The sequence below is a fragment of the Anguilla rostrata genome, chromosome 5 (assembly GCF_018555375.3).
Source record: "Anguilla rostrata isolate EN2019 chromosome 5, ASM1855537v3, whole genome shotgun sequence".
Taxonomy (NCBI): Eukaryota; Metazoa; Chordata; class Actinopteri; order Anguilliformes; family Anguillidae; genus Anguilla; species Anguilla rostrata.
In genome coordinates, this window is record NC_057937.1 from 40,706,625 (window position 1) to 40,938,091 (window position 231,467).

A 231,467-nucleotide genomic window follows, 5' to 3' on the forward strand; every position below is an offset into this window, starting at 1 on the left:
CACTAAAAGACACTGGTTTTCAATACCCCTTCAGCCTTTGAAGTTGGCGTTATCTTTTGTGAAGCTCATAATTCAATTTGTTCTCTAGTCTTTCCGCAAGCCATACAGATGGGGCATTTATGGGCTGCATTAAACCTATCAGCCAATAAGTATGGAGTGTGCATTTTCTTGGCTGAGAGCCAACAGGGGTTTGCCTTTGTGAAGTTGTGAATCAGATCCAGCTCAGAGGGACAATAGCCTTTTTGTGTCGCCTTCATCCAGGAATTCATGATGAACAAGCTTTATCCAAATATTTCATTACACTTTCATTTTTATCATTTCCAATGATGCGTTTCTTTAATGTATCCACACACTCTCTCTCTCACACACACACACACACTCATGTATCAGTCCCCTATGGGCTGTAAATGACAATATGTGAGATTATATCGGCAATGTGTCTTCCCACAATGAGAACTTCAAAGAGTTGAGGCCTCCTTTATGTACCGCTATGCCGTGTGCTTTGCCATGAAGCTCGCCTTACACACCAAGATCCTCTTGTGTGAAAGTAGAAAGAGAATAAACGTGTGGACAGAAGGCTATTGGGAGAGCACATCTGTGTCATCTACATTTATGCCATACACATACAGTGACAACATAGCAAAAAACGTGCTTGCAGGAAAGGCAATCCACAAGAATGTGCTTTCAGATCATATTACAGTATTTTTCCTCTGACCTTGGGAACAGTGCATCATTAATCATCTGTGTTTTGATTTTTTTGAAATATCCACCAATCCTCATCCCTTACAGTGGTTAATCACTTCTTTATATTAATGAGTAGGTAGTAATTTAATGTCCAAATGGAAAACAGTGTTCTTAGTCTCATGGGACTTCAGCATGACTTTGATTACTAGACTGTGGACTGAGCATTCTTAGGCCTTACATGTTCCCAGCAGTCTCTCATTCACATTGGCCATCATGGATCACTTCAGCACATGTGCTGCACATCCTTCCATCACTCTTTCATGGTCCTGGCCAAGCATGAGAGCATCCCTCAGAACCTCTGAGTCACACTTCACAACTCACTCTTTCATGCATATCCCTATCCTGCAGCTGGCACACATGTTATTCTGCAATTGCAGCATTAGAGAGAAACACTTTTAAAGTAGTGCATCACACCGTTTTTTATATTAGAAAGTAACTAAATATTATGAACTTCTGCCTACAACGGCAAGCCATACAAGCAAATAATTAAAATATAGTGGGGTGACCTTAAGAGGCTGAATAAGATTATATAAATTCCATCTCCACCATAAAAGTGGCTCTGGAGCCCATTGATGCTCTAGTTCAGAGCAGGGTGAAGAAGGCCAGGGACATCATGCAGAATAGTCTGCACCCTCTCAGCCCTGTGCTGATGTGCCGCGTCTTATAGTGGTCGTTTCTAAGTGTTCCAACCTAACAGAGGCTATTTCGTACCTGTTGCAATTCACTTTTTGTAACACATAGGCAATGCCAACCAATTGATAGATTAATTTGTTAATGATGTGGTCATTAAAACATGCGCTGGTCTGGTATATTTATCATTTATTCTATTTAGTATTGTCTGTGATTTCTGTTGTTCTTGTGTTGCTGTAAGACAACCCAGTTTCCCCTTGAGGATCAATACAGTTCTTTCTTTCTCACTTTTTTTGTCTGTCTGTATGTCAATCAGGGCGGCACGGTGGTCAGTCAAATAGGCCTTTCTGTGTGGAGTTTGCATTTTCACCCCGTGTCTGTGTGGGTACTCCGGTTTCCTCCCACAGTCTAAAGACATGCAGGTAGGCTAATTAGAGACTCTAAATTGCCCACTGGTATGAGCGTATGAGTAAATGATGGGTGTGCCCTGTGATAGATTTGTGGCCTGTCCAGGGTGTATTGCTGCCTCTCACCTATTGCATGCTGGGATAGACTCCAGCACCCCCGCGACCTTGCCTAGGATAAGCGCGTATAGACAATAGACGGATTTATGTCAGTCATGGAGGAACAACTGGAGGACATTTTTAAACCTGATTAACCTGAACACATCCCCTCTATTAGCTTAGTTTCAAAGTTCACTTATAACATAATTGTTCAGTCAAATGTTGAAGGGTGATTCTTGGAAGAAAGAAAGAACACCGCAGTAAAGTCCCTCCAGGTTTTCAAATAAGGGCCAAATTTGTTAGCTGAGGTTGAAGTTTTGGGAGCTGCACCGTGAAACACACAGATCCTAATCGGATATAACATGATGTACCTCACTTTCACGTCCAAAAGCAACTTTCACACTGGATTGAAGATCTGGGATTGACTTCAGGTGGAAGGTCCAGATAAATAGAGACTCAATAGCTTGTGTATCACAGCAGGGCCTGTTGTTCCGTTAGATTCTGAAGCAACTCCTGCTGATAATAGCACATCTTGACAATTGCTGACCAAGGCCTGGCTCCATCTGCCAGCTTTGTGCCAACGAGCGGTGTGCTCCATTGACCACTACAGCCTCCTTGAGATGTTCTTATCCCAGTAGGTCTGTCATCAAAGCCAACTAGTCAGACGGACTGCCATTCTGCCATTCATCCAGTAACTCAAAAAACTTGAATGACTTTCAAGATCATTATGCTTTGCTCTGAGAGACAGTTTCAGCCAGCAACAGTTCGCAGCTAGCAACCACATCGAGACGGATATCATGACTCGTCACAGCTTCTTCTACCTTTAAATTCCAGTTGCCAAACTCTTGTTTTGCTTCATGGACAGATGATACCACAGTCTAATGCCCATCAAATGTTTTCCCCACTGCTTTTTCCCTCAGTCAGTAGCCTGCTGCCAGTTCAGTTTTCTGTACAAAAAGTGTGTTCAGATTTTGTGTCATCCTATTTATTATTCGCTTTAGGCATAGTTCATTTTTTGTCATATTGTACATTAAGAGATACTGCTGCTCAAACCTCCAACTAATATACATAGATTAAAAGTGCATGCATTTACTGTGTTTTACAAAATGGGGAGACTCTCAGAGAAACATATCTACTTCACTCGCTGTTCACTTAAAAAAGCAGCATGTTTTCCAAGCAGCGACAACTTGAATGTCCAGGTCAGTGTTTTCCAGGTCACTGACAACTTGAATGTCCATCTGATCAAAACAGTGTTTCAATTCAGTATCCAACATATCTAACACTTACATTTTCTGAAAACTCCCTCCGGGCTTAAAAAAAAAAGGTGGTGTCACTCATCTAGATGTCCAAGATGTCTTTTGTTTCTTGGCAGTAGGCCTACAGGGGATCTGTCAGTGTAGCGGCAGCCATGGGCACAGTGTTTTAGAACGTTTTTCAAGCCTACTCTATATGCTGACACTGCAGAAACCCTCTTGTCATTTTTGCTGCACTTGCTGCTCCTTCAAGCATTATATATAGCCTACCACTTGCAATGTTTTTGACAATTACCCAGTGGCAGAGAAAACAGCATAAGACAAACGCAAAGGCTATTATATGTACTGAATTTCTCCGTGAGTTGCAACCATGCCATCAGCTTGTCTGCTGTCACTAGCAGGCCCCTGCAACTTGTTCAGAATTCTGTTGCCTGTCTGGTCTCCAACCTGCCAAAATTCCTGTGCCAACCGCCACACCCTCACCACTTTAGAACACCATTTACTTCTGGTGGCTGCCTGCATTCAATTCAAATCTCCAAGCAGACTATCCATTAGACTATCCCATAATTCACATTCATTGTTTAATATATGGCTAAAAGGTCCCATATCTTAGAAATCTGAGTTTACCTAGTTTATTGTGCAGCATGCCATGATACTTACTGTAGGCTATGTGCTGGTAAAACATGTAGCATCTGTACTTCTGTTGGAAGTCAATTTCTGTGCGAGCCCAGTTGTTTAGCAATGTTTGGCTGTGTTGACTATGTGTGCTCCCATGGCCTCAATTGTGTGGTCTTCCAATTTTGTACTTCTTCATCTGTAAATTTATCTCCACACTTTCATTATGGGCTGAATTGTTTACTGTGGAAAACATACTGGCAATGTGTGCAATAGTCTCCCTTGAGCTTTACAGAATGTTAGAAATTTAATTTAAATTTCTCAACCAGCCTGCCAATACAGATTATGCTCACTGGGTCGGACCCTTACCTTGTTTTGGTCCAGTGGTTGATGCAACATAATGTTGTCACCCACTACAGCTGCTCAGAATATTATGATGATGTGGGGTAGTCCCTGAGATTTCTTCAAAACAGAAAGCGCATTCTCCTGAATTTTACTCTCAAATGATTTAGGACTATCACTGGCACTCAAAGTAAACTGCTTTGGTTTAAATAAAGGATAGATTTTGCAGCCGTTAAAAACTATGAAAAATGTATTTTTTGAAAATGGGAAGTCCATAGTATTATAAGCCGTCATAATATATGCGTCTTCATCTGAAGAAACGTGATAATTTAGCTGACAAACACAGCATTTTCATAGCATTTTTTATTAATAGGCTAAAACATCTGGCCTCTTTGTGTAGACTCATAGCTCGACATAGCTCAGGAGGTAAGACCGATTGTCTGGCAGTCGGAGGGTTGCCGGTTCAAACCCCGCCCTGGGCGTGTCAAAGTGTCCTTGAGCAAGACACCTAACCCCTAACTGCTCTGGCGAATGAGAGGCATCAATTGTAAAGCGCTTTGGATAAAAGCTATATAAATGCGTCCATTTACCATTTACTCAGATAACAGGTTATTGGCTGCTTTTTGACATTTGGTTTCATTAGCAAAGAATGTCATTTTGAACTTTTTCTTTTTGCATTAGCCCAGGGTGTAAAATTAACACCTGCCATTCGCCAAATGCGGGTGATTTTGCGGAGTGGCTGGTAAATTTGTGAGGCTCACACGCCACAGTGGCGGATGCTAAAACTTTGTCTGTACTGTGTTATCACATTATTTACATGGCAGTAACCTGGCAACCCATCTCTCGTCACGGCCACGAGACTCGACAAACTCTGCTCCTCATTGGCCAGTTCCGCCCGCCCTTTCGCCTGACCAGGAAGTAGCTAACCGCCATGAGCCTCCACCCCTCCTCTTTGGCATGTTTTCCGTGGGGATATCTAGACACCGACAGTGACTGTAAAGTGGAGGCATGTGGCTGTATATAGCAGGTGTGAAGAGGCCAGCAGACACTGATAATGAAAAAAGTACAGGTGGTGTGTCGCTGCCAGATAAGGAGATGACATCGGGTCCTAAAAAAAGACAATATTTCAATGAGAAGTGGCGACATGATGAGTGAGGCAGGTTGCGCGACTGGCTGGTGTTCGCGTCATCTAGCAAAACAATGTATTGCTCCCACTGTCGTATTTAACCTTTAATATTGTTTTTTTTTAAATGGTTGCCAAAAAAAGGAGAGTGCTGGTAGAAGTGGAGAATCTATCAGACACAGTGGCTAGTGCATAAAAAAGTTAATTTTACACCCTGATTAGCCCTTAAATCTCAGCCTATCATCTCTTTAGGTTCCATGATCTGTGAATTTAGGCTATGTAAAGCACACTGGGTTGCCTCTGTGTATGAAGTATGCTATAGAAATAAATATTGATTGATTGATTGATATATGTTAATATTCATCTCATTCTTTTTCTGTGTTTCATAGGTTTCAACCAGCCTTCACACAGTGAAATGTGCATCAAGGCCAAAAGATGTCTGATCCAGTAGTCAAGCCTATTTGCAGAAATTCCACAACACATATCCATTATGAACAGCTCTGTGGCATCATATTTTGGACCAAGATTAACTGAACATGGCTAGTGGAACCATTACACAATACCAGTGTTGAGAAGTTGGATGTATTTCTCAGTTGAAATGGTTGACATAACAGCTTTTTAGAGGTTTTTGGAATATGCCCAGTGACAATCACTGTGGTCTCTGACCGGTGGAACACTAAGGAACAATGTTTCAAAAATTCATTGAAAGCACAGCAAATTCATATTTTCGTGATTCAAGCATATTTTCAATATGCAATGGCCATAAACATAATTTATTTTAATATAAAGGTTATTATTTTTATTAATATGTACTATCACATTAATGAACAATCAAACTAGCCTAACTCTCAGATATTAGCTAATCCCTGTATCTGTGTGCCTCAACTATAATTAATACATTGGAGCAAAGTGTAACCTGTTCAATACTTACACTGCATCACAAGGGTTCACAATTTTCTTTTTTGAATGAGCACGTGGCATTTATTTCATTGAAAAAAGAAAACACTTTGTAATTCTATAGAGGGAATAGCATGCGCATGGTATTTTTTCAAAAAGTTGTTTAGAAAATACAAAATAACTAAATACAGAAGGTTAACCCTGAATATGTTCATATCTTTTTATATATTATCAAATTTTGTCAAACTGATTATTTAATGAATCAAGATTTACAACCCTGATTTAACAGTCAATCTCACGCTGGGATTTGAATCTGCAGCCCACTCGTCGCCGCACTAATTCTTTAAGATATACTGTACCATGGACGAGAATGGTTGCCAAGCCTCTCTTAATATTTATAATACATGTCTAAAAGAGGACTGCAGTATTTAACTTTTATGAAGGGGACATGAATCACCCACAGTAAAGTAATCTAGCAGGGTGCGTTCAAGCAGTTTCCTTTAACAGACAGTAAGAAAAATATGGTATTATTTCTTCACAAACATGCAGCCAGACCGGCTTGGGTGCATCAGACGTTTAAGTTTGTAAATATGGACATTTGCCACAAGAAATTTCAGCAGGGACAAACCTAGAAATTATTGTTAATGCTCTAACTGTGAAACATGGGTGATATACAGTATTTATTTAATAAATCACAGGAAGAGTAGCCTACAGGGTGGCAATGAAGTCAGAGAAAATGGGATGGAGTAGAAATTGAGCAAGATGGCAAATTCACAGGACCACCATTTTTGTCATATGCAACAGCTCTACTCATAAACTTGGAGTTGGACCATGACCTGGGATGTATTCATGAAACAGGATAAAGGGGTAGGCTAAGTGTATTTAGGCTATGTCCAGCTAACTTTCATGCCAAACTCTGAACATCTTCCCCTAAGTTCTACCACATGAGTTTCAGCCAGACAATTTAGTTTTGTAAGCAATTCTCAATTCCTCCGATCCATGACAGGCAACAGCATGTTAACAACCTAACTTAACTCAACTTGACTTTTGTATAAAACCCAGTTCTCCAACGAAGCCATATTACCTTTTCCACAATGGCTCCTTTCTTGAATGATCTTTCAGACGTGAGTACACAATTACCAGATGAGTTTTGAGAGCAAACAAATATAAATACTCAAAAACAAAACAAATATAAATATTCAAAGACCCAACTAATTTCCTTACCGTGACCTTTTAGGAAAGCATCCTCCGACAAGAAGTGACTTCATAATCGCCGCCATTATTTTCAATGGGGGCCGAGTCCTCGTGTCCACGAGGCATGCAAGGAAAGCTGGTGGAGCTACCAGAGGGACAGTGAACCTGGTGCAATAACCAATAAGATTAAAAATCCGACGTGTAAACTGTCTCCAGTTACAAAATGTATTTCCCCATTCCATGTAGATCTGTTAAGCAGGACTCGTTATTGCTGTGTGGGGATTTCCAAAATATACGATGGACATACATTTAACTAACACTATTTTAAAAGTAGAAAACACGCCAACAAGCGGCCGATTGTTCCCCACGCTCTGCTATATAGCCTAGCTGGGGGAAATGGACATTCACAAGGATCAGAACATGATCTTTCAGATGCAGTTAACCTCATGTTGCACTAGGGGGCTTTCTCGCCTAGGATAGACTGTATAAAGAGGTCAGAACACTAAAATAGTGTTCATCTTTTATGGATTGGTGACTTGTCAGGGTTTATCCCTGCCTTTCCCCCAGAAGTGAATCTGCTAGGTAGCCTATGGGGTATGCCGCCCCGCCAAAGTGTAACTTGGCGGGATGAACAGGCAAGACAGGCAAATACCATGGGGCCCGGGACATTGTGGAGTTTTAGGACTTTTGGGTAGGCTAATATGGTGACAGTAGAAATCTGTCTGAGGGCCTAAAATGCTAAATAAACTTGTTAATAGGCGCATGAATGAACATTACAAACGCACAGGAAAGAATAGCTATTTTCATCAGTCCTCAGGAAACAGTTTAGCGAGTTAGCAAATGGCCTCAAGTGCAAATGTTAAATAATAGGAAAAGACCAATTAAGGTAGGCCTACTGTTTCAGCAAATAAACACTGACTGCATTTCATAGCCCGTCACTGTGGATATGTATTCACAGATTTAAACCCAACAATGCGGTTATAATTTGTTGATATGTATTTTTAAATTGTTTGAAAATTAACGTTTTTGTGACATCATTAAGTGAAATGGAAGTCTTGAGAAAAACATCGCCTAATCTCGTTGAATGGCGAAATTAAGCATATAACGTTATGCTTTTCTTTACCATTTTAGAGTAAAAAGTCGTCCAAATGAGGGCGGAAATTATTTTTGTTTTGCTATTAATGTTTGCAGGAATAAGTCTCGCTGTCCCTCTGCCGAAAAGGTAGGCTGTCCTCAGATGACGTTATGAACACGCTGTTTGTAGCCTAACTTTAACGGCTTTATTAGACTTTGCCCGGTGGTGCTAGTAGGAGGGCATCATTTTAATTTACATGAATGTAGTCATTAATGACCTAATTTAAAGATAATAGTCATTTGGTATATTGACTCTTATTATATTAGAAGTGTGATTGCTATGGAGTTTTGATGGCTAATCTCCTATTTGAAATACGGGTCCTCTAACTTTTAAAGCCAAAAAGTGTTTGTCAAAAAGTAGATGATCTCAAATGGCCAATAATTAATATACAATCTCACGTAGGCTATACAACGTTTGCCTCGTTTACCAGAACCGATGTCATTTTACCAAGAGATAACGTGGAGTTGAGAATGGAGCCACTGTTTGACCCAGACTTTCATAAGGAACACATCACCCTGTTTGATGGTAAGATATTACCTGGTATTTTTCTTTTTTCACCACATCCAAATATTGTCATCATTGTTGGGCTGCTACTTGAAAAACAGAAATATATAGTCATCTGTTAAACATGACAGACATGTATTGTGTGGATATGCTCTCAAATGTCTTCAAACATTTTCTAGACTATGGCATAAAGCCCATCCCACCTCGATTTCCACCCTACCTCCTGCATGAACAGGGCACCTACGACCCAAACCTGGATGAGGAATACTACTAAGCATCTTCTTAAATGAAATAATAAATGTGAACTTGAATTCAAAATAAAGCAGAACTGTATACTACTGGAGGAAAAATGATGCATTAGTGTGTTCCCTTCTATGTGAAATTTAGGGTAATATCTATATTCACTCCTGCAATTACCCAGAAATAATTCCAGGACACACATATCCCTGCATTGAAATATTTTAAATAAGGAAAAATATATACTTTAAAAAAGAACACATACTATAGTATGAATTGTATTATAATGTACTGTAATGTTACACATTTTATGGTTTTATTCGTCACTAGTTCTTTGTGTGTTAATGTCAGGCTTTGGAGAATTAAACTAAATCGACACAAAGAAAACCTCTCCCATCTGTCACACTCAGTTGTGCTGGAAAGTGAATCAAGAAAATTGTCTTTCTTGAGACAGAAGGGCTGGCAATATTTTCTCATTTTTATTTCCACTTGAATAATGGCTATATTACAAAATGTGCAAAATATCCCGCTAAAAGTAATAAAATTAAAGGTTTGTGAGGTTAAAGTAATTTCTATTTTACATACAATAATATCTAAATTAATGTAACAAATTAAAGTCATTTTCTTGATAAACAGCATGCTGACATTCTTAAGACACCTCTTTGTACATCTGGGCTCTTGAATTCTAAATGGACCTTCTGTCACACAAAACTGTAAGCCAAGTCCATTACGATAGGCTAATACAGAGCCAGGAAGACAGTAGGCAATAGGTTTGTGATGTACTGATTTTGATATCGGGAGGTTACACTTAGTCACGAAACATCCCTTGCTGTGGTACTGGAACATTTGGCATAGCTTTGAGTAGACTTACTGTCAGCTGGAATAGCAGCCACTTCACTAGCAATACCAGGCCATACTTGCTACAGTTCGATTGAATAGAAGCCACCATGACCAGATACATTCTTGCGCATGTGTCAGATTTAGTCTACCTAAAGAACCATATATTGTATGCATTACAAAACAGTGGGTGCCAACTTTAAATAACATGCACAGTTGCACATCTTGTTTAAATGCTGTGGGCTTGCTTTTATGTTTCTCTTTTCCTTTTTACTTGGTAGATTCCCTGTTCTGTTGTGACAAACACATAAATTGTCTACCATCTAAAGGTGTCTACAGCAAAAAGTCAGAAACCGAAATACAGTAAAATATTTTTTCCAAACTAAGGAGAAGAATTGTCTGCTGACAACTGGAATTCATGGAAGTTCTTTTAAAAGATTTCACACATGTATGCTGTGTATCCCTTTCATATTTGAACATCACATTGGCATGATCCAGCAGCACTGCAGTGCATTTCCTGCTTTGTAATGAAGACATTTCTCTGTGCCATAAACTCTGTTTTACTTTCCGCACACTTTGAGATACTTCACTCACCAACAGCATTTCAACAGTTCCCACAGCCCCATGATAACTCTTAATAAACAAAATATATAAATATGTATATTCACACTAATCAGAATGATAATGATAAAAAATAGGCACTACTAGTGAAGATCTGAAAGTCTGATTCACTTTTTGCTTCCCAGACAAAGTCAGCATCTCTGCTATGGACAGAGGATTTCATTAGCTACATTTCATTCCAGTCATGGATTTCTGTGTTAGAAATGAGATCATTTGGGACTCCCCTAATGAAACAGAGAAACACCTAATGAGTCTTTGACCTCATAAACATCAACATCACAACAAAATTTACCTAAAGCCTCAAATGATAATCATTGGACTTTATTTAATGTGTGTTGAAATGTTGGGCTAAATGATAATATGTGTAGTATTGTATATCTGTCAGATAGTATTAGATTGTGACTGAATTTCCAGACAGGCTGGTTACTGGTTTGTTTCAATGGTGTAAAAGTCGCATTTTTTATACTGGGAGTAGCGAAGGGAAATGCTTTTGTTTGAAAGTCTCACCTGAATAAATCGAACTAAAATATGGTTGTCATTCAAGGGGAATGAAATGTGTTGTCCCATCTACCAACCGACTGGGGAAACAGGATATTGTAGTGTTGAAGAAGCTGTGGTTTGCCATTATAACTTCAAGTGGAACCAAGAAGTGAAGAACCATGATACTTTTCAAATACCTAAAAATCTGATCACAATAACTGATCATAACAGGATACAGTGAGTGACCTGTTATGATCATGGTTTAAGTTCATGTACAGTGCATCAAAAGAAATTGAAGTGTCCTGGAAAAGCTTGACAATCTGTATTTTCTACATTTAACTTTTTCTGCAAAAAAATTAAAATTTCCTTTGCTTCTTTGTGATTTTGAACATTTTGACATAAGGATGATCTGAACTTACAGGCAAACCAGTTGATCTTTCACTCTTCTTGCAGTTTTTAATTTCATAAGAAAATCCCCATCACCCAAATAAACTCCATCATCAAGTTTTTCAAGGATAGCTTTTAACAAATATGCATATGTATACCTCCAACTCAAGTGATGGGTTTCCAGTATGAAAAAAATGCATTTAGAACTGGAGTATATTTGGGCAAAAAATAAAAACTACAAAAACACAAAAGTATAATATCTGCCACATCTTTTGTGCCTGTACTAATACAGATGTCAAAGAAACCTCTGGTTCATCCTGATATATTCATGTTTATCAGTTCACCACAAAAGAGCTGATAAAAATGGACAGCTGCGGCATGATATCAAACATCTGTTTTGTGGCCTCAGAATTTCCTTGAAATTTGCAACACTTTGAACTTTAGTTTAATTGTTCCTACTGCTAGCTATCAGGAAAAATAAATATATGTATATATATATCTGTCATACGTCCACTCACAAGAGGGAGTTTTAACACTACAATGTTGCACTTTGAGTTTAGAATAAGATCGTTCACAGAACTCAAACATCTTTGCATATTTATATTTTTTTAAAAAGGAAATAACTTGGCCAGAAAGCAAATGTCTTAATTTTTTGTTTGTTGTAATGATTTTTACCTTATTTTTACCACCATGCAACATATTATGATATACATTAATGTACAGGGAAGGCAGGACAGGCTATTCAAGGTAGATGTCTTCTGTTGGGCATGTGTACTCAACACATTCCTTATAGAATAGCTGGAATGCTCTCCTGTTTACAGGGAAAAAATCAGATTAGACGTTAAGGTAAAATAAATTAAAAGTGTATTAGTTTATAGTAATATTTAAACATTCCATTATATTCACATAATTTAAAATGTATGTGTTAATCAATAGCAAAATAAGCATTTACTATGACAGCTGTTACATAATTTTCACAGAAATCTTTTTAAAACAGAATTTTAGCATGTAGAATGTGTGAGAGAGCATGTGTAGTTGGTGACCAGGTTGGTGCTACATACATTTTACACTTTGCAACCCAGTAAAATGTCCAGTGTTAATTCAATTCTAAATGAGTTTTGTAAACCCCCATAGCATAGCATTTACTATACAATGCTTTGAGATCTATGAAAGGTGTGACATACATTGCAATCTACAATTTGTACTTACCCTACAGATTCTGCTAGAGGCTTGGTCGAGTCTTCTGACACAAAGACATGACAAGCAAACCTTTGATCTGCTGGATGTTTTGTAATAAAACCGAAATACCTGAAATAAGATACATACTGGTATTACTGTGCTTGTAAGTAAGAACATCCTTGCCATCAAATTTATTGTCTATAGAATCCAGCAAAAAGCAGCAATAATACATATTAATGTAATAAATGAGTAAGTTGACAATTTTACATTTTCTTTATTGTTCTAAACTCAAGCTACTTTAAGTTGTGTTGCTATAAAAAAAAAATGAATAAATAAAAGTGGCCCAGAAAAATATTTTTGGTTGTCTGGTTTGACTCACTTATTGTTCTTTGGATGATAACCACAGAAGGAGATGTTCTTCAGCTGAAAGAAGTGACTGCATTTATTTCCCTGGAGAACACAGAAATATGAATGTGCTTATCACTCTGATGAAGAGTGTGCGAATACAGGTACCTTGTAAGTATACAAAAAATGGAAGCAGTCCATTTAACCATGTCTGCATCCATAAAATAATATTTATTTTAAAAAATACAGTTACCACTGGTAAGCCTAAGGTTTGGCCTATGTCTCTGACTGTTTTTTTCTTATTTCTTCATATGCCTCATATTGGCTTCCTTGACTTTCATTGGCACAACTCAATAACAGACTCTGAAGGCAATCAAAAGCCTACAATCAAGAGAGGCTACTGAAAGCTGTCTCATACCTGCACTAAGGAATTAACTGAAAACACCTGGCTAATGAGAAACACCTTTGAAGCCATTTCTCCCAAACATTATGGTGCTGTGAAATGGGGGAACTATGTATAAAAAGTACTGTATTTTCAGCATTGTGAATTCAAAATGTATACAAATACCCTTAATTAAAAGCTGAAAAGCTGCACTTTAACCACATGTGGATTGTCTGGTTGCAAAAAAAATTGTGGAGTCCCAAGCATTATGGAGCTCTCTATACATGTAACAATAAAACATTATTTTGTGTGAATGCTAAAGATGGATTTATAGTTCATTACAGTTACAGTTATTGTTCCCAGTGGAAACAGACCTTAACACTTAGAATATAGTCCTCAAGGGGGCGACAATCCCCTGCATCAGGAAGCCCTTTTTTGGCCTTTTTTGTAGAACTGGAATGTAATATTGGAACACAATTGTATTGTATTTATGAGTTGTATTCATATTTATGATATTTTTTGACTACTTTGATTGCGGGAGTTAGATATAAATGGCTAATATTTGGGATACTAGACAATATTAGTCAACTTACATTAGAGTGGAAGCTACATCGTGATCAAAATTTTATCAGTTGGCACTTACTCTGCTAAAACTGCTGTACTCATCTTGAACAACAAGTTTCACGCCTTTCATATTGATTTCTAGTATGCAGGAGGAGGGAGGGTTGAACTGTACTGTCATTCTTCTATTAGTTGCAATCTGGAAGGATAAAAAGCCTTTTTTAAAACACAAATAAATTCCATATATGTTTCGCAAATAGAGTTGATCTCCTTAAATTCAGAAACGTGATCAGCACACACACAGACAAACACACACACACACACACATACAGAGACATCATTATTATAATGATTATTAAACATGATTGGGGGCTGTACTCCATTAACAGCAAGTAATGATTTTACATAGTGCACGAAAAAAACCTCTGCTGCTCAGTATTCTGCTAGGTTGTTAAGAACAGTAAGCCCCAATCCCACCCCTCTCCCTCTTCTCTTTATTTCTCACTCTCATCTCACCGACCGTCTACACACCTTTCACTGTAATTCACCCTTTCTGTTCTTCCATGCTTTCTCCTTCCCTCTCCCATTTTTACCTGTTACTCCATCCTTTCCTCCTAGCCATTTGCTGATGCAGTGCAGACTGGGCATTGCACACACACTTTTATACCCACCTTTTGCATAGCTGCGCAGAGAACATCATTCCCTTTGTGATACGGCACTTGAACAGAGCCCAAATATTTCACCCGGAATGTGTCCTCCCAGTCAGAGCTTTTCACTGAGGGAGAAATGCAACACAGCACAGTTCAGCAGAGAATAGAGGAAACCTTGAACAAAGTAATTTCACAGCTGGTGTTAGAGCATGCAAATAAAATTTTTAAAGACACAATATGTTATGATGCACAGTATTTGCCTGTTATAACTATGAATACTCTTTGAAGTAACATAATCAAATAAAAACATTAAAACTAAGACAAAACTATTTTCTCTGGAAGCTGAGATGACAAGTGAGAACAAATCAAGACAGGGAGTGAAAAGAAAAAATGCAGATGCGCAGGACTGTACCTTTGTATTGATCGGGCTCCTTGGTGACCTCAATGGCATAGTAGGCAGGGAAAATTCCATGGGCACCGGTGCGCATGTTGTATCCCTCGTACCAGTAGTCCTCTGCCTGTACCTCTACCAGAAGTGGGTCATCCACGTCAAGCTCCAACTCATCATCATGACGAGGAACAAATCTGACACCAAAGGAACACACTGTAAGGAACGGTGACAGGTATCGTTGAAAAGAGCTCGCTAATCCATCTGAAATGGCAGCCATTGAACAATGTGGGCTTCTTTTGGCTTCTTTGTAGAGATATAAGCAATGGAAAATGGAATAAACTATAGTGCAATGTAATAAATGATGGAATAATTGACATATACATTGTCCTGGGAATTGGGAGGAGTAATACCCAAAGACAGACAAAAAAATAATACCAACTTCAAACATATAGGGCTCTGTATGTTAATACTGTCTTTGCAGTTGCACATATATCAAATTGTTTGCTATGGGCTGTCAGACACAGTGATTTAGCTAAAGCACTGGTAAATAATGTGCCCCAAGGGCTGCAGTCAAATTCTATCCATGAGCCGATGCATATTATAATTGGTTATGTCATGACCCTGGAGAAAGGGCTTTTATTGGCAGTGTATTCGTTGTCTCTGGTACCAGTACCAGTGGTCTGCTTGTGGAAGTTGCGTAGCTCCCTGGTTCAAAAGCTGTGTAGAGTGTATAGAAGCAACACATGTTCGTGCATGTTAGTGTTCAGATGTTTGAACTAAAAAAGGTGTTGGGATTGGATAGATTTACATTTGGGATTGAGTACTGCAAATGGAGAAGCAAAGAATAAAAGGGATAGGAGTTTCTCAATACATATTTTCTACATCTATGATACTAGTCTCAAGGTGTGGAACACAATTGAGTGTGACATCTACAGTACAGACCCTTCAGGGAATACAGCGTAGTACCTGTACACAGCTCGATGACTCTGATCTCGCTCCTCCCCATTGATTACACAGGAGAACAGACCAAAGGATTCTGCACCTGCAAGAGTGAAGGAGAGATGTACACTGCCCTTGTGTCACATGGCTCATTGCACTCACTAAGATACACACTGCGTGGGCCTAAAATGATAGCCTGACACTGACACACCTTCCCGAATAAATGCCATAGTGTCTTTTTATAAACCAGATTCATACTAACATACAGGGAAAAAAAACAATTACGTTTAAAAAAATCTGTAATGGTCACCAGCTAAACTGTGGGGTTCTTGCAGCCATGCATAGCTCTGGCTAACACTTACAATGCACATTTATTAATCTCAGAGTATTTATTCACTCACAGCAGTACCCATACAGATATAAGCTAAGCCTGAAACAGGTGCTGCTTTCATTTTCCAGAATATGTCTTCAAAACTAATATCCTTCTTATATATCATGCCTTTAAACAAACTGTAGCCATGTTGATGTCTACTGTGGCTTCAGCAAGGAGCTTTACTGCTGAATGTGTGCTCTTCAAATGGCTTTTACCACAACATAGGCATTGGCATTTTCCACATCACAGACACCCCACGTACTAGAGGAGAGCAAAAAATCTCTCTGATCTCTCATAAGAACTGGTAGGCACCTGGTGAGTAACTAAGAGGTTAGCAATAACCTGAGGAACCGTGCTGACTTAAACCCATTCTACCTTGGATGAAGCATTTAGTGCCCTGCAAACTCCTGTTCATGTGTAGTTAATGGCATAGCCCAGATTCAAACAAGTAATGTTTAGGTCTGTTTAGGCACACATTATCATACAAATTTATAACTGATGTTCAGGTCTGTTTAGGCATACATTATCATACAGATAGTATAACTGATTATATCTGATATTATTTTGATAAACAAACATCATAAGCAAAGACTCCTACCAGTAAAAATGATGCATAACTTCAATGGCATGTGAATGGTTCTAAAAGAAAAATATTCAGTAGAACCTCAATGCAAACTTCAACGTTATGGACTGACCAGGCAACCAAACAGGCCATGTACCTGGAAGTAGTAGAAGCCTTTTCAAGTGCTTCGTTATACAATAAATATTGTAATACAATACAATAAAATCTGTTCAATGCTAACATTAGTACAAGTTAGCATCAAACAGAAATAAGCATGCCGGGTCCATCAAAAGTCAGCTAGTTTGGGGCAACTTTCACAGCCAGTGGCACAACAAACCAAAAACAGCGATACCATTTTGGGTACAATAAAACAGACATTTCAATGTTGCTCTCAACATATTGATAAGAATGTATTAATAACCAGTTAGCTTGGTGGTAAGAAGCTGCCAGTATGTCAGTAGATCCCTGCTCCACTTTCACTGTTCCTGCACTGATGCAGTGTCTTTACTGAACTGGCAAGACCCATCCCTGGCTTTCTTTGAACTTGTAGTTCACCCTGTGTATGCATGCATGTAGTTTACCCTACATTCCCAAAAGGTTTATGTATAGCTCCGAGGTTCTACTGTAACTTGCAGGAGAGAGGGAAAAAAATGTTAATTTAAAACTCACGCAGACATGGAGCATCCATACATTTTAAAATTTACACATGCTAATTTTGACGTAAGCACACCTTGCTTAAGATAATAATTACGAAACAACACAGAATTTAAGAGTATGGAAACAGCTGAAATACAGTGACAGGAGAAGGCCTCATGCCAGGACAGCATCCACAAACACAATCTCAAAACAGTCAATCAGGATTTGGGCTCTTGTTAGTGACAGCCATTTCATGCCACTATCAGAATGTGTTCATGTGTAACACTGACAGTCATCAAAATATAAAAAAAGGAAAATCAGTTCCTCATAGCTGTCACCTTCATTCCTCACTGGGGTATGTTAATGATTGTTTCATACATGCATGAAATAATTTGACAGAATTCAGCACAGATATATTGGCCGTCCTGACATTCACTGGAAAGGTACGTAATTGGATGATGTGATGTACTGCTTTCTTGCTAGGATGTTATGTCCCTAAAAATAGAACATCACAGCCAGCTTCATTCAAATGCATTTACAGCACAGCCAAAGCAATGCAAATGAAAACAGACTTTTTTCAGCTATTCATACTAGCATAGAGGCACACTGGCCCCCATCAAAGTAAACCTTTCATTCAATGAGAGGTCCCTTAAAATAACATGCACAACTATTTTGAGTTTTGGCAATACATAACATGCAGCCTTCAAATTAATATGAAATCTGTGTCACCCAATAACAACAAATCATTAGGCAAGCCGTGAAATTTTTTAAGTGCAGTCATTTATCGTCTCACACTAATATCTACTTCCATTTCATTGCTAGCTTTAAATACGCTCCAGGGTCCTGTTTCACATACATTCCTTAAACAGTCCAGGATAATTATATGCGTATGTTATCAAATTATCTCGTTAATTAAATTCGGGCTTACTCCGTTTCACAAAGTATGAATTACAAATTTATGAGTTAATCTAGGATTGAATCTACTGTGTATTGTGTAATCTTGTATCATGTTCGTTAGTTTTATTTTGCTTTTATTCTTGTCCTCAAATGTGAAGCATCTTGCGTTGCATTTTATCTATGAAACAAATTTTTCAAAGTTTATTACATTTTCAGCATCACCAACAGCATATTAAAATGTGCAGGTCTGAGGAAGCGTGGCACAATACAGTAGTGCTACTGATTGGCCACATGTATTCACACCTGACTGACTCACAGGTAAATGGAGGGTGAAAAACCAGCAGTTCTTGGACCTAGAAGGCCATGATTTCAGTAACAGGACCTTAAAGATCTTGTCTGTCTCTAAAAAAAAAAAACATTCCTTTTGAAATGCTCTTCTAACAATGATGATTTATTGACAAGAACTTCTGACAAACGGTGCATTCATTTCTGCTGTTGTTGTGTGTGTGTGATTTCACAGTATGGCTTATAGGCTATGTCCATTGCTTAAACTTGAAATCCATGCAGGATGTAAGACTCTGCCCCAATAACAAGTCTGGCAAAATTGTTAACTTACTTCATGAAGCCAAAAATCCTGAGCTTATCCCAAAATGTTAACAAAATAAACAGCTTCAAAACTGTATACATATTGTTAGAATGATCTACAAACTTCATTACTTGAGCACTGGAGGAAGCGTTTTTCTCCCTATGTACCACTTCTATACTTGTCTGAATTGAAAGCTAATGTCTGAGATACTGCTATAAGGATGTATAACATACTAGGAACAATTAAGAAGAGTCTGGAGCTTGACTAAATTAGTTTCAAACAAAGCGAATCTGTCTTCATCTTTCTGTGGATCTGGTAAAATCAGGTTACTCAAATGTTAAAAGAGTTAAAATGTTAAAAGAGGCATTAGACTTACTTGAAGAGCGAGAGTGGCCGTTCATGAAGACATTGAGGAACTTGCGGGACATGGGAAGATCAGCCTCGGGGGTGGAGTCCTGTGACAGACAAGAGGCATCCCGTCTCAAGCCCCCACCCTCCTCCTCCTCTTCATACTCCTCACCAATGGCCGACTCGTAGGGGGAGGAGACACAGTTGTCATAGATGGTAGCCGAGTCGCTGTCGTCGCTGTAGCCCTGGTAGCACTGCCTCAGGCTGACTAGCTCCAGCTGGGCATGCTCGTCCACCACCAGGGTGTATTTGACTGAGTCATAGGAGAGCCCACTGGCCTCTGAGCTGATGGAAGTCCGTGGGACGCCCAGCTCGGAGGCAGCCGCCGCCGCCCCACCCCCAGCCATGCTCCCAGCCCCGCACCCCGCCCCTCTCGCACTTAGGTCCAGGGCGGCTGTGGAGGAGGACGAGGGAGGGTACACCTCATCCTCCTCGCTGATGGAAGGGTTTGTCCGGTCAGGGAGGGGCTGGTAGGGTGGGGGCCCCTCTGCGTCGGAGCTGATGGACATGCGGTTATTTTCCCCTGCCTGTGAGAGGAAAGGCCTGTCCTGCTCCAGCGGGTCCGAGTTCCTCTGCACGGGGGTCAGGTAGATCTCCTCGGTGGGCTCCAGGCGCACGTCCGTGTGGTAGCGGATTCGCTCGCGGTGCGCCGCCCCCGATGCCTGCGCGGGGGACTGAGAGCTGGCCGCAGCCGGGGGCTTGTCCTGCAGCTTGGAGCGCGTGCCCCCGCTGCTCTGTGTGGAGGTCCTTCGGCTGGGGGTGTCCGTTGAGGTGCCTTTGTCTTTGGTCTGCGTGCTGCCACCGTGCTGCGCCGAGTCCTCCTCACTCAGGCAGATGTGCTCATGTGTAGGTGTCAGTTCCGCTGTCGTATACACGCACACGCACACGCAATATACAGCGATATGTACGCACACACACACCCATGCGCATGCACACACACACGCACACACAACCACACACAGATTAAAAGTTAGGCAACAAGGAACAGGAAAGATTATGAATCATACTACTGTACAGGAGCTGTAAAAAGGAACAAGGAGAATTATTATTTTAGCTTTCAAGGTAGAAAGACCATTGATTATTTCTGAAAATCACTCTTCAATTTGGTTTCCAAAACCTTTCTGCACTTTGAATGTGAAAAGCAGTGGTAATGACAATTCACATGTATTCACTGCAGTATATTTGTTCACTGTGATAATGACACAAATGCATATGCTGATCAACTGTCATTATCACAGTTGTCATCAGAAAAAAAGTAATGCTTTATCTTGTATTATAAGGAGTGCTTTAGACTTTAACAAATAATACATTTCACCTTCAGTACATAACATATATGATAATAAAAACTCCAAATTTAAAATGCGAGGGGAATTTTCGTACGTATGTACTAAAATAAAACACTACTCATATTGTGTGTTTTGCTCATTCAGAAGTTTTGTGAACAGGGCAATGGACCTACGTGCTAACCCACTATGCCCCAAGCTCTACATTGTGAAATGATTTGGCAGACAGTTTCACAGTCATTTACACTACAGAGCTACAGAGCAGACGTGCACAACACTGACGCTTGTAATTTAATTTCCAGAGCCTTCCAAAGCCAGAGATATGTTTCCATGGCAACTCAGCCACAGAAGGAAAGTAGGAAGAGAGGCACTGGTGGGACGTACCACACAGTGAATGCAAAAATATTCCATTCTGTCAGCCGTGTGTGTGTGGGTGCGTGTGTGTGCATTCAACAAGAGGCTAAAGCATACAGTGTCTCTCTGGCGACCCTTTTAAACAAAGGATGTGCAGCCAACAGTGCAATGGTGGGAACTCGGAAATCATCCCACACTCACCTGTTTTCAGAGGGGAGGAAGAATGCCGGACCTTCTCCTGCCAGCTGTACTTCTTACCAAATGAGTTGTTGTTTAGTGTGTCCTATGATTCAATTAGAGAGCGCGAGAAAGAGAGACAGAAAAAGAGAGAGAGATCGAGAGAGAGAGAGAGACAGACAGAGAGAGAGAGAGAGAGAGAGAGAGAGAGAGAGAGAGAGAAAAGGGGGGAGGGGGGAACATACACAGCAAAGGGTTTATTCTGCTGAATGACCATGGCCTTTTGTATTGTCCGCTTTGTGCAGAACATTTAAAGGGAACATGAACATTTTTCCCTTCCCTTCTCTCTCTCTCTCGCTCTCTCTCTCTCTCACACACACACACACACACACACACACACACACAACACCCTGGGTATGTAAAAAGAGTGTTTACAAGTACAAGAGGCTGTTCAGCATGTGGGTCGAAAACTTCCCCATCCTAATATCAGGACCCCTCCCCCCTCCCTCTCAGGTTTGTGGCAAAGTACTGCCAATCTACTTCCTCTTGGCCTCAAAGAGACAAACATCCCTATATGGAGCTGAATGGCAAATGCCATGAAGGGTCCTAGGAAACAAAACAATCTACTTAGTTTTAATGATTGAAACAGAATAACAACAATTCCATTTTCCTTCATAAGCGTGAATGTTTTAAAAAAATATATCTGCCACTGAGTCATTAGGCTTTCATACAGACTACACTACAGCACTGTGACAAGCTACTTCCATCAGCACAGTGATCTGCTGGGCAGTCAGGAAGTGTTCACAGATCAATATGATGATATATGCTGCTTCCAAAAAAGGAATCTGGCTTCTTGACACAGACAGCAGGGATGCTGACATCTCAGTCTCTGCAACGTTATTGTTCTCTCCAAATATCACGCTCAACTCCAATCTAACTCTGACTCACTTCTGTGATGCATTTGGACCAGATAGTGGTCCATTGTCATGGTAACAGTAGCAATGCTGCTAAAGGAGAGATGTGGGGAGGTGCGCTCATAATAGAAACAAACAAATATAGACTTTTCGGGGCTAGTCATTTTTCTCATCTTTGAATGTGTGTACGTGTGAGTGTGTGTGTGTGTGTGTGAGAGAGAGAGTGGGAGAATGCAGTTTTTTGTTATCTTTTTTCTCTTTCCCTCCCAATTTGGAATTCTCAGTCATGTTTACCACCGTACTCACATCTATCCTTTCAATTTGGTGCAGGGTAGATGAATGCCACAATGTACACTGGCAGAATGAAGATTCCATACCACACCGATGGGCCCATCTATATTCTGGAACAGTGCCTCAACAAGATGAGCCACCCCAAGAAGACGCTAGACAATTTTAAAAAGGAGAATTGGCTGACAGACTTGTCAAGGACTGTGTCCTTGGTACAGAGCTTATCCAGGGCTAAAAAGTGCATGTACAGAATGACAGCGAAGTATCAGTTTTACTCAGGAAAGCACACTTTCCATATATAACCGGGTCAAGAATATTTCAGCTTTTATTTCATATTTCTCAGCTCTCTCTCGAGACAGTTTAAAAGACTCCTTATACAAACTTCATATCAAATGCATTCTGGAGGCCATTTTTAATATTACCAGCAACACTCTCCCAACAGTACGACTAATGCTCCAAGAAGACACACCTAAATTCTAGGACAAAGATATGTACTTTTCAACCCTGAGATTCTTTTAACATTTGAAATTAAAATTAATATATAATAGTACTCCTGCTGTAAAGTCAACTTTTCATGCAGTTTATACTGTAAGAGAATGCAACATTCTCTGAGAAACTTTTTTTATTTAAGTCAATTGAAAGCTTTCCATTCAGCCACTAAATACCACAGGATGGGCATCTTGCAATCCTTCGCACTGTCTGACAACATTCACGTGAGCACACACAGCAGAAGCTGAATTCATGGTGCCAGTATAGGACAATAGGCATCTGGGTGGCAACGGATGTTCCAGAAGAGCAGAGCACACACCTTTAAACCAGAGAGACCAGAAGTCATTTCTCATATTCTGAAATGTCCTCAAGGTGAATGGATACACATGCACACACATGTACAGTATCTGCTCCCATTGACATGACAATCAGTATGCTGAACAGGTAATATTAACAGCTTTGTACAACAGGATTCCAATTACAGTTATTCTCAAGAACTAACTTGCAGAAGGGGAAAACAGACCAGCAACAGTTTGACAGGGTACTCAGTCCTATAATCTTTGAACTATGTATGCACCTTTTCAGTGATGCATTTGTGTGTGGGATTGAATATTTAATTTCATTCACTTGTGAGGTGGTTGGGTCAGATCGGTTTTGCACTCAGTACTGCACTATTCCTGGTGCTTATAGACTTGCCATTGTTTACAATAATGGCTACGTAAGTCGCTTTACAGAAAAGTGTCTGCCAAATGAATAAATGTATGTAAATATATGTATTTCAGCATGAAACAATAGAGAGTGTTCATGGAAGTGAGACTTGAAGGCCGTGTAATCCAAGACGAGCTGGGAGCCCATAGACACAGCCTGAGCCCGGAGCAGTGTACAAGAGCAGAACCGACAGGAGCAGGATTAGGGATTAGATTGGAGATTCTACACAAAACCCACCATGTAGACTGTGTATCATTCCCCCTTCCGGCCCATCTAAAAGAATCATGTCAACCTGGATATCATTGTTTAACCCCCTCATGGTTTAATATACTAATACCTTGAGTGGCAGGGTATTAGTATTTAAACCAAGGTGTCTTATCAGGGAGAGTCTTCTATGAGTACTGGTACTGAGGTTGTGCTGGCCTGGAGGTCTGCCTACTGACCTGTTAGAGACTCCACTGTTCATTGCAAGGGTTGGAAATCATGAAATGATAATCAAATAAATAAAAAATCCACCAATACGCCAAAAGATGCAGATGTTCCACTCTAAAAGTCTATAGGAATCATGCATTTGTCATGCATTTGCATAATTTCTAATAATACCCTACATAACCCTTGTGTTTGGTTTGGGTCAAACTGACCCATTTAAAAATTTTAGTAAAAGAACAATTGTACCGTTGAGAGAAGTATTTCATAACCAGTAACTAAACTAGTGTAAATTTGGTTTTTGTTTTGTGTTGCCTTGTCTTCTTACTTATTTGGAATCTTTGAAAATATTACTTCACATTACATCACATACAGGCATTTAGCAGACGCTCTTAACCAGACACAAAATTTTTACACAGTATCCATTCATACAGCTGGATACATACTAAATCGATTTAGGTTAAGAACCTTGCTCAAAGGTACAATGGTATCCTACCCGGAAATTGAACCTGCAACCTTTGCGTTACAAGCCAAGTTTCCATTATACCACGCTGCCACCCCAATGAACCCAATGAATATAGCAAGATAAAGATGAGAAATAATTGAGAATGTCAGTTCAAAATACACAAATACATAGTAATCTACCATGAAAACCTTTTTTCATTGAAATTTTTCACACATAAACGTGATTTATGTCCCCCATGCTTTAATAATTGTGTAGTTTTTGTATAAATCACATCTTCATCAGAAATGAATGAAACGTTAAATGTGTTCTAGCAGAGGTAAATGACAACCAATAATCATATATATCATTTATATGCTTTTCAATTGAGGTAAAGATAATATATATTGAATATTTTAGCATACATTTTATTTCTGTATTGCTTTAAATTCCAGTAACGTCCCAGGCATATACTGTATGACCCAGGCTAACAGTTTCACTGGCGGTAAAAAGTAAATAGAGGGTTAAGGGCATGAAAAAAGATATTTGTTCATCGAAGTAGAAAAGAGTCCCCCCTCCCACCCCCTTCCTTCCAGAAGGGAATGCGTTTCCACTAATACTTCTCTTCATAGTATGCACATTGAGGGGATCTCACAGCAACCCACATTAGAGAATCTATATCTCAGCACCATATTCGTCCGAGAATCAATAAGCCTTCTTACACAGTCTGTGTAGCCCAACACAGCTGTTCTCACACTGTATGTGTGCAAGCACTGATGGACTCCAAACAGTATTGGAGGTATTGGCCATTGGACATCATAAGTAGGGAGATTTTCCATCTCACCCAGCCCTCCTTGCATAAGCATTATGTTCTGATGGCCATCCAGCATCATGTGCCCTGGCCAAATAACAGGTGTGCCCAGCCTACAGAGCTCATCTTGATCAGTCAAGAACAATCATATGCTAGGAGTAATCTTTGGCTGAATTAATTAGCTACACCGCCACTCTGATCTGCACTGTAGTGATGCTATTTTCAGATTGGCGAGATCACAGGAACAGTCGAGAGAACATATGGCACATGCTCACAGAAGGACAGATCAAGAGACAAACAACGACCACAAAAAAAGCGCAAACACAGTCAATCACACACCATCACACACACAAAACATGCCCTTACAAATCTTTCTTGTGGAACAAAACATTTAAAAATGTAAATTTATCGTTTTCAATGGATTTTCAATGGCCCTGAATAGAGAAGTTCAGTCATGTGTTTTAAACAATATCTGTACAGTTCACTAGTAGTCTGCTCGTGAGATAAGAGTCCCGCTGTTTTCCAGCATCACACATGAAACAGGAAAAGACACCAATAAGGGAAGGGTTAATTGGGCTCACCTGAGTCCGAGGCACCTGTGGGAAGAGGTTAAGTGTGGTGGGTCTCTTGGGCCGGTAGGTATCCATGGTTACAGGAGCAGGTTCCTTCACAGAGGGCACAATGGTAGGCAGCACAGCTTCCTCGTCCTGAATGTCATCCACAGCATCGATCAGGTCCAAATGGAGCATCTCCGCCTGCAGCTTGGAAGCCACACTCCCTTCTGCCTTCCCTGGCCCACTATTGGCTCCCCGTGTCACATGGCCCTGGAAAGACAGAGCGACAGTGTTTCAGTGAAGGCAGAGCTGGCTGTAGCCGTGGTGGGGGGATTGAGCCAGCCAATTACAGCCTGCCTTTACAGGAGCCTATAACCCTTTCATTGCTGGGTTGCTTTTGTTGTTTAAAACAGGAACAGCTATGAGAGAGAGAAGGTAGACATATTCACAGGATTTTGTATATTGAGCTATTGTATTTTTTCCAGAGATCATAAACAAAATTTATTTAAATGGCCAGCAAGGCAGACTAACATTCTGTTGCTCTGTATGTGTATGTATGAATGTCTTCAATTGACTAATGCCATGTGACCACATAATTTTAAAATAAACAGAAACTGGCATTTAGATTTATACTGATATACTACACACTAGTAATACCTTTCCTCCAAAATCCAAAAAACAAATATCTTCAGGGTCTGATGACAGTGATATAGTACACTCTTCCAATCACAGGTTTAAACCTCCCTCTGACTCATAGCATGCTCCAGTCACGACGCCTCTTTGGCAAATACTAGAAAGCAACCAGTGGACAGTAGGTTTCGGAATGTGCCTCTTAAACATCACCCGAGATTGGCTGCCCACCTGTCTGTAATTCTAGGTGACATGCTGCCCTGGCTTGGTCCCTGTTCTGTAGAGTACATGTAAGCAGCAGAGAGTAGGAGTTAAGCTGATAAGTGACTTTCCACTGTACTAGACGCACAGCCTCTGCTTCACCTCTTTAACGCTCCCAGATAAAAGCACAGCCTAGTAAGAGCCCTCAGGGACAGCACGCCACCCCGAAACCTCACTGTGACAACCAATTCATAGCAAAATTCTTGATAAACCATTGATCAGTTGTTAGGATATGTAAATCTATATTTTCCCAAGAGACATTTAGCCATCTCTAGAAAAAGAAACCATCTTCCAAAAATACCTTCACAGAAACTGCCTGTACACCAGCGCTAATCAACGTTTAAATGCCTGGACAAGAGTCATTTTTGCTTTTCCAAAGATGGCATAGAGAGTGGAAAAAAAATACAAGATAGCAAAAAGCTCAAATCAGCTGTCTCCATGACAACTTACAATAATTACAGTCATTAAGCCCCAGATGACTAGTTGAATGGGATGGAGAACGGGATGGTGATGTGTACAGTGAAGCAATGGCATACAGATCACAGCCAAGGGTAAATCAGCTCAGATTAAGTGAACTAATGCATGATGAGAGAATGTGATGAATACTAATCCTATTCTACGGTATCATGACACACAAAAGCTGAATTCTCATGTGTATTACCCACACGAACATGAATAATGGAATGCCGAAAATGCTTTCATTCCTTCAGGTGTACTGGAAATCACCACTTTGAGTAAATCACAAAACAAGTTTGGTTTGTGTAATCATCTTGAATTCAATGACGTGATGTATGGTTAATGAATTACTCCTCCTTTTGTCTGAATCCAGCCTCTGGTGATAAGCTTAATCCCCTTTAAAATAAAACTTACATCAAAGTCATAGTATGCCAGTGAATGCATAGTGTGCAACAAAAAAGGCTTTGGGGGGCAGAGATATCTCAGTCATAAGGCAATGTCACCCATAACTACCTGTGGTTTAATTAATAAAAATATAAAGAGAGGAAATCTCGTAAACATCACCCATGTTCCCCAAAGAAAACTACTAATATGCTCCCCCTCAGGGAGTAACCTATAACCCCAGCACTATTTTATGGTTCTTATTACGCGAGGTCCCTTTAAGAGCTCTTATACTGTCGCTAGGCAACCGGTTGGAGATGGGGTAGGGAGACACCACTGGAGGATTTCACTGCTTGCGCGGACTGTTTTTCAGCCTCTTAAATGCCCCTGGGGCGACATCCATCTGACAGGTTCCAGAGCCCTTCATCTGACATGACATGGCTTGGGCCTATGTAATTAGGAAGAGCAGACTGCATCATATCGATCCAAAATGCTATCATATAATAGGCCCTGTGCTCAGGCAGAATTAGCAACACTTATCATGATTACTAAGAGGCAAATCATCAAATTATTTTTGGTGATAAATGTAAAACTATCACACAACAGATTATTTAATGGCAATCACCATTTTTAAACAAGCTCAATCAAACAATAAACTGTTTGAATGAGCAGTGACACATTATTGTGTTCATTGGCACAAAAAAGGTTGGATCCGCTTCTGACAACTCACAAGCATAGAGTGATTAACTTCAGTGAAACAAGCTCCAACAAACAGGTTTTCAAAGAGAATACATTTAGTTTCTGACAAATAGCACTCTTATATATATATATATATATATTTGAATAATTTCTTGCAAACTGAATCAATATCACTTTATATCAGAGCTGCTACAATCATACAATGTCACATTTTATAAGACATTACATAAAAAAACTGTGTTAATGCATTTCCAGAAGTAAATTTACAGTCTAATTCAATGTGGTACCTTCATTGTCCATTGCAATAGCAATGGTTTTTTCTCCTGACACAAAACCATTAAAAGAATAGAGCCCACAGTGTACAGACAAGATCCCACCTTTTTGTCTAAAGGGAGTACATCCCATTAACCAATTATGTTCAGCAATGGCATTCTATGAAAGAGAGTTTCATCATAATGGGGGCATGGATCCTCTCTCAAGGCGGATGCCCCCATCCTTCACTCAGAATGACTGGAGGGGAGGACGATGTCTTCCCATATGCTCAGAAAGCTTCCTGGTTGGGAATTACCTCACCACTGATCTCAGCACCCCATGGGGGGTGAGAGAAACCTGACCTCATCATTTATTGACAAGTGCACAAGAGCATCCCAGGCTCCAGACTGGGAGTGATGTCTGCCCAGGGTAGGAGGGGATTAGAGGATGAAGCATGCCAACATCAGTGAGAACAGTGATTGAAAATGGTCCATTTTAAGTTCATTTAGCACAAATGTCAATTACAGAGGTTGGTATGAATAAGGTCATTGACAGTCTTTGGTAATTAACTCTATGGATTTCACAGGGTTGGATTAGCACTGGAAATGTATTACAAGAAAGAATTAGAGAGAAAGCAGGTTGAGAGTAAAATGGGTTGTTTGGTTAATTTGAGACTGGAAAGAAAATTGACTTTGTTTACATGTACACCTTGGAAGAACATTAGATAAGTGACCTTATATACTATATTAATATATGCAGTCAATAATATATTTACATGGGCCAGATACAATGCAGTCCATAACTACTTGGACAGTGACACTATTTTTGTTGTTTTGGCGGTCTACGCACATTGGATTTGAAATTAAACAATGAATATGGGGTTGAAGTACAGACTGTCTTCTTTAATTTGTGGGTATTTACATCCATATTGAGGGAATTGCAGTCCTTTTTATACATAGTCCCCCAATTTTGGGGCAAAAGTAACTGGACAATTGACTTGCCAGCGGTGTGTTGCTGTATCATTAGTTCATGGACAAGAAAGCTAAAAAAATGTTTTTGAGTTAATTCTAGGTGCAGAACCAGAACCCAACTGAATATGCATTTTACTTTCAGAAGACAATCCATTGAAACAAAAAGTAACTGAAGATAGCTGCAGTCCAGGCCTGGCAGAGCAGCAACAAGGAATATATCCAGCATCTATGGGTCGCAGACTTCAGGCAGTCATTATATGCAAAGGATTTGCAACAGAGCCAAAACTACAAAAATTGTGTCACTGTCCATACTGTATATTTAGATATATATTACATACATGGCCATGCAGCATGTTGCGTGGAAACAGCCCAAGCTTGTTACTTCCTGAAGATGCCCGCATCATTTGTAATGAGAACAGATACAAAATCAAAACATAGGCTTAGGAAGCCTATTTCCATGGCAACTGCATTCTGACTACAAAATCGTAAGTAAGGCTGCTTACATTCACTTCACTAGGCACCAGTATTCATTCAATGTTCCTCTTTGACAGTAAGAGAGCCCATAGGCTCAGTAAGCAGAATCTTGGCTCATCGCAGTCAGAAAATACAGCGAAACACTACCAGCTGTCAGAATGTAAAACAGTCATTTTGGTCGGAGAAAAGGCATGCAGACTAGCCTCTTATGTTAGAACAGAAGTTGATCCAGTAAAGTTAAAGGCCTACCATGAGTTGGACCCTGCCTCCCATGTATTTCATTATATGGTATCAGAAGTGGAATAATGTAGATAACTGTTCACAAAGTAAAACATAAAAATGAATAAATACTTATTTATTTTGATTTTGGTGATTTTGGCAACCACAAGCTCAATAAAAGCCAAAACAGCAAACTGCCATTTGAAAAGCAATTGGAAGTCATCAGATTCTCTCAGGGAAGATGTGGCAAAGGCAACAAGAGAGGTACAGATAAACAGAGAAAGTCACAAAGCAAATATGAGAAAGGTGACAGAAAAAAATGCATTAGGTGTAATAAACATCCTGAACAGTGAGGGCACTGCCCAGCCAAAAATGCTGAATATTGAAAAAAAAATCTGGATATTTCACAGTGGTTTTCCATACAAGAATGGTACAACACAAACCAACAATGGGTAAGAGACTACTATGGAGGGTGCACATATCAATGGAGTGCTCATTTTAAAAATCAACTCTGGAGTGGATACCACAGTAACATCAGAGGCAAGTCACAATAGCCTGAAAAATAAGCCACCACTTAACAAAATAAACATCATACTCAGCAGTCCAGGAGGCACTTTGAAGTGCTTAAGCCAACTGAAATAAAGGCCCGTGCAAAGAATAAGACATTCCAGATCGATGTGCATGTGCTAAAAGGGGCCATGGGAGGCAACCTTTTAGGATGCAATGCAGCTACTGAAATGGTACTGCTAAAGAGGATCCATGAAGTGAGGGAGACCACGTTTGGGTCTATGCCAGCTCAACAGACCAAGAGCTACTGATGACAACAGAATTTCCTTTACAACCTGTCCAGTACCTTGGAGCAGATCTTTGCATGGTCACCGGTCAGCAGTACCTTGTTATTGTAGATTACTATTTGAGATGTGCTGTGTTACCGTACGTGCGTAATACATTGAGCTAAAGAGTGAAGAGCAAGCTGCCTGATACAAGCAAACTGATGGAAGGCTTGTGCGTTTCCGCATTTTGGAACAGCTCTGCTCTGCATGAAAATTCACATCAACAGATTTCAAGACTGAGCAGTATGGTTTCAAGCACTTGAGGTCTACTTCACATAAGCAAATGGGATGCCAAGAGAGCTGTTCAGACAAAGAGAATCCTTAAACAAGATGATCCTTTCTTTGCTGTCCTCTCCTATCAAGCGATTCTGATTGCAGATACAGGCATAATCACATCACAGTTGCTCATGGGCTACCAGCTGCATAATATGCTCCCGACTCTCACCAAGAACATGTTCCCAAGATAGCCTGATCTGCAGAAAGTGGCCAAGCAGGACAGCAATAATAAAGAATTCTATAGCTTCTACTACAATAGACATCATGGTTTCAGAGTCTATACGTGTGACCATAGACACAGTCAAACATTGCCACAGCAATGGTGAAACGTTGAGCCAAACAGCCCAGATCAAACTATGTGAAAACAGAACAAGGACAGTTCAAATCGTAAAAGCCTCCAAGCTATTTCCCCGGATGGTCATGCTGCTAAGCCTACTCCGTGCCCCATTCTGGAGACTGAAGAGGAACCACTCCCAGCTGGTACAATTAAGCCTGTTTTGGACTCATGCTGTGATCATCAGTTGTCCGCTCCAGCAACCACAGTACCTGGTCCGGTGTGAATGTAAAGAATTTGTCATATACCAAACTGTTAAAAACACCATCTACACAGACCCAGGAATAGTGCTGGTGAAATTTGCAGGGCTGGTAGTTAGCCTGCACGTATATTTTCACATCATCAGGGTAGGAGTGTGAGGGAGGATATTCTAGCGGTGCAATATTCATGTTGAGCTATGCGAGCCATCAAGAGACTTGCCATATTCACCTCATGCCAGCTGATGCTTGGTCAGTAGAACAGATATTGTACATCTATAAAGGGATTATCTGAAGACAACTGGTCAGAGGACAATTCCACATACTATATTCCAATAAGCAGTAATATCTTTAATTACATTACCTTGCTTAAGCAGATCTTTTGTATAATTAGCTTCCAAGGTAAAAGAATGATCATGAGACCCCAGTATTGGAATTCCAATTAAATGAAGACACATAGCCTATGAGATTTGTCTTCTCAGTCTGAAAGCATGACATTTCAGTTATTAATGGCATCGCAATTGCAGTTACACTGATTATTTTCAAACATATGACTGAACTCCCTGAGAACAAAGCAACCCCAATGCTGAGAAAGTAAGCAATGTTCATGTGGGGCTGATTCTTCTCTTACAACTTCACTGTACTGACCAACAGGCTGTGACCACAAATGACAGATAGTTCAGAGAGATGTATTTCTCCAAAGTAGCTCCCTTCCAAAATCATATCCAAATTTCAGGACTTAATCTCTGTGAGCTATCCTGTCTGACAGGAAGCAGCACGTGAAGCTGGGGAAACACGTCTCCGACTCCCGGACCATCAGCACCGGCTCCCCTCAAGGCTGCGTCCTTTCTCCTCTACTCTTCTCCCTGTATACCAATAGTGACCTCAGTCATCAGTCAGTCAAGCTCTGAAGTTTGCAGACGACACCACTCTCATTGGATCATCTGTGGATGAGTCTGCCTACAGGAGAGAGATGAACATCTGTGTCCTGGTGCAGCCATAACAACCTGGAGCTCAAGCCTAGAGACGTAAGATGGTATGACTTCAGAGGACGCCACAACCACGCCCCATCCTGCATGACTCCCAGTCGACACTGTGGATCCTCTGCTTCTGGGCACCATCATCACCAGACCTCAATGGAGCTGAACATCACTCCCTCACAAGAGGCTCAGCAGAGGATGTACTTCTGCGGCAGCTGAAGAAGTTCACCTGCCAATGACAATGATGTGCACTTACACTGCCATCTGAGTCCATCTCACCTCCTCCATCACCATCTGGTACGCTGTGCCATGCAGGACAAGGCAACTGCAGGTATCATTTGCGTCTGAAGGGTGATGCTGCAATCTGCCATCCCTCAGGACCTGCACACCTCCAGGGCCCTGAGCGGTAGGAAAGATTGTGCCGACCCCCCACCCTGGACAAACTTTCAACATCCCTCCGCAGGAGCTGCGTCCATCAGGACCAACTCAGACACAGACAGTTTTCCGCTGCAGCTGCCTCTCACAGGCCGGGACCCACTGATACTTACTGTTATCTGACCCCAGACCAAACGACAGCACCTGTACTTAAAACTTATCCCCTTGCACTATGTTATGTTAGTTTACGTTGCACTATGTTTAGAGTTTTATGTCGTTATTTTTATTGCACTATGTTTTCATTATTATCTATTGATGTCCTTTTATGCACCACCTGACCAAAACAAATTCCTCGTATGTGTAAACCTACTTGGCAATAAAACCTGATTCTGATTCTGATTCTGATTCTGATCACCTCCCCCATGGCACAGCACTGTTTTTTCTAAACCTGATAAAATTATAAAGCTGAGCAGATCCAATCCTTTTCATTTACCTCATTTTACTGGGGTAGAGCTAGGTTTGCATGTTCTCTTGCTGGCTGAGACTGGTGTTAAATAGGTTTGACATGGTGATATTCATACATCTTTTATCCCTCTACATCATATTTAGTATGATGGATAGGCCACACAGTAATTAATCCCTCTGTGTATTCCTCTTTATTTTGTGAACAAAACTGGAATTTCAGCAATTTCATATCAGCCCTTGCTTAAATAAGAATTTCTTGCAAGGTACACTGACTTAAAAACGGGTGCTCTTCTTAAGATTGTATTGTGTTGGAAATAATACAATTAAATGCATAAAAGTCTTGCAATGTGATTTGGTAGATGAAAGAAAGTTTAGTGTATTAAAATAGGACTTACTTCCTAATAAATTATTTAAGGAGATACCCAAAATACTTTGGAAAAGATACATTTGATCATTACTGCAATCTCAAAGGGTAAATTTCTAAAAATGAGACTGCAGAAGAGAGAATGGAAGACAATATTTACAGAAGCTCCCTGGTAATACAACCTCATTTCAATCAAACAAAGATACAAATAAGTTGTTTTTATAAGAGGAAATAAATGTAGGTCTGAAGTGAATTATGTATGAACACTGAAGCAGCTTCAGAAATTGCTCATTAGTTTAAATGGAGTGCACTGAGTGCATTAGTAATTTCATTTGGGTAATGACATGCTGATGTCAAAAATGTTTTAAATCCAGTTATGAAGCAAAATAATAAACATCACAAAAAGAAGAAAGCATGCTTGTAACTGAAATCTTAACAAAAGCCTTAAATAGTGCCCTATATTTTTAAAAGGAAGGGGGAAAAGGGACAGTTTTCAAAAACCTATATGAAAACATACGGACAGTTACAGTTGGACAGTGAATTGTAAGCTCTTACAGGGATATGCAAGCTGTTTTTAGCATTTTGCAGTGGTATAAGAGAGACTTACTGCTTTTAAGGTCTGTATGTCATTTCTATATGCTGTACAGCATATCTATACACTGTGCTATATTACAGTGTTCAGAAAATTTAATGTACTGTATAAGCTTCCATTAATTTATACATCTGTAAAATTTATACTTATCAAGAAGCCTAGCTTACTTGATGTATACAGTTGTAGCCTGGTAAATCTCTTCAGGAGTAGGGTGCAATTAATGTGTTTTTGAGTTGACTCACCTTGATGTCAAGACCGTTGCTGTTGAGGCTCACCCCACACTCATCGGTGATCTCTGTGAGCTCCGAGAGGTCTTCGTCCTCAAACTCATCGAGGCTTATGTCGTGGGTCAGCCTACGGGGATCAGACACACAGTGTTAATGTTTCTGTGAAGCTAATCTCTCATTACATCAACAAAGATTCTAAGAGAGTGAGGGAGAGTTAGTACAGGAGTTACATCACTAGCTAGTTGTCTCTAATAGCCATGGTAGGTCACAGCCACCCAGGTTTGCCTGAATTAAAAGAGAAGGATCCTTTATTGTTCCTGAAGTTGTAAATACCATTATTTTGCTCATTCATTCTCAATGGAATGAATTTATATACAGTATCTTTTATTGGAATACCAACAAACCTAAACATACAATATAGCTCTGAAAGTAAAGCGTACGCACCAGGTATTGTTTTAAAAATTGAATGTATCTGTGCCTGAGAGTGAGATACTGTCAAATTAGCTATAGCTAGCCCTTTTTCCATTAAAGAATTAGACACTACACGTGTCTTTAGACACACACTACAACTTTATGCGCATAATAAAGTTACCCTAACTCTAATAACCCTAATGCAAAATGAGTTAAATCAGCATATGATGCTACACTAATTTGCTTACTAAAGGTGGATTAAAGTAGATTGTAAGGCAGGAGCTAATTAACTATTGCCGTCCATCTGCAGCCATTGATAGAGCTAACACTGGTAGCATACGACCCGTCCAATATTTTTGTACTGGGTACACAGGGATGTACACAATTGGTATCAGTCTTCTCATATGAATCTGGGCAAGATAGCTAAAAAGAGAATTTCTGATAAAGTGCTCTGGTTGTTGGCTTTGGGAAAAATCCTCCAACTCTGATTCAACTCTGGCTCAAACCTAAACAGTGTGTTGCAGTGATCTATCAGGATCAGCGATTATGTCTTCTACAGACTCATCAGAGTCAGTCACTAGGGTCACTGATATTGTCCTTCAATTCAGAATCAAATATTTCAATGCTGTCCATTTCTGACATCTTTTCAACAAAATGCTGTCCATTCTGTCACTTTTTCAACCTAAAGATATAATAGCAGAGCTGTTTGTCTTCCATCTATTGTGTCACACATCATAGAAGTAATTTTCCGGCATGACATGGGTGTTTCCATCAACAATTTCAACTTAATTTCATGAAAGCCTCTAGACTAAAACAATTTGGCCTAATATATTTGGGGGATGTCGTTATGCAGTGCGTACCCTTTAAATACTTTTAAAAAAAATAATAATTGTACGGATTTGTTGCATTTAGACTACACAAGTTTTTTGTTTGTTTCAAAACAACAACTTATTTTGACTGTCTTCAAACAACAGCCATAACAGTGATGTTTGCAATCAGCCATGCATGAAACTGAATGAATACAGGCCTAGATGTCACACACTGAAATTGAATTCCACATAACATTGTGTGTTAGAAACCAGCTTTCAACTGCAGTATTACTAAAACAAAGTCAAATACACAGCTGGCTACCTCGAGAGAATATTTAAAATTATGAATGGCACATTTAGATTTTTTTATGAAAGTGTCATTAAGAAAATACAAATGCGCAACATAAGCACACAAGGAAAACCACATGACAATTATTAACAAGGTCACCCCACTATGGTTGGCATTGCACAGTAATGTTCTGAAATAGCTGTAGGTGAAATAATTGGCAAATGCAACCGATTTAAATAACAGCACAATATGCTCCACCTGTGTTTCATTTGTCTCCAGAATTAGACATAGACGTACCTGACTTTGTATAACCATAATCAACAGCACATAACGACCAGAGAAAACAAAATGTGACTTTGTTAAATGACTACAACATTAGGCTTTCCCAGGATGTGGGTCACTTTGATTTGTAACTCAAATATAAGTCAGTATATTTATATATATATTCTATCACTGTTCAGTTGATTCTCTTTGAATAACTAATTCTGATTTCCTCTCATCATAAATGAAAATCTCTACCACATAAGGCATACGTCATGAGAAAAAAGTTCAGAAATGTGTTAAAACACATCATACGCAATGGCAAAGCTTTCATTGTATTGTGGCAGACGGCAGGGAGAGGTGAGGGGAGTAGTAATTGAGGGCAGATACGTTGCCGCCCGCTGGCTCCACCCCCGAGCCTTATATGGACTTCCTGCTCCAACGAGGCAAGCCTGGGCCTAATTAAGCCATTAAGGGCAGAGGGATAAAAGGGGAAGTGAAGTGAACAAACGGCGCAAAGTACCGTGAGGGAAACGCGTGTTGTGGAGAGTAAGAGAGAGCGAAAATTATCTGTGTGATTACCTGTTGTGACCCGGACTGTTTGACTAACCCCGCTGTGTACCGAACTGTTTTGGCTGAGGACCTGGTTTTTGGATATCCCTGGATTACGGAAAAGGACAACGAGAACGGATTGTGGACTTTGGATTGGTTGCTGAATTTCCCCTTCCCCTCCTTGTGTAAATTTTCCCTAAATAAATCCCCCTATTTCACTCCAGTCGTGTTTCGTGTGATTGTTTAGTTATTGAATTGGTGACGTGGAAACCCCACACCCGTGAGCCTGCCACATATGGTGGAGAATGCGGGCACTACCCAAGCTCAATAACTAAACAGACACGGAGCATAATGGAAGCCTTAGTGAAGCAACTAGTGGAGACCAACATAGCGCAGCAGGCTATGCATCGGGAGTTGCTGGAGGAACAGCGTCAGCAGACCGCTCTCCTGCGAGCTGAACTCAGCCAGCTAACAGCCGCCCATGCTGCCGTGGCTGCAGGCGCAGCAGTCTCCCATCCTAAACCCAGTATGTTTCTGCTGAAACTAACAGAAGCTGATGACATCGAGGCTTACCTCCAAGCCTTTGAGAGGACGGCGGCTAGGGAGAAATGGCCCCAGGCGCAATGGGCCAGCCTGCTAGCACCCTTCCTGTCAGGCGCGGCACAGAAGACCTATCAGGATCTGACGGCTGAACAGGCGACGCACTATGAGGGGCTGAAAAAGGAGATCCTGCGCCGGTATGGGTACACACTGATCGGCCGGGCGCAACGGTTCCATGATTGGACGTATGATGCCACAGCGTCCCCCCGATCACAAATGCATGATCTGATTAGGCTGACCAAGAGCTGGCTAACGGCGGAACCACTGACGACCACGCCCTCGAGAAAGTGGTCATAGATAAATTTCTACGCTCTCTCCCATTTGAAGCTAAGAAGTTGGCAAGCCAAGCTAACCCACAGAGCGCGGATCAGCTGGTGGAACTGGTGGAAGGTCAACAGGTGGCTTTGGAGGTCCTGCGCAGCGGACGACCACTGAAGGCGGAACCCTCCACTCGCCCGAAAGAGCGGAAAAGGACGGAGGACCAGGCCTGGACCACGACCAGGGATGGAGGGACCCGATGGTCAGCTCCCCGAGACGACGCCCCTTCCTGAACACAGACGGCAGGAAGTGCTACGAGTGTGGTGAGCCGGGACACATCGCCTGGAGCTGTCCAAACCGTGATGTCCAGATGCCTTCGGCCTCAGCCAGTGAGGTAGCCACCGGGCGTCCCTGCGGGTTGCTGATGACATGCTGGGCGGAGGAAAGTAGTCCTACCCCTGTTACCCCGGTAAGGGCCAATGGAAAGGACACCACAGCACTTTTGGACTCCGGGAGTATGGTGACCCTGATCCGCCCCGACTACGCCCAGTCCCCGAACCTGACTGACACCGTGGCCATCACATGTATACACGGTGAAACTAAGAACTACCCTACCACACTCCTCCACCTACAGACCACAAAGGGACAACACACGGGACCAGCGGGAGTCGTCCCAAACCTACCGGTGCCGGTCCTTATCGGGAGAGATTCCCCGATGTTCCGTCCACTGTGGGCCAGTATGTCCGGAGACGTGGGGAGACGAGGGAACCAAAAGGGAGGAGGAAGCCGGAGAGGCGGGAGGGACACCAGAAGGGGTGATAGCCAGATGTGTGGATTCCAGGAAGTGGACCCCCAGGCGTCAACAGAACCCCTCTCTGAGGACGACGCAGGTGATGCAAGACTGGAGGAAGGTGAGGAGAGTCTGGACAGCATATTCCCAATGGATCACGAGGTGGCGCCAGAGCCCGCCTCTCTAATGGGCCGGTTTGGGACGGCCCAGTTGGAGGATTCCAACCTGGCCAGCGCTCTCCAGCAGGTGACAGTGGTGGATGGAAAGCCTATCGAGGGGGTAAGTCAGATTACGTACCCTCATTTTTCGATAAAGAAGAAATTGTTGTATCAGGTGGTGAAGAAAAACGACGAATGTTTGGAATTGTTGTTGGTGCCCCGACCCTTCGTACAAACTGTCCTGCAGTTGGCGCACTCCCACCTTCTTGGGGCCCACCTAGGGGTGGAGAAGACCCTAGACCGGATTAAGGCACGATTTTACTGGCCTGGTGCGAAGAGGGCAGTGGAAGATTACTGCCGCAGTTGCCCGGAGTGCCAACAGGTGGCTCCAAAACCACACTTTCGTAGCCCCTTAATTCCCCTACCCATCCTTTCAGTCCCTTTCAGCAGGATCGCAATGGACCTGATCGGACCTCTACCCAAGAGCAGCCGAGGTCACCAATACATACTGGTGATTTTGGATTATGCCACCAGGTACCCAGAAGCCATCCCCCTGCGCACCATGGCTACCAAGGGAATCGCACGGGAGCTAGTCATGCTGTTCTCCCGAGTCGGCATCCCCGACGAGATATTAACCGACCAGGGAACCCCGTTCATGTCGCGAATCATGAAGGATCTCTGCAAGCTAATGAAAATAACCCAGTTGCGCACCTCAGTGTACCACCCGCAGACCGATGGATTGGTGGAAAGATTCAATCGAACCCTAAAACAGATGCTAAAGAAGGTGATGGAGGCGGACGGGAGGAATTGGGACCAGCTACTACCCTACCTGATGTTCTCGATCCGAGAAGTGCCCCAAGCTTCAACAGGTTTCTCTCCCTTTGAACTCCTGTACGGGAGACGACCCGAGGACTACTGGACGTGGCTAAAGAAGCCTGGGAACAGCAACCGTCGCCCATCGAACCATGGTGGAACACGTGGAAGACATGAGAGACCGGATGGCAACCCTGTGGCCCCTGGTACGAGAACACATGCAGGAGGCACAGGAGGCCCAAGCGCGGGTGTACAACAGAGGGGCGCAACGAAGAGACTTCCAGCCAGGCGACAAAGTGTTGGTGTTGGTCCCCACCACAGAATGTAAGTTTTTGGCCCGATGGAACGGGCCATATGAGATCCTTGAGAAGGTGGGTGAGGTTAATTATAGGGTCAGACAGCCGGGGCGTAGGCATCTGACCCAGATTTACCATGTGAATTTGTTGAAAAAATGGAATGCACGTGAGGTACTATACTCTATTCCCCGAAGAAAGCTACTACAGAGACCAAGCCTGTGGAGGTGCCACTGGGGGAGCAGCTGAGCCAAGCACAGAAGCAAGAGCTGAGGGAGTTGGTCGGCCAGAACCAGGATGTGTTCTCCAGTGAACCGGGACACACCGATCTGGTACAGCACCGCATCATCACTGAACCTGGGAAAAAGGTAAAATTGAGACCCTACCGCATACCAGAAGCGAGGAGAGACGCCATAAGGGACGAGGTAAAGATGATGTTGGAAGCAGGAATCATCGAAGAGTCAAATAGTGAGTGGTGCAGCCCCATAGTGTTGGTGCCGAAACCAGACGGCACCATTCGCTTCTGTAATGATTTTAGAAAATTGAATGAAATCTCGAAGTTCGATGCCTACCCGATGCCCCGAATTGATGAACTAATAGAACGGCTGGGGACCGCCCGGTTTATCAGCACACTTGACCTGACAAAGGGTTATTGGCAGGTGTCCTTAGCTCCCGAGGCACGGGAGAAAACTGCTTTTGCCACCCCTGATGGGCTGTTCCACTACAGAAAGCTACCCTTTGGATTGCACGGGGCCCCACCCACCTTCCAGAGGTTGATGGACCAGGTTCTCCGTCCCCATCGTGAGTATGCCGCAGCCTACCTTGACGATATTGTAATCCACGGGAACGAGTGGGAGATCCACCTAAACCAGGTGAATGCGGTTTTACAGGCCTTAAGGGGGCGGGGCTAACAGCTAACCCAAAAAAATGTCGACTCGGCCTACGGGAGGCTGAGTACCTGGGGTACACGATCGGGAGGGGATGTGTAAAACCCCAGGTGAAGAAAGTGGAGGCGATTCGGGACTGGCCACGCCCCCGCACCAAGAAGCAAGTACGCACGTTTGTGGGGTTGACGAGCTACTACCGGAGATTTGTTCCCAACTTTGCCTCCCGAGCCAGCCCCCTGACGGATCTGACCAGGAGCCGTCTGCCCGCCCAGGTGATATGGACCGAGGAGGCGGAGAAGGCCTTCCAGGACTTAAAGGGAGCACTGTGTTCTGGACCCGTGCTGGTGACTCCAAACTTCTCCAAACCACTGGTGGTGCAGACCGATGCGTCCGAAACAGGGTGGGGGCCGTCCTATCACAGCTCCAAGAAGGTGAGGAACACCCAGTCGTATACATTAGCCGGAAGCTGTTACCACGGGAGCAAAGATATTCCACTGTGGAGAAAGAATGTCTAGCGATCAAGTGGGCCCTGGAAACGCTGAAGTATTACCTATTGGGACGGCACTTCACCCTCGTAACGGACCATGCACCACTGGTTTGGATGTCACGTAATAAGGACAGTAACGCCCGGGTCACCCGCTGGTTCCTATCCTTACAACCCTTTGCATTCTCTGTCATCCACAGATCAGGTGCAGCACATGGAAATGCCGATGCCCTCTCCAGGAGGGATGCTCTAGGGAGCTGGACCGCCCCTCCCTCCCGGTCGGAGCTGAGGGGGGGGGTGTGTGGCAGACGGCAGGGAGAGGTGAGGGGAGTAGTAATTGAGGGCAGATACGTTGCCGCCCGCTGGCTCCACCCCCGAGCCTTATATGGACTTCCTGCTCCAACGAGGCAAGCCTGGGCCTAATTAAGCCATTAAGGGCAGAGGGATAAAAGGGGAAGTGAAGTGAACAAACGGCGCAAAGTACCGTGAGGGAAACGCGTGTTGTGGAGAGTAAGAGAGAGCGAAAATTATCTGTGTGATTACCTGTTGTGACCCGGACTGTTTGACTAACCCCGCTGTGTACCGAACTGTTTTGGCTGAGGACCTGGTTTTTGGATATCCCTGGATTACGGAAAAGGACAACGAGAACGGATTGTGGACTTTGGATTGGTTGCTGAATTTCCCCTTCCCCTCCTTGTGTAAATTTTCCCTAAATAAATCCCCCTATTTCACTCCAGTCGTGTTTCGTGTGATTGTTTAGTTATTGAATTGGTGACGTGGAAACCCCACACCCGTGAGCCTGCCACAGTATGTACACCGGGATTGTACCCATGCTGTGACCTCTTTATTCAGATATGCTTAAACAGAATGTAAATTTGCAACAGTACAATCTGAACTTTTAAACTGTACCCACCTCCATCAGGTGGAGTGTCTGCTGACCCCATGGATAACCCCAGGTAGCTCTCACACAAACCACCAGCAGCCAGCCAGACAAAACAATGTTACTTGAAATTGAAACGTTATTTAAAAAAAACACACCATTCTTCACTGGACTGAAAAACAAAACGTGCTGGTATATACATCCTGTATGCCTGCTTGGAAAGCCACTGCGACAGGCTGCCGGTGTAAGAGAGCTGGGGGAAGGGAGAACGAGAGGTGCTGCGTTGGCTCTGAGCCTGTGAGAGAGGAGATACTATAATCTCCAAGGCCAGGTAGGTCCAATCAGAATATGCAGAGCTTAACCTCCGCTGACAGGCTGTGAAGAGACTGAGAGACCTGGACTACCCTGTCAGAGTGACATTGCTTGGGCCAGCTGAACCCTGACCCCATTCATTCTGGAGTTTGCAGTCAAAGTCAATTGAACTTACAACTAGAGGGTCTGGGGTCAATCTCCAGGGCAGGACATGTTATTTTCCTCTGCTTAAAGGGTTACATCAGCTGTCATTGAAAAGACAAAACTAAATTATAGAATATCGAATAACCATGTTGGGCATTCAGCTACAGCATTAACCCTCAAGGTTGTGATGCAATTGACAGTCCACACTGAATTCTGACTGTGCCAGGGCTAACTGTGGCTGCAGTGTCATACAGCAAGACATAAATTGGCAATAGCATTAACCTGGGAACAACGAATTCAGTTGGCAGGGCATTCCTCTTTCATTGCACAATACTGACTCCTCTTGATTGGCATCTTATGCTTAATGATGTTAAGCCATGCACACTCATGCAATGACAGTGCAGCTCAGCTGGAGGACTGGAGAATGAAAGAACAGGCATAAATTACGGACTATAAAAGTATGCATTAAGGACTATGAGAGTTCTGTCAGTGTCTTCCTGAAATTATAGAGGCTGCTTTGCCCTGAAATTAAGGTTGACAATTCCAAATATGGGAATAAAATGTAAAATAAATACATGAATAAATAAAAAATATATACATTTTTTTTTTAAAGAAAAAAGAATAAGTGTTAGAAGTAATATTTAGGCCACTATTAGTGAATCCAGATAAAATAGGTAGATACATCCAGTGACAAACTAAAATTGACCTGAGTAAAAACTAGTTTATGGGTTTATATCTCTGACAGCACATTCCATACGTATCAGTGAAGAGAATTAATGCATATCACAGTGCCATGACTACATGAGTGGAAAGTATTTAACACTGCTGTAAATCTGAGACAAATATATACATTGAAATCAATGACACAATTAATTGTCGAGTCATGGAAAAATTAAAGTGACCCTTAAACTAAAACAAAATTCAATATTGCAGCTCTGTCAAGATAAAAGCTGCGCTTTCATAATAACAAGATTTTTTGTTTTAACATGCCTCAACTTGTTGTAGCTGTTCATTAAGCTCACCATGCCCAGATAAACAAATATTCAAATTGCAATGTTGCACTCAAAGCTGCATCCTGATTGATGTTAATTGGACCACTGATAACAGTTGCATCCTCTACATCCTGTAAGCAATGCAAATTGCCCCTGTAAGGTATTTTTAACCAATAGATTGGATTTTGAGGAACAATTAGGGATTTTGAGGATGATAAGGATGATAAGTCGCATGTGATTAAACACCACGACAATTAATTGAAGGTATACACAAGGTTGGAAATTAATTGTGCCAAACTGTCGTTTTAAAATTGTCTTGACATTATTGTACCACGGAAAAGCCAATACACACCACAACAGATCTGAAGCATTCACTGCAGAAGGCAGATTGCCACAGTCCCTCGTCTCACAGACAGAAATATAGAATCAAATATCTGCACTGTGACCTCGTAAACCTGCAGCGAATCAACAGCACAGTGCACTTTAGATGACCTCTGATGGGGCAGCAGCTTGGAAATAGAAGCACTGAAAGGCCATTCAGAGAAAAAGGTTTTGCAAATGTCCTGATCCAAATCTGGCCATTTTAACATGTTTTATTATTATTACAATTATTACTATGACTGTTATTATTATTATTATTACTATCATTATAATTATTATTCAAAGGAGATTAGAATTAGAATTAGATCACATTGCAGGCCACTCCCTTCATAAAAAAGCCAGTACACCAGTAATAAACCATAGTAAACAAAGAACTGATTGCTGCTCAGTTTTTGGATGCAATTCAGGGATAGTGTTACCCTAAGTGCATCATCAATCGATCACATTTTTAAGCTTTATTGTCTTGTGATTACATGTCATCATTTAAATATCAAGTGACAAACAAGGTCTGTGCTTTCAGCAAGTCATCCCCCATTGAGAGGATTCATGAACATCATCGTGATTTTTCTTTCTTTTTGTGCAGCTTATGTCCTCAGCAGTAGATGAAGCACATGACATCACACTATAGCATATTACACATTCAATAAAACATTTTGACTGGAGTTCCCCCTTTTAATGTACTTATGGTACATATGAGCTCCAAATCGTATATAAAATAATGCACAAGTCATTAAGTCATTCATTGTGCTATTCGTTTTGTTAATGCGCTCACTGACACAATAACCTCAGAAATGCACCGTGCATAAAAGCACGTAACCATTCAGATTCACTCATTCACGAAGCAGGCCTTTACTTATTGTGCATTTTCCACTGCATGCTGCATATTATGCATCACAGTAAGAGTACAACAAGACTGTTCAAATGACCTACCAGGCGCAGTACCCAGTGACAGAAAACTTTCAGAACAGCATCCCATTCTGCACGCATTTGGAGTTATTCTCCGGCCTCTCCCTTTTCCATTGTTATTTAAATCCTGAATTTGTCCCTGCTTTTACAAACCCAAGTCAGCCTCGGACTCTCAAGGACATCACTACCCGACACTGCCTGACAGAGAGAGCCAGAGAGCGCGAGAGAGCGAGAGAGCAAGAGAGAAAGAGAGACTGCAGGTCCGTAAATACACAAGGTCACGCTGTTCCACGGGAAACACTGCAACCTACAACCCCGGCTCCCTCGGCATCCACACACGTTCCTACCATTTCTCCCACTGGTCCTCCATCCAGCTCTCTCCTTCCTCGTTGGATCCCATAGCAGGACTGAGCAGCATCCGCCGGGACAAGCGCAGCAGGCGAGCAGGATCGATTTAAGAGGCAATTACAGCACTGCCCCTTATCTGGAGTGCCATTCGGTCTCCATGAGTCTCCAGATCCCGGAAGCAATGGCAGGCAGCGTGGGATGATGCTGGCTGTTATACAATGCTATGCATCTCCTCTCTCTGCGGCTGAGCATGCCTTTTTTTATTTACACCGTCCCAGGTTCATCCAGAGTACAGAGAGACCTACAAGGGCAAGAATGTTCTTCTGCACAGAAATAAGAAATCAGCGGATGCTCTCTGCGTGTGCCTTGGAAGAAGGTGCCCCTCCTGTAAAAAGCTCACCTCCTTTATTATTAATGGTCTGGCTTGATCCGGCTCAGGTTGCCCCCTCTGTCTGCGAGCTCTCCCCCCCGCAGTAGCGGCGGGCTGGGTGGCTGTGATCGTGGGACGGGAGGCGGCTGTAAAATCTCAGAGGGGACGCTTAGCGGGTCAGTTGTGCTGAAGAGCAGTGCGGCGCATTAACCCCATCACTGCTTTAGCGCAGTGCGTTCCTCTCACCTACACGTGTCCCGGGGCAGCAGCGCATGAAGGTGCACCCGGAAAGGAGCGGCAGCCAATTTGCACGTTGCCTAAACAGAAATCCGCATGTGGCTCGCAGCACACGCCACACTTGGCACGCCACTTGCTGATTGTGAATATATCAAACAACATGGGGCAGTGCAGATGAGCCTGTTTAAAGGGACCCAGGCGAGGCCAGCAAAGATACTTAAATGCCAAAAAGGGCAGCACAGCTCTGGCCAATGGCAAAATGAATTTGTGGAGCTGCAGCTAGAGACACAATAAATCATCAGCTTTGCAAAGCAATGAGCTTACATCAGCGAACTATAACATTGTAGTGGTGAAGGGGGTTGATTATGGCCCTGCTGGAACCTGCAGCGGTATTCAAATTAGGCTTAATGCACAATATAATATATAAATCAAAAAAAAGAGTTGTAATTGCTTTTCACTCACTTTTTGCACACTACAGCTAAAAATTTAATCCCATGTTTTCAACTGGTTTAAATGCAGTATAAGGAGCGCATAGTGATATAGGATATTGATCCCTACATCCATCTTCTCGTTGAAATCTATACCCATTTCATCATCATATCTATGGCTCCTAGACATTCCATTTTCCTTATAAACACATATTCTGTGAACTATTCAACATATTTTTAAATCTCTTTATAGGAACATGTCCATGAAAAGTGAAATTTTACTGTTCAATATGCATTCTTCCATTATTTGAGACCGTTTGTGTCTAAACGCTGTCAACATGGCCCTGCAGATACAATGCAGGAAACTGACATGTAGCCAAGAGGATTCCCTTGGCATCCGGCCAGATATACACTTTCACATAGGATCAACTATCAACAAACTGATGTGGGGATAAAAGCAAATATATAATTCATGACCATTGCAATACTGACAAAACTAACATTCAAATCAATAATTCTTCCTTACTACCAGTACTACTGATATCTGTGCTTCTTCATTTTCTACTACTACAACTGCCATACTACCAGGACTACTATTGCTACACAGTACTGTACATAAAAAAGGTTACCCTGATATTCTTTTAGGGTTTATGCTGCTGCCAGTATTTGCTTTTGAGGTTGGATGGGTTCATCACTTGCTCTACTTACAGACTGGAAGGGATCTTCAGCAATCTGAAGGCCAGTTGATCAAAAGATACATTCTATAACGTTATTTTGAATGTCCCTCACTCAGAATGATAAACAATTGTCTGGTTCTTTGACAAGGAGATCTGCAATTCAATAATATACCACTTTACAAACAGCTATTGCGAACTGGCCTAAGTCTGCATTCGTAATGGAATGATATACAGTATGGTACATGGTACCAATTGTTTTTTAAATTTATTTCTCAGCCTCATAATGACCTTCTTGCCTTTCATCTGCACAGCTCTGGTCCTCATGTTGAGAAACATCCATAGCAGTCTCAATCAAAAGTGTAGAGTCAGGAGTAGATACTGAAAGCTCTCTTACTGCACTAAGGAATAAAAATATATAAAAATGGCCTTTAATAAAAGCTGAGTGTGCACAAACAATATGTGCATTGTGTGATTACAAATCAAAAATTGTGGAGTACAAATCCAAATCAAGAAAAAATGTCATTGTCCCAAACAATATGGAGCTCACAAATACACACACACACAGTATGAGTGTATGAGTGCATCGTGTGTGTCCTGCGATAGATTGGTGGCCTGTCCAGGGTGTATTCCTGCCTCTCACCCAATGCATGCTGGGATAGGCTCCAGCATCTCTCGCGACCCTGCCCAGGATAAGCGGGTACAGATAATGGATAGATGGATATATGACCACTCCAAGAGTTGCCTGAGCTGCACTGAGACTGTTTGCTCAGACTCAGATGCAGGGTAAACAGGAAAACCTAATGTACTGCCAACCTTGATCAATGCGCAGGAGACAGAGGCTGAGAAAGTGCTTCACTCCTGTTTCTATTAAAACTCCACTTTCACACCGTGTGCTGCACAAGGGAGGCTGCTGAACGCTGATGGCCAAATCAATTTGCATAGGAAATGAGAATGGCTCGCCTGCTCAGCATTGCACATTCAGAGCTTATCCGTGCACACCGTTCCATCACAGTGCCTGTAAATATGTTCACTCTGAACCTCACTGCAATGCAAACCCATGTTCAGAATTTCAGCGAGAACAAGAAATCTAACTCAGAGTCTAAGCATTTAATGCTCTTCCTCTTGTCGTGTCATTCCTCAAAAAGCATAAGGTGTGTATAAACTACTATGTAAAGAAACATGGCTGACAGGGCTTAAAGTGGCAGTCGCTAACACAGTGTCACTGGAGCGGAGGTATTGGGAGCATAGTGGGCCTCCCTGCACCATGTTCCTTCTGGTGAAGATGATGTAAGGCCAGTCTCCCAAGTGACATCCATCAACCTGGCCGTGGGGATATTACAGTTCTCCATTCCATTAGCGGTAGGTTGCCAGCATTTGCACATCAAGACCAACATGCAATAATCAGTTGAAAATGCAATTGGGTTGAGGTTAATGTAATTATGTCTCTCTCCAAGGAGGGGGGGGGAGGGTAATGGGAGTTTTACGAAGAGGTGGTGGTGAGTAGGGGGGCTGGAAAGAGATTTAAAAAAGGAAATAATGATGCTCTGGGGCTGAAATTCAATTGCTGTCCAGGAAAATCACAGCAAATCAGAATCCTTGGAGACTTCCTTTAGAGGCGACAATTTAGCAGCACTTTCTGGATTCTACGTGGGCTCCTCGTTTCAAATCTGTCTTCACTCCTCATCCTGCAGTTGACCCGGGCTACGTCAATACATCTCTCAATGCGACTGCCTCCGTGTCTCTATGGAAACTGTGCCAACAGCACTCCAGAAATGAGATAGAGGGCTAATGTGGTTTGTCTTTTTTAAGGCTGACTAGGAGAAAACTATACAAAGACATACGGGAGTGAGAGAGGAGGTGGGAAAATTACTTTCGTTGCCTCAAAGTGTTTCACATTCTGGGTGGGACATCTTGTTGTACAGTTGAACAAATTAATTTACCGGAATAATATGTGTAAATATATATCTGCATAAATGGGCAAAATATAGTTTACTTCATTAACCTATTTCGTTTATTACATTAACTATATTGAGTTACTAAAGATAATAAATGATTTACTCAAAAAGTAACTAACACCTCACTCGCATCTTGTCTTCAGGTAGGGCTACTTCAATAAGCATGAAGCTAAGAAGGCTAGACAGTGTTATCCCGAGCTGCAGACCACACAAGTTAATACGTATGCTTTCATTTTGGTATTCCGTTAGTTTTAACTTGTACAAAATGCAACTTGAACTTAGTCAGTTAAAAAAATATTCTAATGCGATATCGGCTCCCTGTCACGCTGGAATGCCTTACACTAACCACAGTAATTCAAGCTGTCTGTGTGTTTCATCTTTACTGACTGTAGAAGCACTACATTTCCAGGAAAATACACAGGCCTGTAATTGCAATGTATGTCATTTGTTAGAATGTGTGGCTGTCTGTGACTAATTTTCTGATGCTGCCACTTTGGGCACAGGCTCTACTAATAGCAGGAACTCCAAGGAGTTCTACATCTGGGGAAATTACCATAGATATCAAAATCAAAGGAAAACAGATTTTGTTCAGGTTCTTTATATGCAGTATGGGCCTGGTCTGACTTAAAGCACAAGAATAAATGCGCCATTAGCATTTGAACTTGTCTAAGGGGCATCAGTTGAAGGCATAACAGGATATATGCATTTGATGTCCTACTCCATATTCCAGTATTAATCACATTCCAAGATAAAACACATTCATTTATTACCATGCTAGTGCCAAGCACTATCATCACAGGAGACTGCTGAGACAAGGAGAAATCTTTCCTGTCAATCTATTTTTTATCTATGGACAATCCACTGAACTAGGTTAGAAGACCAGAAAGCAATACTAGATTAAATGTCAACAGTGGCCTTGGAGTAAAACATCAGAGCCTTCCCATGATTCACTGCAGAGCAGCATGCCCTACAGCTCCCCTTCCTCGATTCCAGACAACCATGGCTAGGGCCCAGAAGGACAGGAGAAGGTTACACACCTAGAAGATATGCTTCTATCACAGTGACTATTGAATGACACAGACAGGGAAACAGAGATGCTCCGGGCCCCATTAACTGCCCCAGCAGAGACATTCATTGATGCTCACAGCTGTACAGGAGCCAAGGTGTCATTAGCTTCCATCAGTCAGAGAAACCTGACACATCACTACATAAAGTCTGAAACAACTTACAGGAAGAGGCATGAATAAGAATATTTACTCTTTCCCTATTTAAATTATGCACATTTGAATGCATTGGCCAATTACTAAGATCAATGTTGAGATTTTTCTCTCTAAAATAAGTATACGTGTAAGACAGTGTACAGGCTCTGCTTAAAATAATCATAATATCATTAATTAAATTGCATAATTTACCTTTCCATTGCAAAGTCACAAAAGAATACAGATCTCACAGCAGCCCCCCGTACATACACACCGAAACTGTGTGGAACTGAAATGTCACACAACACTTCACGAGAATTTGAGGAAATTAAGTCTGGGAATATCAATTCATTTTACTTCATACATATAAAAATTTACAGAGGGATCATTGGAAATGCACTTTTATGAAATTTCATTGACTCTCTGAAAAAGCTAAAGCATGTCTGACGATGGGAGTGGAGCGATACAGAGATCCAGAGATCCTCTCTGAGCCGGAGTAATCCAAGCCATGACCTCTGCCTAGTGGAGGTGTGGAGTTTAGCCTCATGCCTTTTGGTAAAGCACGGCCATGTGGCCTGCCTGTAAAGCATGCAAGTAACAGATTGCACTCTGGTTTACAACTGTTTTAAAAGCACAGCACAGCCATTCCACTGCTTTCTCATCTTTTTTTGATCTGCCAACGTAATGGCTGCAATTTCTTTCTCTCCCTCTCTGTCTATCTCTCGCACACACACACACACACACACACACACACAGAAGATGTTACCAAAACAAATTGGGTACTTTTTATGCATTCTGTCAAAGGGGTGCTCATTACATGTCACTTAGAGCCTGCAGACTCACAGCGAGGATGAAAAGGTGTGGGTGGGTACACTCACTCTACAGTCTCTACAGAGCACTGCCCTTTCCTGGAGACAATAAGTAATTGGTAAACACATTAATGGGGGATGTGATGTCACTCTACAAGGTTATTGCTTTGTTTCTAAACAGTGCCTCAGCCAAAATTGTCAAAGATTCATCAAGAGAGTAAAAGGCTTTTTTAAATTTAGACACAAACCTTTTGACAGATACCACAATCGCACCTTAATCACAGGGCGTTCTTGGTATGAAAGAAACACATCATATCAGTGGTGAAAAGTGATCTGACAGACCTTCAGAAGAAGGATACTGCCGTGAAACATATCAGCATTGCATTGCATGTTTTCACAAATAATGCAGTTCAGTAACGTTGTAATTACTGATGTAATTCCTTTTAAACCATCTAAATTAAACCCATTATGCTCAGCTAGCCATGGTACAAATCTGCCAGCTAGCATTTATATTTTGGTACTATAAACAGCCCATATTGCTGTGGTCATTTCCATTTCTACGGTTCCCAGTGTTGCTGCCCTGATCTACCTTTTGCACATTGGAGTGCGCAAAGCGGCACTAAAAATGTTGGGTGCCAGTCAACAAGCTATCGCCAGTTTAAGGTAAATTTACATTTAGGTAGGTAAGGTATTTGCTTTTGATTGGTCCAGACTTGAGACAGCCTTTGTGTGCAATGAAGGACAGTTTAAAACTGAAAGAAGTTTCTGACAACTACCATTTTTACAAGGGCTGCTATGTAGGCATAAATTCATAAAAGGTGGTATGAAGTCATACATTTGGGTTTAGAGTCTAAAGCCATAAAATACAATTCTGGTAACTCCAAAACAGCTTGTACCGTGATTTTCTGCCTCCAGAGGTTGTATGTGTGTATATTAGAGTATTTATGCGAGTACCAAAAATATCCTTCATTGCACATAAAAATGTCCAGGCCATTCAGAAACATACACATATACTTGGCAGGGTTACACAGGATCAACAAAGACAACATTGCAGGCAGCTTATTTTGTTTGCATTTGAAATGTATACAGCATATGACTAACCCTTGTAAGTTCCATGGGGAGAGTACAGTCAAAATTGTCTTCTTAAACCACATGTCCTTTATAATGGAAGGAGGCAAAGTCAGGCAAATGTGACAATGACCTTACAAAGAAAAGTCCAGTTGTTCCGTAGTTCCGAGGCAAACAAATAAATAGAAAAATGAAAAGAACACTGGGCAGAACATAGCCCAGTGTACAGAGAAAACAAAAAGTATAATATGTACACCACACATACATGCATGCATGCCACACAGTCCCATTAGTAGACAGAGGGCTAAGCTTTTACAGCTTCTAGCCTGGCTAACCAGTCTCTGTAATCTGTAAGTGTCCGGCCGCATATTACTGGTCTAGGAAATAATCTATTTGAACTCAAAATTCCACAGATAAAAGCATATAATTTGTGAAGCTTCTATATAGAAAAAACGAAATACAGGTCCATTTATTTGTTTGCAAGGAAGACAATCACAGTTTCTTTAGAAACTAATGGCCATCCGAAAACGTAATGTAGAAGGCAGAGGATAGAGAAGGTGATCTGCTATGCACTTTGTCACTGAGAGTCCATCTTGACAGGCTGGGGGTATAAATGAGTATTGGTGCCCAACATGGGGTTCAATAACAAAAGATAACAAAAGCAGTGGGCGGGGCTGTCTTTAATTCAGGATGCAAATATTCTCTTTCAAAGAAATTAGATTAATCAGGCTGGGGTTGAAGGGTGAAATGTAATACATTTAATCAAATTAAACCTATTTCACAGGGTTGCCATATGGGCTCTGTGTACTAAACAACTGTAGCAAATATCCCCATGAAGGAAAATAATAAAGGTGGGAAGTATCCATTTCTATTTATGAGGTACACTTTGTGGCATTGCACAAGTACAGTGACCCACATTTAGTGGTGAATAACATAGTTTGTAAAGCATCTAACAATAACAAATAACTGCAATCGCCATACAGTTAATCCACCGGGTTATCAAGATGCACAATGGTCCAAGTACCCCAAACGTCATCTGGTGGATTATGTCAAATTCTCAGCAGCAGTTGTCTAGAGCTCAAGTGAATGTGTGTATTTTCCATAATGAATTGTGGTGGATAATTTCACTTAAGGTACTATAAAATAGAGTAGAGAGAGAAATTAGCACCATCATTCATAAAACTATAACCATTTCGTCATACAGGAATGTGCAAACATAGAAAGTCATTTCTACTATGTCACAAAATTCCAAAATCCCAAATATAACTGCTTTGGAGTGAAGCCTGTTTTAAAAAGTAGGTATTAACTGTTCAAAGCTCTCCTTCAAAGTAAAGCCTGTCTTTCAGAGCCTACTCAGTGAGGGTTTATTGGAGAAAGCCTTCCATCCCCAATTCCTAAGAGGAAAGAAGAGGAGGGCTCTCTCTTCTATTCTGCGGGTACCTTTTAAGTTTATCCATTTACCCAGCAGTGCATAAGCTTCAATAAGATCCCACTGATTAAGAAATACAAAAATCCCCAGAGATTAATCTGTGCCCAGCATGCAACATCTGCAATAAAGGCAGATGATCTGCTTTGGAGGAGATACAGTAACCATTCTAACAAGGCATATAGCATTGTGCTCCTTTAATTTGGAGATTTTCCATTGGGCACCAGATGTGATCCTCATTTCTAAAGATGGACATTAAGGTTTACACATACTCCTAATTCCAATACAGACCCATTTATAAACACAGTCTGCTGCTTTTGACTCTTGTTAAGTTCTTGTTAACCTCCTTGTTTTTAATAAGAGAGACAGTATCATAATACACCCCACCCATAATACACACATGCATGCAAATAGTCAGGTTGCTGGTTGGAGCTCCACAGCAAAGCAGATTGAAGCAATCATCCCATTAGTAATTCCCACCTTTATTTATTTCCTTCAATGTTTCACTCATCAATGGAAGAACAAACTTTGATTCAGAAAACCCCAGCAGTTCAGGCTTCCAGCACCACTCCATTAAACCTTTAGATTATGTTTATACCAAAGAAAGGTCCACATTTTATCCTCCTGTGTGAAGGGTTGCAAGTAAATGACTCCACTTTTGTGTCACTGAGTTCCTTCCCTGCGCTCAAAGTGCCGGGGATTTATGCAGATTACTCCGGAAAGGGTTTAAGAGCAAAGGAAAAAGGAGAAAAAATGGCCCTGAGGGGATTTATATTTGGAGTCAACACACATGAAGTCATCGCATCCATCTGCCATGTACCAGGCTTTCACAAGGCCACATTAGGCCTCTATATAATGAGCTCAATGCAATTTTTTTTTAAATACAGAAAAAGTTAAACAGCCTTTTGTAAATTACTCAATGTGATCAATCCTGGTATTTTTTTTACATGTTTCTGCCTCAAGCACTGTATAGGCCTAGTTTAAGGCAGGATTTCATGCACTTGAATATAACAAGACATTATATTATTTGCAGCACCTAGGGAAAGTTATGTACAAAAAAACTGAAAACGTCTTCATCCTAGTTCATCATATTTAAACAATATAAATCTGATGAATTTAAACATGGTGATTTCCCACAGTCACATGGGATGCACAGTTAATGAACTATTCCCAGTGACACTTCAGTGCCATTAACTTGAAGGAGAAGCAGATCAAAGCAGTGCATCGACCGCAGCTCGCACTCACTTCGACCAATCAAAGAATCTGAGGGCCCTGGCAAGCTCTGCTCTGTGTAGCAGGACATTGTGTCAGAGGCAACGTTTCACAGTGCACTGCATTTCTGAATGCCCATGGGACACTGGCATAGCCAGAGATTACACACTTCACCTGGCTGCCCAACTGTAATTCACCAGTGCTCTTCATTCATTCCTCAACTTTCCTCTAAGCTTTTATGATCAGCAGTAAATATATAAAAAGTACCCATTGTGAATATTAGGCTATACATTACATGATCTGTGATACTTTTATGACCTGTGTTTAATAAATTGTGTAATAGTCACTTAAATTACTGTATCCTCCTAGTCAAAAAGGTCTCGTGTTGCACAGCTGGGATGAAAAAAAAATGTTATCATGCTATTTCAGGCGAAGTTAATAAATGATTATTGTAGGCAACTGAAATGCTTTTTCACTGAAAAATGTAGTATGGGGATAGATGTTTGTATTAGGCTTTCAAAGCTGCATTGAAGTTATGTGGAAATACAGTCGTATGGCAGATATTCTACCCTCTGAATTTAAAAATGTAGGCTATGCCTTCAAATGAGCACATTCAAGTAAACAAACACAAAAAGCAGAAAGCACTTCTTTCTTGACATTGTTCAAAAACGATTTAGGCTATATGACACAACACGTTTTCATTTTTAAATACAATGCCTCGTTATTTACTATGTATAAAACCCTGAAACTTCTTAACACAAACATCCATATTTATCGTTTCATCAAAAAATGAGCTAGTCTTCCATTCTTGGCTTTTTTACCCAAGGGAGCTACGCCCCGTCAATTCACATGTGGCAACAAAACAACACAACAATACGCATCAACTGTACTCCGTGCCACCGTCAATATTCTCTCTCCATCTAGTACTCACTACCTTCTTCAAACAGGGGGACAGCCTATCTTCAAGTCAGCAATATCAGCGAGTCTGATATCTCTATCTGCAGTACTAATCTGTCAGAGGCAGCCAGAATCCCTCCCTCGGCCGGGCGCATCCTCTCAACACGAATATTATCAGACATTTTGACAGTAGTTTTCTCCTTACCTGAAATTGGCAGGAGAGACAATCTGCAATCCCAGGAAAGGGGACCCGGGTGATGGGTGTTTTCTTTTTTCTCGGTCCGCCATTCTGTGCCTCTACTCCTCCATGCGTTACCTCCGAGAAAGTAATATTGGAACACTGATGCTGAGATAGGAAATCCGAACTAGGGGAGGGGGGAAGGAGATCGCTGGGTGAGAAGAATATTCCTCATTTCCATAGAACCGACTGTGTGAAGACATAAATCCACAGAGAAAACCAATTTGACTTAATTCGTAAATTCACGAGAACTACCCCTTTTCGACGTAATTCTCACAATGGGTTGCTGCAGGGTTGTTAACTAGTTCCTCATATAAATAACCGGAGCAAAGGTAAAGTAAAATATAGCATGATGGTATCTGTAGCTATTAACATGGTAGCCTATGCATGGAGTAGTAGTACCTTCAGTTTCCGAAAATTAATCGGCTACATTATAGCTACAAATGGATATTATATTAGTTTTTTCATCATTATAATGAATGGAAGGTAAGTATACACCTTTTTTCTTCCCTTTTTTAACCTGAAGGCGTATCTTCCGGTTGCCATTGTTGCCCTATTAATGGATTGTTTCCCTACTCTTCACATGCATTTACTGACCCATTTCTCGTTCCCCGCACTTGGTAACCATATAAACAGTTTATTCACATCTTTTTGGTACATTTGTCACCCGTGTCTCCATTGACCATGCAGCTGCGGGTAACTGGAGCTCCACGGGTGGTAAAACCAGTCCTTATTTTGGAGCTGACTTCGGCATCTGGAACAGGTGACCAATTCAGTCTCAAGTGAACCCACTTTTTTTTTTCTTCCTGTGGATCATGCTGTACAAATGGTACCCACTGGAATTAGAATATCCTGGGTATTTAGGAAGTGACAGCAGACTACGTCCTGATAGGAGCTTGGCTTCAAATAGATGTTATCCTTTATTATGATCCATCTGTGTTCATTTCTATAGCCAACCTTTCATTTAAATTATCTTACAGAATTGTAAACAGTGTATACAGTTGATTTTAATGAAATCAGATACTGAACAACAAAAACTATATGCAGAAAGAAAACAAGGACAATGAATAATTGATGTTTAGACTGGGGGCTTTAGGAGGAGGGACTTTTTGTGGACAAAGGATGAAACTGTAGCACTTGGCATTTGAAAAATCATACATTTCTGCAAATATGTTGAGAGCAAGTATTCTTTAAATTTGTGCTGATTATTTCCGAGAGAAGTTATTTTAATTCTTCGGAATGACTAGATATACAGTATGAATGCAGTAAGGGTAAGCCCAATTCTGTAGTCCCAGATAATGAACCTGAAAATATCTAATTATATAAAATTTGTGATCTTATTATTTTTGATACCTGGGGAAAAAAATTTGGTTCATAATCATTTGGTGATTAAAATACAATACACGCAATACACTGTTGCAATACCCAAATAGGAATATTAAACAGTTCAACTGCTTTGTATTGGTCATGCATATTCTCTTTACTCTAATGCCATGATCTTTGAGTTATCTTCACTGCTATACACCATAATAACAATTTCAATTTAAGGAATTCAGCAGACTTATCTTTTAATTCTTTTGACTATATGCACTGTCATTGAAATTGCCATGTGGTGATGCACAAAGGGTGCATTAGGAATCTATTACTTAGCTAAATTGTAATCCAGTTTCATGAAAGGTTGGCATCCCAATTTACCATTCCTTTCCAATCATTCTGCTCCCCGTGCTTGTCTTTCAATTGATGTTCAGCATATCTAAGAAGGAATTTACCCTCCCCCCCAGTGTCATTACTTTAAAAATGTCACCATTTGCATTGCTTTTTTGATAAGGACCTCCAGGACCAAAATATTATTTGTGCATATTCTAAACTGAAAGTATTTAATGAGCCAGAATGAAAATAAACAGGGTAAGCAACCTGACCTTTAAAGTACTAATGTTATATGAAATGGCTCACTGTGCACAGTTTAGAGCACTGATTTTATAACACAGGAGGGATTGCATTGTGATATGAGCATTTCAGGTGATTCAAAACTGCCCCGATTGTATTAAAGTGTATGCTGAGCTCTGAGCGAGACTGTTAAGTCAGCATTTCACTGGTCCTTGCTTTGATGGGTGCCACTATGGTTAATTAGGTAGTGGCAGCTGTCACTGTAAATCAACCAGTATGCAACTCTGCCTGTCATGTCCCCAAGCACAGTGACAGTGCTCCAAAGTCTGTGTGGCTTTTCCACACCAGTGGAGTTAGCAGTAGCTCAGATGGGAGTTTTAGCAGTTGTCCTTCTTTAAGCAGATGGCTTTGCTATGCCTGTCCTCTCATCTGTGAGGAGGGCAGTTTTGCTATGGAAAATCTTTCCTGACAATTCAACTCAGGATTCAAGATATGAATGGGTAGCAATGTTACAGGATGTTTGGGCCATGAATTCAGACATAAATATACAGTATATATCTCTCAAGCTCCATAAGGCTTAGGACAAAGAGATACTTTTCTTGATTTGGCTCTGTACTCCACAATTTAAGATTTGTAATTAAACACCTCATGTGGTTAAATTGCAGATTCTGGCTAAACTGGCAGATTGTGAGATCTGTTCTATTTTGGTCTATACAGAAATAGTAGCAGAGGGATGATAGCTCCCTGCTGGTTGAAACCAACACCACTTCTAGCAGGTTATCCCCAGAGGACACCCCTTTCAAAAAATGACTCGGCCCAGCCCCACTTTGCATTCACTGCTCAGCAGAAGCCTACTGGGTGGTAAGCCTGCTGGCTATGCTCAGACATGAAAACTTCTGGCAAGAACTCAATGATGTGAGCATGACTGTTCATCTTGCTGACCTCCTCCAAAATATGAGCAGTGACTATGAGCAGCAGTGTGGACTAATGCTCTGGCTACTTTGACTTTCAAATTGGGTGAAGGGTGTGTCATCAGAGAACCAATGCTAGAAAAGTAAAATTCCATCTTGGATTATGGTATGTACAAGTGTGTAGTAACTAATTAAGGTAAAGATGCATTTCAAGGCAATATGACTTCATGGCTATACGAGGGGATTTACACAAGCCCAGATTCAGCAACACTGCATTACAGCTGACACAGCATTGGCAGTGTAAATGGACTTCAATCACTGCAATGAATTCCTCTGCAGCTTGTACTGATGAGGTCACAAGTGCCAGTGATATCATCAAAAGGAACTGCATTACAGTAATGTTATAGGACATAAGTGCAGAGGTGGTTTGTAATATGTAAGCATTGCTTAGTTTAAAAAAAATTTATATAAAGTTTTGGCAACGCAAAGCATTTTAACTGCTCTGGAGTGCTCACAGACTAAATGCAAATTAAACAGTTCCAGATGATATGCAATGAGAATTCTAGTCTCGCACTATACCAATATTCACATTTTACGCCATTTCCGTTTAGAGCCTATGAACATCAAAGTATTTATGACATCCGAAGCATCCATAGCAAATCATAGCTTTACAAATACAGTTTTCCAGCAGCAACATTTGTTGTTCATTTGAGAAACTGCATTACTGTTGCCGCCCTCTACTGGCAAAGAGTAAATATTACAGATAATAAATACATGAACAGGTTGGTTTTAGCTGTGATTTTCTTCCATCATAACAATGTACACCAAAGGCAGACCTTTTAAATACACACATACGCATCACTTGATGGTTACTTACAGAAGCTGCTTTTAATTAGGGAAAAAGGTATTTACACTTTACAAATTATGTAAAAACAAGCACAACAAAATATGTATAATACATCCATTTCACAAAAGTTTATAAAATGAATTATATTAATAATAAAGAAGAAAACTAGCAAAAAGGCCATGTGTCAATATTTGACACAGCCACCTCAGGTATCTACCGGAAAAACATTTAAGGACTGGATACTTAAACATTTGAACAAATGGAACACATTCTTGTACAATTTGAAGAGGTATACAATTCGAAACAAACATTGCACTTCCAGGTACAAAATATTTCCATAAAATGTTACCACATGAAAACAATGTTAAGAAAACATTTTTAGAGTTGTGCAATACCCATTTCCCTGTGGTGAATGGAAGCCACTACGATGCCACATTTAAAAAAAAAAAATGTAGAACGTGTCTTCCAGAAGACAGATTTTCAGTGTAGAAACACACAATATGATTTTTTTACACCCACACAAAGATACTGCAGTGTTGGCCAGACTTACCCATAACCATATAATTACTCACAACGAGTTTCCATTCACATTACTCAATATCAGTATAGCAATTTCTTCTGTGAGATCATTTTTCCTTGTCATAAAATTGTGTAGCATTTTCTTACATATGCAGATCATCTATCATTGATGATAAATGTAGACAAGTCTTGTTGTCTCCAATAATTTCATCTCTTTATTGCCAATAAAAACGCTCAAAAATTTTAACCGGACTAAAATTGGTTGGCTAGGCTTTATTGTGTATTGTTTAAAAGTAGTGCTCCATAAAATTAATGGAGGAACTTCACATAAAAGTGTGGTCTGCTCTGTGAAATGATTCGGTTTATCGAATTTTGTTGGGCTTCTTTTTCACAATTTACGTGGCAAAGCTGCTCTCTAAAAATAAAGCCAAAGGCAAAAAGCAAACAAACAAAAGCAACCACTGAAATACTGTATTTAGTGATCTAGCTGGGTAAGTATTTGCACTTATATTGTTCTGCAAAAGGTCACACACATATCTACGCCAATACTGCTTCTATGCAGAAATGAAAATCTTTACTGTTTATTACTGCAAGATGGAACAACCCCTAATCTGCTCCAATCAGAAATCAAAGGCTAAAGGACATTTTACATTGAGTTTGTTCTAAGACTTCTGAGCCTGAAATATGAATGTGCCAATTTGCTCAATGTTCAAGTGTAAAAGCATTTAAACTCCCAAGAGCATTAAGAGTGATCTCTTCAGTTTGTTTCATGGAATTTGCTTCTGTGTTTTACACTCAACCTGGATTACTTATGCTAATAGTGTGAGCGCTAGACCACTAAGAGTGTCCCTAACACTGAATGTTAAACAAGTCTGTTCTTGCTTATTGGTACACCAATTCATTTCCAATTCAAGACCCCTGTGTTTGCACACACTGCGATTACCATGAAAGCCAAGGCAAAATGTCCGAAGTGTTTCTGGTTTGGTGGTATTACTCAACCACGGAAAACAGCTTATTCACTCCAAATGGAAAAAGACAGAAAAACCATGAAACCAGCCCAGGTTTCCCCTTCAGCCACCATAATGCCTCATTCAGTCCCCAGCTGACAATTTGACATTAATTGGTTCTTGGTTCTTTTCCATCTTGGGATCAGAGCCACAACATTACACCAGCAGAGCGTTTTACAATGTACCAACATCTTTTGGTCAAATTAATAGAGCCCAGCTATACGGTTTATATTTCTCTTTTCTTTAAATGATTTTCCTGAGCTTACATCCAACTCCACTCCACCGCCAAACCTTATTTGCTCTGTAACAATGCTGCAGTGTAGATATACCTACTCGCAACCTGCATCCAAGTACCTGTCATTCAACCCCTCTGACAACCAATTTTTGTAGATAATTACCTGAAGGTCATTCCAACAACTGTTAAATGGAAATGAAAACCATCCATTATGGGCCAAAATATTTCATAGGTTCTGCCTTCATACTCAGGCTTACGACGTTCAGATGAATTGCTCACAAATTCAAACTGACGGCCTTTTTTTGTATAACTAGGGTGGTGGCAATATTCTAATATACAGTGCATATATATAACAAATCAAAAAATTGCCCTAAAATCGTACAACCAAAGAACTGAGAAAATGAACGATCCTTAATCATAACATCCATCCAGAACATCCTTCATAATAAGCCCATTATCAATGCTTTACATTCAATATTTGCTTGTCTAAGACATTCATTTTGTTTCAGAAGGAGGACCTGATCTCTCAGCCTGCCGTTCTCATTTCCTCGTTTAACGGTGTGCACAGCTACCGATTAAAAACCTCATTCAATGATCCATTTTAAGCTTCAGCTCATCGGATCTTTCCCTCACAGGTCTCTTTACAAAAAGGAATCTGCACTATAAGCTCAAAGCTTCAAAAACGGCACACAAGTTGAAATCAAACGGACGGTTTGGCACACTGTTAATGAGCCCTGCACCCATCTCAAAACTTCCTTATCTGCTTTTGAATGAATGGCAACTTCAAACCAGTCATTTCCACATTTTCCCAGTTTAATTGTGGTGGTTGTGTAGGGCGGCAGTGTAGTGTAATGGGTAAGGAGTTGGTCTTGTGACCTAAAGCATTGCTGTTGTACCCTTGAGCAAGGTATTGCTTCAGTATATATCCAGCTGTATAAATGGATACTATGTAAATGCTGGATAAGAGCGTTTGCTAAATGCCTGTAATTGAATGTAATGGATGTAAACTGGATATTAAAGCACAGGGCTGCCAATGATTGTATTGCTGTGAAGTACCTAGGGTAATAGGTGTATAAAAAATTACCTACGCATGAATATCTGTGCTGACGGCACACCTCCCATGATGAGGATTACTTAGTTATGCAAGTCGTTGAGTAATGACACACATTCCAATATGTTACTGCACAATCTGCTCTTTCTCACTATAACGCTCGGCATATGATTGCGATCGCTCAGATAAATCAGGTTTTCTAACTTCATAAATGTACCCTTTGCTGAATGGTTAATGGAAATCTATTGTACCTGGAATCAAATCAACAAAACCAATCAGACCACACTCATAATTTGGCTGGGTATGCACACACTCTTCACAAATGCTTTGGAGAACCAAAATCCTCTAATTTGGAATCAAACTAAAGAATGAATCCTGGTTCAGAAAAGCTGATCTGGGACAGCGTTCTCGTTACTTTTCTTTGTTGCTGCTGGAGAATAATCGGCATAGCTTTGTTGTCGCTAATGGTTGTGCTTGTTTTTTTTAATGCTAGATATAATTTTGCTATTGTACTGTATGTGTTTCATATCCTGGTCATGCCCACAGAGGAAGGAAGCACAGGAAACAGCGGGCTCCTCAGCATTCAGACATGGCAATCGTCTGCAAGACAAAGACACCCACACAGACACACATAGAGATAAGGAGGGAGATGATCAGAGTTGTAAAAAAAGTGCTCAATGATCAGCATTCCTGGATAGGTTACAGATATACTGCACATATTACACAGAAACAGGGTAATGTTAGATGTTAACTTTTCAGAAAAACTCACAGCCCATAAAAAGAGTCAGAATAGATTACTTTTAAACTACTGTTACATAGCATTAATGTGTATGTTCTTGCACACACATTTTACCGTATAGTAATCCTTCTATGATGTGATTGACAATTACTCTATATGCACTTAAGGCATATTAAATTGTCTTACACTGACTGAATGAAAAACACATCTGAAAATACGCCTTGCAAAAGCCTGACTTAGTATGAGATTGGTTCATCCAAACTTAGCTGTGGTTAATTTCCAAATACATACTAGCATTTCCCAAAAACATAAAATATTTTAATTATGAAACCAAATTAATCTTAAAGCAAATGTAAAAATTTCCAGAGAATGAAAAAATAAATTATTTGACAAAAATTATAAAAACTGTGTATGAAACTGTGACTCATGAAAATGCAGCCAAAAAGCTATACTGAAGTTACCAGGCAGACATCAATTTTACATATCTTTTAACATGTCAGAATTAAAAATTTGATATGGATTAGGATATGGATAAGTACAGAAAACAGTCATTTCTTGCCTAAAAGAAAAACACATTGTATGCCACAGCTTGAGTACTGGCTAGCAGCCCAGACGATGATACTGGATCATTTGAGCTCTGCATTTTGCCAAAAATCAATAACTCTTTCTGACTGAAATCTGAACAATTTGTTATTCATCCAATAGCTTTAGTACACCAAGAATGCAATAATGTCATAGGCCAAGAGTGACATATGCCACACTTCCAACAGTCATGGAATGACTCCATATGTATGTTCAGCTTTATATCCTTGACTTTCTGTCCTTTGCATTTAGAACACTCATACGAATGAGATTAGCACATATAAGTGTAATTACTATAGATCACTGGCACACTGGCCAGTATAGATATTAACCGATATTGTGCAGTGCTATTCTGGGACTAAGTAAATAAAACAGGTTTTATTTAGCAAGTTTTGAACTGGGTTCCTCTGTACCTGACACTACTACTGGTCACCTGCCTTCTCTTCTGTGGTGCTGGTGCGCTGAACTTTGGGCTGGGGGACTTTCTCAGCTGTCTGCAGCTCTGATGGCCTGCCTCTCTTCCTTACAGGCAGCTGCCTGTGCTGATGCGTGGCAAACGAACCTGGAACCACAGAAGCCCCTTCAGAACCCTTACTCCTCCACATCCCATGAAGTCAATACGGGGCTTCAGCTAAAAGCATCATTGTTCATTATCCACAGCCGTTAATAGTAGAAAATGACTATAAGATAAAAGAAGGGCTAACCTCCCGGGGCTAACCAAGAACAGATTGCATTTAAAAAGGTTGTGCCCAGTACGTTATAACCCTGACAAAATACAGAACCTAGAGTTTCAAAACTTGGCTGCTAATTGACATTAAACCTCCAAGACTTCAGCTTGGACCCTACACTATATATGCAGTGAAAAGGCCACCATGTGCATACAATATATTAAACAGTAGGTTGTATATTTGTAATTGAAGGGTTTTATATGGAAACTTAAAACACACACACACACACACACAATTATAAATCATAAATAAATTAGATCTCTAAGAAGTACAACAGTAAACAATGTAGTTTTACTACTAATAGTGTATTAGTTTCTGTATTTGTTTCCATTCTGTAAATAGCAGCAATGAACTTAATTCACACTCTGATTGCATGTAGAGTCCGTGTAGCCTCTCCATGTCATAGGTTGAGGCGCTATTTTTGGACAAAATTGTTATCACCAAGTACAGCGTATGAAAGGCATTTCTTCTGAGATAGGACAATGATTAAATTAGGAACGTCATGGGAAGTTCATTGGTCCCCTGTGAGGGCTTGTACTGGCATCGGAAAGTATATTAATTCACTTTGGACTGCCCGTATGCCGGTGTGGATCTCGAGTCCGACAGCAATGCGCCCCTGACTGTGACTGTGGTCCTGTCTAAAACATCCAGCAGGGGGCACCAAACACCATTACAGTTTGCTATATTTCCAGCAAACTGTATTTGCTGTTTTTCATCCCAATCCAGAGCTGCAATTAATACTGTACATCATGAAGGCTGTCATACTTCCCCATCACATCCCAACCATTGCTTACACACTGCCTGAGAAGATTATAATATAATATAATATGGAGGGGATATTGTATATCTCAGCTTCCTGCATGGACATTGTCAGTTCATGAAACTGACTGCTGTTCTGCAAGTTAATTCATGTGAAGGCTACAGCTCAAGCAGTAGACTCCTCCCTCTATCCAATGCGCTTCGTCAAACATACAGCACAGGACAGAACAGAATGTGTCGGGTGAGTCTTACCACTGGTACTGCTGCTGTGGGCCTTTGAGTCGTCTGTCATTGGTGGCTCAGCCTCTTCCTGAATGCTGGGAACAGAGGCCAGCAAACCTGAAAAATCAGTAGCATCAGGCATGGATGTCGTAGTGGGCCTCATTATCACTGCAGAATGAAAAACGCACAGCAGCAGGATCTTTTATTGCTAGTTTATAAATCAATTTGACTTTAAAGAAAAGGTTCAGGATGTGGCGACATCAAGAGAAGTAACAGCATACAAGAACAGAGTTGGTCACTTTCACATTTCATAAGTCTCTGTGAATTTTAAGAGGCCCGTGTTGTGACTTCGCAACAAACACAAGACTGTCCACTATGTAACAGATCTGAAATTAGCTGTTTTTTGGTTTTATATTTTTTGTGGAAAATACCCAGATAAGAATACATGCAAAACAAAGACACCACTGTTGTAGTTCACCTCATATTTGATTAAAAATAAATAAAAAATCATATGAATGATATATGGTTTGAAAACTGCACCAGACTGATTTCAACATCAACTATATCACATTAATTATTGTAATGATAATGGGTTTGATAACAACTTGTGAATAGTGCCAAATGCTCATGTCAAATTGTCACTCAGGAGAGAATTACGAAACTAATGACGTTTAAAATACTCCACGTAGAAATGGGCCATAAAATTGACATTCAGCTCCTTGCCATTCATAAATGTCAAAACCTACAATTCATAACAGGGCTACCCCTGAGGAGGAAAATTATCCTTATTCAACAAAAAAAGAAATTGCTCCTGTCACTATTGGGCCTCTAGGGTGTGATTACTTAGTGGGATGAGTTTTTATTTGTGCCCACCCATGATCGTAACATTAAATGACAAACCAATCAAATATGATGCATCCGGCACAGATGGTGGCTTTGTGCATTCAACAAAGTGCTCCTGCTGATATAATGATGTCATTTGTGAGGTTTTGATTCAAAAATTCTGAAAACAGCTGTTTGGCAGTTTGACAGCAATGCAGGCTTGACATGAAATTATATTAGCGCAGTGCAGTTCAGATACATTAGACCTGAGAGGCTTTGCCATAGGGGACAGGTTAAAGGGACAGGATAGTGGCCTCATTAAGAACAGTAGACTGAAATTTGAGAGAAAAATAAATAAATAAGTGGGATCATAGTGAGTATTTTAAGAGAGAAACAGCTTGGTGGGAATATTAAGACTAATCCTGAAACTTTGACTGGCTTGTTATGAATTCACCATTGAAGATGACTAAACAGGAGGAACAGTGTAGAAACAGGGCACCATTTCCATTGCTATGGTAACTGCTACTTTTTACTTTCAGGGTGCTGTTACTTAGAAGCTAAGGTATAAATAAGCTGATCGGATGTTTGTTTTTACCAACAAAAACACACACGCACACAAAATATCATGCCTAGGTAGATATTTTCAGATAAATGACTAACCTTCTTTTGGTTGCAGAAAGTCATAGCGTGTAAGTCAGGTGGTTTTATATACTGTATGTGCATATTAAGGTAGTTGCTTATGCATTTTATGCAATGCAATTTTACCAATTGAGATGTTCCACTTTAGGTGCTAAATATGCTATTTGTATTTTAAGCTTGCATTAAAATTGAATTGTATTTAAATTAGCTTTATATGTGCCTAATGTGATATCAAAGTTGTGTATTACAGAGGAGCTGCGGGTCACTCACTGAGCCCTTTGTAGTGCGACAGCTGCTGGTAGATCTGCTTCATCCTCTCGATGTTGAGGCGGCTGCCCTCTGCGTGGTTGATCATGGGCTTGGGGTAGTCCTTGCCAACCACACAGTTTGCTGCCTTCTGCACTGTCTCTGGGGCTTTCCATGGCTCATAGATGTATCTGTTCGGATAGTCCTTGAGCTGTGGTATGTATCTTCTACATCCAAAGAACAATGCACCCAGTCAACTCAATGTGGGAACGGGTGACTATTCACTGCTAACATTTATTCTATACATTCTGAAATGCCCTTTTGCGGTCATGATGCCAGACCTTTCTTTAACTGAAAAACAAATGCTAAAGTATGTTGTCATCTGCACAAAAAATCACGGTCAATAGATCGTTTGACAAGCCTGTGACATCACACAGCTTTCCCTGCACTGACAATCCTAAGCACTTTCGGTGAAACAGGCACTGTTGATCGTAGAAGGTACAGTATCACAAACTATTACAAAATGGAATTCCGAACTCTCTCCTAGTACATTCTTTACGATCATCAGATGACACAGTTGGCCCAGTTAAAGAGGTGAGGTTCACTGCACGTTGTGACGCAGGGCTCTGTGTTACGGGGCGTGTGATTTCCCTCGCGCTGCGGTGTCGCGGCGCCCACCTGATGTAATCTCCGCTGGGGTCGGTGCGGCGGCCGAAGCCGACCGGGCAGTAGCAGTGGAAGAACTGCTGGAAGAACGCGCTGCAGGAGAGCCACATCCAGCTGCCCGCGTTCACGCTGTAGTCTGCATCCAGCAGCAGCTCATCAAACACCTGGGGGAGAGCAGGCACCTCAGTACACCTCGTACACACCAATCCCCTCCAAACCGGCTCATTACCGGAGATGAAATTCCTCCTCACTTTAAAATAATGCATACATTTATGGTGTTATTAAGTGTGAGTGGGCATACTATGGCAAAACTAGTTATTTTCATCAGAACGCAAGTGAATCGGTGTAAAACGCAGATTTTGAAATGTCCTGCGTTCCAAGGATGTAGCATTCCATGGGCTAGTGCGACCACTGGTACACACAATCTACATTCAATACTGGTGTTCTTATCCTCAAAGCACTTGTACTGTAGAAAGGGTACAATACATGGTGCCGGCATTGGGGGTGAATTCATTGCAATCCAATGCGCAGATAATACAAAATTACAGAAATTTTGGTACACCACTAAAATCTTTATACATTACAGATGAGAAGAAAGAAGGTGCCCCCAAGCAGTGAAAGGTGCCCCGCGTTGTGGCAGGAAGGGCCCGTACCCTCATGCCGCTCTCCCAGCTGAGCCACAGGTCCCCCCTGGTCAGGAAGCAGGCCACGGCATGCCGGGCCAGGTGGTGGATCCAGCCCTCCTGCCGCAGCTGGGTCATGATGGCGTCGATCCAGGGGTACCCCGTGCGACCCTCCGCCCACTTGGCCAGCGCCTCGGGGTTGTGGTCCCAGGGGATCTGCACGCAGATGGGGTTCCCCTCCATGCGGTCGAAGTTGGGGTTGTTGGTGGCGGCCGTGTAGAAGAACTCCCTCCACAGCAGCTGTCCGAAAAGCGAGAGGGGGGGGGTGGAGTGCTTCCGCACCTGGGCAGGGGTGAAAGTGGAGGATTAGACAGCACTTCATTTCCTGCACATCAAACTCTGTATCGATTCCTTTAAAATAACTGCAAGAAAGACTAACACATAGGCCAACTGTATTTTCCACAGCACTGAACATGATTAAAGGCATCCATCCATTCATTTTTACCCAGTGACAGTATTCAATTGTCTCATCAACTGAGCTATTATTGGAGCACTCCAGGGAAAGGACTTGAGGAAACACAAGCACAGCTTTCTTGTTTTTGACGTGCCCGCATCCAATCACACAGAAATTGGGGCAAATTCAGGGTGTCGGTCACCGCCATGATATCAAATGGACAGCCGATCTGAACACTGAGCACAGCTCTCTTGTTAGAAATTGGGTTAGAAATTCAGCAGCAATATTTTCTTCTCCACTGAGCCACAAGACAGCAGGGATTTTCACCTGAATGAAGGACACCACTAAGATCTGCCACAATTTCAATGACAAATGGGATTACATCAGCAACAATAATACAGCTTCGAATTGGATTGATTGTTTATTCATAAAATCTTGTTGTTGATTGCATCACCATCATCAAATTAACCTTTAAGCAATGGCAGAGTAAACAATGAAGAGTGCTAGATAAATAATAAACTATGGATTTAAAAAAAATTTTTTTTAACAAAGTCATATGTATATGTTTATGCTTTTTACAAAGTACACAATTGTTATCAGACACGAGCTGACTACGCAAGCAGTGAAAAACGTAAATGGAATAAACAGGCTCTATATAATGAAACATGAGCTCTCACCTTCATGTACAGCTCCCGTAGATCATAGTAAAACAGGCGACACGACAGACAGCCAAACCGCAAGTAGGGACTCAAGCCGGTGGGGCTGGCAATCAGTGAGCAGATGTTTATCCGGAGTCTTTCGAAATTCGCTACCCAAGCCTAAACAGTCATAAAGAATGAAGATTATATGCAAAGGGCAGAGAGCGGGAATCTCTTACTCACAGGTGACTTTTTCATTGCTGGTCCATTCGTTTTACACAGTAGCATGTGACTGACAATGTATTCCATAACAGATGAGCCCAATGGACAAGGGAGCCTTATTAGTAATTCCTAGTGACATCATCACACAAGTCTTAAACTTTTAAATAGTAGGTTTTTGGAATGTCTTTTTTTACCAGCAATTACCAGCGGTTATTGTTACATCAGCGCTAGAATGTTCGGTTAAGGACATTCAAATTGCATATTTCTGACACCTTAAAGGGTTAATTGATGGATGGCTGTGAAAAAAGAGCCAGAGGACCGTGTACCTTTCGGTCCAAGTGTTTGCTCAAACGTTCTAGGGCCTCCGTCTCGCCCCCTTTCCACACCGCCGGGCTCAGTCCATGCGTTTTAAAGCCTGCAAAACAGGAAGCGGTGAACTACGTCAAGGCCATGTTATCGTGCGTGCCCAAGATCCGTTGTGAGGTCAGACACCCGTGGGCTTAAAGGCGGGCACAGACAGCAGTGATGCAACTGACCTCTTAAGAGGAAATCGATCAAAACAATCGATTGAAAGCATTAGCCGCCGTATGAAAAAATAGCAACGGCACTTTTTTCCAAAGGTCTTCTAAACATCATAAAAACCAGTGCACAAACTGACAAGGAAAATACAGAAATACAAGTGTTCTGTCAATACATGCAACTGTGCAGCTAACTTTGGTACTGACACAAATTCAATATAACAACACATGCGCTAGGGACTAGTTCAATATATCATCAAAAAGTACCCAAAGCGGTCAATAAGTATATTGTGGCTTACAACAAAAGGGGGTTTTGGTTATGACCGTATGGCATGGTCTCTAAAGAGGGGAGGAGTCAGACAGACTGACAGACAGAGTGTTGCAGGTCCCTCACCCAGCTCCTCCAGGGAGGGTACACCGTAGCGCTCGTTGTGGTTGTCCGAGATGGAAGTCCGACAGCTGTCCAGCTGCTGCTTAGTAACCGTTGTCAGGGGCCTCTTGGGGAGTCCCAAGCGATTGACTATGGCCTGGAACCTCTTGAAGGTCAGTGGGGGGCTGTTGTTGTTCAGTTCAATTATTCTGTTCGGGAGGAGCCCAGAAAGCCTCAGTACCACACAGCTTTTCAATGGACAGTCAGAGAGAGGAAAACCATTCTAAAACCATTCAAACATTTATCATGTATCATCACCAGATAAAGGAATAAGGCAATTCATATTTCCAGATGACAAATGTATATCTTTACGAATGAGTCACTGGAAATTTTCCAGAGGGAATAAAAAAAGACACCAATTGATCTGTTCATTTGTTCTGCAGATGTTGTGCCCCAATAAATTAATGCTGAGTGTATTACTCATATTATTAAAGCTATAATTATGTCAGCAACCATCAATAAATAAATATATTTAAAAAATTTATAATAATGACTGACAGGAGAAATGACCAGAAATTACCATAATTCGTCAGGGAAAGGGGAATATTCTGGTCTTAAAGCACTTTAGTCAGGAACACAACACATCAAATACATTTTATGAAGGAATCATAAATCAAATGGGAAAACCCATTTTTTAAAAAGCCTTAAAAGCCGGTGACTGTCTTATTTACTCTAATCGCAAGACTATGACCTGCGCTCTAGCTTATACAACGGCATCTATATCGGTACACACAGTTATCCCCTCCCATTGGATCATTTCCTGCCAGACATCCCCTGTGTCAGGAGGCCTCCATGTGCGTGCTGCAGCACGGAAGAGCGCGTCTGTAAGCACATGTCTGCGAGGGTGACTGATTTGCGCTGCAATCTCGCCTCCCACCAGCAGCACATGTTGCGTAGTGTGACTGCCGGTCTCAGCCAGCCGCCACCAGGTGGCAGCACTTTCACGAAAACACTGCGGTTGCCGGGGAGTTAGGAAAGTCATGTGCAGCAGCACGCTTTAGAAGTCTGCATAACCAGCCCTCCTCTGAGCTCCATGCTGACAGTAGGCTATGCACGTCAACGGTTTGAAGCACGTTTACATAATTGTAACATTTAATTGCAAATTTTTTAACTCACTGTGGGAAATATGCATTACTTTACTCTAAAAATGTTTACCAAAATAATATTTCTTAATAGCTGGGGAAAAATACATCTCCTAAGAGAAATTCTCCTACCAAAACAAATTATACAACCATTGTATTAGCACAATATAAGCACGTGATTAACATACTAATATGATGACAACTGCAATTTAGCGGACTGCTTTAGCATCTTTCAGAATGTGCATAACCATTTTAGGGCAGACTTGCTCAGGAATATATTTCATTGAGTACTTTGGAATTTGACCTCATCCTTTTTTTATGGCAGAGAATGCATAAACTCGTCAGCAGGTTGAAAGGGGTGAGCCCAGACCTCACTGTGCTATTCCTCACAGAGACCTCCCAGAGTGACTATTAGCATCACCCGCTCCTAAATCTGGTGACACAGCCCTTTATCACACCGTGCTCCCTGTTGTTCCACAGTCGAGAGCACTTTCTACTGCTCTGTGGGTCATGCTGCGTCGCTGACGTCTGCTATACCGTCTTCCATTCCCATTCAGTCTGGACATCACAAGCATCAGTCCATGATGCCTTCCAAATTATTAACGAGTTAAGTTCTTTAGTTTCACATGGGGTGCAACTACAAAGTGAGAGGCCCAACAGACTGCATAAACATTCACTTTGTATGCAATTCTTATTATCAAATAAACTCTGTAGGCCTATTTAATCTTATATTATCTTACATTTAACCCATAATCCCTTTAAGAAGTCCTGTATCTAACTACAGACATTCATTATCATGAGTAAAAAAGCATGAAAGGAATACACGTAAGTTTTCTCTTTATTGTCATGACCCTTCTGTGCAAGTTTGTTTAAAACGGCACACTAAGCATTTCTGACCTGTCCAAGTTGTAGAGGGTGTGTGAATTCTGCACCCGTGTCTCCACTCCAAATTCCTGTGCCATCTTAATGATGGCGGCATCCCTCTCCTTTCCGTACGGCTCAGAGTCATACTCAAAGGTGAGGCGTGTGACATTCCACTCCTGGGAACAGACAATAGGGAGAGCGAAAGCAGAAGTGATGAATAAAATCACGTTAGAGGGGTCACTACACACCAGAAGGCACAGGGCAGGGTCAAACTGTGTCCAGGTGCCAGCCGTCAGAGCATGGATCAAGCCACCTTTCAGCAAAAAACCCAACGAACCAAAGACCACACAAGCATCATTAAAGGATGGTTTAGTTACTTCCTTTCTCTATCTTTCCTAAGAACACAAACTCTGATCATGAAAAATGGAAAACTAATTTCATCCACGCTTTTGGCACACTGACAAGACTGCACAACTCTCTTTCATTCAGCACACTTCACTTCGATTAGTGTTTTTTCACAATGCAGGAAAAACGTCCCCCATCATGACGCCTTTCAACAAGGTAATTAGAAGGCGTAATCTTTGCCACAGTATGATAAATGTTAATTACATGATCAAATCCACTTTGGTATGTCCAAAGAAGCCCTTTAATGATACGTTTGTAATGGCTGGCCTACATTGTGCCTGTGCTTCCTGTCTTTGCTATTAAAGAACCCAAATTCTACTCACCTGCACTGGTGATTGGTGATTATGAAAATCTGCCCTTTCTTTTTGCAATTAAAGCCAATCTGTGCCACCATACCCTTTCATAACGGTAACGCACCATGCAGACTCACCTTACATAAGTGCAAGTAAAAGCCGAATCTGCTTTACTTGGAACCCCTTGACACCGCTCTTGTACAAATTATTATTGAAAAATGGATGTTATAACCTGCAATGAGAGTGCATCCACATACAGAAAGATGTGCTCTCTCTCTCTGCCATACACGCACAGCAGGTGATAACTGATGTACGCACTCATGTTGACGTCAGTCTGCTACCAATATGGAAAAATACGGTAGAGTGGCTTTGAACCCTTTAAATAATTTTAAACATAATCAAAACATGCTGCCTTTAAATGAACAATGTCTGATATCTTTGGTGCAATTATGGTTATTTAATGTAACCTGCTCCATTTATTAAAATGGCTTAATGTGACATTCATAAGCAAAAATGAAGCAGCTACACTCAGCAGACACCTACTGAAATTAGCAGGCTATGATTACATGTTCTCCCCTTGTTGTACTTAAGACACGCTGATAAAACCATACTACAGGTATTTATTTATTTATTATTTATTATCCTTTATTTAACCAGGAAGGTCCCATTGAGATACAATATCTCTTCTGCCAGGGAGTCCTGGTCAAGATGGCAGCAGGAAAATAAAAGTTTCATATTAAAACATACCAAAGAAAATAAAAAAATAAAAAATATAATAATAAAAAAAAAACAGACATACAAGGATCAGGAGCTTGGGACCATGAGGAGAATTTTGGTCCCAAGTATTCGAACAGAACTGGGTAAATCAGCCTTTTCCTTTCATGCCCCGCATGTCTGGAATGAGTTACAAGGCATTCTTAATCTGAAATCCTTACCCTCTCTTGACATGTATAAAAATATGTTAAAATCTGTTTTTACTGAACAATGTTATTGCTTTTAGCAACAAGTGCCTTTTAGCTCCTGATCCTTGTATGTCTGTTTTTTTTTATTATTATATTTTTTATTTTTTTATTTTCTTTGGTATGTTTTAATATGAAACTTTTATTTTCCTGCTGCCATCTTGACCAGGACTCCCTGGCAGAAGAGATATTGTATCTCAATGGGACCTTCCTGGTTAAATAAAGGATAATAAATAATAAATAAATAAATACCTGTATAGGACAGGTCATGCCTACATTTTGTCTGTGTGTGTGTGTGAGTGTATTTGTGTTGTTTTGCTTTATGTACTGTATTTTCTGTATATTTGTGTTAAATACAACAAGAGAAAAAAACAAGATGGTTCATCTCAAGGGGTTTATCTTTCTAATAAAATAACTTTGGCACTCACGTACACTGAACATTATAAATTCAACTACAAGAAACAATACCTAACAAGTGTCAGGGAAGGCAGATGATTTTGCCACATAGTAAACCCACAGGCCACAGAATGCATGGCTGTCTGAGCTGTTCTAAAGTCACGGACAGCATGGCACTTAAGTCAGTGCCCACCCTTTGAGAGCTCATGGGTTTAATTCTCGTTTTGCTTCTTGCAACATACCAGTAAGGAATTCCAGAATGGGTGTCACTGTCATTCAGTAATGCAGCGCCTAAACAAAGGCAACTCAAGCCCTGATCAGAGACCCTGTTCAACGGAGAAGCCTATGCCTGCTTTCCTCTATATCCTGCTATGGCTTATACCCTGAACAGCAGTAATACATCTGTACATCCTCTGCAATTTTCTGATTTCTCAAAATAATTTGCTCAAGTCTATCTACAATCACTCTAAGCAATTTCATTTCCATTGACTGGTCTCATCCCTTTGCCATGGCACAGAATGCATTACCTCACCTAAGAGAGGGAATATGTGTTTTAAACATCATTAGACCAGGAATAATGACAAATAGGTTTAATAATCTGATGCTATTGGCAGATTTTTTTAGCGCTGAGGACAATGTTAAGATTTGATCTATTTCCTTGTTCTCATATTATGTTGCAGCTACCTGACACAGACAAAGCAAATCAAATTTTTCTCAATGGAATTCAAGCCAGTGAGGGACAAGGTCTTTTCATATTACTGTCCAATTTACCAATTCACAAGATGTGTAGGCTACAAGCCATTGCCTGTGCAGCTTTGTTAAGATGCCATTTCCAATGCAGTTACTCAGCAGTCCACAACACATTCACAGCTGTGCAGAATTTTTTTTTCATCAAGACTTAGTCAAATGTACATTCTCCAGCAATTGTTTCAGCTTTTACACCAGTGTTCAAGAGGGTCTTGCACATTTTAAATGAATTTTTTTCTGAAATTTTAACATTTTCGTTACCATGCTAGAATCTTTCAGACGGAACCCCTTCTGAAAAACACACTGAAACACAGGAGCAGTGTTCACAGCACATGCTACCATACTATATACACGTATAGTCCCATTAGGATGTACTGCCAGGCACACTAGTGAGTATTGCCACCAATTATGCAAGTGAGGAAAATTAGTTAGGCTATGGAAGGCACTTTCCATGTCCCAAGACCTTTGCCCTTGCATTGAGTACATTCATTGAGCCGCCTGATGTTTTTCAAGAGAGCCCATCAATGTTCATAGCAACGTTCATGGTATGCATGTATGGAAAACAAAATATGCTTTCATTAACACATACACTAATCTTTTGCTACTGCCCTCTCCTTTGTCTTAATTTAAATGAATAGATCAAAACAGCCAGAGTGTCTGAAAACAGCAAGTATGCATGTGGTTATGCAAGAATTACTATAAATTTCTACTTACTGCTTTCATATAGCTTTGTTCTGATACCGTACTTAATATGGAAGCCAAAGAAAACCTCAGTCTTAGTATGCAAGACAAGAATTAGTTTTGGATGAATGCTATGGTCTTTCTCCTTCATTGTTGTCAACTATTGGTGGATTTCTTTTTGGATGGCTCAGCCTACAGGATCTAAAATATTACAGAATGTTATGTCCTTCATTGTTGTCAACTATTGGTGGATATCTTTCTGGATGCCTCAGCCTACAGGATCTAAAATATTACAGAATGTTATATACATGTCAAGCTACTCAAAGTTTCAGGTCAATAAACTCAACTTCAAATATTCAATTTGTATACATCACAATAAATAAGTTATTTAAGCAAGACTAACATTTCATCATTTTATTTCATAAACAGTTCAATTGTCCTGCAATGCTTGAAACAATGCTCATGTTTAGAAAGCACAGATAAAAGAGAAAGAAATCACACTGTCATGCATGTTTCTAAGCATACACATCAGTCAGAGAAAACAGTATTTAGTCCATTACAACAGGAAAGTTTGGCTTTCACAATGAGACCAAGCATGACTGCTCCTCTAATATTTACCAAATATAAAAACTGACACTGACCTTGAAAAGTCGAGGAAATACCTCTGCAGGCTGACCCCGTACAACAAAAAGTCTCGAATCAAGTTTTCTGAGACTTGTGTCCAAGTCCTCCAGAGATTCAAGCAGGAATCTAGGATGTAAAAGATCACGTGTGAATTTTGGTAAGTAAATGATTAATCCAAAATGGAAATTATAATCTGATACTAATTTCATCATTTCTCCTTTCTACATTAATTCATAAATTCTAAAGTTAACAATACACGTTACAGTATAGTGATCTAGTGCGACTGGTCGCTATACATTACAAAGCGCAATAAAAAGGAGTCCATAGGAATGCAGTAAGGTCCAGACAAGGGACTGAAGCCTTACCCCACATGTTTTACTCGCGTAAACCACCATCTCTACCCTGTAATCGATACGGCTGTAACGTTATCATCTTTGGTATGTAAACGAATAGCCTACATGCTTGCAAACCTTGGCGTGTATGTTTTCCTATAACACCTTGGTATTTCCATTACATTTTTGCGTCAAACAAATGTACAAATAACCAATTCACCAAAGAGCCTGGCACATTACAATATTTTGTCATGTTTACTGTGTTCAAATCAGTTATATAAAGAAAAAAAAGTCACAAAAGGGGCGTGCGCATTTTTAATGACCCGAATAGCTAAAAAACAAACAAACACGTTGCTTTATAAAATACACATTCAGAAAACGTAGAAAAGTGGTTACATACTTGTGATTTATAAAAAATAGGTAATAGCTTACAGACGTTCAAATAATATCGGTTATCCAAAATGAGGGAAACGTGTTGCAGTTTCCATTGAGATCAAAATTATTTACAAATCTCTAAATATTTGAAAGAAATTTAGCTGCCTAATGTAAACAACGTTAGGTAAAGCCGGTCAGTCAGAACAGTCACGTTGATTGTAACGCGTAACTACTTAGTGCAGCAGTCAACTGTAGTTGGATATTTGCTGGCAGTAAGCAGTGTCTGATAGACAGCTAGTTAGTCTGGAACACGAGGAGTCCAGCACTTGAAAATACGTTAGCTATATGTAGCTAGGCCTACATCACCCACCTCCATTTGTTCACTCCAACATTAGCCGATCCTGCGAACCACGGGTCCAAAATATAGACACATCGCACCGTATCCGCACCATTCAGAGCTTCTTGTAAAGATGGATTATCGTGAAGCCTCAACCCCTTCCGAAACCAATGCACAGAATTCACTACCATGATTCCAATATATTCCTTCAGAAATCCAAATGGTTGCGGTAATTATTTAGCGTCGTGTCGAATGTTACTCATGTTTTGCATCAAAAATCTTAACATCCGGCGTACTCCTCGTCTTTAGAGTTTGGGGCACAGTCACAGAGCTGTGGGCAGAGTCCTTGGTTTAATCGTTTTCCACCTCTTCTGGATTGTATTGGCTAGGGTGTGACACGTGTAAAGAGTATTAAAATGAGCGACACGCCTAGCTGCTTTCCAATTGGCTGTTCAGCACGTGTAGGCCCGGCCCCTTCACGTTTCTGTGGAGAGTTGTTCGAATTTGCCAGGCAGGAATAGAGCATCGCCACCAAGGACATGGAATCATCGCAAATTGAGTTACGTTCAGCACCGTGCTTTATTAACGCGTCATTTTCTTATATAATGTCTCGTTTTATCCATACGACATATGGATTTCAGGACGGCTGATGCAGATACGATTTGTCAACAAGACATATTTTCAAGAATATCGTTGCCAGCAAGTTGTCACATTTATCTTTACCCTATCCAACTGAAAGACCTTGAAATAACATAAAAAATATGGGCTAAAGCTGTAATATGCGTCCTATTTATTTTGGATGAAGTTTTATCGGATAGAAATATACTTCAAATACAGTAAGAAAACGTGAGGCGTCTAGTTGCTATGGCAATGAGTCTCATTCTGCAGTACTTATTGTGTCCCGTTCTGCGCCACCATTGTTTTATATAAGCAAGCTCTCCGCATCATTGTTTTAGGCAAGCATATTTTACATTACGTCACACGCATTGTGATAAAAAAAACTCTTCGGTCTGGGTCTTTGCAAGTTATGGACATGAGCATAGAACGACAAAAATGCAATTACGTCTCGTTCACACTAGCAGGTTCGGTTTGGTTTTAGTTTCGGAAACGTTATATAAAGACGTTATATTTCGGAAACGCTTAGAGGTTTTCGCTCCCTTGACCTATTCGTACACATTGCTTGAATCAGTTTAATTCATTTCCACGCGGCGCGTTTCCTTGACAGCAGATATGAGCAAGATTTGCGTTCCTTGGTAACCATAGCGACGTTTACAGATGGACAAAAACATCCAAATGTCAAACACTATTTTGAAAGAATTAGGAAAACTCCTTTCGTTTCTCCCATAGGCAATTTATTTTTTGACCCGAAAGTCCCAAAAATGGTAACAACGTTGAAGGGAATGATGACACGACTTCTGAGGACCATTCGTAAATTCGTACATCTAGATGGTCTATGGTCGCTAACCGATCTGTACCTGTTGCTCGATTTGCACAGCGCATGCGCACGCAAGCATACGCTCCCTGATCCCTACCAAGTATATGTAAGTAAATGTTACATTTTATGACAAGATGTTATAGTAAGAGACATGGATCGCAAGCTAGCTACTGAGAAAGATAGAGATCGCAAGCTTGCTAGCTAGTGAGAGAGGTAGATTGCTAGCTGATATAGCCAGCTCCCTAGCGATGTATAAAATTCAACATGTTTTGGGGTCAATGTGACTGATTTCCGTATATCTAGCTAGTGAAAGAGATGGTTCAGTTAAAGCTACTTCAAATGCGAATACAGTAAGTCAACGTCAGTTAGATGTCACGTCTAGCTACTATGACGATAAGACACCAGTGAGTTGTATTAGCTATTCATTAAAACTTGCCAGAACTTTCTTTGTCGAGTATCAACAGAATGCACTTGGAATTCACTAGCTATAAGAAACACTAAATGTCAGTATTTAAACTCAAGTTTGTAGTACAGTTTAATTGTGGGCCAGTACTTCTTCTAGAAGACAATTAAAATTCAAACAATAAAATAAAAACAGCAACGCTAATTCAATCCTGATTATAAGACCGTATGGCTGCTGGAATTAATGGGTACCCCATCACCTTGTGCCTTTTTTGTGTTCTAAAAGCTTGCCACTCAACCCTTTTCTTCAGTTGCATCATTTTTATTCAGTTTGTGGTGTAGTGTTGCAAATATGACTCAGCATTCCTGCCCTTCTGATCTTTTTCCTGACAAAATTTTAAGCAGTAAGTGCATATCACTGGAGAGGTGGGACCTGCTTGAATTGAAATATATATATATCAATTGCAGTGTACTGGAAAAGTGGCTCAACAGTAACTTATTCCTTGATATAACCATGCAGCCATATTCCATTAGAACATGACTGGATGTTTATATCCTGTGCTTGTTTATCTGAAGATCTGCCTTGAAGGGGGGTCTCACATGAATTAATGTTAGGATTAATGAGTACATATAATTGAAGGGGTGGGGGAATGGGTACTGCTATATCCAAGCCCATGCTGCACACACACACACACACAGGTACAACCCATACATGAACTAGTAATTGAGCCCAAAGCATAATCAAAGTTGACAGGGAGCATTATGGACCCAATGTCTAAAAATGGCATGTGAACTATACAACAGTTAATCATGTACAATGATGTGGCATTCGGACTGGCGGTGAACCAGATTGATCTCTGCTGCGCCGGCTGGTGGAGAGCACACACATTAATCAGCCCAGGTGCTTAAAGGCATGTTGCTCTCCACAGCTCGGGGCCAAGACAAAGAGCACACACTGAGAGAGATAGTTTTTATTTTGTTTTGTTTGCATTATGCTCTTTATTTTAGTTTGTTGTTTTAATCTATTGTTTTTGCCTGGAACCCGTGAGGGGGAAGGGTGAATGTGTTTGATTTATTTAATTTTGTGTTGGTGTGGGTGCGTTCTCGCTCTCTCTCTCTCCATTCGGCAACCAACAGAGTTTCCTGGAACTGTTGCATCTCCCTCCCCGGGGTGTCAAACTGGCGTTACGTTTTGGTGCCAAAACCCAGGAAGACGCAGTCTCGGTGTAAGCCGAATTCTGGGGTTGGAGATGTCTGGCAATCAGTCCGCCGGATAAGTGGATTGGTCTCGGCTGTGCCAGCTGGTGGAGAGAGCACACGCACCTGGGTTGTGTTAACTAATCATCCCAGGTGTTTAAAGGTGTGTTCCTCTCCACAGTTCGGGTCCAAAACTGGGTGCACACATTGAGAGAGCATCTGCTTTGAGTTTTGTCTGTCCAAACATGCAAACAAAACAAAATAAAACAAAAACTTGCTCTCTCTGTGTACTCCTGGTCTCGACCCCAAACTGTGGAGAGAAACACACCATTAAGCACCTGGGATGATTAATTAACCCAACCCATGATCAATCCAGTTCACCACCGGACCGAATGCCACAAATGACTATCTTTTGTCATTATTACAGAATTTCTAAAATGATAATTAAAGCATCATAGACATATAGCTTAGGTTGAAGTGTTACCAGTTGCCACATAAATTAATCTGAGACCTTGGCTCATAGTGTTAAATTGGTTTTGATCACAACAAGCAGTCAAATTTCCACAAATTTAATATAAATCAATCCTTCAGTTGGCAAGTTGACCTTGATTACAAAAATTTCATCCAGAAAATAGATGTGCATGCTTATCATTCAAAAGATTAAAATAAAAACTATTTTGTAGATATAAAAAATGTGTACTTATTCAAACATAAAATCTACTTCCAAACATTACAACCCAATATAAATACAAAATTACTTTAGCCTATGTGACATCATGATTACATTTTGGCAGGAAAGACTTAAGTGCATCATATCAAAATGAACAGTTGAAAAAGGACCTACTATTCTATAAAATAGTATTATTAACACCTCTGTACTTATATCCCATTGAAAGTTGGAGGCCAGCTCTCTTAAATAGCCGAAGAGCAGTCTTTACATTCATTCATCTTATTGACACATCAGAGAGACTCCCTATACACCATCTCTACTCTTGATCTGCGGTTCCTCCTGAGTCTTCTTCATTTCAAGGCCTTTAACCCAGGTGTAGGCAGAGGAGCCCCCCAAAACCATTGCATTACTTGTCCACCACAAAAAGCTCTTAATGCTACCAGAATACACCACAGCCAGGACGGTCTGTGCACAGGCTTTGGCAGTACCAGACACATTGTGTGTCAGGGGGCTGGTGAACTGGATCTGAAGGCCAGTGACATAGCCAATGGCAAACCCGAAGATGCCACCGAGCATCATCATGCCCCAGTAATGCCAGTCATTCAGTCCATTAAAATGGTAGATTTTGTTCACCTCCCCAAAGACAACAATCAGTGGGATGAACAGGATGCAGGCATTGATGTTGTTGTAGTAAGAGAGCTTCCAGACGCTGTTGTCCACCACAGGCAAGACCTTTTTAGTATAGATGGCGTTGAGGGAAACACACATGCTGGCCAGCACCCCATAGGCAATTCCAAACCAGGAAAGAGAACCTTCCGCCCCCTCCTGGTCCACGCCAAGCCAGAAGCCACCTGCACCATATCAGAGATAGATACTGCACATTAGTCCCTTTTTAAAACAACTTTATTGTATCTTTTTTCATCCTTAGATTTGTAAAGCCTAACCATAATGGCAGGCATATTCCATTGTTACAACATCCACAATTCATTGTCAAACTGACAACTTGAATTGAACTGTGTGCGAAATTAAGATATCAGACATAAGAAATTAACATGAAGTTAGGTTGGTGGCCAAATACATTTTTTTTTTTTGCTTCAGAAAGGACAGTACTACTGCACCACATTACAGTACTACAGTGTAGTAAACTCACCTATAATGACTCCACAGCACAAGAGAGCATAAAAAGACGTGGTTTGCTTCAGAATCACATAGGACATGAGCACATTAAAGACCGTACTGAGCGATCTCCCAACTGTGTAGAATGCAACACCCAGGTTTCTGAGGCACAAGTTATTGAAGGTGATCATTCCGATGAACACGATCGACAAAGGCAAGACTTCTCTCGAGACCTTTGGGTCGAACTTGATTGAGGGGAAATCCACGGAACCCGGACAAAACCTTGACAGTAAGTTCATGCACCAGCAAAGCGCTACGGTAATAAGGCACTGGAAGAATGTCACAAATAAAGGGGCGTCCAGTTCATGGCTACCCAACAGAGCATTGTTCAGGAAAACCATGGTTATTGAAACGAACCAATAAAGGGCCACCACAAAAGCGATTTTGATGGCTCTCAGTAAAAAGGTATCCGTCTTGCCATCCACGGAATCCTCGCCGTCAAGAGCCATTCTGAGAATTTTCGAGCGTTTCAACTGTGTCCTGTTCATTTTGTATTCAGATGCAGAAAAATGGAAAAGCAGTTATTAATGTAATGTGATGGAACAGAATTTGTGCATTACCTCTGTGTAGCTAAATAGCTACAGTAAAACATTCAAAGAACACAGGCGCTCTTTTAACACGTCTACATCCTAGACCCGCCTTCTGAAAGCAAAGCCATCCTCTTAAAGGAACAACACTAAAATCAACAAGCAAAAACATTAAATAGGCTATCATACGTATCATATTTGAATAAATATGTTCTATAATATATAATTTTAATGTTTAATTACGGTTCACATTTACGTAAGTTCTTCATCATTAACATAATTCAATTGTATAGCTTCGAATTGCATTGTATTTTATATTACCATTCTCACGGCATGTAAGAGAGTACCCTACCTAACGAACTGTTAGTTGTTGGCTGTTCTAGCACAACAAAGTTTTAGTATTCTCTGACATCTTTCCTTAGCTTAATGCAGTCAATTCTTACCTGGCGGGCGTGTTAAGGCTATTTTTTGTTAGCCTTCTAGTTATTACTACTTCCGTCAGCGTCTGGGTTGCACGAGGAAGAAGGAAGTAATTAATAATTACGATCTGATCTCCTCCTTCAATAGTAGAACAACCTGCCAACCAGAAACGTCCTGTCTTTCCTGTATCGAGATGGAAACATATACCTCAACATTAACACCGCCCTCGCCTAAAGGCAAAGAGATTCGAATCTCTTTGCTAAAGGTGCAGCTATACTGACTCGTTTACTTTCTAGAACTTGTTCGTCATGATGTTAGCTAGTCATTTATCGGACATCAGTTAAACTCTGAAAATGCCTAGCAATTTATTGTGGTCCTAAAATATTCCCCATGCATGTATTTATTTATTTAATGTAAATTTCACCATACAGTAGTAGTTTCCAAATCCGCATCTCAATACCCAGATAGCAAACAATCATTGACATTATGTTAAATCAACATTCCGCTGTCAACGTTAATTGATGAATGCGTGTAACACGTCCTTGTTTAAGATCAGCTATTACGACTGAGTTGAAGAATAGCCAGTTGGAGTTTTCTGTGATTTGTGTCAGTGATTTGCACAGGGACTGAACGCCGGGAATAAAAAGAGCACCTACTCAGAGCTCGCCATCAGTTCTCCTTTCCCGTGCTTGTGTTGAAGCTGCATTTCTTGTGGGCATTAATAAATGAGTGCAAAGGTTCAGAGAAGTGATCAGCCTGGTCTGTCCTTCACAGAAATCACTACATTGCTGTCAGAAGTGGGTCTTCAAATTGAATAGGAACTTTCACGCCTTCATTAGAGACAGCCAGAAGGGATGCATGAGTGGAAGAAGATGGCAGCGCAGATAGCCACCCCGGCAAGAAAGGGTGGGAATGATGGGATTGTGGCTTGGCGAGCCCCATCAAAGATTCCATGAGCAAAGTTATATTTCTGCTGGCTGCAGCCCACTCCCTCACTGTAGATAGTAGGCTCGCTATCTCGTGTGGTGCTAACGGAGCCTGCAGTCTGCCCGCAGGGGCTTGTGGGAATTTTACGCAAAACTGTTCAGGTGTAGGGCAGTTCTCAGAAGTCTGCCTTTTATCAGACCCTCAAAGTAAAACAGACTACTGTACTGACAGCGAGTCTGCAATTGTGATGAAGAGACAGTGCTCACTTGCTAAACATCTGATTGGATCAGCATTATGGGCACTTCAGGTTCTCCATAATACAATGTAATAATTTTTGTATTGTTGGAAAACTGATGTCATGGGAAACAAGGTGGTGTCTTTGGTAGGGTGCTGAGTAAATTCAGCATCCAGTCAGATACAAAGACTAACCCAGTGTGATATGCTTACAGAGGTAGTGCAAGCTGGATCATTGATCTACACTGTTTAGCCATGACACGTGCAGTGGTTCGAGGGGAGACTTGTCACCACGGTCTCCTGCACATATAAGCCATTTACGCATACAGCCATTTCACCACTCTCATTTTGCACCATTGTATATTGCCATTATTACTAGACACACTGAACAATAAACTACATTCATTTTAACCTGGCATTCCTCTTCGAATCTTACCACTGCGCACCTAGCAGTTTTAAGGTCCTAGTATACACATAGAACTGAAATCACTACAGTACATAAGAAGGCCCCAGGACTGTGTTTGGGAACCACTGGCCTAGGGTGTTGGCTATTTCACAAATATGTTTTAACAAATTCTGTCTTTGGCTACTTCAAATTAACTGGCTTCAATTAACGCAATCGTCCAAGTAGGTCTTCCATTTAACTGAGCCTGTTTGGATGCTGCAGCGAATTGAGCTTGTTTAATCGCGTTAAATATCCGGTCGACATTTCAAACCCTAATGTCAAGGCAAGATGGAGCAGTGATGCTTATCAGTGTATAAGTTTGAATGTGGGATACAATATGGTTCCAAGGTTTAAGCATATGATTCTCTGATAAGGGAGTCGGGACTGTCATGAACGTGAAATGAGTGGCAATATTTTCAGTAGGTCCAGGAACAGAACAAGATTACAGTCTTTGTTTTCACCCAAAAAGTGTTGACAGTTCTACATGGATTTTTGTTTTATTATGTCTTTAAAATTATTTAAATAGGTTTGTATCCATGTTGTAGAGATCTGAGACTCCTAATGTGCTCTGACACTGATTGGGGCAGTTGCAGTGCTTGTTTTGTTAATTCCTGAACTTGTGCTTCTTTCGGATTTTCTCCACTAGGTGGCAACCTTGTTCAACTTAAAAAACAAAAACCGCAGAGGAATAAAAGGGGCCTAAATTATCCTTACGTCTTAATCCCCATATGTTTGCGGACTCAATGAGATGTATAGATGAAAAACACAATTTATGTTATCTGGTGTGTATATTAATGAAAACCTGGATGTTAATATGACTAGAAATAATACATTTGCCTTTCTGTTCAAGTAGGAAAAAAACAGCCATTAACTATTATGAAGATTTTAGCTAGACGATACAAGTTTGCCTCAAGTTTGATCCTGGAGCAGTTGAGCCCCATTATAAGTTCTTTCAGGTAGAGTTTGCAGTTCACACCCAGTTTAAATAGTTTTTCAGCTTACTTCAGCAGTGGTGTCACAATGACATAAACACGTTATGAGAATGCAGTGGTCTGTGGTCTCACAGGATGACAGCTTTAGGTACTGTCACATCTCAATCCAATTTTACACACAATACACCACTGCTAAGTGCATCTCAATGTGATGGCAACTGTAGCTGCTTTCTGGGTATCTGCTGAGGGCTCGGTATTGTGGCACAGCTTGTGTACAGTTGAAAATGTTTTAGTTCAGAAAGTTAAATACATTTTAGTTCATTTAGAAAATACGTGGAGCAGAGTACATATTTTGAAATCAGAACTGCAATTAAATTGCCTAGTGGGTCTCAATTTACATTACAAAGCCCTAATATCTGTTAAATTTCACTGCAACTACAAAGGTACAGTAAGAAAAACTATTTTGTATGTACTGTACTCATTATTACATAGAACTTGGTTGTAAAAACTACATTTCACATTATTACTGCTCATCTTTGAATGTTTAAATGTCTATTTTGCAACTGTGAGTGAAAAATGAATTATTATCAAGTATTTTCACTTACGACTTTGATTGCGGTGGATTAATGTTATGACCACAGTCAAACTATTGTGGAAAAAGGACACATAGACAGTAGTTACACTGTACTTAAATCTGTGCAATTGCGCAAATATTAGGGTCACTTGAATGTGAGGTTTGACTGCACCCTGTTTTTGCTTCAGGTTTTTCCATAATAAAACCGTAATAAAACACATTACACTGACTTCTACGCTTTTAGTTCAACCCACAGCCAGATGTAGGCTATAGAATGTAAAGAGCTTCATGTACCTGCAGTGTATCTTCTATTTTACATTCTGCTTCAAGTTTACACTAGGGGATAAAAAAAGTATTATTGTTTGCATGCAGTAACAGTTATGTTAATTTGGTAGCTTATGTTCTGAATGATTTGTATTTGCAAATAATGGGCACTTATGCAACACTGAGCATAGAGTCTTGACTTAAACCCCATGTGCTCTTCTAATGTCCCTTCTGACCCAAGTTTCAGAAGTTCAAATCAAACCTAACCTTTTAGAAAAGTAATGTTCTGCCTTATTAAAAATAAACAAAACTGATTTTTGAATTTGAAAGTTAGTACAAATGTGCAAAATAATAGTAAGAAGCACAGATTATTATAGCTTGGTTTACAATGGAGCCATTTTCTGAAAAAAATAAAATAAAATATAGTAGAAGAGCACACATGCATTTAACATGTTAAATGTGCCCTGCATTATAAACCTATTTAAAAATGTTAAAGGAACACCGGGTTAAAAAAGTGTTATTTATCTATAACCTAGAGTTCCAAACAGGTGAGAAGGCAATCAGCAAGGAAGGAGGAGAGATTCCATAGATATTACCTGACACTTAATGGCAGGAGAAAACACTACAGTAAGGCATTTTCTTGTCTGTAGTGATTGTGAATGTGCAAGAACCGGATTATCTTTGAGGAGACGAAGAAATCAACCCAACTCTTGTAGCTTTTCTGAACAGCAAGCTAGAAAAAGAGAGGATCCGTCTCATTAGAAGGGGTGTGCAGAGAAAGGTTACAGTACATTAGTCAACATGGTCCCAACAGGATCAAAGTGGCTGTTAGTGCTGACTGACAGACAATTAGGAACAAAAATTGCTAGTGACTCTGACACACTTTGCGAGCACGCAGAACTTTTTTGTGTGATGGGACATGATTTGTAACCTTTGTTACTGAGTGCCCTTCAGAATTTATCATGCACTGTTTGCCTCCCATGGGTAACAGGGGGGAGCCATTCACTCAGGCAGTCTTCCACTTACGTGAGCAGGACGCGGCGTCGACTGCAAAGTTTGGACAACTATTATATCTGCAGGGCCCACGGTTGCCTTTGGCGCCTGCATTAAAGTGAAGCAGTACCCAGCGGAAAACAGCCCGGGGTATGACTCATCTCTGCGAGCTGCAGCTGTTTGACTCTTTCTTTATTTAGTTTCTCCCTGCCCAGAGGATGTGATTATGTGCTCCTGGCACCGATGCACGCAAATAAGCCAACCCCTGTTTTGTGACTAATGAATTTCTTTTCCCATAATTATTTAATAAGGGAAGAAATGAGAAAAATATGCTGATTACCACTGTGCAAAGGAAAATGAAAAATGTTTCAGTTCGATATGCAATACAGGAGAGAATATGACTAAAGATATTGTTATCTCTAATCCTCCATGCCTAAATACCCTGATTTGCCTCATTGTCACTTGGATTTTCAACTGAAATGTGTTAAGTGCTGCCTGTATTGTATATGGGACAATGCAAGTTCCATAAGTAAAAATATGAGCTCTTAATTCTTGAAATGTCAGAAATAAATATTTTTGTGTTTTCAAGACATATTATAGGCATTCCATGGCCATTACTATCCAGTGCCACACAATTTAGAAACAGCAACATCTCTTAAAGCTTAAATGACATTTGGTGAATTTTAAAATTATTTATTATCCAGATGAATGGTCATCAAGAGGACAAACAAAAAACCTGTATATTTATATGCATAGTTTTTGTGTGGCAGTAGCACACTGGGCCACTGGGAGGCGATATAACTCTTGATTTCAGATGGCTGGTTTTAAAATATAACCACATATGAACACACAGAAAATAAACAAAAACAAAGAAATGTGAAAACGTTGATTTGAATAGCATGATAAAATGTTAACTGTAAATAGAGCCCTTCTTTCCTTGTAGCCAAGTTGGTTGATAATTTAATCTGAATTCTTCCATTTTTTACTATAAAGTTTACTCTGTTTTTAGTAAAGATGAATATAAAAGTGAAAGGAAAATATGTCTATATGTTACTGTAAATAACAACAGACTGTATTTTTAACTGAAAACCTTAAAGAATGCAAGTATGGATTTTAGGGTTTTTCACCAGAAATAATTATGCCCACTGCAGATCTTACTGATGAATGTATTCCACTGTTTGCAACAAGTAATGTTATTTAAATTGAAACCTACAAGTTTTTTTGGTCTGAAATATAAAAAATGAGGGAAAAAAAGTTTATTTTTGCTTTTTATTAACAGTTGATCAGAGAGGCCAGTTTGCTACCGGTATATGTAAAAAGCAACATAGCTAGAAATATTCTTACCCTTGGGTGTTTCAATCATTTTTGAAAAGATTAATATAAATCCAGTTACATCACTCATAGTTATGAAGAATCAATCTGCACCATTATGGAGGTAAACCAGTGCAGGAGTGTGGTAGACCATGTGCAATGACGGTGCAAGATGCACGCTCGTCTTGGATATTCTCATGAAATTTGAAGTGTCATCGGCTTTATATTCAATCATCGACAAGAGTGAAGAGAAGCTGACTTTCTGAAACCCAAGGATTAAGGGCGTATAAATATGGTGCCACTGATAGTTTCAAAAATCCGCTCTTTATTACTTCCAGACGTTTGACAAGAAACGGATTTGCACATTTGCTTGCAGCCTGAATTTCACGTTGGAAGATGCCACAAAAGAAGAGGAGCACAGATGCCTTTTGCTTCTGGACATATCAGTTTTAAAACCGTCATGCCAGCAAATACATCGTAGCAATCTGCTCAGAGAGTAACCATCAAAAGCAGATCATCGCGCTGTTTTTTTTTTTAAAGGCCCCACAGACACATCTAACACAAGGCAATTTGAGAGATATCGATCGCATCGATAATTCCTTTTGTTCCTGTTGCCGACCTCTCACCTCTGTTCATCAAAATCCAATTTCTGGCACGGAAGATAAATCACTTTGTGTTGAGTGACATATGGGGGGGAGGGGTATACTTCAATTCTGCGATATCAGCCACCCCTGGCTACCCCACACCTCCCTCCTTTACTCAAGGGTAGGCCAAAAGCCAAGCGAAACGGGCCAAGACAGCACATGGCTACTATAATTCTGCTACACTAAAATGCTACAGTCAGTACCTGAGGGTGTTCTGGAGATCTTGTCTTATTCAAATGGAAGCACACTGTTGCCTCTACCCACAACATTCATTTTAGGAATATTTTGAATGCACCCCAGAAAGATGCCTCATTGTAAGATTTTGCATTATGGTTCACCAAGTCATATACTGTAAAATAGATTGGGCATCACTATCATTAAAGACATGAATATATGCAATCTGTGTGGATGAGTGCTTTGCAGTAACAGAGTGCTGTTAAACCAAACCAACTGAGAAGTTTGCATTTATTACTACAAGTATAAATGCTGGGGCTTGAACAGGTATGACTATAAATCATAGTAGATACCTCAATTCTCAGCAACGTCACTTCAGGTTAACTCTGATTTTACTCTTTTATACCCACCAACCAAAACCAATAACATATCCCAGGAGAACAGCGCAGGTAAGAGAAATAATTCACTCGTCACCACAATTAGTGAAATGCAATTCTCAACACTTAACAAAGAAGAGAGAGAGAGAAAATACAAGCACCCTGCCAGAACGAATACTTTCAGGGGTACGGTATTTCCAATATTTCCTGTGCTCTGTTGTGTGTGCGCTAGTCTAGGGTTGAAACCACTGGTGAGCATAAATAACGTTAATTAACCCAAATACAAGACACTATAGCGAATAATTTCTATTCAAATTGAAAATAATAATATTTATACCTTCCTGCAAATATATTTAAATCACAGCATTGACATTTGTTCATGATTTGGTTCTTACAAGTGATTGATTTGATCTTTACTGTTCTTGGTTTGTCTCTCTGAGAATTTTATTAATTGTGCGGCCCTCATCAGCAGCCTAATTTGCTTGAGTGACCTTGAAGTGCTCTCTTCAAAGTTAAAGGTAGCCTCCAACTCCATCTTGAAGAGTACTTTATTTGTTGGAGAACAGGTGTTGGCATCCCACGCTACATTAGCTCTAATTCATTGCTTGCCGGGGTGGATTGTCATTGAAAGTTAACTCATGGGTGATTTATTGGTACAACTTTTCAGTTGTGGCTGTCCGCAGCACTTTACAAGAACCTTTACTTTTGACATAGCCAGTTTTTCTCCACTAACAGCCACCGACATGATTGCGTTAAAAAGAAGTGCATGTCATAAAATAAATTCACAGCAAGCATAACGGGAGCTTGAAAACACGATGCACTCATGGCATGTTGCACTTCACCTTTTGAGCCATTTGGTGTGCATTCATTTGACAAAAATCATGAAATCATCATTTGTACAGTGTCTGATGGGAGGTGGAGTCTGGAGCTTCAGAAAAGCTCTTGCCATTATGCTGGTGTGAGGCTCTTTAACGGGACCCAACTTTTCAGTCTGACATTGAAGAACTTAGAAGTCTTCTGCCCCTGGAGCATTTTCTCCCCACAGGAAGCCATTATAATTTATGGACTTGGTCATCTCAGGTCACATTTTGGACTTAATTTTGCTGAAGTATTGTAAACATTCTTGTGTGTGTGTTTTTATTTTTACTATTTTTAAAATCACTGAAATATATATTTGGCCTTTTTGTATTCACTATTTTGTATTTTGCAATCAGCTCTTTACACTGATATGAGGTTGAACTTGAACTGTAGCAATCATATAACCATGTAACACCTGTTTTGAAATTCAAAACATACTTTGCATGTTTGAAATTCAAATAAGTAACACCCTCAAGTAAAATAAACAATAAGTCTAGAGAAACAGCATACACATGCTGTATTGGACTGCAAATTGTCCACTTGGGGGATGTGTTGTGGCACTACAGATAACCTTACCACAAAATAATGGAACCCGCATAGCATTAGATCAGGGTTGTCAAACTGAATCCCAAGGTGGCTGCATTGTCTGTGAGTTTTTGTGGTTACTTATTAATCGGCTGCCAATTAAGGCCTTGAGAACAAGGTGCGTAGACTAGATGAAACACTTGTGCAGAGAACACCCCCGAAAACCAGTAGACACTGTGACCCTCCAGGGCTGTATTTTGACTCCAGTGTATTAGACCATTTCATAAACAGGTCAGAAAAATTATCCTCTCATTTTCACCTCAAGCACCATTCACCCATTTCCCTGATCCCACCTCATGTGCTTGCTAATTATAATTATGATTGCATCTGTGGGAAAGTCATTGCAATATGCTTGGATATAAGCATGCATTATGATATACTTTGGCATAACCTAGATAGCTTGCCCATTTTTATTTTATTTGTTTATTTTTTAAAGATGTTTCTCCAACACACACGTAGTAGCACGAACAGCATAGGAAAAATTCTTTATAAAAAAGGTTAATGATTGAAACAATCTATAATCTCACTGCTGAAAACAAGTATGATTCTGGTCTGTAATCTATAAGTCTGCTTAAAGGCACATGCATATTCCAATAACTCTCATGAAAAGTGGCCCAAAGAGCTCACCTCAGATTGGTTCAAAACTTGATTATACTGAGAAAAAATATTTCCAATGGGTTTAAAAATACAGACTTCACGGATTGCATTCATATATTCACATCAGCTGAATGCAGCTCTGGTGTTACCCAAATCTTTGTTCATTTTTTAGCAACGTGTTTCTATTTAGCGAAAATACCTACGAGTGCCATAACATTTGGAACAAAGACATTGTTTTCTCACTGTGCTCCACAATTTTAGATTCATAATAAAATAATTCCCATGTGGTTAAGATTCTCAGCTTCTATAAAAGAGTATTTTATTTATATTAGTTTAACCATGCAGAAATTATAGCACTTCTTAAACACTGTCTCCCCATTTCAGGCAAATGGCTTCACAGGTATGGTTGATTCGTCAGGTATGTTAAATTGTTCCCATAGTGCAGGTATAAGAGAGCTCTTAGTATCTATTCATGATTCTAGGCTTTTGATTGCCTTTGGAGTCTGTTATTTTCATGTTAACATGAGGACCTGAATTGTGCCAATGAAAGTCAGTGAAGCCATTATGGGTTGAGAAATAAGAAAGAAAAAAAAAACAGTCAGGCATAGGCCAACCTTTAGCTTACCAAAATCAGCTCTTTGGGAACTTCATTAAGAAGAAAGAGAGCACCGATGAGCTCAGTAATTGCAAATGGCCTGGTAGGCCCAGGAAGACCTCTACAGTTCATGACTGAAGATTACAAATCTAAAATTGTAGAGTACAGGGTTAAATCAAGAAAAAATGTATTTGTCCAAAACATTATGGAGCTTACTGCAATTTATTTATCGCTAATCAATGGAATGCATTATATAACACCTATGATTTGTACGCAGTTACAAAATCACATTTTGCTTTGCATATTAAGTCCTAAGAAATGTCAGAGGTGACATCTCCACGTTTTGCCATTAATGCACATTAGGTATGCTGATTCATCTAAAGAAGGTCAATCGCTGTTGATGTTGCCATTAGAGGTTTCCAGTGCCTGAAGACGGATATTTAGTCTTCCAGCACATGCTTTGCCCTGCAAGTATTTGAAATATAATTTTAAAACTCAACTTCAAAGTTAACAACTTCTTTTTTAATCAATTCCGATCAGAATTCCGGAATGTTTCCCTTAGCAAGTTCCCTTAAACAAGCTGACGGTTTCTGCAGAGAAGTTTATTTCATGTTAATTTGATGTAGACATCTAAGGGTTGGAGTAAATCACAGAGGAATTAGAAATTAATTTTACATTTCTTGCAAAAAGCTGATTAATACATCCTGAAATATGAACCCCCATGGAATGTGCTTGGTTGGAGCACCAAGCATATGCCAAGCCAACGGCACCTTACAAGGCCAATATATAAACGAGTTCCCATTCAAAATACAACCTGTTAATGCGCAAATTTCCACAGTCCGCTAAGTGCAGACCAAATCTCCTCAACCTTACTAATGGAAAAGCACCGTCTTAATTACTTCCCTGCTCTCTTAACACCAGTAAATATCTCAAAAACTGGGAGTTTCTGGTAATTGATAGTTCAAGGCAGTACATCATAATTAGTTTCAAATGATGATTAAAGCACTGAAGCAGAACTAAATACCTTGGGATAAGGTTCTGATGAATCTTAAGTGGGCAGTGGGCAACCATTCATAGACAGGAAAAACACCATGTCTTATCATTGCATCTATACTTCTTGCTCTCTGCATCGTGTTCTTTGCAACTGTAAGATGTAGGCTAAGTACTGGAAGATCCACGGGGCTGAGGCAAGAGACTGTAACTTATCTTTCAAAACTTCGGATTTTTTAATTATTTACTTTATATTACTTGCAGAAGGGAAGAACCTAACACCACATTACAAGGTCTTCCAACAACATAGGTTTCTTGGTATATTTGTTCAGGACTTAGTTAGACACAGTAGAGGTTATTAAATGCGCTGGAGGCATCAGTTGAAGAACAGCATATCTGTGCAATCACTATGAGTTTCCTAGTGTGATGCAGTGTTCATTATTCAGCTTTGGAGATTAATCACAAAATTTGAAGTGAAACCTTTTCTCTCACTCTTCTTCACTCCCATCAAAAACTGTTACTGCACATGTGTTTAGATTTGAAATTTAAGAGCATATTGTTCATGGCCTCAGAGACCCAGATTAAAAGGCTGTGGGGGGGGGGGGGGGAAATAAAAAAAAATATATAGTTATAATCAGCATGCACCATGTTTGGGGATGGATGGAATGTTACAGCAGGTATATTGGTCAATTTGTATTCCCCTAATTAACAAAGTCATTGAAAAGGTGTGCTGCTATATCTATAAAAAAGGATCTTATTTCTGAGCCTTAAGTGTTTGAAATTAATTTTAATATCCTGCACTGGTATTTTTAATTAAATTTAAAACAACAGAAGAGTGAAACTATGCCTTCATACATATCACAATGGGTTTAGACTGTGCGGGGTTATTTGCCGTGCTTGATGAGTGGTGGAGCTTGAGCTTGTGGGCATGAGTGGCCTGCTGAGTCATAAGTCTTCTCTAAAGAGGGCTGGGACTGGGCGGGAAGACAAGCTTTACAAATTGACAATGTGAAAATAGCAGTAGAACAGATGGCATGGAGGGCAGGTTCCTGAGTAAGGGTGCTCTGCTCATGTGTGTGTGCATGTGTGCGCGTGTGTCTGTTTTTGGGTTTGTGTATAATGTGGGAATAAATCTGCCGTTATTAGCAGAAGTCATATTTTTCAGCTTCCTGACAGAGTAGTGGTCAGAGAAGCAGATGAGAATTCTTTTATAGGGCAGCACTGGGAAGAAAGTCAATCAATCAATTAATGAATAAACTGCTCAAAATGCATTTTCTCAAGTTAATTTCCACAAAACATGATCAGAACAAAACAGTGCAAACAGAGAAAAAACTGGAACATTATCCTCTGACCCTAAGAGAAGGAGGTTCAAAAAAGTAAAGAAACACATACAAGTAATGTCAAAGAATGAAATGGGAAATACTTTCAAAAATAAATGGGTAAGGTTTTCAGCTCCAAGAGATCAGTCGGAAACACAACGTCCACTCTGTCTCTCTGGGAATTACACTTCATGGCTTGTCATGGTATTTCTATCTGTACTGGAGCTGGGGCGTGTCATATGTCATGAGTGTAAAGTGCCTCTGCCTGATGGTTGGGGTACAGGTTAAGGGAAGAAATGTCTTCAGCCCTGTATTGCAGACAGCCTCCGGTGCTATGCAGCTATCTTTCTAGTGTGTATTCCGTAGTTACATATTTATTTCATTTACTGCATAAGGGTAAAGCCACACGTCCTCCGACAAGAAGCGAGTTCTTAATCACCCCATTCATTTCAACGGGAGCCGAGTTTTCACATCCAGAAGAAGGCATGCTGGGATAGCTGGCGATGTAAGGCAAGTGGGCGAGACAACCGGAAAGACAGGGAACAAGTGCGATAACCAATCAGATTGAAGCTCTAACATGTAAACTGTCTCCGATTAAATTTTTCCCCCCATTATATATTCATATAAATTGCTGAGAGAATTTCCAAAATATATGCTTGATATACCTTTAAAGAACACTATTTTAAAAATGGAAAACAGGCCCACAAGCGGGCAATAGCGGGAGGTGAGAGCGATGCCAGGCGATCTCGTGGCTTTACCCTAAATATAAAAAACACCCACAAGTGACCAATCGTGGGAGGCGAGAACGATGCCAGGCGATCTTGTCATAGGATGTGTATTTATTTATTACTGCCTACTTTGGGTATGTCCTTTCTCTCTGCCCCTCCAAATGCTTCTAGTCTGCTCTCTGAGGGTGGGGGTAAAAGAAAACTAACCTGAGCTGTGTTTACTGTGCTGGAAAATAATACTGTGAGGAATTAAACTCATGACATATTTCAACTTCCACCTTTAATTGTGGAACAGATTACCCATCAGATGAACTCTTCTCCTATGGAAGTGTCCCGGTGAAACTTCAGACTTTTGAAGGCACATCATTGGTGCACTGAGCCGAGTGGCTGGAAGTCTGATGACTCTGGAAGAAGGCGTATGCTGAATTGTCCGCTCGGTGCGGGGGATGGAGTATGATGATCTCAAATGCAGGCCTCTCTGCTTAGAGATCCTAAAGCAGGCCGAATCTACCTAGATGATTCAAGGAAGATGGAACAGCGAGTAGGAGTTTGGCCTGTTCAGTGTACTGTATCTCTCCAGGTCTGTCTAATTATCCTGGCTGTGCGCCTGTAAAGAAAGTGTTGAGATATGGGCAGGAGATTAAGGAATCTGAGCAGAGCCTGAATGTCTGAAATGTGCAGTCTGTGGAATTAAGAGTTCCCGGTTTAGAGGTTTCAGCTGGATTAAGATGCAGAGTTCTGGAGATAGTAGAAATGTGGGAATGTCTCTCTCACCAAATCTCACTTTCAAAGGCCTGACAAAACAGGGGACAAGTACTTTTAAACTCCATTTGCTTTCCTAACTGGATTAAATATGCATGTCCGCATGCATTTTTTCATCACCGTTTCAGAGATTTCTGTATTGTTATTATCTTGTCACTGGAGATGCCGGATTGACTGTAAATGCATACGAGGTCTATCAAGCAGACGTGTTTGAATTAAATGAACATTTTGTTTGACAAAAAGCTTGGCAAGGCCAGTCATTAAAAAATGAATACTTTTAACTGTACTGATGCTGAAAATAGTATGATAAAGCTAAGGACAAATGCCGCCTGATTCCACGCCATTGTCGGTTCCGTAATTCCCTGTGTCTCACTCACTTAAAATCTGTCAATCTGTCAAAACTGTCAAGTTGATACAGCCTTGAGACAATTTAATTGCAGTACAATATTTACTTGCATAGTAGATTCCTTTATTTAGGGTCACATACAAGTAAAACAGACTAATCAGTCTGTAGTGCCAACATCCAAGTCAAAACTGTAGACTTCTGGTTAATCCAGTTCCATACATTCTCGAATTATGTTCTGGGAGAACAGTGATGAGGATGACCCACCCCAAAGAGGTTCATTGACAGTTTTAATTCCATGAAAATGACATATTGGCAATACTGTATGTAACAAAACCAGCGTTCTAGTTATAATCTGAGCTTTGTGGGGGTCTCTAAAATAACTACTGTTAGGTGTAATGAGGCGAAGATCCATGATCAAAGTTGACACGTAAAAGTAGTTCAAACCCAGTTAAGCTCTATTGAGAAACGTTCAATACAAGAATCAGACATTTGCTCAGTTCGATTCACAATGGCGAACAGGGGAGAAGCCCCTCAAACTCCTCCTTCATCTCGCCCATGGTGGCACACTACACGAACAACCAAAGACAACAAAACATAAATCATACAACACAGACACATTTGTACAAGACAATAATCATGCTATTTATAACATTTACAGGGCAACAGTCCTGCATGAACCTGATAAATTGTCCCGTGCACAGGGCATGCTGGGAGCTGCCGGCGGCATGGTAGCTAGTCTATAGTCTATACTACTTTCTATTCAATATATTATGATAATGTTGGCTGATACATGTAGTGGCTTCTTCTTCCAAGTTTGAACGTTTGTGGCTCGCACACTCTCAACAGGAACAGATATAATTTGCGCAATATTCTACTGCGCACCATGGTGGCTTGGTGGTGAAGTGCAGCCATACTGTCATTGACAAGAGAATATGGTGCGTTTAGTTCTTTTGGAAAACATTTTTCTTTTAGCCTATTTATCTCGTTAACGTAAATAATACTCATTACATTGAAAAATGCATTATTTGTGATTAAAATAATGGTTGTTGTTAATGTATTAGCGACCCCCACAGATGTATGATTTTACTGCTTTCATGGGAGCTCAGACCCCACCTTATGGGAGCTCAGCTCCCACTGGCTCCCACATAACTCAAACCCTGAACAAAACTGATAAGCTGTTCTGTTGGTACTGCAGGTACAGGCCTTCACAGATGCTTAAAAGTAGATTTGCACTTATTACACATTTCAAATCTAAATATTTTATTTTGATTAAAATTATATCTTCAGGTGCTTTTTCAACATCTTCATGATTGTGCCAGTGGTCTGTGAGAAGACCATTGCCTCAAACATCATAGCGATGCTGAGGGGTAACTCTATATAGAACAAAAAGGCACAGGCTATTGTCGAGATAAAGGTCTGCTTAACATTTATTCACAGTACGTTCATTCTCTCCATGGCTAAAATGATCTAAGGCAGTGAATATCATCTCTGTTCCATGCAATGCACTGTCGATTTCCCTCATTAAATAGCGTCTGGTTGGGAGGAAGATGATAGTCTCTCAGTCCCCAAGCCTGTCTCCATATCTAGTGTCTGTTTATGCTGGCTGAACCGTTGGGATATTTGTTTCTTGCTGCATACAGCCTGTTACTTACTTAACACTGGAACATATTGTCATGATCATTATATCAAATGACAGTAAAATATAATACAGTCAGTTTCAAAGGGTGTGGGGTTCCCTGTCAAAGTAGCGGTCTTGTTTGCAATCATCATAGCCCTCGGTCTAAGATTCATCACAGGTCTCTGCTGAATTCAGGCCTTGGCGGCTATTCATTTTTGTCTTTGATCAGTGTTTCTTCTCCAGCAGTAGGCTACTTCCTTCTTTTGCTAAAACAGGATTCAGATGGCTAGGCTACTAACAAAGGTGACAGCTAATCTGCTCTTTGGATGTGCAATGCTACTGAAATACATTTCAGGACCACTAGTTAATCATAGAGCCTGCAAGGGGCTTGAAAGAGGATAACTGATTAGTTACGTCCTGACATGCTGTGAGCTCCATAATGTTTGGGGCAAAGACATATTTTTCTTAATTTTTCTCTGCATTCCACAGTTTAATTGCAAATAATCCACATGTGGTTAAAGTGCAGATTCTTTTTATTACAGGGTATTTTTACACAGTCTGGTTTCGTCATGTTGAAATTACAGCAGTTTTTATATATATAGTCCCCCATTTCAGGGCACCATAATGTTTGGGAAAAATGGCTTCATGGGTGTTCCTGATTAGTCAGGTGTGTTCAATTGCCTCCTTAGTGCACTTACAAGAGAGCTTTTACCATCTAGTCTTGATTCCAGGCAATATGAGGACCACAGCTGTGCTACTGAAAGCCATTAAGAGGTTGAGAAATAAGAAGAAAAAAAAAGTTAGAGACATAGGCCAACCCTTAGGCTTACCAAAATAACCTGTTTAGAACATCATTAAGAAGAAAGAGAACACTGGTGAGCACAGTAATTGCAAAGGGCCTAGTAGGCTAAGAAAGACCTCTATAGTTGATGAACAAATAATTCTCACCCTAATGAAGAAAGAAACCCAAACCCCTGTACAACAGATTAGAAACACTCTTCAGGAGGCTGGTGTGGATGTGTCAGTAACTACTGTTTGAAGAAGACTTCACTACTAGATGCAAACCACTAGTTAGCCACAGAAACAGGATGGCCAGGTTACAGTCTGCTTAACAAGTATCTAGGAGAGTCTGTAGAGTTCTGACAGAAGAGACCAATATTGACTTGTATCAGAGTGATGGGCAAGAGCAAAGTGTGGAGATCCAAAGCACCCCCTCAGTGAAACATGGTAATGGGGGTGTTATGGTTTGGGCCTTGGCTGATAATCATTTCTCTGTCATGGCCAATAACCGATAATTACCGATGATTATAAGTCAATTAATTGTTAATACCATAATTCAGAGTATGACATGATGAGACATCAAAACATCATAAGGGAAAATAATCATTTTACAACACTTGCACCAGGCCAAAACATAAACCATACCTTTTTCATAAAGTTTCTTGCAATAAGTTGTACAGAGCCCATTAGTAGGCCAAACCAAACAAAATAAAAGAGTAGTTCTAGGCTACTACTTGCAACCAAACTGGACATATTATGTGTTACAGCAATTGTAAGATCTGCTAACTAATTTCTGGGTAACATGAGTCTAATAGATACCATGCAGCTGACAACTACATGTCCATTTTAGCAAAACATGCTTTCTAATCAATCTTCCAAACACCAAAGCCAATCCTAAAAAACAGACTATTGCAGAATTAAAAGTTAATCAAGGATAAAAATAACTTCTAAAAACAAGTTCCATATTGACATGTCGAATCTTACTGGCTGCATAAACAAGGAGCAAAACAACGATACTTTCTTTCACAATACCAACCAGTTTAAAAAGTCTTTCACTGTTTCTAAGTGTACTGTAACCAAAATGTGTCGGAACTCTGAATGTAGTGCTATTGGGATGGGTGAGCAGGGAAAGTCGTGCAGTTCTAAAATCAAAAGCTGTGCTATAACCATGTTTGTATTTCTAATGAGGAGACTTTAAAAAGAGTTTAAAAGAGTTTGCTGCTTGTTGAAATTAAAGAAGCCATTCAGTCATGAAGGATCTTTGCTCTTTGCTGCAGTAGAAGGAATGGGTAGTAGTAGCCTGTAAGTATGGTGTTTTGTTTACATGTCAATGTTTAATCACAATGGAAATTCCATAGAAAATTACAATAGAATGTAAATAGCTAGAATTTAACAGATATTTTTACCTGAATTTAAGCACTTCAGCACTGTCAGTGTTGGCCCTAGCAAAGTTATTGATATAATATTGCTTAAAATTAATTTAAAATAATTGCTTAAAACAGTTAATCATTTATATTGTGAAGGCCTAAAGGAAATCATCTACATGATTGCATAATTAAAATGGTCTAAAATAAATCTGCTATATAAATATATAATTCCATAAATTAGCCTCCTTAATTTGAAATTTTTTACACTGCATGGTTATGAGTGTTTACAGTTTAGAACTGCAATGCACTGCCCAGGATGTGAAGCTTCAACCCTGTCATTAAAATGTAACCACTGTTTCACACTGCTTAACAAACTTCCTCAGAAACCACAGACATGAGCATCCAGGAAGCCATCTTTCAGTTACCTGTGCAGTGGCTGAAGAGGCAGTGATTGCAGTGTGGTTGTAGATCCAACCACAGACTCCCAGCAGTTTTCTTTGCAGTTTTCCCTCTGCATTAGTTGTTGGACACACATGATTGGTCCCAACTGTTAAAGTACGTAACCTCCAAAATATTAAAGGCTTTTTAATTGAAGACTCATATAGTACTTATCTGCGGATGCTAGCAAAACTTGATTCTTCTACTCCTTTCAGCCATGCCTTTTCTCAACGAGTGCCCTCTTGTCACCCTTGTATCAGTTTGTAAGAGACTTCGTTCAGTTGTATATTTTCATTACTCAATATTAAATCTAATGCGCCGAGCATGAACTGTAATCTGTCTGATATCGTAAGTGATTGTTGAATGTAGTAAATCATGCAGCATCTGCTGTCCGGGCACTGAGGTGGAAGTTTTACGGCAGGAAAGAAATGTAAACCAGTGTTCTGTCCCGTAATTCAAACACAGCAGTCCTGTTTGTAAAATTTCTCTGGTTTACAGTCTATGCCATCCTCTGACCACTACAACAGTATGACAGGGATGTGAAGTGCTATACTCTACTTCCATAAACTGAGAATCAATTTACAGCCCTATATTTATGGTTAACTCTTCACTTCCTGTCTCCTCAAGAACACAGCCTTCATTGTGTCTGTGAGAGGAAATTCATGTTCACAATCCTTACAGTCCTGACACTTGACGCATGTTACTTTTGACAGTCTGAGAGATGCAGATAAATAAGGAGCAATAGCATCCTTTTTTTCATTTTTTAAAGGCTTTCATAATCCAATATTTATTTTGTTATTGACTCATCTGAGGAGATAAATCATGGCTCCTGGCCCTCTACCATTTCTAAAGCCACTATTCCTCACAGTGAAATATCATTTTCCATTACTGCTGTTTTTCAAGGCATTAAAAAAGTAATTTGCTTCCATTGGTCCCAGGTGTGATTGATCCTGGATGTTTGGCTCCAGGTCTGCCTAGATTTATTGCCTCTGGATAATTAAATTAGACTTATCTATAGATTCTAAATAAATGAATAAACCCAGCCACAGGAAGAAGGCCATTTTGCCAGATTATATTACCCAACTGGACACATGCTGAATGCACTATAGTGGTAAAAATCTGGAAGCTTGCAAAGCTACTCCCTGAGGTCTTGCCATTATGCTTTCTCCCCACCAGTCCAGGCATACACTCCATTATAAATGTTGATCAGATGAATGCCTATAAATGCAGCCCTTTTTTTTTTTTTTAGCTTGCTTAGCTGTGTGTACATTCCTGAAAAAAAAAAAAAAAAAAAAAACAATTTACATTCTGGGTATGTTTGGCATCCTGTGCCGTCGAATGAAAACCAGGCATTTTTACTCATCTGTGACTAACACACCAGAATTTTTGTTGACATGCAAAGCCCATCTGTTCAAAACATTCCCCAACAGCACCTCTTGTCGCTCCCTGGGGTAATGAAAAACCCTTGTGAGGGAGCCATGAAACATATAGCTGGAAAAGCAAAGCAGGCGCACAGCTTGCGAAGCCAAACAAACGGTTAATGCGTGTGTCTGCATTAATGAAGAACGGTGATTTCAGACCATTTTTGCTTGGTTTCCATTAAAACCGTTAAACTGCTGCTTTGAAAGTATCCCAGGACACCTTCTCATTCGTCATTTTCTTCTGAGCATTGACGTGTAACTGAGCCAACAGCCCAGCGCAGTCGGGAAAAAAACATGAAAAGTTTTAATAAATATCAGAGTCCTGAAATTGTGTTTCTGCAATATTAGCATCCTTCATCACAGTGGAAGTAGAAAAAAAAAATCAGCAGCTCGTTTGTTTAATTTTTTGACACATTTGGCAGTCAACAACATCTCCCAAGGTTTTTGAATAGCTGCCGATTCCACTGCTGGCAAATTTACTCATTTTTGTATTTCACGTACAAAGACGTGGTTATCCCCTGTGTAGCCCTTAGTAGTAGTATTTAGCAGCTGTCAGTGGTTGACAGAGTTGACGGTGTTTCTTATAGTGCTGCTTCTCATCTTCTGTTAAAGATTTCAGAGAACTGCTTCCAATTTGTCTCTTGGTCTATTAGCTCTCAATTTCAATTACCACACTCGTAATGAATGTTGGCATTGAATCTTCTTGCAATCTAAGTGCTCTGTTTTCTAGGATAACCGAAACTTGTGCAGGCTAGTGCAACATATCCTCTTTGAATTCTAAGCAGGACACATTCATCAATACCCAGTTATCTGACGAGTGGGCTTTTTTTTGGGAATCCTAGAGCTGATTACAGGTTCACATACCATGACGACAATTTAAAGAACAGTCTTTAAGAATATTGGTTATAATAAGAAAAATACAATACTTCTTCCCAGCATGAATTTGTCTCCTGTTGCCTCAGTGACGTGTTGCACTACTGCCCTGCTGTGCAGTTAAATGTGATTCTTTTGCAGCGGTGAGTTGCCTGTGAACTACCTCCAGGGGCATCATTGAGGCCTCTGAAAAAAAAATCACCTTTCAGTGTCATCTTAGGAATTGTGCCTCAGGAATTGAAGGTGAGGCAGTGTTTGAGAAAGGAGCTGGACGACAGGTGGTGTCAGTGATAGTCCAGTAGCTTTGTGCTTCCTCACCCTTCCAAATAATTTATCTTCCGCATGAAGCCGTTGTCTTGCCTACAAATTTATGACGATGCATTTGACAAACAATTGTACAATGTAAAATAAGAATTAAACAAATATGTCTGTGCGTGAGTGTGTGTTTATTAGATTTTTTAAACATATTTTGCAGATAGTGCCGGTCACTTCCTCCAGACCTGGACATCATGCGTACTGTCACTATCCGAAAAGTACATACAGACCTCACGTACGGAAGCTGCCAGCTGTACTGCCATATAACACATTTATTCTGACACTGTCTGAGAAAAGCACCAGTCCTTCTTAGGTTTTTTACCTCCCTGAGCATGTGTGTGCGTGCGTGGGTGTTGTGTGTGCCTATGCGTTTGAGCATTCCTGTGCTGTGGGGCAGAGTATTCAATTCAATTCATTTCAATTCAGAGACCTTTATTGGCATGAAAGTAATGAAACAATATTGCCAAAGCCATAGAGTTGCTATGCATGAATAAAATAAGATTTAACATTTGATTGGTTACAATAGTGAGAATGTAAGAATAGTTTATTTACTGTTACCCAGACTCCTTTTCTCTGTGACATGACAGGACACACTGTAGGTTGCCACGAAAGAGGCAGTTATATCCTCACCCATGACAATTCAGAATTTTTCTTCAGGGTTTAGGTGAGGAAATTCAGACATTATCTTTAGGAATCCATCTTGGAATGTTTCCCGCAGGGAGGAAAATTTCTTGCAAAGGAGGAGAAAGCACATTTCCATTTCTACCTCTCTGTACCACTGGCTGCTAATTTTAAATATAAATTCATTCCATTGTCACCTACCCCGATATACTGTAATTATAATTCTATGATGGTGAAAAATGGCAGCTTTGAGACGGTACCGAAATCTCTTGAAAATGAGAAAAAGGAAAAATACAAGCCATGCTCTTCGCCCACTATGCCAAGCTTTAAAAAATCAGAGAGAAAGAAAAAGGGTTGTAATAAGATGAAAAAACACTGTTAATTCACCACTTTGTGGTTTGACTCCTGGCATGTGTCTTGTTGTAGTCTGGCCCCTGCACAGAAAACTTTGGTCACAATTGCACGAGCAGTGTTCTCCCTCCCCCCTCACTTCCCTCTCGGTGAGCATATTATCCCTCACAGTAGCGATTGTGACAGGGCTAATTTTTAGCATGATCTCAGGCCCTTATTTACCTCCCCGTGGTATGCTGCCACTGAAAGGCAAGGGCCAGTATTTTCAATATGAATTAACCAGCCTGGAAGGCATTGAAAGGCAAGAATTAGAGCAACACTTTAACGCCTCTAAAAAAATGAGAAACCATAGCGTAACCAGACTGATTCATTTTCATGGTCTACTCTAAATGTTGATATTGTGTGTTTAAAACACACACACACACACACACACACGCATAATAATACTTCATTTCTTACTCTCAATTGTAATTTTTTCATATCACTAAGTAAATGCATACCTCTTATGCTAATAATGTGCAGGTTGAATGATACACATACTGTGTATGTGTGTGCAGGCGTGCATGTGTATATGTATGCTTGTATACAGTGTGACAGCAAGGACAGGAATACTTGTTTTGTACACAGTGTTTAGCTGCTGTTTCCTTGGTGTTAAAACCTAAATCACAGAAAGACAAGTGAACCTCTGTGCTGCAATGGGCGGCAGTAATATCCAAACTGTCCTTCCCTCGTTACCTTTTTTCTTTTAGCTTTTCATAAAATCTGGACACTAATTTTGGACAGTTTTCATTAAAATGTTGATGCGCCGGCTTTTTTATGGTCTTCATTGTTGTTGTTTTGTGTTACTTGTATCGCATCCATCAATAAAATGAATTTTTATGCACAAAAGAAGCCACAGAAAATAAGAGAGAGAGCAATGTGTTACCTGAAATCGAATATGGAAATTCACCGAGTCCACGGTCCGAGAGATGTGTCTCCAGCAGGGCCCAGTGCCTCACAACGTTCAAATTGTTCTGCGGTAACTGCTGTCTGGGGCAGTATCATTTCGCTTCTATAAAAGAAATGAGACAAGCCTCTCAAGCCAAATAGATGTGAAACACCGGCCTACTTCAACAATGCAGAGCTAATTTACAAGCCACTCTCACAGCGTGATGCACTCCTGTTTGCTTGCTTATTACTTAGTCATCCCTCTGGGAATTTGGGGACTGCAAATTTTCAAGGAAATGTAAGAAATAAATTGATGATGCATTTCACTCCTCTGTAAGCTACAGCTTTCTCTTGGCATACAGTAGTACAGACAACCCAAAGTGGGTGGAGCCATGACCAGCTGCTAATCTCTGACTTTGAGTCATATGTCATATGACATGTGACATATGTCGGCATATGTCAGCCCCGCCCCCCTTTGATTTCATGAAGCCTAATTCTCTCATCTCTATAGGCAGTGATTTATGCATTTAGTGCAGAGGATGTTTGGTGAATTTTGATCATTGCATGAGAAACAGCAATTTTCAAATAATTTTTGAGAATTCAGCCTGCTATTTAGAGTGGGTTTCAGCTCAATTTCTCAATTTCAGCTCAATTTCACATTTATACATATAATCACACAAATTCCCTTTAATTTAAAAATGCACATGTTTTTGGATGTCCTTTGTTGGATTCAGTTTACAAAACATTGCACAAAGTAGATCAATTGAACACAAATTCACAAATTCCACCTCTCTGTCAAATTCCACCTCTTTTTACTCATTGAACAGATTTTACAGAAATGCTAAAGTATAAAGAGAAGAACCACACTCCTACCTTCTCTGAAAGTTGGAAAAAGGTATATCTTAATAAGAGGGAAAAACCTATTATCATCCATTATCTGGCTCCACACACCTGCAGTAAGAAGTTTATAATACTTTTTGACTGAGCGCAGCACTTTTCATGTAATCTTGAAAAAGGAAAGTTTGAGCCTAAAGCTACAGAGTCCTGCCACGGTGTCAGCAGGCTTTCCTAGGGGAAAACACAGCGCCTGTTTTAGAAGATTCTGGCAGGGGGAATTCTGGCTGGAAAGAAGGTCTGGAGACAGCTCACTGACAGGTGAAGGTGAAAAGAAGCATTGTTTTCCTGCGGGATGAGTGGCTAGGCTCTCCTCTTCCAGGCGAATGGAAATGGATCTCCAGTGAGGACGCAAGGTGTGGCTTACAGCATTAATGGGGCCAATGTCGAGTTTGAGGGCTATGTTAAATGAACTGATCTCTCAATTATACTGACTGTTGGAGGTATATAACCAGCAGCAAAAGCCATAAATCAGCCTAAAAAATGAGGGATAGTCATGGGGGAAGGGGCGTCATGATGGAGGGGAGCTAAGTAACACCTAAGACAAGGTAGCATGCATTGAAAGCGTAAATATGCTACTTAAAGAAGCTCCCATTTAAGCCAAACAGTGCAGCAAGACATCTGCTGGTAGCTATCTCATGCTGCAAATAGATGGTACATGAGACTGTTTAATAATGTAGGTGACATTCAAATATGCTGTAAGTGAGGCATCCAAACTCTTGAATACCATCAAAGGTAGCTGGGAAGGGCAGCTAATGTGCCAAATTTGGCAGCTGCACAGGCTGTCATACAGGACTTAAAAAGAACACTGGAACACAGATGACTTGGTTATCAGGTTAGGGTGAAATCTATTTTCAATTCAACCAATTCAGAAAATGAATTAAAATTCAATTAATTAATTCAAAAAATACCCACAGAACATTATGGGCAGTGTTGAATCCATGAAGTGAATTTCAATTCATTTGAAGCAAAATGGAACTGACCCCAATACTGACAATACAACAAGGTTGATTAAGCTGCTGAGAGCCCCTACCCTGGAGCAGGAGCAGCAATCTTGGGACTCATTTCAAAATGAATTAATTTTTGTGCATGCTCTTCTTTTTAAATTTTAAATTACCATTCTTTGTTAGATCACATTTTTTTTGCTGGTCTTATATTAGACATTAGCTCTTGGTATAAATAGGTCAAATTGCCTTTTTGGATCCTAGAAACTGTGCTGCAGTAAATCCAGTGTCATTTCCAACATCAGGAAGTCAAGTCATGCTACTCAAGCATCGTCTTTGTTGATTCTGGGTGTATAGGGATATTGTTTCCAGAGTACCAACTAGACCAGGGGTCCACAAGCTCGGCTGGTTTTTGTATTCACTTTAAAATCAGCATCCAATTCAGAGCCAAGTAACTAGGTAAAGAGAGCTAACTATGTAATCAACTGCTCTAATTGATTAATACAGTGCACAGTGACAACAACAACCTGGGCTGCAGAGCTCAGATCAAGATGAACACCCATGTAAGTTTATGCTTAAAAACCTGCAGCGCTGTCCAAGCAGCTTCACGCTGTTCTGTAATGGCCTGTCTATCCTAGCATTGTGGATGTTTTATGCAAGGTATTATTCCCTTTCATTTCAGACATGACCTAAATGCTCTGTGGCACTGTAAATGAAAGAAGAATGCTTTCACTGCAAGGGTTTAGTGTTCTATAATTGTGGTGCGGGACTTTCACCATTGAAAGTACAGCAAAAGCTTCTACCCCCAGTCTTATCTCCATTTCCAGGTGTGTTGAAAGGGAAGCCTTTACAAAGCTTTTAAAAACACTGTTTTTGTTCTGTCATTTTTCCTGGTAGCTGTACAGGGTGGGAGCACTGCTGTAACAGCATTTCAAAGAAGATATAGCACAGCATGGGCATTTGCCTTTGGTTTATAGTTGAACAAATGTTACTTTCACAGCTTATAGTTGGATACAGACTAAAAAGGGGTTTGGAGATAAGAAATTTAAGCAAGATTCTGTACTGTTTATTTGTGCTTTTGTTTTTTGGTGCTCTGTCATGACCTGTCAAGGTAGGTCATTTCCCCCTCAGGTTTTCAAACCTGCACTATGCCCATGAGCATATGCCCATTTTGGTTTGTAAAAATAAAAAGTTTGAAAGTGAGGCTTGCACTCTAATGCAATATTCTATTGTATAAATGATCCCATATTTGACTGTGTGGTCCACATCGCTTAGTGAAGTCAATGTATTTAGCAAATACTGAATTTATTAAGTGGATGAAAGGTAGGCATAGTCATATTTACATACGTTTGTATTGGATTGACAAAGAATGCCCATCCAATAGCATTTAGACATTTTACAAACAATATTTTAAAAATCTGAATCTTTCATTGATTATGAAAAATTGATACAAGGTCGATCTTTATATATTTTATATTTATATGTTTATACTTTATTATCGCAGTACTAGTGGTTTCTTTATTCTATGTTCTGCTACAGTTGATGATGTATGTCCCTCTGAGCTGCTACAGTAGTGCTTACAGGTTGGCGCTTACAGGTTGGCTTACTTCTGTTTTTCAGTTATTCAAGAGAATAATGAAAAGTGGAACAAACTGGTGGCTGACATGCAATTCAAGTCTCTGTCATCGTTTGTTATTAATATTGGCACTCAGTGTAACCGAGTTCCCGGGGTTCGCCTAACAAAGTAACTTTTTGTGCTTTCTAAACTAGGGGTGGGATTTTTTTCAGTTTTCTCAAAACAATTACAAGCTGATTTGTCCTTTTGTGTACGAGTACTATTTTTTCTCTAAAGCCTGTTTAACAAGCAGGTTAAAGGCATCACAGGGGATTTTCTACAGCTTTACTGCACACAGAACACTGGCGACATATCAGGCTCTTCTTCTGGTTGGGAGGAGGGTCTGAGGAGCAGGTGGTTGTGCCAGAGTGCTTTGCTACTATGAACAGTGACAGCCCTGGAACAATAATTATTGGACAGATAAAGTTTAAAACCTATGCTATACATCACACGCTATTTTCAGTCTTTCTGGTGCCAGGTAGTCCAGGTGTCTAAACAATTAAGTAAATTCAAAGATTCTAAAAATATAAACTCATTTAGTCTGAATTCGATTTGATTTGGTATACCAGTTAAAGGTAAATAAGTACCGGAAAGTATCCATCTCCTTTCTTATAATTATCAGGCTTTAGCAGGCTAATAGGGTACATGAATTGTTTCATATGCATTTTATTTAGCTATTCTGGGAAATAAAGACATTAAAATAGACAAAGCTAGGCTATACATTATAAGATGGCAAAATATTTAGTTTTATTTTTCTTGTGTGCACTCAAGGGGATGCATGGCATCCTTGATAAAATATGAGGCATTGTGAAAAATAAATGTGCTAAATGAAGTTAACCATCTGCACTTGACAAATGCCATGACAATGTACAGGCCAACAGCACAATATGCATGCTATCACCCCTAGTGTAAACCCAAACATTTGGCAACAGAATCTTTTAATGAAATTTCATGATCAAGGTTCATCATGGCAGCTTTTGCCCAATTCTAATTATTGGAAACCTGAAAACTTTAAAAGTACTTTATCTACTCACTCATTTGAAGGCCATCCGAACAGCCATGCATTGTGCAAAATCTTCAGAAAGCTCTTTCAGGTTCAGCTCGCGAGCTCTGACACTTGTGAGTAACTTACAGCCAGTCCATTCAGTATCTCCTGCTCTATGCTGTTTCCCTGGTAGCCATTGATTAATTTTATATTAGAAAATGTGCTCCGTGCTGTTGCGAATATGACAGGCAATGTCACAAGCAGTGCAGTAGCCTACACACCTCATCTGATGTTGGTGGATAGTGTTCCACAATAAGAATTTTCGTGACTGGGGATACCACAGTGTGTGAACAACAGCAGTTCAATAACCGGGAAGGTTATTGGGATGGCAGGTATGCCACCCTGCCAAGTTACGGCTTGGTGGGGTGGCATGCCCCATACCTATACAGCACTGAGAATTTGGCACTTTTCAGGGGTTTTCCTACAGAAATAACTACAATGATCAGGGACTCTCAGCCCTTAAGACCATTATATATTCTCTTTAGTCAGTGTATTCTCTTCAAATGGTAAGACGAAAAAACACAGGGCCAAGTTAAATTAAATAATTTAGGAAACATTTGGTAGCATTGCTTTGTAACAGAGCTTATTTAATTTGTGAGCTTAGATAGCCAATATTGCTTGTAGTAACTTAGTCTCATTTTGATATCAATACTTTTAATGGCAGTACAGACAGTGTTTTGTATGTGTAAGTAACTTGGCATTTTAGTATGTTGAAAACATGTTTTTGTTAAGACTGATATATCCCTGATGTAGGCTAGTAATGGTCAGATATTTAGCCATGGTTGAGTTGGAAACCACTTTTTTTTAAGCCATCCATTCATCCATTTTCCCTTTTCTGAGATCCACTTTCGTGTTTATAAGCCATTTTGATTTGGTTTTGTAGCTGGGAGTCCTCTTTGCTCACATTCTCACTACCAAGTCGATACCTGACCTCAAAATTTCACTGCCCAAACTAGCTAACAGTTATGTCATTCTGTATCACCACATGATAGAGAATGGAGAACCAGTGCAAGACCATGATAATGTATTGCTAGTGCCCACTGTTCACGATGTTCATGCTCTGATTGATTGGGAGAAACAGAGGCTAGAATGGGCAATGCCCAACCCTACCATACCTAGTCTCCACCCCTGGTTTTAGAAGATAAGGCCCCCACAATTTTGTTGTTAATGTTACTTAGTCTCTCAGTTTTACACTGGTAATTAAATGTTATAGATAAACGGGCACGTCTCTGAATGAATTTTGATTGCAGTAGAAAACAATTAAATATGGCAACAAACAGGTCTTACAGGTGTAAGTATAATGTAAAAATGTGTTCCCTTTCTTTTGTTATGTATACACAAGCAGATGCTACTGCACATTTGCTGGACAACTTAATGAGGTAAAATAACATTCTCCATTTCAAAATCCATCTTTATCATTGCTTCATTGCTAGTAATTATCTTTTGAAGTTGTTGTGATATACTGTTGAAATTTAAGTGGTTTGCTTTCGAAGTAGCATTAGGCATCCACAGTCTAGATGGGCAGTATGGCTGTCTCTAATGTGATTATTATTGTTTGGTGAAGAAATCTGTGCAAAAACAAATTATGTGATGTGTAGCGGTTGTTGATAAGGCCTTGTGTATGAAAGCTAGGTTTGTGTTTCTAGAGAGAAAGAATAATTGCTTTGCCAACATCAGTGCAGCTAATTTGCAAGCTAATTTGTGCAGAGATAGAAGAATACAGAAGTAGTGTAAGATCATTAATTCTTCTCCTACAATGGGCTAATGACCATTACCTTGTGAAGATTTCAGTATCTGTTGCTTGTTGCATATCAATTGTGTCCATTTCTACATAGTGCCTTCAGGCACAACAGTCCTCGGTCCTTTTATGAAATTCAGCTGACATTTACAGATATATGTTATTGCTGAAACATTTTTGCTTGTTTTTTTATTCCCCAGTTTTTGTTGTCATTCACTAGATCAGAGGAACTTGACATCACATGACATTTCTTCACTTCACATCATCTAAAATATATATTTGCACTAACAATGTTCACATCTGCAGGCACCCCAACATACTTGTGCAAAAAAATAAAATAACAGCCTTGCTTTTATCTTGTACAGTGGACCATTGAATGAATAAATCCATTTTTAAAATGCTATGGGCTACATTACTGAATTCAAAGGGTTCTATTTTGAGGTTGCAAAGTTGGAAAACACTTAGGAAAATACTGGGGTAGATAAAAAGATGAGTGTCCAGTGTCGTTTTTGGTATTTAAAAATCACTAAAGCACATGCCATGGGGTACATGCAGGTGCTTCAAAGAGGCTTTTCCATTTTTAAAGAGATGAAGGTGTGGCAAAAGTGTATTGGCCAATCAGGAAGCTTTAATGCATAAAGGTTTTTATTTTGTTGTATTTATTAAATATATACTGAAATAATATAGATATGTTTGTGTTGATTTTGCAATGATTATTTAGTTAATAATTCTAGTTATTTTCACGCATGAAATTCTGCAGAAAGGTAAGTGCTGGTAAGAAACAGGATAGGAATCGGACATTTTACAAACATTTTTGTTAGTATGAATTGTGGTTACTTACCATACTTGATCATAGTTAACTTACTTGACCACAGGTTTTTAATCTGTCTCTCAGATGTCTGACATCAGACATTGACTGACGCTGTCTGACATCAGCACATATTTTGTAGGATAGTTAGAAGGGATTTTTAAAGATTTCAGGATTTCATTTGAACTGAGTATACCACACTGTGAGATGAGTTTCCCTGAATATATGCATTATACACCTTGTCTGTATGAGTGAGGGACGGAAATAACACTGCTTATGACATCACTTAGGCTTGATTCACTCTATGTTGTTCATGTGCTCAGTTTTCAGTGATATATTTACGTTTCGGCATGATATACATTTTTGTAGCAAATATAATATGAAAAGTTGATGAGTCATATCAGAAGTATTTTGCTACAGTGGACTTAAATAAATATATAATTATTTTGTGATATATGTGGATGCCTACACAGCATTCAAGACATTAATTTTTTTCCTCATGAAAAAATTTCTCCCTCTATTGATATGCATGGTTGACTGTGCTAAGACCCGGTTTCTGATAGCAGAAATTTCCGAACCTGTAAATCTATTAAAATATCACTGTATCATGCAATTGCATCAATCTACAACATGACAAGTCCAGTGCTAAAAGACAGAGATGAAAATACCAACCTGGGTGGAAACATTCTTGTGCTCTTACCTATATAATTTGAGACCAGTGCTCCTCACTGTGTCACTTCAAAGCATCAATCTGCCCGTGAGATAGCTGTGTTCGAGCACGCAAGGTGCCTTTTCCATCCTCTAAAGAGCTCAAAATGTCAGTATGGTACTTGTATATATTGATACTTAGAACTCATAAATAGGGCCATGTTTGCAATTTTATCCAATCCAGTAGACAAAACCAATTTCTGTTCATATGATGTATGTGGTTGTCAGTTCATGCACAATTTAGCCTATAATGTGCTGCATATTCAATTTTGTGCAGAGCTCATATTTCCTGTACATTTATACATGATTGATTTTACCCGCTATCCCCACTCATTTTCATATGTAACCATTTATGATTTGTGTGCTTAGACTGTGGAATATGCATGTGCAAACAAGCCAAGATCATACAGTATGCATTTGCACTTTATGAATAGGCAGCCATAGGCAAACAAACCATGAACATTTAAAGTTCACATTTTCATTTTCTCTGGCACTGAGGCCAAGACCTTTGGTACTCCTCTTTCATACTGATTTCAATATTTGAAGATTAATTGTAACTTCCTTACCATTGTGGCTACAGGATCATTGTTTTTCATTGATAACTGCTCACAAATAGCATAATCAAAAAAAAAAATACATTTTTAATATAGCAACTGCACACAAGTGATATATTTTTTTATGACCTATAAGTCAGCACAAAAGCTTAGTTTTGGGAGAGTTGAAAGAAAAGTATTTCTCCACTTTTTTATTTTGGCAGATAAACATTTTCACTTGGGCTTTGTTATAAGCGTGTGTTGCTTCAGGGATGATAAGCAAGTAGGCAGATATGATTAATTATTTCCCTGACAGCTACCTGTCTGGTGGTCTTATGCTTATCTTTGCGATAATGCTTCATGGTGCCATTTTCCCAGTATTTTTAAAATTGGTGACAGAGCACAATGCTGATCAGCTAACCTCCAAAGACTGACATCATCCATACTAAGATATGAATGTTCCCCACTATATTCTATAAAACCGGCTATCTATAAAGGGACTTTTTTATGAAGTCAATGATGTGGTGGGCCAATTGATTCACAGGGACTTATCTGCTATTAAAAGATACAGGAACATGGTAGCTTTCTTAAATCCCTGTGAAATGATTTTGAATAGGTTTATAAAAAGAAAGGAATGTGGCTGTACAGTATGTCACCTTTCATATAAAAAAGTACATTGAGGTGGGAAATCCATTTCTAACCTAATCATCTTAAGTAATACCCATTTTGTTGAAGTCCTGCAGTTTAATGCTCAAATATAACCTTGGAAACTTGCAAAGCATAAATACCTGCCATTAGATATTAAGTGTGGGGGGAGGGGGGCTTTTCAAAATATGGAGTGACTAATTTGAAACGTGGGATGGAAATTGGTTTATATTCAAATTAAAATATGCCAGTGCAGAGAGAGATTAGTCCACAATACACATTCAAATGCTAATGCGGAACATTTGTCTAAGGAGCACTGGCCCATATTATTTGACTTTGCGTGATTGTCCCAAGTGCTAAATCATGCAGGAGATTACTGAGAGCGTTGTTTGCGAGAGTCTGTGAGAGGAATGCATTTGGATCTGTTGCTTATGCCTGTACCAGGATCAAAGTCTCAGAAAACAATCATAGAACATTTACATTCATTTTTACTATCAATATCCACTGACTATGGAGACAATGCAAGGGTATATGACTACTTTAACTAATTACAGACTGGAACAGGTGGAAACTGCTAACGGTAATGGATTTGGAGGCTCACAGCATCTGTTCCATGTTCATGTAAGGGATTACTGTAAGTACATACGGTGATTATTCAAATACAAACATGCATTGATATAAAAAAATAATAATGAAAAAAATGTGCATTACAAGTGCACTGGGAATCACTTGAAAAATTTTAAATATATTTTTTTAAGGTAGCGAATATCAGATCATACGAGATAGAAAATTATACATGAAATGGTTTTGCTATACACCTCTTTTTATCTTCAACATCAAAGTGGCTGAGGGGCAATCTAAGGGGAAATCTAAACACTATTAATTTGGGGTGTAGGGCTTAAATAATTAATGCGATTTCTCGAGCTTCATTGGTTGTGAAGTTCAGGTAAATATCAACTGTTTTGTGTCTGATTCCCTCAGTTCTGACAGCATTGTTAGGGCTTTGCCAAAGAAACCCTAATGTGCTTCTATGAGATAAGCCAGCAAAGCATAGCAATTCTTTGCTAGTGTTGGGTGTTTACAAGGTAACAAGCATGTCCTTTCAGTAACATGAATAGGCTAAGATCTGAATGGTGAGTATGTTTGGTTGTCTTGTCATACCCTTCCCAGCTACCATAACCTTTTGTTATTCCTTCTTAACATAAGTTATCCCCGTATTTGATTCAGTTTACTCTCTTATTTGCACTGCAATTTGCTTCGTGAGTCAACACTGTGCTATCCACGCCCACACATGGAACACTGAAGCTGAAGCGTGTACATTCATCCACAAGCCAGAGACTGTTTATCACCAAACAGACCACATAACATAGTATAAATGTAGAGCCAGTGCTCATCAGAGGAAATATGCTTCTTTTACTTACGATACCTGGTAGGCTGTGGGCGCCTGATGTGCTGTCGAAAGGAGGTAATGTAGTTTTAATCCAAGGAACTCCGGCTGTCTAAATGCTGTGGACCTCAGTTCAGAGTTGGCTAGTGTCCCTGCCTGTATGGTGAGAACCTGCACAAATGGAAGTACACTTTAAAACATGATGCACCACATCTACTAAATAAAATTGTGGCAACAGATTACAAGTAATATTATTGATTAAATAACCATGTTTGGTAGTTGGAATTAGAGTTAATAATTAAATGAGACCCTTTAAAATTTTACACAAATATGAGTACATGCAAATAGAAAACACAAAATGATTAAACCAAACTAAAATACTGACATGAAAAAGAGAAACCACCAAGCTTATAAAATAGTACTAATTAAAACAGTGAAATCCTTGTCAATTGAAAATTGCTTATTTAAATTAGAATGAATTAATTCAATGCTGTCTGTTTGGAATTATTCAAATGGGATGCTTATGTACTTATAAACTTTTTAAAATGATACTAACACAGCCTAATTGCCACACAATCAAGGATTCCACAAAATTCAGTTATGTCCAATATATTTTACAAAATACATTTGAAATATCTACAGTATCTTTTTTTTTTTTTACAGTGTACTTGGGAGGCCTGCCATTGGTTCACAGGAAAAAACAGTCATTACTCAGTTTTGAACAGTTCCACATTAAGTGCTATTTCAATTTTTACATTGCTTTATGTGCAGGGAACTCAGTTTTTCCACAGGTTTTTGATAATATTCAGTGAGCACTTGGATGCATTCAGGGAAAAAAATCACACTCTTGGTGTATTAATTTGGTTTTGTAGAAATTAAGAAAGGTTCAACAGTTTGCTTATGAGTAGGAATAATTCTGTCCTTGTTTTTATATAGTTCAGAAATTTAATTTTGGTGACTGCTGAACTCAGCAAACTGTAGAAGAAAGTAACACTTGTGTTGATATGCTATTCAAAGTTAAGTACCAATATTGATTAAATCCAGGCCTCTGGCCTACTAATGTACTTACAGTTAAAAACTGCTTGGCTCTCTGTTCACCAGACCTTAAAAAATGTCCGCAGCTTAACTGAAAAATCAATTTGTCACAAAGAAACTTTGCTTTGCAGTTTTGGCGAGAACGCTAGAGTTTTTGGTGACCCAGTTATGAAGGTTCTTTTGGAACAATATGAAATTAGCCCCAACATTTTTCGCCACTTTCTCCTTGTAAAACCCCACTTTTCACTGCTGAAATTCCAGATGGCCTCCCTTGCCTGTGTCAGCAGATCAGTTTCAGCTGGTTTAGAATGCTGCAGCTGGACTGAACCCTCACCTCTTTTCGTCTCCCTTCACTGGTTTCTGTTCGTATGAAATTCAGAATCCTGGCTTTCAACAGTCAAGGGCACAGATCCTTCCTACCAGAAATCGCTCCAGAGACCTTACACCCTCTGCTTAGTACCCTTTGGACATCTGCCACCTACCCCCTCCCCACAATGGGCATCCCAAATATTTTTTCCTATCCTCACTGCCCCCTCAACAGTGGAATGAGCTACCTGTAAATGTCAGAGCTTCAGAATCACTCATCATCTCTGGACTTAAACCCCACCTGCTCGGAGTTCACTTGAGGTCCTCAGAACCTAGCTGTACCTAGCACATAAAATCTGATAACCAACCTCTACAGGAAATTTGAAATACTGTATGTACAAAGATTCTCAATGGCAAAACCATTCTAATAGAATGCACATAGTCCCTACTGGGCCAAGTTAAACTCTGTTAGAGTTAAAAGAACTCTTACAAATTTAATTTCACTGTGAACAATTCTCTGTGCAGTTCTTACAGACCTCTGTCCAGAATTGAGAGGATGGTATTATCTTAGATTACATTGGATCACTTTTCCACATCATGTGAGGACATAACTTATAGCAATGTTTCATTATTAGGTTCTGTGTGCATTGAAATTACCTTGATATAGCTATAAATGTAAAAAGGACTGTTTTTTCTATTTATTTTCTAGTAACTTTTCAACATGAAGCTTTTTTGCACTTTTCCAGCTGTGTATTGTGTCTGAGATACACAGTGCCCTCCATAATGATTGGGACAAAGACCATTTTTATACACTTTGATTTCACCATGTAGAAATCACAGCACTTTTTATACATAGTCTCTCCCCTCCCCCCCTCCCCCCCCCCCCTTCTGGTTAGGGACATATTACTGCTATGTTAATGAAAGTAGTCATGTTTAGCACTTTTCGCATATCCTTTGCATGCAGTGACTGCTCGAAGTCTGTGTCCCATAGACATCATCAGGTGCGGAGTATCCACTCTGATGATATTATGCCAGGGCTGCAGCCATCATCAGTACTTGCTTGTCTCGGTGGCTAGTTGCCTTAAGTTTTCTTTTCAACATATGAAATGCATGTTCAATATGGGGTAAGGTGCCACAAATGGCAGAATGCCTGGCAAAGGAGTGCCGACAGTGCCATAAAAAGGGCATTTCGCCGCAGCCTGCCACTCCACAGGGACTATCCACACAGCAGGTCCAACATGAGTCTGAGGAAGAGGATTTAGTCTTCCTTAGGGAGATAAGAATCCCCTCAGTGACAGAGTGGACAGACGCGGTGTCCATTGATGAAGAAGTGGTCGAATTTAAACTTGTCAGAGGAGCAGCAGTGATTTCCATTCTAAGAGAGATTCAAGCCTGAGTGAGAAGGAACAGTCATCAACCTACTAAAACCCTATATGGACCAGGTAACCACATCTTGGAGGTCCAGGGCAGCTTTAGCAGTACACTTTGAGCAAGAGTGCTACAAGAGGTGTACGTTGCAGCAGGTCCTTCAACACCCCTGCTAGGCTAACCTGCAATTGAGGCACTGGACCCGGTCCACAAGTGATAGAACTTTAGGAGGATTTCCTCGCTACGTATCCAAAAATGTTCAATGGATTGGGACAGCTCAAGGAGCACAATTGAACCGGAGGCGTATGCCAGTTCATATGCCCTGTCCACACCACTGCATGTGCCCATTCCTCTCAGAGGTAAAGGCCATGATGAGATAGACTGCACAGAGGACATGGGAGTCATCTCTAAAGTTGCGCAACCCACAGCATGGTTCGTAGGCATGGCCTTGGTCCCGAAGACAAACAGAAAGATCAGGGTCTGAGTTGACCTTACTCACTAGAACAAATTGGTAAAGTGGGAGCCACATATCCAGCCATTTGTGGACAATAAGCTAGTGTTACTTTCAGGGATAAAGGTTTTTTCTAAGCTTGATGCCTGTTCAGGAGGTGGATTCCTTCTGCCCATGAATTATCTCTGCTGACAACATTTATCACTCCCTTTGGCAGGTACTGCTTTAACAGGCTGCCTTTTGGGATTTCCTTGGCCAGCATTTCCCACACATAGGCTTTACTTGGGTGGGCTGCTGAAGTAAATTAACAACCACTGAAGTACAGTATATCTGGAGTTTAGACATCAGCGAATAATTAACATTTTGGTGTTTTTTCAGTGTTTAAATAATTAATCGATCAACATTGCTTCGATTATTTGAATAGTCTTAATTCTGTAGATAAACTTTATTTCTGTCCAATGTGTGTACTAGTTTCGTACAAGTGTACAAGCTGTAGTTTTTAAAAGGCAGCCACTCAACAAAGTTCATGCAGAAATAAGCATCAGAATAAGTACAATGGCCATAATTAATTGCGCCTAAAGACACAGGTAACACGACAGTTTGGAAACACGCAGAACCCAGTACTCACATGACACAAACGACACGACTGCATGAATGTACTCAACAACATATATATATAGCCGCTTTACTAGGTACACCGTGACACCCGGTGTGGTCTTCTGCTGCTGTAGCCCATCTGCTTCAAGGTTCGACGTGTTGTGCGTTCAGAGATGCTCTTCTACATATCTCGGTTGTAACGAGTAGTTATTTGAGTTACTGTTGCCTTTCTATCAGCTCAAACCAGTCTGGCCATTCTCCTCTGACCTCTGCCATCAACAAGGCATTTTCACCCAGAGAACTGCCGCTCACTGGATATTTTTTCTTTTTCGGACCATTCTCTGTAAACCCTAGAGATGGTTGTGCCTGAAAATCCCAGTAGATCAGCAGTTTCTGAAATACTCAAACCAGCTCGTCTGGCACCAACAACCATCCCACGTTCAAAGTCACTTAAATCACCTTTCTTCCCCATTCTGATGCTTGCTTTGAACTTCAGCAGATCGTCTTGACCATGTCTACACACCTAAATGCATTGAGTTGCTGCCACGCGATTGGCTGATTAGATATTTGTGTTAACGAGCAGTTGAACAGGTGCACCTAATAAAGTGGCCAGTGAATGTATATATTCCATAACAACACTTCTAACAAACTGGTAGTTTTTACTCTGCAGAATGTCATATCTGCCTCGAAATTGGTCAAATGATTTTGTCAATGTTATTAGTTGGTAACGTGGTAACTTGGTAACATGTCTCATGAGGAACACTGAAAACAGAAGGTTGGTCATGTTAATTGACAATGCCTGGCTGGCTGGCTGCCTGCCTGCCTGCCCGCCCATTGGAAAATCTCATTACTTCCACAGCCAATAGAGTATGATAAGGGAGATAAATTATAAAGTCAACAAATAAAAAATTAAATATACATACCTAAAATTTACCTATATATTTTTGAAGACCAAAGTGATAATAATTTATGTAAGTGATTTTTTGTAATATGCAATCAAAAAAATTGAAAATTGTAAAGCTTTTTTCTCTTCTTTTTTTTTTTAAAGGTGGCGTTTAACATTAAAACAAAAAACATTCAATAAGCATTTCAACTGTCATGATTTCAGGGTACATTCATAATTTTAAAAAACAAAACAATAAACCACAATCAAAAACCATGATTATTTTTCAAAACCGAATCTTAATTGAACTGAATTCAAAAAAGACTAATCGCTCAGCACTGTCAGAAACCCATTCTACAATTTACATTTTTTTATCCATCCCAGAAAATGACACTATCCTTGACTGATTAACCAGTGGACAATCTCCCCTCACTCCACCCCTCCCATCCTTGTTAATTCTGCTTGGACGGAGTGTGGCACAGTGTGTAAGGAACTGGGCTTGTAACCGAAAGGTCGCAGGTTCGATTCCCGGGTAAGGACACTGCCGTTGTACCCTTGAGCAAGGTACTTAACCTGCATTGCTTCAGTATATATCCAGCTGTATAAATGGATACAATGTAAAGTGCTATGTAAAAAAGTTGTGTAAGTCGCTCTGGATAAGAGCGTCTGCTAAATGCCTGTAATGTAATGTAATGTAATGCTTGCGCAAGGAGGTGATGCACAGAATTGTGCAAGCTCTGCAGAGTTGCCAAATCTGCTTATATTATGTGACTTTGGGCTTGTAATTTATCCAAAGTCACTTAAAAAAATTATTAATATGGTTCAAGGTTACCAGCTAGTTTTTTAATTTACTTTAGCTATTAATAAGTTAATTTAGCTATTAATTTAGCTCAGGGGTTGGAGGTGTTAAGTGTTACAAGGTGAAATTCTGAAAATATTGAAATATTGAAGTAAATAAGTGTTAAAGATGACACACAGACTACTTGCTTTTGCAATATCTGTTTAGTATGTGTCAAATATTGAATATATTTATTTTAATTAATTTATTGTACTATATGTAATGGAGCAATTTTGCGCTGATGGTTCACAGACCGCAACCACTCTAAAGCATAAAAGCAACAAAGAAGTTTTTCACCAAAAACTGGAAAATTCTTGACAGCCCAAATCATTCAACTGACCTGAATCCAATTGAACATGCGTTTCTTAAGCTGAAGAGAAAATTTAAGGCAACAAGCCCAAAACAAGCAGGAGCTGAAGATGGGTCCAGTACAAGCCTGGCAGAGCATCACCAGAGAAGATACTCAGCAACTTGTGATATCATTGCATGCAAAGGATATGCAACAAAATACTAAGGATGGCTACTTTGATTTAATTAACATTAATATGTCCGAAATAGTATGGTGCCCGGAAATGAAGGTCTGGGGGGGTGTTGTTTATAAAAAGTGCTGTAATTTACGCATGGTGAAACCAAAGTGTATATAAATACCCTTAAAAATAACCACATGTGAATTGATTACAAATCTAAAACTGTAGAGTACAGAGCCAAATCTAAAATTTTTTTGCCTTTGTCCCAAACATTATGGAGATCACTATATACATACAATAGGATGAAACTCCGCAGCAACAGTTTGTCTTGGAAGGGAATACTAGGGAATACAAGTGTGTTCTGTCTATGAATTCTGTTCCAGTGGCTGCCCTGTGCTGCTGTCCTTGGTGCTGAACATAAGCGTAGAAGGGGCTGGTCACGTTTAGCTGTAGTATGCATATTTGGTATTCTCCATTACCCACACTAAGAGATTACAGACCATGTAAAACACAAAGCAGGCTATTGCGGGAACATTTGATACCTGGTAGAAAACCCAAGTCAGTCAAGGAGCCTGCATCAAATGAAAATCAGTTCCACTTTGAGCAAAAACATAGAATTTCAATAAGCCTTTGCATTTGTAAATTGTCTCCGTAAAAAATCCATCTCCTTATCCTACAGTGCAGAAAGAGAAAAAATGGCTTAAGTCATTAAATTGAAATTTAAGTCAATATCAGCAATCCTGCAGATAACCAAGCTAATGAAGTTTGAGATAAGTAATTTCCAATTTGGCTACAGCCACTATCTGGTGAGATAAGTTGTTAATAGAAGCCTTCAGAAATATTTCTCCATCTTGTGTGTAATGTGTGGCCCTGTAGCCTCTATCAGGGATATAAGCATGTTTTAAACCATGTTTTTAAAACATATTTGCTGTTACTGTTGTTTTAGTCTGAAGGCCACCTACATTTTAAATCAGCTGCTTCTGTATATTTAGCAAAAATTTAAAAAATGAAGCCCAGTTTTATTCACACCAGAGAATCGTTTTTTGTTTACTGCACACTTGTGTATTCTTTCACAGTATAAAGTCAACTCTCATGACCAGTCAATTTCACATGCCTGTTTCTGTCTTCATGGAATTGTATGTCTTTGTGTCTGAGTTGGCAACTGTGTACGTTGGGCCAAGCTATGTGTGCAAGTAAGTGTATGTACATATGTGAGCCTATGGCAAGATTAAATATGAAGGAATCCTCATGTCTGGGCTTCTTTGTAAGATGAGGACAGCTTACAGGTGTGAATTAAGCTCTCCCACTGCCTGGGTCTCCTTCTCCTCCATCATGTCACCGCTGCCTCGACAGCCTCCATGACACCAGCCCGCCCACGTACATTCCCCCCGTCTGATGGATGTGCGGGAGGTCTGTGTGTAATTAGAATTAATGTTGAACGTGAAATAAGGAAATGAGGCATTATAGCTGGAATCAGCTATTCGTTTTAATTTTATGCATCAGTTGTCAAATTTCACGGGCCATAATAGATAGACCAGATTTCTGTTCACCGCTGCCTGTACTGACAAGACTGTTCCATTTCTGTGTGGTTCAGAATCGCTACCCAGAAAGTGCAGAATGTCAGTGTGGAAGAGAGGTGGATGATGAAGGTTTAACTGTTAATTTAGCAGCAAATCAGGGACTGTGACATTCACAAACCAAGGCAAGCCCATGTGAGGCTGCTTATAAAAGAGAATATTCTTTTGACTATTGGCCATGCATTTTAAGGAAAGGTGTGACTGATGCCCATTAGAATGAACTGGAGTTAAGGCTCGGGGCCACAAAAAGACAGCAAACATTAAAAACACATTCGCAGATTTTGTGATTCATGTCTTATTGCAGAATCCTCTATACACCACAAGTATTAACATAGAAAGTACAATTCCTAAGGTGCCATTCCATCAGTATCATGGCAGAATAATTGCATGCTCCTGTAATGCAAAACAACAGTATAATCCTATACAGGTACGTGGCAATGTACCTCACACATCTCAGAAGTCATGATGTCTTCATTAAAGTGCTATAGCATCTGAGGACAATTGTAATTTGTATGGAAATTACATTGTTTTTTTTGTTTTTTTTTAATGGCTAACTTCAAAGGGCTCATGAACTGCAAACATATTGCATGGTGTTAATAATTAAATTTACATTTAAGTCTCTGGAGTTCACACAGACTGCAGAATGGAATGCGTCTGCATTATTAAACCATTACTGAAACAGACTTTGATTCACTGTCATTGATATCATATTGCCTTTTTGATATCTACAAGGCACACAAGTATGCCAAGTCCCAGGGATATTTGCTTTGAAATTCCACTGCTGCCACCACATTATCTAATAGATGCACTTCACCAATTTACACAGTTTTGCTGGGAATCATAACAGTTGGGACTGGATGGCCCATTGCATGCTGTGCCATAAGGAATCCTTTTGTAACAGCACTAAGTCAATAGCCATAACTCTCAATTTAAGTTTCAATCTAGTGAAAATGTATTCCATGGTCAGTGATGTATTAGAATATTTTGAGGTTCAATTTAGAAAACAAAAAACAAATAATAGCATGTGAGATGTATAAATTCTTAATTTTTTTCTTTCTTTATCAATCTATTTTTCATGGCAAACTGATGGCATTTGAAACCATGAAGAATCTACAGTGTATCATGCATCAACATTTTCTCTCTCATCCTCCACGGGAATTTTCTGAGAGAGGGCTTATATATTTTCATGAACTATGAAAATTGAAATTCCATTATTCAGGGAGTGCCCCCCCTCAGAATAGTAATTATCTAAACTGGTTGTGTGCCAATTGAAGTGTCCCTTTGGTTTACTGCCATGTTAGCAAAGAGAGCCCTTATAAATTGCTATCAGCAGGCACTGGTAGCAAGAAATTTCAATGCCACAGGGCTTGAATTTCAATTTCTTGGATTCCTGAGGCCTCATTCATCAAGTGTTCATATGCACAAAATTGTATCACAGATATCTACTTAGGTTCAGTCTTACGTTGAAAATGGGATTTATTACAGATAAATAAATAAATAAATAACACACCAACTTTGCTTTTAGGCCGGTATATTTCAGGGCATGGTTGTAACTATGTGCACAATATGGTCGAGTGTTAGGGGAGGGGGAGAGGATATCTACTAGGTAATTAGATACTGAACAAATGCTCAACAAATAAAACTATAACATGGAAAATTATGCCAATTGCCATTTTGAGATGGTGTGGGTTTTGATCAATTAATTTGGATAACATTATTCATGAGCCACTTAATAGGAAGTGGACATTTTCCCCGGCAGGTGCAGTGAGTACCCATGGAGCACAGAGTCTAGACTGGCTTTCTGTACGTTCTGTGGAGGGCCCTACTGCTGTGGTGCTACTATGCAGCTCGACATCTGGAGCAGTTTGGGCAACCATGGAAGCTGACGCTGACGGCACTGTGAAGGATTGACTATACATGTCCATTACAATGATGCATTAATGTGTCCTGCATTTTTTAAGGCTGTTAAAACACTTTTGTTTAATGTTTGAAGATTAAGGCTAGTTTGACGTCCCAGCGGCGCTTCAACTTTCAACTTCAGACGAAAGTACGCCATCGGCCCCAAGGATGACACCCATTTTGAGAACAGGCAAATCAATGGGTCCATGGGAATCAAGTGAAGTGCACTCAGTCAGCTGACCATTGCAGTCAAAATACTTTTCAGTGTACTCCAATATAGTCCAACTTCATTTGTTAAATTCAATGCTAAAATACCACTCACAAGTTTGTCTGTAAATGTTCTTTTTATACCTTATATCCACCTGAACCACTACAAGGAAACAATACAACTTCAGCAGTTAGCTATGCATAAATATATCCTTAAAATTACCAGGTTTATACATAATGATAAATGAAGCTCCTTGGCTGGAAGTTCTGAAGGGAAGCAAAATGTATATATTAATTCATAACAGAACCTCTAAAGGGGTTCAAAGTACACATTTTGGTTTAGTTTGCATATTATCAATATCATCACATTTTGTTAAGTTTTAAATTGCTTCTCTTGATAAGTGTCATCATCCTCAATATGCTATCACAGGAGTTGTCGCATTTAGAGGTTTGTTTTTTTTCAGGAATGGAAGTTGTGCATACTGCATTTGTAAGCCAGGGATCTAGGCTGTGAGTTTCATATGTCTTTATGTACTCCAGGAAAGAATTCTGAATTATAGGCTGATTGTAATTGAATTGTATATGTTGTTAAATTCAGAGGTCTCCGTTTCACATGACAATGAATGGAACAATTATTGTAAATTAGGAACTACAAGCTGTAGTTAATTAATATTGAGAGTGTTAATAAGTGTGGTTCATTTTCATGGCATTATGAAACACTGTAATGAATTAGCCTAGGTGTTACATGCCATTTGTGCCTATGTGTAGTTAAGTTAATTGTACCAGTGATTATTTGGATAAAAAATGTGGAACGCATCATTTAATTGTAAATACATTAATATTAATAAAGGTATTGTGTTTCACACTAATTAATTATTAAACTAATGATGAATTAATTCAGATTTGATTCATCTAGATGTTTTGTGTATTTTTTTTTTTGTCAAAACTCTAATTTATGTGATTATTCCTGTAGAGAAATGTTGCATGAGATTGGAATCTTCATGCAAACTATCATTTTACATTTAAAGTCCTATGCTAACATTTTTATTGTAGATACTGAGAACCTCAGAATTCACATTACAGGGTAAAAACTGAAACTATTTATGACAGCAAAGATCAACTATATTGTTTGCTTTCCAAGAAACGTCTTTGATCCAAGCTGTATCACAGTATGTGAGCTAACTAATGCAATAAATCAATTACTCAAGCATGTAATTAAGTATTTCTATTAGAAATTTGCTTATTACTGTACTGCAGTCACAACTAGCTTTGCTTTCTGAAAATCATTCAAATCATCTTTATTGAGAGCAAAAAGGCCTTTCCTTGTCAGTGTAACAAGAGTGGTTACAACCAAAACTCACTACAAACACGAGTTGACAAGAGCAAAATGTGTTCCAAATTTACACAACGTTAACAAAATGCCTTTAAAAAAAGAAACATGTACAAATACAGTATGTATAAAAATTAAACAACTGCCAATGCAAAAGCATACCTTGGATCCATACAAAATATTTTAAGGGTAGTTTATAGAGATGTGATTTTCCTCAAAACAGCACTATTTGCTTTTCATTCACACAGGGCTATGTATGTAGGTGGGAGATATAAACGATGATCTCTGAGATTATCTACATTATTCAATTTGGAAACAGTGTGAAATAGTGGTCAGAACTCATAGTGAGTACAAAGTCTCTGTTAGGAAATGCTGATGCATAGCTTAGACCTAGGAAGTTACTTTGATTGGTGTGATATGTATTGTAACTGGTTCTATAAACAAGCTTAAGTACAGTACAAATGACTGGGCAAGTTTTCATGTGCCCCATACTCTTACCTTTAAGGTGTAATTTAATAAAATATAGTATGCATAAAGATTTCCCCATCAGAAAAATTTGTCTGGAAGATGTAAATTGCCTGTGGCATCTGGGGAATTAGAATCGACTGATTTACTCCAATCAACATTTGGAAATACATTCCCCTCAAGATAAATTAAAATAGCATCATTCCAATGCATAATACATATATGGTAGAAAACTGGACTGTCCCAGTGAATTGCGGACATGTCGAAAACCTAAGTGTATATTTCCACAGACATTTCCACAGCTAGACGTTTCCACAGGGCCACAAAACAGTGTTTTATTGTAATCCCAAAATCTGTGCTTTAAGCCTGATAGCTGTAGTATCCATCAGAGGACAAGCTGAAATCCATGATAAAGCACCTTGCACACTTCCCATCTACAAAGTGTAATGCACAGTCTTCAGGACTAATTTGCTGGGAAAATGGAAATTAATTTGAATTAGTCCAGGTGGGACTGAATCCTGGAGTCCTAGGAGAGGTAAGAGTAAAGCAAGAGAGAGGCCCATTAATTCTGCACATCCTGAATTTCCCTCAGATGGGGGAGACGACAAGATTCATGATGGTACTTAAATCTTCTCTCCGAAAAGTTAGCCTGGCAATATAGTCAGCTCTCAACTCAAATGTCCTGTTTTTTTTCTTATTTTTTCAAGAACAATTACTGTCTGAAAATAGAAGACCTACTTCCCCGTTCTGTCAAGGTCTTTTTCTCTCTCCACAAAAGAATGTTGCCTCCCTAAACATGATTAGATATGATATAAAAACACCTTCCATTTGGAAGAAAATTGACAGCCATTAATGCACCACCTAGTCAAGTCATTATGAAGTACTCAAAACAAAATCAATAGTCTTACTGTATGTCCCCAGAATGGTCTGAATACATTCCTGAATGGAATTTTATGTGTCTGCAATGGCATTTAATAATTGAAAATTGCAAACAGAGATGCGCTCATGGCCATGGTGGCATTTCAAAGTCAAATGCAAGAAATTTCTTAATTATTTTCTTCATAAAGAGAAGAAGTGGAGTTCCTATACAGGGTAAGACATGTGTTGAAATGAAAAACTGTTAGACAAAGGTTAAAATCGGTGGAAGTTAAACATCACAGAGGCTTTGCTTGCTGTGTTGGAGAAGTCAGTATGTTTGTTTAAACTGCACTTTATAATTAACAGCCAACACGTTTAGAGTGGGAATCACACTGCTCAGACTAAATATGCAGAGCTAATCAGATTGTGAAACCCCCAGGCTATTTGGTGTGTGTGTGTCAGCTATAAAAGAGGTCTGACAATCAGAACTTTGATATGCAAGATTCCAAAGCAACTAGAGGCAAAAGATAAAAATTCAGTGCCTGAATTGCAGGTGAATTAACCCTAATACACACTGCTAAATAAAACCAAGAATGATCGTGAGAATGAAGTTAAACACCTTCCATGACCTCCACAATCTATCAGATCTAAACATCATTAAGCCTTCATGGGGAGTCCTGGCATGCAGAGTATATAGTACATTTCCTCCTTCATCCCTCTGAGAAGAAAATTTCCTTCTTGAAGAATTGCCCTGTATCCAACTACACACAGTTCAGAACCTGTTATGACAGCATTCCAAGGATTTATGCTGTTCTGAAGGCAAAGGATGGCCCTACTACTTATCAGTTAATTGATATTCTTATATTGTTTGTTGCTTCCATTATTTTGTCCAACCCCTGTGTGTATGTGCAATACATTTCCAAAAGTATGTGGACACTCCATATTGCAATCTCCATTGACACATCGGTAATAGAATGGGTCGTACTGAAGATCTCAGTGACTTTCAACATGGCACTGTCATAGGATGCAAGTCAGTTAGCAAAATGTCTGCCCTGCTAAAGCTGCGCCAGTCAACTGTAAGTGCCATGATTGTCAAGTGAAAATGTCTAGGCGCAATAACAGCTCAGCCACAAAGCGGTAGGCCACAGAGGGATGGGACAGCGAAGTGCTGAAGCACGTAGCACGTAAAAATCATCTGTCCTCAGTTGCAACACTCACTACAGAGTTCCAAACTACCTTTGGAAACAATGTCAGCATAAGAACTGTTCGTCAAGAGCTTCATGAAATGGATTTCCATGGCCGAGCAGCCATGCACAAGCCTAAGATCACCATGTGCAATGCTAAGTATCGGTGAGAGTGTAGTAAAGCACACCGCCATTGGACTCTGGAGCAGTGGAAAAGCGTTCTCTGGAGTGATGAATCATGCTTAACTATCCGGCAGTTTGACAGACAAATCTGGATTTGGCGGAATGGATAGTACCAACTGGACTGGCTCGAATAGTGCAAACTGTAAAGTTTGGTTGAGGAGGAATAATGGTCTGGGGCTGTTTTTCATGGTTTGGGTTCAGCCCCTTGCTTCCAGTGAAGAGAAACCTTAATGCTACAGCATACATACATATTCTAGAGAACTATGTGCTTCTAACTTTGTGGCAACAGTTTAGGGAAGGCTCTTTCCTTTTGCAGCATGACAGTGCCCCCATGCACAAAGCAAGTTCCATAATAAAATGGTTTGCAGAGTTTGGTGGGGAAGAACTTGACTGGTCTGCACAGAGCCTAGACCTCTACCCCATCAAACACCTTTGGGAAGAATTGGAATACTGATTGGGAGCCAGGCCTTATGCCCAACATCAGTGCCCAACCTCACCAATGCTAATGCTCTTAAGGCTGAATTGAAGCGAATCCTCGCAGCCATGTTCCAACTCCTAGAAAGACTTTCCAGAAGAGTAGAGGCCATTACAGCATCAAAGGGGGGCCCAACTCCATATCTCATGGTTTTGGAATAAAAGGTTCAAGCAGTACATATGTGTGTGATGTTCAGGTGTCCACATATTTTTGGAAATGTAATGTATGTATGTATGTATGTACTATGCAACTGATGTTCTTATCATTAGAGTTCCTTACTGTACTGGGTATGGAGGACGAGATTTGAAATCTTCACACCTATGGCACAAACAGAAACTGCAGGAACAGTAGAAACAGTACAGTACAACTTGGAGTTACTGTATAAGTGTGAATGCACAATTAGCCTGTTGAGTATAAATTATCTAGAGTCTGCTAAAGGTGGTGCATAAACACAACCATCTTAAAACGAAGATACAAACTGCTAGCCATGACCCCTGCTCCTCTTACATGATCAGCCAAAATATTTACAGGAGCAGTAAATATTTAATAACAATAAAAGGCAAATGCTGTAGCACCAGAGTGGCTTGTGACAAAAATCAATTTCTGCCTCAGAATCAGTCAGGATTTTCACATCAAACTTGAGTAAAGACTGGATCGTTTTGTCTGACAAGACTTTGGAGTTTTGTTTTTGTTTTTTTCTAAAAAAAAAAAGAAAAGAAAAGAAAAAGAAAACCACACTCCAAGTTCTTGATCTTCTGAATCAAAGTGAGGCTCAAGTCTCTGGCCCTGACGAGAAACGGGGAATTTGTGCTTTCTTTGTGGAACCAGAGCCACTTGGTGCAGCCCACAGCTATAAAGCTTATGCCGGAGCAAAGCTGTGGTCCTGCAGGGGCGCTTCTGCCCAGGCTGTTACCCAGCCAGGGGGAACTCACACCACTGGCCATTAGCCCATGAAATAAGTTGTTTCATGCCGCTGTATTTGCAATGAAGTGCCATAATTTTTAATTTTGGGCTCCAGCGGCTTGAGCTTTGTTCTGCGAACTGCTCTCAAATCCTCCTCTGGTAGACTGAAGCTGCTTCATACGGTTTGCACCTGTGTAAAAAAAAAAAATCCCTCCCTGCCTCCTGTGTTTAAAATACATTAAATCTTATGAGCCCTTATTCATGCACTTAATCTTGTTTTGACTTTACATTTAAACAATGGTAATGAGCGTATTGTCAGTTTTATTCCTCTTAAATCCTTGTAATCTGGATAATTAGATACAGTATGTCTGTATTTATTTTGTCACACATTATTTAACATGCACATTACTTTTTTGCAAATAAGAACACTACACACGAACAGATACTCATCTTGTTCAATGCAAGGAGAAGGCTAACACTCGCACATAATGAAATGCTAATGGCCTGAGTTAAGAGACCAAGGTCAGGCACCTAAGTAAGTTTTTGTGCTGAAATTCTCATGATTCCTCAAAGACAACTGTCATTCATATTCTAAAATATTTTCTTTCGAAGGAACAAAAAGTTTTTCACTTTCCTGCCTAATTGAAAAAGCTAAGGAATTCAAAATATTGGAATAGTAGCAACTTAAGTCAAACATTGATGCGCCAGTCAGTCGCCTGTGCTCTCACAGTCCATACCTTTCAAAAATCCATTACAGGAAAATGGTACTACTCACTTGGGAAATATAAGTGGAGCCCACCAGTTAGACAGCTTAAGGAGAAAAAAAGAAATCCTTCACGAAAGAGTACAGAAAGCATGTTAGGCATGTTCATCTGATCAGAACTCCTAAGAGTATATAAATACAAGACATATCTCAGTTTGTGAAAGGCCTGCAAAGCTATGCTCTTACTTTCATCAAAACCATTAATGTGAAAGTGTCACTTTTTGAAAAAATGCTATGCTATTAACCTAGATTAAATGTCCTATGCTTGTTCACTCATTGTTAGATAGCTGTAGAAAGATGCAGCATTTATTGTGCTGAAATTAATGTAAACCCTAGATAGAAATGGTCTTAATTGTGGGGTTTTAAGAGGTGGAGTTTGCTCCTGGAATTAGGAATATTCAGTCTCTTAAATTTCCCCATTTCCATTAAAAACATGACATGACACTGCTGCAGGTGTGTCCACTGCACTGTGCAGGGTGATGACCACACGAAAGCAGAAATGGACTGGCTTGAAAACAAAGTAGACATGGAAGTAAAGCAAAAACAAAGGGTTAATGAATGAGGAACAAAAATCAGACTAGAATGCCAAGCAAAACACAGGAGGCTCACTTTGAGCACAACAAAGCCCCATGACACAGCATCTATCTCACTCCAAAGGCCCAGCAGGCCGTGCCTTTTAACAGGCCTTATTAACCGAATGAACAACAGCTGGGCTGATTACCAATCAACATCAGTTGTGCATGCCTGTAGGCAAGGCCCCCTCTGCTCATGTTCCTAAAGGCCCCCCTAGGCTTTGGTAATGGTGTATGCTAAACTATGCCACAAACGCATCTGATTTTATGGTTGATAATGAAAGCCTATAAATGTATTATTGCATTTTCATACACCTGGCCAAACTCTGGATTATGTCTCTTTTGCAAGCACCCTTTTTTGTGAAAACAAGGACAAAACACATCTAAATTACAAAATAATGACAATTAATTAATCCTGTTTAGCAATTCACGAGTGGTTTAGTCTTTGAAAGCATTTATCTTTTTAAATAGACTAAATTGAACATTCCATCCTGCTATTCCTGTCCTAAGGCAGATATTTTTCTTCATTGACAAATGAGTGGTTGGGCCTATATCGCTCATGTCAAAATAATTATTTACCACTCTCCTGTTAATTATGCCATGCATACCTTAACTTGGCTCAGTAAAGCATACAGGATTTTTGAGTTTTGGCACTGATAGTTATCTCTAGAACTGCAGACATCATGCCTGGCATGGTTAAAGTTTTTCATTGAAATGGAACAATGGAATCATGTTAATTGTGGCCTGCACCTGCTCCTGCATCCATTGCTTTTGCTTGTCTTCAGACTAAAGCTTCATGGGTGAAATAGTCATTGGCAAACTGAACACATCACTTGCCAAATGGAAGAAAACTGCTTCCCAGATTGCCTTAGCTTTACACCATCTCCTCTTGCCTGCAGTAATGTAATACCATCAAGAAAATGGCCACTATTAGGAAAACAGTATTAAGATAATCATATAAGAAAAACAGCAGCGCCCTTCCCCTCCCCCACCAGGAAAAAAAGTTAAGCTCTTCTGAAACTTTGTGAGGCAAAGGACACATTGTAGGAGATTCTGTGTGTCAGGAAGTTGAGTTACACAAGCTTCCAAGTGAGGGAGTCTTCAGGCCCAGATCCATAGGGTATTTGTGGATTTTCAAGCATATTAAAGTAATGCTGTCTCTCAAAGAAGCCATAGCTTTTCATTTGCAGTGGGCATGAAGACCGGATTTAACACTGAGTGGATTTAAGATGGCTGCAGTGAGCTGTTGTTCCAGTCCTCATTGCTAAGTATATAAAAGCTTTCAGGGATTGTACATATTTTGAGTGGACAGCACTACAACTTTATTATTAATATGTAAGAATCACTCTAATTATGCATGTAGTAAAGCCTATAGAACTCCTGAAATCTCTCTCTCAGTGAGACACACACAAAAGCACCAGCCGTGGATAAACTTACCTTTTTTATCTCTATCCACTAAATGTACAGTAAATGGATTTATTACTGCTCCTCCCATGTGTGTGCAGCTCTGATACTAGCTAAGGCACAAATTAGACCTGGTGCTCTCACTCGCCATGGTGTTTGCACTTCTTTTTTTCCTGGTTAACCGCCACCTTTTCGATCCTGGGTCAGAAGCTCATTTTAGCCCATTTTAGTCAGTGATCAAAGTGTGGAGCTGGGAGAGGAAGGTAGTATGTGTGTGTTGGTGCATGTGCACACATGAGTGCTGGCATCTGTGCATGCATTTATGTGTGTGTGTGCCTGCCCATACATGCATGCGTGTGAGTGCGTGTGTGTTGGGGATAACATGCTTTACTGCCCCATGTTATTCAGCCTTCCCAATCTGCCAGATGTCCCCATTGTGTCAGATATGCCTTCAACCTCTTTCTATTTTTAGTGGGAGCTTGGAGGACTGAGTCTAAATACCATTAATGTTATAATTTACCTCACATTTATTGAAGAGTGCTGATTTCACTGATGTCTCAGTTAATTTGCCAAATTATGGATGTATTGTTGTGAGGTTGTTGTTCTGACCTCAGACATCAGAGTAAGTAGATGATGCAATTGATTTCCAGGCCACAAATACCTGCAAAGCAGCCTTTATCATCTTTTTTTTAGGTACACTCTGTGTGAACTCTCTATATTGAGAGTTAAATTGTCCAGTACAAGAGATTTTGAAGATTACACGTTTAAATCTTCCAGTCGCTCTTCTATTATAATTTTAAGCAAAGTATTTAATCTTCAAGTCAAGAAATATGCAGGTGGTATGACAGTATTTGAAGAGTTAGCTCACAGGCCCTAAGTCCCTGCGATATCACTGCTTGAATGCTTGGCATTTAGAACATTTGCTCACTGGCCCTACATCACTGGTGAGGTGCGAAATATTGCACACCTGCAAACTGAATCTCAGTGTTTGTTGAGCTTGGAAGCTCCCGTCCGACAAAATGTGAGCTCGACGTGGAGAGTTGCGCAGCCTTCTTCAGTTCAAAGAAATCATTCCTTCGATAGCTGATGGCCATGCCTGACAACTGAAGTGATTGTCCTGGAACAGGGGGGTAACGGACAGGGCTCTTTACTGTAGAGAGGAGACGGGATAATAAAGGGACTTTTGACTTTTTACTCATATTGTTTATTTTATGAAGCTTTATTTGCTTTTCTCAATAAAGACTGGATCATTTTGGAGCATGCTATATGTACATATATGTGTGTATGTGTGTGTGATAATCTGTTCCCATGCAAAAAAAAAAAAAAATTTAGGTCCAATTACACAGTACACAATTAATCAGTTATACAATAACTAATCTTCTATTTTGCAGCCAATTACTTAATTTATGTTGCTGAACAAAATTTTAAAAAATCTATCTTGTAAAAGTAAAACATACCTATCTGAAGTACAAAAGAAAAAGAAAAAAAAAACCACTAACTCAAGCATATGGCTCTACAATAGTACGCTATGTGCCAAACTCTCATGGAAACAAATTGGTTGATGTTTGATACTGTGAGCATTTCTTTTCCCGGCCTTCAGTAAATCCACTTTGTTTGAGGCTAAAATGAGACACATCAATTATTTTCCCAAACCTAAGCACCAAAATAAAGATGGTTGCTGCAGGAGGTCACAAAGCTCTTTGATGATGGGCTATATGCTATAAATCCAGGAAATCACTGCTATGAGGGCAGCCACCCTACAGGCAGAATACAATAAATGAATAATCTTTATTTTTCTGGATGCTGACACTTCAGAGAAGCTAATGGCACTATTCACGGGAGAGTGTGCTCTGGGAGGCTGCCACTATAACGGGGCTTTGATTGCACTATTACAGAGATCAGACAGTCGGCTAATCAATCTGGACTTCCCAAGTGCACTGGAAAAGGTATAGCGCCTTTTGACGGGGTGGAGGGGGAATTACTGCAATGTCAAGCAGAGCCGCTGAAGTTATTTTCTCCATTTCATTTCTATTTTTAAAAAAAGGGTAGTCATGTGAGATGGAGATTTGCATGGATATTCTGGACATTGGTCTTTCTCTTACAGATGGACGTGACCTCAGTCCCCACATTAGATGATACACTGGGCGAGAGATGGTTTCTTTAGCCATGGGGTGAATGGATGCAATAAGAACTGGATTGGCCGTGGACAAAAAGAGACAGCCTTCTGGATCAGTGTCTCACATGGGGAATGCTTTACAAATATTGACACAATATAAAAAGATGCAATGTTTTGAGACTAAATACCTAGACACATCAAAACATTTACCACGCTGTAAAGCAAAAAAAAAAAAAGAAATATTCAGCCAAGTTGCTGCCCAAGATGCATTATGTAATTGTACTAATAGCACGGCTAATAGCTAACAATGAAAATGTAAATAATTCATAATACTACATACTATGAATTATTTACATTTTCATTATTAGAATTTTAGAATTATTCCAGAAGGGTGGGCTAGAAGGTATTGTTCTTATTTTCAACAAAGCAATGCTTGTCAGTGTGGTAAAAATAACAGCAATACATTTTATTTTTAAAGTTATTTTCATATCACAATCCTGGCAACACTATTAACAGCACACTATATATATATATATATATATATATATATATATATATAAAAATCCCTTCTGTCTACCTCATTTCATGTCGCCCTTCTGGTATAAAATCTGCTGGCTTCACATCACCCAGCCAGATGCTACACATTGGTGATGATGGTTGAGGTGAGTCACCCCCCATCTTGACTAGGAAACCTAAGAAACCATCTGTTGGAAATGGTGAAAAATAAGATAAATCACCTTCAGGTCATTTGCTTTGACTGCATTGGATGAGTGTTGGAATACCAGTGTGGGCAGTGTTATTTGTGGAGCTTTGCCAAGCCACTGTTTCTAATTCTGTTTTACGATGTGGGGAACTTTTCACAGACGCAAATAGACACCGAACACAAGTGTGTACGAATGCCGCACTGGGCTCGACTGTCCAGTCGGTGCAGGTGTTCTTTTGTTATTTGCAGAGATCAAGGTGACAAGAGAAAATACATTACCTTTAGAATTTATGCTTTTTGTTTTCTAATCTTCTAAGAGGCTCATGGAAAGAGGCTCATGGAAATGAGCCCTGCTTCCTTGTGTGGAAGCCTCAAATAATACTTGAGGGAAGAAAAACCCACCAGGTGTTGCCTTGAGAGTGTTACAGGAATAAGCGTGCCTCTGGTTGCAGATCAATTTCCCATTTAGGTAGCCGTGGAAAACACATGTACAATTGATTCAACTAAATTAAGAGTCCAAATAGAATATTGGACTTGTATCTGGTCAACACAATTTCTCCAATGAGGTACATCTAATACCAAAGTCACAGATTTGTGTGAACATCTGAATTCTTCGACAATGATATACATTCTAACAATTTATGAAAAAGTCACTGCCAGGAGACAGAGTTTATGAATAGTATCTCCATTCATGATATATATTTGTAAAATAAGATGTAATTTATAAATGTTTCTTCAGTCTCAATAATCTATTGTATTTTACATGTAAACAGCTAGGCTATGTTACACAAGCAAAGTCTGATTTCCTGGAATAAAATGTTTAATCAAAACAATGCTTTGCACTTATGTTGGGTGTAGCGTTAATTCTTTAGTCTCTACAGAGGATCAAGAAGTACAAGTTAGGCCTTGAAATAGAAAATCCCTTCAGCAGAACGTCACAAAATCTCTTTTCTTCCTGGTCTGTTTTTCATGTTTCTAATGGCTTTTATATTACTGCTACTTTACAACTGTCAGGACTGAAGCAATTATTTAAGAATTAATAAGTTACAATAATTCCAATAATTGTTTGAAAAAACTCACCCCCATAATAATCTGGAACTGTGGCATGAACCTAGTGTTAAGTTAATGATTATCGGAATAAGATGTTTACATCAATCATGTCACAGTGAACACAAAATACTGGGATACTTAACATGACAATATTAATGTGCACGTAACTGCTATTGATGAAGATGGCCAAATTAAGCATTAATGTTTTGGGAGTGTAGTGGTCATCTTCGTGTTGTGCAGTGAACAAACTGTCACTGGCTCAATGACAGTAAAGTGCAAGGAGTTTAACAACACTGGGTAATTTGTGAAAGATCAACACAACATAGTAATCCTTTCTATAAATTAATTGACTGCAGATTTGTCTATGTCCTACTGTGGACAGTAGTTAGACTTGGTTTCTCCCCAACTCTTTTATGATTACTCCCAAAGTCTCACACACACAAGCACACAGCCTCTCCATAGCACGCCCTGAAAGGTGGACGATGTCCGTTGCTTGTGTGAGTGTGTTCAGAACCAGGCAGCCTGGCCTACAGGACATAAATCTTCTCCAGCTTTATTCCCTCAAATCAGATCTGGCATCTCGCAGAGATAAGTAGAATTGGCTGGGTGATCCATCAGTGCCTGTGTGGTTCCCTGAAGACAGATGCATGTGGAGCTGAAGGTGGGTGAACTGTAGGGCGAGGGACGTGACAAGTGGCCCAGCTCCAGGGGAAACTCCTCGACCCTGATCAATAGCTACTTAATTCCCAGACAACCTTATTGAGACAGCCAAAGAAAAGTGCTAAACATTTAGAGGTTGAGACATTCAAAAAGAGATGAATTATTCATCGCCGCATGATGCATTGCTATTTCTATAGGATGCAAGATCATTGCCATCTGCCTCACTGAGATTCGGTACTTCCCGTTGTGATTCGTTAAAGTATAAACCTTCATTTTGATTGATGGCAGAATGTGGGAAAACTTCTCTTGGATGAGAAATTTGGTGCTTAATGTTGAAGTTTGTATGCATTTCCTTTAAGTTTTAAATTACACCCTACCACAACATGACAGTTCATTAACTTACTACCAAAATTGTATGGGTTTTGGTGTGTTATCTCTAATGTTAAGGCTCACATCACATTATACTTATTGCACAGCACAGTGAAAAGACAATGAAAACTTTTTTTCAGTGATCAGTGCAGATGCACACTTAGTGATGAGGGCACAGCCCCAGTTCTCCATGGCCCAGAGAATGATCTGAAGCTGACAAACATTATATAATTATGAATTTTAAAAGGACAATTACACTGTACATTCATAGTTCATATCACAAAGAGTGGAGAATCAAGCAAAACCGCTATATTCAGGGAACCAATTTAGAACCAAAAACTACTGTTCTGGGTCAAATTACTACACTGTTGTCAGAAGAAGTCTTCTCCCGGGGATCAAAAGGCCACACGTGATTTCTTTTTTTTTAAACTCCCTAATGGAAAAGCAGTTCCTGGTATGTATACATGCACTAAATGGCCAAAAGTATATGGCCACCTGACATCCAACATCTCATCCAAAATTATGGGCATTAATATGGAGTTGGTCCACCCTTTGCTGCTATAACAACCTCCACTCTTCTGGGAAGGCTTTATACAACAGTAGATGTTGGAGTATTGCTGCAGGGATCTGTTTCCATTCAGCAAAATAGCATTAGTGAGGTCGGGCACCGATTTGGTCTGGCTCGCAGTTGGCTTTCCAACTGATCCCAAAGGTGGTGGATGGGGTTGAGGTCAGGGGTCTGTGCAGGGCAGTCAAGTTCTTCCATATCGATCTCAACAAAACCATTTCTATATGGATTTCACTGTATGTCTGGAAGGGTTGATATGCATAAACAGAAGGGCCTTCCCCAAACTGTTGCAACAAAGTTGGAGGCACAGAATCGTCTAGAATGTCATCCATTAAGATCTACCTTCACTGGAAGTAAGGGGCCTAGCCCAAACCACAAAAAACAACCCCAGACCAAGTGGTGTCCAAATACTTTTGGTCATATAGTGTACCACTGTCAGATCAAGCTCATTTTAGGTAAAACGTGTCAGCAGTCTCATGTAACTAATTAAACAACTCATTTTTTATTACATTGTAAGCCTGGATTACATTACATTACATTACAGGCATTTAGCAGACGCTCTTATCCAGAGCGACTTACACAACTTTTTTTTACTTAGCACTTTACATTGTATCCATTTATACAGCTGGATATATACTGAAGCAATGCAGGTTAAGTACCTTGCTCAAGGGTACAACGGCAGTGTCCTTACCCGGGATTCGAACCTACGACCTTTCGGTTACAAGCGCAGTTCCTTACCCACTGCGCCACACTCCGTCCCTGGATAAATGAAATGTACTCCTGCTATGCACTTGCATGGTATTATGAGAAACAATTTGAGACAACAATGACATCTGTAGTCCCCAGAATCTATATTTGTAACTTCTTGATTGTAGGGCAGTGATGTAACAGGAGACTTTAAGAGATGGGGCAGACATCACATTAAGTAGTCGAGCCAGCCCATCTTTAAAAAGCTCTTGATTGTAATTTACCTTAAGTCATTGGTAATCTAACCTTCAATCACAGAAACTGGGAGTACATAAACAACAACCAATAGATCAATTTATGAAAACTGAGGGAGACTGATGACTAATTCAAGGAGTGAATTGCATATGCCCAAAATTGAACCAGGAGTTTAAATGACCTCATACATATTATTTTGCATTTGAATTATAGTATTTCTGACATTTACCTTGTTGTCCATCAATTTAAAATGTTCAAATGGGTTTTCTGATGTTATCAATGGCTTCAATTAGGGTTTAGGGATCAAACTAGGGTTCAGCTAGGGTTAGGGTTAGGAAAACGGTAAGTCTGAGGGTTGAGGCAAGTTCACGGTTGTGTTTAGCAGCATGAAGAAAGGTTAGGACATGGGTTTGTTAATGATTTTGAATGAACCAAAAAAATTATCTACTAGCATGTGTACCTATGACTATACAAAATGTCTAATAAATGCATGTTTTTTTTAGGGAGAACATTTTGGTTTTTTTAAATGACCTCATACATATTATTTTGTATTTGTACTGTCTTCATGATATTTACCTTGTTTTCCATCAATTTGAAATGGGTTTTCTGATGTTTTCATAGGTACCAATGGCTTCACTTAAGGTTTAGGGCTCAAACTAGGGTTCAGCTAGGGTTAGGGTTAGGAAAACGGTAAGTCTGAGAGTTGAGGTAAGTTTATGGTTGGGTTTAGCAGGTTGAAGAAAGGTTAGGACATGGGTTTGTTAATGATTTTGAATGAACCAAAAAAATTATCTACTAGCATGTGTACCTATGACTATACAAATGGTGTAATAAATGCATGTTTTTTTAGGGAGAATATTTTTGTTTTTTAATTGACCATATAGATATTATTTTGTATTTGTACTGTCTTCATGATATTTACCTTGTTTTCCATCAATTTTAAACAGGTATTCTGATGTTTTCATAAGTAGCAATGGCTTCAATTAGGGTTCAGGGCTCAAACTAGGGTTCAGCTAGGGTTAGGGTTAGGAAAACGGTAAGTCTGAGGGTTGAGGCAAGTTCACGGTTGTGTTTAGCAGCTTGAAGAAAGGTTAGGACATGGGTTTGTTAATGATTTTGAATGAACCAAAAAATTTCTCTAGTAGCATGTGTACCTATGACTATACAAAATGTCTAATAAATGCATGTTTTTTTAGGGAGAAAATTTTGGTCTTTTAAATGACCTCATACATATTATTTTGTATTTTTATTATTGTATTTATGATATTTACCTTGTTTTCCATCAATTTGAAATGGGTTTTCTGATGTTTTCATAGGTACCAATGGCTTCACTTAAGGTTTAGGGCTCAAACTAGGGTTCAGCTAGGGTTAGGGTTAGGAAAACGGTAAGTCTGAGAGTTGAGGTAAGTTTATGGTTGGGTTTAGCAGGTTGAAGAAAGGTTAGGACATGGGTTTGTTAATGATTTTGAATGAACCAAAAATTTTCTCTAGTAGCATGTGTACCTATGACTATACAAAATGTCTAATAAATGCATGTTTTTTTAGGGAGAAAATTTTGGTTTTTTTAAATGACCTCATACATATTTTTGTATTTGATATTGTTTATGAATTACCTGTTTTCCATCAATTTAAAGGTTTCTGATGTTTCATAAGTACAATGGCTTCAATTAGGGTTAGGGCTCAAACTAGGGTTCAGCTAGGGTTAGGTTAGAAAACGGTAAGTCTGAGGTTGAGAGTAACGGTTGTGTTTAGCAGCTTGAAGAAAGGTTAGGACATGGGTTTGTTAATGATTTTGAATGAACTAAAAAAATTTTCTAGTAGCATGTGTACCTGAGACGATACAGAATGTGTAATAAATGCATGTTTTTTAGGGAGAAATTTGTTTTTTTTAAATGACCTCATAAATTATTTGTATTTGTATATTGTTTATGATATTTACCTTGTTTCCATCAATTTGAAATGGGTTTTCTGATGTTTATAGTACCAATGGCTTCATTAGGGTTAGGGCTCAAACTAGGGTTCAGCTAGGGTTAGGGTTAGGAAAACGGTAAGTCTGAGGTTGAGGCAAGTATACGGTTGTGTTTAGCAGCTTGAAGAAAGGTTGGACATGGGTTTGTTAATGATTTGAATGAACCAAAAAATTTCTACTAGCATGTGTACCTATGACTATACAAATGGTAATAAATGCATGTTTTTTAGGGAGAATATTTTTTTTTTTTAAATGACCATCATACATATTTTGTATTTGTATTATGTATTCATGATATTTACCTTGTTTTCCATAATTTAAAATGGGTTTCTGATGTTTTCATAGACAATGGTTCATTAGGTAGGCTCAAACTAGGGTTCAGCTAGGGTTAGGGTTAGGAAAACGGTAAGTCTGAGGGTTGAGGCAAGTATACGGTTGTGTTAGCAGCTTGAAGAAAGGTTAGGACATGGGTTTGTTAATGATTTTGAATGAACCAAAAAATTTCTACTAGCATGTGTACCTATGACATACAAATGTTAATAATGCATGTTTTTAGGGAGAAATTTTGTTTTTTAAATGACCTCATACATATTATTTTGTATTTGATATTGTCTTCATGATATTTACCTTGTTTTCCATCAATTTAAAGGTTTCTGATGTTTTCATAGGTACAATGGCTTCATTAGGGTTAGGGCTCAAACTAGGGTTCAGCTAGGGTTAGGGTTAGGAAAACGGTAAGTCTGAGGGTTGAGGCAAGTATACGGTTGTGTTTAGCAGCTTGAAGAAAGGTTAGGACATGGGTTTGTTAATGATTTTGAATGAACCAAAAATTTTCTCTACTAGCATGTGTACCTATGACTATACAAATGGTGTAATAAATACGTTTTTTTAGGGAGAAAATTTTGGTTTTTTAAATGACCTCATACATATTATTTTGTATTTGTATTATTGTCTTCATGATATTTACCTTGTATTCCATAAATTATAAATGGGTTTTCTGATGTTTTCATAGGTACCAATGGCTTCAATTAGGGCTTAGGGCTCAAACTAGGGTTCAGCTAGGGTTAGGGTTAGGAAAACGGTAAGTCTGAGGGTTGAGGCAAGTAGACGGTTGTGTTTAGCAGCTTGAAGAAAGGTTAGGACATGGGTTTGTTAATGATTTTGAATGAACCAAAAAAATTATCTACTAGCATGTGTACCTATGACTATACAAATGGTGTAATAAATGCATGTTTTTGTAGGGAGAATATTTCTGTTTTTTAAATGACCTCATACATATTATTTTGTATTTGTATTATTGTATTTATGATATTTACCTTGTTTTCCATCAATTTGAAATGGGTTTTCAGATGTTTTCATAGGTACCAATGGCTTCACTTAGGGTTTAGGGCTCAAACTAGGGTTCAGCTAGGGTTAGGGTTAGGAAAACGGTAAGTCTGAGGGTTGAGGCAAGTAGACGGTTGTGTTTAGCAGCTTGAAGAAAGGTTAGGACATGGGTTTGTTAATGATTTTGAATGAACCAAAAAAATTATCTACTAGCATGTGTACCTATGAAAAAAAAAAAAAAAAAAAAAAAAAAAAAAAAAAAAAAAAAAAAAAAAAAAAAAAAAAAAAAAAAAAAAAAAAAAAAAAAAAAAAAAAAAAAAAAAAAAAAAAAAAAAAAAAAAAAAAAAAAAAAAAAAAAAAAAAAAAAAAAAAAAAAAAAAAAAAAAAAAAAAAAAAAAAAAAAAAAAAAAAAAAAAAAAAAAAAAAAAAAAAAAAAAAAAAAAAAAAAAAAAAAAAAAAAAAAAAAAAAAAAAAAAAAAAAAAAAAAAAAAAAAAAAAAAAAAAAAAAAAAAAAAAAAAAAAAAAAAAAAAAAAAAAAAAAAAAAAAAAAAAAAAAAAAAAAAAAAAAAAAAAAAAAAAAAAAAAAAAAAAAAAAAAAAAAAAAAAAAAAAAAAAAAAAAAAAAAAAAAAAAAAAAAAAAAAAAAAAAAAAAAAAAAAAAAAAAAAAAAAAAAAAAAAAAAAAAAAAAAAAAAAAAAAAAAAAAAAAAAAAAAAAAAAAAAAAAAAAAAATGAAGAAAGGTTAGGACATGGGTTTGTTAATGATTTTGAATGAACCAAAAAAATTATCTACTAGCATGTGTACCTATGACTATACAAATGGTGTAATAAATGCATGTTTTTTTAGGGAGAATATTTTAGTTTTTTAAATGACCTCATACAAATTATTTTGTATTTGTATTATTGTATTTATGATATTTACCTTGTTTTCCATCAATTTGAAATGGGTTTTCTGATGTTTTCATAGGCACCAATGGCTTCACTTAGGGTTTAGGGCTCAAACTAGGGTTCAGCTAGGGTTAGGGTTAGGAAAACGGTAAGTCTGAGGGTTGAGGCAAGTAGACGGTTGTGTTTAGCAGCTTGAAGAAAGGTTAGGACATGGGTTTGTTAATGATTTTGAATGAACCAAAAAAATTTCTATAGCATGTGTACCTATGACTATACAAATGGTGTAATAAATGCATGATTTTGTAGGGAGAATTTTTTTGTTTTTTAAATGACCTCATACATATTATTTTGTATTTGTATTATTGTCTTCATGATATTTACCTTGTATTCCATAAATTATAAATGGGTTTTCTGATGTTTTCATAGGTACCAATGGGTTCAATTAGGGCTTAGGGCTCAAACTAGGGTTCAGCTAGGGTTAGGGTTAGGAAAACGGTAAGTCTGAGGGTTGAGGCAAGTATACGGTTGTGTTTAGCAGCTTGAAGAAAGGTTAGGACATGGGTTTGTTAATGATTTTGAATGAACCAAAAAAAATCTCTACAAGCATGTGTACATACGACCATAAAAAATGTGTAATAAATGCATGCAGTTTTAGGCAGAACACTTTTGTTTTTTAATTGACCATATAGATATTATTTTGTATTTGTACTGTCTTCATGATATTTACCTTGTTTTCCATTAATTTTAAACAGGTATTCTGATGTTTTCATAAGTAGCAATGGCTTCAATTAGGGTTCAGGGCTCAAACTAGGGTTCAGCTAGGGTTAGGGTTAGGAAAATGGTAAGTCTGAGGGTTGAGGCAAGTATACGGTTGTGTTTAGCAGCTTGAAGAAAGGTTAGGACATCGGTTTGTTAATGATTTTGAATGAACCAAAAAAATTCTGTAGTAGCATGTGTACCTATGACTATACAAAATGTCTAATAAATGAATGTTTTTTTAGGGATAATATTTTTGTTTTTTAATTGACCATATAGATATTATTTTGTATTTGTACTGTCTTCATGATATTTACCTTGTTTTCCATCAATTTTAAACAGGTATTCTGATGTTTTCATAAGTAGCAATGGCTTCAATTAGGGTTCAGGGCTCAAACTAGGGTTCAGCTAGGGTTAGGGTTAGGAAAACGGTAAGTCTGAGGGTTGAGGCAAGTATACGGTTGTGTTTAGCAGCTTGAAGAAAGGTTAGGACATGGGTTTGTTAATGATTTTGAATGAACCAAAAAAATTCTCTAGTAGCAAGTGTACCTATGACTATACAAATGGTGTAATAAATGGATGCTGTTTTAGGGAGAACACTTTTGTTTTTTAATTGACCATATAGATATTATTTTGTATTTGTACTGTCTTCATGATATTTACCTTGTTTTCCATTAATTTTAAACAGGTATTCTGATGTTTTCATAAGTAGCAATGGCTTCAATTAGGGTTCAGGGCTCAAACTAGGGTTCAGCTAGGGTTAGGGTTAGGAAAATGGTAAGTCTGAGGGTTGAGGCAAGTATACGGTTGTGTTTAGCAGCTTGAAGAAAGGTTAGGACATGGGTTTGTTAATGATTTTGAATGAACCAAAAAAATTCTGTAGTAGCATGTGTACCTATGACTATACAAAATGTCTAATAAATGCATGTTTTTTTAGGGATAATATTTTTGTTTTTTAATTGACCATATAGATATTATTTTGTATTTGTACTGTCTTCATGATATTTACCTTGTTTTCCATCAATTTTAAACAGGTATTCTGATGTTTTCATAGGTACCAATGGCTTCAATTAGGGTTCAGGGCTCAAACTAGGGTTCAGCTAGGGTTAGGGTTAGGAAAACGGTAAGTCTGAGGGTTGAGGCAAGTATACGGTTGTGTTTAGCAGCTTGAAGAAAGGTTAGGACATGGGTTTGTTAATGATTTTGAATGAACCAAAAAAATTCTCTAGTAGCAAGTGTACCTATGACTATACAAATGGTGTAATAAATGCATGTTTTTGTAGGGAGAATATTTTTGTTTTTTAAATGACCTCATACATATTATTTTGTATTTGTATTATTGTCTTCATGATATTTACCTTGTATTCCATAAATTATAAATGGGTTTTCTGATGTTTTCATAGGTACCAATGGCTTCAATTAGGGCTTAGGGCTCAAACTAGGGTTCAGCTAGGGTTAGGGTTAGGAAAACGGTAAGTCTGAGGGTTGAGGCAAGTTCACGGTTGTGTTTAGCAGCTTGAAGAAAGGTTAGGACATGGGTTTGTTAATGATTTTGAATGAACCAAAAAAATTCTCTAGTAGCATGTGTACCTATGACTATACAAAATGTCTAATGAATGCATGTTTTTTTAGGGAGAACATTTTGGTCTTTTAAATGACCTCATACAAATATTTTTGTATTGTTTATTGTTTTATGATATTTACCTTGTTTTCCATCAATTTGAAATGGTTTCAGATGTTTTCATAGGTACCAATGGCTTCAATTAGGGCTTAGGGCTCAAACTAGGGTTCAGCTAGGGTTAGGGTTAGGAAAACGGTAAGTCTGAGGGTTGAGGCAAGTATACGGTTGTGTTTAGCAGCTTGAAGAAAGGTTAGGACATGGGTTTGTTAATGATTTTGAATGAACCAAAAAAATTATCTACTAGCATGTGTACCTATGACTATACAAATGGTGTAATAAATGCATGTTTTTTTAGGGAGAATATTTTAGTTTTTTAAATGACCTCATACAAATTATTTTGTATTTGTATTATTGTATTTATGATATTTACCTTGTTTTCCATCAATTTGAAATGGGTTTTCTGATGTTTTCATAGGCACCAATGGCTTCACTTAGGGTTTAGGGCTCAAACTAGGGTTCAGCTAGGGTTAGGGTTAGGAAAACGGTAAGTCTGAGGGTTGAGGCAAGTAGACGGTTGTGTTTAGCAGCTTGAAGAAAGGTTAGGACATGGGTTTGTTAATGATTTTGAATGAACCAAAAATTTCTCTAGTAGCATGTGTACCTATGACTATACAAATGGTCTAATAAATGCATGTTTTTTTAGGGAGAAAATTTTGGTTTTTTTAAATGACCTCATAAATATTTTGTATTTGTATTATTGTATTTATGATATTTACCTTGTTTTCCATCAATTTGAAATGGGTTTTCAGATGTTTTCATAGGTACCAATGGCTTCACTTAGGGTTTAGGGCTCAAACTAGGGTTCAGCTAGGGTTAGGGTTAGGAAAACGGTAAGTCTGAGGGTTGAGGCAAGTATACGGTTGTGTTTAGCAGCTTGAAGAAAGGTTAGGACATGGGTTTGTTAATGATTTTGAATGAACCAAAAAATTTCTCTAGTAGCATGTGTACCTATGACTATACAAAATGTCTAATAAATGTATGTTTTTTTAGGGAGAAAATTTTGGTTTTTTAAATGACCTCATAGATATTATTTTGTATTTGTATTATTGTATTTATGATATTTACCTTGTTTTCCGTTAATTTGAAATGGGTTTTCTGATGTTTTCATAGGCACCAATGGCTTCACTTAGGGTTTAGGGCTCAAACTAGGGTTCAGCTAGGGTTAGGGTTAGGAAAACGGTAAGTCTGAGGGTTGAGGCAAGTAGACGGTTGTGTTTAGCAGCTTGAAGAAAGGTTAGGACATGGGTTTGTTAATGATTTTGAATGAACCAAAAAAAATCTCTACAGCATGTGTACCTAGACATAAAAATGTGTAATAAATGCATGTTTTTAGGGCAGAACATTTTTGTTTTTTAATTGACCATATAGATATTATTTTGTATTTGTACTGTCTTCATGATATTTACCTTGTTTTCCATCAATTTAAAAGGTATTCTGATGTTTTCATAAGTAGCAATGGCTTCAATTAGGGTTCAGGGCTCAAACTAGGGTTCAGCTAGGGTTAGGGTTAGGAAAACGGTAAGTCTGAGGGTTGAGGCAAGTTACGGTTGTGTTTAGCAGCTTGAAGAAAGGTTAGGACATGGGTTTGTTAATGATTTGAATGAACCAAAAAATTCTCTAGTAGCATGTGTACCTATGACTATACAAATGGTAATAATGCATGTTTTTTTAGGGAGAATATTTTTGTTTTTTAAATGACATCATACGAATTATTTTGTATTTGTATTATTGTATTTATGATATTTACCTTGTTTTCCATCATTTTGAAATGGGTTTTCTGATGTTTTCATAGGGTTTAGGGCTCAAACTAGGGTTCAGCTAGGGTTAGGGTTAGGAAAACGGTAAGTCTGAGGGTTGAGGCAAGTATACGGTTGTGTTTAGCAGCTTGAAGAAAGGTTAGGACATGGGTTTGTTAATGATTTTGAATGAACCAAAAAAATTATCTACTAGCATGTGTACCTATGACTATACAAAATGTCAAATAAATGCATGTTTTTTTAGGGAGAAAATTTTGGTTTTTTAAATGACCTCATAGATATTATTTTGTATTTGTATTATTGTATTTATGATATTTACCTTGATTTCCGTCAATTTGAAATGGGTTTTCTGATGTTTTCATAGGCACCAATGGCTTCACTTAGGGTTTAGGGCTCAAACTAGGGTTCAGCTAGGGTTATGGTTAGGAAAACGGCAAGTCTGAGGGTTGAGGCAAGTAGACGGTTGTGTTTAGCAGCTTGAAGAAAGGTTAGGACATGGGTTTGTTAATGATTTTGAATGAACCAAAAAAATTATCTACTAGCATGTGTACCTATGACTATACAAATGGTGTAATAAATGCATGTTTTTTTAGGGAGAATATTTCGGTTTTTTAAATGACCTCATACAATATTTTGTATTTGTATTATTGTATTATGATATTTACCTTGTTTTCCATCAAATTTGAAATGGGTTTTCTGATGTTTTCATAGGACCAATGGCTTCACTTAGGGTTAGGGCTCAAACTAGGGTTCAGCTAGGGTTAGGGTTGGGAAAACGGTAAGTCTGAGGGTTGAGGCAATGTGATGATTGTGTTTAGCAGCTTGAAAAAAGGTTAGGACATGGGTTTGTTAATGATTTTGAATGAACCAAAAATTCTCTAGTAGCATGTGTACCTATGACTATACAAAATGTTAATAATGCATGTTTTTTTAGGGAAAATTTTGGTTTTTTAAATGACCTCATACATATTATTTTGTATTTTTATTATTGTATTTATGATATTTACCTTGTTTTCCATCAATTTGAAATGGGTTTTCTGATGTTTTCATAGGCACCAATGGCTTCACTTAGGGTTTAGGGCTCAAACTAGGGTTCAGCTAGGGTTAGGGTTAGGAAAACGGTAAGTCTGAGGGTTGAGGCAAGTAGACGGTTGTGTTTAGCAGCTTGAAGAAAGGTTAGGACATGGGTTTGTTAATGATTTTGAATGAACCAAAAAAATTATCTACTAGCATGTGTACCTATGACTATACAAATGGTGTAATAAATGCATGTTTTTGTAGGGAGAATATTTTTGTTTTTTAAATGACCTCATACATATTATTTTGTATTTGTATTATTGTATTTATGATATTTACCTTGTTTTCCATCAATTTGAAAGGCACCAATGGCTTCACTTAGGGTTTAGGGCTCAAACTAGGGTTCAGCTAGGGTTAGGGTTAGGAAAACGGTAAGTCTGAGGGTTGAGGCAAGTAGACGGTTGTGTTTAGCAGCTTGAAGAAAGGTTAGGACATGGGTTTGTTAATGATTTTGAATGAACCAAAAAATTTCTCTAGTAGCATGTGTACCTATGACCATACAAAATGTCTAATAAATGCATGTTTTTTTAGGGAGAATATTTTTGTTTTTTAAATGACCTCATACATATTATTTTGTATTTGTATTATTGTCTTCATGATATTTACCTTGTTTTCCATCAATTTTAAACAGGTATTCTGATGTTTTCATAGGTACCAATGGCTTCAATTAGGGCTTAGGGCTCAAACTAGGGTTCAGCTAGGGTTAGGGTTAGGAAAACGGTAAGTCTGAGGGTTGAGGCAAGTATACGGTTGTGTTTAGCAGCTTGAAGAAAGGTTAGGACATGGGTTTGTTAATGATTTTGAATGAACCAAAAAATTTCTCTAGTAGCATGTGTACCTATGACCATACAAAATGTCTAATAAATGCATGTTTTTTTAGGGAGAATATTTGTTTTTTAATTGACCATATAGATATTATTTTGTATTTGTATTATTGTATTATGATATTTACCTTGTTTTCCATCAATTTGAAATGGGTTTTCTGATGTTTTCATAGTACCAATGGCTTCAATTAGGGTTTAGGGCTCAAACTAGGGTTCAGCTAGGGTTAGGGTTAGGAAAACGGTAGTCTGAGGGTTGAGGAAGTTAGGTTGGGTTTAGCAGTTGAAGAAGGTTTAGGACATGGGTTTGTTAATGATTTTGAATGAACCAAAAAAGCAGCTGAAGAAAGGTTAGGACATGGGTTTGTTAATGATTTGAATGAACCAAAAAAATTATCTATAGCATGTGTACCTATGACTACTACAATGGTGTAATAAATGCATGTTTTTGTAGGGAGAATTTTTTGTTTTTTAAATGACCTCATACATATTATTTTGTATTTGTATTATTGTCTTCATGATATTTACCTTGTTTCCATAAATTTAAATGGGTTTTCTGATGTTTTCATAGTACCAATGGGTTCAATTAGGGCTTAGGGCTCAAACTAGGGTTCAGCTAGGGTTAGGTTAGGAAAACGTAAGTCTGAGGGTTGAGGCAAGTATACGGTTGTGTTAGCAGCTTGAAGAAAGGTTAGGACATCGGTTTGTTATGATTTTGAATGAACCAAAAAAAATCTCTACAGCATGTGTACATACGACATAAAAATGTGAATAAATGCATGTGTTTTAGGCAGAAACTTTTGTTTTTAATTGACCATATAGATATTATTTTATTTGTACTGTCTTCATGATATTTACTTGTTTTCCATTAATTTTAAACAGGTATTCTGATGTTTTCATAGTAGCAATGGCTTCAATTAGGGTTCAGGGCTCAAACTAGGGTTCAGCTAGGGTTAGGGTTAGGAAAATGGTAAGTCTGAGGTTGAGGCAAGTATACGGTTGTGTTTAGCAGCTTGAAGAAGGTTAGGACATGGTTTGTTAATGATTTTGAATGAACCAAAAAAATTCTTAGTAGCATGTGTACCTATGACTATACAAATGTCTAATAAATGCATGTTTTTTTAGGAAATATTTTTGTTTTTAATGACCATATAGATATTATTTTGTATTTGTACTGTCTTCATGATATTTACCTTGTTTCATCATTTAAAGGTTTCTGATGTTTTCATAAGTAGCAATGGCTTCAATTAGGGTTCAGGGCTCAAACTAGGGTTCAGCTAGGGTTAGGGTTAGGAAAACGGTAAGTCTGAGGGTTGAGGCAAGTATACGGTTGTGTTTAGCAGCTTGAAGAAAGGTTAGGACATGGGTTTGTTAATGATTTTGAATGAACCAAAAAAATTCTCTAGTAGCAAGTGTACCTATGACTATACAAATGGTGTAATAAATGGATGCTGTTTTAGGCAGAACACTTTTGTTTTTTAATTGACCATATAGATATTATTTTGTATTTGTACTGTCTTCATGATATTTACCTTGTTTTCCATTAATTTTAAACAGGTATTCTGATGTTTTCATAAGTAGCAATGGCTTCAATTAGGGTTCAGGGCTCAAACTAGGGTTCAGCTAGGGTTAGGGTTAGGAAAATGGTAAGTCTGAGGGTTGAGGCAAGTATACGGTTGTGTTTAGCAGCTTGAAGAAAGGTTAGGACATGGGTTTGTTAATGATTTTGAATGAACCAAAAAAATTCTGTAGTAGCATGTGTACCTATGACTATACAAAATGTCTAATAAATGCATGTTTTTTTAGGGATAATATTTTTGTTTTTTAATTGACCATATAGATATTATTTTGTATTTGTACTGTCTTCATGATATTTACCTTGTTTTCCATCAATTTTAAACAGGTATTCTGATGTTTTCATAGGTACCAATGGCTTCAATTAGGGTTCAGGGCTCAAACTAGGGTTCAGCTAGGGTTAGGGTTAGGAAAACGGTAAGTCTGAGGGTTGAGGCAAGTATACGGTTGTGTTTAGCAGCTTGAAGAAAGGTTAGGACATGGGTTTGTTAATGATTTTGAATGAACCAAAAAAATTATCTACTAGCATGTGTACCTATGACTATACAAATGGTGTAATAAATGCATGTTTTTGTAGGGAGAATATTTTTGTTTTTTAAATGACCTCATACATATTATTTTGTATTTGTATTATTGTCTTCATGATATTTACCTTGTATTCCATAAATTATAAATGGGTTTTCTGATGTTTTCATAGGTACCAATGGCTTCAATTAGGGCTTAGGGCTCAAACTAGGGTTCAGCTAGGGTTAGGGTTAGGAAAACGGTAAGTCTGAGGGTTGAGGCAAGTATACGGTTGTGTTTAGCAGCTTGAAGAAAGGTTAGGACATCGGTTTGTTAATGATTTTGAATGAACCAAAAAAAATCTCTACAAGCATGTGTACATACGACCATAAAAAATGTGTAATAAATGCATGATGTTTTAGGCAGAACACTTTTGTTTTTTAATTGACCATATAGATATTATTTTTATTTGTACTGTCTTCATGATATTTATCTCGTTTTCCATTAATTTTAAACAGGTATTCTGATGTTTTCATAAGTAGCAATGGCTTCAATTAGGGTTCAGGGCTCAAACTAGGGTTCAGCTAGGGTTAGGGTTAGGAAAATGGTAAGTCTGAGGGTTGAGGCAAGTATACGGTTGTGTTTAGCAGCTTGAAGAAAGGTTAGGACATGGGTTTGTTAATGATCTTGAATGAACCAAAAAAATTCTTAGTAGCATGTGTACCTATGACATAAAAATGTCTAATAAATGCATGTTTTTTTAGGGAAATATTTTTGTTTTTTAAATGACCTCATACATATTATTTTGTATTTGTATTATGTCTTATGATATTTACTTGTTTCCATAATTTAAATGGGTTTCTGATGTTTTCATAGGTACCAATGGCTTCAATTAGGGTTAGGGCTCAAACTAGGTTCAGCTAGGGTTAGGGTTAGGAAAACGTAAGTCTGAGGGTTGAGGCAAGTGACGTTGGTTAGCAGCTTGAAGAAAGGTTAGGACATGGTTTGTTAATGATTTGAATGAACCAAAAAATTTCTATAGCATGTGTACCTATGACATACAAATGTTAATAAATGCATGTTTTTTTAGGGAGAATATTTTGTTTTTAAATGACCTCATACATATTATTTTGTATTTGTATATTGTTAGATATTTACCTTGTTTCCATCAATTTGAAATGGTTTCTGATGTTTCATAGTACCAAGGTTCACTTAGGGTTAGGGCTCAAACTAGGGTTCAGCTAGGGTTAGGGTTAGGAAAACGTAAGTCTGAGGTTGAGGAAGTTTAGGTTGGTTTAGCAGCTTGAAGAAGGTTAGGACATGGGTTTGTTAATGATTTTGATGAACCAAAAAATTCTCTAGTAGCATGTACCTATGACATACAAAATGTAATAAATGCATGTTTTTAGGGAGAAATTTTGGTTTTTTAAATGACCTCATACATATATTTTGTATTTGTATTATGTTCATGATATTTACCTTGTTTCCATCAATTTAAAGGGTTTTGAGTTTTCATAGTACCATGGCTTCAATTAGGTTAGGGCTCAAACAGGGTTCAGCTAGGGTTAGGGTTAGGAAAACGGTAAGTCTGAGGTGAGGCAAGTTACGGTTGTGTTTAGCAGCTTGAAGAAAGGTTAGGACATGGTTTGTATGATTTTGAATGAACCAAAAAAATTTCTATAGCATGTGTACCTATGACTATACAAATGTTAATAAATGCATGTTTTTTAGGGAAATATTTTGTTTTTTAAATGACCTCATACATATATTTTGTATTTTATTATTGTTTCATGATATTTACCTGTTTTCCGTCAATTTGAAATGGGTTTCGATGTTTTCATAGGTACCAATCGCTTAATTAGGGTTTAGGGCTCAAACTAGGGTTCAGCTAGGTTAGGGTTAGGAAAACGGTAAGTCTGAGGGTTGAGGCAAGTATACGGTTGTGTTTAGCAGCTTGAAGAAAGGTTAGGACATGGTTTGTTAATGATTTTGAATGAACCAAAAAAATTATCTACTAGCATGTGTACCTATGACTATACAAATGGTTAATAAATGCATGTTTTTTAGGGAGAATATTTTGTTTTTTAAATGACCTCATACATATTATTTTGTATTTGTATATTGTTTCATGATATTACTTGTTTCCATCAATTTGAAATGGGTTTTCTGATGTTTTCATAGGTACCAATGGCTTCAATTAGGGTTAGGGCTCAAACTAGGGTTCAGCTAGGGTTAGGGTTAGGAAAACGGTAAGTCTGAGGGTTGAGGCAAGTAACGGTTGGTTTAGCAGCTTGAAGAAAGGTTAGGACATGGGTTTGTTAATGATTTTGAATGAACCAAAAAATTTCTAGTAGCATGTGTACCTATGACATACAAATGTGTAATAAATGCATGTTTTTAGGGAGAATATTTTGTTTTTTAATGACCTATACATATTATTTTATTTGTATTATGTCTTCATGATATTTACCTTGTTTCCATAATTAAATGGGTATTCTGATGTTTTCATAAGTAGCAATGGCTTCAATTAGGGCTTAGGGCTCAAACTAGGGTTCAGCTAGGGTTAGGGTTAGGAAAACGGTAAGTCTGAGGGTTGAGGCAAGTACGGTTGTGTTTAGCAGCTTGAAGAAAGGTTAGGACATGGGTTTGTTAATGATTTTGAATGAACCAAAAAATATCTCTAGGCATGTGTACCTATGACTATACAAATGTTAAATAATGCATGTTTTTGTAGGGAGAATATTTTTGTTTTTTAAATGACCTCACAATTATTTGTATTTGTATTATTGTCTCATGATTTTACCTTGTTTTCCTCAATCTGAATGGTTATCAGATGTTTTCATAGGTACAATCGCTTGAATTAGGGTTTAGCTCAAACTAGGGTTCAGCTAGGGTTAGGGTTGAAACGTAAGTCTGAGGGTTGAGGCAAGTATACGTGTTGTGTTTACACTTGAAGAAAGTTAGGAATGTAGGACATGGTTTGTTAATGATTTTGAATGAACCAAAAAATTCTCTATAGCATGTGTACCTATGACTATACAAATGGTGTAATAAATGCATGTTTTTTAGGGAGAATATTTTGGTTTTTTAAATGACCTCATACATATTATTTTGTATTTGTATTATGTCTTCATGATATTTACCTTGTTTTCCATCAATTTGAAATGGGTTTTCTGATGTTTTCATAGGTACCAATGGCTTCACTTAAGGTTTAGGGCTCAAACTAGGGTTCAGCTAGGGTTAGGGTTAGGAAAACGGTAAGTCTGAGGGTTGAGGCAAGTATACGGTTGTGTTTAGCAGCTTGAAGAAAGGTTAGGACATGGGTTTGTTAATGATTTTGAATGAACCAAAAAATTTCTAGTAGCATGTGTACCTATGACATACAAATGTCTAATAAATGCATGTTTTTTAGGGAGAATATTTTGTTTTTTAAATGACCTCATACATATTATTTTTCATTTGTATTATTGTCATTCATGATATTTACCTTGTATTCCATAAATTATAAATGGTTTCTGATGTTTTCATAGGTACCAATGGCTTCATAGGGTTAGGGCTCAACTAGGGTTCAGCTAGGGTTAGGGTAGGAAACAGTAAGTCTGAGGTTGAGGCAAGTTAGGTTGGGTTTAGCAGGTTGAAGAAAGGTTAGGACATGGGTTTGTTAATGATTTGAATGAACCAAAAAATTTTCTATAGCATGTGTACCTATGACATACAAATGTCTAATAAATGCATGTTTTTTAGGGAGAAATTTTTGGTTTTTTAAATGACCTCATACATATTATTTTGTATTTGTATTATTGTCTTCATGATATTTACCTTGTTTCCATCAATCTAAATGGGTTATCGATGTTTTCATAGGTACCAATGGCTTGAATTAGGGTTAGGCTCAAACTAGGGTTCAGCTAGGGTTAGGGTTAGGAAAACGGTAAGTCTGAGGGTTGAGGCAAGTATACGGTTGTGTTTAGCAGCTTGAAGAAAGGTTAGGACATGGGTTTGTTAATGATTTTGAATGAACCAAAAAAATTATCTACTAGCATGTGTACCTATGACTATACAAATGGTGTAATAAATGCATGTTTTTTTAGGGAGAATATTTTTGTTTTTTAAATGACCTCATACATATTATTTTGTATTTGTATTATTGTCTTCATGATATTTACCTTGTTTTCCGTCAATTTGAAATGGGTTTTCTGATGTTTTCATAGGTACCAATCGCTTGAATTAGGGTTTAGGGCTCAAACTAGGGTTCAGCTAGGGTTAGGGTTAGGAAAACGGTAAGTCTGAGGGTTGAGGCAAGTATACGGTTGTGTTTAGCAGCTTGAAGAAAGGTTAGGACATGGGTTTGTTAATGATTTTGAATGAACCAAAAAAATTATCTACTAGCATGTGTACCTATGACTATACAAATGGTGTAATAAATGCATGTTTTTTTAGGGAGAATATATTTGTTTTTTAAATGACCTCATACACATTATTTTGTATTTGTATTATTGTCTTCATGATATTTAATTTTGTTTTCCGTCAATTTGAAATGGGTTTTCTGATGTTTTCATAGGTATCAATGGCTTCAATTAGGGCTTAGGGCTCAAACTAGGGTTCAGCTAGGGTTAGGGTTAGGAAAACGGTACGTCTGAGGGTTGAGGCAAGTATACGGTTGTGTTTAGCAGCTTCAAGAAAGGTTAGGACATGGGTTTGTTAATGATTTTGAATGAACCAAAAAATTTTCTACTAGCATGTGTACTATGACTATACAAAATGCGTAATAAATGCATGTTTTTTAGGGAGATATTTTTGTTTTTTAAATTTACCCATACATATTTTTTGTATTTGTATTATTGTCTTCATGATATTTACCTTGTTTCCATCAATTTTAACAGGTTATCTGATGTTTTCATAGTACCCAATGGCTTCAATTAGGGTTTAGGGCTCAAACTAGGGTTCAGCTAGGGTTAGGGTTAGGAAAACGGTAAGTCTGAGGGTTGAGGCAAGTTCACGGTTGTGTTTAGCAGCTTGAAGAAAGGTTAGGACATGGGTTTGTTAATGATTTTGAATGAACCAAAAAAATTCTCTAGTAGCATGTGTACTTATGACCATACAAAATGTCTAATAAATGCATGTTTTTTTAGGGAGAATATATATATTTTTTTTTTAAATAATTAAACTTCCCCTCAGCCCATTTTACTTTTATCTCCATTTCAGGCAGGTGACACTCAGCCCAAGACAATTTGACTTGCACATGTATTAAAGTGCAGAAATCCTTGATTAAAAATATACAAAATAGGCAAACCAGCATCGGCCCAAATTTCTGCGTTCAAAATAATTTCATGGAGCTGCACAGTCTTTCTGCTGAGCTATAACAACCCTCAAAACCATTAATGCAACAAAATCATTTTTTTCCTAGTAGTTAGAGGGGACAAGGAAGCCTAACGTCTCCTCATGATCAGTTGTGACAGAGGCCCAGAGCAGAGGGCTGTGTCACCATTAAATCGGACTCCCTCCTAGTGAAATGAGCCACACTGCCATCATCTACCATCAGCAAAGGCCTGCCTCTGTGCAGCCGTTCCTTCAGGATTTCAGCAACAACAGCCCCCTGAAGGAATCTCCGAATAAATGAAAGCACACAAAAAAGGCCAAACAAAAGCCAAACGAGTACGGAGGCAGATGTTAACATTGCCGAGATCAGACGAATCGCAGCTGATCCTCTCGCGGTATGGGTTTGTGATCTATGGCCTCCCCTGGCGAATTAAACGCAATAATCAAAATAATAGCCGAGAGCTGCAGGAGCAGCGAGAACGCTCCCGGATTTTGTGAGTCAGAAACGGGGTCTTCCTGGGAGCATTCCGGCCTGTTCATCGAAAATCTAATTTGAGCTTTTTTTGCTGGCGGTTCAAAAACAGTCTTCAGCGACAGCTGGGAGAGATGTGGAAGGTAATCCGCTGCACAGGAAAAAGAAACAAGAGTCTAGAATTGTCATTAAAATTTATAATCTAAATTCAGCTCAACTTTCAAGGTGTCTCTTTTCCATAGACTGCTGATGGCCACTGCTTCCAGTGGAGTTTGTTTTCGAGTCAACATTGTCGTGGGGATTCTGGGGTCAGGAGCACCTTGTCTCGACTAAGGGTCTGACGCTGTTTGTCAGCCAAGCGTCACTCCCACAGCTGTGCAGAGTCATCTGGACGTGTTTTCTACCACTCCCGGGGGTGTCCTTGGCTCTCCACCCGGAGGGGAGGGGGGGGAGAGTTCTCATTTGATGCAGCCATGATGTTCACATAACAGCCACCGGGGTGCCATGCCATCTGTTGCCTAGGCGACTTCTACACTTGTATTCCCATTATCATCTTTTCTGGCCACACCAGCACCTTTGTTTGCAAAGATGAATAACTAGGGCCAGTTTGTCTCCCCGTTTTCTTGCATGGTACTTCATTCCTCTGCCAGCTAGAGGTCACGACAGCCCCTTCTCAAACAATTATCCCATCTGCACCACCTCAATCATCTTAGTTGATAAAGCAATTGTCACTAATTAATCGCAGATCACGACTGACTGCGATGTTTACAAGTGACACTAACTAGTTAAATTCAGTTTGATTACTTACTACCGTGGACATGCTACAGTATTTTTTTAAATGTAAAATGTTTTTGAATTTTTAAATGGGCATAATAGAATTATTTAAAGAATTATTTAATGATTCGACTAATTATCTAAATATGGTCTTCAATCAAGATTGTAAGTAGGATCAGGTGTCTTAGTGCTGGGCTAAAACAAAAAAGCTGCAGCCACACCAGCCCTTTTCAAATAAGGATGCGTTTTTATTTATTTTCTTACTGCAGTGATACTCAATCCTGGTCCTGGAGAGCCACAGTCTGCTGGTTTTTGTTTTTTTTCTTAAGACCAATTCAGACCCAAGAAACCAGGTTACCCGAGATAACTTTGTAATCAACTGCTTTAACTGATCGATTGCTGTGCTACTCAAGTGCTGAATGACAACGAAAGTCAGCAGACCTCTCCATGACCAGGAGTGAGGACCACTTGCTCAAAGACATTCTTTTCCTAACATTTAAACTTCAATCCATGTTCACTTTCCTACCTGACTCTCCCCATATTAGACCAACTAATTGTTTTTATAAATGTCTCAATTAGAATTCTCAATGAGAATCTGTGCTGTGAGAGTGCCTATGGGGACCCCTTGAGGACATTGAAATACAAGTTTAAAAAGCCTGCAGGTCACATGGAGACAAACTGGTGGCCCTATAAATAACATATGCAAAACATGTAAGTCATAAAGATACATTATTTTTTAACATGGCCTTCTTTAACCCATCCTTGCTTCTTTAATGAACTCCCTATAGGCTACTACCACACCAGAGGATACATGAAGATAATTATAATGTTTATGATCATGATACAAAGCTTTTAGGATCAAGATCAGGGTAGAAAATAATCATCCCTTCCTAATGTACAACCTGATTTGTATTACAAAATATTGAGCTGCCCACCTGATACTGAAATCCATTCTTTCACCAATAAAACTAAAGGGTAGAAAACCATAGAGCAGCAGTAGCTTTGTGGAAAATTAAATTATTTTTCTTTTTTTTGGCTAAATAAAATGTTTTCCTGTACCAGAAAAAAAAACATTCTATTATAAATTCCTTGAAATTGATGCACGTCAGTGTCATGCTCCCCTTCGCTACTTCATACAGGTCGTAACTTTGAGTTTTATTTTTCTTTTTCTGCTGTTAGAGCTGGAATGCTGCTTATTTTCATAACTTTTTATTGAGTGTTCTGATTTTTAAGATGTTGACAGATATGTCAGGGACAGTCAGTTCATAATTAATCTTGAAGGTGTTCTGGACTTCAGAAAAGCACATACTGGCAGAAGAAATTTTTTTTATCTTTGAGTCTGTCCTTAATATTAATATAACTTGAAACGTTCCTTAGAGATTTCAGTCAATAGTTTTTACATTTTCAGACACTTGTGTTTTTTGATTCGGAAGAGAAAAGAAGCATGAAATAAACCACTAACTTTATGGCTGTTTTGTGTAAACAGGTTTTATATATGAAAAGTCTTGTAAATGTAAAAGATTTAAAAGATGCTTTTGATCACCTAGTTTCTATGCTATATTTACAGTTGTCTATTAAATGAAGGTTATACTGAAAATTTCAATGCAGTTCACAAGATTATTATATATGTTAAGGACATACAAAGATTTTAAATAATGAATTATTATGGCTTAACTGTCTTAAATATGGCTCTTTCCCACAAGCAATAAATAAATGTGTGAAAAAAAGAAGCGTCCATATGTGGCTCTATGTTGGTTTGTTTTGCCATAATCTATTTGAACCCGAGACTTGGCACTGACTAGGGTATTACTCTACACTGAAGACCTGTATCCTGCTGCAACCCAGCTATTTACTGGTATCCCCTGAAGGGGATATGAGTCTCTGTTCTTTATCTCAAGAACCATATATTTTACCATGCTAAAATCTACAATACTATTTTTGAAAATATTTTCACTGCAATGTCTTTTTCATCGAAGACACTTGTACTATCAAAAAGTAAAATACTTGCAGAGTTGATATGTGACCAAAATATATAAATAAGGCCAAGAATGCTCATTAAACTGCAATAAGCCACCTGAAAATGCAATGAAAACTGGAATGCACTGTACTGAAGTGAATAAGCACACGCCTGTTTGTAATCAACAATGCCCAAGCAAGCCTTGCATGATTAATTATTTACTATGGCACAATCTGAACAACTAAATGCTGGGAGACAAGAACAAACACAAATTGTAACCTTGAAAAGATAAAGGAAAGGGGAAACTTACATAAATATGTTCATTGTGATTTAGTTATGTTGACATTTTTACATGCAGCCATCTTTGATGGGTCGATTTACAGTCAGATGTAAACAGATGTAAATGGACTTGGCATTTTTGAGATTTTAAATTATAGAATCCTGGGTGATCATCCATCCTTGGCAAAGGTTTGGCAAATATGGGCTACAGCTGCAAATCAAAGGAAATTATGCTTTTTGTTTCTGCTTCTGAAACTATACATTGATGTCAAAAAGAATGTAGCCTACAATACACCCCCTTATAAGGTTTTACATATTTGGGCATAACAAACCCACATCTAGACCTCACCAACTCCTAAAGGTAAATACATCTACCTTTGTGACAACACATACCAGATTTTACACTGTTATTATTTATTCAACCAAAAATAAGCCAACATGCATGAGCCACCTGTGGAAATGCTTCACACCACTGTAGATATTATAAAATGTGATATGTTATATTTAATAAACATATAGGCTAACCTTGCACATTCTATCTGCTGTTGGTACTTTCACAGACTCTCTCAGCCATGGATATTTACTAAATATTCCCACAGGCACTAAACCAGATACTTTAAATACCTTTATGATTTCACACAATTTAATCATTCCTTCTGAAGTTAAACTTTCAGTTAGGGTGAGAATTCAGGCGCATGTGCGACATGTTTTTCACATCTACATTCTGGGATGGAGAATTTGTGACAGCAAGGTTGGCCACAATGCAAGGAACTGAATAAGGTGGAAATACTTCTGTTACTTTCTTTGCAGCCAAATGACACACACTCTGAAAGCCAGATCATTGAAATAATCTAATTTGTCATGAAACGGAAACTGTGCAACAGAATTGCAATTTTCAGTACAACCTTCATTTAATAGACAACTGTAAATATAGCATAGAAACTAGGTGACCATGCTTGCCACCATGAACATAACCACTAGGGTCACTAGTTTGTCTTCATCATGTGACCTGTAGGGATTTAAACTTGCACTATTTCAATTGCTATTCTTCAGGGCTGCCTGGAAGCAGTGAAATGACACAGTCAAGATATTAAACAATTAGCCTATATAATTCTTTTCCAAACCGTGACCTTCAAAAAAACAATTAGTTGACCGAATGTGGGGAAAGTGAATGGAAGGAAAGTGAACATCGAAGGAACCTCACATCCACACAATGAAAAGCATGTCTAAGAGTCCAAGAGCAACAGTATCTGCCTGGTACACTGCAAAAAGATTTATTGAATTTATTTTCCACAATCTGAAATTTTACAATAAACCATACAAATAAGATAACAACAATTAAATAAAAAGGGGTCAACAAAGAGGGGAATCGGCTGGGGGGAAAAGACAGCTTTTAGTGGTGCCTGGATGTTATTAAAGATTTAACAAATGGCCAGCAGCCAAACCACCGTGTAACCCTGCTCCTGCTGAATGGCTGAAGCTAAGCAAGTGTGGGCTTGGTTAGTGCTTGGTTGGGAGACCTCCATGGACGATTACATCACAGGTGGAAGTGGTGTTGGTGGGCCAGTAGGGATCATCCCCTCGGGCCAAAAAAACCCCCAAAAACGAATGCCTAAGTGCATTGATGGGGACACTGCTGTAGATGCCGTCTTTCAGATGAGACATTAAACTGAGGTTCTGGCTCACTGTGGTCATTAAACATCCCATGACATTTAACACAAATAGTAGCGGGTTCCCCCGGTGTCCTGGCCAAATTCCAAACCTGGTTTTCGCAGTCTGCCACTATCATCCCCCGGTTTAACTGGCATGAAATAATTCTCTCCCTCTCCACCTCAGCGAATGTGTGGTGAGCATTCTGGTGCTGATATGCATCTCCCAGGTGGGTGCTACACATTGGCGGTGGCTGAGGCAAGTTTCCCCTTCATCGCTGTAAAAAGTGCTTGGAGTTTGATAAAAGCACCATATAAATGTAAAAAAAATTATTATAATTCAATATTCTACTTGAAAAATAATTGCTAATCCCAAATTACGTGCAATCATGCAATAAATGGCTGGGTAGTTCAATCAGCTGGATGGAAGAAAACGACTGACAGCATCTAAGCTCATGGACAAATAAACATGTTACAGACAATTATGGTTCTTCTTCGCGTAACAATCCATCACCACTGCCATGAAATGTTTCCTTGCTGATACACTGTCCCTTACTGCCATAAATTACTCCTCAGTTGTGGATGGCATCAAGAAATGCTTCGTTTTTTTTCTTTCTCTTTTGTGTTAAATTCAGAACATGCAGTACAGGGCCTATTAGGAGAATGGTTACAGAGTAGTCAATAGAACTCCCTCCTTATACATTTAAAAGCAGATGGAGCAGTTGGTATTCTCTGAGAATCGACAAAGACTACAATTAAGTAGAAGAGCTTACAAAAATGAATTTTGTGCACTGGCTCAGCAGCCATGCTGCACAGACAATGAACCAAATCAAAATGTTCAGTAAAGTTGCAGAGAAATGCAACTTACAGTGAGCTTCATAATGTTAGTCAAATTTTTTTTTTCTTGATTTGGCTCTGTAATCCACAATTTTTGATTTGTAATCAAACAATTCACTTGTAGATAAAGCTTTTATTATAGGATAGTGTTATACATTTTAGTTTCACCATGTAGAAACGACAGAAATAGTACACATACATTAGCCCAACCCCAGCCCCCCTCCCATTTCAGGGCACCATAATGTTTGGGACAAATTGCTTCACAGGTGTTACTGATTAATCCAGGTGTTCACGTGTTTCCCACTGCAAGTGCATTTAAGAGAGCTTTCAGTATCTAGTCTTGATTCTAAACTTATGATTGCCTTTGGAGTCTTTTATTGCAGTTTAATAAAATGAGCACCAGAGCTGTGCCAGTGAAGGTCAAAGAAGCCATTACAAGGCTGAGAATTTTTTGTCAGAGACATTGGCCAAACCTTATTCTTACCAAAATTAACAATTTGAAGCACAATTGTTCTGAACATAACTGATGAGCTCAGAAATTGCAAAGGGCCTGGTAGGCCAAAGAAGACCTCTACAGTTGATGACTGAACAATTCTCACCATAATGAAGAAAAACCCCAAAGTACTAAACATGGCTACTCTTATTCACATAACAGTAATATGGAACTTTGGATTTCTGATCCCACACAAGTATGCAGACTCGACATGACAATGTCATGACACCCCCACTTTCAATTCCAGGTTTCAATGAAGTACAGATCTGAGATGGGGAAATTACAAATTATTTGTACAATTAAACGGCACTGCAATGTCACTAGGTGAGTTTTGACATACGGCAAAATAAATATTTCCAAATCCTACTCTGAACACAAAATTATATTTATACTATGCGTTATAATGAGTGCATTATAACTCAACACAGAAACATCTATCTATTAACATTCATGTTTTCACCAAGCATCATCAATCAGATGAGGTGAACAGACAGAGGAGACTGTTATATAACTGACCATGATCAGATTTAATCACATAGGTTAGAACCTTGAATTTTAATTGGAACTCTCTACATGACATTCAGAACTTTTATTCCATTTAAAATAGTTGTTGAATATACCTCTGCTGCAGACCATTTTGTTATTGTAACACTTTTTATATATGTATTCATTAAACCACTTCTGTGCAAGTTTTAAATCTTATATAACTGCTCTCATTTTAATGTGGTTATTTCCCACTGCTTTACACAAAAGAAACTGACAATCCTGGTACAACATTTCAAAACTTTACACCCTAAGTAATTAGACTGAAATGAACAGGGGAATGTCAATTGTAAAAAATGTATGCCCACACATCTGTGCTTAAATGGCTGTAATTACTTTATCAATGTAGATGACTGGGTTGGTGCAATCAGGATCATTTTTTGATGTGGCTTGGCTAAAAGGCTATCAACCTCTTTTTGGTGGAGTACTAAAGTACCTACAAAAAAACAAGCGACAACAAACTGGTGGCCCATTGCAAAACATACTTATGATGGAATAAACGTAATATTTTCAAAAAACTTTCTACAGACTTCAGTATGTTCATTATACTGATTAACAGAGGCCCACAAAAATTTTGTTCTGTAATTGTGCAGTGATCAGGTGGGTAGGGATGGTGGAGGCCAATGTGAGACCTTTTCATGGGGCCCAAAATCTGTTGCTGCACCCTTGGTCCCAAAGGCTCAATCAAGAGTAATTCCAGAATAATGTCCTTCATTTAAAGCCTTGTATACCCAAGCTATATTTTGTCTTCAGTCTATTTCTCCTGGCTAGACTGCAGTACATTTTACTGTATTCAGTTCACATTCCAGACATGTTAAGAGTACAGGTTTTCTGTTCTCTCTTGCTCATCCAATCTCATTTTGTCAAATTTATTTTCAGTTAACACTTCTGCTCCTTTCCATTTCTGCTACAAAATAATTTCCAGGAAAACTGCCGACATGAGGATTTAGAGTGAATCAATTTAAACCTGCCTTTCTCTTAGTTCAGTGCTTGCTACATACCGATTGTTTTGGTAGTGCATACAGTCTCTCCTGGCATAGTATAACATTAAAAGTTCAATCGCTGCAGATGGCAGGCTGATTGTTGGAGTTTTCATTAGGTTATGAATAGAGAGGTCGTGCACCTAACTGCACTGGCATCAGATAACCAGCTCTGTGTTCAACTTGCATCTGACTTTTCTTTCTTTTTTTTCTTTTTTTTGCAACAACTGCTGTTGACTAGTAATGTGGTGGAAGCTGTAATAGAACTGTCAATTCTGACACATCATCTGAGTGAGAAATATGTTCAGTGGAAATATATCCCCGCTATGTACCTGAAGCTATGTTAGCGAACAGGCTTCAAGTGTTAAAGGTGCTCATCAGTAGTTTAGACTGGCTCAACGGTAAGAAGGAGGGGGGTCTCAAATAATGAATTAGTTGACGGTTACAGACAAACAGTATTTTCCTATGAGTGGTAAGGTGGGATTAAATTTCCACTTTCCACTGAATTATTTCCTCCAAATGATTTGTCAAGTGCCCACAGGCTAGCAGTTCAGTGTCTGTGAGAGATCACTCGTCCAACTGGCAATCAATCTCTCTTGTACTATTCTGTCTTGGTGTGTGTCCGGTTTGACTTATATTTGTACTGAAAAATATAAAATATTTGTACTGAAAAATTGATGCGAGCACTGGCTTGCAGGCAAGTGCATTGGAGGATTGCAGGTGGTACAGTGCTGACTCGAGAGGCACAAACAATACATAAAAAGTGGTGATCTGAAAGTGGGGAGAAAAGTTTCGGGGGGAAAAATGTGGGAAAGACATTGCCAACGATAAAGCATAATTATTAATCAATTATCCCAGATCACAGACCCAAAGAGGCATGTCTGGAAGTGTCAAAATTGCCTGCTAATGCCTAGACAATGAGTTGAGATTCTGATCATTCCGTGACCAATCAGAAGACTGCAACAATTCTGAGCACTATTCCAATCCACTGGTGCATTGTCATTTATTGTGCTGCTGGGTCAGCTAATGTTCTATAAGATTCCAATGCATCATGTTTGACAAGATATTCACCAGATATCCATCAAGCTCACATGAAAAAATGGGAAAAAGGCAAGCCTAGATGGGCGGAGTGTTACATTTGTGTATAACTCTTAAGATTTAATTTAACTATTTTTGTGTATAGCGTATAGTGCTAAAGGGAGCAAACTATTTTTCACACAACCTTGAGTCTTTTAACAACTCTACTGATAACACTCACACTCAGTTGACATCTGATGGATACGATCTATGTAAAAATCTATTATTTAAACATTGTCTTACTTAAACTACAGAGTACAACACCAAGCTCTCTAGATAAGTGGTTTGTGAAACTTTTTGCATCTTTCAATTGTAAGCAACATCAGTGAACATGGAACAACAGGTGACTTTAGAATTTCTTAAGGAATATGGAGCGTATCCCTATTGGTCAGAGGGCAGTCACACCTCCACCATACCTTAGACTCACTGTAGGGATATTGCCAGCTCATTTGAGATTGCACTCCATGCAAACCTCTTTGAATATATCAACACTGATTGGATGTGTTTTTTTTTTTTTTTTTTGGATCTGTGCCAACACCCGTCTGCCAACTGCTTTTATGTCCATGAAGATTAAGTATAATGTTCCTGATAAAAAAAATATTTGCTTCATGATAAGTGAATGCATATTTAAATGAATGTGTTGCTCTGAAAGACAGTTGTGCGGCAATATGATGTTTATATATTTTCAATGCTCTTATTTCAACACCATTTTTCAGCTTGATGCCTGATTACAGTAATTATGGCTGTTCTCCATCTATATTATGACTGTCCTTTGTGCTCCTGTGATATGTATTGATGTACTGAGTCATGCCATATTAGCTATGCAAGTTGCTCTTGGCAAGAGTGTCTGCCAAATAAATAAATGACAATAATTGGCCAAGAATAGCACATAATTTCAAGGGCAATGTACACACTCTATCATAAGTAGGCTGCTGTAAAAAAGAAATAAAAACCATAATTGAGAATCATCACTTTAATGCACCTGATGAATCAGGAGGAGTACATTAAGCCAATCTCTTCTGCCAGTGTATTCCCTGTTCTCTTCGGTAATCAAGTCACAAGTCTAGCCAGGCTGCCATTATAATCTGAAAATGTAGCGATTCCTCAGTCCAGATGTCATCTGTATCACCTTGACTGTAATTGGCACCATTTCTCCCAGCACCAGCCGAACAGAGAGCCCAGGCCTTTCCACCAGCTTTCATCACATCAGGGGTGTTCATCACTGCGACTGTCCTATATCACGGAGCACAGCCCCTCTGAAGCAAAACGCTATGGTTTGATGTAAAATGTGGTTTTTTTTTCATGGACTTTCAACAGAAAAGGCATAAAAATATCTATCCTCCTGGCTATGCCACTCACTTGTAGGTTGAAATTTTCCACCTGTAATGAGACCCAGGACTGCAATGACTGTCCCCAGCTCTATGGGAACCATTACAGTACAAACCGCCCCATACATCACCCTCCCGAGAAACAATTACACATTTTCACAATTACGTTGACCATCACCGCTCTCTCTCCTTGCTTGCAGCAGTACAAAATCGGATACCGAATTGCGCTCAGGAAACCTCCTCTACTGCAAGACCACCTTCAGGTTTTGAGAAGTGCCCGCGGACGTGACCCGCTTGTTCCCTGAAATGGAGACAAATGCTCTTCTTTGCGCGGGGAGTCGTTTTTATAGATGAGCATTCATAATTCACCTCCCGGAGTGTCTTATGGCACTGATCCTCTGCGTGTTGAGGAGCTCGTTCACACATTGTCTCCGGCAATTATTCATCTAGGCATGTTGTTTTGATCACAGCTGGGGTGTTATTTTCTCCATTCTTTACGCAGAGACACATATTTGGTTCGCTAAATATGGCTCGGAACTGCATGAAGCTGTGCACACAAAATATGTGAATCGCCTTTTGTGTAGGGAATTCAAACAGCATTACAGGATAAATCCAGTGGGATAATCAGATGTTAACCTGGAGATAATATCCCACTATCTTCCTGTAAGAGTGTTCCTTTAACCCATTAGAACTACTAGTACCTTGTAAATGGATTTTAAATGAAATGTACGGTTCAGACTAGTATTGGAGTTATGGCTCACTGATATCAGCTTCCTCAAAGTGCTTTATTGCATGGTTGCAATATATTTGGAAACTTTACAGGGCCAAGGCCAAACTGATTTACCAAGTAAACTGTATGTCACTGTGCATGACATGTTCAATTGCAAATTTATGGTTGTATAACCAACAGGTTTCAATCCTTTATCAAATGTATAGTATTAGGCCTATATGGTAGTACATAATAAAAACTAATATAGACCAATAAATCAGTTTCTTAGGGTGTTATGCCTGTATTACATGTCTTTGATGGAGGACAAAATTATAATTCACACTGTCAAAGGCTTTTTGAAGACACATTAAGAGAATTACAGAATAGGTATAAAGTGAAAAACTGCTTTTAACTTTGATCTTTATATGGGAATAGAACTGAAGAATATTAATGAACATACTGTAAAACAGGTCTTCAGATGAAAGAAACTCCAATCAAAATGTTTGCGTAAACATGCAGAGCCTTGGGCATCTTGCGGTCCATGGAGTTTGAGAATGTTGCATCAGCTCTGGTATTTTCACATTCTGTATAACAGGATATGAAAACGCAACCCCATAACAGTCTGCCTCTCCGCACATTCAAACATGGTTAATTTAGTGCTGCATAGTATAGCATACTTATGTATGCACTTACGTAATGTGCAAAATATGGCTTATAACCTACAACCGTTATAGCTGAATTGGAAATGAGCATTGAAACAAGAAACGCGGAAGTGGATTCAAACGCAGTTTAATTATGAATCGTGGTTTAATGAGGATCAGGGAGATCTGCCAGGTTTTACTGTAGCAGCACGCAAGGTACAGCATAGCATGAATGTGATCACTGCATTGAGGAGTGTGGTGTCTAGGGCAGAGTGAGCTCTTCCTGTTAGCAATCTGATGTCTCACATTAGCTGGCTCACCTTTGGTGTGTTAAATGTCAGGTGGGGCATCTGTCAAAAAGTGGCTGTCATCTATGCAAATGCTCTAGTTTGTGTCGGAGCTTTAACGTTTTAAAAAATAGTCCTTATTTATTCTCATGTGATTAGGTTTGCAATGCAATCAGGGCTGTCTTACCCCGATGGTCTAAAGGGCTGCACCTGGGGCCCCACAATTTAGGGCGCACAGACAGGTGCCAGAATGAAAATGACAGCCTTATCAATAAAATAAAAAACATTTAAAAGCTCATGATGAGGTCACGTGCATTACCATTGTTGCGCTTTTGCGTTTTTTGCCTTTTTGGCATGCCGCAATAGCGGTTGGCGGTAGCAGTGGCGTTTCACTACAAAAAAAGTGACATGCATGCCACTCTGCAACGTTAGCTAGTAAAATGTCAGCGACAATAGAACTGGACTGCGGTGCAACATCAGAACGGTATTTATTATGGCCAGAAATAGTAGGCTGTCCACACACCAGAAAGCACAGATTTGTTTTCTTACAAGGCCAAGGTGGCACATACTTGTATTTCCAGCCACACGGAGCCTTTAACAAAAATGCTAGTGACGGGTGGTTCTTTGCCTCCACCTTGTGCATTAAATTCATATAAATAGCAATGCAGTTTGTCCCAACGGTTACAATGTTATCATAAGCATATTCATATTGATGAGATATTAGGCTACAATGAATTTGGCTTATTCAGAAGAAAACAACATACTGATTTTGATGTGCTTAGGTTTTCTATAATATCTACTCAGGATTTCAGTGATCTACTGTTTTCTTTTTCATGATACTAACTTTTAATTAATCAGAACCAACTTAATGTAATAATCTCGAAGATTTTCATTAAAATAAATGTCTTTTAAGTCACTATTGCTGCATTGGGTAACACAATGGTGATTGAGCCTATTTTTATATTCATTTAGAATATTATTATTCTCATAATTCATGATTAAAAAACTTGGTGTCTGTGGTCGACATTCCCGGGAAAAAATCACAAGCGGCGCACAGTTAGTGACGCGTTTTTCGTCACCCATCAGTGGTTGGTCCGCCAGAGAGGGTAGGCGGAACTAACGCAACAGGCTTGCTCTTCAACTCACTTGTGTGTGAGCGGCGTACTGTTTTTTCCAGTGTCTGCATGCGTTACAATAACAGAGAAAGGGGGGGTTGGAACACTAAAAAGTTTTTGTTTAACATGAGAGATCATATTATTTGTTGATTCAGATTTCATATTACATTTAATGACAATGTAACTTTACTAAATTACATAGCTGTTTGCACAGCTAACGCTAGCTACCAGACCATGTCAAGAAAGACAACATTAGTTTAGACAACGTTGCGCACAATATCCATCTCTCATATCAGGTAATGTTGCGTTAGCTAGCTAGCTAATGTAATTAACACAATTAACACAACATTTTGCAAGGCAGTTGTTTCAAAAATACCACACAACAATCATTCACAAAAAAGACTGCTTATTGTGCACAAGATACATAATTGCACGAGCCACAGGGAATCCCACAAATTCTTCTCTGCAGTGTAAAGATGTTCATACCGGGCAAAAGGTGGATAAAGAACGTTTGCAGAAATTGATCATCACTAATTCTACCCCAGGTTTGCTACGGCATTTTAACCCGGCTCGGCAGTGTAAAGACATCTTGAGTTAGCCTAATGTTTGACAACGAAGTATGTACATAACGTTACTTTTATAACAACCGTTTTTTATTCAGTAAATAGTAAGTGTTATAGTTGGTGTGCCAACTGACTGACGTCACACAGGCGACACTGGTTGGATCCGGTTGGATCTATGGGAAGTGAGGTCCAAAAACACACCTGCAATTACCGCTTCTCGCCATTGGCACCGCCATAGAGAACGAAACTGAAATCTTCGAGATTGTCACTAAGTTACTGACTTAAAAAAAAAAATTAGAGTGAGTCATTGGGGGGGAACTTGTGCTTATTTAAGTTGCGCAGAAAAAAAGTCCTGCATGTGCGTTAAAGCAAGACTGTAAGGCTGTGTCCGTAATCACATATTACATACTACATACATATATTATAATTCAGTGTACATAATATGTGAGAATAAACTACGATGGCTTTTCAGACATACAACGTTGTCATAGAAACTTCCTTTCAGAATGCACTGATGACGGCCACAGACCAAATATGTATTGAGAGCATGAGACCTGTTGATGGCATGTATGCAGCACCTACCGGCATCTTGCCATGTCTAGAAATTACTGCTTGGCTAAAAAATTGGTAACCTGTAAGTGTGTTACACAACAGTAATTCTGATGTAGTGTGCACATAAAAAAACTGCTAGTTCATGGGACTTCTTGCAAGAAAAACAGAAAAATATTAAAAATGTAAACATAACCATTCGTTTTAACTACTTTCTGCTAAGCATAGTCAAGGGTAATTACTAATTTAAATTGTTCAACTCTTTTTTTCGCATACTATTTGATGCATACTATGGTCTCGGACTTACTAAAAACATTCACATGCTATTTTGGCATACTAATAGTATGCTAGAATGCGATTTCGGACACAGCGAAATTGTCCAGTTCACAGTGTGTGCCAAAATGACTCGCATACCAAACAATTCGGTATGAATAAGCATTCCTTTCCTCTGTGTATTTGTAATGTTTTTGAGCCCTACCAGGGATACCAGATTCTCTAGATTCATTTGTTTTTGTATGGTGTCCCAATTTCATGGGATTATTATACTGAAAATATTTTCATTTTCCATGCCCATCTCTAGACCTCCCTTTTTTACTTCTGAGATTTCATAAAGTAGCCTTAGAGAAGGAGAGGAGGGTAGTGAATGAGGAAACCGCTTTTTAAAGTAACCCCTGAAGCCCTCCGCCAGGGTGCTCATTTTGATCATGTGCCATGATATCACCAATCAATCGTTCCAGGACCCGAGAGGTTGAAGGAAAGCATATTCAATCACTGGGTGTTGCAACCCTAACATTTACCAGTGAAAGGCACAGATACAGTGTCTCATAAGATATCCAGGAATTGAAGTTTTCTAGAGGGCAATTTTGTAATGTGTGAACTACAGTGTAATTGTCCAGTTTCATAACAGTTTGGAAGCCAAATAAAGTCACAGTGCATATGGTCAGCAAATTATGACTGATGTAAAAAAATGCATAAAAATGTGTGGACCCTTTTCTTTTTACCTTCTGAACTAATTACCATTATTATTATTATTATTATTATTATTATTATTATTACTAGGCCCTATGGATTTAGTGGATGTGTAGTGTTTGCTTGAATATTTTCCCGTCTTTTTTAATTAGCATTATTATTATTATTATTATTATTATTATTATTATTATTATTATTATTAATAATATCATATTAATTACTGATAAATACACTAATGATCATTATTCTTAGTACTAGTATGAATATACTGCAGAAAGGCATCTCCAGTGTATAAATGGAAAATGTAGAAGCAGGCTGAAAAACAGCACTGAGTGTAAACACACTGAGGCACTGAAACCAACAACTCAATAACCTATGCAGGAACTGCATACCCCCATGGTATTTGTGGAAGGGATTGAGGGGGTTTGGTTTCCATGCAGAGGCAGGCTTAGCTCACAAAGAAAAAACATATAAACACGCACAGACTGGTATACCGGTATAGAGCAGAAATGGGTGTTCAGTTCAATATAGCCTACTTATTTTTAAAAAACATTCACTCAATTCTGAAGTTCTGCTTTCTCAACATTGAATTGATTTAAATATAATTTAACCCCCAAGGTTTTATTTCTGCAATGATATAACTTTATTAACTTCAGAGTGAGGAAAAAGATATTAACTTCCATTCTCCACGCTTGAAATAAATAAATAAACGCATGCATTAAACTGAATATAGCCTAGCGCTTTGTATTTCTGTCAGCCCTGCTGGTTATGAATTTTGTTCCATGTCAAATTAAATTGTGATGTTCTCTTTTTATTTTAGGAAATTTCACTTGAGGGGCTACAAAAAGAATGACATTTTAAATAGATTTTCAATAAGAGTACCGGGCACTGCCTTTTTTCTCTGACCAAAACTCAATCGTTCCTTCATGGCAAATAATTTATGTATTTCTGTTTCAACAGTTTTGAAAACACCCTAGGAAATAAATAAAAAATATTTCCCTTCAACCCATTTCATTTTTCCCATGTGCATTAATCATTCATGCAATGCTTATCACTGAAAATGATGATTTTTGAAAGCCATATTTTTTTCTGTTTTGTACAGAAATATATCAGTCATGACTTACGCAGTTATGCTGTCAATTTAGTACTTTATGGAACGCACACATCAAAGAACTGTAACAAATGTGTCTGTAGTATCTTGTGTGTGTGTTTTTTCATATATTTACACAGACGGGTCCACTTAGAGGGAAGGGCCACTGCAAATAAAAAAAGTTATTCTGAGTGATCGCCTTTATTCTGTGACAAAATATTTCTATCCTGATGGGAGTGGTCTCTTCCAGGATGACAATGCCCCCATTCACAGGGCAGGAGGGATCACTGAATGGTTTGATAAGTATGAAAATGATGTGAATCGTATACTATGGCCTTCATGGTCACCAGATCTCAACCCAACTGAATAACTATGGGAGATTTTGGAGCAACGTGTTAGACAGTGCTCTCCACCATCATCATCATCAAAACACCATATCATTTGGAAGTGAGACTTGTAGAATGTATGCCAAGGGGCACTGAAGCTGTTCTGGCGACTCGTGGTGGCCCAACACCTTACTAAGACACTTTATATTGGCTTTTTTCCCCTTTAATTTGTCACCCATCTGTACATAAATACATGCATCATTTTTACAAAGTATGAATCTTGTGCAAAGATACTGAATTATACAGGTGACTCTGTTGTCATCACATCCTCCATTTTATTTTGGGCTCCTTACTATACTCCTGCCTTGAAGGAGCCATGGATATGTCTGCAGTCTCAAATGTTCATAATTCACAAGCCACAATGCAGTGAAGACAGATTACAGCTCTTTAAGGTATTGTGTCTCTACATCACCTTAATGGTCTCATCACTCCTATAAAATGCTCATTAACTGTAATGATTGATTTGCCCAACAGGGGGCTGTATGTACATAAATAGCAAGCCACTGTACCTTAGGATTAATTAGCCCAACTTGTTTGGCTGCTCTTATGTGGACACAACCTTTCACACGCCCAGAGTGAAGCCATCTATTACTCAGTGCATCCGCAAAAAGGGAAATGGTTTTAATGCAATAGACAAAAGCGCTTACAATTTGTTCTTTTGAAATTTCTGTTGACCGTTTCAGTTTTAATAAGTTATCTTCATCTACACTAAACCTCACACCAATACCCTGCAGTGCAACAGTCATCCTCAGAGACCTGGCATGGCAGTTTCAACAGCTTCAAATGAAACGGGCCCCGAGAAGCAGAGGCTGTGACTACATCACGGCACATCTGGGTACTTTCCTGAACCTTTACAAGACAACGTCCTTGACAACCTATGTTGACAACCATAGATGCAATTTTTCAAACTTTAACTTCTGTTTACACCCTTCTGTAGTAGCTAGCTAGCCTAGGTGGTCACCAGAAAGTAAATAATAGGCTATAAATAAACATCACAATATTCTGATTTACTACTCTAAGGAGGCACTCCATTTGCAGTCTAATCTCTGACAGAAACATAACACTGACAGGCCCCAGAAAATCTGTGCCAGCTAGCTTGTGGTAATGTTAGAAGCCCCATGAAAATAGTTGGAGCTAGCAGTACTTCATAAAAATCCTAGCAAATTCAAACCGACTTTCGTAACTTCAAGTGCAGCGGGACTGCAAAGGAAATCAAGAAGATCTCGGTCAGTAACAGGCTAGCATGTGATAGGCCTATTTCCTAGTTCTCCAAGTATGGGGACTGCAGTGTTTTGTAATCCTGTGTAACATTTAGTCACGGATTAATTATTTTGTGTCTAAAAAGAAATGAGAAATGAGCCATTTTTCAGTAATACCATCCATACATGCACACTAAGCATCGTGGGGGGGAGGGGGGTGTGGAGTAGTGGTTTACATAAATCATAGATAAGGATGACCAGGATGTTCCGTGGCCCATGGGGGCCCATTTCAAAATTCTATCATGAGGCCCTCTCCTCTCTTTTAACTGCTGCCTCACCAGCCACTTGCCTTCATAAGCCTACAGAACGCTTGACGTTCAATACGACCAAAGGCTTAAAAAGTAGACACTGGACCCTGAAAAAATTAAAATGTGTGCTCGGCATGTTATACATTTATAAATGGGGAAATCTTAAAATTGTGAAGTTGCTTGATGTACTGATATGTGCAAAAAGAAAATGTTCTCTCACCTTAAGAGAACCAAAAACAAGCTATTTTTATCAGCTAAATAACCATGTCAAATTTGACCACATTATTAATTGTATCTACCTAAAATTCAAAAGAAACCCATATGTTCTCCCAGCAGATATGATGGTTATTGACCAATTTTATACCTAATTTTTATACACACACAGTGCAGTGAAAATACATGGGTTATGATAATCAATCTTGAATAATCTCTGCTTGGCATGTTATACAATTATTAAATGGAAAATCTTAGAATTGTCAAGTTGCTTGGCGTACTGATATGTGCAAAAAGAAAATGTTCCCTCCCCTCAAGAGAACCAAAAACAAGCTATTTTTATCAGCTAAATAACCATGTCAAATTTGACCACAGTGCTATGATGATACCCCACCCATCACATAAAAAAATGATTACAGTTGATAGTGTTTGGTACGAGTTGGCTATTAGGTCTGTTGCATTGACCGCCAATGTGTTATCGAACTCAATTTCAGGGAATAGATTGCCGCAGGAGAGAAAGCGTATGACCCCAGGACCCAGACAGAAGGAGACGGCGCTGGGCCTAGCTCTGGCTTGGATTCATCATCCTTACTCTCCAAGGGATAATTTATCTTCCTTAAATCTGCCCGCGGAACCACAGGGCTCCAAACAGAGCTTGGCTTTGTGCTTTGTGAGAGGATGCAGAGTGTACTTATGGTCACGTAATCGATCCTGAGGTCTGTTACAGGTTTGATTCTGAGGTCGGACGATGATGTTCCACCCTTGGGAAAGGAGCAGACGTTGTACAGTGTGTGACCTTGGTGTAGTAAACTAAGTCAAGTTCAAAAGGCTGAGGTATAAGAGTTATGTCTCACCACCAAGTTCCTGGCTCCTGCTTATAATGCATAATGAAATGCACAGCATTACACAAGTAATATTAATGTTAATAGCCTGGCCGCAGATATCGAATCATGAGTAAAATGCACACAGCTGGTTTTGTATGTTGTTTTTATATTGCCAAAACAATCTGTTTCAGATAATGTCCTAATGTTTATATTTCACAAATACAACCACACTTCCTACCACACATTCTGGAGTCAAACATTTTACAGAATATTACCATCAGCAGATGTATGATTCATGTATGTTTGAATAAATGGTATGACACAGCATGTCTCCTGCAACAGTGTTGGTCGATGCGGTCATAGATTTGTCAGATTTATCAGCAAATCTAACTATTGGCAATCTACGATAACCAGGTGTATGTGCTTTATTACCATGTAATAAATAAAAAAATTAATACAATGATATTATATACTTTTCTTTGTTAACAACTGTTATGTCGGTTTAGTGCCATGTCAACTTATGTAGAAGTGCATTCCAAGGGGAACGGAGGGAGAAATGTTCGTATACACTTTCTATATTTTAGAAAAAACAAATGTCAAAATTGATTCAGTTGTGTCCTTCATTTCAAAAAAAAAGTTTTTGCAATATATGGTTCCATAATCTTTATGAAATTAGGTCGCTGCTGCTGTAGAAATAAGTGCTGTAATACTGGATACGTCTGAAGCTGCTGGCCATCAGCATAGCAGTGGAACGTAGTAAAAAATGCGGCCTTTCTGGAGTTAAAACATTATAGACACAGGTTGTTGGCTAATGACACATCCAACACTGGCTCATACAGCTGTAAAATATCTCACCTGCCCCCAAGGAGATTTTCCTTCCTAACTTCTCAGTATAGCAAGGGATGTTGTCTCTCCCCATCGCTCTAGACTGCTACCAGCTCAAGCAGGAGCTTGTCTTTACAAAATACAACCTGGAGAAGTTTGAGTAAAAGAATAGGCTAATAGCTGAAGATTCTATTCCACCCAGAGAAGATTTTCTATTTTTTTAAATGTATTTAAATACAGAAAAAATACAGATTTGTGACTTAAGCATCTGTAGAAGTACACAAAAATGCATCCATCTTTGATTGTTTTTTATGAAACCTGTTTATCCTTGCATCATTTTTCTTCCCTCTGTTTTTGAGACAGATAAAAATACTGTGTCCAACAGATCCCGACATGTTATACAGCAAGACCATTAGCTAATAACCTGCTGTATCTTCAGCCATGGTCACTACTTGGTGTGATGGCATTTCCCACTGCTGGCACACAGATCATCGTTTCACTCTTGGGAAGATAAGGGTAACCCTATATATAGAATGAGTTGGAAGCCACTGAATTAATAAATATTATTTTGTGGTTTAGATTAATTTGTACCACGCCGTGGGGGTGGTTCTCCCCAACGGTGCTGATTAACTTTTACTTTTGCATAGGTCCCCTCTCCTGATCAACAAAATCCATGATAAGTACTCTTGCAAGTTATTTTTATTTTATTTCTTTTTCTGATTACTGGTTGATGAAAAGGCAACATGAATAGAGAACATTTTTTAGTACTTAAAGTGACTAGGACATCGTGCAGGGGTTTTAGTACAGTAACTCCATCGCCCTTCCTCACGGCCTCGGAAGACCACTTGACAGGTTTTGATTGCAACTATGTTTATCAAACTAATCAGCCCCAATCAAGTGCCATCCGTAAGCACCCCACTGCTAAAATGCTGGCAGTTAAATTTCAGCTTCAGTGCATTTACATAACACAGGAGCTACAAACATACAATAATAGCACTCACTGGCCACCTGCTGTTTAAACTTGGGTTTCATCAAAGTCGCTCTGGCAAAAAAAAAAAAAGAGGTAAACAGGATTGACCAAACCCGTGTTACCCATAATGCCTCTGATATTTCCAAATAGATGTCATGGGGAAACTAGGGCATCTGTCCAAAATATGTCTGAAGCGGTCCTAATTTATGTTTACTCAGACCACTTCCTCCATGTGGAAGTAAAGATGGCGGAAGCATTCTTGCATGTCTAAGGAACGTAGACTGTTCATAAGTTCGCATGTGTCTCGTTTCATTCTGCTCCCCCTCAATGGGCAGCATTTCAAAGTGTCCTGAGGAGGCAAATAACCTCTTAGAAAGCAGCTCCGCAAGAGCGGCTGACCTAAATAAAGGAAGGGAGGGGAGTGACGCAGGCACAGGGAAATCAGGGAAATTTTCCCATGATGCCAAGATCCCACTGGGGACGGTAGTGTGCATTTGTGAAGCAGATGCCACCTGGTGTTACATGGTTTAGGGGTACATCTTGTCTCGCTAGAGAAAAACACTGAACAATGCCAAAAAGGACACCTGATGGTGACCAAACACCTTCATGTATTTTCTGCCCACTAAAATGTCTGTTAGAAAGCATACCAGTAATGTATCAGAATACCTCCACCACCAATCTGCTAGATTTCACTTTCCATACGAATAATTTGGAGAGTGTCCCCATGAATGTAAAGCTTGATAAATGTCAATAGCTTAATGTACAATGCAGCTACCGTAGCCATTTCAGGTTTGCACATGTGCAATTCAGTCCTCTACCACCTCCCTAAGGAACAAAACAATGTGATAATCCTGCATGAAATATTTTTTTATAACAGTTTTTGAGCAAGCCAAGTAAAAATCTGTTCCGGGTGTAATTTTCAGGTATAAGGCTTTATTTTTATTTACAAATTGTGCATCATTTTAAAACAGTAATCTGTCCTCGAAAAGGTAGTATGGTTTTCGGAATGTATTCTGGTCTGCAGAGTGTATTCGGGAATGGGATGTTAGGTCACCAAAAAAACATGATATTCCTGTCTGTATAAATGTAAAAGCTGTTAATACTGTTGCGACAGTATAACAAATGACATGCTTTTTTTTTTTTTTTTTTTTGCTGCTGTGTGTTTACAGAATGCCATCAAAAGAGAAAAAAACAGGGTTGGTACCCAGGGAGGTGATGGAGGACTTCAGACATGGAGATTAGGGAGACTAGATGGTGTTGAAAACCATCCACATGTAGTGTCCTTCTGGGGAAACCGTAGGCATTTCAAATGGTGTTTAATATTTATTAAATAACTGTATTTTACTCATCGTATTTAATGAGCTAAACTTAGTTCAACGTTAGTTCAATGTTTAATGTTAAATGTGATTAACCAATTTGCTTCATGTATTGACATTACATTCATTTAGCAGACGCTTTTATCCAAAGCGACGTACAAAAGTGCATTTTCATGATCGTAGACAACTGCTGAACACGGGTTCAGTAAGGTACAATTCCTTATTTTGTAAAGCTATTTCTAGCCGAGAACAAAGAACACTATCCTGGTCTAACATCTGCAAAGCCAAACTAGGCAGAAGAATAAGCTAGAGTATTAGGACAAATACAATTTACCAAGAAGTGCAGGGATGGGGCAACATGTAACAAGTGACAGGAAAAAGGGGTTTTTTTTTTTATTTTATTTTTTTTAATATATATATATATATACACAGCGTGGTGGTGGTTATTCTAGGTATAGTCTGAAGAGATGAGTCTTCAGGCCACGGCGGAAGATGGATAGTGAGGGGGAGGTTCGGAGAGGGACGGGGAGTTCGTTCCACCACTGGGGAGCTAGGGTGGAGAAGCTCTGTGATCCCTTTGGGCGGGTGGGAGGGGTTGCAAGACGCCCTGCTGCCGCAGAGCGGAGTGGTCGAGCAGGCACATAGAATTGAGTCATGTCCTGCAAGTAGATAGGGGCTGTCCTGTTGGCGGCAGTGTAGGCAAGGGTCAGGGCTTTGAATCGGGGTCAGGGCTTTGAATATTGACATCTTCTGGATGCTCCAAGAGATTAATTGGAAAGAAAACCTGGTCACAGCATCACATGCTAAAACATGTGCTAAATCACATGCTATAGCCTGGTTCATATATCCCTCCATCATAGGATAATTTTATCAGTCTTGCACCACGTGTCCTGGTGAACACACACACGCAACACTCCAGTCTCCCTTTCCATATGCTCCCTTTATATGTGTTTGTTTAATAAATTGGATTGCCAAATCAGACAGTCTCATTCATTTCTCACCTGTGAGATACAAAATTTGCAAGATGCAATTACTGCTTTCACACCACTGAGGTTTGGATATATTTGATGCTACCAGATTGACTCCATCAAGGATGAAAGAAGTATTAGATTGTAAATTACAGATACTGTGCCTGACCTTCCTTTCGTTATATGTAGAGTATTGCTGAGCCTTCTAATGATCCAACATCCTGTTCCTTAAATGGCATCTGACAGAGCATGGAATTCTCGTGGAGTCTATCAACACTTGTGGCTGTTGATGAAAATCACAAAGACAAATTGCCTATAAGTAGGGTCATCACACTGTCATATGGACTGCTTTTTCCTCCTAACGTTTGCCATTTGGAGAGGATGAAAGGAGAAAAAGCACTGCGAATCTAATCTGAAGTGTTGCACAGACCTGGCAAAGGCCAGCAGAGTCCGATTAGATCTCATCAGTGATGGTGCCGCTGTGATGGCCAGATAACAGCCCACAGAAGCAGACAGGAGGAAGATAGGATCAGATGGTGGGGGCCATGTTTTGGGCTTATTGCGAATTACGGCACTGTCATGTTTCCTACCTGGCTCTTTGAAAAGGGTCTCGATAGACAGGTGTTTCCGGGTTTGAGGGCATGAGGACTCTAAATCCTTTGAAGGGACAGCCCTAGAACGTGGTGTAATTTGCCCAGACTGTACACAAACTGCAGCTTCACTTAAGAATGCATCCCTTGCTTTGAAATTTAAAGTGATGGAAATTTAGTGGTGTTGTTTTTGGGATTATTTTTTCAGGACTGGATTTTAGCTTGTTGCATTTTGTTCTCTTTTGCAAAATATAAAGCATGAAAGCATTGAATGTCTGTGCATAAAATTTGACAACCAAGCTCAGCACTGCCCTATTAATCCTTTACATGGAAACTGTGATAGCAATCTGGTGGGGGAAGTGGGCTGACAAGCACTAGGTATCTGTAGCCCACTGTAGAGATGACAAAGGTTTGTGAAGGATTTGTGAGTGTCCTTCCTGTTTGAATTTCTTCACGGATGACAACACAGCAAAATCTAAATGTCTATGGTATAGGAAGCCAAAAATTCTATAGGATCCTGTCTCTTAACCTGGCCACAATGCAAACAATATCAATTATCAAACCTACTGGCAGACCCAACGGTGATTCAAAGGTTCATATGGTAACCCTCAAGTGTTCCCCTGGAAATTTGCACTATCGTCCGATCCTATCTTCATGATGGTGCCTCTGGATCCGCCATTAGAGAGATATTTGCATTTGAAAATATGTGGTAATAAATAGTGAGATATACAGCTAGTACTTATACGTGGAGGTCTGCCTCTTGTCATACAGTAGTGCTTGCCCTCCTGAAGCACTGTGTGGCCTACAGCGTGTAAAGTAGTCATTTGCACACAGTAGAGTGCATCACTGGAGTGCAGACACTTCAGGTGTTTTTGAGCAGATGCAGGTGTCACAAGAGGCACAATTTCAGACTGAGGAGAAAATTTGGTTTAAAAAAAAGTAAATTACTGAAAAAATGTATGATCTATTGGGGAAAGCAAACCTTACAGTTGGATATTATCCTGCTTGGGAAACGGTGTCTGTTTATCTCTGGCCAAAATTTTGACCACAGTATCTCTCAAAGTGGTGACAGTCATTCCACCTGGGAGACCACTGACATTTCCTCAACTGTCCTGCTGCTTTTTAATACCTGAATTGGACCCCCAAGCACTCCAACCCCCACCCCCTCAACACACACAGGGATCGCCTCTGCTAACACTAAAGGATGGCTGGGTCTACATGCTGGAAATAATATTGACAAACAGGAACCCACTGAAGAAGTGCATTAATTCACTGTCGGACACACCTGGGATTTGGGCCTAATCCAGCCCTGACCGTGAGTGACTGAAAATCATTTTAATCTGACAGCCAAGCAGCCATACACAGGCTGTGAGCTTAAGGGATGCTGGCTCAGTCTTTTTGGTAAACAAAAGTAGCTGTCATAATCTGAAGCCAGACAAGCCTCCAGTGGTCATCTCCAGGCTGTTCCCTGATATTCTCAATGAATAATGGCTGGGGAGTAGCCATTTCAGGCAGAGGGGCTGACTATTTAACTTACTTTTAAATAGTGCATACTTTCGGGTAGGTTTTCACTTGGTCAGTAGTGTGTTACGTGTTACAGATGGTAATGCTGATATACAGTATATGAGCTATTGGATTGCTCACATGAGCTTTCTCAACCCTTCTCTGGGCTCCAAACCCAAGGCTCCTTCCTACTCACACAGTCCCTCCCATCCCCCCACCGACCAATGCCTCCACCCAGATCTGAACCATTAAACCCCCCCAGCCACCCCCTGTGGGCTAGAGAGTGAGAGTTTAACCTCTGGCCAAGCACAGTATTTATAGCTAGAATAGACCCCCTAATATAATAGGTACTGACAGGTGTCCAGTCACAGCTCCAAGTTGACGGGCAGAGGTAGACAGCTGCTGTGACAGAAGGGACAGCCCCCGTGACCTGCTCGGCTCCTGAGGAACCTTCAGCTTGTGACGAGAGCCCCGCCCCATTTCCAACCCACCGCATACCGCCGTACGAATGCGCTGACAGAGAACACAGGACCGCTTCACCTTGCTCAGTACTAAAGGCTGCAAAACCAGGCCCATCAAACTGCCAGCCAGGGGGCCAAATACTGCCTACTATAGACTTATCTTTGATCTTTTGATCACTGAAATGCAAAAAAGCATTATTCATATGCATCAAAATTGTAACTACCTCTAGGTCTGAATCAGCAATGTGTCAGCGTTTTTCCCAGTAGTGACAGAATAATAAATAATAGCTATGCATATTTTAAGAATCCATCAGGGTTGTTCTACTTTTTATAGGTTTTTATAGACTGAAATGGAATTTGATTGGCAATTGGCTGATGATTTGATGTAGCAATGCACTCTGATCATATGTAAAATATGACATTTCATTCAGATTCCTGTAAATTGTTGCAAAGAATAACAAACACAGAATCCTGAATTTGAAATAAAGATACAGAAATAAAAATGCACGTTTCAGATAGCAGTTGGTCGATTGCTAAATTAACTTATGTAGTGTAAGAATTTTATCATTTGAATGCTGTATTGTGGTACAATAAAATTGTGTTTTGATCAAATGAAAGCTTTTAAATAAATGCCCGTTTCGTGGTATTAAATGCACTGAACCATTCAAACTTTATTTCTTTTCACTACTGGGAGTACTACCATGTTTTCACTACTTGAATACTAAAGCAGAAAATAGTTTCAATACATAGGCCTAGTTAGATGAATATAGGCCTACTCCAAGTTATATTTTTATTTTTAAATATCACTAGGTTGTGAATTATTCAATAATTGTTATTTTTGCATGCTCAAATCTATATCTGAAGTATCTCTGTGCTGTTGTAACCAGTACTCATTCTAAAACATCAGCTACTACAACAATAAATAGGACTCCAAATCTTACTCCACACTTAGTAGTTATTATATTAATCTACAATCTTACTGCAACAGCCATTGCAGTACTCAAGTTCAATTATAATGAAAACACGATTGGGTGTTTTCTCAAGGATCAAATTCTCAGCAATCAATGGAAATCAATTCCACTCTCTCTGCTCAACTGTTCCCAGACAATTAATGTACACTGTCCTTCGGAACTGTATTACCGGTAGTTAGTATTCAACACATGCTCTGGCTTAGCTACAGGATTTCCATTCCCTTTAGAAGTAGTACAGCTTTTCAAAATGTCTACCACCTGCTTAAATTCTATGGAGCTCATTTTCAAATGCAAAACAGATTGTATTGTATAGCCCTCATTTCTCTGTAGCACACCTGCGTTCAAAAGGTAACTTCAGTGCATCTGTCTGTTGGGACAACTTCAGAGGAAAGCTCACGAAAGCATGCCATCCAGTATGAAGTGCTTTGTTTTGAAGATGGACCTGGGTTAAGAGATTTGGGTTGTAACCATTGGCCAGCAACCATTAAGCCACAACAGGTGAATGTGCAACTTTTCCAAGTAGCTTGCAAAAACACAGCGTTTATAGAATTACTTTTTGTACCACAAATTAAATGCAGAACTATGCTAGCATTCTACTGTGGAGGTGGCAAAGGCACAGCTTACTGTTTTCCAATTAGCTGCATCAGCTAAGATATGTTAGTAGAAACACAGTACAGTTGAACTTCAGAAATAGAGCTGTGAAAATATTTTGGACATATTCGGATTGATAGAAAAAGGAAAACTAATCCACCAAATAACACTGAAATCACACAGCAATCTGCTGTACAATTTAAATAAACAGAAATGCAAATTGTTTATATCACATCAGCTGTCATTATCTAAACAACCCAACATTTATTTGTCATCATCTGATGCCATTAAATTGGCCGGGCAAACCTGAATGCCTGTATGCAAGCTGAACCAGTATTACAGACTGGAATGTCTTGTTTGTGATTCCTGTCTTGTTCTTTCTGCATGCCACGTCACCACCTGTTAATATGGTGTGGAGATTTGACTTCTTGGGTTACTCTCTTCTATGAAGAGGTTCAAAGCCATTTAAGTCTAAGCTGACTCTTCTCAATAAAACTTTGTGTCAGAGTCGTACTGCAGGATACAACCAAATATATAGAAAATTAAAAACTTCTGTTGCCACCAGCAGTAATATCACTCCATTCAGAAAACATTTTTTCAATGTTGACCATCAATTCCCATTAAAGTATATTCTGTCAGTGCAAGCCAGCTATCAAATGAGAAACAAGGAAAAAATTAAGTTAAGAAATCAGTGTAGAAAATATCAATACATATTTGTAGCCCAACTACAGTACAACCTCAGAGACATGAACCCATTGGGAATGGGGACTGCTAAAAAATGTCCATAGCCTTTAACATGAAGTGAAAATTTTATAAACATGCTCTCAGTTATGCTAATCATAAATAAAATAAAGATTAATAATAATTATAAAACAGCCACCAGAAAGATCTCATTAGAGCATCAATTTTCTGTTATGCAGCATAAGACACAATATAGTGATAACTTGCTTACAGTTAACAATGAATTGTCAAACCATTTTGAGTTCTCAAAAACAAAAACATTATAAACTGTAAATGGAAATGTCATAAGGAATCCACATGTTGATTACAGAAGAACTACTGACCAAGAAAAGGTAGAAGGATATCCAGACTGGACTGATTTCAAAGGAAGCGATTACTGATTCCAGCTGCATCATAAAAGACATAGCATTAGTGAGGGAGCACCATTTCCAGATAAGCAGGTGGCATGTGGCTACTCAGCTCAACTAAACTGCTTTTCACATGGTTAATAAATACATTGGTCAATGTTTCGAAAATCTAATTACAGGGGAAGGTACCATTCTTGTTTTTTTGTTTGCTTCATAATACAAAGCTCCCTATGAAAATTTCTCCAAATTTTAGGTGGACCTAATACACAGTTATAGATGGAAATGTGATGTTAATGAGCTGTCCCATTCAGATTCCACTTTGTAATGATCACCCAGAAGCCTTGGAGCACACCTTAAGATAGCCACCATCTAATTATGCTCTTCAAAAGGCCACTGGAACACTGCCAATGTGCCACCATTTAGCAGTGTATTGTGGGAGAACAAGTCTGACAGGAGCCACTGCCCTCTCTTTCCCACTTCATTCTAATGTTCTCAGTGGAGCCCAAGTGTTTGGGTACCTGCAGTTTCCAAACCCACTAATAGATTAAACTGCTGTCAAAAGATGTCTAACCCAGTAGCTGATCACTGGAATTCTGACCATCTATCAATATCTCCATACATTTAGGCCTAACCAACAAATATATGGATGCAGTTCACAAGTCATGACTGCAATCAGATAAAAATTGAAATTATTTTGTGTTTGTGCATGTGTGAGTATATGCAGTGAGAAATGTGTGGGTGTTCTATGAAATCTTATGTACAGTCTCAATATTAATGAAGTTGGGGCTTGCCTGAAACCTGTTCAAAGTGCAATAAGATAGAAATTTATGTGATTTACTCAAGTAGTAAACTTTCACAAGGGAACACTTAAGCAATCAGCAGTCATTAACAGTCATTAATCTCATTGGCATGTAAAATTGAGCACAGGCAGTGTTAGTATCAATTAAGGTGTGGAATTGAAATGAATCAGTGCTTCCTGAAATGGTACTTAATTTCCTCATATAACCTTCTGTGACAATGTCCTGCATATTATTGGTTATCTGTGGAGCTTGTCTTCAAAAACTGGCACTCCAGTAGTCAGGATAAAATATGGGAAACAAAGATATTCTTCATTGTCACATAAAGTGGCTTTGACATCCTAATGTCTTTTAATTAATCCTGTATTGTTGTATTTGTGGGCTCTGTCTGGTAGAGGGAATCAGAGCAATCTGGGGCCATGTTTACTGGTTATGAAGGCACACACACACCCAGGTGGCATTAACTAATTAGCCCAGGACTTATAAGTGTGCTTCTTTCTACAGCGGGTGCCTGACACCACAAATCCATGTGCAGCAAGCGAGAAAAACACCAAGAAATGTGAAAGGTATTTGTGGTGCTTTTCTTTATATTGTCTTTGATATTTTACTTTGTTATTTTTATCTGGAGAAGGGAGATTTGTGGGTTTGTTTATTCATTCTCTTGCTGTCAAAATAAAAGCCAGTGGGAACCAGAATTGCCGCATCTTCCTGTGTTCCTGCGTCCTATTATTCTGTCCCTCCCAGGGGTGTCACCTGGCATGTGACAGTCTTACATAATTCATTTCCTGCGAATGGGGACAATAAATTGGCACGTGCTAATTGGTTCTTGAGCTCATCTAATAAGGTAAGCAGTGTTTTTAGATGCAACACCTTTAGGTCTATTTTAAACAACCCACCCTGAACACGTTAGGAAAACTCTCTGGTAATCTTAATCATCGGAATTTATTTGGGGAAATGAAAAGTACAAAATATATTGAATTTACATCTAAAACATTTTTGGTACAGATTGTGAAATCAAGCTGATGATGAATATTTCCAAGGAGGTTAATATTTATAACAAATGTTGAAGAAGAGAAATTTATTTGAAGAATTAGCCTACATGATGCATATTAATGGAGACATTAAGTGCCATATGTACCGAGCCTTTTGCAGGTAGTTTCAGGTGCAGATATGATGCGTGTCATGCATCAAACAGGCGCACCGGACAGGAAGCACAGTATGCGTATCATCTACACAAGTCATCGCAAGGTGCGCTTCTCTCCTTAAAGCATATATTTAAGGGTGGATTGCACAAATAATGGGCGGAGATATTATAAATGTGGCTGAATATGCATTCTGTTGCATTTACTAAAGCTCAGGCAATTAACGAGGATCGATTTCTGACAGACATTTCTCTGTCACAACAGAGAAAGCATAAATCAAGGCACAAGCAAGACGGAGATGCAGGTATAGGCCTTGAAGATGCAGAGAGAATCTTTGCAACAAGAATCACACTATTTCAACTGGCCAATCAAGAAATCATAGAAATTTCTTGCTCAGGCAACGGTACAGATTTAGCAGCCATGCAATAATTAATAATGTGTCACCAAAAATACTGGCTAAAAGCACAGAGCGAAGCTGTTAAAAATAATTTTCATTTGCAGCAGTGCAACTGTTGCAACAGTAACAAGAGCTTGAATTAAAAAAATAAATAAATCAGGGGGCAATTGCAGTGAATAAAAAAATGAATACATTAATTTTTTTAAAGAGTAAATGCATTGATAGGCCAGTGCGTTTAATAACTTTTTTCAATCACGAAAAGAGCATGCTTTTTGCCTTTAACAGAACATTGTTGGAAACAGAGCATTCTGAAATTTCACTACTAAAATAATAAATTAAAAAAACAGGGTTACTGTGTGTTTATTTTTATTTCTTTAAAGTTTGCTTTGGCACGTGTTGCAGCCTACATTGCGCGGCCACAGCTGGTACATCACAGTCCAAATTTTGTCCTGTGCTGTTCATAGTGCTGGATACGCTCTTATGTTGCACCAGAAGATGCATTGATTTCCTCACATCCAATCAATATAGCCTATTCAATGCACTTCGGCACCTTTTAAGCTCTGACTCATACACAAAATGCACTTTCCTAGGTAGTCCCATTTTCTGGTTGCTTAATTAAGTGTAGCCTCAATAAATAAGATGTTAATTTCACACAGACTGCATATGCACCATCACACCGACGTCAGGCCTCAATTTGAACTGCCAGTTTTATATATTTACATCTGGCCCCAAGTATTGAGAGACAGACACACTGTTGGTAGGACTGGTAAAGAGCTTTAAATTAAATAATTTAGCTGTGAAGAAAAATAAAAAGAAGAAGAGGAGGAAGAATAAGAGAGATAGTTAAGCAGGATATCAATCTCACGGGATGAGGGAGGAGAGCTCGTTTCTGTGATATTTTGATTTTGTCAACATTCTATCAAAAGGATGTATATAATGTGCATCTGCATAATAATGATTCAATGTCTTTGCAGAAGTCTTGCAGGTCCAAGTAGGGTTTTGTAGATAGTTTTGATTCAAATTACTGTCACAGTAGTCACTCCTACAGATCTTTACAACTTGATGTCTGTGGACAAAATACAGCTGGCTTGGACGTGGTATTCTGTAACGTGATACCCACACCAAATAGGCTAACTTAAATCTTAAAAGTCCAAACTGTAATTTACCAGAAACACAAATACCGTAAAGTCAATATGCTGGTGAACAGTGCTTTGAATATGTAAAGACATATTGAACTGACTACTGAATACGCCCACGTGTTAAAAAAAAAATAATTCATAAATAAATAAAATGGCAAACAGACTAAATACTTTTGGAAATACAAGACATATAACACGATTAATAGCTTTGATAGATTTTCGATGAATATAGGCTTTTTTAATGAAAATGGTCAGATCACAACCGTTATCTATAGCTGAGAGTTACATTTTGCCTTGACCTTTCAGCTACATGCTTAATGAACCATGTACTTTCATAGCTTAATATGGGACATAAATGTTCAGAGCTATCATTACACACAGGCCTTCACGGATGGCTTTCCACAGAAGCCATTATCTCTAAAGACCAACCACATTTGATCACTGCCAAATTAATAGATAAAGTGAAAGTGAAGCAGACTTGTTTTTTTTTTCCTTAATCAATTTATACTGGTATTCTTCCAGCAAATATAAAATTGAACACTAATAGACTACACAAAATTTGAAGTTACAACATGTTCGGTTACAAAAGCACTGTACTAACTTTTGGTGTTGGTCTTTGCTGCTTTCCATTTAGTCTCAAGATACATTATACGTATCTTAGCGTCTTAGATTAAACATTATAAATATATGAGTGTCAGTTTTGGGCTATGATGAGTTATCTTCCAGAAATTGAGCCCTCCTCCCCTTTGCATTGAATGGAAATTGTCAAATGCAAATCTTATCATACTGCTTTTTGAGGTCACATTCAGACACATCACAACAATTCACATTTGTAATCATTTATATGCTGATTTGTTAAAGTAAACCCTGTGTGCAATTTGCTATACGTTATCCATTGTTCTTCTCTTTATTGCAGCTGTCAGGGTACATTAAAAGGATACAGCATGAACAATTTCTGCTTATGATTTAGGCCTATATAGGCTTTTAAAAGGTTGAGCATGGGGAAAATTAACCTGCACAGCATATGTTTTCAATTTCCCATCTGGACTCCACCCTCTATTTTTTACTTTATGAGCACAAAACATCCCCAGAATATTGGGTGCACCAATATATTTTAATACCTCACCTCAGACATCATAGCTGAGATATTTTAAACATAATCTACAATTATAAACATAGGTCCTTGTTTGTGCACATTAGGCGTGGATGGAGATGCCACTATTAGTATTTGTATCGGTATTTTCTCAACCAACAAGATTATTTGTATTTGTAATCAGATAAAAGCCGAAAGTGGTATAAACTGGAAGTGGGTGGAGTTTAACATGGAAGCTGCATAAAGTGCCAGAAACCCCTGATTTTTACCATTATAATCACTGGCACTGCTTTTGTTGAGATATTAAAGTATTAAAGTTATGATTTCACCATGGCAACAAAAATCAATTTCAACAACACAGGTAATTTGCTTATTGAAGCTGTATTTAACAATTACTTATATGTTATATAGCCATAACACTTTTATAACACTAAGGTAAACAGTCAAATCAAGTTTCAAACAGGCAAAATGTTTTCATAAATCAAAATGTAGTTTCCTTACAGAACTGCACAGCACAAACAGCATGAATCCCACCACCACCACTACACCTGAGAGACACGGAAGTCAATTATAAACTGAAAAAATTGTTTTAAAATTCAAGAAATAGTTCCTCATCTTCATTATGAACATAGTATGCTACAAACTCTTAATCAATTTTTTAAAAATGACAGAACGTGAGGTTAACAGTTTTTGTTGTTTTTTAATACATTTCCTCCCCTCTTTGTTGAAGCCCCACTTTACCTGTATATTTGATTTACATAAGCGCTAGGATACATTAAAGAAAAATCTAAAAGCTTCCCTGGATGGAATAGCCTACATCTTTAGCTATTATGTTATTACTAAAAGTTGTATTTTGTGAAGACAAGCTACTGCACATGAGCTGGGAGCAGTCTAGAGCGATGGGAAACACAACATCCCCTGCTATACTGAAAAGCAGCTTGAAAAAAACACTCGGGGGGAAGGTCAGATATTTTAGAGCCACATGAACCAGTGCTGGGTGTGTCATTAGCCAACAACCAGTGTCTGCAATGTTTTAACTCTAGAAAATGCAGCATCATTACAGCAATACAGCATTGATTTCTGAACCAGCAACTAATTTCATAAAGATTACAAAACCATATCTTAAAAAACTATTTTCTTGATATAAAGGACACAACGGAATCAATTTCAACGTTCAAACTTCTAAATGATGGCAGTTTTGTTAAATAGGCTAATGGAAAATGTATTGAGGCATATTACAGGAACCCTGAGAAAAGTGCTAAAATGTGCATAAGGTAAACTCTCACTCACTCTCTCTCTGCAGGTGTGCGTGCATCTAATTGAGAAACTTGGTTCTGAATTCTGGGCAAATTGCATCAAAGAAGTGCAGAAAAAATGATCCGAATCAGAATAATATTGTCCAAATTCAGGAGGAGAAAACGTCCGCAGAGAACACATTATTTGAGTGCTGCCGAATATGGAATTTGTATTGGACACCATCCCTGCTATACATGATCGACACCATCCCTATGTGGACGTGTTATAGCACTAAATGCACTGTTATGATTTATGTTGGAAGTTGCTGTGGAAGTGCTTTCCCAGGCGCTTTGTGTGGATGTGCTCAAGAGCACAGGTCTGCTCCTGTTTGGGGATGACATAATGGCAAGCGTAATGAAGCATATACAAGAGGCATCATTTAATAGCAGGCCTGATGCCTTGTAAGAAATAAATTCTGGGGGGTTGGCCATCCATTAGTTTGACATGAGTTTATTTTCTTGATGTATGAGAGGTTGAAAGCAAGGTTTCACAAGGTGAGTTGTAGCGCTTTGAACAGTGGATTGGGTGTTGTGCATTTGTCGACCTTATTCAAAAAGGTTGGTTTTATGGTGAATTGTGAACGGGGGTCGCCCCTCCCTATACGAAGTGCACACACTACATAGGGCAGAACGGCTCAGCGGGGGGCAGCAAGTCAGCTCAGCTGCTGGGCTGCAAAAAAAATTTAAAAATTATAATAATCATTCATAATAATTATCTTAATTTGTAATATGAAACATAAGGAAAGGTACATTTAAATGAATATTTTCTCAAAATAATAGAAGTAAAGAGTAAGGTGGGCACCCCCATTCCCCAATTGTATTTTCATATGCTAACACGACTGTCAACTGAGTGACCTGACTACATGTAAAGTGACTAAAACCCGACATTGAAAATTTTCATTTTTAACAGGCAATATAACTGGTAGTAACTTCAATGTGATTTCTCCAGACCACATAAGCTACTTGTCTTTATTGCCCTAAAATGACAACATAAGCTGATCGTGTCCATTTTGCTGTTGATGTATGGTGTAGAAGAGCAACAAAAAAACAACAATGAATTAACAAGAGACAAGCATGATATTTGTCAGAATTTATTAAAATGTATTCATGAGATGTGGAGAATATCCATATCACCACTCCTATGAGGGAATGCCAATGTCTACCATACCATTTTCATTTTTTAATTTCGAAAATATATGCACTGATTTTTAACCCATGGTTGGGGAAGCGATGGGATACCACAAAAAATTACACTTAGGGCTCCAAATATGGCCAGGGGCAGCCCTGATTGTGAATGCAACGCACCTTTTCCCTATTAATGCATTTTTTCATTGACCTTTTTCAAAAGGTCAAATTGTGTGGTCCTTATTTTTTCAATCGTCTTCCCATCCTTTTTGTTGTTCTGTACTTTTGTGTCGTCATTTACTATTTTAAATATTACAATGAATAATAAATAACCATTTTATTCAAGCACAGTTGTGTTAATGTCTTGATCATAGAAATAAAATGAGAAACCTATAGTTTGTGCCGAGTTATTCATTTTTTCCCACGTTTTTAAAAAACATTTTATCCCATTTGGAATTGCCAACTGTGCCTCCCAAGTTACTGCTGTGCTAATCACACAATGAATACTGCAGCTGAAGACATGCACTACTCCATTATACTAGCCTGGAAACCATTTACTATTTGCATTCTTCAGGCTTGTGCTATAACAGGAAAGCTAGTGCTGACTAGAGAAAAGGCAGACTTTTCACCAATGAAAACTGGAATCCTGAGGGAACGTGGTGTATTGTTGGTAGAAATTAATGCAGCGGTAACCCAAGGAGCCTTGGCAGACTTAAACCCACTCTTCCCTTAGCAAGATGAGCCCAAGTGAGTCTCGCTACTGTGGGGCTCTGTAATGTTTCATCTATATTGCCCAGCCTGCATTGGTAATGAGAACTTTTATGGACTGAAACACTCGGGAGCACTTTTACAGTTTGTGGATATCTCTGCACTAAGAATAACTTGAGGAAAGCAGCAGACTGTATGTCAGGCAGCGCAATATAAGACTAATGATTCCATTATATTAAAAAACTAATAATCTGGAGTAGACCCCAGCACAGATTTACCAATCTCAAAGTACCTATACACATGAGCCCATAGCATTTTAGTGAGAGGTACATTTTATTTTAAAATTTGCCTGATGTAGGCGTACATATTGTGGCAGGGCTTGGTTTGCAAAAAGGAATCAGGGCAATCTGAGGACCACGCCTGCTGCTTAAGTAGGCTCACACACCTGGACTGCATTAAAATTCAGTCCAGCATATAAAAGTGTGCTTCTTTCCACAGTAGCTGTTGTTTTGGTTTGGTTTATTTTGCCTTTGTTTTATTATATTTAGGCTACCTGGATCCTGTGAGGATGAAATAAGCTTTTTTTTGTTTATTTTATGTATTGGGAAAACCGCTCTCTCCCTCACTCTAAATAACAGACCGGTGAAAATCGAAAAATTCCCAAATCCCCCCGTGTCCAGCTCTTCAGTCCATCCCAGGGGTGTGTCACCATATGTGACACAAATACTGCAGATGCCAAAGAAAGCCTCTGCCAATATTTATATTCAACAGAATCAAGTTTCCATTGTTTCTTAATAATACCATTTCACTGCCATTATTATATATCAAAGTGGTATAAAGCCATTCCGCTGATGCATGTTCTGTATGTACCAGAAAAAGAAAAAAAAAAGAAAAGAGCAGGGCCTGTTTGAGAATCCAATTTGTCCCGGTGTTCAGCCTTCCCACTGGTGCAACGTTCCATGTTGCCTGCATGGATTATTAGCATGGATTTCACAACAACCTTCTTAAGTGAAATCATATTTCAAATGTGCATGGAGCCGGTTCATACCCTGGCCCACACAAAAGAGACGTATTTGTGGAGGCCACTGCAAGCCAATATGAAAGAGATGCAATGGGGAATATGGCACATATATAAGCTTCATGATTTCTGCCTAACATACAGTATCATACTGGGCTTTTAAACAGAGGTCCGCAGGGTCAGTATCCAAGGAGGCCATTTCTTACTTGGGTAAAGTGATTTACTAAATAACTGGACTTTTTTCTTCACTAAATGTCAAGTGATATAAAGGCATGTATCAAGCGTAAGCCCTAAGATAATGATGCCAATCAAATGAATAATAATTATTTAAATATTGTGACTGCGGGTTATTTTTGCCATGGTCTGCAAGGAAAAGCAGTTCATAGCCACACTTGTACAGTACACTTAACACATTTTCCCCTATTGTGATTATCACTCAGCAGCTAGATTAATGTTCTCATATTTCCAAAGCAACCTTCATTTTTATTTGATGCCGAAGATTGATGCCAGTGCTCTTCTGTTGCCAGTCAGAAGACGAGCACTATACACGGTCACATTTTTTTTAGTCTCTCTCTCTTCCTTTTGGTTTCCTTTATGTTTTCCTTGATTCTCATAACACTGTATTTCATTCAGTTTGAGTGATAGAGCTCCTTTAATCTGTTCTATGAAATGACACAGAGATCACCTCCAATTGATTTTGCCCTGGCTGCAGCAGAGATTGTTTATTAATCCACGAGGTCATTGCTCAGTACGTTGCTAAGCCTGCACCAGCTGGCTGGCATGGGACCCTTCTGAGCACCACGTCACACAGGCTTTGTGATTGTTTGAGAAAGTGATTGACACCCCTACCATTACCCTCGAGCGCAGTCCGACATGAAAGATTTTGTGCAATGTGTAGGAAACGCAGCAATGACTGGAATTAACTGCCAAGTGAACTGACACAATAACGTGTCTATTCATTCCATTATATGAAATATCATCATGTAATTACTGTTAATCAGATATCACACTGCAGACAATACAATCCAGGGCCCCATGGTTAGTAATTTGTAATTAGCTATTGGACATTTTTGTGACAACCACAATGAGGAAATAACCAGAAACAATGACATGCTCCCATTTTGTAGTGTTGTAAAAATTCAGGAAATGTATGCTTACCTTACTGCACTTATACAGTTTACACAGCTACATTTTCAAAAAAATGTAAGGCTTTGAAAAAAGGCAAATGACAAGGGGATACCCACTATCTGTGGAGTGTGCAGGTATCCCTGGTGCCATGTCAGTCAACAGCAGATGGACAGCTGATATGTGGTGTTTTTCTTGCAGGATCAATTAAAACAGGCTAATGGAAAAATCTCTCAGGAAACACAAGCTAAGAGACAAAGCTTTGAGCCAAGCAATAACACTCCCAACATGGATCCGCTGCTTTAACAGATCGGTTCTCGGATCCGAACCATCTTGAGGTTTTCAGAGGTTCTTTTGATACCTTTCGTTCTTCAGCTGTGAGATTTGGCTTGTCTGAAAAAGTGTGAAGGGTTATCATTAAATCGTCTTCCACAGGAGGTCTCATTCACTGCAGTTCTTTGCTGCACATGTCTGGCTTTTCTGGCAGCTGGTTAAAAATGGAGTACCCAGAATCCATTTGCACTTGCCAAAAAGTCAAGGGTCAGGAGGTTACACAGAACATCCGATAAATAATACATGGATAGTCTTGTCTATTTTTGATCCTAAATATTTCAGTTGGACTGATATTATTGAAGGGGTGTATGGTTTTCTATGTTGCACGTATTACTTGTTCGGTTTGATTGGGGCCCACCAGCCAATTCTTTTTCTTCTTTTTATTTGAGGCAAGTGGTGGGGTAAAAAAACACAATGTGGCAATCCAGGAATGAGAGGCAGATGGAATTTAGTTTGAGCTGCTTATACAAAACAGCAACCCAGATTGTATCGGAATATTTTCTTGCCATGTCACAAAACAGTGATTTAGAGCCAGCTTTGATTTGGCGATTCATGAAATAGGCAAAACATTTTACTTTGACTCTACATATACATGCAGCGGTTTTCTATTGGAGTATTGTCACAGGTTGTTATATTGCCATTTCCATAGGCTGTACTGTTTATGTATGTTGGGCCCACTTTTTAATAAAGATATATTCTGTGAAGATTTATATCTTTTCTCCTTATCCCAAAAGAAAAAATGCACACTAGTTTATAATGGGATTTCTCTGTGGGTGTAGCAAACCTTAATGTGGCTCATTACAGGAATACATTTTAAAGTAGCCCATTGGCTACATCTCACGCCTTTAAGAAAGCAGCTCACAAAAGGAAAAAGTGCTTTCAGGGATTTAAGTATCTCTCCAAAGAGATATGACGGTTTTGAAGATATTATGCAAATGAAAAAATTTTATGGATAGTGCAGTAAATGGTGCTTTTAATATGGTGCTTTTAAAAAGGTCTTCACAATTATTTGTACCCTAAGGTACCGCATTTTATCATTTGTAATTTAATTATTACAGTACGTATAAATAGTGAGGCAGGACTGTAGACCATGCACTTACTGGACAGGAAACACATTTTATGTCTGAAAATTCTTTGTCTATTTGTGCATCAAAAAAATGGGAAACAAAGTTCTATAGAGAAACTAAATATTCAATATAAATATTAAACATTAAAATGAAACCAAAGACTTCGATTTTGGTCTCGATAAATACAGCAGGGAACAGCCGACTCTAGCATGTGTAGAAGTTTAGTAACGGCAATACAGAGTTGGCTCGGCCCTTAGTCAGTTACACTAAGAGCGCTGCTAATGAAAATGTATGCCTATGTTATCTATTTTATCTGAACAGGAGATAGCTGCCTCAAACCTCAAATGGAATACCATTCACATACATTTGTAAAAATCTGGATCAATGTATTCTCTAACCCTGTGGTTCCCAAACTTTTTCAGTCAGGCACCCCTTTAGTAATAGGACTTTTTTAAAGCCCCCCTGAACGCATGCACATCCTTCGCTGTGCCTTTTTCCTTCAACGTTCACTGCGCCACCCCCCACCACCCATTCCCATTGACTCTCTGCAGGGGGTGCCGCCCCACACTTTGGGAACCACTGCCTACACTATAGTTATTAAATAACTGGTAACATGCTGCTTTTCTAACAGTTCAACTAAAATGAAGAATCAATAAGGGAAAGGAAAATCCACTGGGGCCTACGCATTAACATTCAAGGTGCAGTTGGGGTAAAGGCATTAACATTCACCGGTACGGATCTCCTTTCCCTTCAGTCGTGCACAGCAGAAGCATTCCTACAAACGGTAGAAAGGAGAAGTTTGCCTTAACATTTTTAACATTTTGAAATTCTCTCACCCAAGTTGGTCTTCAGACACCATATAGAGCCCTTTTGACTCTTGACACAGTGCTTGCACAGCATATTTATGTGCACACCATCCGTTTTTTGTAAAGGTATTGTTCAAAAGTAATGGCCCTTCTTTCAAAGAGACAAAGCACAAGAACTAATTACTCCTCTGTGTTACTTCAAAGGCAGTAGGAGGTCAAATTAAAAACTACACAAGTTCAGTAATTCAGCGAGGTTGGGGGGGGGCGAGAGTGGAAAAAAAAACAAGCATTTACTCATGCTGCTGTTAATGTGTTTTTTTAATGCGCTTACATTGAATATGCAGCACAACATTCGGGACCGGGCAATTGACTGCATACAAGTAGCACATTTGTAAGCAAATTAAAAAATAGAAAATAAATGCAGCTTGTGGGTCCCATGGGAACACGAGCCCCAGTGTGACAGAGATAAACTTTGACTCCACTTAAATTTGCAAATCAATGAAAACACAAATGCCTCTGTTCTTCTCCTGTCTCGGACCAGGACTCACTACCATGGCTCCCGCTAACCCTGAGCTGTAGCAGATCAAGCAGCAGTGGATAAAGGGGTGAGGGCTGGGGGGGCATCACTGACAACTGCTTTATGCTTCTTACAAATCTGCAGATGCCATCCCCCCTTTTTGGGAGGTTCTGTCAGCAGAGGTTATCTCCACTTTTCCTGTCTTTTGAGCCCTGATGGCAGAACAAAGTCTTGATAATCTTACTGCAAATATTACAGGACAAAAAAAACTACAATGCCATTGTGGGGGTAACAGTTTTCATTTTATGAGATATAGTTTGCGCAAAATACACTCACGTGTGCGTGTCTGTGTGTGTGTGGTTGGATATAAATACAATTTGAATTAGAAGATGCATATGAAGTGGAAGGATGAGCCGGCACATGGTGACCTGCATCCCAAGCAACAACAAGTGGTCTATTTTAATCGTGTTGTCTAATGCATTTGTCGCCAACTGCTTACCAGCATGACAATGACCCATTTCTAAATTAATATGAATAGAGCAGATAAAACACCAGCATGCAAATACCCAACTGCATGCTGGGTTTGCTTACACTAAATGATCTTGACAAGCTGTCTGATTTCCAAAGGACAATAGATGGATAAAACATATTATCCAAAGCTCCATATCTTTGTGAAGTGGTTTTCATTATGCATTATGGAGGTTGTACAGATGACCAGCAGTAGAAAATAGAAATTTCTCTGTTCCTGGCAGCTGGAAAGTGTAGCCTATCCTTTCATATCTTATGTAATGAATGTGGACAGGCTGTGGCTTATTCCTGAAAAAAGAAACCTAGCGGTTTAATCCTTATTATCCCATAAACACCCTACTAGGTGAATGGTACACTGCTTTCTCAATCCACACAACGTCAGCATTAGAATTCACATCCTGAGATATCACTGTTTGTGAACCTTAACCCTTAGCTAAGAGCAGAAGGTGGTGTGTGGTTTTCAAGCCAGCAGAGGTTGAATTTCCAGGAGCAATGGAAAGACAAAATGATCTTCCCTGCTGTCTGGTCACCCCCTCCCCCCACCTATACATTCTCCATTGTCAGACTGCCCTGACACTTCAGTTGTGGGTAATAAGGCCCTACCAAGATCCCTGTCAAAAGAAAATCTCAAGGTGGTCAAATTAACCTTTTCCAAAAAGCACTGCTCTCAGAAATTTGTTCACTTTTCTTCCCTTTAACAATGCATTCATGTCACCCCTTCCTGGATGGGCACATATATGACCAATATATAAAGGTTACATCATATTTATATAATCTACTCTGTATGTGGGTGTATATGATATAATGTAGAACTACAAATAGAAAATTAAAATCAACTGGGCTTGGAAAACCTATGATATCCACTGACAAATTTGTGAGGCTCTTCATTTTTGAAGGGAATTCTCATAGATTCAACTCATAAAAATGAGGAACTCTATTAAACTTTCCACACTGAAAGACATGCATATCATAGGCATTAATGACACACTCCCACATATCTGGGTACATGCACTGACCAAACTGGAGTGGTTATACACTTTGTTGTATGTCGCTCTGGATAAGAGCGTCTGCTAAATGCCTGTAATGTAATGAGTGGAATAAAGATGAAATGTGACTATGAAGTAAATATAAGATAATGACTGATTCTTGTAAGATTTGCTTAGTGTTGGCTTTTTATATTGCACATCCCCCAGAATGGCCTTTCTACAGAGAGAAAGGTAACTGTGTTTTCAAATCACTTTAAAATGAAAAAATTATCAGATTTTCAGTGGAACCTGACCCAATGTATATTAAGCACATGTTTTGCACCAAGACAATGCATCAGTCAAGGTTCCAGGCACCCATAAATCCTTATCTGGACACAAACCAGATTATTCCAGTTCTAAGCATTCATTTGCACAGCAGGGTCAGCTTCTATGTTTGCATGAGGAACCATTGGCTTTTAATAGCAGGCATGGCAAAATGTTTGATGGTCAATTTAACAGTTCAGAACATTTTCCAATATGAATTTTGAATGTTTTCAATTTGAATCGATTTTAGGCTGAAAGGCAATTCATTTTTCTCTTCCAGCTCTTCCTTGCTAATTATTTTTTATTGTAGAGATGTGCACATTCAGTAATGGGATTTGAGATGGGTAAAATTAATATAAACATTCTAACAACAAAATCTCAGAGCTGATTCATGATGAAGGGACAGGACCATAGATTCCATCCCACCACACTGAATCAATTTAAATTGCCATTCCAGTCCCCTACAATTGCTGTTTCCTAGCATAAGAATTGCATTAAGCTTAAATAAAAACTGGCAAGCCACTGCTATTGAGCTGATTTGATGTGCACACAGTCTGCAGTATCAATCAAGAGGAGAATAAAGGCACCTGTAGTGCTACTGAATAAGAAAAACCATGAGATGTGAATGAGGAAATTTATGCGTACAATGTAGGCTATAATGCATGTACATGGACATACGCCATTTCTCACTCCCTTCCAACATATTAAAATATAACCCTCATATTAATACAGAATGGAGATGTTACGCACTTAAGTAGAAAATTGTTTTTGTAATGTCTGAAAAGAGGGTTTTGCATTTCAACCACAAAAAATAAAGCTTTTGTCAGGGAGTCAAAACGAAACTGAAAGCTTGATGCTGAAACGCGTTGGAGTTTGTTTTTAAAGGTTTAATATGACCATGCCACAACAATAAAGGCATTTTAATTGTTAAAAAAGAGAGTGCCTTGGAGTTTTCTTTGATTTTGATGTCTATAAGTATCCCATCCAAAGAGCACCTCAAACAAACTCAATTTGAGTCCAGGAAGCGCTCCTACCCAAACATTTTTTGACCTAGCAATAAGGGACTGGAAAGATCCAGGGAGCTGCCAAGAAAAAGCACGGCAAACAGCATTCAGGTTCTCCACTGTCACGATATTCACTCAAAACAGTGAGGAAACAATAGTGCCAATGCTGTAGCTATAATATGAGAAATGTAAGGCACCATTTACGCATAAGAATGATGATAAAATTTATTTTTTTAGAAAGTGTTTAGAGAGCAAAAATTATTGACCCTGGATATCACTGCTGCTAAACAGAATGCTGATCAGTCAAGCAAGTTTATAGATCCTTACAAATGCACAACATCTGTATTGATTGAATGGACATTTTAAAGCAATTTCTAGACTGATTTAATGTATATGCTATACTTGATACCAAGCTACACTAAATACCTGAGCAATACTGGTAGCAGCTTTTACACCATTAGAACATTGCAAACTGTACAAAGATCACTGGTCTCAGACAGTGGGAATAAAGGGAAGTGCAAACAAATTGTTGCAAAAAATTATTGTCCTGAAAATCAATTTTAAAAAACTACTGATGACATGGCAGTGGTATTTGTGGTTAAATAAAGGATAAAACTGGCCCATCCTGTCACTTTAAAAAAAAAAAAAAAAAATGTATTAATTTTTTTACACAGATAGGAAAATGACACGCAGCATAGGTACGTGTCTCCTGCCTTTTTATTACAGTGAAAAAACCCCCGAGATGACACGGACATGCAGGCAGGAAGCAGTTAGTTTGCACTGCCAATACTCCTGTTGGCAGGAAAGGCTAGTCTCCGTACAGCTCATCTCATTAAAGGGGCCCCCATTTTGAATCAATAATGAGCCGCGCAGCACATTAACTCCGACACAGCTCATTAAGAAATGGACCTCCTCGCAAGGAAGTCAACATGGGCGTGCCTTGTGCATCATCCCGTAGAGGAGCAGGTGTCTCTCTCTTTCTTACTCCCGCTCTCTGTCGCTCTCATTTAGCGTGTCGTCCCCCCTCCCCCCCCTCCCTCCTCTCCACAAAACGGTGTTAGTTCTATGTGCCCCTTGACATTAAAAGTTATTCCGAATGATTATTTCAAATCCTTCCCCGATGAGCAAGCACCAGATGTTAATTATGGAAGGGCTGTGAGGCAGGCTCGTGCTTCTCCCCACATCTGTGCAGGCGCAGGATAATTAATGGACATGCTTTTTTTTTTTTTTCTTTCCTTTTTCCCTGGGCACAATGAACAGAAACTGGCATTGTGGGAAGCTGGGAGGTCATAGTAGCACAAAATGTTCCCAGAGCAGATCAGTACAGACCATAGGTCAGTCAAGATCCCCAGTACTCTGTAATATTTTAATCAAACCCTCATTGCTTTGGGTCCTCTAGTAAGGATCCTCTTGTCCACAGCTGCAGTTGATTCCAAGAATAGCAGAGTAGCTGCCTCTTTGGCACAGAGTATGGACAGGTGAAATCCAGCTCATAAATACATTCCTGGAAGCACTTCACTTACTTTGCCTCACCATCATCATCAATTGCTAGAACCCCATTAGTGTGAATGTATCCAAGTTTAGACAGTCAATTTAATACTGTTATATGGCTATTACACACATTCTCAAATGAAAGTTTGATGACTACAAGACTACCTTGCTTAGTTGTGCATGACTGGAAATAGTTTTAAGTATAGTTTGATTGAATTGACATCCTTGAAGCATATAGTCAGAATTCATAAATATAGTTTAAAGAAAAAATGCTTTTAGATTCAATTAACATGAAAACATTTTTTCAATTGATAATTTCACATGGAATAGATAAAAATATAAGGAAGAAATGCCTTTGCGGTTGGGGGCAGTTCCATTTATATTCAGACAATTCAGGAAATGTACAGAAATTAAATCCATGAATTGTACAAAGCCCATAATGCCCTACAAGGACTTTTCAATTCATGAATTAGACTTCAGTTAATTTCCAGAATGGACTGGTTAAAATGAAATTGACCCCAACATTGCTCTCAGTTTATTTTTTATTTTTTAAAACAATTTTCTCACATTTTTCTCCTCAATTAGCAAATGGCAGTTGTACCTAATGCCCTTTTGAAGAACAGGCCCTTCTCTAATACAATTTCTCGGAAGTTAGTGGCATTTCCATTATCCGCTATACGTGTGCAATAGCCTACTCCAATCAGCATGTTTTATTCATTTATGCGGGTTGTGGGGGCAGATCCAGCGGAACAGGTCAATCCTTCCAACCTAGTTCAGCCCAATCTTCCTTGTCAACCCACGCCATCATTTCTGCATAGCTGGATTCAAACATATAATGTTTTGACACACATGAATGAATTCTCTCATTTTAAAGAGTCCAGTGTCTTAGGTTCAACTGTGAATCAGGTCAGAAGCAGAGGAAAAACAGGCAACGTGAAAGAAGTTCCTCGGCTTACATTCGGCTGGAACACCGCGCTAATTGGGACAGAAAGGTGTGTTCTAGAAAAGAAAAGACCAAACCCAGCAGAGAAGCTCAACTCAGGTCGACATTCTTTTTTCTCTTTTTGTTAATAAGCATTGGTAAAAGGTAAAAGGTCACAGGGCAGTGGGAGCTTGGATTGAGGGATGTTTGTTGGGTGAGGAACAGAACAGCTCCTGCAGATGAAACGCCAGACAGGAAAGGCGCTAATGAACACTACCCTGATGCTCCCTGAGCCCCCAGCTAAGGCATATGCGCAACAGGGAGTCTTCTCGGGGGAAAACACGAGCTGCCAAAAATGAAGGGAAACCCTTTCATGGGCCAGAGTAGGGCTGCCTCTTAAAAACCATGAAGTCTGGAGACTGGATCCAAATACTGGTGAAAATTGGTGAGAGGGAAGAGAAACGACATGGAGGGAGAGGTGCTGGTGTATACATCTAAGAGACAGGTACCAGCAGGGGTCCTGCTACCTAAATGCATGAGGAGCAATGTCATTAGACTGAATAGCAATCTTCATGTTATTTTTATAGCATGTGGAGTTCAATAAGGAAGGTCGAGAGGGCAGAAGATCTAACAGTAGTCTAAAAACTATTCAACCTGCCCTGCCATACTTTATTTCTTACATGATGAAGCCACTACAGTTGATTCATTAGCCTCTCCTACATCCAGCATACAGGTTTGGCCAGTACCAAGGAACCAGACTTCAATCATTCATCTCAACCATTTACTTTTTCATTTCAAAAGCTCTGAATCAGATATTGAATACATTTAATACTGCATCCACCTACAGTTGACTGCAAATCCACATGTGGCTCTGACAGCCTTTGTCTGCAAAAGCCAACCATTATTGTTAATAAAATAAAAATACAAAAGAAAAGCAAATGTCATATTCTCTTTGCCAAACTGTGTTCTAAAATGCTCCTAAACATATTTTAGTTTTCCATTGCACAGTTGCTAAGTCCATGAAAAGATTTGTCTCATCATTCTTGCACACGAATGATCTCCAGGAGTTGGTACTTATTGATTCTGACTTCGAAGCCGCTCTGAGATAGGCATCATATCTAAACATGTATAATAGGTCATGTAATGTATGATTCTCACATAAGTCTGGATCTTTGAGCACAGGCAATACGAATTATCAGTTAAACAATGTATAGATCAGGTCATGCCTACAATGCTTGCTTACTGCAAGCATGAAAGTCTGGGAATCTTTGCAAGGACATTTAATATTTTTGCGAATGAACGGTCAGTAATTAGGTTATTGAAGAAAAAGAAAGGCGCTGTAAGGTTCACATGTTTCAAGAAACAAATTAGGCTAAATGATAAAATATGGTGAAATATATGGGAAGTCCAAACAAAAGTACTACACATTTATTCTGAATTTTTTTTTTTTTTTTACACAAGAAAAATGCCTATTGATAATTATGTCTCTATTAAACTGTGTACATGCTTGAAAGGAGAGACAAAAATAAGCCATTTCAGAATTTTTTCCAGTGCACATTTTTCCATAAATAGTAAACATTCGCCAGAAATATCCTTCTGCTGAAAAGGTGTGCAAAAAGCTACAATCAAAAATGTCATTTAACATTGACATCATTAAGCGTATTTGTAAACTGTTGGCAAGCAACATTAATTTTGACATGATTAGATGCACTATTGCAACGGCTGACCCCTGTGTTATAAGAAAATAATAACGCTTAATGACAAGACCTGGCCATTCAGCCAATCAAGGCTTGTCGCAGGCCTGAATTCAAACAATTGATCTTAACTTTGACTCAAAGGTGGGCAATCACCAAAATGAACTCAACTACTTTTAAATAAATAACAAAATTTACAAAACTATTTTAAAAAAAAAAATTTTTTTTTTTTAAATAAAACTGAAATCCAAACAATCTTCAGTGTCTAAGTGTTCATAGATTAAAACATGTTTACAACATAAACAAGTGGAGTGGATCTTGTCACAATTTTTTAAAAATGTAATCAAATTAAATCAATGAAACAAAATGAATTAGGTTAACTTGATTTAATCATATGGCATTGTAGGTCTTCAATAAATATCTATATCTAAGATTTCAGGCACCTGTAAAGAAAAATAATTTGTTCCATGCACCAAGTGTATTTTTGACCAGTTTAGCACTCTTCTTCAGCTGAAAAAAGTCATACGTCTGATGGCAATATTTATAAAATTTTCACCTCACATATACATCCAAGTGGCATCCACTTCATTGGTCATTGTCCTCTTTTGCCAGATGCTCTATGCATCAGTGGGGTAACACCGGTTCAGTAACCCCACAGCTGTGGAATGTATCACCTATGGGAATTTCAGCGACAAGTTTACAGAGGGTATCTTTAAAAGTCAGTTCCTTTGTTCGGGTGATATTGATGTTCTCTAAAACGCAAGGCATTTCCTCTGTAGTGTTTGGCATACATTAATGATTTATGACCCCTTTAGATCAAACCTAAAAGTTAAACTGCTATATTAGTTTCCCTTTTTTCTTGGCGCTGCAGATCAACAGATCCTCAGTGCAGTTAACCTTGCCAGTTACAGGGACCAATATACTGTAAAGGCTCAGGCTCTCAAATGCATTCCTTATAGGTGCATTAGGAATTTCAAGAGATTTATGCTCAGGTCCTTATTTGTAATGTATTCTGTACTGATTTCTGAAACTGCATGAATGTGTACACAAATAGATGCCGACTGCCATACCATCCTAAAGTCATTCCATTTAGGCTATGTATTTCACATGTAGCCTATGTGAAGCTGCCAGCAGCCATAATTTTCACCCGATTGATGAAATGTACTTATTCCTTTGATGGAGGAGAAACCTCAAGCTGATTATTGTGAAGACATGGGTTTGAATGGGAACTTCAACCTGTACATATTTCTAAATCAGTTCACCTTAAGAGAACAAAACCGCAGGAGTGAAATTATGCATTAGAGAAGAAGCAATTACCAGGAAGGGTCTGGGGAATAGAACAAAGCAATTTGTAATTTTCATTTCTTTTTTGAGCTCCTCAGTATTAATGTAAATGAACTCCAGTGCAGGTTTGTAACAATAATTCCCCCAAATGTCATGTTAGAGCCAGGTCTCCCAAGGTTGCAGAATGGAGGGGTCTAGAAATGGTGTGTGAAATCTAATGATCTTTTCAACACCTGAAGGAACAGTACCTTTGGAAGCCTAGTAGGCTAGTATCATATTTTTAAATATTATGCAAGCAGTTACAGGTAGCCACAATTTCACCAAATGTTTTTTTACTTTACTGACATTTAGCATATGCTCTTATTCAGAGCAAAGTAAGCAAATTCAACTCAAGCACAGTAATTCCCTTAAGGGGAAAAGAGAGAAGTGCAGCATCAACTGACAGCTTGTCAACTAACCTATTGAACGTTAAATTATCCTATACAAACAAGAAACAACCACCCTAATTAGCATTAAACTACACTGAGTGAACAGCAGCAAAAAAACAACAGGCTCTGAAAACAAAAAAGTAGCTACCCCTAATGACCAATTAGGGATAGATAAAAGTGCTAGAGAGGGTGAAACACATTCCACCACAAAGGGGCCAGAACAGACAGCAGCCATAACTTGGAAGTGTAGGCATGGAAGCAGAGGAGCCAGATGTCTTTGATGTTGTGGAATGGAGGGGTCTACGCTGGTGGGTGCAGTCTGATGATATTTTGAAAGTGTGAAGGGGCAGGCCCCTTGGTAGCCAAGTAGACTACTACAAAGTTTTAAAATATGATGCAAGCAGTTACAGGTAGCTAGTGGAGGGAAGTGAGAAGGCAGAGTGACATGAGTGTTTTTGGAGGTTGTAACCCAGGCAAACAGCAGCATGTTTTATCAGCTGCATTACATAGAGGAAGGAAGGCCAGCAAGGAGAGTTACACCAGTTAAGGTGGGAGAAGACCAGAACCTGAGGTAGAAGCTGAGTTGAGTAGGTGGTGAGGAACAGGCGGATTCTTCTAATGTTGTAAAGGAAGCACTACAAATGTTTGCAGTGTTGTTAGGTTTGCCATCATCTAGTACCAGTTTGAGATTCTTGATGCTAGAAGCCAACATAGTAGTGTTGCCACAGAGGTCATGTAGTGGGGAAGAAATGGCTACTGAGGTACATATACAGAGAAAGAAGAATCTTAATCTTTGACAAGTTTAGCTTTAGGTGCAGTTTTTCCATCCAACACAAGCTATCTTTCAGGCAGGGTGAGATGTATGCACAGACTTGTAGGTCAGACTGTGGGAAGGAAAGAAAGTTGAATGCAGTAGTCAGTGTCAAATACATTGGAGAGGAGGAGAATCAGAACTGAGGAAAGAGAGGCTGCCCAAGCAGAGGAGCATGGACATTTCTCTCTACAGATGTTACCATTTTTCATATGTTTAAAAAATTAATGGAAGCTGTAAGCTACCTTCTGGGGAAATGGCGGCTGCAGCACCAAGTTAAGATAAAATCAAACTACTTCCCCATTTTAATAGTCTTGATCAATGATATCAATAATTATATTTCTTTTCATTATAAATTCCTGGCTAAGATATAGGAACAGGATTAGCCTTGAGTATACAGATGTACTGATTATGCGTGTTTGCCTCTCTGACATGTTTTCACACATTGTCATTGACAAAATGAAATACATTCTAGCTGTCGAATATATAACCTTAGTGTAAAGATTTGGGAGACTGTCCTCTACAGTATGCGAGTGGCGATAATCAGTATGGCCCTGGTACATTCTACAGCAGCAGTCCCCAAACTTTTTCTAGAATAATCACTCTTAGTTCCTTTGTACAATACCTCCATGAACCGTACCAATTTGCTCTCCATTAACACCCTCTTTATTAAGTCAGATGTACTGTGCCTTTAAATAGTTTTCAGTCTGCTGTGTGATTAATGGTTTTTCATGGTGAGCTAATTATAACTAATATGTTCTCAACAAATGCACAAGGTCTACTGTTAAACATGTGTATATGCGCACTTAAAGAGCAGCTGGGAAGAGGGCTCATGGGACCACCCTTACTGTTCTTACTTTCTTGGATAATTAATGTGTGCCTTTATATTGCTTTACCTTCTGTCAGAGGAATACTCTGCATGTTCACATATTTAATTTATCTAAAGAATACGAACGGCAATAGAAGCATTAAAGTAGGTGGCATAGAAACAGCTATGTTCCTTATCCTGGTATTCAAACCAAAACATTCAGTGTCATTACATAGATAACTAGAAATACCGCCTCGCGGTTGTATGCCTCCGCCAACCAGTAGCCAGTTTGGATATAAAATGTCACCACTTCATTATTTTATCCTATTAGACATGTGTGAAACTTTATCATAATTAGCGTATGAATTCTTGAGTTATGGCCAAAAACGTGTTTTGTGAGGTCACAGTGACCTTGACCTTTGACCACCAAAATCTAATCAGTTCATCCTTGAGTCCAAGTGGACGTTTGTGGCAAAATTGAAGAAATTCCCTCAAGGCATTCCTGAGATACCACGTTCACGAGAATCGGGACGGACAGACGGACAACCTGAAAACATAATGCCTCCGGCCACAGCTATGCCGTTGCGGAGGCATAAAAATCAAGAACACTTTTCATGAGTTCACGAGCTGGATTTGCCCTTTTAGCTTCTGAAAAGCAAATCAACATCTGGAGTCATCAGCTTTGTTATGGAAAAAGATTCCATGTTTTGTTTGAATGACAGAGAAAGACTGATAGTGGGCTTTCATCCACTCCCCAATTTTAGCACTTCTTTCCTTTCTTCGGTCTTACAGACAGTGCTTCTGCAAGTGAAGACACATTTTTAAAAATAGCTCAGATCCATTCTTTGCATTCAGTTTGATCTTCACTTTCATAATGTAGAAAATGAATAAGCAGTCTGGGTACTCATGGAATACATTACAAGACTTTGGCGGAGCCCCATTGAGTTGTCTGTGACAACAGACAGTGACGCATAGAGGAGGCATGCAAGGACAACAATACAGATTAGGAATCGCTCACGTCCTCCGGCAGAGATGCCAGTGCAGACTGAGTGACCTATTTAGTCCAACAAAGACAATGAGAGCAGCCTAGGGTCCACTCCATGTCTGCAGGCATAACGGTCACATGTTAGGATCTGAACACGTCTGTAACATCATAATAATGCTTTTTGGAAGCAAGGTTTGAGTGAACACAGGGTGCCGCTTAATTGAATACAGGAACAGCGCAGAGTGGAAACGGAGTATCAAATCATCATGATGCATAGATTTTTGAAGCAGATCTGTGTGTGGGGGGGGGGGGGATAAGACCCACTTATCATATTGGCATTGCAATTTATATTGCAGGGAGGAATATTAGATGATGTTTGGGCTCAAAATTGATTCAATAGTTGCTACTTTCTTTCGCAAGTGACATATTCTCATGTGAATTTTCTCTTCCAGGGATTGGCGAATTGGTTTATGATTTTTCAGTGCCAGTGAGAGAGCTTAATTACATTCTTATTCATTTGTGTAATTATTTACCTTTACACCTTTTCCAATAAATAACCAGAGCTGTGCTTCAAAATCATGAATATATACATGTTTCTATTGGATCAAGACAAGGATGAGTTACAATTGCAATATGCAATTACACCTATCTGCAGCAAATTATAAGGGAAGAGTGTTATTCTGAATTGGTAATAAAAATGTATTATTGACATATTTATGTTTTCTATTACTATTAGGCTACTATTTGTGAAAGCACTAAGTTGATTTGGGGGGTGTAGAAATGTTATGCTATTATGGGGTCTTTCCTCAGATTATCCTAACTGCCATCTCAAATTATGCCCACTCTTGACAAAATGTCTTCTAATTAATGTAATGCCTGAATTTTTTATAACAATACAGAATTGTTCTAGTGTTTCAACAAAACATGCCACCGTTTTTACTTCCAATAACCGCCAAACCTGACACCCAGCAGCATTACGCTTGTCCAGCATTACAGCATCGATTTTACTGCAACCTAATTTCATAAAGATTGTTGCACAACTATTTTCTTGAAATAAAGGACACAGTGATATCCAATTCAACATTTGTATTTCTAAATTATAGCAATTTTGTAATATAGGTTAAGGAAAAATGTATCAAGGCATAGCCTATTACAGGCACAATGACAAAAACGCTAAATTGTGCAAAACACAAAATGGAAAAGGTACTACAAATACAAAGTACAAAATAAAAAAGTAATTTCTTCAGTCATAATGAATGCAACAATGTTCTCCTTTCCTCAGGTCCCGTTATTGGGGTGTTCTTTCTTACGCACGCACTCTCTCTATCCTCTTGCTCATCAACTACACGGGGAATGTACAGCTTTGGTGGTTTTTGTTAGCAGGGACTGCATACAAATCCATTACATTTCACACAATTGTCATGTAGTCTATTCAGATTAGTCAAAGTATCGTTATCTCCAAAGAGTCGTTATTTCCACTGAGTTATTAACCTATCATTTCTATAACTACAAAGCCTGCAATTATACATCCCCACCCTAAAGACTTCAACTTCATCACACGATTGCAACTAATGCGTTACGTGCGATTATATGTGAAAAATTTGTTTCAATAGCGCTTCATGAGACAATTTGTATCAAAGTGCTAGTCATTCAGTTGCTGAATAGCATGCCGGAGAAGAGAGCAACACATTTGCACCAGCATCTGCTGTCCATTGTCTGGAGGGGAATTTTTTTTTGAAGAAAACTGTAAATACAAGAAATACAGGCAGATTGTGCAGAGTCGATTTTTAAAAACTTAGTCATTTTAAGCCCAAATATCTCTAGCTGTTGAATGTGGTGTGCTTTGGTAGGGTTTGAATGAAAACCTACTGGACAGTAGATCTTGAGAATCAGGGTTGGTTATCCACTACTTTACACTGTAATCAAATGGTATATATGGCTAATAGATTTGGAAGACCAGCTAAAAGAAACAACCTCCTCAGGACAACTGATAGAGACTACTAGGTATTTTATCCTGATTTGCTTTGTTGGCAATGTGATAACCCGCTACAAGATGTTTCGCGTGAAAGCTATACATTCCAGACAACAAAAAGCATTTCACAGTTATTGCAAATCTCATTAGGCAGACTGTATCCCATTACTTCTAGACCAAAATGTTGGACTGCTCAGTGATGAATGATGCATGTTGTGTGGAACATAGTTAAGCCTGATACAGAATAGCCTACATGTTTATGAAGATTAGAGGGTTGCCTGGAGTGGCCCTCAATCCAAAAATTCTGAAACCACCAAACTGTTACAACATAAAGCAGAGCATAACAAAAATAAATAAATACTGCATTTGAACAAAAAAAAACAAAGAATGTACTTTGCACAAGCTTTAACAACTTTTTGGATGAGCTCATCTGTTTTCTCATTTGCAGTTTCCCTTTTGATCTCAGTATTTGTATAACGTTTCATCTGCATATAAGTTTTCAGTTATGAAGAGACTGTGGCCTGGAAACTTGAATGAAAATGTACTTTATTCTTTTCCCAGTACTGTTTGCAGCTTATAGACATCAAATTTGCTGTGTCCCTCCATGGAGATATGTCTGTAAAATACTTAGGAAACTATAAGTATTCCAATAGAGAAACAGGGAGTGGAGGTAATTTCATGTGTATACACTGTTGGTAGTTGGAGTGTCCTCTTTTTGACATTAAATGGGGCTGGTATAATATTTTCTAGCAAAACACAAGGCTACAAATGAGCTCACTTATGACTTCCTAATAAAAATGATCACCGTGGATACATCAACTTTTTTGATGTGCATAAAACAATCTAGTAATTTTTCATACGGGTATCCATGTAATGGTGGTTGCATAACCATGTCCCACTGTTAAATGCTGTGCATTCTGAACATGTACATTTAAATGATAAGTTGGCCTTCAACTTTGTATGTCTAATTGCAAGTTAGCAGTGTGTTTGCCGGTGCAAGAGTGATTTCTCTGACCCACAGGGTGCCTAGAGTCTGCCTGTGCCCTCTGCATGTGGTCCAGTCCTCAAGAGTCCAGGTTCCTGAACTAGAACCTGAACCCCCCTGGGCAGTTCTAAAATTGAGAGTTAAGTTTGAAAAAGTTAGTTACAAATAAAATATGTTTAAAAAGTTGAATAAAGGATGTTGGATGCACTTATTACCCTTTACTTATACATTATATTACCCTGCACTTATACACACACTACACAGTAAAATGTTCACTGTTAAATCAACTCTTACAGTTTATACGAGTCCAGCTATGGCCAGAGTGGACTCGCATAAACTTTGTAGAGCTGAAATTAACACGGCACATTTTACTGTGTACTGCCTCAGGCAACAAAATATGAATAATATGCCCCTATGGCCTAAACTACAATTAACATTTTACTGGATGACTGTGCTAGACAAAAAGCCGTTTAACTACACAATGTGATTTAACAGTTTCTGTGATGTAATCTGAGGACACTCAGACGAGGTGAACTGGCAAATATAATGTTGTGACTTTTCAATGTGATTACCAAATGAATTATGTGGAGGTTGAAGCAGTACTGAAAGGTATGTTCACCAGATGTGGCGGTTTCCAGGAGTTTGAGATTTCTCCGGTTATGTTTTTGCTTTAATAGTGAAGTGAATTCAAGGTCAGCGAATTGCAAATGTAGTTTGAGACCAAATCCCACCACTTTCCAGTCTAGAGTTAACTTTTACCAACTTTAAGCATGCCGATTGCTTATTCAGTAATAGGTGTAGTGGCAAGCGCTAACTGTACTGTAAAGTGGACATCATACACAATTACTCTATATGATATATATTACTCTTTCCTCTACTACTATGGTGGCATGTGCAGAGATAGACACCAACATATAATGAAGCATATAGGCTACTACCCCCTGCCCTAAGACAGTAAAAGTGCCTTTTTGGCTGAAGGTGCCCTTTCTTATTTTGAGCAGGCTCTATGGATAGATAACAAAAGCGATCACCTAGTGACAAAGGAAGATCCATGCATTGCGTCCATGGTAGCCGACAGTCAATACGCCCCCCCCACACACACCTGGGACCACAACTGCAGTCCCCCCTCCCCGGTCTGTAATCACACGTCTGCACAGCCATGCTACTACAGTACTATCAGCTGTTCAATATATCTGGATCCATTTCTTTTCATTATTATGACCAGACCAAATTATCATTTTAATATCTGTGAAGAATGGATATCCTTGTCATTCAGAATATTTTCAACATTAGTCAGCTATTACAGAGCATTTACAAGATACAAATGTATGCACTTACATGTCATTCAGTTGTTACTCTCCATGAATAAAACATTCTGCTATAAGATACATTATTTTACAGCATTATTGCCTTTCAAGTACCTATTCAGTACCTGTTTTCAAGCACCAATACAGTTAAAAGTCTGCTAAATTAAACACATGCGCAACATCTTCGGAAGCCATTCCAGTAGATTGGCCAGCTTTCAACTTGGCCAGACCCTCCTCAGTAAATTACCATTGAGACGAAGGGATGAAAACATGTTAAAAAAAAGATAATATTACTGGAGACTATTGCTATTCTTAGACTCGACACATGGGCAGCAGGTTTTTAATTGCATAATTGTAGTTGGCATGCCAACAAAACATTGCTTTATTCATATGCCACGGACACTTCCATTAAAGATGAATAGGGGACATTTTCTGTGGAATATCTCCAGTCCTCTCTGCCTGTATGAAAAAGTTGGGCTGTGTAGAAACTCTGACCATAATACCATTTGAATGATAATTCAGATTACTACTCTTCTGGAATATGACAAAATCTTCTTCAAAGAACAGGAAAGAATGCATACCAAACCGAATAAACTCTGTGACTTCAGAGCTGACCAACTGTTTTGAATGTGAAATGGACTTCCTGTTCCCAGTACAGACAGTTCTCTGTTGAGTAGTTCTATTTCTGAGCTTTAGTTAAGCAAAAAAATATACCAAGGCTATTGAAAATTCAGCTCTTGCCCCTGTGATGAAATTTGCACCAAAGACATTTTGCACCAAAAAAAATGGCTTTGCACCAAAGACTTTTTCATTTTCTGTCAGCTGGGAGTCTCATTTCCACAAGGCAAAGATCTTTCTGCACTTACTTGTGATGGAAGATAGCAGAAAGGCCTAAGATCAGTGTGTCGATGTCTTGGTATGAGAACCTCAACGTCATGTGGCCAGATGTTCCACACACCTGAAAAAGGGCACCACCCTCAGCAGACTAGGTGGACCCTCAACAATCTACAGCAACCAATGAGACACCATAAAAAGCATTAGACATGTGGGTATACACCGATCAGCCACAACATTAAAACCACCTGCCTAATATTGTGTAGGTCCCCCTCATGCCGCCAAAACGGCTCTGACCGGTCTGCGGCTACGCAGCCCCATACGCAGCAAGCTGCGATGCACTGTGTGTTCTGACACCTGTCTGTCATAGCCAGCATTAACTTTTTCAGCAATTTGTGCTACAGCAGCTGTTCTGTGGGATCGGACCAGACGGGCTAGCCTTCGCTCCCCACGCGCATCAATGAGCCTTGGGCGCCCATGACCCTGTCGCCGGTTCACCAGTAGTCCTTCCTTGGACACCCCACAAGACCCGCCGTTTTGGAGATGCGCTGACCCAGTCGTCTAGCCATCACAATTTGGCCCCTGTCAAAGTCGCTCAGATCCTTACGCTTGCCCATTTGTCCTGCTTCCAACACATCAACTTCAAGAACTGCCTGTTCTCTTGCTGCCTAATATATCCCACCCCTTGACATGTTCCGTTGTAATGAGATAATCAATGTTATTCACTTCACCTGTCAGTGGTTTTAATGCTGTGGCTGATCGGTGTAAATTAACAATTGTGTTTGAACAAAATGTATATTTTCCCCCTGTACATAAATGTGTTAGGTTTCTAATATGTGGAAAGGCTATACTGATTAGAACACATTCAAATGAAAATGATCATTCATTGTTAATACTAGTGTGCATCATGAACTTGTGCCTTGTTAATGTGGTTGCCTAAATATAATATACTTAATTTCACATGAATTTGGTTTTTTTTCCCCTCAAAAATGTATTTTACCATGAAAATAAATTTCTGTGTTTTCAACCTTGTTTTCCCTTTAAAAATACAACTCAACTTGTTACTTGCAAAAATCTCACATGGGCTGTATTGCAAGACACAAACCCCATTGCTCCTCATAATGATATAGAGTGGCGCAAGTACAAGGCTGTCAAAATTTCATTTTTCTGTTTCTTTATCTATCCCAGTGAGAGCAAGGTTGCCCACTGTGAACAACGTGAAATGTGGCAGAAAAGGGGTGGTTTACATAATTAGCAGTAGGAGTGAAAAGGCTATAACTGCATTATTATATTTGTCTGACTTTGTTCCCTGTAAAAACACCTATTTTACCAGGTAAGCTGCTAGGTTATTCATTATTAGCTGGATTCTGATCACCCGTATTTGTTTTTCTTTTCTACCAATCTCCCAAACACAATTGTTAACTGTCAGAATGAACAAAATGAAATGAGAAAACAAAGCTAGGCATCTCTAGTTCTTCAGCTGAATTGTTTGGAGTACCTTTCCAATAGCATGACTTGCAGATTCACTGGCTAACCAAAGAACAGTTACAAGTCATGTAACCTACTGGTACAAAATACTCACAATCACAAAATATTCACCGTGATAATGCTTATGGTTGATTTGTTGGTAGTAAAGAAAAGTAGGCCTATAAGTTAACTGCGCCAGGCAAAAATAGGTGAAACTCACACTTTTCCCGGTTATTTTCATAATCAAACCCCTCTCAATGCCATCCCACATGCACAAATGTATGGGGGAAGTATAACCTTCAAAGGTAGACTAAGCTTTTATCAGTACACAAGATCAAATTACAAATACGCTTGCATTTGGGCTTTGTATTGCTTCGCACTGGGCAAAATTAAGCGTGCTCCACTATCCTTGAAGCCCCCTGCCATACTTAGGAAGGCCTAACCAAATACAATAACCTAATACCTAACAGGACAAATGCTTATCTGCAAAATTACATGATCTGTTCATTACCACTTTTAAAACAAAAGTTGCATTCCTAAATATCACCACTATAGGACATTGCAAACTTGAAAAACTTTGAGCCTAGTTAAGCTTTCACTTGAATTGGTAGAGCCCGTTCCTTTCTGGCACGATTACCAAGCTCCCTATAAATTTGACACATTTGCGTTTAACTCATTCCACAATACAAGATGTATTAATGGCACCGCAAGTCCAAAAACAGTTCCGCATGGACAGATGGGCTCTGCAGGAGATAAACCTGCTTGTGAAGAGAAATGTTGGCTTGCTGTAATCACGGCTACAGAGGCATAAAAATGTGATTTACCACACGGCGATATGGAAGCTCAAAAGGCTGTATGTTTTCTTATTGTTACACTTTGAGGGATAATCTATGTGGTGGTGATGAAAATGAATTGCTATCTTCCGTTGTGCAGACGCAACTGGGTCAGACATATGGTAATAAATGGAAATAATTAAATCCTTCTCAAATTAATGAATGAATGTGAGAGCGCGAGGTTAAGTTGTTTCCTGGGATTATGTATGTGTTTGCATATTTACATGAATGTTTCTCTTTGGAAATTGGGGAGTTTTTTTTTGTATTTAATGACTATACTAAGGTGACCTCATTATTTTGGAATGACCCAGTAAAGCCTTATAAGTATTGTGCAGAGATTAGGCCCTTATGAATGCACACTGGATGGCAAGAGAGTGGTTTGTGTGAACAGGGAGGCTGTTGGGCAGTAAATTCCATTAGCGGAACTACAGAGCTTTCTGTCCTGCCTTCTAGGAGGGCAATGGTCTGAGAAAGAATGGAGGAAGAGTAGGTAGCCAGGTAAGAGGAGGTGACAACATAGCTGTAATGACCTCTGATAAATCTCATCCACATCTGAGTATTAATGAGTAGTATTAACATTAATCAGACATACAAAGATAACGTTAATGGTGTAATTTTTATTTAAGCAAAGTAGGAATTATTAATCTCTGAAAATTATCCTTTAAAAAAAGTTTAACTCCAGCATAGACAAAATTACATATAGGCCTAGTTCTAATGCATCAAAGTCTCTTTCAAAAGATGTGTGCTGATGGCTAGAGACTTCTACTTGACCTTTCTAGCTTTACCTCATGTTCTCAATCTCCTGAAATAAAGCTAAAATTAAAATAAATAAATAAATGATCTCCCTATATTGAAGAGAAATGAAACAGTGCCACTGGAGGCTGTGCCCCTTAATTTAAAGTGTAGCCATGTCCCACTTTGCCAGCCTTTGAGATATATGTAATTTTGTGAATAGCAAAGAGAACGGAGCTCATGGCATGAAAAAGGTGCAATGTGATGAGAGTGGAATATTCTACATTGACTGAATATTCTGAAATGGCTTCTCTCATCTTCTGCAATGCCTGCACCACGCTGAGCCATCCTTTAGCACCTCTCACTCCATGGCCAAGTCCTGTTGATAAGGTCACTCCTACTTCCTGGCCCCATTAATACTAACTGTACTCTTTTTGCTTGGAGAGGATCGCCGTTCCAATTCATTTAAAACTCTGGAACGAACCAGTGGCTGTGGCAACAGCACTTGGTGTGATGCTAACCCCCCACACTGATAAGTGTCCACACAAAATTGAAGTCATTACTGTTTATAGAGAGGAAGCAGAAGCACATCATGCAGCCAAGTGTAGCGGCATGTGAAATGCAGATTTTTTTCGTTCCATTTTGTTTTTGTTTTTAACTTTCACAGTGCAGACACTGAAAGCTGCAAAATTCTTTCATTCTTTGAAAAAGCCACCAGACAATCTACTTTTTTGGAAGTAATGTTTGTACCTACAATGATTTATAGTAGTTCAGTAGTTTATACATTTAAAATTTAATTAGCCAACCCAACAGAATAGAATAAAATTGCAAACTAGCTTTCTGCTAAAGCAGCACTACTGAACTCCAGGCTCTGTGGGCCAAAGTGACTGCAGGTAGGCCTATTTGCTATACCCATGCACTACACCCAGTGCCTTCTTATCCCAATGAACTACTGCCCAGGGGTCCCACACTTTAGGGGGCACACACTGGCCCCAAAATGAAAATCAAATAAAATTATTTAAAGCCAGACTCAGCGATATGACGTCAGATGCATCATCATTATTTCTCGTTTGCATTTTTGGACTCTTTGAGATGAGATAGTAGCAACGTTTTGTCACAAAAAGTGATTAGAAATTAAAATGTCAGCGACAAGAAAACTGGACAGCAGTGCAACATGTGCATGATACATTTTCACAGCGAAAAATGATTCTATCCACACACCAGCAAGAGGTTTGTTTTTTTAAGACCGAAGTGGCATACTCTCATATTTCCAGCCACACAGGTAGGCTATTTATTATACAAAGAATAATTCACAACTAGGTTAAATCTCATGCCTGCAAATCTCAGAGTAAATTATTATCCTTAAATTATCCTTACACTACAGCTATACTGTCACTGCAAAATCATAGCAAAATTAAATAAATATCACACACATTTTCACCGAACAGCTGTTTGATGTAAAACAAGTTTTCTTCATCATACATTTCATCTTCTGTAATCACAAGTCGACATTTTTGGCTGGACCGCAACAGTGGGGCCAGCCCTACAAACGCTCATGTCTGTGACTGACTGATTGAGTGATGAATTTACACCATTGGTCGGCCGGATCACATGTTAGGTCCAGCCATATACTAGGTTTTAACCTGGTCTTGTTAAGCTAGCACACACACACAGAATTCCCTGCTGAAGTCAAATTTATCTCATGCTAGCAAGCTAGCAGGAAGCCAAAAATGAGCCACAACAAGGCACAAGGGAACTTTTAAAACTCAGAAGGAAAAGTGTTACACACGTTTTACCAAATGTTGACATTGCCTTGAGAACCTATTTAACTTTGCCTATGATTAATGCATCAGTGTCACTGATAAAGAACAAAATGAAAACATCATGGGACAAGAAAGGCTGAGCAGTCTCGCTCACAAATCTTAGAATGACTTGTTATGCACCTTGGATTTCAGTCATGTGATATAAACTTCCCAGTTAGAAAACAAGAAAGAATTGCTTCAAAATCAGTAGGCTACCCCTCGTTTCATTAAAAACCTGACCTACATGGATTGTTAATGCAACATCATTATTTAGATTATTAGGCCTATCAGACTGCATTGGACCTTTAAGCAAGCTTCTCCGCTGTGTAGGCCTGCCCTTATTGCTGCAATTCATTTTCATTTGGAATTGACTCACTGTGGATTCTTATGGTATATACCATATTATTGTGCTGCTGATTATATTGTTGAGTTGCAACTGCAAGCTATAATTGATGTGTTCATGTGTGAGCCATTTGTTGTGAAGCCATAGGTTCACATATTATGAGCAAAATATTGGTTCTGCGTTCATGTTCGGTAGGCTATTGTCTGATTTCAGCAAGAATTCAGAGGTGTGAGCCGTTATTGATTTCGCTACACTGTAATTGTAAGTAACTTAGGCCGAAATTCTAACCTAGTACTTATGCTTTTTTTTTTTTAATTCATTTTTTGGGGGGGAGAAGGGGGATGGGGAGGGGATGGTAGGGCTGAAGGCTAAAGGCTGTTGTAGCCCCGAGGTCTACGTAGTCTCAATTCAGCCCTTACTACACCACCTTATTTCACTAATTATTAATTTACCTCTTTAGTCCAGGATATAAGCTCAGGTGGTGTAATGCATGATTGTAGCAAATACCTGCAGAAACTACACTCCACAGGTCCTGGAGTTAAGTAGCCTGTGCTACAGAGTTAGTTAGCACTTCTAAAAACATTGAACCTTGGCAATACTACTATGTTAATGTGGACAAAGAAACTATTATTTATTTACTTTACTTTTAGACGAATATGGGTTGAATGCATAGACACAAATAACTGAACCCTAGAGCCCAGGCATCATTCGGAGAAATATTTCAAAAAGAACAATGGTGAAATTACAATGCCCGGTCAATTTAAGGATAATACCAGATTTGATCGAGGGCTGGTTCACTGAAATATTGCTTAAGCGGGACAGTCATGGCAAGTGTTAAAATCAAGGAAAACTTAAAGGAAAGCAAAAGTAAAAAGTTTTTAAATGTTCATTTATTAAATTAATTAATAAATCAACGGGCTTGTTGCCGGCTGCTATAGGAACAACCTGAAATACAATGATAAGCTGGGGTATTTAATTTACCAGCAGCCATACCACCTCTGCTCCGGCCGACTGGCTGACGCTAAGCAAGTGTGGGCTTGGTTAGTACTTGGATGGGAGACCACCAGGGAATACTGAGTTGCTGCTGGAAGTGGTGTTGGTGGGCCAGCAGGGGGCAATCCTCCCTCTGGCCCTCTGGTCAAATAAACCCCAATGCCCCAGCGCAGTGACGGGGACACTGTGCTGTAGGAGATGCCGTCTTTCGGAGGAGACCTTAAACCGAGGTCCTGACTCACTGTGGTCATTATAGATCCCATGACACTATTTGCAAAAGTGTAGGGGGTTCCCCGGTGTCCTGGCTAAAATCCCAGATATGGCTCTCGCAAAAACTTGCCACCTAATCATCCCTTGATTTAATTGGCTACAAAATCTTCTCTCCCTCCAGTGGAGCTGCTCAGTGGCCAACAATAGAGGATTGTGGTTGTATAATGGGCAGCTCCCTGGTGTAAATGTATACGAGTGTGAAGCAGGGCATCGCTGCAAAAGAGCATCCGTGCTCAGCAAACCTACCCTGGGTAAATAAAGGTTAAATTTAAATAATCAAACCTCTAATAGCGACAACTGAGAAGTAAGCACATCCCAAAATCAGTACACATTGTCGCACTCTGTTTCTTTAACAATAGCCTATTGGCAAATACTGAAATATTACTATGGCTATTATTGGGGGGTTGTTTCATTATATGGGGGGGGGGGGGTGGTTGTTCCCCCCTTTCCCCCCCTGTAATTATGCCCTTAGTTGAAAAGCTTTTTCATGCTTGATGCAGAAAATCATTTACCAGTGCCACTGCTAGTTCTGCTGCTTTTTGAACAGTTTTGTTTTTGTCGTTATAAAGTGGCCCAGAAATCCGGACCCAAGCCACTGCTCCCACGGAACAGATTTCCTCTTATTCTAGCCTCAGTACGCCCACTTGATCCCACTGGTCATGAGGCACTGAGTCAGGCATGATGCTGTGCATTTAAGTACCTGCTGTTTAAATGAGAATGATGGTCGGCTGACTCCTCCACACATTATAATCTTTCTGTGGACACTTCACTGCTGTCACGCTGAAAAATGGAAAAAAATATCCCCTAGCATTTAAAACTGGATCACACGGTAAATAAGCTTCCCTTGTTGCAGTGTGCTGCCCTCCTAGAAACATGCCCTGGGGACGTGTTAACAGGAACCCTGCCCTCTGCACTGTTTTGCATATGAGGCTGGTCAGCAGAACTTTTAGGATTGTTCATTACACCAATGGCCACTTTGTACATCACGGCTGTCATTTGGCAGATGAACTCTGCTGTATAACATGAACTCTTCTGCTAGCATCGTGGTATTATCTTTCATAATATAAACAGAAAAAACATCTTGAAACGAGTCACTATTTTACTTATGCTGAAAACCGAGTAATAGAAAGCACAGCAATGATGTTAGATACCAGCGCTGCAGGCCAGACCTTATGTTTTCTTCCTATTTTCATATTAAATTTGAATGGTAAATGTTTAGAAATCCCATTCACATTCATAGTTTTTCATATTGTCAGTGGGTGGGTGGTATATATGGTATTGCATACCAGAATTGTTCAAAGGGTCTCATTAAGTTAGTTTTATTGTGTGTCTTCATTGGAGTATAAAATGCCTCATACTTTTTTGATCTCAAAGACAAGAAGCCTAGCCTTTGTTACCATCTCGTCCATAAAGCAGACTAGAATTCCAAATAAAAGAAGTTGTGTGTTCCAGCATTATGTCTCAGGCCTTTAGGACAATAGCCTCTTATAGGAAGTGCAATCAAGACTGAAACAAGAAACTTTCAGAGATTACCATGTAACCATACACTTTGTCTTTGTGAACCTACACAACTATGAAGTTTATATTCAGTCCCTCTGTGTGGCACTAAAATGTTTTCTTAAAGTTCGTTCATTTATCAAAAAGCACTGTCTTAGTTGTCCCACATATAATGTCTTTAAAGAGAACTGCCTTTCACCTTTTTTTGTGTGTGGCATTCACAAAGGGTACCCCCTGCTTTAACATTGTCTCTTTTTTTTTTTCCCCCAAAGTTTACTATTATTCCTGGCCGCTCCCTGATGTGTTATAGCTGAGGGTACTCAAATGACACCGATGGTGCAGTTGGCAGCATAGCTACAACAATGAGTTATTTTTGGATCGACTGACAAGTGTGTAGGATCAGAGATTACAGGTATGGGCAATTTGTAATTAATTTATCTACTGTATATTTTATTTAGAAAATAGTATTTTTCAATGTGTTAACATAAGGTTATGAGACTCAACTATATAAAAAAAAATAATAAGCAGTCTTTACTCTACCATTCACTAGTGAATGCAAAGATAGTCCTTATGACAAATTCATACATGTTGATCACCTTGGTAACCTATTTAGTTTCAACTTAATACTTACTGTCACTGTGAATAGAATGTTGACTTCCAGAAGTTGCCATGGAGACTGCTTGCAATTTAAAGAAACTTAATTTGACAGCAGACATAACCTTACAATAATAGAATATGACATTACTTACAGCAACTCCTAGATTTCAAAGCACTTAAAATTATGGTTTCACCAGTTCATTGAAGGAAATCTAATATGCCCCAGACCCAGACAAATCTATGCTGGATGATAACTACAGTGCCTTTAGAAGTTCCCCCACACTCCACTGATTATTTCTGCTCTCATATAAGTAATTATCTGCAATGTCAAAAAGAAAAGTATTTATATGTCTTCAGAATTGGCCTATATTAGAAATAAAAACCTGAAAATCCCTTAAGTAATGTGTTCACTCCTTTTGTATCAACCTAAATTGGGCCATGTGTATTTCATTTTTTGAGCAATTCTAACTAGTACCATGGTTTTACACCGAGACCTACAACAGGAAGCCAGTGAAATGACATGAGGAGGTGTGTGATATGAGCACACTTGGTTAGACTGTAGACATAGACAAGATGTTCAGCCGTGCTCTGGATTAACTGAAGGGGTTTAGTAGCACAGGCAGGGAAATTAGTGAGCAGGAGATTTCAGTAGTCTGGACATTAAAATTCCAGGGCTTGGACTAGGAGCTGGGTAAAGAATCTTGACACCAGGCTCACTGTCGATACATGGAAGAGGAAGAAAACATGGTTTTCCAGGGTTACCCCTTAGCTTCTCGCAGTTGAAATCTTCTCGCATCTTAGTCTCCAAGAGACAGTCTGTCGTCCCGCTTGAGATGTCTTTCAGGCAAGCTGAAATGTGTGGGCAGAGTTTGTTTAGAGAGTGAAATCATACTGGAAAGAGTGGAAAATGCCGGCAATGACGCTGACCTCAGAATGACATGTCCTAACACAGCAAAGTGATAATGTAGTCATGTATATGCTTCAGTCAGTGTGCACAGGAGACATAGCTCCTACCATAACATACTAAGACCATCAAAGCAATTCAATTCAGAAAGTATCAGTAGAAAAGCAAAAGCAGATTTACAACTGAACTCCTGACTGATTCTCTCTCTCTCTCTGACCATTTTTCTCTTGCTTTCACAAACATTCATTCATCCTTGTATGTCCTTTAAATCTAAGCAGAAGCAGTTAATTTATACGCATAATCTGGGCACTGTCAGAAGGCAGTCCATTGAGAAGCCTCTCTGGGTATGCGCTAGTGAAGAAAAACAAGAACACGGACTGCTGCTGAACCTCTCAGGGTCCCCACTGAGACAATATCTGTCTGTGTGTAGGTCAGGGAATTCCTGTTGTGTTTGTATACTAAATTATGTACGCAATAGATCTAGGTGTCCATTGTGATCCCATACAAAAAAAATGAGGCCCAATCAATACTACATTCTGAGGAATTTTAAAGGGCCTCACAAATTTGTTTCAAGTTTTATTAAATGCTTGGCCACTTGGGTTGTCTAACAGGTCCAAATTAAGCTGGCAAAATATTAAATTTATAAAATGATATTTTCCCACATTTGCTCCTCCTCCAAAAAAAATCACTGGGACAAAACAAGCAAGATTTGGCACCAGATCTGATGCAGATTTGAGATTTCAATCAAAGAAACCAATTATCTTTTATCTAATATTTGCAAAAACACTCCCTAAAACTTATATTTTCCTGTTCACTGGGCATTCTTGAGAAACTACCGCAGGCGCACATGTTGAGATTCAACCACTCATTATCATAACAAACATGTTTGATTTAGAGGATAATGACTTTGATTAGGTATTTTTAATCTTTTCAGCTACAATTAGGCCTATAACAAACCGCAATAGTAAAAGCTTGGGCGCAAGCTCTCAATGTGCTTTACAGCTCTCTAGCTAAATTGCCTGATATGCTATAGGTAGGGCCAACAGTTTATATCCCCTTCTTTTCTCGAATGGTACTTCAGTCCTCCAACAGCTAGTGGTTGTGATAGCCTCCGTATCCTATTTGCACGACTTCAATCATATAAGTTGATAAAGTAATTAACACCAAATAAAGCACAGATGATGGCTGACAGCATTGTTTACAAACGACATTTGTGTTGAATTCTGTTGGCTTACTTAATACTATGGACACGCTGCAGTATTTTTAAATGTTGTACTTACAAGTTTACAACAACACAAGTGCTGCTTCTACAAAAAAAAGATTTCTACTGTTAGGCTCAAACAGCCATTATCCATGTAAACATTAAGATTTTCAAACAGACGAATGTCACAGACTGCTTTCTGCAGACTGCAAACTTAAAATCAAAAGGAACAAGGATCTGTGTGCATTCTACAGCCACGTTATGTAGCCTCTGGCCCCTTATAGTTGGGGTGTTCTGTGTTTCCTTCCTAAATTAATAATACTTTCAAAGCAGAGGAAACTCCAGGACACCCCAGGTTTGTATCGAGATAAGACCAGCAATATGACTTAATTGCTCCAACAATGTTTCCTTTGATGTTTGTGGGGGGGGAGGGGAGAAGAGAGAGAACAGACAACATCCCTATGGTCAAACAAAACAAGCTACTCAATCACAAGTGACAGTGGTAGGCTATGAGCAAGTTCACCAGAAGAAATTGTCTGTCACTCAAAGACAACAATCATAACTAGATATCAGTCAATAGTTATCCAGAAAATATTTCCCCTTTATATGATTTATGAAGGCATAACAGTTTTAGCTCTGGATTGTGAATGTGCATAGCTGATGCTGCTTTCTCCATCCAAAACCTTCAGTCAGCTTCCCTGATTAATAATTTTTAGTTGTCTGATGTATCAAAAAAAAGTGTCAAGGCTGCTAAGGTCAGAGAGGTCCCCGACATTTCAAATAGTCTCTAACTCACTCTTTCGGTCTTAGAACTTCTAAGAACTTTCAGTCTTAGAGGTTTTTCTGTAATAGAACTTCAGATTTAGAACAGTGAAATCTCCCAGAAATCTTTGAAAAACATATTCCAGTTGAAAGTTTTATCTTCTGGGAACATTCAGTTCAGATGGAGAAAGCTAAACACAGGTGATGCGCCTAATTATTTTTACAGTACAAATGAGAAGCTGAATAAATGAGCATATTGAGGTCACTTTTTGTTTTGTGGATTTTGTGGTTTGATATGTCCACATTAAAAATGAATAATTTTATACAATCATTTGAATGTGCTGTGATATTAAAGTGGCTATCCTTAATTTTTCAGTTTTGATGAACTTGACATCAGTGGTGACTGGTGATCACAAAAATGTGTTTTCATCCAAACAAGTGTCTGTCTCAAGAAGATCAAGGCTATTTCATATTTAAAAACATGCCCGGCAATTCAATAACAAAAAAAAAATATTTCGTACAAATGTACACATACAATTTCACTATTATCACATCACAATACAGCCTAATAGACCCAAACCAAACACAATTTCAGTAGTAAACAGAATTTGGCAAAATTGCAACACTAACAAGCTCATGTACACAAAAGTAGTATTGAATTTGTCTTCACAGAGCATGGTATTTTATGCATGGATCCTTGCACTAATGTTTGAAACTTGAATGGAAGCATTTGTTTGAACTATTCAGAAGAACTTGCAAAGTTCTTTGTACTAATCTCCATTTTGATTACCTTAATCTGCATACACATAATGACCCAATTACATTGTATTGAGTGGGAACCCTTTATTTATTTAACTTGTGCCTTGTGATTTCAAGGAAAATAATGTTGATTATTTCTACATTAATTACCTTTGTACGGTGTTGATTATTAAGTTATAAACAGCTGTCTATGCACTGTGTATGCTGTTGTAGATATGCATTTGTGCTTTATAAAATAAGTCCAGCGGTTGCTATAGATGCACTATTTGTTCTCCAAGTATGTGTTGCCTTCAGTAGTGAACCGTGACACCTGGACCTAGGCCCTATGCGCCATCAACCGCCGCCCGCCCAGCCGCCCCGAACAAACGTGGTTACACTCAGAACTCTGAAACACCTAACCTGAGGTCTAAAATAATATGAACAACAAGTAGTTGCGCGATCAAGTTTAATACGCACAGACGAATCTAGTCATAATCAAACACAACAGGTCTATTTAACGCAAAAAGTATTTAATCAATTCACAGTGCTAAACTGTCCTGCAAGCCACTCACAGGACTAGCTTTTTTGCACATTAATTACTACATGATGGACCCGGTTCGGTTTTTCCTTGACCAGCCAACACCACCCAGGTCGAATTATTCTGACACCCAAATAAACGTTTTTACAGTGTACACTACAGGTTAATAAAGTAGGGATAGTGTCCATAAATGTAACGCTTGGTGAATGTCACACGGACAATAACTTAAATAGCTTAGCATGTAAAGCGGCTACCGTAGGCATTTCAGGTTTGCACAAGTGCAAGTAAGTCCTCTACCACCTCCAAAAGGAACGGAGCAATGCAATGACGTATTACTTCTAGTCTGTTCGCTTTGTAAAAGCTTACCTGGCTGTTTGCTTTGCAAAAGATTACCTGTGTGTAATGAAAACAGCTTTCTTCGTCGATCTGGACGTAATACCAACACACTTCTCGCCATGACGCCAGCTAGTAGCTTAGACCAACTGGCCCACAAAAACGTCATACACTCTGTAGGCCCAACCCGCGATGGGGAAAGTGATTCCGTAGGAAATCAGTGAAGCGGTCGACATATCTTTAAATTAGAACAAAATGTAGCAATATATTAAACACTGCAATTTTGCAAAATACGAAATAACTGTTATGTGGCTTAATAGCTACAAAGAAAACAGATTTAAAAACCCAGGTTTGCACAATTTATATATTGCAACCCGTGGCTAGCAACTGCTAACGGCACTAGCCCACAAAATGACAACGCTTCAACGCTGAATGTTCAGTGAAACGTTCAAGGTCAGACGACAACATCAACTCGGATAACACTTGAAAACATCGAGAAAGCCCCCCAATTCTCAGTAAAACATAGGGAACCCTCTGCCTCAACAACAACCACAACTAGCACCATCCTCAAAAAACGACTCACACACGCCAAATAATAAAGAAAAATAGTAACATTGTAAGTGGCACATAACCCGGCAGATAAGGCTGCTGGTTAAAAAGTAATGCATAAAACAAAATTATATAATAATAAAGTCCAATCCTACCTTTTTTATGCTCTTGAGGGTCTTTAATCCAGAAGTAATCAATTAGCATCATCCATTAAATGGAGCTTGCACTGCCAGAGCGGTTAGCATTGTGGCTGCGACTTGATTGCTCCAGCTGCGAGGCACCACACCGATCTAGTGATAGCAGCACTACTGCCGGCTTTAGAATTTTCTCTGCGGTCCTCGATCAATGTTAGCCATTTAAACGTAATTCGTTTGAAAACCAGAAACAGCACTGATACTACCCGACTGAGGAACACTGGCTATAGGGCAGGCCAGCTGAATCACTTTCCTCCCTTTTCGTAAAGAAAGCATCGATCGAATGATTGTTCGAATAGAATGAAATGACTGTTTTCATTTCTCCTCCATAAACCAACAGCTGGCTAACATAATCTACACCAGGTGCCCACTTCTCAGCGTCGATTGCCGGACGATACGATAATTTAAAACACTGAGAAATGTTTAAATATATTGCAGCTGGCCTAGCATGCCACAGCGAAATGCCGCCCACGTTTAGGAAACAACGACTTAATGTACTTCGGTGACATTGTAATAAAATGGCAATGACTGCTAGCTTGGCTACGATTGATATTCAGAACAGAGACGGACACAGGATCGTCACCCCACTACGCGCCGATGACGCGGTTAGGACTTCTTGCTGGCGGAACTCGTCATAATTCCATCGATAAAAGAATCCACCCAAAACATGATTGGTTAGGTTTGCTATCACTTCAAAACGCGGCTCAAATCCGAATCTAGCAAGGCCCCTCTGGCAAGGCCTTCTGAAAAATTACAGAGGGACCAGCTATCACAGAGCTCACTGATGATTTTTCTACCAAGCAACTGTCCAAGTAAAATCCTGATAGGGACAGAGCGGGGTATTTTTCTCTATTCCGTATTAACCTTTCATTTTCCAACTCAAACTGTGCAGGATGGAAATGTTAATTTTGTATTAGAAACATTTTTGATTGAATGTTTTTCTTTAAACATATGAATTAATATAAAATTATATTGATGAATGAATATAAAATTGGAATTAATACATTTTTTAAATTAGATTTTAACATATCTTAGGTCTTCTCTAACCCTAACCCTGATGGTTCCCAACAGGTTTCTTGATTTACTAAACTGACAATGGAGGGGAGTGTAGCAGCGGCTGACTAACTAGCTGGCCACTGCTTGTTTGTGTAGCGTAATGACCACAAATTAGTTCCTTGTTTTGATGTAACTAGTCTGGGATTGGACTGTTAAAATACCAGTTAGGCCAGGGGTACTCATCCAGAAAGGGCCAGTGTGGGTGCAGGCTTTTGTTCCAACCAAGCAATTACACACCTGATTCTACTAATCAAGGTCCTTTGCAAAGACTCTAGTGGCTGATTAGTAGAATCAGGTGTGCAACTGCTTGGTTGGAATGAAAGCCTGCACCCACACTGGCCCTTTCTGGATAAGATTGAGGACCCCTGAGTTAGGCTGTTGTGTGCAGATTCAAATTTGGGTGACAGGTTGTGTAATAAAAAGAGCAGACAACTTACACTCACACCCAGTTCTGCCCTTCCTGTGTTTGTGTTGGATGCTGCATTCTTATGCATTAATAAAATGAGCACAGTGGCTCAAAAATCGGACTGGCATGTCTTTTGTATTAATATTCACAGGCCCAAACTGAACCCTAATGCTCACGCTATTTTCGGCAAGACAATGGTTGAGTGTAGCAGCGGATAGGCTCCAGTGGAAGAATAGGTGTTATGTCCTCATTGTAGATCATTGATTCAGATATAGTGAAGTAGCAAATTTGTCCAAAATGATGACAGCTCTAACAGGGTAAAGGTTGAAAGAAGTTTTTTCAAACTTTGGATTTCCTGAAACTTGGACTATGACTTTACAAATCTTTCAGACACATGATGAGTAATACCAGAAACCCCAAGACAAACGGTGAACCAGAGAAGGCAGTGTACAGTCAAGCAACTCCCAAACAAGTCATTTCTTTAAGAAAGCCCTAGTAGCTTACAGAGCAATACCAATTCTTAATAGTGTATCACCAGCTCAACTCCTGATGGTGAGGAGGACAAGGTCAACAGAGGCAGTTATGCCACAGTCACTGAAATCACAGTGGGATGACCACCAACCCTTCAAAGAAACAAAAAGGAGATAAAATTTTTTAAAAAACAGAGAGAAAAAACAACAAGAGCTTGATCATGGAACCAGGACA

General features: G+C 39.1%; 3 protein-coding genes and 2 long non-coding RNA genes across 16 annotated transcripts; 1 reads left to right on the plus strand and 4 right to left on the minus strand.

The window, feature by feature from the left end:
• Positions 1-7,783: 7,783 nt before the first annotated feature.
• On the plus strand, positions 7,784-9,293 carry LOC135255278 (uncharacterized). Of its 4 annotated transcripts, none has more exons than XR_010330141.1 (4): positions 7,784-8,187; positions 8,433-8,523; positions 8,839-8,961; positions 9,120-9,293. It is a non-coding gene; the product is annotated as an uncharacterized LOC135255278 (long non-coding RNA). The 4 variants fall into 4 exon arrangements; XR_010330140.1 differs by having other exon boundaries at positions 8,867-8,961; XR_010330142.1 differs by having other exon boundaries at positions 8,493-8,523.
• Positions 9,294-9,634: 341 nt separating this feature from the next.
• LOC135255274 (C-Jun-amino-terminal kinase-interacting protein 1-like) lies at positions 9,635-56,483 on the minus strand. Of its 2 annotated transcripts, none has more exons than XM_064336224.1 (12): positions 55,895-56,483; positions 34,859-34,970; positions 25,885-26,127; positions 21,250-21,331; positions 19,380-20,273; positions 15,977-16,052; positions 15,032-15,204; positions 14,641-14,744; positions 14,052-14,168; positions 13,061-13,131; positions 12,712-12,810; positions 9,635-12,313 (listed from the first exon to the last, which is right to left on the minus strand). In XM_064336224.1, exons 1-12 carry the CDS (start codon positions 55,975-55,977, stop codon positions 12,241-12,243), a joined length of 2,127 nt encoding a protein of 708 aa, XP_064192294.1. In that variant the 5' UTR covers positions 55,978-56,483; the 3' UTR covers positions 9,635-12,240. The 2 variants fall into 2 exon arrangements, with proteins under 2 accessions (XP_064192294.1, XP_064192295.1); XM_064336225.1 differs by lacking the exon at positions 55,895-56,483 and adding an exon at positions 45,411-48,646.
• A 3,104-nt stretch (positions 56,484-59,587) lies between these two features.
• On the minus strand, positions 59,588-78,146 carry LOC135255276 (cryptochrome-2-like). Of its 3 annotated transcripts, none has more exons than XM_064336228.1 (12): positions 77,801-78,146; positions 76,741-76,849; positions 72,652-72,794; positions 70,637-70,821; positions 70,051-70,139; positions 69,542-69,682; positions 68,441-68,752; positions 67,800-67,951; positions 67,146-67,348; positions 65,445-65,531; positions 64,143-64,267; positions 59,588-62,984 (listed from the first exon to the last, which is right to left on the minus strand). In XM_064336228.1, the coding sequence occupies exons 1-12, from the start codon at positions 77,956-77,958 to the stop codon at positions 62,961-62,963; spliced, it is 1,728 nt and encodes a 575-aa protein (XP_064192298.1). In that variant the 5' UTR covers positions 77,959-78,146; the 3' UTR covers positions 59,588-62,960. The 3 variants fall into 3 exon arrangements, with proteins under 3 accessions (XP_064192298.1, XP_064192296.1, XP_064192297.1); XM_064336226.1 differs by having other exon boundaries at positions 65,445-65,582; XM_064336227.1 differs by having other exon boundaries at positions 64,119-64,267; positions 65,445-65,582.
• Positions 78,147-81,354: 3,208 nt separating this feature from the next.
• On the minus strand, positions 81,355-83,770 carry LOC135255277 (GDP-fucose transporter 1-like). 3 transcript variants are annotated; one of them, XM_064336233.1, is made up of 3 exons: positions 83,618-83,770; positions 82,622-83,127; positions 81,355-82,322 (listed from the first exon to the last, which is right to left on the minus strand). In XM_064336233.1, the coding sequence occupies exons 2-3, from the start codon at positions 83,094-83,096 to the stop codon at positions 81,775-81,777; spliced, it is 1,023 nt and encodes a 340-aa protein (XP_064192303.1). In that variant the 5' UTR covers positions 83,097-83,127; positions 83,618-83,770; the 3' UTR covers positions 81,355-81,774. The 3 variants fall into 3 exon arrangements, with proteins under 3 accessions (XP_064192303.1, XP_064192302.1, XP_064192301.1); XM_064336232.1 differs by lacking the exon at positions 83,618-83,770 and adding an exon at positions 83,496-83,514; XM_064336231.1 differs by lacking the exon at positions 83,618-83,770 and having other exon boundaries at positions 82,622-83,275.
• Positions 83,771-99,382: 15,612 nt separating this feature from the next.
• On the minus strand, positions 99,383-230,180 carry LOC135255279 (uncharacterized). Of its 4 annotated transcripts, none has more exons than XR_010330143.1 (5): positions 229,262-230,176; positions 228,618-228,795; positions 116,317-116,448; positions 105,959-106,084; positions 99,383-102,724 (listed from the first exon to the last, which is right to left on the minus strand). It is a non-coding gene; the product is annotated as an uncharacterized LOC135255279 (long non-coding RNA). The 4 variants fall into 4 exon arrangements; XR_010330146.1 differs by lacking the exon at positions 99,383-102,724 and adding an exon at positions 102,831-102,898 and having other exon boundaries at positions 229,262-230,178; XR_010330145.1 differs by lacking the exon at positions 99,383-102,724 and adding an exon at positions 104,510-104,791 and having other exon boundaries at positions 116,312-116,448; positions 229,262-230,180.
• Between the last annotated feature and the right edge of the window lie 1,287 nt (positions 230,181-231,467).

Bases quoted from the DNA above. Each gene is read 5' to 3' on its own strand.
- LOC135255274 (XM_064336224.1), bottom strand. From the start codon at position 55,977: ATGGCGGACCGAGAAAAAAGAAAACACCCATCACCCGGGTCCCCTTTC. The intron at 14,745-15,031 runs GTACAGTCCTGC...TTTCTCCCTCAG, and splicing joins GGAGCCCGATCAATACAAAG to TGAAAAGCTCTGACTGGGAG. The intron at 12,811-13,060 runs GTGAGTCAAACC...ATCTTATTTCAG, and splicing joins TATCATCCAAAGAACAATAA to GTATTTCGGTTTTATTACAA.
- LOC135255276 (XM_064336226.1), bottom strand. From the start codon at position 77,958: ATGGTAGTGAATTCTGTGCATTGGTTTCGGAAGGGGTTGAGGCTTCAC. The intron at 68,753-69,541 runs GTGAGAGCTCAT...ACCCCTGCCCAG, and splicing joins TACGGGAGCTGTACATGAAG to GTGCGGAAGCACTCCACCCC. The intron at 65,583-67,145 runs GTGAGTGACCCG...TTCATTCTGCAG, and splicing joins GTCGCACTACAAAGGGCTCA to TGATAATGAGGCCCACTACG.
- LOC135255277 (XM_064336231.1), bottom strand. From the start codon at position 83,135: ATGAACAGGACACAGTTGAAACGCTCGAAAATTCTCAGAATGGCTCTT. The intron at 82,323-82,621 runs GTGAGTTTACTA...GATATGGTGCAG, and splicing joins GTGCTGTGGAGTCATTATAG to GTGGCTTCTGGCTTGGCGTG.